Genomic DNA, 288358 nt, shown 5'->3' with positions numbered 1-288358 from the left:
TCCCTTAGTTCTTGTAAGAAAGAAAGACTTATCACTTAGAATATGCATTGATTACCGCAGATTAAATCAGAAAATAATTAAAGATGAATTTCCTATTCCCTTAATTGAAGACTACATCGATAAATTATATGATGCACAGATATTCAGTACCTTGGATCTTAAAGACGGATTCTTTCATTTAAAAATATCAGAAGAGTCTGTTAAATACACAAGTTTTGTTTGTCACCTTGGACAATTTGAATTTCTTAGAGCTCCATTTGGTATGAGTATATGTCCGAATTACTTTATGAGATTTATAACTATTATTTTTCGTGACCTGATGTTAAGGGGTTGGGTGTTAATATACTTGGATGACATTTTAATTCCAGCAAAAGATGAAATAGAAGCTTTAATAAGATTAAAAGAAGTTTTAAAAGTAGCGTCACAATATGGATTAATAATAAACTGGAAGAAAGCCAATTTGATAACAAAAAGTATTACATTCTTAGGACATGAGATTTGTAATGGTAAGGTGAGTCCCTCTGTTGATAAAATAGAAGCCATAACAAAGTTCCCAGAACCAAGCTCAACTAAACAAATACAAAGTTTTGTTGGCCTAGCCTCATACTTTAGAAAATATATTCAAAATTTTGCAGAGATAGCAAGTCCTTTAACAAACCTTTTGAAAAAAGATGTAAAGTTTAGTTTTAATCAAAAAGAAAGACAAGCATTTTATACATTGAAGGAAAAGTTAACTAGTAGCCCAGTTTTAAAGATTTTTAATCCAAAATTACAGACTGAATTACATACAGATGCATCATGTTTTGCTATTGCAGCGATACTCATGCAACGTGATGAAAATAATGAACTAGATCCTGTTTATTACATGAGCCGTAAAAATAGTCCACAGGAAGAAAAATATTCAAGTTATGAATTAGAAGCTATGGCAGTTGTTGAAGGGGTAAAAAAATTTAGATGTTATTTATTTGGACTTAAATTTAAAATAGTAACAGATTGCAAAGCATTTACAATGACAATTAAGAAAAGAGATTTAACACCTAAAGTAGCACGGTGGGCAATGTTTTTACAGGAATTTGATTTTACAATGGAACATCGGTCTGGAAGCTTAATGAGACGAGTTGAAAGGATACATCACATTATTATAGCGGTACTTACCAAGATGTGCATAGAATCACCTGCGCTGTGGTATCGACATGTTAGCTCGGTACAAAGAGCACTTAATAGTACATACCAAAGAAGTGTAAGTTCTACACCATTTGAGCTTTTAATAGGAGTAAAAATGAAAAATAAACAAGATTTAGAGATTTACGATTTAATTAAGCAAGCAGATATAGATAATTTTACACAGCAAAGAGAAGAATTGAGACTACGAGCAAAGGAACAAATATTAAAAACACAAGAAGAAAATATTAAAAATTTTAACAAAAATAGGAAAGAAAGTTTTAAATACAATGTTGGTGATAAGGTTGCTATCAAACGCACTCAATATGGAAGTTGTATGAAATTGAAACCAAAATTTTTAGGTCCATATATTGTAACTAATGTAAAAAACAATGATAGGTATGATGTTGAAAAAGTAGACTCTAATGTTGAAGGTCCTAGTAGAACCTCCACTTCATGTGACTTCATGAAGCCATGGCCTGATTTATGATTAAGCAATTACTTTTTTTTTTGTAAGTTGTTTGGTTTGATTTGTTATATTATTTTCAAAGATTTAATAGGATATATGATGAGTGTATAAATTAAGATGTTATAAAAGAGTGTATAAAGTTATAAAAGTGTTTCCTACTTTATAATAATTAAGTATGTAATGTAAGATGTTACTTACTTTATAATGTTTTTGTTTTTTTCAATTTAAGATGCCATTTAAGTTGTCAGATAATAAAGTATTGATTAAGTTTTTCTTGCAAGTTGTAGTTCTGTATTCCTTTTATTTATTGTTTAAAAAAGTTTAGTATATAATGTTTAAAAGGTTTAGTATATAATGTTTAAAAGGTTTAGCATATATTGTTTAAAATATTTAGTATATAATGATTAAAGATGTATCTCAAGAGTGTCTGTAATATTTTTTTTATTATTATTTTTTACTTGAACTGTAAGATTTTTTTTTTATTACATTGGATGACTGAGGACAGCCATGTTGTCAGGAAGGGCCGAATGTGGAATGGTTATTGAATGTAAATGATTTAAATAGTTAATCTGTGAAGTGTGAATGAAAGGAAGAATGAGTGAAAGGGATATAGTGTGTTCGGCCATGATAGATTTGAATTAAAAAAGAGAGACGGTTAACGAGCGAGCGGGTGCACGGTTAATTAGGTATAACTTTATTTAAATAAACGTGTTAAGGTGATATTTCGTTTCATTGCTGGTACTCTGACATCCTCAATCCCACATATATAAATATATAAATAAATATTTATATTACACCTAGACTCGGGGTGAGAATCGAACCCACAACCCTCGGAGCAGAAAGCAGGGTCACTACAAACTGCGCCAACGGGCTAGTCGATATAGTATAATAAAACATTCTATCTTTTATTTTGTTTTTATTTTTTATTTTTATTTATTATAACAGGAACTACGAATCCGATTTTTTGAAGCAACCTAAAATATACAGAAGTGTTGTAACCTTCTGTAGTAAGAAAACTCAGTCAGCCTTGTAGTAATTTCCTCTCAAACCCTATCGAGCGTTCATAGTAATGTGAAATTGAGGAAATTCTCGAGAAAATAAGTTAAATTGAATTGAACTACCTTCTTCTCCGTATAGACTTAGAAATAGTCGTAGATAATTTTTCTTCCAACCGTCAATTTCGTGACCAGGAGTCAAGATCGTTATCAGCTGCTTATTATGTAAGTCAACAATAAAAATCAAGACCAACAACTTTTAGTGCACTGAAATGTTGCGCGCAAACCTCTGGACTACAAACAACCAGACGAGCAATAAACTTTTTTATTAATATAAATATCTGCTGCATCAAGATCTTCAATTTAAAAAGGACTGACAGTCATCAAATGACAATTTTAAGCGATAATTTCGAATAATTTCGAGTAAATCTTCCAGTCTAAGCCCATCTTTAGAATTTCCTTAAACAAATTACCACCACCACAGCCAGCTCCCGTCACGTATGCCCCCGCTGTTTGCTGTAAGCGAATTTACGAAACTTGTGTGACTAAAATGTTTTCTAAGTGTGAATCTAAAGTTTCATTACTTCACAAATTGTTGCGCTCGACTTTCCTTAGGATTAGCTAGTTGTGTTACCGAGTTTAAACCTAATAAATCTCAAATTCACTTTAGTTAGTTTTGTTGTTCGTACAACTAAAATGTCTCAAATCATTTTGCTACAAGTGTACCAAAGTAATTGGATTTAACGCGATGACCCGTTGGGGCATTGGTTACAGCAAATAGTTGATGCTCTGGCAATCGCGCGTTTGATCTTCGCAAATAATATATATTTGAATGGGCCATACAGATATTTCTTATAGCATACGGGTGTATAATTGTATCATGAGTGTATGGTTCTAGATACGCAAAATATATCTAGGGATCGTCAAGTCTAATTAATTTGCCCATTTATTATTATTTGGGAGTATAGGTAAATATTTGTATGGTAACTCCAAAAAAAATCTGCACTGAGAGCCTTTGCCCAATAGAGGGACGCTGACATATTTATATATGCATATTATACTATATTGGTTCAGTTTAGTTGAATTTCACAGATGACAAAAACAATATTAGTTAAATAGTGCCTTCATAAATGATGTACGATCACAGGTGATCGCACAATACAGGTGACATATTATATTGATAAATGCAGTTCATAATTAAAATCAAAGTAAATTTCCTTAACTAAAATTTATGCTACACGCAACAAACCGATCTATTTATATTCCATATAGTTCATATGTAACTAGAACTGTGTCTCCTGAGGCTGTAGAATTTCAATACAAACGATCATGTACATCGAATGTTACTGAATACGAGTATTTTATGAAGAACTAATGTTTATAAAATAAATGTGCGCTGCTTTCTAATATTTCTCCTCTGGTGTTCATAGCGAACTAGACATCCCAATGGGACGTGCATAAAGTTTTCAGACAGGGTAGGCAGGCAAAAAAATATTTACAGCCACAATGCACCTATTTTCTTAATTTTGATTTAAATTAAATTATGGTTTATGTCTTTTTCAAAAATATGTAGTGTTCATGTTTTATATGTATATCATTTTTAGTAACATGACAAGGTAGGCAGTGCCTTTCTGCCTATATGGAATGCACGCTACGGCATCCCATGCTATTTCACATTTTTTTCTCAATACTATTTTTTATCGGTTCTCAATTAACTGTTTTTGCTTTATAGATATAACTTTATTCACATATAACAGAAATAACTTTATTCACATAGGCCCAAAGAGCACTTTCGGATCGTCATTTTCCAAATTAAAGGTGTTTATTATTTTTGTAAAAGTAAAGCTACCGCCGATTCGGAATGTAGATTCTGCAGAGAACAATCGGCAAGCAACTCTGCAGTTACTCTTTTCCTTTTCTTTTGTTCCTGTATTTTTTTTCTTGTTTTGGTGTATGCCATTGTGTGTATATCACTAAAACTCTTCCCATAGTGCCGGAAAGTATGTAAAGCCTACAATCAGGAACGTCTCATAGAAACATGATAGCGATCGACAATTAGGATCGTCGTCAAGTAAATAGTCCACTAACTCGTGGTTGGACTACTCATCCCTCTCATCATCATATATCCAGACATAATCGTATTTCTTAGAATTACTTATTATATAAATTATATTTATTTGTCTATTTTATCTATCTAATAATACATGAAGCAAAAACTTTGTACCTCTTTTAATGAAAATTGTGCGGACGGCGGAGTGTGTACTTGTAGCTTATATAAAGAAGGAGTGCAGAATGCTAATTTTTTTTTTTTTTGTAAATTATTCATAAAAATACATTAAATTAATTTAAAGAAAAACATTACACACACTACCATGTATTTGATACATACACGCATATATACTTTTTTGTTTATTATAATAGAAGTATAGTGTTTGTCAACAGAACCTTATTAATGTTCAAACTCATCATCATCATTTCAGCCTATTTGCAGTCCATTGCTGGCCATAGGCCACCACAAGTTCGCGCCAAAAATGGCGTGAATGGCGTCAAACTTATAATTTAATTTAATTATGGTCGAATTTTGACCACTGGGTGATCACTAGTATTAACAAATGACAATATTCCAAAATAAGCTTTTATATGTACTGTCTAATTTAAAAAAAAATTATAATTACGGTTGCATACATCGTTGTAAGGATATGAATAATTACAGAAAAAAGAGAAACTCTCCTGTGTGTGTCTCTGTGTGTGTAATAACTACAAGTACTTTCGAGCAAAATTCAAAGATTCTCGTTTGAATTTGAAGTGTATATGTATGCGTAAACTGTGGCGACGTTCATCAAACGTATTCAAATACGTCTGTTAGTGATAACTACATCTAAGTCAATCCCTAAATAGAAAATCGAGCGTTTAATCCTCAAAATAATATTTTAAGTGTAACATAAAATAGAGTTCTAAAATAGTTTTAAATCTATACACATAAATGAAATTGGAGTGTCTGTTTGTAATATTAAAATAACCGCTGATTTTACTAAATGCATATGGATGTATACAAGGCACATATACCAAAATAACATTTTTTACAATTTTTGTGTCTGTCTGTCTGTTTGTTCTAGCTAATCTCTGAAACAGTTCGACCGATTTTGACAGGACTTTCACTGGCAGATAGCTGTGTGTAACTTTTATTTTAGAAATTTATTTTGTAATTTTGCGAACTGAACGATATTTTTTTTAATTCCACGCGGATGATGTCACGGGCACAGCTAGTTATTCATAATATTTTAGAGGAAAATTATTTAAGTCTTACTTATTTATAGCGGACACTTCCATAATCTGTCTTTTCGTTGGATAAGAATGTTTGTCTATTAACTTCTTCCGGACAAAACCAAAAAGTTTTCCTTTTTTTTAATTTTACATTACAACACAGTTTTAACCCTGAAATCCCAGTTTTGGCTTGATTTTTTTATAAATAAGTTTTTTTTATAATAAGCTGATTCTTAAGACTTTGCAGATTTGTCCATATAATTCGATCTTTACAATCAATGAATTTATATTTATTTTAGCATCAATTTCTTGAAATGTATAAATTGAATAAGTGCTGTACAAGCTATACAAAGTAATACAAAGCACACGCGGACCGCTTGCAACACTTAACAAATGTACGGTGTAAATAGAGGCGAGTGCACTTGAAATATCCTGCAGTTTAGGGGCAGGATACATGGGCTTAAGCTTTGTTATATAAAAAAAAAACCGTTTTTCTTAAAGTTTTATTCTATAAAAAGACATGAACTGTAATATCATAGAAAATAATAATAAACAACAAAAATGATTTTTATGTTTTTTTTATCATTAAAAGAACACAAAATTTGAAATGTCAATAAAGGCTTACAGTAACACAGCGCATAAAGGAATAAGTTTCATTTTTGGTGACGAAGACTACTATTATTGTGTTTAATTATTTTAATTTCAGCATAAATCGATATTTTAATCTAATATATTTTTTCAATGTAATATGACATGTAAAAATTTTTACTTTTCATGTTAAAAATAGACACATAGTTAAATGACGGAACAGATTATTTTAACTTAAAAACATTGGAATAAAAAGTGCAGCATCTTGCTAACCTAACTTTAAAATTATAACCCAACATTTAAAACAAATGAATTTAAAAATGTGTAAATAGGGTCGCCTTCTCCTAACAGACAGAATAAATACCACTCAGTGCACTTGAAATACACTTCAAGTGTGAGACGCACGAGTGGTACAATTTACAAGTTAGTTGAGAAAATAATATGTCTGTTTATTATCTCTATTTTGTATCTTTTATTCAGTTTATATTTGAAAACAAGAGTACATCAAGTAGTTTAATATCGGTTCATAGACCTCTGGAATCACTCTCTGTTTACTAAAGTAAAAGCGTATCTGCTGCGTAGTTTTAAAGATCTAAGCATACAAGCGGGAGGCGACTTTGTTTTTTACTATGTAATATGATGAGACATAGATAAGTTTACAGATATAACGTCTAAAAAGTATAGTTGAGTAAAGTATAGTTGTTTAAACAATAAACAATTTAAATATTTCAATTAAACCTTTTCAAAATCCTAAAACTAAAATTGGTTTTAATTTAAATCGTTTATCTTCAAAGAGCACATTAAAAAAGACGTCGAAATAGAAATAAAACACTAAATTCGCTTATAATCTATTCCTAGTTCCAGCGTGTCTGCCACTTAACATCCGCTGTGCAAAAATACAAATAAGGTTGATGCAAGATCCTCCTTCTAATGGAAAAGAATTCCATCGGTTTTGATTTGTATTCCTATCTACTCTTAGCCTTAAGCTTTGCACTTTTACAACACTTTTTTTTTTATTTTAAACGTAAATACATTATTGCAATGAAGATTTAAATTTTCAATGCAAGTTCCATTCAAAATCTTAAACGTCATCGAGTTTGTTTTTTATGTTGCTAGGAAACGAAATAGAAAGTCAACAAAAACTCAGAATATGTGTAGAATCAAATGTCGTTTATTTCAGTTTTCAAATTTATTATTACAAAAACGCTCCGCTTTCTCATAAGGAGAATTATCTCTATTGATTGCTTACTAAAAAAAAAACAATAATCTTTATACAATACAAGAGATGACAAAAAAAAATTATACGTTTTGACTTGAGAACATCCTCCATTTTTTCGTCGTTTAAAATCAAATATAACTATTTTTTCAAGATTTTATTCATTATAAAAACTCAATACGAACCAACTCTCCAACTCCAACTCAATAATAATTTAATTTACTTCGATTTTTTCAATCAATTTAATTACAAGCAAATTTAACATTTTTTTCATAAAATATTTATGTAAAAATAAAAAATTAAAAAAATTATACACAATAACTTTTTTAGATATGCCAATCAATCTAATGACAGGTAATTTTTAATAACTATAACAAAAAACATATAACAGGTGACTTTTAATAACTATATCTTTTAAAATAATTATATGAGTTCGTACACCAAGCTTTAGCTTGACACACCGCAATGATACATCACAGCAGGTGCGCCGATGTGCTCCTGTTGGAGACTGAGGCGTGGGAATGGAAATCTGTGCAAATCTTTACGAGAAGAAATCTTACATTTAACATTTCATAAATTAATCTTACATTTAACATTTTGACTAGCCCGTTGGCGCAGTTTGTAGTGACCCTGCTTTCTGCTCCGAGGGTTGTGGGTTCGATTCCCACCCCGAGTCTGGGTGTAATATAAATATTTATTTATATATTTATATATGTATTATTTATAAGTATGTTTATCGAAAAAAAAAATATGTAGCTATATACCAATCGGCTGTTACCTATAACACAAGCATTAAGTTGCTTACTTTAGGAACAGACGACCGTGTGTGTATTGTGTAAATATTTATTATTATTATTATTATTATTTCATAAACATTTTAGGTGTCGTCAGCTTTGAATTAAGACGCTTAGTATGTAATGCACTTTGAGAAATAAATGCCTAATATACTATGAAACGATGCCGCGTTGGCGTAACGGTCACAGCCATGGATTGTGCCTATTGCGCTGGCGATTGCGGGTTCGATCCCCGCACATGACAAACATTTGTATTGGCCATACAGGTGTTTGCCGTGGTCTGGGTGTTTGTGCAGTCCTTTTGGGTCTCCCCACCGTGCCTCGGAGAGCACGTTAAACCATCGGTCCCGCTTGTACACCTGATAGCGATCGTTACTCATAGTAAGGAATATATCCGACAACCCGCATTGGAGCAGCGTGGTGGATTAAGCTCTGATCCTTCTCCTACATAGGAAAAAGGCCTATGCCCAGTAGTGGGATATTACAGGCTGAAGCGATACCATTAAATGGTAATACTATTATTAATATACGTTCTAATCGCGACGCGATTCACCAGAATATCGTAAGCGCGTTGCCGACCGTATCCCGACTCTCCACAGGCGCTTTGGTCACCTTACTCATCATAGAAACACAACACTGCTTAAAATTAATTTAGCTGTAAGTTATCGAAATTTGAAAATAAATAAAATAAAATAAATAAATAAAAGCAGTATTATTTAGGTGCGATTTTCTATAAGGTCGAAGTGCTTCCCCAGACGGGCTGCTGCAAATTTACCTCAGTTCATAAGTATAAGTAAATATAAAATGGTTAACATACACGCATGATCGTCTGTTCCTGAAGTAAGCAACTTAATGCTTGGTTATTAATTGTTGTTAGTGACGCTGTATTTCATACAAGATATTAGCAATTATTCACTTTATATTAAAATACAATTTAAAAAAAAGTCTAACTGGTGAGTTTCTTCAAAATATAAAAAAAAAACTAAATCCACACATCTTCATCATGAATACAACCCTGCAATAAATATATAAACTCTAAATTTATTTTAATATTTTAATTACTTAAATAATATAATTAGGTTGTAACGTCAACAATAAAGTACATTGATTTCCAGATAATTCAGAACTTTATGATCAAACACATCCATAATAAACATCACAGATCTAACATTAAAACACAATTGAAATATCAAGATGGCGCTTCGGTAGTCATAAAAATCGGCACTGGATTAACCGCGGGGGATGCTATTCTAGTTGTAAAACGAAAAACAATAGTAAATTATTTTTATAACTGGGCATAAACTGTTAAGGAAATGTATAGGGAATCGTTTACGCTACATTGCACTACATGTGATTGCGCCTACGAAGTCTATTTACTTAGAAGTACACTACTTCACGTTATGTACTTCCGCTTCGGTACAATTGCTATCGACAGAAAATATATTTAATGTGTTAATATTTATAAAATGATATATATGTAAGTAATTATATATAAATGTGTATTATATATCGCTACGGCCTGTAATATCCCACTGCTTTCCCTATAACGGAGAAGGATCAGAGCCTAATCCACCACGCTGGTCCAATGCGGGTTGGCGGATTTATTCCCTACTATGAGTAACGATCGCTATCAGGTATACACGATAACGACCAGGACCGATGGTTTAACGTGTTCTCCGAGGCACGGTAGGGGGACCCACAAAGACTGCACAAACACCCAGACCAAAGACAACATCTGTATGACCAATACAAATGTTTTTCATGTGCGAGGATCGAACCCGATACCGCCAGCACAACAGCTACAAACCAGTGCTGTGACCGTTGCGCCAACGCGGCGTCAAAGGACTTTTTGACTGACATAAAAACGATGTCCCTAAAATAAACATGATTCTCAGATTAAAATACGTTCGCAAACAATTCCTATTTGCATAGAGGGCGATCTCCTGAACACGAATTTTCTATTATTTTTTTCATTTTCATTTGATTCGTATATTTAGAATCTGTGGTGCGGAATAAGACATGTAATCGGGTATGTGTCGCTCTCGTATGTGTCGCCCCCGTATCTGGTTGACTAGCCAGGCGGAACGGTGGTATGCAAATAAAAACATTTGCGAATTCAATAAAACATCTGTGTGACGGAGAAAAGTATATCGGATGTCTTTCTCGTTATCGGTCGATAAACAATTAGTTTATTTCTCTTTAACTAGTTCGGTTTGGAAGATCTATTTGTTTTAAGCCAGACAAATAAGGCGGAGGACAAAATGAATCTTTGGTTTCGAAAGAAAAACAACTTAAATAGAAATGGCCAGTGACAATATTATTTACTTATTTAGTGCTACATGAGATATATATTTTTTTATCTTTGACGTAAACAAGCAATGAGGTACTCCACTCAAAAAAAATTACAGTCGAATTGTGAACCTCCCTCCTTTATAAGTCGGCTAAAACTGTCTTGTATGTGAAGCAACCTGAAGAAACATGCTATTGCTGGAACTAGCTATTGGAAACGGATATTATCCATTATGGATAAGATAACTTTAACTCTATCAAGCCGTAATTATTCTCTTATATATAACTAGGTCGGCAAACAAGCGTACGGCTCACCTGATGGTAAGCAATTACAGTAGCTTATCGGCTCTGGTCATCTTACTCACCACAGGAATACAACACTGCTTGAAAGCAGTATCAATTAGCTGTGATCTTCAGTAAGGTTCAAGGTATTTCCCCAGTCGGGCTGCTCCATTTTTTGAGCAGGAAATTTCCTGCTGTGCCCTACTTCGATTTTCTACTCGAAAGTTAATTAAAATACTTAGATATGAAATCATCATGAATCAAAAGTATAGAAAATTAAATATCCTTGACAATTACTATGCAACAATTACTTTGAGTATTTTTTTTTCTTTTTTTTTATACACACTGATTCCGATGTTTAAAGTATCTCACTAAACATTTAACGACGCTATGCGAAAATCTCTCGGAGTAATGGACGCTGTCTCGTAATGCCTCGCTAATTGTTTACTCTTCTCTCTACTGCGTAGTGCTCTGGTCGATTAATTGATATTCCTCGATAGCGCTTTATTTCGATAAAAACGACACTAAGTACTTTAAATGGAAAACAATAAAAATATCTATTAACCAATATGTACTATGTGTCTTTTGCAATGATTTGTCTATCTGTAATTTATTAGCGTGAAATTACTGACCTGATTTAATTTTTTTTTTATTAAAAAATAAGTCTATTCTTAAACTTAATTACTTAGTAAAAAATATAATTTTGATTATAATTTTAATTTTAACTTTATACAACTAAAAGCTGTAAATGTAATAATAATACGGGTAAATCCACGCACCATTTTTTTTTGTAATGATGGCATTTTCGTTATTATTTTACTCTGATAAGTAAATTTCAATAGAGTGACAACCAAAAGCCATTGTAATTTCGATCAACAAGTGAAATAGAGGAAAACCTTCCAATATATTTTTATTGTTTCTCATTCTTGTTTATACCAGGGAATATGAGCATCCTTCTCGAGCACAACTAATAAAATGCACAATCAAAAAATCTTATCTCCTTTTTCCGTCCATCAACCGATTTATCTCCAAAGTTTTCCTGAACTTTTTGTAAATTTTAATATCGGTAATATTTATTTATATTAATAAATAGATATACTTGATTCCACGGGACGTACCGCGTTTGCTATATGTTACAAAAATAGTTTAATAAATTCAAAGCCAAAACAGTTTTCATCTTATACGTCCCCACAAAAAAGCAAAGAATTTTGTTTCTTCCTACCGAAATTTTATAAGAATATTATTTAAGATGAATATTATTTAGATGTGATTACAATCACATCTAAATAATACTGCTTTCAAGCAGTGTTGTGTTCCTGTTGGTGAGTAAGGTGACCAGAGCATCTGGGGGAGAATGGGGATAAGGTCGGGAACGCGCTTGCGATACTTCTGTTTTAGCAGGCGTCTATAAGCTCCAATGCGGGTTCGCGGATATATTCCCTACTATGAGTAACGATCGCTATCAGCTATCAGGTCATCACTATAAATTTAATATCGTACGAAAATTGTAAGTCTGTTTAATTCTAACGCTTACAAAATAAGTATAAATATAATAAAGCTTTACATAAAACGAAGTGACATAAGTAGTTGCGTAGTAAATATAAAAATTACCCAGTTCACGGAACATAATACATAAGTTTAGCATTTAAGTTCCTTGTAATTTGTTAATTATAATTATAATATTAATACGTGAAGCAAAAACTTTGTACCCCGTTTTACGAAAATTGCACGGACGAAGGAGTATGAAATTTCGCACACTTATACTTTATATGTAAGAAGATTATAGAGAAGAAGTGCAGAGTGCTAATTTTTTTTAATTATGCATAAAAATATATTAAATCAATAATAATATAATATATCAAAAAACATTACACATACTACCATCTATTTGACACACACATGTATATTATAGACTTGTTGACTGTCAAAGTCTGTCATCTGTTTAAAAAAGGTTCCTTATTTTCATATTTTTTTTAATTTTAATTTTTATTTAACGTTGTATTTCGACCTCTGGGCGACCACTAGTAATTATTAAATAAATGAATTTATAGTAGTAAATTTCGCATTGATAGTATTAATATTATTTTTTAATTATTTAAGTTGCAAAATATTTGGTTAAGTAGATGATATTTTATAAATTATTAAGGAAATAATTATCATTATATGAGGATTCAGGAAAATGGGATGTTTGGCTTTGGACGTTGGACTGCGATAAGCTGAAGTGATAATTATGATGATGATAATACCACTATCGACTAGTTTAAATAGAGCCTACTTTGTAAGTGAAGCCATAACATCAACTTAAATGTGATAAAATTTAAATAAAGTATTTCTGTCCCATTGTTTTCACGTTGCCTGAAAATAAAGACATTGTAGTTCTAGTATATATACTAACTGTCACTTCTCTGTGTACACTTCCCTACCGCTTTTCACTACGCTGTGTCCTATATGCCCAAAGGTTGTCTGGAAGAGATCGCTACTCTAGCGATAAGACCGCCTTTTTACACTGTTTTTTTTTTATTTGTAATATGTTATTATGTTGATTGTTGTTGTGTACAATAAAGAGTATCTATCTATATAGATTGTAACCCAACCTTCGTGTGAAAGATGATGGATGACAAAGTATAAATAATAATAATAAATAATAAATAAATATTTACACAATAACACACGGTCGTCTGTTCCTAAAGTAAGCAACTTAATGCTTGTGTTATAGGTAACAGCCGACTGGTATACAGCTACATATTTTTTTTTCGATAAACATACTTATAAATAATACCTATATAAATATATAAATAAATATTTATATTACACCCAGACTCGGGGTGGGAATCGAACCCACAACCCTCGGAGCAGAAAGCAGGGTCACTACAAACTGCGCCAACGGGCTAGTCAAGTATGTAGTAAGTAAGTAGTATGCTGAATAAAAGTGCGGAGGCATTACAGCGAGAGCTGGTATGAATGAGTCGGCCTAAGAAAGTCACCTTTCCGAACTAGTTCGGAGGATAGTATTAAAAAAAACCGTTATTAGGAAGCAAATCTTCAACATAAAGATGTTTGAATCGAAGTGGCAGTTAAGCATTAAACAAACGAGACTAACCACTTCTATCATGTAAGTTAACACACATATCTATACTAATACTATAAAGCAAAGAGTTTGTTTGTTTGTTTGAACGTGCTAATCTCGAGAACTACTGGTCCGATTTGAAAAATTATTTCAGTGTTAGATAGCCCATTTATCGAGGAAGACTATAAGCTATATACCATCCCGCTAAAACTAATAAAAGCGGAACACCAACGAAGAATGTTTCAAAATCGAGTTTTTTCCTTTTGTGAGCTCGTCCACTGCGTGCGCTACGAAAACAGGAAAATTTTCGCAAGTTCTACGTAAATGAAGTCGCGGGTTAAAGTGAGAGTTAGCCGAAAGTAACTATTCCACGTGGACGAAGTCGCGGGCAGTCACTATTTATACTGTAAAGGAAAACATGTTATGATATACACATACATTTTAAATATTTATTATAAAATACTAACAAAAAAACGAATGCTTTAGACCACACGACTGAAGTAAAACTTACGAAACGCAACTCTCTTTCTATCTTCACTAACTTATATCTCCCTCCCAACTTCCGTTCGCCTCTCCCGATCGCACTTTTCGTAACGCTTTCGCCACGCACTCGACAGCTTACTCCCCAGGTTTAGGCGTACATAAAGAACTTACTTCGAAAATATGTTAAACAAGTAATATGATAAGCAGTGCAACAAAAAACAATGTATAGTTGAACATTAAACTCTATTGAATACACTTTTTTTTATGTCACTAGGTCGGCAAACATGCGTACAGCTCACCTGATGGTAACGATTACCGTAGCTTATAGACACCTGCAACACCAGAAGCATCGCAAGCGCGTTGCCGACCCAATCCCCAATCCCCCCAGGAGCCAATCCCCAATCCCCCCAGGAGCTCTGGTCACCTTACTCACCAACAGGAACACGATACTGCTTGAAAACAGTATTATTTTGCTGTGATCTTCTGTAAGGTCGAGGTACTACCCCAGTCGGGCTGCTCCATATTTTGAGCATTTTGAGCAGGAAATTTTTGCTGTGCCCTACCTCAGTTAACTATTAAATATAATATTAAATTATTATAACATTCCTTCATCTACACAAATATATTACATTTTCTTATACACATACTTATAACTAATTTATATACTTTAAATCATAAATGTATTCATAAACACGTACCGTCCCTTTGCATTTTAAATGACGACGTAGAACTTCGATGCGCTTTGAATGTAACTCCGAGATAAACTTTATTTATTTCACAATAAACGTTAACAAATGAAAGATAAATAAATGAAGCTGTTGGCGACACAGCTTGCATTCAGCTAATGAAAAGCATCTCTTTCGAAGAGTTGAAATACAACTTGAAATTTAATTTATATTCCGTGAAAACCTTTGCGCGTGACTTCGTTCATCTCGACGTTAAACTATTACCGTATAACCCTATTCTTAATCCTATTTTATCCGGATTTGGTTTTAAAACCTAGAATTTATCAGTATATTATATTTAATTTATTAAAATGATTGTTATTTTAAATACTGGATTTTGTAGATGAAGTAAAACTTTGACAGCGCGTTGGTGCAGCGGTCACAGCACTGGCTGACGGCTGTTTCGAAAAACAACAATAACTACTACTACTACTACATAATTATGTAAAAAATACATTTTTATCGATTAACTCAGAGAGTTTTAAAATAATATGTGTACAGTAGGGCACAAAATATTAGTTTCGGTGTATCTCTGTATAAATTAACAGATAGTGTATGGAACAGTCTATGGTTGAGTGAGAGACGACATGTGAGGGAAGGTTACGAGGGAAACCAAACCCAATGAAAGTCGATCTAACACTAAATTTATTAAGATTATTTTGAGTACATATAGGCAGAAGTACAGACGTCATTTGACGTCATTCGTAGCAAACAAATATCAATTTCATTAGAAATCTGCATAAGAAAAATAACAATTTCGTAATAAATCAGCTAAATTAAAGAGGTTACTAATTAGCAAAACAATCATATTGCTCAATGTGCGTTGACCCGTACAGATAGGAATAGATTAATTTTGAAAAAGTTCGGCATGTAGGCACATATATAGGCACATAAATATATGAAAAAAGCTCACACCATTATCCGTGTTCCCCGTTAAATATGTAAATAATTTATGTAAAATAAACTGCGAGTAACTTCAAATAAACAATACAATTATTTTAATTTTTTAAACGTTACCAAAAATCGTAAGTAAAACGAAAAATACAATACTATGAGCACTTTAATTTCAATCAGAAGCGACAAAAAAAACAAACATACAATTTACACAAACGTCAACTACGACAAGGAACAACAACAAAAACAACAATTATATCGTAGCAATCAACAACAGTCGCATAGGGATGGGGTTTGCAATTTGTCATCCGTGCGATGACAGACCGGCGGACGATTTTCCTGATTTATTAAATGCAAGCTATGACGTATTGCTTTCTCTATATGTCGGAAGTTATCGATTGTTCTAGTGTACTGAGTGATACCAGTGAAGAATATTTTGACAATAGCATACCTACAACTTATCCTTGTATAAGAAGACACAAAAATACTTAACATCTACTAAGAAAATGTTTTTGAGTAAATAATCAGTATTTTGACTGAAAATATTTTAATTCATTGGCGTCAAAATGATTGTATCGATTTTAATACTATTGTAAGGCAAATTGAAAATAATTGTGTTTGCAAACGAAAAAAACCGACTTCAAATATTAACAATATATGCGACTATTGTTTATATATAAACCTATGCAACTGTTGTTTATATATAAAATATAAGCAACAGTCGCATAGGGATGGGGCTTCGTGGGGAGGATATCGACAAGTAATACAACAAAAAAGAATTATCGAAATCGGTTCATTAACGACGAAGTTATCCCCGAACATACATATAGAATATATATATACCGTATATATTATATATAATTTTTTTTATTTTAATTATATATATATATATATATATATATATATATATATATATATATATATATATATATATATATATATATATATATATATATAATATAATATAAGTATAAGTGGGCAAACAAGCGTACGGCTCAGTTGGTAGTACGCGATTACCGTAGCTTATAGGCGTCTGCCAGAAACATCACAAGCGCTTCGCCGACCCTATCCCCAATTCCCCTCAAGAGCTCTGGTCACTTTACTCACCAACAGGAAAATACATTGCTTAAAAACAGTGCTATTTAGATGTGATCTTCTGTAAGGTCGAGGTACTACCCCAGTTTGCTCCTATTTTAGGCAGGAAAATTCCTGCTGTGCCCTACCTGAGTTAAAGCATACTAACATAAATAAAACTATCTTTAAATTATAATATAGAAGTATATATTTTTGAAAATTAAAATAGTTCAACATATGTCTAATAAAAACAGAATAATGACGATAAAACATAGCATTGGTTTCTATCAAGATAAAAGACTTAATACCTCCTTAGTAGGTGTAGAACAACAATGCTTTGTGTTATTTTATTTATTTATTTTTTTGATTTGAAGAACGAGGGATACAATTTAATTAAAGTACGAGAAATAGAACAATTTAGATGCTTTGAAGTGAACGATGTTGTTTTTATATACTTTTTTAAAATATTTACAACATCTTTTAACTGACTTCAAAAGAAGGAGGAGGTTCTCAATTTAACTATTTTTTTTTTTTTGCTCGCCTCATAATTTTTGCTGGGTGGCACTGATTGTGATTATTATTCTGTTTTTTTTTTTGGTTCAAATGGTGATGCTTGTGAAACTTTGAGCAATATGTAATGACTCGCTTAGTTTGTATATGTATTTAATATAACGTTTCAATGTAAATTGTATTCAGTTTGATTAATTTGAGAAGAAACATAATTATCATATGCCTTTTTTTTTACTTATAACATCTTTTTCATCAAGTTTCGAACTTTTCTGTGTTGATTTTTTTTTAACCCAAGTACATTTTTTTACAACGGGGTAAAACGATGGGGTCGTATTAATGAAATGGGGGTAACAATTCCCCGAGGAAGTACTTCACTTAAAAATCCATATACTTATATCTGACTGGGTCTCCCTAAGGGTTTAACCCACATTGATTTCTGATACTCGTCAGAAGATTGGTTGACGTTCTTGTTTACTAATATATCTTATGTGTTAGCGTTGTAACTTCAATGAAAATGCTAAAGAGCATAGCATAAACACTTAAAGTTGCATTTACACATATATAGTATACTAGCTGACCCCGCAAACGTTGTTTTGCTATATATGTTATAAAGCCCCTTAGACCCCATCTCTCTTATAACTTAGGGGTATAAAAAATAGATGTTGTTCGATTCTCAGACCTACCCAATATGCACACAAAATTTCATGAGAATCGATCAGGCCGTTTCGGAGGAGTTTAACTACAAACACCGCGACACGAGAATTTTATATATTCGATAAGTCGAATAGATGTTTGTCGCGGTCTGAGCATTTGTGCTTGTGTATCGTATGTTTACAGACTCCCCACATAGGAAAAAATACCAGTGGGAGCCGTAGATTGTGAGGCGTTTACTATTATTTATTATTTAATGTTTTATTCACTGTAAATAAACTATTGATAAGGGATCGGAGTAGATTTAACTTAAAATATATTCCATTGTGTCATAATACATTTAATTAAAGAACAATTTTGTTGATTAATTTTGTAATGCGTTTATTTATTGAAGTAGTCGTAACTCAAATTACTAATTAATAGATATAATAAGTTTACACGATCGTCTTAACTATGTCACGATATCTTTAGACATACTTTGACAACCCTAAACTTGCTGTAATGACCTTGTGGGGAATCACGTCGGGGTCACCAATTTGGTAGCGTCTGGAACGTTGTGTGGAGAATCACGTCCGCCATCGCAAAAGGAGGATCCTCCAACCAGACGGGTGTTGTGTCTGGTGGGCTACTGGCCCCGACGGTTGTTGTCGGGTTCTTGTATATATACTTGTGTATATATTAATTACTTTGAAAACTCTGATAGCGCGATATAGAATACGTCAGTTTTTTCTCTAATTACGTAGTTCGTAGTCGTTCATATTTCGCGTGATATATGTCGCCACAACCTCCAACATGCCACAACATATATTTATTTGCAAACCAAACTAACAAAATATTAAATTAGGACAATCCAAACTAATGACAAACAGACTAATTTTTACCCTTCATACTGTAACTAGTACAATATAAAAATTAACAAATATTTTATTTACTCGTATAGATAGATAATTCAAATGTCGTCCTCTTATGCCACGTGCAGCGGATGTAATTCAGACCACTTTATTAAAATCAATTTTAGTCCCCATTTTTACATTCAATTACGCCAAATTTGAACTTCAACCGTTTTAAAAATAAAGAACAAAATCCCTGTTTTAAAAGGTCATCAAGCGGCCTAATACATATAGAGTCCTGTGGAACTGTTTTATTTATTTATATAACATGGACAAACGACAGAAGTTACAATACTATCATTATATAGAGATATATATGAGCGGATCATATATATCATTATATGGACGAGTGAATCGTTCCATAGCTTAATTGGCGAAGCACCAATTTTTTTTTTATGTCACTAGGTCGGCAAACAAGCATACGGCTCACCTGATGGTAAGCGATTACCGTAGCTTATAGACGCCTGCAACACCAGAAGCATCGCAAGCGCGTTGCCGACCCAATCCCCAATCCCCCCAGGAGCTCTGGTCACCTTACTCACCAACAGGAACACAAAATAATACAACTTGAAAACAGTATTATTTTGCTGTGATCTTCTGTAAGGTCGAGGTACTAATCCAGTCGGGCTGCTCCATATTTTGAGCAGGAAATTCCTGCTGTGCCCTACCTCAGTTAAAACCGATATGGTGAGTTGAAGGTGCGGGTTCGATCCCCGCTGGAACGGTCGGTATTTTTTATATGATTTCAAAAAATATAAATCAGACTACTGTACAACTAAAAAAAAACTACAAGTAATAAAAGCCTATAATAAACACTCCTCACTCAACGGCCCAGACTAGGTTTTACTCGTCTGTCGGGTGTCCGGAAACACACACAATAAACAAGCTCAAACACCAAGATATCTAGCCAATACGGGGATCAAACCTGCAAACGCCAGCGCAACAGTCAATGCAACAAGCCTGTGCTTAGATCACTGCGCTAACGCGTCTTCTAATTAACAACATGTTAAAGTATAAAGGAAGAAAGAAGATTCTTCAATAATAAAAAAGGGCTCCAAAAATAACTGCGTCAAATGTGACGTTGAAAAATAATATATCACTTCAATTTTTTTGACAAAACTATCCAAATCAACGATGTCGAGTAGCTACATAAATTGAAGCGCTTAACTAGAAGTTAAAAGAGAAATTTTCAAACAGTATCTAAAACCACGGTCAAAGGGAAAACCGCAATCACAATATTACCGCGGAGGATATGAAAAAGCACCACCTGAACATAGCTGGCATATAAAGAACTAAGTATTGTTCGCGCTGTCCCTGCGGATTATATTTAAATTGTGGAACATTTTTTTTTACGGTAGAGTTATTTTGTATTTATGAATTCATTTTACGTACAAAACATGAACACATATCTTTAGATTACATATGCCATGAATAAATATGCAAAAGTTGCTTGTTTATTGTGACGAAATCTATTTTGGTGTACGTCCAATAATTGCAATGGTTGAAGAATTGATTCCCGTTAAAAATGGGTATTTACGCTTACGCTTCAACCTGTAATATCCCACTGCTGGGTATAAGCCTCTTTCCCTATGTAAGAGAAGGATTAGAGCTTCATCCACCACGCTGCTCCAATGCGGATTGACGGATATATTCCATACTATGAGTAACGATCGCTATAAGGTGTACATGACCACAACCGGGACCGACAGCTTAACGTGCCCTCAGAGGCACGATGGGGTGACCCACAAGGACTGCACAAACACCGCGTCGTCAAAGTACAAAGGAAATATAATAAAGTCTCCAAGAATCCTTCCTCATAGGAACATTGTAATAGTTATACAGCCTCAGTATAAACTAAGGAAGCTTAAAATTATACAACACTAATAGGTCTAAGCTGGTCAGCGGAAGTGTGACGCTGCAAGTACACTACAGTAGATGAAATTTCGTCGGCGTTTCGCCATGTAAACATGGTTAAATAAATTTCCATGCAATTTGATTGCCATCCAGTTTAGCTAGTTGACTTTAAAGTCGTTTGACAACATAATGGGTTATTCCTGGACGAAAATAGCTTTATTATTAGCATAGCTTACATCGTAATACCATGTTTACTTTTTTTATTCAATAAATATTTTGTTAATGACCCACAATTTTAATGGAGTTTGATTCCCGCGGGGTAAATAAGTATATACGATAATCGTAACAAAAAGGATGATGTTTTTTTTATCGCAGTTTTAAGATTTACTGCTGATTTACTGCGGGTTATATTTACAAATTCAATATAAATCTATTATATTAGAAAGGCAAATGCTCGGCGACAAACTTTAAAACATCGATCACTCAAAAATGTGAAGCACTAACAAAAATATGAAAATGTTTGATTTTTGAAACTTAACTACCCCCTTCCCCCCCCCCCCCCCTTTCTATTAAAACCTTATAAATTAATAAACACCTCACACTCAACGGCTGCCACAAGGATTTACCGCTGTGTCAGGGGTCCGGAAATAACATACAAGCACATATACACAAATTACGGCAAACACATGTATAGTCAGATAAAAAAAATATAAATGTATATCGAGTGCGGAGATCAAACCCGCAAACACTAGCGTAACAGCCGTAGGCCAGTGCTCTGACCGCTGCAGACTGTTAGTGCGGTAGACTTATTACTGATTAGCAGTATTATAGTAAAATAGTAGGTCCATAGTGTAGATCGAGTACAATATAATCTGTTTGAGATTTAATTGAAATTGCCATCGACCCTAACAAGTGCATACATTTTGACTTAAGGCCGCTAGCACGGTAACCGAATATTTAAAACTAATGTTTTTTTTTTCGTTAATTAAAAATTATTTATGGATAAACATATAAATATGTTTTACATGCACAAACGGTCGTGTGCTAAGCAATCTGATGCTTATTTTTTGGATAGCCGCTACCTGACTCATACCCGAAATCAGGGTTACTGCAAAGTGTGCCAATCTGGTCAAAAATATTTGACTAACTACGTGAAGATATGAAGATATGTAACTGTGAAGATGTATAAGCACAAATACTACTTAACTCTATTATATACTACTTAACTCTATTATATTATACTGTATTCTATTGGAATATTGTTTTTATTTTTTTGTTTGTATAAATATATTTTGTTTGTATTTACATAAGTATGTGTTTATATGTTTATATTTTGTTTCGTTCCGTTTAAATGCATTGTAAATTAATTTAATTATATGTACTGAACTTGCGTTGTTGATTGCGCACTATTACCAACATATTTTTCTTACTACTTTTATTAAAGGTAGAAGATCATCAGAAAGGAAGAGATCGCTATAAGCGATAAGGCCGCCTTTGCATTCATTATTTGTTTTTGTATCTAATCGTTCTAAAATGTATCTTCTTTTTTGTGTGTGCAATAAAGTTTAATAAATAAATAAAAATAAAGATATGTGACGATAGTAATGTTTATGATCAAGTAAAAAATAATTAAATAGTAAATTTAGTCCCGATTTTACTTTACATAATTGTGTTTGCTCGCAAACGAAAAAAAACCGACTTCAATTACATCGACAAGTAATACAACGTAGATCGACGAAAAAATAGCCAAGCAACTACGCGTTATTAAAGATTACTCAAAAAGTAGTTATCAGATCTCGATGAAATTTATATGTGACCACATGATAAACATCAGCTTTCGATTAAATTAAAAATTATCAAAATCGGTACACCCAGTAAAAAGTTATTAGGGATTTTCGAGAGTTTCTCTCGATTCCTCTGGGATCCCATCATCAGATCCTAGTTTCCTTATCACGGTACCAAACTAGGGATATCCCCTTTCCAACAAAAAAAGAATTATCAAAATCGGTATATCCAGTAGAAAGTTATGCGGTATAATACAACGTAGGTCGACGAAAAAAGCGTCAAGTAAAAACACATTATTAGATATAACTCGAAAAGTAGTTGTTAGATCTCAAATAAATTTAAATGGGACCAATTGGCACACACCACCTTTCGATTAAAACAAAATTTGTCGAAATCGGTCCACGCAGGCAAAAGTTCTGATGTAACATACATAAAAAAAAAAAAAAAAAAAAAAAAAAAAAAAATACAGTCGAATTGAGAACCTCCTCCTTTTTTGGAAGTCGGTTAAAAATAATGAAATGTACTTTACGCGAGTTTTGCGCCCCATTCATTACATTCGAGCTATGATCAAACACGAGTACCGGCAAATGTATGTACGGAATTAGCAAACGCATTGATTCGGTCCTTTAAGTTGCTGTTTTAGATCACTGAATTGTATTATTAATTGACTTAAATATTCTAAAACTGTAATTGACTTCTAATAACTTGAATGCCATGTTTATACAATAATATACTAAACAGAAAATGTTTACTGTAGCGCTTTTACTTGTTATTTTCGCTACACAACGCGTTGTGATAAACCAAAATATTAATTACTACTACATAGACATATTTATAAAATTTCTTTGCAACTAAAAATAATAAAAAGCCACTGAAAAACATGATAACATGTTCTGGTTTCAAAATCATATTAATAGAAATAGAAAACAATAAAAAAACACACAAATGGTAAAAAAAAAATCCAAATATTCAGTGATGACAAAAGCTAACGTTTAAAACACAACAAAAGAACTGAATAGCAAAATATAATTCCCTTACCTTTTTGTGAATACGGATTAAAGCTTTATATAACATATATATATATATCTGTATGGAACAGTTTAATAATATAAAAATAAAATTCTGTGTTTATTTATATATTCTTATATAGGGTTTAGTCACAGCTTTGTTTGAGATATAGTATTTTTATTACTAAATATGATTTGGATGTAAATATAAAAATATTTATTTACTACTTACGTTATTTATCACTCAGTTCAGCCTATCGCAGTCCACTGCTGGAAATAGGCCTCCCAAGTTCGTGCCAGACATCCCGGTTTTCCGGAATCCTCATCCAGCCTACACCGGCAATCTTACGTAGATCGTCGCCGTCGGTCCAGCGGGCCGGAGGACGGGTCAGACTGCGTTTGCCAAGACGTAGTCTCCACTCTAGGACACGTCTTCTTCAACGGTCATCGGTCCTGCGACACAGATGACCACACATTTGACATTAAATGTTTGGTGACTATTTATTTATTTTTGTAGCTTAATACATTTACAAAAGAAAAAAGAAATGTAATTCTTTATTTTTCATCATGACAACTAAACTATGCCTGTATCTTAAATGTCAGTCTCTTTCGTTACATATTTAAAGCAAAAATTTACATTGCATGCTCATCACAAGTACACTATTTGTAACATGTTAACAAATAACATAAATTAATGTAAGGGTAGAGTAACAATTACATTATGTTCAACAAAAATGTATAGTTTGACAACGACAAATATGAACTTAAGTACGTTTCCATGTATTATTTATTTCAATTTATTTTTTAGATATAGTTACTAGGTATTTCTTAGCAATGCTCATAACTCGCTTATAAACAAACAAAAATAAATATCATCATCATCATCATTTCAGCCTATCACAGTCCACTGCTGGACATAGGCCTCCACAAGTTCACGCCAAAAATGCCGTGAACTCGTGTGTTTTGCCCATAGTCACCACGCTGGGCAGGCGGGTTGGTGACCGCAGGGCTGACTTTGTTGCACCGAAGACGCTGCTGCCCGTCTTCGGCCTGTGTATTTCAAAGCCAGCAATTGGATGGCTATCCCGCCTTCGGTCGGCTTTTTAAGTTCCAAGGTGGTAGTGGAACTGTATTATACCTTAGTCGCCTCTTACGACACCCACGATAAAAGAGAGGGTAGCTATATTCTTTACTACCGTAGCCACACAGCGTACCGTAGCCCCACAAAATAAACGTGTCGTTCGGAAATTAATATTTTCTTTTTTTAACTACATTAAAACAATCGATTACAATACAATCGTAGGTTTCGCGTATATATATCAGCTGAATAATTTCAAATTTAATTAAAGAACGTTATATATTCCAGAATATGCTAAGTACAATTACAAAGCACTAAATGCAAACCATTAATCAATTAACATTACAGCATTAACGAAACGCATCGTGTGTAACGGTCGAGGCGCGACGGTTTGAATATAGAGCGAACAGCCTATTAACTAAAATAATGGCAATTTGCGATAATCGCGCAATCATCGCACAATAGGCAACTCTGTTACATAATAATGAGTTTTGTAAAATATCAATTGCTGTCCTCACAATTATTGTAACACATTTTGAGTATAAATCAACGGGAAAATTGAATGTGTCAAAATAAAGAAAAAATCAAAAATAACAGTTTATTTATTTTATTATTGTTAGAGCAAACACAAAAAGAGGTGCAGCATATTACTTTTTAAGTATTGATGCGTGCAATTTACATATGTAAACTTTTTACTTAGAAAATCTCAAGTAAAAAATGTGAAATTAGGTTTCCTGTTTATTGACTGTATCTGCCCATCAAAGTCAATACTTGATTGATAACTAGCATTCATGTTAAACATACAAAAAATACGATATTATTAATAAAACTATTTCTCTTAATTTAATATTCGTTTTGTTTTGTTCTGTAAATACATTACATTTATAGATAATTTATCAGTATTTATAGATAATTTGTAATTACTTTTCACATTACAAAAATTAAAAGAACATTAACCGTTAAAAGATATGATCTTCCAAATTAATGCTTCTTCTTTCATATTGTATCTTTGTCTCTTTCTTCATTTATAATATCACTTGTACGCATACGAAGCCAGGCGGATCACTCGTGTAGATAAAAAACTTTCAACGCAGTCTTGTTTCATACATTGCTGCCGCCTCTCCCGGACCTATATATTTTATTCAGAGGATCTTTCCTTACATTTGATTTTTTGATGGCGTTCTCCTGTTACGACTAAGCGGTTGCTTGTTCTGGCTTTTATTGTTGGAGTAGTTGACTTAGGAAAGTACGACACGTTTCTTTGTTACATGTAACTTTTCCATCTTTTTTTATGTAATAAGCAATATTTTTTCTGCGTTGATTTGAATAATCCTTCCTTACTTCTTCAATCTAATATTTAAATATTTCTTCCTTCGGTAAATGGACTTGTAATGTTGTGTAATGTCTAACATAAAAATCAATTCGAATTAGTCTCTCGAATCGAGTCAGTAGATCCTATGATTAGTGCGTTTAAACAAACAAACAAGCTCTTTAGTTGCTTTGTAATTAGAATATTTATTGTGTGAATTTATGTAAGATATTTATAAGTAAAATATAATTTTTTTAATATTAAATATAATTTTTGTTAACTAAAAATGACTATATTTTTTTAAATAAAACACATAATAATACAACTAATAAACTTGAAGTTTGACAACATTGTGACAACTAATCATTTCTCCTATAAACGTAACAGAAGAAGAGAAATACATTGCAAAGATAAAGAATCAGAAGTTTCTCACTTGAAATACGTTAGAACTAGTTACCACTTATAATCGACTAGGACCAAGCCGCTAGGAGATGAAACACCGAATTTAAGGAACTCCCGAGAAAATGTATCTTACATTTTAATATACAAAAAATTATTGCAATAATAGTATAATATTACAGTCGTAATGACATTATTTACAGCAAATTGCCAAATTAAACTTTGTAAGGTTTTAAATTAACGTGCTTATTTTCATTACTAAAATTAATTAAAATGGAATATTTACGATGTTTTCTTGTTTTCATTTTGCGCAACTCGATATTTTGACATTATCTACGAATGAGAACCTTACTCGTACGTTAGCTGCGTAAACGCGTACGTAGCACGCAACGTACATATGAGTAAGGAGGTAGTCCGGTATGGACACTTTTAATGCTGTTTACATCTACCCACCAACTTCAGTCTCCTGAACAAGACATTCGTAGATAATATGGATTAACCGAGCTCTGCAAAAAAAATAACATGGAAAACATCCCGCATTAAATAATTTCAGAAACTGAACTGTATTTTAACGTGTATCTTTCCGATATAGATTTTATTGGTAATGTTTCTTTGATTCATAAAACTTCATTAAATATTTGCCAATGAACTTTGAATGATTTTGAATATATGTATAAGATTATTAGTTAAATAAACATACATACACACGTATTCGTAGATCTAGACTACCAACGGGAAACTGGTAATAATCCCTACCAAGGAGAGGTAATCATAGGTACGTAACAAAGATATAATTAATGTTACATTATTTACTTGTATTTCGCACTGAACTGTTATTGTTATATGCTTAACCTACAGTTACTATTGCTCGAAGTCCATAATGAGATTACGTATAATAAGGATTTCTACACAAAAAATTGGATTAAACTGTGATCCTTCTCCTACATGGAGTAAGAGGCCTATGCCCAGCAATTGTATATTACAAGCTGAATCCTACACATATAATGCTTTAATACTCTACGACTCTATTTATCTACTAATATACATATAAAATTCTCGTGTCGCGGTGTTTGTAGTTAAACTCCTCTAAAACAGCTTGACCAATTGTCATGAAATTTTTTGTGCATATTGGGTAGGTCTGAGAATCGAACAACGTCTATTTTTCATACCCTTAAGTTAAAAGGGGGGGGGGGGGGTAAGGGGTTAATAACATATATGGCAAAACAACGTTTGCGGGGTCAGCTAGTATGTATCTAATATCATATGCACGATGCTGACCTTACTTTACCCCTCCACCCTCACCTATCAACACAGCGCATCACCAATAGCTCTGGCTACCTTATTCACCATGGGAACCCAAACATTATTTGATAATAGTGTTATTTGGCTGTAATCGTAGGCCGTATGTAACGGTAGGGCACAACAGGAATTTCCTGTTCAAAATATGGAGCAGCCTGACTGGAGAGTACCTCGACCTTACAGAAGATCACAGCTAAATAATACTGTTTTCAAGCAGTATTGTCTTCCTGTTGGTGAGTAAGGTGACCAGAGCTCCTGAGGGGATTGGGGATTGGGTCGGCAATGCGCTTGCGATGCTTCTGGTGTTGCAGGTGTCTATAAGCTACGGTAATCGCTTACCATCAGGTGAGCCGTACGCTTGTTTACCGACCTAGTGACATAAAAAAAATCTTCCGTAAGTTTGAGGCACTCCTACTGTTACTACTGTTATGTAGGTACTACCTTAGGCTGCTTCCGATTTTGAGCAAAATTAACACCTAGCTTGGACCTCGCTAATTTATATCTAACCAATAATATTACTTACTTACTTCTGGGCGCGACTTCGTCCGCGTTTAACAGAGGCGCGTGATCTCGTGTGATCATTACTTTGCTGCGATGTTATTTTAAAATTGTGATATCTCCTGAGATACTCATTGAAATCGAATTATGTAAAAAGGCTATTTTGTTTTAAATTAAATCTTTGAAATAAATAACGTATTTATTTAGAGAAGGATTAACATCATGTTTATAAAAACATCTTCGCAAATAATTCATTATTTTAGAACAAACTTGGTTAACATAAAAAAGGTCATAGTGAGCCAACCTTAAAAGATTGATATATGCTGTCGCGGATTTTTTTTAGAACTTTTAAATAGGATGAATTCTTTCATACGTGATATTTGCGAAAGTTTAACTGTTTTCACAGCACACGCAGCGGAAGCTCTCAAAAGGAAAAAAGAACCCCCGATTTTGAAACATTCTTCATTGGTGTTCCGCTCCTTTTAGTCTTAGCGTGATGATATATAGCTTTTAATCTTCCTCGATAAATGGACTATATAACACAATTTTTTTTTTTAAATCGGACCAGTAGTTTCTGAGATTAGCGCGTTCAAACAAACAAACTCTTCAGCTTTATAATATTATAGTATAGATTTCAATCAAATATGTAAATACGCTTAAACGGTTAGTTTTATGAGAATAATTGATGCATTTAAAAGTTTCAGAATAACATTGGAATGAATTGAAAAACATTTAAACTTTATAAGTAACTAATCTTTTATGTTTTATTATTTGGTTTTATTTGGTTAACTTTTATTTTATATCCAAGCCGATGTAATACTGCTACGCTTATACTCAGCCTTAAATTAAGACCTAATGGAACAAAGAATTGGAACATTACCAGCGTCATAATTGGATCTTTTACTCATGAATAATTTCTTTCGCACTAACATACAATACTTTATCGATACTTTGGTCATGTATCGTAAATGTGAGCAGTTAGAATTACTTCGTAACTATTAACATATTAATATAAAGAAGAAAATATTTCTGTAATATATTCTTAAATAAATTATATAATAAAAACTATATAATATCAGAGTTTTTTCATGAAATGTTTTTGTAAGAGCTTGTAGTGGTCCTGTTTTCTTCTCTAGGTGTTGTGGATTTGATTCCCGCTAGGTATATTATTATATTATATTTATTTATTATCTAATGTTTTTCTATATATATTTATCAAAAAGAAAATTAGCTATATCAATCTGTCAGTCACATATAACACAAGCATTAAATTGCTTACCTTATTAATCGATCGTGTGTGAATATAATAAGATAGTTACATATTCATTTTTTTGGTATAATGATAAATTTATATAAATACACAAAACGATACAAAATGTACTTTATATATAATATAAATATCAATATATTTTTTTACTAGAATTAGAAATATCTGTAGTTTCTTATGACCTCGCTCTTTTTAACCGACTTCAAGAAAAACACAATTATTACTAAAAACATTTACCGCAACAGTCTGTACCTATTTTCACTTTATTGATTTTCCTGACGCTGTACTGCTACTATTAAAAGAATAAAATTCTGAAAAACGACGAATACATTTCTCTAAGCATTAATGTTTTAAGCAGCAGGTCAGACCAATTATCCTCTATAAACAAAGGCCAGAATACTTTGTCAGTTTTCATTAACCAAAGTAGGATCATCATTAAAATAAAACATTTCTTTTTCTCCAAAAACACGGAAAAGAAAGATTAAAAAGGTAATGAAATTGTACTACTCCGCCTTCTACGAGATTAAAAATTAAGTTTTTCTTTAAATATCTTAAGGCGTCGCCATTGTAAGTATAAATAATGTTTGGCATAACCTGATTACTCTGAAGGTGGAGGCGAAGAGACGGCTAAAAAAAGCAATTAAACTTATTTTCAAACTCTGTACGACTTAAAAGCCTCGGCTAAGGTATCGTACACACCTGCACAGCATCTCTTTTACTAAAACTATGCTAAACATATGATACATATATGCGTCTAGCCCGTTGGCGTTGTTTAAAGTAACCCTGGTGTTCTGGGTGTAATATATATATTATTAAAATATACATATATATGCCGAAAAAACATAAAGAAAAAAAATATCAACTGTTACCTATAACAAAATCATTAAGCATTATTATTAATTTAATTTCCAACTAAAGAAGTATTATTTATTTATCTTTTTAAATACTTAAGCCTAAACTATGGTTTAATAATTAGCCAGGATATAACAGTGTCTTCCCTCTCTCTCCCATAGAAAAAGAGAAAACTAAAGAAAAACGAGCATTATGGATTCAGATGGCGAATAATGGCTAATTAAGTTATTTAAGTCGCTACTTCAATCTCAAAAGACAAATCACTTAAAGTACTCGCGATCATTAATCATGAAATCCAATTTGAAAGAAAATCGATACGAAGTAAAAATATAAACACGAAAAACAATAAATCCACCGCAACTATTTTAAAAGCGCCCTTTGTCTTGCCAATTAAGAATTGTTTGAAGGTTCTCTTCCGTCCTCTCATTTAGGGACATTTATTTATTACTCCTAGGACGAAACGGCCTTCGAAGTTTGGATAATAGCTTGTATATTGGGGTAATTTAGTAAGGGATCAGTGTCATTGTCTCGGTTGACTTTTTTATGCGACTTGGGCCTCACGTAAATGCCATTATGTTGTGAGAGTACGTGGCCGAATTCACTAGAAATTTCGAGTATCATTTTGGTCAGACAGTATTAGAATAACGTTACTGTTTGATATTAAATAAAAATTTATTTAAGATTATTTATATTACTTGATAAAATATAAATCTAGGAAATGGAAAAACTCATAATTTAAAAAATTAATAAACACCTAAATGATTTTACAATTGCCAGAAAATAAATTTAAAATTTGTATTAAAAATAATTTAATTGCTAAAACTTATTTAAAGATGAAGATGAAGATAATAAAGATGTGTGGGTTTAGTGATCCTGTATTTCATACAAGATATGCCTACATTTATAACAAAAAGCAGTTTTCTTTTAAAACAGTAACTGCGGAGTTTTTTTCCTATTCTCCTCTATCGAATCCTCTATAGAATCTACATTTCGTATCGGTGGCAACTTCTTTTAACAATAAATAAATAATTATTAAAAATGAATTTTTTTTTTGTGAAAAGCCGATTTAAAAGTACTTTTTGAAGCTTACTTGAACGAAGTCATTTTTGATTTTGAAAGAATTACAATAAAACCCCTTAGAGAAAATCATACAAATGCTATAAAATACAGTATATATTGTGATGTTTATGGTAATTTTTAACCGACTTCCAAAAAAGGAGGAGGTTCTCAATTCGACTGTATTTTTTTTTTTTTTGTGTATGTTACATCAGAACTTTTGACCGGGTAGACCGATTTCGACAAATTTTATTTTAATCGAAAGGTGGTGTGTGCCAATTGGTCCCATTTAAATTTATTTGAGATCTAACAACTACTTTTCGAGTTATATCTAATAATGCGTTTTTACTTGACGCTTTTTTCGTCGACCTACGTTGTATTATACCGCATAACTTTCTACTGGATGTACCGATTTTGATAATTCTTTTTTTGTTGGAAAGGGGATATCTCTAGTTTGATACCGTGATAAGGAAACCAGGATCTGATGATGGGATCCCAGAGAAATTGAGGGAAACTCTCGAAAATCCGTAATAACTTTTTACTGGGTGTACCGATTTTGATAATTTTTAATTTAATCGAAAGCTGATGTTTATCATGTGGTCACATATAAATTTTATCGAGATCTGATAACTACTTTTTGAGTAATCTTTGATAACGCGTAGTTGCTTGACTATTTTTTCGTCGATCTACGTTGTATTACTTGTCGATGTAATTGAAGTCGGTTTTTTTTTTCGTTTGCGAGCAAACACAATTATTTTATTTTTACATATTTTTAACTTTTCTAGTATTCTGTCTTTATTACCTACTTGCTTAAAATATAATACATCGAGATAACCGCCACGCGGTCACCAACCCGCCTGCCCAGCGTGGTGACTATGGGCAAAACACATAAGCTCACGTTATTTTTGGCGTAAACTTGTGGAGGCCTATGTCCAGCAGTGGACTGTATAGGCTGTAATGTACGTCGAGATAACCTTTGAAGATGTTACCGTATTAAATAACATAAGCGAAGTTCCTAAGTTTCAGTTTTATAGCGTTCGAATGGACCCAAAGTTTCGGACACAACACGCTCCGGGAAAATCCATTATAAGATGTTAATTTATACAAGATACGTGATCGAAATCAATATTAATAGGGATTTGGTGGAAAACATATGGACTTTTTCGAAAGCAAATATGTAATAAATAACGACAGGACAAAACGCTTATTAAAAAACAACAAACAAGCAAACAAGCGTACAGACAAGTAAACGCGAGAACTAGGCTGAAATCCCGAATTTCCCATACAAAATGAAGTTAAAATTTACGCCTGTTATTGCGAGACGGATTAAACAAAACTCGCACTAGCCACTCTGTTCACCTTACTCAACACAGAAACATAACACTGCCTGAAAACACTACACACGAGGTACTACCCTATATATATATATATATATATATATATATATATATATATATATATATATATAACCTATTAATTGATAAGCCCTTCTGACTGCGCTTCAACGCACTTTATATTAACAAACCAGCTGATGTTTTGATAAATTGTCGGACGTATTTAAACCGTACTCAACAGATAAAAGTTTCGTTATACTTTTGATTTTACCATCAAACTCTACTTCACTTGTCTGACATTTCAATTCCAGAATTGTGTATCCAAAGGTTGTATTTTTAGCTGAGGTGAAACATAGCCTAACGTTCAGTTTATTTTTTAATACACGCTGTCAGTAACTTATATTAAAGATGAATTCCATCGAAATAGACCCGAAAAGAATTTAAGAGAAAAATTATTGTCATTTAAATTCTATTTAAATTCATTCAATTCTATTTTCTGTCATTCTAATTAATTGAGACGAACTAAGAACCATGATAGAGTAAACATAGAACAGATCTTAAACACAATATTATACATTAAGTTTAAATACAATTCAGATTAGTTTGTATACTTAAAGAAGATACGAAGCACGATGCCATCCATGTCCTCTAGAGAGCAAAGTACTCTTTGACCGGCAAATGCAATTAAAAGTTAACCCCAAACCGTACAAGTGGATGTTGGAAGTTTTATTTATGTAGGAAATGGTTTCCGTGTCATCATATTTGTGAAATAAAAATAAAATATATTTTTGTACAAATATTGTTCGTCTTCATCAGGCGTTTTCGTTTGAAAATAAAATAAATGTTGACGTTATCGAATATTGAGCACGTAAGAGATATTTCATTAATGTAAAATGATCAGAGTTGTGTTTAAAAAATAACAATAAGTATATTAAATGTAATTCATATACTTACGATAAAATTAACTGACAAAATATTGCACCAAATCGAGTCAAACTATTTTGTTCACGCAGATTTGAATCTATCAGTTTATTCGGGAGACTCAAATTGACAATTACGTATTAATTAGCAAATTGTAAACAAGAAGCGGCTGAATTTCACAGCGCGGGCTTAAATCTATCTGCATGTACCAGGATAGCATAGGCACGCCGGAGCACAAACGTAGTGTCTAATTGAAAGCAAACAGCCAGTGGTGTAACAAAGGCGTAGAGGACGACGCCTGAATCGCTAAACGTGCTTGAAACGTATGGTGTCCTGTTACCTCGAGTGCGTCTGTATTTTTTATTTTCGGTGTTTCCTTATGTGTTGGTATTTTTTCTTTTCTATTGCTTTTAAAATAACAAGTTGACTTATTGACTGACTAACCAAACCGTATAATTGTCAACAAACAAACGTTTCAAACTAATAAACTATCAATACAAATGTAATTTGAGTATCGAATCCACTCTTCTATAGAAATATATCTGTTTCGAGAATTGTTTTCGAATTCAAATATAAATTAAATAAGAAGAACATTGGTTGAAACTAACTCATTTATTTTGTGAAATGATTTAAATATCTTTAATAAAAACAATTTATAGAGAACATAATGCTTACATTATTTCCAGAACCCAGTTTGTTTTCGTTGCATCGCTGATTTAAATTGTTTTTCAAGAAACTTAAAATAATTTTTTGTTCAAATTTAACTAATGTATTATATCTTCATTAATAAAAAACAATAAGAAGGTTGAATAATGAAAATAAATTTTAAAAAATGATTTTAGAGTAGCTGAATGAATTTGTGTTGCCATATTTTATTTTATTTTTTGTTTTATTCTGGCAACAATAAACACGTAAAAAAAAAGAATTATTTAATTTAGTGCAGTCGTTCGAAATTCATGCGCTTGCACACATTTCGGCAACTTATTTTTAATACTAAACTCCCTTAATAATAAGCCATTATGATAGCTATAACTTGGATATTGAAATGTCACTTGATGTTTACTACTACCTGGTGCCTAACTGGTAAGTTGATGGAGTCAGGAGTCAGACAGTGAAACGCTTAAACAATATCTGTTAGTCCCTTTGTCTCTCTCGACTTACTTGGTTGATTTTGATGTGTCCTATACAATCAACTTGCTGATGAGTGCTTAGTAGTCAAAAGGAGAATAAGCTATGTAATGTTTCGAAGATCAATCCTTACTCTATTTGAAATAGTTTATTAATTTATAGAAGGTACGTGTTTAATTTTTGCTCTCAAGATATGTAGCAGTAAGTCACCGAATGACTTTGAAATGAATCAATTAACTTTATTATTTTAATGTTTTAAATACACTTTTTAATGTTGTTCAAGTTGTGCGGGATGATCTCGCATGTCGAGACAATTATAACATATCTAACAAGCGTACCCTCCACAACATTATTAAAATATCTAAATAAAAAATTGATGATAGATTTCGAAGGTAATGAATACAGAAGCGAAAATTACTCTGCAAGTCGATGAGTGTCGGAACAAACTTGTGTCTGAAATCGAGTCTCTTTTAGCCAGTTTCGCAATGGGGACGACATAATCTGGTCCAGTTCAACCCTAATAAGACACAAGTTTGCGCGTTTACCGCAAAAAAATCACCCTTCGTCGTTCCTCTCAAATTTGAAGGCACTCCCCTAACAGCCTCGGCCAGTATTGGGATACTAGGCGTCGACATAACGAGCAATGTGCAATTTCGTGGTCATCTAGAAGGAAAGGCTAAACTAGCCTCGAAGAAACTTGGTGTGCTCAGTAGGGCGAAGCAGTATTTCATGCCCTACCACCGCCTACAATTATATAAGGCACAGATCCGGCCCCACATGAAATACTGCTCTCACCTATGGGCTGGGGTGTGTTCAACGCCGAGCGGCTCGAATCGTTGGCGACAAGATTCTCTCCGATCGGCTCGATTCTTTGGCGCTGCGTAGAGATGTCGGGTCACTCTGCATCTTCTACCGTATTTACCACGGGGAGTGTTCTGAGGAATTGTTCGGACTAATACCTACAGCAGAATTCCACCACCGGACTCACTCACTCACTCACTTCAGCCTATCGCAGTCCACTGCTGGACATAGGCCTCCCCAAGTTCGCGCCAGACATCCCGGTCTTCCGCAATCCTCATCCAGCCGACACCGGCAATCTTACGTATATCGTCGGTCCGACGGGCCGGAGGACGTCCCACACGACGTCACCACCGGACATCGCGTCAAAATTCAAAATTTCACCCACATCACCTCGATGTCTGGAAGTCTACGACAGCTCGATTTTTGCGCCATTTTCTGCCACGCACGACCCCTCTTTGGAACCAGCTGCCACCTACGGTATTTCCGAACAAATACGACCTAGGGACCTTCAAAAGAACAGCATATTCCTTTTTGAAAGGCCGGCAACGCGCCTGCTAATCCTTTTGGTGTAGCGGGTGTCTGTGGATGTTGTTTTTCACTTACCATCAGGTGAGCCAACTGTCCGTTTGCCCCCTATTCTATAAAAAAAAAAAAAGTGTGAAAGTGTCGCATTCAGTAATCTAAATAATTATCTTTGCAATTTAGTTTAGGTACCTTCTTTAGTTTAGGTAATTTCTTACGAAATTGCTTTTTTGCATAGCCTAAGATTTCCATACAACACATGTGACGCCTGTACTTGTGCCTATATATACCTAAAATTATCTTAATAGACTTAATGAGATAGATTGACTGATAGATTGACTTTCATTGGGTTTGGTTTACCTCATGATCTTCCCTCACATGTCGGCTCTCATTTACCTGTAGACTGTATCATCACTAAACGTGTCACTACCTTTTTTTGTATCGCAGAAGTTGACCCATTTATGAGTGATATCCAGGACGCCGAGGTAGGAAGACCTAGACCGTATGTCGGCCTCAGCACTTGAGGGTGTAATACCGACCAAACCCCTGCGGAGAGCCTTCAGCCGCTTTAATTGGAGGGTCGCGGATCTGCAGGCAAACGTGTCACTATCTACGTGATACCTATTAACCTTGAAAAACAAATTCTCATCAAATTACTTCAATTAAAATATTTTTATTACTACGAACTTTCTTGTAACAAATTTGTATGCTAGAAAACCACACGCTAAAACTTGTAAGAACAAAGCAGTAATCTAAAAATGAATTAACGCAATAAATATCATAATATAAAATGAGTAAAGACGGGCGAGAGATCTAGTTAAAGGTAGCCGTTGCTAATCTACTGAAACGGTAATTTGTTTCAATTAGTTGACACATTACCGACTGAATTAAAAGGTGTGAAATATGGTTTAGTTTTTTCCAGACACTTTATTACCGTACTTAGTAATTGCAGTTTTATTGCAGGAATATTTCTTATTCCATTTAAGCCTTTCCCCTTTATCGAATCGATCGACTAATGGATTAGTGAAATTGTCTGGACTGTTTTTAATTGAAGGTTTAGGGTTTAAAAATAGTTTTTGCCATAATTAGTTATCCTCGATAAATGAATCAAAAAATCTTGGTTCATCATCATCATCAGCATTTCAGCCTATTGTAGTCCACTGCTGGATATAGAGGCCTCCACAAGTTCGCGCCAAAAATGGCTGTATTATTCTTAGTCGCCTCTTACGACGCCCACGGGAAGAGAGGGTGTGGCTATATTCTTTGATGATGTAGCTACACAGCTTTGTTCAAATATTTTAAAAATATTTTTGAATTGATTAAAAATAATAATTATTAATTTAATTAAGGTTGAAGTTACCATTGATTTGGAATGTAGATTCTGACGATTAGAATCGATAAGAAACTCATTCTTATTATTTGAAAAAACTGGCAACCATTATAATTTCAGATTTGTCTTACATGAAATACAGCGCCACTAAGCAGCCCACACATCTCTAAGATAACATCAACCGTTTAAATTATAATGAACGTTCCTAATTTTAATCTTCCAAGAATCCTAACTAGACTTTGCAATCTCAAACGCAAGCTCATTATTCAAAATAGAATTGGTCAAATAATTTGTAGATATATTTCAGCTCTTATTTAATTTATGGATACAGTTTTGGTTAGTACCTTTAATATATTTTGAAAAGCTAAGCGGAGGTAATTGATAATTAAATTAATATAAAATTTAAATAAAAAATCAAATTAAATATTTTGGCTGTCGGATCTCTACGTAAGTATATTTCACACGCCTTAATAATGAATTCGTACGGCTTTATATTTTATTTTACCAAGAATATATTGAATAATTCAATTCGCACTAACACATTTTCTTTGAACATTTTTAATAATTATTTTTTAATAAACTTAAGTGAAAATAAAGTGAACATTTACAACTGAATTATTGAAAAAAAATAGTATTTTCTTTTTCATAACAGGTCCATTATTCAAATTTCATATTTATAATTCAATATATTTGTATTTGTTTGCAATTTCTGTGTCAAATTGTGTTGTGTTTCGCGTTGACAAATAATACGACGTAAGCAGACGAATAAATAGTCAAGTAAATACGAGTTATCAAGATCAAAATTAACTCAAAAATTAATCATCCGATCTAATCTAGATCAAATTTAAATGGAAGAACATGACAAGCATCTGTTTTCGATTAAAACAAGAATCATCAAAATCGGTACACCCAGTTAAAAGTTCCGAGGGAAACAAAAAATAGAGTAAAAAATACAATCAAATTGAGAATATCCACCTTTTTTGAAGTCGGTTAAAAATAGAAATTATTTTATTTCAGCTCGTGCTAGGAAGACCTCTTGAATATTTTTTTCGGTATTTGTTACAAAGATGGGCTACTTAGTAGCGCTGCATTTAATGCAGAAAATTACTAAGTTTTAGTTAAGGGTAAATTTTGAGTTTCTTGTTGATCCATCTCAGAAAAAACTACGTTGGGAATTACCTATTACAAATTTCTTAAAAATATTATATACTCTGTCAAATGATGATTCGAAAGTGCTTTTGAAGAAAAAGAAACTAAAATAAAAGACTAAATATAAATAGATATTATGACCCCTATCTTTACAGTTTTCCAGTTGAATACGGCGTGGGGTAATATTGTGTTATGTATGTTCGTGGATAACTTCGTCGTTTATGAACCAATTTTTATAATTATTTTTTTGTTGGAAAGGAGATATCTCTGGTGTGGTACCATGATAAGGAAACCAGGATCTGATAATGGGATTTCAGAGAAATCAAGGAAAACTCGAAAATCCGCTTAACTTTTTACTGGGAGTACCTACCGATTTTGATAATTTTTAATTTAATCAAACCGATGTTTATCACAACTTTTGGAGTAATCTTTGATAATGCGTATTACTTGACTAAGTTTTCATCTACCTACCTTAAATAATTACTTGTCGATATAATTGAAGTCGGTTTTTTTTTCGTTTGCCTGCAAACACAATTATGTAAGTATTAGGTTATTAATTTAATCGTTAATCCACCTAGTAAATTTAAAAGTAAAGAAAATGTTTTAGAATTATAGACTAATTGGTACGAAATAGGCGTTATCTAGACGATAATAACTCAAACTGTAATCGCTCCAGCCTCAGCGATATTTATAGCGGATCCGAAATCTGGGAACTCTGACAAATGTTCGAAATCAAATGATTTCCAGTGCCATAGAGACTGCAGTGCCACTAAATATAGGTGCATTAGCTGATTAGTTCTCACACGAGAAAACGCAAGGAATGAGTGCAGCCTTTGACACTTATAGAGAAACAATAGAAGTGACAACATCATTTTTCTTTTTTAACCCCCTTCAAAAAAAGAACGAGGTTCTAAATTCGACGGTATTTGTATTTATGTGTCAACTCATAACTTTTTATTAAGTGTACGGATTTTTATAATTCTTTTTTTTATTCGAAATTTAAATAATAATGGTTACATAAAATCGAGATCTGGCGTACTGTTTGTGAGTTATAATAATGCGTATTTAATATTGTAACTGCCCGACTGTGGAAGTACCTTAACTTTACAAAAGATCACTGCTAAATAATCAATAATAATCAAGTGTTGTTCAGTATTATTTAGCTATGAATTTGGGGTAGGGTCGTGTTAGTTTGGGAGTAGCGTCGGCAACGCGCTTGCGATGTTTCTTGTGTTGCAGGCGTCTATAAGCTTCGTTCAATCGCTTATTATCAGGTGAGCCGTACGCTCGCTTACCAAGCTAGTTATTTAAAATAATAATTGACTAATTTTTTCAACTTTCTACGTCAATAGTGCTTTTATTTCAGCACTCGTCGATGTAACTTGAAATTGGATTTTTGTTTTTCATTTTCATGTAAACGCAATTATGAGATATAATGCCTTAATCAGTCTTTTATTGTTAAAATAGTTAAATTAATACAGTTTAGTTAGTAATTAAGTGAATTTGATTTCACAAAAGGTTTAACAATTAACACATTTCAACCTCTTGATCTGTAGCCATGACAGTTGTTCCTTTCGTTCAAATCAATCGATGACTCTATGTAGCATAATGAAGATCAAGAATTTACCAAAGATTACAGTAATTATAAAAATTGAGCAAAAGAGTCTCACATCGACATCTCAGAGGGACACTCCTGCATTTAAGGTATTTTCATTTTTAAGAGAAAAGCTGAGTTGCTCTAAGTCTAGTCTAAGGCTAGCATTATGTTGTTACTAAAACTATGAACTACTGTTAACGAAAATTTTTAATCTTTAGTAATTGGATAATTACCAATATTTTTTTTAACCAATTGACAAATTATAACTTAAAATTGTTAAATATTTTGTATTAACTAACTATGAATAAAGCACCACTCACCGTACAATGTAATAAATTATATTAGTAATTCTATACACATAATAATTTGTATATAAAATCCTTAAAGTATATAATGTAATACATATTTAGGTGTAGGCGTGCAAACACGTAGAAAGTGTATTGTTGCAATTTCCGGCCCGACTTCAAAGTTGTGTGTGTATACGTGCGTGCATGAACACAAAATAGCATTTACTTTTGTTAGGTGCCAATTTTTAACCGACTTCGAAAAAAGAAGGAGGTTCTCCTTTCAATTGTACTTTTTTTTATGTATGTTTCTTGGGGGCTTCTTTTTGATGGGTGAACCGATTTCGATAAAAAAAATTATCAAAAGGTGGTGCGTGTCATTTGGTCCCATTTAAATATATTTGAGATCTAACAAATACTTTTCGAGTTATATCTAATAATGCGTTTTTACTGGACTATTTTTCCATTGACCTAAATTGTATTATACCGCATAACTTTTTACTGGGTGTACCAATTTTGATTATTTTTGATTTAATCAAAAGCTGTGCTTATCATGTGGTCACGTTTAAATTTCATCTAGATTACGACTTTCTGAATAATCTTTGATAACACAATTAATTGAGGTTATTTTTAAAAATCTTTTTGTATTATTAAAGTAACTTTTATAAGTAACGTAACTGTTTAAAAGTAAAGTAACTTTTATCGATAGTAAATTTATATTGATGTAAAACATGATATTCATGAACCATTATCGTTGTTTGTGATAAAGGTTTCGAATAATATTATTGTATTATTTTTTTCTTATATATCTACTAGCCGACCCCGCAAACGTTGTTTTGCCATATATTTTATTAACCCTCTCAATACGCCTTCCCTATAACTTCGGGGGAATAAATAATTGACGTTGTTAGATTCACAAACCTACCCGATATGCACACATAATTTCATGAGAATCGGTCAAGCCGTTTCGGAGGAGTTTAACTACAAACACCGCGACACGAGAATTTTATAAATAAGATAAATCAACTAATATGCACATAACATTTACGAAAATATTTTTAATGTGCTGTGCGTACATATGTGTGAATTAAACAATAATTTTGGTGTTCTTTTTTCAAATAAAAACTGATTGAAAATAATTGTTTATTCTAAAAGAAAAAATCGATAAATTCTAACTCAAAAACTACTATTCAGACCTCGCACAATTTTTAATAACACTACATCAGCAAGTTGAAGTGGCATTGGGCTGGTCATCTGTGTCGCAGGACCGATGGCCGTTGGAGCAGACGGGTCCTGGAGTGGACACCGCGTCTTGGCAAACGCAGTGTGGGACGTCCGTCGGTCCATTGGACCGACGATCTACGTAAGATTGCCGGTGTAGGCTGGATGAGGATTGCGGAAAACCGGGGTGTCTGGCGCAAACTGGGGAGGCCTATGTCCAGCAGTGGACTGCAATAGGCTGAGCTGACTGACTGACTGACTGACTGACTACATGACGAGCACTAGCTTTCGAATAAAAAAAAAATCAACCAAAATCAGCACACTCAAAAAAAGTTAACACTTAAAATACAATTGAATTGAGAACTTTCTCCTTTTTTTGAAGTCGATTAATAATCAGATTGTCTTTTAATAGGCTTATATTTTACATAATTAATATTTTTTAGAAAATGTAGGTACTATTTCCGAGTCATACTGTACATGTCATTTAGTGCTTCAATAGTACCATGAACATATAATTAAAACTACGAGTAAACACCTACAATTTTAATGAAACAACTTTTTCGGATTTTATCGCGGTTCATTGAGCTGATGACATGAACGTCGTTTCGGATACTTTGCAGCAACCGCGGTCACTTAATGATTATAATGAGTGAAATTCGCGTAAACATTAAAAAATAATATACGCTTCAGGCTGTAATATCCCACTGCTGGGCCTAGGCCTCTCTCCCCATGTAGGAAAAGGATCAGAGCTTAATCCACACGCTGCTCCAATGCGGGTTGGAGAATATATTCCCTACCATGAGTAACGATCGCTATCAGGTGTACACGATAACAACCGGGAAACCGGTAAACACATAAAAATGTAAGTAAATTACATTTATCGTTCGAATCTTGTATCTCTAGTTCAGTGTCGTCTCGTACTTACAAAGGGACATTGAGTGGCGACGAACGTGTTACATTTGAATTTTAGATTTAATGCCGTTTAAACTTAGCGCTCCTTTGATATCAACTCGTTGCTCGTTAAATTAAATATAAATGAATATTTTAAAAGCTTCGCTATTTGAAAAGTAATTATATAATTAAATTTTAAATAGAATTACGTAATAGAACGTAATATTTATCTTGTGTCTATATCAAGTTTGTGAACGAAATACGAGGTTCAAGTAAAATTTTGAAATTCACCATTTCTTTATGATGAAATCCGTTTTAAAATTTTATACTTTTTTTATTTTCACTTAGACTAAACAAATGTATGTATAAAATGTAAGTTACAATCATCGGTAAGGCACCACGTAAACTCATTCGAGTTTCACATTTTCAAAAATGTTATCGGTGATAGTTAAGTTTTAGGTTCCTTCTCGGATAATTTCATTTCTGAATTTAAACTTGTTTATTGAATAAATATTAAATATATATATTACCGGTTTTAGTTGGTTGCATTGAATACAAATATTTATTAACAGTTTTATTTAAGCGGCGACACAGAGTCGTCACGTAACCATGGCGCCTGCAACGTCGCTGAAATATATCAAAATGATAAGCGTAGTTTTTTTATACAACTATATCGGCAAACAAGCGTATAACTCACCTGATTGTAAGCGATTACCGTAACCTATACACGCCTACAACACCAGAAGCATAGACAATGCGTTGCCCTAGACCCGATCCCAGGAGCTCTGGTCACCATACTCACCACAAGAACACAACACTGCTTGAAATTAGTATTTTTTGGATGTGATAGCTGTAAGGTCGAGTTACTTCCAAACTTAAGCAGGATATTCCCTGCTGTGCCCTACCACAGTTAAAGTAAGTCATTATTAAATAAAAGTATATTAGGTAAAAAATTAAATTTCTTACAAACAAATATTAATTATATGTAAAGAATCATTTTAATTTGAAACAGAGCGACTATTTCAATTAGTATTAGGGTTTTTGCAATCAACAAAATATAATCTGCATTTCTCATTTTTTTAAAATATAAAACAAAAGAAGATAAAAATCCAATAAAATATCCTGAATAAACGAAAATATATAAATAAAAATATTACGCAAGCTTTCAACCTAACGGCATTATTGAAATATTTCGATATCAATATTCCTAAAATGTATCAAAGGAACCACATTCAGACCAATCTTATTATAATCCTAAAAATTCTAGACTGTTCGATAGATTTTATCTTAACGAAATTTCGTTTGAATATATTTCTTATACGAAAAAGCTTTTTTTCTAAAAAAAAAATTTTGTTTTATATATATATGTTACTGGCAACTAAGACTGAGAGGTTCTTTATACTTATATAATACTAGTTGTGCCCGCGGCTTCGCCCGCGTTGATATTAGTGTTTCACAAAGTTTTCTCGGCAAACTTCCAGTGAAACTCTCATCAAAATCGGCTTAGCCGTTCCGTAAACCTTCCTCTTGCCAATGGTGGAGCCCCAATCTCTCCAATGTTGAAACCGCATGAAAATCCGTTCAGTAGATTTTGAGCGAATCGATCACATACACTGTTGGGGACTTTGTTTTATAATACACTGTTGCCCGCGACTACGTCCGCGTGGTTATGAAGATGTGTATTACTATTAAGATGTTTATTGCAATTTTTTTTTTATTTCAGTCACTTGAAATGCTTATCAGACTGAGTAACTTTTTAAAAGGCACAATTTAGTATAATTTAATAGTTATTTTTATAAAATCTCTCTATACACCACATTTTTAGTTTTATTTTCAGGCTGTATATGTTTCATACAAGCTATCAACCCCAATTAAACCCCCTTAGCGGTGGAATATCGTAAAATCTGTTCTTAGCGGACGTCTGCTAACTATGATCTACCTCCCTGCCAAATTTTATCTTTGTCCAACCTGGATGGATAGACCCTCCAGCGGTTTTTGAGTTCTCGTGATGTGTGAGTTAGTGACCTTTCTCTTTTATAGATATAGATTACGATGCATTATTTGGACACCTTCTCACCATCTATAGAGCATATATTTTAAATTTCAAGTCTCCTACTTCAAAAACATAAGACTTTCATACAAACTTCCGACCCCTGTTTTATACCCTTAGGGGTAGATTTTCGTAAAATCAGTTCTTAGCGGATGTCTACGCCCTATAAGGAATTTACCTGCCAAATTTCAAGTTTGTGCTGTTATAGCGTCGGAGATTTCGTGATGAGTGAGTCAACCTACCATACCCCGTTTTAACCCCAAAAGGGAGTTGATTTCTAAAGATACATTATTTGAACACCTTCTCACTATCTATAGAGCATAAATTTTAAATTTCAAGTCTCTTACTTCAAAAACATAGGACTTTCATACAAACTTCCAATCCCCGTTTTACCCCCTTAGGGGTCGAGTTTCGTAAAATCCATTCTTAGCGGATGTCTTAGACCTATAAGGAGCCTATCTGCTAAATTTCAAGTTTTTAGGTGTTATAGTTGCGGAGATTTCATGATGAGTGAGTCATCCTATCATCCCCCATTTTAACCCCAAAAGGGAGTTGATTTCTAAAGATAATTTATTTTGACACCTTCTCACCATCTATGGAGCATACATTGCTATAAAGAGCCTACCTGCTAAATTTCAAGTCTGTAAAAGTTATAGTTTCGGAGATTTCGTGATGAGTGAGTCAACTTACCATCCCCCGTTTTAACTCCAAAAGGGAATTGATTTCTAAATATACATTATTTTGACACCTTCCTACCATCTATAGAGCATACATTTTAAATTTCAAGTCTCTTACTTCAAAAACATAGGACTTTCATACAAACTTCCAACCCCCTATTTACCCCCTTAGGGATCGAGTTTCGTAAAATCCGTTCTTAGCGGATGTCTACGTTTTATAAAGAGCCTACCTGCCAAATTTCAAGTTTGTAGGTGTTATAGTTTCGGAGATTTCGTGATGAGTGACCTTTCGCTTTTATATATGTATAGATAGATAGATAGATTACATAATGGTAACGTTTTTAAATTTGGATGTTAGATATGTGCTGCTTAGATTTTTTTTTAACGGAGAAGGACTTCTTCATGTATTTTCTATGACCATCAACACTCAGTGAAGTACTACTACAGCAACACCTTTATATAAAAACTAGCTGTGCCCGCGGCTTCGCCCGCGTTGAAATCAGTGTGACACAAAGTTTTCTCGGCAAACTTCTGATGAAACTCTCATCATCTGATGAAACCCACCGTATCCATACGTATATAATATAGTCCTATATATAATATACTCATATACATCTAATTCAGTTAATGAAGCAGCACGTTACACATAACTGCTCCCGACGGACGGCTAACGATGTCTCGCGATTAGTCTCGCTAATTCACAGCTACATCAAATTCGTGCCAAATGAACGTCCCCTGACACGTCCGAATTACCTCTGACGCTGTTCCGGCCGGTGATGTTAATTAAACTAAATTTTTAACATTTATAACTTTTGTGTAACATGCGATCGGGACATTTTATGCAGTATACGTACAATTTTATCGGTCACCGGACATATATTGCGTTGATATTTGTAGCTGATGTTCTGTTACGATGTACCATATTATGGTTTTGATGATAGCCTAGGTCTTTTATAGTCTAGTTGTAATATGTATTTTTACGATTCAGTCTGTTATGTCCCCCTGCTGAGCATACCTATACCTCTTTCTCTATGTTGGAGAAGTCGTTGTTAAAAATACACATGTCAGAAGTGAAACTTCTTTGGCAAATTAATTTTTGAGTCTCGTTTATATTGATACAAATCTAAAGCTTTAGATTTCTGTTCCAGCGCCATCGACAAAAACATTGCCATTTCATCCGTAAAAATTTTACCCTCATGCGCCGAAAGTAAAGTTCGAAGTACTACTTTGTAATCTATAATAATAATATATATAAAAGCGAAAGGTCACTCACTCATCACGGAATCTCCGAAACTATAACACCTTCAAACTTGGAATTTGGCAGGTAGGCTTCTTATAGGACGTAGACATCCGCTAAGAACGGATTTTACGAAACTCGACCCTTAAGGGGGTAAAACGGGGGGTGCAAGTTTGTATGAAAGTCCTATGTTTTTGAAGTAAGAGACTTGAAATTTAAAATGTATGCTCTATAGATGATGAAAAGGTGTCCAAATAATGTATCTTTAGAAATAAACTACCTTTTGAGGTTAAAACGGGGGATGGTAGGTTGACTCACTCATCACAAAATCTCCGAAACTATAACACCTATAAACTTGAAATTTCACAGGAAGGCTCCTTATAGAGTGTAGACATCCGCTAAGAACGGATTTTATGAAATTCGACCCTTAAGGGGGTAAAACGGGGGTTGGAAGTTTGTGTGAAAGTCCCATGTTTTTGAAGTAAGAGACTTGAAATTTAAAATGTATGCCTTATAAATGATGAAAAGTTGTACAAATAATGTATCTTTAGAAATCAACTCCCTTTTGGAGTTAAAACGGGGGGTGGTAGGTTTACTTACTCATCACGAAATCTCCGAAATTATAACACCTACAAACTTGAAATTTGGCAAGTAGGCTCCTTATAGGACGTAGACATCCGCTAAGAATGAATTTTACGAAACTTGACCCCTAAGGGGGTAAAACGGGGGATGGTATGTTGACTCACTCATCACAAAATCTCCGAAAGTATAACACCTACAAACTTGAAATTTGACAGGAAGGCTCCTTATAAGGTGTAGACATTTGTTAAGAACGGATTTTACGAAATTCGACCCTTAAGGTAAAACGGGGGTTGGAAGTTTGTATGAAAAGCCTATGTTTTTGAAGTAAGAGACTTGAAATTTAAAATGTTCGCTCTTTAGATGGTGAGAAGGTGTCCAAATAATGTATCTTTAGAAAGCAACTCCCTTTTTTGTTAAAACGGGGGATGGTAGATTGATTGATTCATCACGAAATCTCCGGAACTATAACAGCTACAAATTGAAATTTAGCAGATAGGTTCCTTATAGGGCGTAAACATCCGCTAAGAACTGATTTTACGAAACTCGATCCCTAAGGGGATAAAACGGGGTTTGGAAGTTTGTATGAAAGTCCTATATTTTGAAGTAAGAGACTTGAAATTTAAAATGTATGCTCTATAGATAAGGAAAAAGTGTCCAAATAATTTACCTTTAGAAATCAACTCACTTTTGGGGTTAAAATGTGGGATGGTAGGTTGACTCATTCATCACGAAATATCCCAAACTATAACAGCTACAAACTTGAAATTTTGCAGGTAGGTTCCTTATAGGACGTAAACATCTGCTAAGAACTGATTATACGAAACTCGACCCCTAAGGGGATAAAACGGAGGTTGGAAGTTTGTATGAAAGCCCTATGTTTTTGAAGTAAGAGACTTGAAATTTAAAATGTTCACTCTTTAGATGGTGAGAAGGTGTCCAAATAATGCATCGTAATCTATATGTATAAAAGAGATAGGTCACTAACTCACTCATTACGAGAACTCAAAAACCGCTGGATGGTCTATCCATCCAGGTTGGACAGAGATAAAATTTGGCAGGGAGGTAGATTATAGTTAGCAGACGTTCGCTAAGAACGGATTTTACGATATTCCACCGCTAAGGGGGTTTAATTGGAGTTGATAGTTTGTATGAAACATATACAGCCTGAAAATAAAACTAAAAATGTGGTGTCTAGAAAGGTTTTATAAAAATAACTATTAAATTATACTAAATTGTGCCTTTTAAAAAGTTACTCAGTTTGATAAGCATTTCAAGTGACTGAAATAAAAAAATAATTTGCGTTAAACATCTTAATAGTAATGCATATCTTCATAGCCACGTGGACTTAGTCGCGGGCAATAGTTAGTGTATTATAAAATAAAGTCCCCAAAAGTGTATGTGATCGATTCCTTCAAAATCTACTGAACGGATTTTCATACGGTTTCACCATACGAGAGAGGGCTCCACCATTGGCAAGAGGAAAGTTTATGGAACGGCTAAGCCGATTTTGATAAGAGTTTCACTGGAAGTTTGCCGGAAAAACTTTGTGACACACTAATTTCAACGCGGGCGAAGCCGCGGGCACAGCTAGTATATATATATAATAAAGAATAGGTAATATATATTGTTATGATAGAAGTATTAAAATCATTTTTTAAGTTTATTATAATTGTATGTCAATGATTACAACGAAAATCCGCTGCAATCAATAATGAAGCTAATAGCGACCTTTACCGTTAGTAGTAAAATTATGCGTGAATTCGCATTGAAGCAGTGTGATTAATTAGACTCCGAACTTTCCTTTCTTCTATAAAGGTTAGGATTATTTTTTGTTATAAAGAAAAATCTTTGATATTATGCGCGTTATAATACTTCTATAGTATTATTTTTAAAAGAATACGATTGTCTTTTTTACTCGATGAAAGTAAAATTAATCAAAAAGTAAGCTATTAAAGTAACATTTAAGTAATGTATTAACAAATGCTAATTACTTTCACCTCGTTTCATTAAATTATTACTCCCAATCAAAACTTAAAATTTAAGCTTTAATGCACTTGTAATTATTTCTCAAGTTCAAATTAATTTAATCAGCTAATGAAATCAACCAAAAATCAAAGAAATATCAAATAGTTTTATGTTAAAGATCTGAATTTATTGCCTTGTTTTATTTAAGCCTGTAAAAGTTTCGATGTACAAATTATTTAAAATAGAATTTAAAAATACAATGGTATGTAACACAATGCAAGCTATTCGTAGCCTTAGACCTCCCGCGCACGGAGATGCGTCAAATTTTAAATATTTTTGGTGTTTATTAAAGTTTAATCCTTAAGAATCGATTTTCATATAAGGCCCTCGGTATGAAAAAATATTCGTAGTAAAATCTACTGAACGAATGACCTCGTTACGTTTCTCGTAGCGCCATCTATCGGAAATGGCGTTATTTGATTCGTTTATTTTATGTCACTAGGTCGGCAAACAAGCGTATGGCTCACCTGATGGTAAGCGATTACCGTAGCTTATAGACACCTGCAACACCAGAAGCATCGCAAGCGCGTTGCCGGCCCAATTCCCAATCCCCCCAGGAGCTCTGGTCACCTTACTCACCAACAGGAACACAATACTGCTTGAAGACAGTATTATTTTGCTGTGATCTTCTGTAAGGTCGAGGTATTACCCCTGTCGGGCTGCTCCATATTTTGAGCAGGAAATTCCTGCTGTGCCCTACCACCATTTACCATTTGATATGGTATTATAGTATTATGTTTTTTCAGACTAGTAAGCCTTTTTGTGAATATTTAGATAGTCGATCTGAAGGAGTAATCTCCAGTTTTGCCTCGGAGCTGATACATACACTTTTTTTTTAATTCATTAATTATTTATTGATGACTGCGGTTTTATATTACTGCGTAAACACACTAAAGGCCTGTTTCACAAGTTGTGATAGTGTGCAAATAAGTTACGACTTTACCATCAGGAGTTAGAATAAGCTATTACGACCTGTTTCACCTCAATTATTAAACTTAAGTTGTTAGATTGATTTTTGCGAATATAAATATCTCATAAATATTGTAGAATTTGATGGTAAAATAGAATAATACATGAAAAACTTTTATTTGTTGGATATTGTTTCGATAAGAATTTACGTATCAGTACGCAGTAATAGCAGGAGTAGTATTATATCTAATGGTTGTAACTCTTACGCAAATCGTACTACAAACTTTACGCATATATGTGATATTATTTTTAACGGTATGGGACAGTCGTAATTTATCCGAAAAACATTATCTTCAAAGACGCTACTTCCTTTTTTGTAAAGTGTAACAGACTTATCAAACATTATCAGAAGTTATCAAACTCTTGCAAGCTCGTCTTTTTTTTAACATGCAATATTTAGTGATAAATATTAGATTATTAGAATCAACTATATTAATATAATTATTACAAAAATTCTCATGTCTTAAGTAAATATATAAATTTTCCTTGTGGTTTTAAGTCTCTCTTTCAATTTATATCTGTATGTGATATTTTTCAGATACGAAATGCGGTTTGACCGTGCGGTTTTAAAGCCACGCCGCCACACCGCAGTGCGCGGTCGCTCTCAAACACAAAACAAGCGCAACCCGTGGGACGATGCGACCATCTGCACTGTACACAAACTCGAAACTAAATTACTTCGAATTTTACCAACTTTTCCGACTTGTAACAAACCGTAATATTATTTTACGGCAAACAAGTCTCTGCTACTCTATACTACTTCGATATTTATTTTAATTATTAACTTACTAACAAGTAACCGAGAGAACTAGTAAAGTGAAATATAAATATAATAATATTTTATGCTGGTTCATTGTAGTTAATGAATAATCAAGGTATCTGCAATTGAAATTCCAATTGACGTCGCGTGAGTGCATATATATATATATATTTAACATTGAAAACCTTATTTCTTCAGTCACTGGTAAAATTTGTATCATACATGAGGTATTCATAAAATTTATCAGTAAGATTAAAGGTAAAAAATTTAGAGTATGTTTCACCTCAACCAATAAACTACACAATTCGACTTAATAGATTGCGAAAATCTAACAGATAAAGTGTGGTTTGATAGTGAAAATGGGTATCATATATTTTATATAACACTTTGTATGAATTATTGGTATGTATATGTTATGTTAGTTACTGGAAATATTAATCTCAGAGAATATTTGAGAGTCCTAGTAACTGTTTATCAACGACGAGAGTATCAATGAGTGAAGGAACGTTTTATTCAAAGTTTTTTCGTACGCTTAATTATACAAAATAAATATTTCACTTCTGTAAATTGACTTAGATCGAAGAAGAGACTAATAAATACTAAACCATTCATACCCATAGAGATATAAATTATTTTTGAATGAAAATTTATAGAGTAAATTGTATACGCCAATTCGCAGTAGAGCAGAGTGGTGGATTAGGCTCTAATTCTCCTCCTAGATAGAGTAATAGGTCTAAAAGGGATGTAATAGGCAGAATCGTATTGTTCATCAATAAACGGTTTAAGCTCAGTTACCAAATTGAAAATGATTGAAATCCTTAATTTAAAATGTAGTCTCTAAAGCACAAACAATTGTAACTCTGTCTTCTCTATACCTTCGACGTTCGTTAAATACCGTGTCAAATTATTAGAAACCTAAACCTAAAAGAACACAAAACAATAAAAAATAAATAAAAAAAATATATAAAAAAAAACGATGACTTACATCTGAATCGAGTTACCTTTAGAAAGATTTAATAATAAGCCGTTAAATATTGTATCATTAATTAATTAATATTAAATTGCATCAAACAACGGGTATTAATTTTACAAATATGTCTAAGGTGTCGTAATCCCTATTACTTCACACTCGTGAACCGATCGCATCGATCAGCGCAATGTCCATTGTTTAACAGATGAGGGCTGCACAAATGTGCCGATGTATCACGTGATTGCATTTACCGCGCATCCATCAAACAGACGTGCTGTTTTATTATTAATGCTTTGTTCAATAAAAATTGTGTTCCTTATATTTGAAACTAAAATCGAACATAATTTTTAAGGTCCCGTCAACCATAAATAGATACTCGTAGTAATAATTCAGAACAAAATTATAGAGATAATTTAGATCAATTTTATTTTCTGATGGTACCTCGGAGAGCACGTTAAGCCGTCGGTCCCAGTTGTTATCATGTACACCTGATAGCGATTGTTACTCATAGTAGGGAATATATCCGCCTACCCGCATTAGAGCAGCCTAGTGGATTAAGCTCTAATCCTTCTCCTACATGGGGAAAGAGGCCTGTAGCAGTGGGATATCACAGGCTGAAGAAGAGTATCACAGCGTAGCGTATTTTCTGATATAATTTTGTACCTACACAAGATATACCCAACTCAAAACCATCATCAAAACAAAACAGTAACTACGCTATAATAACTCTTGGTATCTGAAATTCAAAATATGATCTGAAATTCAAAATCAAGTTACAGACAAGACAAATAGCTCAGTAGCAAATTGACAATGCACTGTCGGTCTGACAAAGAGCAAAAGCAAGGTGACACAAGACGTAGTCTAGACCATTTGTTTGACTAGATCCAGGCGATGGATCTAGATCGTACCTATCTAATTCACATTGATGGAAAGCCTTGGATACCAAATAATCATGTATATAAAGGTTGAGTGTACTTCCCCTTACAATAAAATCTAAATTAACTTCGTTCAAGTGAGTATCAAATGCGCTTTTATACTGTTGTTTTATATAAATATAATATTTTTAATTTGATTAGTGATAGCTAATATAAAGACGACAATGCAGTCACCAACCCACCTGCCCAGCGTGGTGACTATGGGCAAAACACATGAGTTTACGCCATTTTTTGTCACGAACTTGTGGAGGCCTATGTCCAGCAGCGGACTGTAATAAATTTAAAGATGACAGATCTAAGGGAACAAAACAGCAAGAAGCAAAAAACTCAACAAATATTCTTTTATTTTTATATAACTAGAATTGCAAATAAGCGTACGGCTCGACTGATGGTAAACGATTACCGTAGCTCATAGACGCCTGCAACACCAAGAGCATCGCCAGCGTGTTGCAGACCCTACCCCTAATCTCTCCTAGGAGCCCTGGTCACCTTACTCACCACAGAAATACAACACACTCAGTTAAACTCTTCTAAAAACTATCAATAATTACCATAATACTCATGTCCTTCATGCGAAACTTTGGAGTTTCAATTTTGTCATTCCTGCTCGTGTATATAACTGTTCTTATTTTAATTCTAGTCATTTTGAGGCAGCAAAAAAAATCATATACTGTACAAAACACGTGGACATACAAACAAATATTTCGCATTTATGATAATAATAATTAAAATAATTTATTCTCATAAATTATGATTCAATTCTACGGTGACGTTATTCTCATGAAACTAATAACTATTATTAATTATTATTTTATTGAAGGAATTCAAATCTCTGTATTTATTTTATATCAAATCCGATTTATTAACTGTTTCTGGTAACATTAAGTAATGACGTGTGAATTGTTAACAAACAATTTAGCCTTTATTGTGTGTGTATCCCCACCCCCGATACATGGGGGCTGTTGAGTGTGAGACGTTTATTATTATTTAATATTCAATGTTTTATTCACTATAAATAAACTATAAGCTCTTAATATAAGGGATAGGATAGATTTTACAAAAAATATATTCCATTGTGTGATATATGAATACATTTAATTATAGATTATTTTGTCCGATTTGATTGGCATATAAGAAAATTCCGTTTTGAAGGCAAGAAAAAGTGATATTGGCATCCATCTATGAATTGGTTAATCGATCAACACATTACATCAAAGCAACAAGCAAAGGGCTAAAAATATCTGAATTTCTTTTAAACAATATTTTTGTATAGATAATTATAATGCTGTACTACTTGTGTACTCGTGGGATAGTTAAGTAAAATTTTCAATGATTATAATAATATACACTCTGCAAAAAATAATAATGCCCTAAAACATAAACCTTTTCAAACATAATCTCTTGAAAATTTCCTGTATAATTTTTGGTCTATATATATCTTTTTACATCACAACAAAAAATACTTTTCAAAACATACTTCACCCTTTAAAATGGACTTTTGACACAAACACTAAATGTCCATTAGGTTCGAACAATACAAGAACTTATTTTTACCGACAACGCATCAGAAGTAGCGGTTGAATTTTTGAAACTCGCTAACTTCACGCTGAAATAGGATATCACCCGGGGGTACATTTGGGAGGTTCGACACGAAATGGGCGTGGTCGCAGGTGATGTAGAGCGTGTTCCCTACTTTAGGAGCCAATTACCAGTTCTGAACACGATCTGATGCGTCCTAAGAACATAGCGTCTTGTTAATGCTCAGACTTCTATATAACGACTACCGTTATCGGAGAATTGTTACTTAAAGGTATCTTATCTTACAGATTTATTATATATGACATACAAGTTTATTAATATTGAAACAAAATTGTTTTATTATAAGTAGATAAAATGCTTTCAATGCAATGCCATTGTATTTTAGAGTTAAAATTAGAATTTTATAGTCAGAATTAAAAAATCAGAAGTATATAATTGTGCAAAACCGAGAAATATATCATGGCAAAAATATATCTCCAATTGTGGTGTCATTTTTAATGTTACGAGTTTTCTTCTGACTTTGGCATAACTCCAATAAATTATTACATCTAGTTTTATCCTCCATTTCACCTCTATAGGTTTCACAGAACAAATATTTTTATTCAAGGACAAATAATCATAATAATGTCTTAAATTGAGCCAGTAAATTATACTATGGCTGTCTCTAAATTTTGTCCCATTTGCTGTCCTATTATTTTCTTTTACGTTTCAGCCTGTAATATCCCACTGCTGGGCATAGGCCTCTTTCTCATACAGGAGAAGGATCACCGCTTAGCGTGCTCTCTGAGGCACAGTGGAGAGACCCACAAGGAATGCACAAACACACAGACCACGGCAAACATATGTATAGCCAATTGATGTATGACAGTCGCGCCAACGCGTTGTTTTTCTTTTACATATTAAAACATGATATTTGAACTACACGGAGCTTTGTCGCACCGAAGATGCTGCTGCCCGTCTTCGGCCTATGTATTTCAAAGCCAGCATTTGGATGGTTATCCCACCATCGGTCGGCTTTTTAAGTTCCAAGGTAGAAGTGAAACTGTGTTATCCCTTAATCGGCTGTTACGACACCCACGGGAAGAGAGGGGGTGGCTATATTCTTTACTACCGTAGCCACACAACGAACACAATACGACAGCCCTGCGGCCACCAACCCGCCTGCCCAGCGTAGTGGCTATGGGCAAAACACATGAGTTTACGCCATTTTTAACGTGAATGTGGATGCCTATGTCCAGCAGTGGACTGTGATAGGCTGAAATGATGATGAGGATGATGATGATGATGATTTAATTTATGCAGGCACCTTAATGGAAGCGAAATGTCCAAAATTGTGTGATCTACGTTGGTGAAGCCGCAAGGGCGAAGTAGTATATGTATACTTTTTTACCATATAAATTGGAACTGTCCTTTGAATTTCCCTGCCATTAAATAACTTTTCCCTATTAGTCATTAAAGTGAATTCGATTACAATAACTTTAAAATGAAACCCAAAATTTACAATTTAACCATAGTTGGTAATTCAATTAGCGTCCAAGACAAGACAATATCACAAACAGAGGGTAGGATATAAATCAATTATGAAACGTAAAACAATGCGATCGCAGTCCGGCGGTCCAGTTACTAGAGATATCTATCCCACGAGCGCATCAATCTCCGCCGTCATAGCGGGTACTTGATTAATTCATGGCTTTGCAGATTCTGAAGTTTAGGCCAATAGCACATAGCCTGCTATGTTTCTGAAAACTTTAACATGTAACTAATGTAACTATATATTAATATTCCAGGGCGAGGTGGCGAATGCTAGCGCGACCCCATCTCGCCCCACCCAGACGGACGACTGCTCACATGTAGTGGTTTTTAGTCAGTAGGAGTCTGACATAACCCTCTGGCGCCCCCGCGCCTGAGTGTATCCATGATGGATTTTTCCCACGTAAAAAAAAGGTATATTAATAACAATAATTAATAATTCTTTATTGTCATAAATAAATGAATAATATAAATGTCTACGTTTTTTTTTGTGTTACCCACACATTAGGAAATTCTAACTCTCTCTCTAACGTCTTCTGTCAAATATTTTCATTTTAATATGAAACTTTGAATAGTTACGGGTTTCTATAAAGAACTCACTATAGACGGCGCCACGGTCGCTTAGACCGAATATAAAATCATCATTTCAAAAGTTTCGATCTAGCGAGTACATCGTTCCACAGCTTAATTGGCTAGAGCACCGACACGGTCAGTCGGAGATGCAGATTCGATCCCCGCTGGAACGGTCGATTTTTGATATGATATTAAAAATATGAATAATATAAAAGTAATCAGCTTTATTTACACATCGTTCCTAACTGAAGAACCAAATATCAATTGACATAAACATTGCCTTGCGGACAAAGACATTGTTGATACCATTTTGTTTTACACATCTTTGACCAGTGCATAGTTGTTGCAAGGTAGTAGTGGAACTGTGTTATCCATTAGTCGCCGAACCAACACATGAGTTCACGCCATTTTTGGCGTGAATTTGTGGAGGCCTACGTCCAGTAGTGGACTGCGAAAGGCTGCTGTGATGATGATAACCAGTGCATAATAACAATATTTCGTGATGGCAAGCAGAAATTAGCTATAGCTTCAATTAAGTTACCTACAAACATACTAATAACCTGTTCATTTTGAAGTACCACAAAATAAATATGGTATGATGGAAGGGTGTTCCATTCCGGTGCTGATCATATTAAAAAAGTGGACGAGAAGACTTTTATGCGTATTTAAAAGTCGGCGATGTAAGGATAGCAATTCTGGCAATTATTATTCGCTAAGAGAAAGAAGACACATTAGATGAAACAAGTTATAATTATGAATTTTGAGCACACTATTATATCCAGCTATGAAAAAAACTCTTTCTGTTCTGTTGTTTTTTTTTTTTACTACGTAAAAGTGTTTGATTATATGTATGCAAGAAGTAATAAATAAATAAATAAAAAAAAGTATACCGGATATTCTCTATTCAGCGATTTTATCCCATACTATAGTCAATGGAAAGTTTTGCTGCAGTTTTTTTTTTCTTATATATAACTAGGTCGGCAAACAAGCGTACAGCTCACTTGATGGTAAGCGATTACCGTAGCTTTTAGACATATGCAACACCAGAAGCATCGCAAGCGCGTTGCCGACGCTATCTCCTTATTCACCAACAGGAACACAACACTCCTTGAAAACAGTATTATTTAACTTATCATCTTCTGTAAGTTTGGGGTACTACCCCAGTCGGGTTGCTCCATATTTTGAGCAGGAAATTTCCTGCTGTGCCTTACCTCAATTATCTGTTTCATTAATAATTTAATCAAGTAAATAATCCTAATCAGTAAAATTATAACAAATCTGATGGAAATATAATTATAAAACTTACTGGACGACAATCTTTTCAATAAATATAAACAGGCTTATTGTTTTCCTAAGGTTGATTTATCATTTCATTTGTTGACAAGTCTAAAGGCCGTTCCGTTATTAACTATTCCGAGATAATCCAGTTTTGAAATACACGATCCGTTTTAACGAAGCTAGACCGTCCATCTTTGTTTTGAGTTGAGTTCATTCATCAAAATTGCTGTTTAGCAAACAAATAAACATCACAAATCCTTTAAATTGGTATAAAGCTTTAATAATAACAATTGAATAATATTTGGTTGGAATAGTAATCAATTACATTTTCAATGAAATATTGTCTTTGTTATTTGACTTTAATATTTCGTTTTAGGAATTCGTATTTAAAGTGTAACGGTATATATTAAATATTTATATGTTTAAATTTTTTTAAATACTCGGTCGTCTGTTCCTAAAGTAGACAAGTTAATGCTTGTGTTATAGGTAACAGCCGACTGGTATAGTTACACATTTTTTTTTCGATAAACATTCTTATAAATAATACATATATATAAAAAAAAACACATTTATATTACACCCAGACTCGGGGTGGAATCGAACCCGGTCACTACAAACTGCGCCAACGGACTAGTCGAAAAATTACATAATAAAAATTACATATATAATCTCTATTATATGCCTGTACATTTTTATTTTACCAGATTAAATTACATATTACAAAAGAAAACAACATTAAGAAAACAACTTTAACACATATTATTTTTATTAACTAAGATACGTTTAGAAAAGACTTTTTTTAAACTCAACGAAAATCACACTGCTCGTTTTTTGGTAATGTATCGATATTTTTTTTTTATTTGCTCTTTATACACAACAAAGAATTCAAAAAAAACAAGTGTGTTTTTGATGACACGCCTGAAGTAAATCTTCTATAGCTCCATCTAACTAATTCTCCCTCTTAACGTCCGTTCGCCTCGCCTGATCACACTTTTCGTAACGCTCTTGACACGCATTCATCAGCTTACTCATCATCATTTTTTATATATGTTATATTACATTCCACATATACCGTTAATTGTTAGTAATTTAAACTTCCCAATTTCATTTCATTAGTTTAATATGAAAATAAGTTTTTTTTTTGTTCGGTTTATCGTCTTGTTGGTTTTGTTTTTCACGTCTGTTAATTTAATTTTAAACGGATGGATGGTCGTAATTAGCGTCGTATTTTTTTTATAACTTTTTCTGTGTTGTGTACATCACTAATAAATATATAATAAATAAACACTTCCTAAGTCAAGCGTGAATAACGTTTGCAGCAGTCCGGAGGTTGAAAAAAAAACGAATAATTATTAATTATATGTATAATAATTATATATATATTATCATCATCATCATTACAGCCTATACAATCCACTGCTGGACATAGGCCTCCACAAGTTTACGCCAAAAATAACGTGAACTCATGTGTGTTGCCCATAGTCACCACGCTGGGCAGGCGGGTTGGTGACCGCAGTACTGGCTTTGTCGTACCGAAGACGCTGCTGCCCGTCTTCGGCCTGTGTATTTTAAAGCCAGCAGTTGGATGGTTATCCCGCCACCGGTTGGCTTTTTAAGTTCCAAGGTGTTAGTGGAACTGTGTTATCCCTTAGTCGCCTCTTACGACACCCACGGGAAGAGAGGGGGTGGCTATATTCTTTAGTACCATAGCCACACAGTACTGTACTGTGTGGCTATGGTACTAAAGAATATATATAATAATTATATATTAATACAATAATTATCTTATAACTAAATCTATCAACTAACGACTGCTTTAGTCGAAGTGGGACAAAAGAGTGATCAATATAATATGAAATAATATAGTCAGAAATTAAAACAGTGGGGCATCGAAAGGCTAATACGGGGAACTCTGCTAATGTAGGAAACTCGTAGGGTGGTCGTCAGGTGGTCGCCAAGTGCTTGCTTGGGAAGATTTCATGGGTTTGGTACAGCATATTCCTGGGATCAGGGTTCTGTAACTCGTGCGTTAAGAAGTTTCAAAAATGTCCAATTTGGTGTAGATTTAGGTGTCGTTTGTAGTTGTTCGAAATTTATACGCGTACATATATTTTCACACTTCAATTTTATTCATACTGATATATTTATATATATTTACACAAATAAAATTATACAGAACTCATATATAAAATGCAATAATACAGAACTATAGTCATCTCCATTACTTCTAAGTATTACTTAACAATACCAAAAATGTTTAAAACTGTAGCAGAAAGACATCTAAGTTATTAGGGAAATAAGAAAACTGTTAATTTCGTAAGTACTTTGTCCAACCTCTACTTTGCTAAATGCCTTGTTGTTTTAAACGTAATCTCCTTTATGCTTCAAATTGTACAAAGGAATACTGTTTTAGTTATAATTTTATGTCACTTTTTACGACAGATACAAAAAGAAATAAAAACTCTTTTTAATCACTACTTTTAATTTTTTTTTTTCGAATCTATGAAGCTGTTAGAGGTTGTCTGGAAGAAATGGCTAATTAGCCATAAGTCCGCCCATTGTACTTCACTGTCTGTAACTATCTTTATGCTTTGTTTGTATATATATTTGTGGTGTACAATAAAGTATAAATAAATAAAAAAGCTAAAGAATCTATGATTAGCAAAATCGCCTAAAGATAATATATTTTTTTAAATATAATATATGATATTTCATAATCATTGCTTCTGAAAAATCTGTAAACAAAACATATTTTTTTTCTGTGTGGTCGCAATGAAAGAAAATCACGACTTAGTAAACAACGTCATGCAGGTCAGGCCAGGCAAAAATTATTGTGAAAAACTTAGTTACGACTATCAGTTTCTACAATCACAAAAGGACTTCACAATTCTAGATGTGACTCCTAATTATAAGGTTTTTAGTGTCTGACCTCTCCAAACATTAATGAAGAAAATATCCGAACTTTTATCGTTTTACTGACTTGTTAGTAGCAAAAGGAAAACTGTAGCGTCCGTTATATTCGCTTACTGTTCCACAGCCGCACACATAAATACGTAGTGCGCCCATGGGAAATACGTTCACTTATTTAACTCGAACAAAAACCGCAGAACCGCTAAAAGCATACAACACTACGATTTGAACGAAATATTCCGAAGTTCCAATGGTCGACCGCGGCAGACGAAACGGAGTGAAAAGTTTTCTTGCCACCTCTCGTCCACATTGCGGGAATATTTTTATTGCGCCTTTTTCGTGTGTTACATTGGCATAAATAACTTTATGTTTCATTAACGAATGCTTATGTACGCAAAATAATAAATTTTCATTCTTTGAATAAATATTCATACACGAAACGTTCTAGGGTAATTTGATAAATGCGTTTTATTTTCTTTATTACTTAAGATTAGTACAACACATAGAGAATGCTGGACATAGAGAATACTTAAAAAGTCGTATAAAAATTTTCACAGCATATACAAATCTATTGAAATAAATAAAATTGGAGTGTCTGTTTGTAATATTAAAATAACCGCTTTTTACTAAATTCATATGGATATATACACGGTACATATAACAAAATAACATTTTCTACAACTTTTGTCTGTCTGTCTGTTTGTTCCGGCTAATCTCTGAAACGGCTGGACCGATTTTGACGGGACTTTTACTGGCAAATAGCTTATGTAGTAAGGAGTAACTTAGGCTACTTTTATTTCAGCAATTTATTTATTTTATAACTCTACGAACTGAACAATAACTTTTTTGTTAAATTCCACGTGGACGAAGTCGCATGCACAGCTAGTTTATATAAAGATGATTCATAAATACAAATGAGCAAACAATCTAAGTAGACAAATAAACTAAAATAATTCGTTCTTATTCACAAAATTGTAACAGTTATAGTACCAAGTTTTTTCCTCCATTGGCGAAGAGATCTTTGCTTGACATTCAAATATTTCAGAAGAAAACAGTGTTACAGTACACTTACGTAGTCACGTACTTATGAATACTAAAAATTTTAATACCAAAAAGTAATCTAATATATAAAATTCTCGTGTCGCGATGTTTAAAGTTAAACTTCTCCGAAATGGCTTGACCGATTCTCGTGAAATTTTGTGTGCATATTGGGTAGGTCTGAGAATCGAACAACATCTATTTTTCATCCCCCTAAGTTGTAGGGGAAGGGATTGAGGGGGTTATTAACATATATTGCAAAACAACGTTTGCGGGGCCAGCTAGTAACTATATAAAGCTAACTAACAAGGTTAACTACCTAATTAGATTAAATTGTAGACTATTTTGACAGATTCTGTTTAAACTCGTAAACGTTTGACGTCGAGTCACGTGTTTCACTAAACCATCATAGCTCACATATATCTAAAATTATAATTAAGAACATATGTATATATATAAATGAACATTTGGAGTATATTATAATTAGGCCGCGCCGTGTAACAGAAGCTTTTATTCGTTCATCTCGAGTCGAATATTCCATTTTTAAAGGAGCCATTCACGCACTTGCAATCTTACTATGGTCGCATGCTATAATTACTGCAAAATCAAAATTCTAAATATTTAATTTCTACAAATATAATTCTTGAAATAATTAATTTGATTTGATATACTTAATTTAAAATTTCTAATGAAAACGTAAATCAAAGTTCGAAACCTTACGAACCTTAAGTCTTTTACATCTTTGCCTATAACCTGTAATGACCCAATCACAAGAAAATTCTTCCTCTTCATATAAGAAAAGAGTTGTATCTAAATATTTCCTGTTATTTTACTACAGTTTAGTTGACAATTTATCTTTTAAGTTGTGGTAAAATGTGAAAATGTAATTATTTTAAAATTTTGTTATCATACTATCACTAGATTATAAGAAAAAGTGTAGTCCCGAAATAAAGATAATTTATTATTATTATCTAACAAAAGCAACAACTTAAAAACTACAATTAGGATTGTGATAACGATTCTAATTTTAGGCTTTAGGTTAAATACTTGTGATAGTAACCAAAATTGACGGCTTCATTTGTATAAATAATCCTTTGTAAGCGAAAATATCAAATCGAAATCATTAAATCAGACCATAATATTAAACTCTAAAAAACAAATACATTCATCAAAATTTTCACACAATTTCACTTTACGAGTGTTTGCAAATTTTCACAAAAAAAAATTACAGTATCAAACTTAAATAACACATATAAGCCACAAGTCTATATACATAATACTAAGCCACAAGTATATATAAATAATACTGTTTTCAAGCAGTTTTGTTTTGCTGTTGGTGAGTAAGGTGACCTGAGTTCCTGAGGGAAATTGGGGATTGGGTCGACAACGCGCTTGTGATGCTTCTGGTGTTTCAGACGTCTACAAGCTACGGTAATCGCTTACCTTCAGGTGAGTCGTCTGCTTGTTTGGCGACCTAGTTATATAAAAAAATACACACATAGTAACCACTTGTTATATTTAAGAATTGATCAAAAAGTAGTTTTTTAAACTTAAGCATTACACGTCGTAGCATGAATAGACCCCTTTATTATAAATGCCTTACAAATGTAAGAGAATTAAAGGGATACAGTCGAACTAAATAATTTTATATTGCCCTATAAATGTTTAAGTGTGAGTATTAAACCTTACAAACGTGAATAAAATGGTTAGGAATAACTGCGTAGGCGATGTAATTAATTTATTTATAATCATGAAAATCATGTGAGTAAAATATGTTTTGCACATTTGTTGAATTAAAATAAGAAAAAGATACTCAGTAGAATAACGTATATAACTTTATTAAACAACTTTCAAAAAAGGTAGAGGTTTTTCAATCCGACTGTATTTTTTTTAATGTATGCTAGCTCAGAACTTTTTCGTCGATCTACGTTGGTATTATAATGCATAACTTTTTACTGGGTATACCGATTTTGATTTTTCTTGTTTCCATCGAAAGTAGTTCTATTTACATTTTATAAAGATTTGATAACTACTTTTTGAGTAATATTTGATAACGCGCATTTACGTGACTACTTTCATTCTTCGACTTCTTTCGTCTACGTTGTATTACTTGTCTGTATAATTGAAGTTTTTTTTTACGTTTGTAAGCAAACAACTATTTTCTAATTCACTTTTCTAAAAATAGCTAAAAACCGTCGTTATGAAAATTGGTTTATACCTTAAAAGTATATGAAAGAAAAATACAATATACAAACTTAGCAGAGTGCAAATGCGGTCGATAATCACTGATCACTTATCGACGACTCCTGTCATTATAGAAAATATTGTTTACATAACACAACTAAACATAACAAGCACATGTTGTATGTAACTTTAGAATAATAATAAGTGTTTAATTAGATATATCTTAAGGTTAACATTTAGAGCTTGCTTCACCAGTTGTAGACAACGCTATTTGACGGATGACGGTATCCGACAGTTAAAAGATTTTAACCTATTATTCTTTTAACCATCGAATTCTACTGTATTTATAAGATATTTCTAGTCGCATATATTAAATTTTGTGTGTAGTTTTTTAACTGAGGATTCTACTTCCCGCTCTCAAAGTCTATTTGTATCGTTATCCGTCAAATAACGTTACCCACAACTGGTGATACAGGCCCTTGCAACAGTATTATAATTGTTCAAAGAGCAATATCTTAGTTTACTACGATTGTTACGTTTATTAAGACATTACAGTAAACAACTGTGAATCTTGGCGCGCTGAGTACTCCCTGAAGTACTTTTGTCAATGGCCGAGCTGTGGCGACCGTTTAATTACAGATAAAGGGTACATGAAGGAAAATTGTCACTTACATAATTATGTAAAACACATCTTTGTTTGTACTAATTCTCTACCCACCTGTCCACTGTCTGTGTGTATGGTTTTATATATTTTGATTTTCTCCTTAATACACAAACGTTATACTTTCTTCACTTAGTGGTAACTTGTTTTTAAATTAATAAATTAAATGACAACAGATTATTTAGTTATCAGTTGATATCTACCAGATTATGTAATTAAAAAAAATATGACCAATAAAAATAGTTCAAATCATATTCTTCCCTATCCATTTACTGACTAAATTTTATATGATAGTCCGAGTAATGGACGAGGGTCCATTGTAAGGTGTCTAAATTGAAAATTTATACAGAAATCGAGCCGGGGATGGAATGGAAATCAGCCACACAGGTGTTACGATATTGTTTTGGGGGAATATTGAATTTTGCTCGACTTTTACAGGTTGGATTAGATAGGGTATCGTGCGGACTGCATACATTTGAATAATGCTGAGCCGTAGACAGCGGTTGTGGATCATACCGCTCTTTAGGTAATTGTTTACTATTTAAATTTAAGCCGTATCGGATATTGCTCTCCGAGTATATTTTGTTATGCTACCGATATATGAACTTTGAGTTCTACAAATTAACTTTCAGTACGGTATAGTGCCTCGAGGCACTTCATTTTATGAATTTGTTGTGCTGCACGGATCGACTGTTTCGAAAATAGCTTTACCCTGCGTTTACACACTCGGTAGCTTGGTAGTAGATGACAGTGATAATTCAGTAGTCACCTAATTAGATATATTAAAGATTACACTTCATGAACTGAAATCCTCACAAAATCTCTGTGAACAATTAATTAAAGAGAGAGAGGATTTTGAAGTAGAAATGGCCAAAAATATTAAAAGAAATTCGGATTTAAAAGCAGAACTTGTAGTGCTACATAATAAATATTTAGACGTGGAGCTACAGCGTGACCAACTGTGCAAAGTGGTGACCTCGCTCAACCAATGTAGTGAGGAACATGAGACAGCTCTTAATCGCATCAGAGAACTAGAAGAAAGTCTCTATGAAGCCAGTATCTCTTCACCTGAGCAAGTCCTGTGAAACTGGTTGAGCGTGGTTCTGGTTCTAATTTGAGAAATGAACCTATTATTGAGGATGGTGTTGTTAGACACCAAAGTAGTAATGTAATCATTAAATCACATAATAAATTAAAAAATATATTAAAATTAACAAATTTATCAAAAAAAACTAATAAAGAAATTGAAAATAAAAATAGTTCTATTAAAATAAATAAATTAAAGTAGGACTGTTTGCATCTAAAGTCAAATTTAAACGCTTATATGTTGTAGAACTAAAACAAAGCCAGCTGAGGTATGACTGTGACACACAGAGGCTGCAATGTGAAATAGAAGGTTTAAAAAAGTCACTCAAAGAAATAAATGATATGTATGAGTCCTCTAAACAACTAACTCGGGAACGTATGTCATTCATAAGTGATTCAATGAAAGTAATCACAAATAATAACAATAAGATCTCACCAATGAATTGTCATAACAGCAATAGAAAAGGGTCTTTAAGGACCGGTGATACAAAAATTAACCAACCTAAGAATTACTTGCAGCCTCGGTGTGACACTGGCATACAGAAGCTAAATAATATTTTGGAAACGAACTATAATAAAACTAATAAAATAGTAATGGTGTCAGATAAGATAGGTCAAGGTTTTGGCTCCTTGCTTAATAAAAATATAAAGAATGTATTGAATTTCTGTTCACCTGGTGCCAGCTATGAATATCAGATAAAAAAAAATAATTCAATTGAAATAGATGCAAATTGTGTGGTTATTTTGCTGCACGGTGATAGTTTGGCAATAAAAAAATCTGACTTAATTAAAGATATGGAAATTTTAATACAGATACAAAACAAAAAAAATGTAAATTCATATTAAGTACATTACCTTATTCATATGCACTGACATGAACAGAATAATTATATATACACATTGAATTTATATTTGTACTAGCTGTGCCCGCGGCTTCGCCCGCGTTGAAATTAGTGTGTCACAAAGTTTTGCCGGCAAACTTCCAGTGAAACTCTCATCAAAATCGGCTTAGCCGTTCCGTAAACCTTCATCTTGCCAATGGTGGAGCCCTCTACAATGGTGAAACCGCATGAAAATCCGTTCAGTAAATTTTGAGCGAATCGATCACATACACTTTTGGGGACTTTGTTTATAATACACTAACTGTTGCCCGCGATTACGTCCGCGTGGTTATGAAGATATGCATTACTATTAAGTTGTTTAACGCAAATTATTTTTTTATTTCAGTCACTTGAAATGCTTATCAAACTGAGTAACTTTTTAAAAGGCACAATTTAGTATAATTTAATAGTTATTTTTATAAAACCTCTCTATACACCACATTTTTAGTTTTATTTTCAGGCTGTATATGTTTCATACAAACTATCAACCCCATTAAACCCCCTTAGCGGTGGAATATCGACGTCTGCTAACTATAATCTATCTCCGTGCCAAATTTTATCTTTGTCCAACCTGGATGGATAGACCATCCAGCGGTTTTTGAGTTCTCGTGATGAGTGAGTTAGAGACCTTTCTCTTTTATATTTATAGATTACGATGCATTATTTGGACACCTCCTCACCATCTATAGAGCATATATTTTAAATTTCAAGTCTCTTACTTCAAAAACATAAGACTTTCATACAAACTTCCGACCCCCGTTTTATCCCTTTAGATTAACGGATGTCTACGCCCTATAAGGAACGTACCTGCCAAATTTCAAGTTTATAGCTGTTATAGTTTTGGAGGTTTCGTGATAAGTGAGTCAACCTACCATCTCCCGTTTTAACTCAAAAAGAGAGTTGATTTCTAAGATACATTATTTGGACACCTTCTCATCATCTATAAGGTATACATTTTAAATCTCAAGTCTCTTACTTCAAAAACATGGGACTTTCACACAAACTTCCAACCCCCGTTTTACCCCCTTAAGGATCGAATTTCGTAAAATTCGTTCTTAGCAGATGTCTACGTCCTATAAGGAGCCTACCTGCCAAATTTCAAGTTTGTGGGTGTTATAGTTTCGGAGATTTCGTGATGAATGACCTTTCGCGTTTATATATATTATAGATAACCTAACTCGTTGGCATAGTAACCTCACACTGTTTGATATAAATAAATTCAACTCTAGATTTAAATTAACAAATAATGTAATGTACTTGTCATTAAAATGTAAAAAGCAAATAGCAGACTTATTAACATATAATATAAATCATTTATTTAATTATAATAATTGTAAAACAAATTCTAATTTAAATAATATCTCTATTGATATAAAAAATGCTAATTCAAACTAACTAAACAGACAAAACCTAAGCCCTGTTGCATAAATATAATTCATCAAAATATACAGGGCATAGGTGGCAAGGAGCATGAAATAGAATTATCATCTGACATTTATAAAATTCATATATTTTGTATTTCTGAACATTGGCTGAAAAGTTATGAAATATTTAATATTCCAAATTTTAGTTTGTCAAGTTCGTTCATTAGAGAGAATGCTATTCGCGGAGGTTCACTAATATTGGTGCGTAATGATATAGCTCATAAATCCCGTAAAGATATTGCAGCACTTTCTGTCGAGCGAACTGTAGAGTTGTCTTGTGTAGAATTACAGCGTTACATTATACTTTGCGTGTACCGGCCCCCCGTAGGTGATTTAACAGTATTTGAGACAGTAATGGAAGACACACTTAAGAAGTTGTTTAAAAGCTCTACAGATGTTTTAGTGTGTGGTGATTTTAATGTAAACATATTAAAGGACACAATGATTAGAAGTAGATTAATTAATTTGTTTAACTCTTTTAATTTAATACACAGATATTGTGAACCAACTCGAGTCACTAAAACATCTTCCACTTGTATAGATAACGTATTTATTAATATTGAAATTCACAATAAATCTGTTATAACTGTTTTAACTTCCGATCACCGTGGTCGAAAATTCTCTCTTAATGAGAAAATTAACATAAATTCTCGAATAATTACATGTAGACCAATAACGGTAAAGAGAACGAATAGTTTTAGGAATATTGTACCGCAAAAAATATGTAAAGTAGATGTGATGGCACAGGATCCAGATGTAATCTATAATTCACTTTTCAAATTAATTTTAGATGAATTATATAACATTTTTAAACTTAAAACTTTCGATGTAAATTTAAACTTAAAATTTAGTGAATGGGCCTCTGAAGGTATATTTATAAGAGTAGAAATAGGTTGTACGAACTGTACAGTATGAAGCAATGGAAGACTAGAGACTAGATTTTTGAATTATATAAAAGAATATTCTAAAACTTTTAAAGCTGTTTATATGGCTGCTAAATCAAAATATATCAAAGATAAAATTATTAATTCTGATGATAAAATTACATGCACATGGAATATAATTAATATTATCTGTGGGAAACGTAATAAGCAAACTATACCAATCGAATTAAATATAAATGGTGCTGTTGTTAGCTCGGATGACAAGTTGGCTAATGTCTTTGAAGCCTTTTTCGATAAAATACCTCGACTGAATTCATCTTCAACTGATTCTACCCAACTTCTTAAAAATAACGTAAGTTGATTCTTTAGATATTTTAAAAGCTTTTAAGAGTCTTAATATTAAAAAAACAAATGATCTGTGGGGCATTTCAGTTAAATTAATTAGTTCTATCATTGATGACCTCGCACCGTACTTAGCTTTAATTTTTAACAATGCTATTAAAGTGGGGTCTTTTCCAGATTTGCTAAAATGTAGTAAAGTATTACCAGTTTTTAAAAAGGGAAGTGGAAGTGATCCTATTAATTATTGACCCATTTCAATCCTACTACCCTTAAGTAAAAGATTTGAAAAAATTATGCTAAATCAACTTCTTTTCCATTTTAAAGTTAATGGAATTTTTCACAGTGAACAATATGGTTTCACTGGAGGTCGCTCTACGACAGATGCTGGTGTGGCACTTCTCAAACATATATATTGACGCCTGGGAAAGATCACAAAATGCTATTGGTATATTTTGTGACCTATCAAAGGCATTCGATTGCGTGGACCACGGGATTTTATTAAGTAAACTTGAGTATTACGGCGTTAATGGTAAAGCTCTTAATCTAATTGCTTCATATCTATGTAAAAGAATTCAACATGTATCAATAAACGGAACGAAGTCTTCTGGATCTGTGCTAAAAATGGGCGTTCCACAGGGGTCGATTCTGGGTCTATTTATTTTTTTAATATATATAAATGATCTGCCATTTCATGTTAAATATACTTGTGATATAGTGCTATTTGCAGATGACACTTCTCTAATATTTAAAGTTGATAGGAAAAAAGTAAATTATGATGACGTGAACGCTTCTTAGTCGCGAATTCAAGATTGGTTTAAAATAAACAACTTGGTTTTGAACGCCAAAAAAACCAAGTGCGTTGTGTTTTCGTTACCTAATGTTAAGCATCCAAATTATAATTTTATAATAAATAACGAGAGGCTTATTGTCAATGATACTACAGTTTTCTTTTCTTTCTCAAAACTTCAGTGGAATTCTCATTTGTCATCCTTGAATGGTAGACTCAGCTCCGCGGCATTCGCAGTTAGAAACCGACGTTGCAACTGCACGTTTAATATATTTTAGCTATTTCCATAGTGTCTAACGGCCTGTTACTGTGGGGTAATGCTGCAGATATTGACACTATATTTATCTTACAAAAAAGGGCTATTCGCGGCATTTACGATCTTGGAGCTCGAGTCTCCCTACGGGATGTTTTCCAAAAAGGTGGACATATTAACGATCGCGTAGCAGTGTATTTATAACAATATTATGTATATCCACCAAAATATTCATTATTTTGAAATAAATAGTAATAATCGCATTGTAAACACGAGATGGAATAACAAAATTGTAACTCCAAGTTTTCGACTGCGCAAAGTAAACGTTTCCTTTCTGGGTCATGGTATTCCCATGTATAATAAAATACCACAAACGATTTTGGAATTGTCTCAACATAAATTTAAAGTTTTTATTAAAAAAATAATAATAGATAAAGCTTATTACTCGGTGCAGGATTACATAGTTGATAAAGATGTGTGGACTTAGTGACGCTGTATTTCATGCAACATGTTTCTAATTTTGTTCTAAAACACAGTTTATATATTATTTTGAAAAGAGTAACTGCGGAGTTTCTTGCCGATTCTTCTCTGCAGAATCTACATTCAGAATCGGTGGTAGCTTCGCTTTTACAAAAATAATAATTAATTTCTAAAGTTTTAATTTGTAAAATGACGATTCGAAAGTGCTCTTGGAGCCTATTTGAATAAAGCAATTTTTGATTTTGATTTTGATTACTATTAGAGTTTTATTATTTTTTTATTGTTTAGTATTTAATTATATGAAATCAATACCAAAAGAACTTTGATAACTGAATCCCATATTTAGAATATCCCTTTTTTAATTTCAGAAACTATTTAAATCAAAAATTATCAAAACCAGTTAATTGTCAACAGACTAAATATATATTTTTTATACCATCTATTCCTTTAAGATTTAATTATTCTCCTACTTTCAATTTACCTCTGTGCAATTTTAACTCCATAGTCCTAGTAATTATTTAGGAGACCGTTTTTAGAAACGGAATGAGAGTGTGTAACTTTCCGCATTCAGACATGTTTATAAATAGCAAAAAGTAAAATGAATTCAAATGGAATGAAACGGGCTATGCTTGGGGTTTTTCTCAAAAATAGGATTAGAAATGAGACTATCCGCGAGAGAACGAAAGTAACCGACATAGCCCACAGCCCACAGTTAGCAAGTTGAATTGGCAGTGGGCTGGTCATCTATGTCGCAGGACCGATAGCCGTTGGAGTAGACGAGTCCTGGAGTGGAGACCGCGTCTTGAAAAACGCAGTGTAGGACTTCCTCCGGTCCGTTGGACCGACGATCTACGTAAAATTGCCGGTGTAGGCTGGATGAGGATTGCGGAAAACCGGGATGTCTGGCGCGAACTTCTCATTACAGCCTATACAGTCCACTGCTGGACACAGACCTCCACAAGTTTACGCCAAAAATAACGTGAACTCATGTGTTTTGCCCATAGTCACCACGCTGGGCAGGCGGGTTGGTGACCGCAGGGCTGGCTTTGTCGCACCGAAGACGCTGCTGCCCGTCTTCGGCCTGTGTATTTCAAAGCCAGCAGTTGGATGGTTATCCCGCCATCGGTCGGCTTCTTAAGTTCCAAGGTGGTTGTGGAACCTCGTTATCCCTTAGTCGCCTCTTACGACACCCACGGGAAGAGAGAGGGTGGCTAAATTCTTTAGTGCCGTAGCCACACAGCACTGGCGCGAACTTATGGAGCCATATGTCCAGCAGTGGACTGCAATAGGCTGAGCTGACTGACTGACTAAAAATGAATTCAAAGTTTTTTGAAAACAAGAATCTTTGAATTTAAATTCTTTTTAAAAGGTAAAAATAGAAGAGCCACACAACCAATGTTGCCTGTAACCTTATCATAATAATACGCACACCTCAAAATGTAATAAGACGTAAATATAATTATGTATATTATATCTAGCCATGACCAGTTTTCCACGATTTCATCGCTCTAGTGTAGTGTTGTCTGAAGGTGCCTAAAACACCGACAATTTGCGGTTACAATCGCGCTCGGGATGCATGTTTGTATTTATAAAAATATTCCTATACGGTTTCGATGTCCTTGCTTGTCGGTCTCCCCTCCGTGCCTCGGAGAACACGTTAGGCTGTCAGTCCTGGTTGTTATCATAAACACCTGATGGTAATCGTTACTCGCAGTATGAATTATATCCGCCACTCCGCAGTGAAACTGCGTAGTGGATTAAGCTCTTATCCTCCTATATGGAGACAGAAACCAATGCCCAGCAGTGGGATGTTACAGGCTGAATCGTGAATCATTATCTTAACTTTTGCGTTGTAGTATAATTGTGTTTGTTGGCAAACGAAAAAAAACCGACTTTAATTACATCGATAAGTAATACAACGTAGGTAGATGAAAAAATAGTCAAGTATATACACATTACCAAAGATTACTCCAAAAGTTGTAACCACATCTCGATGAAATTTAAATTTGCCACATGGATAAACATGGGCTTTCGATTAAATTAAAAATTATCAAAATCGGTACACCCAGTCAAAAGTTATACGGTTTTTGGAGCGATTCTCGATTTCTCTAGGGTCCCATCATCAGAGCCTGGTTTCCTTATCATGGCACCACACTTAAGATTATCTATCTTCCAACAAAAAAGAATTATCAAAATCGGTTCATAAACGACGAAGTTATCCCCGAACATAAATAAAAAATATATTTATATACGGTCGAATTGAGTAACCTCCTCCTTCTTTGAAGTCGGTTAAAAAATTATGAACTCTTTGCTATTTTAATTGGCCAGGCTTTAGATTAAGAACCGCATTTTGAAGTTAGCTGGTTAGGGTTATTTTTTTTATCTGCTTGTCTGAAATAAATTTTTTGTCAAATTTTGAGCTTAGATAATTCGACGGTTCTTAATCTAAAGCATTACCTTTCAATTTTTATAAATTATGCAAAAACCAGTTCCCGTTAGCTCTCAGACAGGCAAAGACGTTTGAATAATGATAAGAGAATCTTCAGCGTATGTAAATCATTCGTAATTAATTGAGCGCGCTCTATTCATTTAAATTACGAGTAACAGCTTGGAACATTTTACGTTTTTGATTTATTGTTCCTAAAGCTTAGTAGTCTAGACTAAGAATGAAGTTCCCTTGTGACAAGTTTGTTACAAATCTATTTAATTATTTTGTGAGTATTTGCTTCAAACATGGTATTTGAAGTGATATTTATATTGTTTTCATGATCATCTGTAATTGTCTTATTTATTTATTTCGAAAGTAAGAAGAATTTGGTCACATGACGTACAGAAATGAATGAAAATATGACATACCTTTAAAATTTACACATAAAAAATTTAAAAAATGAATCAACAAAAATAATGACCACAATTTTGATTATTGCAATTATAATGTCTGTGGTATCTCATTTAATGTCAAAAAAACATTGAATGTAAATGTCACCATCTCTATAATCGTTTATTTATAACTATTATATAACAATGTTATTATTTTTATGTATTTGCAAACGAAGTCACATCTGTGGAACAACGACTGAAAACACTCAATGCAACACTTATTTTTCTCTTCAAATCTACATTTATTTATCCACTATACACACTTTTAACTACATTGAATAAGTTATAACACTAATCACTTATACGTCCCTTATTGAGTAGCAACGTGAACCGCACATTAAACAATAATAACTACTTCTTCACTTAAAAATTATCATATTCATAGGACAACAATCCCGTCAATAGATAGTAAAGATGGCGACTGACCAATCAGAAAATTAGTATTAACTATTGGGAAGATGGTGTCTCCATATTTCTGCACTTTTGGTACTTCAACAGATAATAATTACCGTAAGAACAATACAATCTTATAAAATTATTAGAAGCATAAATTTAAATGATAACAGTATTTATTGTGTAACTACCCTACCCTGCAAAACAGATAACAAAGTTAGCGACTGACTAATCGTAAATGAATATTAACCATTTGGATGATGTCACCATCTTTGTACTGTTCCGGTTATAAACAATAAGAGTAATATCGACACAAAATCCAATATTTTAATAATTGTCAGAATTACAAATTTAAATGCTAACACGTGTACTGCTAGTACTATTAAAATTCATTAAAGCAAATCATTTCAAAACTTTAATTAGAAGACATTACCCAAACTGATTAAAGCAAGGAGGTTTCTGCTAAATTGCTCTTGTATTTTTTCTGGTAAATTAATTAAGTTACCTTGTCGAGAAAAAAGGGTTGGGATGGATGGACAGAAGCTGCAACTGAGCCCGACTCGCAATGATTTATGAGTCTGTGGGGGACCACCATTGCTATTATGATCTTGGTTACTGAAAATAGAATTTTCCGATGAAAGATTATGCGGAATTGTAGAGATGTTTTAATTGTCGTAACGGTTAAACTATAAGTATATTAACTGGTGCTTTTAATTTATTAATTGAATCATAAAATGAGTATAATAAAATATATTTTAAATTTTCTGGAAAAAATAAAGGTCTATTACCTAAATGCCAAAAGGACTGATTGTAAAAAATTTGAAAATTAAAAAAATACTAAGCGTAATATTCTTTATAATCATACATACGAGTACATATAATATGTTTACCAAATTTTAAAATAGTTTTGTTTTAGTGGCAGTACTGTTGCTATATTAACATAATATATTACAGATATTTATTTTTTGCTATGTATTAAGGCTTGTTACTTATTTTATAATTATCTTTTTTGCTTAATTTCCCCTTTTGACCGTCTCCAGGCGTCCTCTATTGTATGTCCTAAGGCTGGTAGCGAATACTATTAGCATTTTACTCCGTTTTTATTATTAATTATTTATAAAATTCTTATTTCGTGATTTTATTATAAATATGACATTAAAAACATTTTATACTAATACATTTCTTAATCAAGATAACAAGATTACAAGGAAAATGGAAAATGTTGTAATTAGGTAAAACAGTAAGTAACATCGTTAGAATTTTTTAGATCAAATTGTCATCAACTTTAATTGGTTTGTTTATATGAACTATTAAGCAAAGGAATTAATTTAAATTTACTTTTAAAACTCTAATCAAGATTTCAAGTACAGAATAAATTAAAAAAATATATATAAATTCAAGAACATAGTTTTAGTCGCATTTATTTGTATATTCTATCTTTAAAATGTTGATTAAAAACATAGTTCGATTTGTATTTGTCTGAATATTGTATTCATTCCTTTTTTTATTTTTAAGGGTTACACGAGGTTTTATATATATATTTATATAAAGGCCTCCATAATTCGTTTTATGTTAAAAATATCTATCAGGTACAATTAGTATTTTGTATTATACCTTCAAGCTTTCCGGTTGCGGCTTTACCGTGCTGACGGAAATCATGTACCGTAACGTAATCATGTAGTCATGTACGGAATCGTGTAATTCACGGGATTTTCTTCTGTTAAGGTAGAACATATAGCTATATTTTTTCATACAACTAGGTCAACAAACATGGTAAGCGATTACCGTAGCTTATAGACGCCTGTAACACCAGAACAAGCGCGTTATTGACCCTAACCTCAACCCCACCCAGGAACTCTGGTCCTCTTACTCACTCTCTTGTCAGATCTTCTGTAAGGTCGAGGTACTTCCCCAGTCAGACAGCTCCAGATTTTGGCCAGGAAATTTTCTGCAATATTACAAATATACAAAAATACACATCTTTACAATACACAAAAGTGTGTGTACTTATGTACACGTTTAAGTTATATTTCATTAGCCAGCTAACTTCACGTTGCTAAATTCTTCTTCGTTGACTAGCTAACTTCAGGGTGTCGGTTTTTTTGTGACGGTGTGCGCGCGCATCGTAAAAATTTACAAATGAAATATAAGTCCAAAAATAAAAAAAGATAATATGTAATATACCTATATATAGAACAGTATATTGATATATTCACTAAAAAGCAAATATTGAAAAAAAAATCATTTTATCCAGCAAAATATTATTCCATTCCTTCTTATTTTTATATACTTATTACATATCAAAACGATCTCATTTCTTGTGAAGATGTCTAGATGGATACCATGTTTTTCCTCCCTAATCAATTTTTCAATTAACTATCAAACAGTTTTTCATTATGAGAGTAATGGAAAAATTATTATTTCACGTTGCTTGTTATTTTTCAGGTAGTCCTTTTAAAAGTAGAAGTGTGCTATCGGTCTTTTTAAATTATTTTTTTTATTGAAACCAAAGTGATATTATAGCAAATTGTGAATAATTTAGATTTTGATTAAATTACTACGATTTGTAAATGTACTCTGGAAATCATTAAATCTAACTAATTTAATTTTTTTTTAATTTCAATATTAGTAATAATTACATTTTTTAGTTTTAAAGAAATTATTTCTCATAAAAATATAAAGTTCACTAACAATAAGATAAAATCAATATACTATAATAGGTTGTAGCAATTTTTACCTCTGGAACTCTTAATCGAAAGATTTACAATCACATTGTTTATGCGTATTCTTTTGATTTTGATTAAAAAATATACATATTGTCCAAACTTTTAACATGATTTGGTAAATTCTTATATAGCTGCCCTCCCCCAAACAATATTATTCTCTTACCACACTCTGTACGTACACCAGTTAGCTTTGATTTAACTTGTTTTCTTAAATTTAGTTTAGTTATTTTTTCCTCCATTTTTTTTTATTTTTAACAGTAAAAGTGAATAAATAATAACAGTGGTTATGGTTACGAGTATCAATACTAAGTAATAAAGTTATAAAAGAATACTGGTCAGAGTGTTTTTCGACTTTGAAAATGGGGATAATATCAAGTTTGACTTACATATTACTTTTATTAAATTCTTTTAAAAGATTAACAATAGAGTCTCTTGTCGGATTTACTCAATAAAATCTAAATTCCAAATTAGCTTTTCTTTATATAATTAATTAATTAATTATATAAAGTACATTCTTTGTAAAATGACGACTTACAAGTCTAAAGCCTACTTGAAAAATCTTTCAATTTTCGATATAGCGAAGTACCGTTCCAGGGAACTCGATAGAAAAGTTCAAATCACAACTGGTTGTAAATCTCCACATCAACTTTCTTCATAACAGGAATCGAAGCAGAGTCGTCCTCGATCCCTCTACATTTATTGCCACTAACTTCCTTATTGGATTGTTTTATTCTCTACTCGAGGTACTATCCTTTCTCTGCAGCCTAGTTTCGATACACAAGAAATATTACCTTTGAGAATATTGAAACTTTAGGTAGATTCATGAAAATATATTATTTTCATACATAGGCAGTAAAAAATCAATTTTTATAAATTTTTAAGCACAAGTCAGTTTGTATTTTAGAGTTTAACAAAAAAAGTTATCGTTAAGTTCGCAGAGTTATAAAATAGATAAAATTCTAAAATAAAAGTAGCTTAAGTTACTCCTTATTACATCAGCTATCTGCGAGTGAAAGTCCCGTTAAAATCGGTTCAGCTGTTTCAGACATTAGCCGTAACAAACAGACAGACAGACCAAAATTTCATAAAATGTTATTTTGGTTTATGGTTATATCTATATGCATTTAGTAAAAAGTGGTTATTTTAAAATTACATACAGACACTCCAATTTTATTTAATCGTATAGGTTGAATAGCTGACCATATTTTATGAACTTATTTTTTTCTAATTTTTTTCTACACAAATTTTGTCCTGACAATAATAAACACAAATATAATATAAACAATCATTTCATTTGGTACATTCGTTTGGAAGTGAGTTAATATTGGAGAGTGGTGGTTAGCGAATACTTAGCGCAGTGATCAAAGCTGCTTGCAAATTCCATTTTACCAATTTCTACAAAACAAACTTGAGCAAATATTTGTATGGCTAATACAGGGATTTGTCTTATTTTGGTCGCTTTTATTTGTGTTGTGTTTGTCTACGGAACCTAACAATGGGTTTCAACCTCTCAAAAAGTTCGAGCGTTTATTAATTTAAAATAAATTTAATAGTTTATTGTCGTAGCATTGAAAGTTAAACCATAAATACCAAGCAATTAAAACTGTCATAATCCAGCAGTAATCCGCAAGTAAGACTGTTAAAATCCAATAGCCTAGCTGTCTACAAATATGGTCATTAAAAATAAATATATATATAAATTACTCGTGTCATACTCTCGGTCATCTGTTCCCCAGATAGGCAATTTAATGCTAGTGTCCCAGGTAACAGATGATTGGTACCTAGTACCTACATACATTTATTGATGATTGATGATCGTGATTCAGCGTGTAACATCCCACTGCTTGGCATAATCCTCTTTCTCCATGTAGGAGAAGGATTGGAGCTTAATTCACTACGCTGCTCCACTACGGGTTGGCGAATATATTCCCCACTGTGAGTAACAATCTCTATTAGGTGTCTACGATAACAAGAACTGACAGCTTAACGTGTTCTCTGAGGCACGATGGGAAGACCCACAAGGACAGACTCCAAAACGAAAATAATATTTGTACAAATACAAATAAATATTCATCCCGAGCGGGAAACGAACCCGCAAAACGTCGATGTTTAGACGCCTTCACGCACCACAACACCAGTGCGTTTGTTATATTTAATTAATGTATTATTTAATTATATTAAATTTTAAAGCAACCTCTCTGTTCTATTTATTATTAAGATTTAATAAATACACAACAGACTCGAAACTAAATGAAAATACATCATCGAATCTCTTTTTATTTCGAAAATATATTAAAATATTTCGGTTACCCTGGGGCGTTCTTTGTAAAGGAGCTTTTACCAGAATTTGAGCTTCCGTAAACCAACTATTTTGTTAATCGGATCAGTAATTCAATAAAAATGTAAGAGACACAGTCACGGATAGCGTTTATTAATCTTTCTAATATATAAAATTCTCGTGTCGCGGTGTTTGTAGTTCTCCGATACGGCTTGACCGATTTTCATGAAATTTTGTGTACATATCGGGTAAGTCTGTGAATCGAACAATTATCGAGATCGAGATATCGAGCTATTTTTCATCCCCCTAAATTTTAAGGGGAGTCCACCCCGATTTTTTTTTTAATTTTTAGATAAATTATTTATTTTTTATTTTATTATGGATTTGGCGTTGAAAAATACATACAACCCTAAATGTTCACCCTTCTACCACCAACCCCTATTTTTAAATAACGTTTAGTGGCAAGACAACGTTTACCGAGTCAGCTAGTCTTTCATATAATTTCAATTATATTCATTCAACTTCATATATTAGTTATTTGTACATGAGAATGCATCTGTCGTTTTAACGCCTATTTGCAATTTTGAAAACCTTACATAATGACCTTAAATTTAATATCAACTGACAGTATGAATCCTGTAGAAAACGCAAACATTAGGTTGTCTATTACTTTCCTGGTATGTATATTCAGGTATATTAATATATTTTCATACTAGTTACTTTCACCCACGTGTTTATTAATTAGGTCTTACATCAATATGAGCGCTGTTTCATTGCGAATACGATGCCATAGGGTTGCCTGCTAAGTCTGGTTTGAATGACGGTTGCCGAATATCATATAATCTGACCAAGAATTTTCCGGCCAACTTTTTCACGATTTATCTTTAACATACTAAAGTAGATAGTAAAATGATTTTATTCGCTAAGCAGATGGGTAAAGGTCATGTTAATAAATTCGTTAGAATAATCTAGTTCGGATCTTAGACTACAAAAAAAAAACATATAATATTTTATTTGATACTAAGTATTCCTTTGTAATATAAGTATTCACTTACTGACTATTAATATTTATGACAAAAGTGTAATGCGTTTTTCATATTATACACTATTTATTTTTTGAGATATTTACAACCTAAAATAATTGCCATAACCTGGATTCAAATGAATAACGAAACGGTTCAAAGTTAAATCTCTCGAATGCAGTGTTCCAGTTTGAAGAAGTAACTTTTGAATTATACAAAATGTAATCGGCTGTAACTATAAAACTTTTACCAATATCAGTTGTAAAGTTGATCTCGACTCGAACGCCAGTGATAAGCACTCGAGTCGGTAATTTGTATGTCGACTGCAATGTCCTCTCACTCAAAGTGCTCGGAGTATTCTTTTCGAAAACTTGGGAATGTCTTGTTACTGTTATTGTTTTACATTGCAGACCGGCGTTTATTTATAAAATTGTATATTTTTTTATTATTTATGTCAAGTAAGACGACTGAAGTAAAACTTACAGAACGTAACTCTCTCTCTTTCCAGCTTCACTGACTTATATATCTCTCTCAACTGTCGTTCGCCTCGCACGATCACCAAGTCGACCAAAATTTTACTTGAAAAATGTGTTGGGAATGAAAAGACTCGCAATAAAATCTAATGTAGCAATGGCTATAGTAGTACACGGTCATCTGTCCTGAAGGTAAGCTACTTAATGTTATTTTGAAAAAATACCTATGTAGGCTACCTGGTATTTATTATTTGTTTATGCATATTATATTTATTTGTATTACACATATATTAACTTTTATTATTTAATTTATAAAATATTATTTTTATATATATTTAATAAACAAGCATATCCGCACGATACCCGTAGTATACGGCGTATTTGACATTACTTATTTCTCTCACAATTTTTAAATTCAAACTATTTTGTCATTTCTAAGAGAACGCTCTAGAAAGAGTACAGAGCGCATGATCGGGAATTTTGACAAGGGCTAACGAGAAAAACGTAATTTGATTTTGTAATAAATAAAATTGTGAATATCGGATATCTATATTGTTCGAGTGCTAAACTGTTAATAAATATATTGTTTAACTCCTAAACTGGTGACCCCGATTTTGAACGATGGATAAAGAATATCAAGATGCATGTAGCGGTACCGCGCCGACAGAAAAATCTATCGATAGTGATATTGAAATTTTTAAAGTCAGTGCTAGACTTCCCCCGTTCTGCCCGGAGGAACCTGAACTTTGGTTTGCGCTAGTATAAGGGCAGTTCACAATATTTGGTATAACAAGAGATGCTACAAAATTTTATTATGTAGTGGGTCAGCTTGACAACGAAATTTCCAGAGAGGTAAAGGATATTATTATTAGTCCACCACCTACTAACAAATTTTTAAAGCTGAAGACCGAGCTGATTAAGCGGCTAGCGTCATCTAAGGAAAAGAAAATTAAGCAGCTTTTGATGCACGAGGAGCTTGGAGACCGTAAGCCTTCTCAATTTTTGCGACACTTAAAGAGCCTTGCTGGTGTCAATGTTCTTGATGACTTCCTACGGACCATTTGGGTTAGTCGTCTCCCGCACGGAATCCAGACAGTGCTCGCAGGCCAACCATCTTCAACCTGCATCGACGATTTGGCAGATTTAGCTGATCGTGTTCACGAGTTGGCTACACCGTCACCCACGGTGGCGTCTGCCAGCCAACCCCAAGCCAGTTCCAGCTCAGCCGTTGAAGCACTTACAAGAGAAGTCGCCGAACTTCGGAGACAATTCCAGCAACTAGCGTCGGAAAGAAGTAGATCCAGTACCAGATCCGCAAGATCATCTCAGCGCAGATCGGCATCCAGGTCTAGACGATCTCAGTCGAATTTTAGGAAGTACCCACTTTGCTGGTACCACTGGAAGTTTGGAGTGAAAGCCAGGAAATGCATAAAACCATGCGACTTCAAGGAGGGAAACGCCAGGGGCGGTCAATAATGGCGACTACTGATTGCCCATCCTCTGCTACTGGTCGCCTATTTCTCACGGATCGAGCTTCGAAGGTGCAGTTTTTGATCGACACAGGAAGCGATCTAAGTGTCTACCCTCGGTCCCTTCTTCAATATCGTCGTGCAAAAACTGATTACAATCTGTGTGCTGCAAATGGTTCTATTATAGCTACATATGGTTTTGTACATTTTAATCTAGACTTTGGCTTGCGAAGGTTGTTTAATTGGCAATTTGTTGTAGCCGATGTAACTAAACCTATAATAGGCGTAGATTTTTTGAACTTTTATGGCCTCATTGTTGATTTTCGTAATAAACGCTTGTTAGATAGTAGAGAAGAGGTTGAGAATTTTTATGGACAGCTGTACTCGTCGAGCGCACGCAAGCCTGCGACTTGGGACACCGAAGATCCACGGGCACCATTGTTGCGCCATTATTCGGAGTGTATCCCGGACTTCGAAGAGGATGAGATTGGTGCAGCGCTCGGGCAGCTTAAAAACGGAAGGGCCCCGGGGGATGACGGAGTTACCACTGAACTCCTTAAAGCCGCAGGACGACCTGTCCTGAAAGCCTTGGCAAGACTATTTAACGCCGTCATCCACCGAGGTACCACGCCGGAGGCGTGGTCCAGGAGTGTGGTGGTGCTGTTCTTTAAGAGAGGCGATAAGTCTCTGTTAAAGAATTACAGACCGATCTCACTTCTGAGCCACGTCTATAAGCTGTTTTCGAGGGTTGTTACGAATCGTCTCGCCAGAAGACTCGACGAATTCCAACCACCAGAGCAGGCTGGGTTTCGAAATGGCTACAGCACCGTGGACCACATCCATACTGTTCGGCAGATTATCCAAAAGACGGAAGAATATAATCAACCGCTGTGTATGGCATTTGTGGACTACGAGAAAGCCTTCGACTCCGTCGAGACCTGGGCTGTCCTGGACTCTCTGCAGAGATGTCATGTCGACTGGCGATATATCGAGGTGCTAAAATCTATGTACGACGCGGCGACGATGACCGTTCATGTCAATGACCAAAGAACAAGACCTATTTCCCTCCGGCGCGGGGTAAGACAGGGGGATGTAATATCACCGAAACTGTTTACCACTGCGCTAGAGGATGTTTTTAAGACCTTGGATTGGGGGGAACGGGGCATCAACGTCAACGGTGAATTCATCTCTCACCTTCGTTTCGCCGACGATATTGTCATCTTTGCGGAGACGCTGGATGAGTTAGGCCAAATGCTGGCCGGCCTAAACGAGTCCTCCCGACGTGTCGGTCTCTGTATGAACTTGGATAAGACGAAAGTTATGTTTAACAACCAAGTCATACCGATACCGGTATCGGTCGATGGTACCCTTCTCGAAGTTGTTCAGGATTATATTTACCTAGGCCATACTATCCAACTAGGCCGCAACAACTTCGAGAAGGAGGCCGATAGGAGGATTCGGTTGGGCTGGGCGGCGTTTGGCAGACTCCGTCGAGTCTTCACTTCGAAGATTCCGCAATGCTTGAAGACAAAAGTTTTCGAGCAATGCGTCCTGCCTGTGTTAACATACGGAGCCGAGACGTGGACACTGACCAAAGGACTGGTCCACAAGTTTAAAGTCGCTCAACGTGCAATGGAACGGGCTATGCTTGGGGTCTCTCTCAAAGACAGGATTAGAAATGAGACTATCCGCGGGAGAACGAAAGTAACCGACATAGCCCACAGAATTAGCAAGTTGAAGTGGCAGTGGGCTGGTCATCTGTGTCGCAGGACCGATGGCCGTTGGAGTAGACGGGTCCTAGAGTGGAGACCGCGTCTTGGCAAACGCAGTGTGGGACGTCCTCCGGCCCGTTGGACCGACGATCTACGTAAGATTGCCGGTGTAGGCTGGATGAGGATTGCGGAAGACCGGGATGTGTGGCGCGAACTTGGGGAGGCCTATGTCCAGCAGTGGACTGCGATAGGCTGAAGTGAGTGAGATAGTATAACTTCACTTTCATCCACAGCCAAAGTCGTTAGTTGTAGTAATATAGCCTCTGTCAAAATCTTGACCGGTGAGACTCGGTATCACAAAATTCTTGAGGAATTTCCCGAAATCACCCGTCCAACTGGTACACATCGCGATATTAAACACAATACTGTACACCATATTCGCACCACCCCAGGTCCTCCAGTATCTTGTACTCCACGTAGATTAGCACCCGATAGACTAAAAATTGCTCAACAGGAGTTCGAGGCTATGCTTGCTAATGGGACGGCTCGACCTTCACAGAGTCCTTGGGCATCTCCTCTTCACCTAGCGCCTAAAAAGGACAATAGTTGGCGTCCCTGTGGTGACTACCGTATGCTAAATGCCCGAACTGTACCTGACAGGTATCCGATTAAACACATCCACGACTTTGCACACAATCTCGTGGGCTGCAAAATTTTCAGCACCATCGACTTACTGAAGGCATACAATCAGATACCTGTCGATCCAGCAGACATTCCGAAGACCGCGATTACTACTCCATTCGGTCTATACGAATTCCCTTTTATGACCTTCGGACTCAGGAATGCGGGTCAGACCTTCCAGAGGTTTCTAGACGAAGTCACTAGAGGTCTAGACTTTGTCTTTGTTTATCTGGATGACATCTTAGTCTTTTCTAAGGATGAGCAGCAGCACGAACACCATCTTCGCCAAATTTTCACAAAGCTAAGAGAATATGGCTTGCTAGTGAATACGGCAAAATGCGTTTTCGGTGTGCCAGAGGTAAAATTTTTAGGTTACTCAATCTCCGAGAATGGCTCCAAACCTTTGGAATCCAAGGTACAGGTGATCAAAGAGTTTCCAACTCCAACTACGGTACGTCAGCTCAGGGCATTTTTGGGCATGCTCAATTTTTACAGGAGATTTCTTCCTAAAGCAGCTGCAGTCCAGGCTCCACTACATGCGTTGCTGACGGGTTCTGTCAAAGGGTCACAACCTATTAATCTTAATGGGGAGGCCCTTGAAGCCTTCATCGCATGTAAGAACAGCCTCGCAGAGGCAGCTTTATTAGCACACCCCGACTGTACTGCTAAACTTGCCTTGGTGACAGATGCCTCCGATAAGGCAATTGGTGCAGCCCTGCAACAGTACAAAAACGGAGCATGGCAGCCACTAGCCTTCTTTTCGCGGAAGCTTAGCCCATCACAGGTGAAATATTCACCATATGACAGGGAATTGCTCGCCATATATGAAGGCATAAAATATTTCAGATTTATGCTCGAGGCCCGGCATTTCATCATCTATACTGACCATAAGCCGATCAGTTTTGCATTCCATGAAAGGAAGAAAAACTGTTCACCTAGACAGTATAGACACCTCGATTTCATTGCTCAATTCACATCCGATATCCGACACATATCTGGCAAGAGTAACGTAGTTGCCGATACCTTGTCGAGAATTGAAGAATTAGGTAAACCGGTTAGTATCGAGAACATAGCCCAAGCCCAATCGTGCGACTCAGAGCTCCAAACTCTTCTAACAGCAGGTTCGTCTCTGCGCTTAGAGAAGCTGACGGTACCTGGAAGTCGAGTTCCGCTGTATTGCGACGTCTTCAGCCTTCACTCGCTGAGTCATCCTGGCGCTAGTGCGACAATAAAACTCGTTGCAGAACGATTCGTTTGGCCTGGCATACGCAAAGACTGCCGTGAATGGGCTCGCGCATGTCTAACATGTCAGAAAGCCAAGGTCAACCGACACGTTACTTCACCTCTCGGTACGTACAATTTGCCTAAAGTCCGTTTCACCCAAATCCACATTGACATTATTGGCACTTTACCACTTTCGCAAGGCTATCGGTATTGTCTAACGGCGGTAGACCGATTTACTCGGTGGCCGGAAGCAGTACCGATCGCGGATATTACTGCGGAAACAGTGGCCCAAGCACTCCTGTCAACGTGGATCGCTCGATTCGGTTGTCCATCTACAATTATAACCGACCGTGGTCGTCAATTTGAGTCGGCGTTATTTCAGTGCCTCTCAAAGACCGCTGGTTTTGAGCATAAGCGCACGACTGCGTATCATCCAGCGTGCAATGGCATGGTGGAAAGATTCCACCGTCAACTCAAAGCTGCCATCGTTTGTCATGGTAATGAGAGGTGGACGGAATCTCTACCATGGGTTCTCCTAGGCATTCGTAGTGCCTTCAAAGAGGATCTTCAGTGCTCATCTGCCGAGCTTGTTTACGGAGAGCCGTTAAGATTACCGGGCGAATTCTTCCAGCCTGCTGACGGTGGTACAACGGATCTCTCTGACTTCTCCGCTCGCCTTAAACAGATCGCATTACGATTGAAACCTTCGCCCGCTTCTCGTCACGGTAGCCCGAAAGTCTTTGTTTATAAGGAACTAGCAACCACCGATCACATTTTCCTCCGCGAAGACGCATCGCGTGGTTCTCTTCATCCTGCATATTCAGGCCCCCATAAGGTTTTGTCAAGGGATGACAAAGTTTTCAAAATACTTTTAAAAGGTAAAGAAGTCACGGTATCAATAGACCGCATTAAGCCGGCCTTTATACTGTCTGATCCTACAAATTCTGAACCAGAACCTTTACCAGATGTTCAGAAACAGCATACAACTCGTTCTGGACGTCGAGTTCATTTTCCAGATTTTTATCGCCCTTGACGGTCTCTGGAGGGGGGTGGTGTAGGCTACCTGGTATTTATTATTTGTTTATGCATATTATATTTATTTGTATTACACATATATTAACTTTTATTATTTAATTTATAAAATATTATTTTTATATATATTTAATAAACAAGCATATCCGCACGATACCCGTAGTATACGGCGTATTTGACATTACTTATTTCTCTCACAATTTTTAAATTCAAACTATTTTGTCATTTCTAAGAGAACGCTCTAGAAATAGTACAGAGCGCATGATCGGGAATTTTGACAAGGGCTAGCGAGAAAAACGTAATTTGATTTTGTAATAAATAAAATTGTGAATATCGGATATCTATATTGTTCGAGTGCTAAACTGTTAATAAATATATTGTTTAACTCCTAAACCTACATATATAAATAAATATTACTCCCAGACTCTACTGACGAAAAGAAATTAACAACCCTATAGTGGAAAGGGTCAACTGTAACTCTATAAATTGGGTCAGGCAAAGTTTTCTCATGATTTCAATTAGTCAATTTAATTTTATTTATAAAAGTTCATTTTACAACTTTGAAATTTAATCTCATGACTTGAAACGATAGTAAATATTTTTTATTGTAAAAACGATAAAAATACGATATTAATGTGTTTAAAGTTAACAAACAAAAACTATATTTTATGATATTTTTGTCTGATTTAACGAAATACTTCTTCTACTGAGTAAATATTAGATTACCGACTAATTGTGTTTGTTATTAAACAAAAAAAAAAAACAAATCCATTTTCCATTGGCAAGTAAATTATAATTTAAATATACATTATTAGTGATATTTCAAAAAATACTCGTTTAAAATTCGACCAGGTGACAAGATTTTAAAAAGAAAAAGAATCTTCAAAATTGAACACCAAAAAGTTATGAGGTTAAAAAAACGTACAGTCAAGTTAAGGACCTCCTATTTCGAAGTCATTTAAAAAGAGATGTAAAATAAGTTGTCTACATTTAATTTTAACTGAAGTAGGGCACAGCAGGATGGACGAACAGCTCAACTGGTGAAATACCTCGACCCTACAGAAAATCACAGCTAAATAATACTTTCAAGCAGTGTTGTGTTCCTGTTGTAAATATGGTAACCAGAGCTCTGGGAATATCGGGGTAGGGTCTCCAACACACTTACGATGCTTCTGGTGTTGCAGGCGTTTATACACTACGGTTTGTTTACTGAACTAGTTGTATAAAAAAACAACATCAAATCAAGTAACCTTAAAACAATGAGCGTTGCAACCGCCAGTTTGCAGCACGAGTATGGAAAGAAACTTCAGTACAAACTACTTCACGTTGGCGGCAAACGCCTAGAGACTTCCGTGCTTCGAATACAGAGCGTCGACAAATGCATAACGCGGTTGTATCTGCGCCATCGTAGCTACTGTATTTACTTGTAACTTTAATACAATTGCCGGTAAACGACTAACTTCGGAATCTTCAGGTGGTATTGAAAATATACATGTGTACGGAAATAATACAGTCAAAACGAGTATAAGCTGTTTCAAGTAATATTTCTGTAAATATTTGTATTAGATAGTTGAGAAATGTATGTATATTCTTTCACTAAGGCTGCAAATAAGCTTTCAGTCCGTCTGAAGGTAAATAAGTGGTTATCATAGTCCATATACGCCTTCAATACCTGGAGCACTGCATTTGCGTTGTTGACCTTACACCTGCTATCAATAAAGAACATCTAGGGTAATTCTGGTTGTCTTATTTATCACAAGACTACAGTACTTGAATTTGGCTGTAATCCTCTAAGATTGAGGTATTTTTCCAATTGAGTTACTAACATTTTAAAAAAAATATTTTCCACTGACGTCGCAATCACGCGTAGCGTGCTTTGCCACTAAATAATGTAATGTTAACATTACCAATACCAGTACTACACTGGAATTGACACATATGTGAACCGACATCGCATATTACAAACGCGCTTATCAAAAATATAGAATTGTGATGTACAATGCTTTTCCATTTCATGAGAAACATAAATTATCCAAGTAGCCTTGTGTAAGCAATTTGAATCGCTTGTACTCGAACGTCATTTCAATTCCGTATGAAGCTGCTACCGGTTTAAAATGTAGATTCGACTATGCAAAAGCGAAAAGAAATTCAGCAGTTACAATTTTAAAGTATTTCGAAACGTGAAATACTAGAATATTCATTTATCTTGCGTGACAATCAATAGCGTTTTCACTATGTGCAAATTAGTTGAGTATCATTATTCTTAAGTGGAAACTTTTTGAAGTGAAACTTCTTTGGGAGCATGAAGGTAATTTTTTTATGGATGAAACTCAATAATAATAATAATAATAATAGCGTCACAAAGATGTGCAACGTATTTGTCGAAGAAAAAAAAACCCTATCGTCTACTATAGAAACTACAAAGTTTGTTACATTAATATCGATAGTATTATATTGCAAACTAACTAGATGGCGCTGGAACGGATAATCGCTAAAGCTTTCATCATCACAGCAGCCTTCCGCAGTCCACTGCTGGACATAGGCCTCCACAAGTTCACGCCAAAAATGGCGTGAACTCATGTGTTTTGCCCATAGTCACCTCGCTGGGCAGACGGGTTGGTGACCGCAGAGCTGGCTTTGTCACATCGAAGACGCTGCTGCCTGTCTTCGGCCTGTGTGTTTCAAAGCCAGCAGTTGGATGGTTATCCGGCCATCGGTCGGCTTTATAAGTTCCAAGGTGGTAGTGGAACTATGTTATCCCTTAGTCGCCTCTTACGTCACCCACGGGAAGACAGTGGGTGGCTATATTCTTTACTGCCGTAACCACACAGCAATGTAATGTAGTACAATTTAAATTTAATCGAGATTTGATAAGTACTTTCTGAGCTATCTCTAATAATGCGCATTTATTTGACTATTGTTTTGTCTACCTACGTAGTATTACTAGTCCATGTAATTATTGAAGTCAGTTTTTTTTTGTTTGCAAGCAAATACAACTATATGTTTTGCTACGAAAAGGTTTCATTTATAATAATAATTTTTACGTTAATGTTAATTTATAATATTATGACGAAGAGTTAGGGCTGGCTGTTGCTAACGAATGCGGGTGTGATGCAGCACATGGCGTGTATTGATACATACATAACGATGTTTGCCGTGGTCTGGGCGTTTGTGCTGTGTGTTTCTAAAACCACGACATAGGAGTAAATTCTAGTGAGGGCCGTTGAGCGTGAGCCGTTTATTATAATAATAATCAGGTTATGCTGAATTGCTCTATAGATCAATTAAAGTAAGCTAATACACTATTTCTACATATAATGGTCGCGGGCTATACACTAAATTAACGAATTCTATGCGAGTCAAATATGTTCTACATCTTCTGTTAAATTCATAATAAACTTATTAGGGGATGATTAATTAAAAAGACAATCACATACATTGATATTTAATTTAATATTGATTAAATGAGACCTTTCTTAATTTAAGATTATATAAACATTAATTTGTTATTTTAATTCATAAATATTACAATTTTTATTTATTAATAAAAATAAAGTAATAAATTATTATGAATCCGTGTTTTATGGTATAATATATTCGTTAATTATATATAAGGTTATTAAATATTGAATAAATATATATATAACAATGCATAATATATATCATAATATATAATAATACATCATGCAGAATAAAACTTCTTAAAATTAGATTTCATAATTAGTTTGTGATTATATACGCTCTATATCTATAAAAGTACGATATACATATTTGTACATTTGATTCATAACTACGTGAAAATATTTTATCTGTTCTTATATTTTTTTTAAAGTAAAATATAATTAGTTTTTTATCTATTTTTTCGTTCAAAGTTGTTCTATTAAGTAAAGAATTTCTTATTTTATAATTTCTCTCTCTATCTTTTTTATCTATTGATTTTGTTCTTGCCTTTTTTTAATTTCTCACTCAGCCAATAGAGCACCTAGATTTTTGTTTGCAACCAAAAATTTTAGGTTATATCGAAATGCTTAAGTTGTAGGCATAATACTTGGTTATACATCTATAATATTTCATATTAAATATAATACAATTAGTTATTAATATATACTTATGACTTTTTCAATTTTTTAAGGAAATAAAAAATTTAAAAAAGTTTACATAATCACAGCAATGTTGACGATCAAATTGTTTTCTAAATAAAACATTTATAAGGCCGTGTAATATAAAAGGCTTGTGTAGAATAACAACGTTTTTGAAAAAACTAGTCAACTTTCTTAGTTCAACAATAGGATAACAATTCGCTTATACTGCAAGCTTTGTCGCAACATTCGTTGACAACTGGACGCTTATCACGTGACGGAATCCCCATGCTTCTTGCTTTGTGATGAGGCATCCACGGTAAATCGCCACTGTTATCGTGATGCTTATAATACGGCGCGAGGACAGCGTCTATAGAAAAAATTTTTTTTTGTAATTTTGTAACATGTTATGTACGTAAGTCAGTAATAGCTTACGTAATTTGGTTCCATATTTCACGTTGGTACAGTGACCAAGTGGCTGATGATCTAAAGATCGCGAATTCACACCCCTTAGATTATAATTTCACTAGGATACAAGCACTAGAATACTAGCAAAACAAGTGTACGGTCCGCCTGATGGTAGGCGGATAGCAAGGGCCTCATCGTCCCCACTTCCGACCCATCACAAGAGCTACTGCTAAGCCCCAAGAACACAGCATTTTTTATATTTAAATTTATATTTGGTCAGGTGCTTACCACGTTAATTGTTTTGTTGTGATCCCAATATTTCAGCAATGTTTCAATCGCCATGATCACGGTGAGTGACAGTCTCAGACATATATAAGGACCTCAACAAAACAATAAACGTGGTGAGCACCCGAACAAATATAAATTTGAATATGAAAAGTGATCGCGTTAGCTTAAAACAATATAACGCATCACTAGTCAAGAGAATTATTATTTAGCTGTGATCTTATTTAAGGTCGAGGTAAAGTCAGGCTTCAGACTATGAGCAAGACATTTCCTTTCATGACTTTTTTATAGAACTGTTTAGTGTTATCTAATATTGTCAACTTTAACATAAGAATATTTACACAGTAATAATTAATTTAAAGTTCATTACTCACTGTACATAGTACCATCTGATCTCTTGTTGTTCATAGCTTCGTCATAGCAGAGGTAAGCAAGTGCCCTTGCAAGCACTCGGCCGCAGTACACTCGAGGAGGCCAATCTTGGTGCAAGTACATGTCGTCACCAACGTGACCGCAGCAATTCGACGCTAACATCAAGAAGCAGATGAAACCGACGGATGTTTTAAAATTCATCTAAGAACAAAACACATATGAACAAAATGATGACGTCGCGCTGGCGCAACGGTCACGGTACTGGTTTCAGGCTGCTACGCTGGCAGTTGTGGGTTCGATCTCTGCATGTGGCAAACATTTGTATTGACCATACAAATGTTTTCCGTGGCCGCTCGTGTATTGTCTGTGTTTCTAAACCCCTGATATATGAGTCAATCCTACCGTCAGGGAGTCACGGTTGCATACGTTAGCGAGCCCGTGGCGCCCCACAGTGACGATAAGGGTACTGCTGGTTTTTAGTGGGTAGTTCGTGCACGTTCTGTATGCGCTAGGAGTCCCACACTTCCGCCGCCACAGGGCGGTGGGGCTAATATGTAAATGCATTTCCCTGCGTTAAAAAAAGTGAATACTAGTGGGGCTGTTAAGTGTGAGGCGTTTGAGTGTGTTAATCATTTCCTCTAAGACTGGAGACTAAGTAAACTAGAAACTATAATCTACTCTCTATTTCTTGTAAAAATTTAAACTAGCGACATTATTTTATATTTCGAATAGTACATTAGTAGTATGTAGTAGCATTTTTAATTAGGCTCCGACATCTCTCGTAGCGTCTTCGGTGCGACAAAGCCAGCCCTGCGGTCAACAACCCGCCTGCCCAGCGTGGTGACTATGGGCAACACACATGAGGTCACGCCATTTTTGGCGCGAACTTGTGGAGGTATATGTCCAGCAATGGACTGCAATATGCTAAAGTGATCTCTTGTACATGGAGAAAAAGCCTTCTGTTTAGCAGTAGGATGAGTAGCAGCTAGGTTAGGAGCAGTTAGGCTGAATCAATCGATCAATAGGTATATTTTACGTGCAAAGCACAAAAATAATCAAATAGAGCGGAAACAATATCGCTTAATTCCATTAACGATACAGTTTATTTGACGATATGTCGCCAAATAATTAGCGTTCTCTTCCTTTTTTTATTTCTTAAATTACCCTATTTTAAGCCATTTCCAAAAAAGATCTAGGAATATCCCCAAGTATCTGTCCCTAGAAAATTATAGTCGCTTAATTACCAACCAACTAAAGCATAATAATCAAAGATAATTAAACATACTTACCTTTTTGAGTTTCGCTGAAGCTTCGTTATCAAGTGAACACTCCCGAATGTTAAGAATTTACCATTTTCCCTCATTTTATACCCTTTGATGAGCGGGAGCTATCAATATTCAATAACATGATTTGACAATGTATCATTGCTTAATCTAATATGCTTTGATGTAAACAATTTAAACATAATCAAAACAAAATTATGGAAAACATAATCATAACATCGCTATACCAGAATTTTAGATAGTGGAAAAGCTTTCATGACTTCATGATGACATGATTTACTAATAGCATAAAAAATATCGTCTTTTCCTTCTTTAAAAGATTTTTTTGTATTATTACAATTAATAATTGATTTATTCGTTTATAAATAAGTAAAACTCTCAAGACTTACAAAAGATTTGTATAAATCCGCAACTTTACTGATTGACTTGGATAAACTGTAATACAAACTGCACTGCATGCTTCGCACCTAAATTGAGATTTAGAAATTATGTTTTTTATGTTTTTTTTTAATGTAACTAGATCGACAAACAAGCGTACGGCTCACCTGATGGTAAGCGATTACCGTAGCTTATAGACGTCTGCAACACCAGAACTATCGCAAGGTCGTTGCCGACCCAATCCCCAATTCCCCCAGGAGCTCTGGTCACCTACAAGAACACAACATTGCTTGAAAACAATATTATTTAACTGCTATCTTCTGTAAGGTCAAAGGTACTACCCCAGTTGGGCTGCTCCATATTTTTTGCTGTGCCCTACCTAAGTTAATAATTTATGTAGTGTTTGAGTCGATCATGAAGAACAACTAATAGAAAATTAACTGAAAAGCTTGGAACAAGATAAAATTCAATAATTACACAAAGCCAGCGAAATCGAAACAATATCAAACATTATGTACCATACACTTAAAAATATTAATACGGTAGTCCTTCGAAATTTTATGCAACATCGTACATAACATGCAGTCGGAGACATGCGCAAAGAGAGAATAATTCGAATATCCTTCAATTTGACAACCCTTCCTTTGCAGTTGGGTAAAAAGATCACAAACAATACTTTGATTGTGATCATGCCAAAGTCAAGTAAAAAAATAATAATATATATTTAATTCAATTCAATTACTAGATCCAGTCATCCACACTAGTAATCTAATTCAAAACGGATTTAAAGTAGGAATCAATCGGCATAAATCCATCTCCATAAAATCACGTATCGGTTCAAAATTAAGTAAATCAATCAGGTGTCCCGTTTATTTTAACGCCCTCATTTCGTCGGCGACACCGCGACGCGAATTCCAATCTTGGGTGCACTTAAGCCGTCAGATGGGATGAAACGGCGCGTAACATTGACCTGACACATCGACAACCGGAAACTTGCATAATTACTCTTCATTTATAAGCCCGTTCCGCGCTGTTGAACAATTGAAATACACGGGCTGTGACGTATTTTTGAGGTGGAAAGTAAATATTTAAATTGACTTTTGCATATTGTAACTAACTGATGAGTGTAATATTACATGGGGCTAAGCTTCGAGGTACTATAGCTAAGGTTGATTAAATAGGCCAGACGTTTCGGATACCAGCAACCATGGTCACGCACGGGTCACTTTTTAGTTCTTCCTCTAACTACACCTTAGGCTATTTAATATTGTCAACTGATTTATTTTTTGAGATTTAGTTATTTGGTCTTTATAATATTATATTATAATATATATTATAATATGTATTAATATTGGATAGTCAATTGACATGGAAACCACATATCCATAAAATAAAATCTAAATTAACTTCTTTAATGGGAGCTGTAAAAAGCATCGTCCGATGTTTGCCAAATGATGTACGTTATCTTATACATAAAATTCTCGTGTCAAAATGCTAGTTAAAATACTCCTCCGAAATGGATGGACAGATTTTTATGAAATTTTGTGTACATATCGGGTAGGTCTGAGAATCGGCCAACATCGATTTTTCATACCCCTAAGTTAGAAGGGGGAGGGGTATTAAGGGGTTTTATAACATATATGGCAAAACAACGTTTGCGGGGTCAGCTAATCTAATATATAAAATTCTCGTGTCGCGGTGTTTGTAGTTAAACCCCTCCGAAACGGCTTGACCGATACTCATGAAATTTTGTGTGCATATTATATTATAATATCATAGCGTGATAATTTGTAGCCTATATGTTGACCCGACTTCTTAATAATATTCGTGCCAAATTTGAAAAAAATCCATCCAGTAATTTTTGAGTTTATCCCGGACATACATACAGACAAACAGACGAAAATTCTAAAAACTATATTTTTGGCTTCGGTATCGATTTTAGATCACACCCCAAGTATACTTTTAAAAAAATATTCAATGTACAGTTTTGACTTTCCTACCATTTTATTATATGTATAGATTTTTTTTTTTATTTTTTTTTTTAGGACAGCTACAAAACATACACTAATACAGATTAAAAAAAAAATGTTTACAATAATTAATAGAGTGTTGTTTTATTTACAAGTTGCCACGGCGTGGTAGATAGATAAACCACGCGCTAACTATTGGAAAAGATGTGTAATGTTCGACCCAACTGTCCGGTCTGTGTTTTTAACTGAGGTAGGGCACAGCAGGTGTTTCCTGCTCTAGTTCTGGAGCAGCCCGACTGGGGTAGTACCTCGACCTTACAGAAGATCACAGCTAAATAATATTGTTTTCAAGCAGTACCTATTGTGTTCCTGTTGGTGAGTAAGGTGACCAGAGCTCCTGGGGGGGATTGGGGATTGGGTCGGCAACGCGCTTGCGATGCCTCTGGTGTTACTGGCGTCTATAAGCTACGGTAATCTCTTACCATCAGGTGAGCCGTACGCTTGTTTGCCAACCTAGTGTTATAAAAAAAAAACTGCACAATAAACTGCCAAAAGACGTTAAGGAAGCTAAATCGTTTTTTACTTTCAAGAAACTACTCAAAAGCTATATAAAAATTGCATAATATAATCATAATATAAATTTCTAAAAATATCTAATTAAAAATTAAACTACATAAATGTCATTAAATTAAAACTAAACTACGGGTTATGGAATTTGGCAAGGAAAAAAGGATAATAATAATAAAAAAATTTTTAATTATAATAAAAAAAATTACTAAAATTATATACATAATTATGATAAATCAAAACAAGTGATACGTTTTCACTTTAAAAAAATAAAATAAATATCAGTACCAGTCATTACTCGCCTTATAGTGTATAGTATGTCTGGATTCCGGACATATTCGACTAGCCCGTTGAGGGTTCGATTCCCGCCTGAGTCTGTATTATTTCTATGTATATTTATCAAAAAATATTTAGCTATAACAGTCACCTGTTCCATATAACACAAGCATTAAGTTTCTTACCCGAGGAACAGACAACAGTGTGTGTAACAATATGATATGATATGGTATATTGAAAATTGGCGTAATTCGGCCGACTTATAGGAATGGAAAGCGCGAATATTATAATAATTACCGTCCCATCGCCATTTTATGGTGTTTAAATAAAATTATAAAAAGGTATATAGATGATATAATAAATCAATATTGAGCACAACACAGTAATTAATAATAAACAATATGATTTTCAGAAAAATAGAAGCACCACTGAATTACTAAAAAAAATTACTCATGAAGCTAACAGGCACTTAAACAAAAAACTTCACGTGCTAGTTTCACTAACAGATTTCGGTAAAGCCTTTGATGTGGTAAACTATAATATCTTATTCAATAAACTTTCGCGGAGTGATTTACAAGATAAAAATGGGCCAAGATTTTCTTTACGCAGTGCGTAATCTATTACACCTTACCCCCCCCCCCCCCCTCCCATTTGGCACGGGCAGCATCGTCTTCGGTGAGACACAAACGTGGTGACTAAAACAAAACACACGAGTTCTCGCCGTTTTTGGCGCGAACTTGGGGAGGCCTGTGTCCAGCAGTGGACTGTGATAGACTGAAGTGATAATATTATTTAGGTATATAACATAATATGATAATTACTTGTAATCTGAATGTTATACATATGTAGTTTTGTTGGTACTTGAAAAGTTAATTATTTATGTAATCATTTCTGATTAACGAAATCAGCATGCTTTGTGCTAAGTAAATTTACTTTTTAGTTTCCTGTTTAAAGTCGTTTTTTTTTTTGTAGTTACACTTCTTTTGGCGCGCTAGGGAATAATGATGAGAATAATTCTTTGCGATGCGCACGCATACCATCATAAAAAACCGACACTCTAAAGCTAGTTAGTCAACGAAGAACTTAGCAACGTGAAGTTAGCTAGCAAAATATTTACGATGCGCGCACACAATGTCAAAAAAAACCGACACCCCCAGTTACCTAGCTAATGAAGTATAACTTCTTGCGTGCGAACATGATTAGGTAAACACACACTTTTTTTGTTCACAAGTATTTTATTTACTAATAAAATAATCTAAACACAATACTGTCACGGAAGAGATACAAATTACATTAGACTTTGACAGCGGGAAATAGAATAGACTAGTAGGACCTGATTTTCCTCAATTAATTAAATTGAGGAACCTGATTAAATTGTAACTTTAAAATTAATATATGCTAAAAGAAATATCTCATAAATATAGTAGAATTCGATGTCAGATACTGTCATCCGTCAAATAGGCTTATCCAGAACTGATGAAACATGCCTTTCAATTATCCCCCTTCTCTTCATTCTCTTTCTACTTTCATAGCTATCACAGGTTCAGGTTCATTGCTACCTCCTTTTCGATATATTTTAAAGTCGAGATCAATTTGAAATCATATTTGTGCATTGCGATGACCCTCTCTTTATTTTTAAAGTAAAACTTGTCACGAGAGCGTTAAGAAAAGTGTGGTTGAATGAGGCGAACGGTAGTTGAGAGAGATATGCTACTGAAAAGAGAGAGAGATACGTTTCGTATATTATTGTAGGAGCTGAAGAAGTTTTACTTCAGTCGTGTGGTCTAAAGCACACTTTTTTTAGTACATTGCTAACTATTACAATAACAAAAATTTTGTTTTCACTTGGGCACAAACCCCTATAAAAAAATACAATTGAACTTATTATTATTTTTATTATTTATTCGTTGTATGGCTTTTAGCTGTGTCAGTTGAATAACGATTGAACTCATTTTTAAATGAAATTGACATTTTTATCACAATATGTCATCATGTATTACCTGTCACACAAACTAGTTTCGGCACCAGTGTTCTCGAACCTACCGTTTTTTTAATATTTCTACCAATATTGGGTCTGTCCTACAGAAATACAACGATTTTTTGATGAATAACCGATTCTTTAAAAGTATTAGTATTTTCTACCGAATTTTCTACTGATTTTACTCTTAAAATCGCAAATTTGGCTCCTTTTATTCGTAAACTACTGGAAACATCACTTATTAGTTTTTACCTATAAAAACATAAAAGGCACCTAAAAAATATATGATATTTTCTCTTCAATTTATAAAAAAAATGTCAACTACTGTCTTTTATGTAAATTAAATAAAATCTTTAATATTGTATTTTTTGTCATATACCGATTCTGGTGTATTTGTAAATATACCGATTTTAGTGGGCAGATCTAGTTACCGATTTCGCCCTATGACATTTGATGATTCGAGACCACTGGCAATTCTAATCTTTAATATTTCTACTCTGTGATTCTAATCTTAAGTGCTTTGAACACAAGGACAATTTTACAATTTTATGATTATAATGTATAATTGCTGTATACTCTTACAAGTCAGAGTAAGAGTATGCAACCGCTATGTTTGCTTTGAAATGGGGACGAAAGTCCATTAGAATGCTTAAGTACCGTTGAGTTCTACTTTTCAACTTTCTAAATCTTATTTATCTCACACATGAGCTTAAAAGTTTGTTACGAGTGCACGTTCATACAATGTTGAATATATTGGACCTAGGTTTCCTAAGTTTAGCTCTAACTGTCGCATTTACTGGATTTGTGATAAATAATTATGAAAAACACGTCCCTGCATTTATAGTGAAAGGATATAAGTATGGAAGTTTTGCTTATCGTGGGAATGAAGCAAATTTTTTACAAATAATTGAGGTACCAAAAGCACTTTATCGGCATTATTACGCATTTTCAACAGTTTTTAGTGCAGTAACATTAATATATGCTTTATTAGTATATTATTTTGAATTTAGTGTTCATGGATATATTGTGTTTGCACTAAAATTACTTCTTGAGCAAGATGAACCAGCAGGTAATTAAAAGTAACACTGTTTATTTATATCATAAATTTTAAAACTAATAAATTTCATATGAAACCCTAGTTTCTTAAAAATCATTATGTTTTAATTAACAGATTACACACATTTTATACGTATTTAACCTAACATTGTGGTAAATATTACATGTCTATATTTATCCTATTTATATTTTTTCAATTCAACTTCTAGGACTATCTTAAAACTTTTTTTTTATTATAATAGTTCTTTATTTGCCAGAATATATTATACAGAATATCAAATTTTTCACAACCTCACACACAGGTGTCAAGATTAATAAAATTATTAAAATAAAACCTTTTTCCTACTTTTCACAAAATACTTGTGCTTTAATATAACTAATAAACCTCTTTTAAATTTCAGTGTCAGCGTTCGCAGCAATACTGGCACTGTCTCTTCTTCTTGTCCAGTGTGGAAGAAGATGTTATGAGACATATTGCTTGCAAGTATTCGCTAAGTCCAGTAAGATGAACCTCAGTCATTACATTGCTGGTTTAGTGCATTACTTTGCTGTTGTTGTAGCTATTATTGGACAAGCGCCCTTATTTTGTGGTAAGGCTTACAAATTTATTGTTATTATTAAATGCATATAAAAGTTTACATGTGAAAATAATGTAGTGATATTAACCGATATTATTTATCAAATGGCAGTCTGACTTGAACTGATAATGAAAGGGGTTCCTTAATTACTAATAAAAATAAATAAATGTCTCATACAGAAGTGTGAAATCCTATTAGGGATTCAAAAATATCACCAAAAGGAAAATAAATACCCCGATCAAAATAATCATCTGTATAACATATCCAAACATTTGTTATAAGTGACTTAAACCAACAACAGCTAATACAACCTCTGGCTCAGTTCATCATCAAATTTTTAAGTATAACGATGATTGTACTTTTAAAATTAATAATTATGTTTGATTGAAAACGAAAGGAAGAAAAAATTGTGAACATTTTTTTTACTATTATATCAAAAATCAACTGTTCCAGCGGAGATCAAACCTGCATCTCCGACTGACCGTGTCGGTGCTCTAGCCAATTAAGCTATGGAACGATGCTATAGATCGAAATTTTTGATATGATGATTTTATATTCGGTCTAAGCGACTGTAGCGCCGTCTATAGTGAGTTCTTTACAGAAACCCGTAACTATTCAAAGTTTCATATTACATTGAAAATCTTTGACACTTAGAAGAAGAGAGTGCTAGAGAGGTGTTTAATTAAATTATTTTTTAAATAAATACTGTTTTTAATTACAGGTAACCAAAACAGAGAAAATGTATTATGGAGTGATACCAAAACATTAGTTCTAGCTGCACCCTGTACATCTATTTTCATCTGGGCGTGGTATGAACAATTTATGACAAACATTATTTTCGCTAATCTAAGAAAAGACAAAAAAACTGGCAAAGTCGTTACAGAAGAACATAAGATACCAAAAGGAAGGCTATTTGAACATGTCTCAAGTCCGCACAGAATGTGTGAAATTATTTTATACATCGTTTTGTTAATATTAATACCAACAAGGACATTCCTTTGCATTTTCTTGTGGGTCATAGCGAATCAAGTAAGTGTTATACATTTTGTTTGCATTCAAACTTTTCATATCAACAAACGATTAAATAAGTGTACTGTACTGTGTGGCTACGGTACTAAAGAATATAGCCACCCCCTCTCTGCCCGTGGGTGTCGTAAGAGGCGACTAAGGGATAACACAGTTACGCTACCACCTTGGAACTTAAAATGCCGACCGGTGGCGGGATAACCATCTTACTGCTGGCTTTGAAATACACAGGCCGAAGACGGGCAGCAGCATCATCGGTGCGACAAAGCCAGTTCTGCGGTCACCAACCCGCCTGCCCAGCATGGTGACTATGGGCAAAACACATGCGTTCACGTCATTTTTGGCGTAAACTTGTGGAGGCCTATGTCCAGCAGTGAACTGTATAGGCTGTAATGATGATAATGATGAAATAACTGTTAATTAGTTCTTATTTACAAAATTTGCAATATCATTATTTCACTGAATAGTTAGATGACATGTTAGTGCAGTGTTCGAGCAACAGATTTTCCTGCTAGGAGTTTTTATTACTACTCATAGTCTTTATAATGTGTTATATATGTTAATATAATAATAAAATATAAAGACAAATATCCTATAAAGGTTTGTCATTATATGTTACAATGATATTTAATTATCATTTGACTGAGGCCTATTTTTTTGTAAAATGTATTGTTTTTCATATAATAATTATTATATGAAAATGTACTTACAAAGTTGCTTTTTGTTTTTGTAATTTTACAAGTTCCCTTGTGTTTGTTATACCTGCTATTATCTATCATAAATGTGAATGTAAGTTGTTTGTTACACTTTCACGCGAAAACCACTTAATCGATCATCATGAAACTTTGTATACATATTCTTGGAGGTATTAGAAGTAACATAGGATACTTTTTACTAAAAAAAAAAATCAATGCAAGCGAAGCCTCGGCTAAAAGCTAGTCTTACTATAATATAGCATGTAGAAACAGTTTAAAACTAAATTTTTTTTCACTTTTCAGGTACAAACAGCAATACACGCTCATGTATGGTACAAAAACACATTTAAAGACTACCCGAAGAATAGAATGGCTTTAATACCAAATTTTTTGTAACTATTACAAATATTATGTAAATAAGATTATTTATTTATTTATTTTAATGTAGCATTTATTTCTAGAAGGCTGAAAAAAAATGTATTTAATAAAATAAATTAATTATTGTAATATTTATTTACAATACTCATGTTACAGACACATAATAATAATAATAATAATAAATAGTTTTTATTTTGCTCAAATTATGTAGTTTACATTATCAAGAAGCCCTGCGACCCGTGCTAGAGCTTTAAAAAGCCGTGGTACAGACCACAGTGTCTTCCCCAAAAATTAGTTTATTGTTACATAATCAGATTTTGCGTTCAGACAATAAACAGTAGTTTTATTTGCTTAATAAAAAAATCATCGTCACACACTCAATTGCACGACATTTGTGTTTTGAACTTTCAATATTGTCTATTTGAACAGGAAGCTGAAACAAACATAACCACTCATTAGTGAACTTATTATTTAATACTTACATAATTATGTAAAATACATAAAGATTGATAAAGTTAATTATATATTTTAAAATTTTAACACGTTTTTAAATAAATGTATATATCTAATAATTAAGTTTTGAAACTAGACTCAAATATAGGAATTGAACCCACGGCACAAAAACCAACTGGGTGTTGCAAAAACTTCCACAACAATAATCCTATGTAGTACAACTCAATTATATAGCAGTTAACAAAGAGCAAGTGTTGCTCTATATTAAATAAAATAGTAGTGATTCCATAAAAATATAAACGCTATCGCTAGGCGTGTAGTAAGTAGTCATAGTCATATAAAATTATGTAATTTTTAAGTAGAAATTCAGTTTCCAATGTTCATAATCCTTTAAAATGTTATACTAGGTTCTGATGTCATATCATTTTATGTACGGTTTCTGCTAGCTTTCCTTTCATTTGATCAAAATGCAGTTTTGTGATTTTGAATCTTTGTTTTATATTGAACTAACTGTACACAGCGGTTTTCCTTACCTATACGGATAGCCGTGAGTCTTAGCTCTGAACACAGACAGTAGGAGTGAGAAGAACACGCACACTAGCACCAATCCGACAGCAGATTGGAATCGCCGTCTCTTTCCCTCTTGGGCTCGATGTATGTCTGTCACTTTTACTCCGCCCGCTGCCTCTATCATCAATATCATTCCAACGACTACTGCTCCGTCAGAGATTTTTTAGGAAATTACTTTGAAACTAGTTTTTTTTTTTTTTGTTCTACGGTAGGTATATTTTACACACTAGTGTATCAAATGTGGAGTTTTAGAATATGAAAAACTAATTAGGCTTTGAAAGTAAAACGTAAATCATAAGGTAAACACACCGGTAATGGACAAGGGTCCAATAATGGACAAAAAATAAAAATATCATCCAGAATAAGGACACGAACCAGTTTTTTTATACTAGCAATACTGTGACATAGACTACAGACATCGAGCTGTCAAAGTTTAACGTTTTATTCAATTCGATCTGTTAGATAGACAAGATAGCGTGAGTATAAAGTGTCCATGTGATTGTAAATTGATATTAGCGGCTTTTCTTAAGGAAATTGTTAGTGCGGTAAGTAGAAAGTTTCATCTGTAAACTGGTATGGCTTTATTTTATTCAGAATGTGTTTTGTTTGTCGGGTTAACCATGACATTAAGACAAAAACGCACATTGTTGTTACTTCAGAGATGTTATGTTTGTCGATATTTTATTAATGTTTATAACTGGTGCGCTGTAATTGAATAGTTCCAATAATGGACAAATGTCGAAACTTAATTTTACTTTTTTGTATTCAGACTTCTAACTAATTTTACTGTAATTATTATTCTTTATTATAAGTTAGTTGAAAATTTAAAAAATGCTGATGTTTACCAATAGTGGACGTATGTGTCCATTATTGGATATATTATAGAAACCAGTTATGGACATTGATATAAAATTATACTGTTTCTTTGTTTTAGAAATGGCTCCTAAGAAAAATTATACGCCTCAACAAATGAATTGGGCTATCGAAGCAGTAAAAAAAGGGTTAAAAATATCCGAAGCAGCCAAAAAGTTCAATGTACCTAGAATAACCTTGCACAACAAAATTACTGGTAAAAGTCCGATTGAGTGCTCAATGGGACCCAGCACCATTTTAAGTAAGGAAGAAGAAAATATTTTAGAAATATGGATCAAAGAAATGTTAGATAAACATATCCCTGTAACAAAAGAAGATTTAATGGACAGTGTCCAACGTATAATAGTCGACAAAAACCAAGAAACCCCTTTTAAAGATAACAGACCTGGCAAAAAATGGTATACATCATTTCTGAAACGACATCCTACGATTGCTGAACGTGTAGCTCAAAATTTATGCACAGCAAGAGATAATGTTACCCAAGAAGACATTGAGAAATGGTTTTCGGAAGTTGAAAGTGATCTAAAAGACAGAGGTCTGATTGAGATAGTAAAACATCCTGAAAGGGTTTTTAACACAGATGAAAGTGCGTTTTTTTTTAATCCAAAACCAGGACATGTTCTTGCTAGAAAAGGAGATAAAAATGTGTATGCTTCTTCAGGTGACGATAAAGAAAATTTGACCGTTCTAGTCACAGGAAATGCTGCTGGAGAGTTGGCACCTACTCTGGTTGTATTCAACTATACAAGAATACCCTCAATAGTTTCAGAAAATTTCCCGGATGACTGGGCTATTGGTCGCTCAGAAAGTGGATGGATGTGCTCAGCTACATTCTACGAATATATGACAAACGTTTTTCATCCTTGGCTGATTAACAAAAATATTGAAAAGCCAATTATATTTTTTTTGGATGGACACAAGTCACATTTAACTTTACACCTGTCTAATTTCTGCTCTGACAATGGTATAGAAATCATAGCACTTAACCCAAATTCTACGCATATCTTACAACCAATGGACTTGGCTGTATTTAAGCCTTTAAAGTCGTTATGGCGAGAAGCAGTAAAGAATTGGAAAATGCAACATTTGGGACAAGTCCTTAAAAAACAACATTTTGCTCCACTCTTGAAGACAGCCGTAGAGAAAATTTCTCCCGAAACAGTGAAAAATGGGTTTCGCGCTGGGGGACTGTACCCATTTGGTCCAGAGTACGTTGATATGACCAAAATTAAGAGTCAAAACCGAAAAAAGATTCAAGACACTACGTACCAAAACGAATTTTTGAAAACATTAGAGAACAAAATTGAAACGACTTTGTCTAAAGACAAGCTAAAGTTATTCAAAGATCTTTATTACAAAAGTCGCCCTGATCTGGAAAAACTTTTGCCTACTGAAGATATATCTCTATATTTGATTTGGGCCAATAGTAAGCAAACTGACGTAGTAAATGAAGAGTTTTCAAATCCCTTATCAGCTACGAATAATCCAAATGCCAATGATTCTCCAAAAGAAATCCAAACCATTCCTGTTTTATCTTGTAATACAAATGATTTCGAACCCAGCACTTCTTCACATACTACTTTCACTACCATAAAAACTTCAGATTTACATTCTTCGAATATGGAAAATGAAGGCCAAGAAGCTATGAGAGGGATTGATAATTCTTTACCAAAAAGTCACAAAACACCTATTAAAACAGTCACTACTGGCACTTCAAACTATGTTATTCCATCTCCTTTTAAACGAAACTTATTTTGGCCTGAAACTGGTGAAACAACAAAAAATAAGAAATGTAAAGTAAAAGAAAAAATACCATTCACAGTAACAAGCCCTGCATGGAAGGCCTACAATGCTAAAAAAGAAGAACAGAAAAGGAAACAAATAGAAGAGAAGGAATTGCGCGCTAAAAAAAGAGAAGAAAAAAGGCTTGAGAAACTTAATAAGAAGAAAAAAGTGCCAAAGAAAAAAAATAGATCCGAGTCTTCTGAAACTGAAACTGAAAAAAATTACGCCATAAGTGATGAAAGTATCTTGTCTAGAGAATCGGAATCAGATGATATACCGTTGAGTACGTTAGTTCCTTCTCAACAGAAACTGTCAAAGGGAAGTTACGTTATAGTTTTATATGAGGAGCAACATTTTCCTGGAGTCATTGAAAATATTAGTAAAGACGAGTTTGAAGTAAGCACGATGACATTTTCAACAGGAAACACCTATAAATGGCCAGAGAAACCAGATAAAATGTGGTACCAAAGAAAAGACATCATAGAGTACATTCGTCCTCCAATATTAATTAACAAAAGAGGATTTTACAGTGTAAAAGAGATGCAAAAATACTCAAGTTTTACTTTTTGAATTGTTACTTAATTTTTTAAGATATTTGTGATTTTTATTAACAAAGGCGAGTTTTATGATCAATCAAGATAAAAAACTTTCTATTGTTAACTCTGATATTTCTGTTCTGATGTTCATCTGATATGAATGTTGTTGCTTAATTATATCATATTTTAAGAAAAAATATACGTAAATTAATAATGAATATATGAAAGGCTGATTAAGTTTATGTTCTTAATTATTAATAATAGTTTAAAACGGAGTATAAATACAATTTAAATAAGTTAATTAATAATTGTTAATTTAAAGAACATTGTCAATTTAGAAAAAGTTTGTAAAAAATAAAAGATATATTATATATTATTCTATTGCATTTTATTTTTCATTTAAATTATTAAAATCATCAACAGCTTGACATTCGTCATAGATTCTTTGTCATGTTCATTACTGAATGTCCATTACTAGGTTTATGTTCATTACTGGATGTCCATAACTAGGTAATGTTCATTACTGGATGTCCATAAATGGTTTTTTTGCTGTCCATAACTGGTTAAAAAACTAGTATTTTTATTTGTTAAATAAATTTAAACCAGCTTTGCAGTATCTCACTCGTAACATAGTAGAAATATAGAATAAGGACAGGACTTTACACTTTAAGTATGTTCAGTAATGAAACTTTCACAATATTGATGAAATTTCACAAATACCACAATTTTTTTCTTAAACTGTCCATAATTGGGGTGTTTACCTTAATCGCAACGATTCCGCCTAAAGCTTTTTTGTAAAATTTTAAAATTATAACTTAAGATTAAAACTTCATTTTGCTAAATAATAAGTCGAATATGTATACATTTTTTTAATGTACCTACTTGGTGATAGTTTATTATTTTACCTATAACATTTCTAATATATTTACTTATGAAAAGGATACTTAATATAGCCACAATATAACTCTCGACTATAAATTGTTCATCAAAATTCCCATTAATATAAACCGGTCCATTATCAGTCATATGGCAGAATTGTGGTTCAATCATCTGGTTCCACATGTGTCCTGAGACCATTGCAAAACAGAAACAAATGGCGATGACTGCCCACATTTGCATTGCAAAAGCGACGACACAAGAGTAGTTGGGTGGTCGAAACAGACGGATCTGTAGCACAATTAATTTCTTACTATACTTTTATATTATACTAGCTGTGCCCGCGACTTCGTCCGCGTGGAATTAAAAAAAAAACATTGTTCAGTTCGTAGAGTTGCCAAATAAATAAATTTCTAAAATAAAAGTAGCCTAAGCTACTCCTTATTACATGAGCTATCTGCCAGTGAAAGTTTCGTCAAAATCGGTCCAGCCGTTTCAGAGATTGGCCGGAACAAATAGACAGACAGACAAAAATTGTAAAATTTTTATTTTGGTATGTGTACCGTGTATACATCAATTGTAAAAATGCAATTAGTAAAAAGCGGCTATTTTAATATTACCAACAGACACTCCAATTTTATTTATTTGTATAGATATAGGAAAGGTTTGTTATTTTCGTTTCTTTGAAATTGATAGTCAAAAATTATTACACGGATTTTAAATTTTTTTACACCATACATGGAATATGGAACAACCGAAGTCGCGCCCACAAGGGCGAATAAGCCGCAAGCGAAAGGCAATGTATTTTTCATTGATCTATAAAAATGGTATTTTTGCATAGTGCTCATATAGCAACACAAATAAAAAATGTACCTTGAGAACACTATATAGGTACTTCTAATAAATAAAGATTATTTTACCATTATACAGGTGTGTAATCGTTAAATGATCTTGTTCAAATAATTAAATTTCGTAATAAAAGGTTCACGTTTAATCAAAATAAAAAGTACATTAATGCTGAATACATTATTATTACTACACTTAAGTAATCGTTGTTTTAGAGGCTTAAAACCAATTGTGATAACAAATGGTACCTACTTATTTTCTTACTACAAGGCAAATCAGAAGTGAGCTAAAATTGAATCTTGTTTTTTTTTTTTTTTTTTAATTTAATCAATATTTAGTGTCCATATCAGGTAACTATCACATAACAGTGAGGCCCAAATGCTGTTCTTTGCCAGTCCTATTAATTTCTACATCATATCTTATTATATTTTGTAATCGTCCAAGTGAGAGAGGTAAAGTTGATTTTAATATTTATCGATGGGTACCTATATATTGTCTGTGTCGAATGACTATAAAATGTGAGGTCTAACGTTTTTCTTTGACAGCCTTTTAATTTATTTATCATTTGATTTAACAAATTTTTACGATATTAAGAGAAAAAACATCAAGACACTTGTCTATAAATGGCAAAATATAGTTTTCCTTTAATTTATAAACAGTGGCGCAGCGCGCTTCACTCGCGCCTGAAGCAAAATACCTTTTTTTAGCACTCTCCCCCTTCGAAAATCATACAATATGTTTAGCAATGTTTTGTTTTGCGGACCCTTTGTGAGTAGCCCCCGGGGTATGAAGCTCCCTTGGTGGCTTTGACAGTATTTTTTTTTTAACTTGACAACTATTATATTTGATAGCTGAAAAAAAATTGAATAAAACAAATAAATTATTGTAACATTTATTTACAATACTCATGAAATAGACACAGTAAATAGTAGTTTTCTTAGTTAAAAAATCATCATCAAACACTCAATTGCACGACATTTGTGTTTTGAACTTTTAATATGTATGTCTATTTGAACAGGAAGCTGAAACAAACATAACCACTCATTATACTCCAACTTATACATAAAGTAGGATAATTATATATTTTAAACTACACACACCGTCGATTATTTCTAAAGTTGATATCTGAAATGGATATATGATTTAGGTAACAGCCGACAGTGTGTTTAATATATATATATATACTAGCTGTGTCCCGCGGTTTCGCTCGCGTTAATTTAAGGAAAAACGTAATAAAATATTATACAGCCGTTTTTGGTAAATGAACTGTCCAAAAAATAAAAAAGAATTTTTCAATTCGAAACGTGAGAATCCTGAGATTAGGGCGTTTACAAACAAACAAATTCATCAGCTTTATAATAATAGTATATATTTTATAAATTGCTACCTCTATTATCTTTACAACTACTATCTTTACAGTTTGAAACAAAATGTTTTTTAATTAATTACTAGCTGACCCCGCAAACGTTTTGCCATATATTTTATAAACCTTCTCAATCCCCCCCTCCCCCTTATAACTTAGAGGAATGACAAATAGATGTTAGCCGATTCTCTGACCTACCCGATATGCACACAAAATTTCATATTTTATTAACCATCTTAAGCCTGATATATGATGCCATTATATATGATGTCGTCTACGATATTTTTATCGTATCCTAAAGCCTACTCTATATCTATACAAGATGTTCACAGAGCAGATGAAATATTTATAAGTAGACTATTGGATTAAAGTTATTAACTATGTTATGCAATAATCCTAATTATATATATAAAAATAATCTAATCTAATACTATTAAACGAGCAATTCTTGTATAGGTATATATAGAATCGGAATCTCGGAAACGGCTCCAACGATTTTCATGAAATTTAGTATGCAGGGGATTTCGGGGGAGATAAATAAATCTAGTTAGAATTAATTTTTAGAAAATGTCGTTTTATTCCAGTTTTTAGACAATGAAAAAATGGCTACAATATCGTTATAATACGAAGGTAAATTTCGCACTTGTAAATAAAGTTGTAGTAGCTCAGATGGGAAATCGGCCGCTCGCGATCGACCGAAAAGACAATTCCAAACAACATGGTTCAAATTTCCAGAACGATTATTTTTTTCTTTTTTTTTTCTAACTCGTTTCGCACTCGTTATTTTTTATGTAAATAGCCAGTTCTTATTTTTTATTATTACGTCTTTAAAATCTAAAAATATTATTCATATTTTATCGTTATTATTTTATAATAATTTTTTTATTTTTGATTTTTTATATTTATTTATATTTTTTATTATTGTCGGTAAAAAAAAAATTTATTCATATTTTATAAATATGTATATGATTTCCAAAAAACTAGATTTACTAAAAAATACGAGCTAAGCTCGGTCACCCAGGTACTGATAGTAATACTTATAAGCAAATAATCCATACAATCGTTTCGTCTAAACTTACCTATATGGATAGCCTTGAGTTTTAGATCTAAATATAGATAGGAGAAGCGAAAAGAACACGCACACTAGCACCAATCCGACAACGAATTGGAATCGCCGTCTCTTTCCCTCTTGCGCTCGATGTATATCTGTTCCTTTCACTCCACCCGCTGCCTCTATCATGAATATCATTCCAACGACAACTGCTCCATCTGAGGTTGTTTTCAGGAAATTATTTTGTAAAAAAAAATTAAAATTAACAGAAAGCTAAAAACTATTGTAGAGTTTTTTATTTAAAATATAATATATAATAATCTCTATTTTTTGCTGATTTATTTTCCATTACATTTTTAACAAACTATGTATCAAAAATGATCAAAACTTTTTTTTATTTGTTAACATCTTATTACTTGTTCTGTTACGTTTCTAGAACATTTACTCATGAAAAGGATACTTAATGCAGCCACAATGTAACTCTCGAGCACAAACTGTCCATGAGAACCTCCATTGATATAAACCGGTCCATTCTTAGTTCTATGGAAGAATGGTGGTCCACGGATCTGGTTCCACATTTGTCCTGATACCATTGAGAAACAGAAGAAAATGGCGATGACTGCCCACATTTGCTTATTATACAAGAAATCGAGGTTATTACGCCTAAGGTATAAAAATCCGGTTATTAATACAAGGAGCATTGCAATTAGGATAACACCGGAGTAGTTTGGTGGTCGAAACACACGGATCTGGAACATATTAATAATATCAAATATAAATCATTTTGCCTTCATCAATGTTAGCAATTAAATGGTACTCTTTGTAATAGATGGTGAATAGCTTTTGCTGCTGATTCCTATCAAATAATCATTATGGGGTTTAGACGGGGTAATTATTGTGTTATAAAAAAGGTAATACACTTTTCATGAAAGTCATCTTAATCAAGATACTTGTAAAAGATCATTGAGAAAGGTAAGTTTATTTCTGGCTTTTTCAACAAATGATGTCCATGTCAGATAGCTATAAAGTGTGAGGCCTATTTTTCTTTGCCAATACTATTATTTTCTACCCTCACTCATTCTATTATTCGAGTGTGACAATGTCATTACTTATCGATAAAAATAAAATATTTGTCAAAACTTGTCCAATAGTAATTTCAATAAGCTCCTGGACCATTTCATTTACCTGAATATCAGTTCTGTCTTGGATCCATTTAATAATAGCCTCAGCGTGTATACCAGTTCTCTCAAAGTCCATAGAATCAGCTGGTTTAGGCTTTCCTTTAGCCGGAAAATGCATGATTACTGGAGCTGTATTCAAACGCAACTGTAAATTTAGATATCATTATTTTATTTCAAGTGAAAACTTCTTTAGTGGCGCTGTGCACTTTTTTAAACTGATAATCTATAATATTTACATGTTCATGCCAATATTTTAAAAACTATTTATTTTTAGAGATCTATTTATTCTCAATAAACTTGTACATCTACTGCATCAATTTTATAGTAATAGTAATAATCATCACATTTGCTCTTCACATTACGCTTCAGCCTGTAATATCCTACTACTGGGCATAGGCCTCTTTCCTGATGTCTTTTTTTTTTTTTAATCCACCACGAAGCTCCAATGCGGGTTGGTGGATATATTCCCTACAACCTGCAACGATCACTATCAGGTGTACATGATAACAACCGGGACCGACGGCTTAACGTGGTCTCCGAGGCACGGTGGGAAGACCCACAAGGACTGCACAAACACCCAGACCACGGCAAACACCTGTATGGCCAATACAAATGTTTGTCATGTGCGGGGATCGAACCCGCAACCGCCAGCGCAACAGGTACAATCCATGGCTGTAACCATTGCGCCAACGCGGTGTAGATTTAATATATTATCCTAATTCATCTTTGTAATGGGCCGCAAATAATCTATTTTTAACCACATAGTATATTTTAAAATATTGGCCAAGACTTAATTCATATTCTGTTAATTATTGTGCATAAAAAATATGAAGAGTATGTTAAGCCTTAATCTTGTAGCTTAGTATATACAATTAAAACTTTGTAAATTATAAGTTGTACTGCATGAAAGACCAAACGTCAAAGTAACGATTATAATTACCATTTGAAAGACATCTGAGCCTTCATCAAAGTCGACCAGTCCAAAGAAGAGTTTATCACTGAAAGATGGCGAAAGTCGGAACGAGTTAGCCACGACCAGATATTCATCATACACATGCTGACATATAGCGCACCTCCTGGAAGGTGCCATTGCTGTAAACATCACTATGAAGGAGTAATCCCTTGGCGGAGATTTTACATATTCCTTAAATTTATTGAAATTTAAAGCTATAATAGATTGCTTGGCGCTTATATCCGCTAGCTGTTGGACTTTCTCTTCTAGCTGTAACGTAATAATTAACGTTCAAAATCATCATCAAAATCGTACCGGCTAAAAATAAAAAATTTAAATAAAACATACTCCTTTTGTACGACTTTGGGCATCTATGTTGCAGTAAGTTAAGATTGCAGTGAGGCATAGTAACGTTTTGTATTTCATTTTGCAAATTGGATAATTTTTAGTCCCAATTTATGCGAAACAAAGCCCTATACAAATTCAAGCCAATAATAAAACGCCAACCAAACTCAAAGAACTGACAAGTGACACCTGTAACGTCATCTAAATAAATCAATAGTTTGTTGCCAGATGTATTTTTCAGCTAAAAATTCTGTAAACTTAAGTTGTTGTAAATGTTGTAATATACTAAAGTAGTAAACTTTGTGTAAGTAAATAAACAAAGTATAATATGTTTTGACATACACATAGTCGTTTGTAAATATTTTTATTTTCCAAGTGTCTTCGCGTCGGGGGACCGCTAAAGTCCATAAAGTATTTTTCCAATAACAGCTAATTTATTATTACGAATTACATTCAGGTACGAGCGATCTTACGTAATTCCTAATGGGCAGACCCGTGAGGGCAGACGACGTCGACGGTTATGTCGATTTTGCGAAGTTTTAGTAATAAAAGTAAATCCTTTTGTTGGAACCTGCGACTACACCTGCGTTTTTCACTTAGCGGCCCCCCGACGCGACAACACTTTGAAAATAAAAATATTTGAACTTACATAGCCACCCCCTCTCTTCCCGTGGGTGTCGTAAGAGGCGACTAAGGGATAACAAGGTTCCACAACCACCTTGGAACTTAAGAAGCCGACCGATGGCGGGATAACCATCCAACTGCTGGCTTTGAAATACACAGGCCGAAGACGGGCAGCAGCGTCTTCGGTGCGACAAAGCCAGCCCTGCGGTCACCAACCCGCCTGCCCAGCGTGGTGACTATGGGCAACACACACGATTTCACGCATTTTTGGCGCGAACTTGTGGAGGCCTATGTCCAGCAGTGGACTGCAATAGGCTGGAATGATGATTGAAATAAGATCTCAAGCTGTTGTTCTCAATGGCTATATATCCTCATGGAACTGGGTACTTTCTGGAGTCTGACAAAAATCTTTTCATAAATGATGTAGCCTCTTGCTTTAAGCATTCAAATTTCCTGCTTTATGCTGATGACATGAAGATCTTTCAAAGTGTACGTAGTGAATAGGATTTTCATCTTCTACAGCGGGGTCTTTTGAGAATCGAAAATTATTTTTACATAAATAAATTAGATGTTAACGTCGCGAAATGATCACATTCTCGCGTAAAACTAATAATACCAAATGTCTAGTAAGACAGCAGGAGCTTAAAGTAGTAGATGAAATACGAGACTTAGGCGTTACTCATGATTCTAAGCTGACGTATGAAAAGCATATAAACAATATTATAAAAAAGCTAATAATTTCATTCTACGCCAAAGTACTCAATTTAATAGTGGAACCCTCAATATGTAGTGTGTATCAATAGGTTGGAAACAATCCAGCGTAAATTTATGAGATACCTATCTTCAGTTCAAGTCTAACAAGTATGACGAATTCTATGATTAAAGAAGATACCGCTGCAGTAAAGACGTGTATTTATGTATTACTGTTGCAAGAAAGGCGTAAAATACCAGACATTGTACTGATGATTAGGATAGCGCAAAATGATCTCTATCTAATGATTCTCCCGATCTTCTCAGTAAATTTTACCCAAAGGTGCTAAAAAATCCTTAAAACAACCCCTCAATTATTTATATGTGCCTTATTGCTCGACAAATTATAGGCAACTCCTTTCTTTTGAGGTCCGTAGATCAAATCAATAAGCTGAATGACTTCCCTGACTTTGACCTATTTAACACTTCTGTCAAAATAATTAGAACGAAACCGGCAAGGCACTAGTTCATTATGTCAAATTCTTTTCCTTATTTTAAGTTCATAATATATTATGTACTAACTGTGCCCGCGACTTCGTTTGTGTGGAATTTAATAAAATAATTATTGTTGTCGCAGTTTTGAAATAAAAAAAAATCTAAAACAAAAGTATCCTAAGCTACTCACTATTACATCAGCTATCTACCAGTGAAAGTTCCGTCAAAATCGGTTCAGCCGTTTCAGAGATTAGCCGGAACAAACAGACACAGTCAAAAATTGTAAAAAATGTTAGTTTGGTATATGACACTCCAATTTATTTGTATAGATATAGTAAATTTCATGATGTATTTTTTGTGATTTCTTATAGCATTCAAACATAATAGATTTGTACTTGCGAAAACAATTAAATGGTGCTTAGATATTTAGTTTTAAGCAATCGTTAAAATATATCACTGTATGCTTTTCTATTAATGACGTCACGTCCGCCTAAGGACAGGTTTCGAGTTGCAATGCTCGCGATCGCGAATCTTTTGTTTTGCAACCAGGTCCAGGAACCGTCGGGCAACTAAAAAACTTAATAAAATGCGATAAAATCAGAAAAAAGTTATTTCAAGAAAGAGAAAGAGATTTCGTTTTCATTTTCTCATATTTGTAAAAGTAATGTCATAGCTTTCTGTGTTTAATACTGATCTCATTACTATTAGTATGGTAACTTATTAGAATATAAATATGTTTGCAATTAAAGGTGCTGTGATTTTAAGAAATAAAAAATACTCTGAATTGACTTTTTTAAATTATACTACCGAATCACATAATCTAAGTTATTATGCAGCATTTTATCCTTTCAATCGAATTTGAAAATTAACCTTTTGACCGCCACGCCTCAAAACCATTCCCGTGCCCTGTACGCCAAGGCATAAAATAAACAAAAATACCTACGAAAAAAATAGTGCTGCCAAGAGTCGTTATCGAGTACCACACAGTGACTTGTTTTTGTTGGTTTTTATGCAATAAATGACTACTTATATAATCTAGGAAGGTTTATTTTTTAATATTTTTCTTGTGTTATCTTGCACTCGTTATATATACTTACAACAACATAAATAAAAAACAAACATTACAAAAATAATCGTAGTAAAGCACAACACTCTTTTCTATCGCCATGACGTCATTGTCACGACTGGACGACTACGGCGCAGCTGACCTACGGTTATGAAACTCTCTTTAGAGATGTCCTGTGTCGCACGCAAGGAAGCCGCAGGCTATATATCGATTTCGAATCGAATCGATATATACATGAAAAGTAATTTAGAAAAAAATTAACCGAATTCAAATTTGTAATTTTTTAATCGACTTCAAAAAAGGAGGAGGTTACTCAATTCGACCGATTCGATATATATTTTATATATTTTTTTTTATTTATGTTCGGGGATAACTTTGTCGTTTATGAAACGATTTTGAGAATTCTTTTTTTGTTGGAAAGGAGATAACCCCGGTATAGTACCATGCTAAGGAAACCAGGTTTTTATAATGAGATCTCGAAAATCTGCATAACTTTTACTGGGTGCACCGATTTTGATGATTTTTAATTTAATCGAAAGCCGATGTTTATCATGTAGTCACATTTAAATTTCATCCAAACCCGATTACAACTTTTTGATTGATCTTTGATAATGCGTATTTACTTGACTATTTTTTCGTCTACCTACGTTGTATTACTTGTCGATATAATTGGAAGTTAGTTTTTTCGTTTGCCTGCAAACACAATTATTATCTTATTAGATAATAGTTTATTATTTAAGGTTGAAGGTTCATTAGAACAGTATTCCACTGTGCCCTGTTCCATAGTGCCCCATAAGGCCAACGTTTTAAACGAGTTTTATAAAAACTTAGGTTATTTTTTGAACTTTCCACACAATTGTCTCAAATGATTAAAATTAATGAAAAAAAATATCATTTACCTATTCTTTAAACTTTTTTACTAAAAAGAAAGTACTTTGAAAAGAAATCTCAACTTTTGAACAAGAATAATTGTGTTTGCTCGAATACAACGTAGATCGACGAAAAAATATGATCCGATGAAGCAAATTAATATAATCGGTGCGGTCGATGCCAGCCTTAGTTTAAAAGAAATATTTACATGCGTTAAATATTTTTTTGCTTAGGTAGCAAATAGTACTAAAACAGTACTGAGTAAGTAGCAATATTTCAAATCAAATATTTCACGACACACGACACGACATGGGTCTTAGAAAAAAAGCTTTTATGAGAGTGGGGGTTAGAGATGATATTGATGCTGCCAGATGATTTTGAGAATGAGAAAGAAAATCGTAATTTCGCTCTTACCCTAGATAAAAAAAATGAAAAAAATATATTTTTTTTATTGTATATTATTAAAATCATCGACGCCTTCCAAAATACGACGATGTTCTAAGGTATCGCTCGTCTTGCACTTCACTAGTTTTCTCGCTATTCGCTTATGACGTCATCAGCGTGTCGTCTATACTTGACAACGGCGTGTAGAGAACGGATTAATGACTACGCGCTAGAGATGCGCCAGATTTGAGATATCAGATTTATTATGGCGATTTGATTGATTTTAGTTGATTTGATTTTTTATTCATTTGCTATTTATGTGTTAGCTGATGATAGTTTTATGTTTTTTACCTTTTGTTTTATTCAAATATTAAATTATTTATAGAAAATATAACACGTTTGAGTTGAATTTTGAATAGCTAATTGCAAAAATGACTTGTAATTATGATTTTTTTAAAGTGCAATAAAGAATATATAAATCATCTATACCATTTTGACTAGCCCGTTGGCGCAGTTTGTAGTGACTACAGGTCAGCGGTGCTTTCTGCTCCGGAGGTTATGGGTTTGATTCCCACCCCGAGTCTGGGTATAATATATATTTATTTATATTTATATGTATGCTTATCAAAAAAAAATAGCTATACCAGTCAGCTGTTACCAAGTTATAACACAAGCATTAAGTTGCTTACTTTAGGAACGGATGACCGGGTGTGTATGTTGTAAATATTTATTTATTTATTATTTATTTATACCTCTTGTGTCACATCCCTAGCGGTCAACTATAGACGACTTCGGCGTTCTCGACATATCATTTATGTGGAATAAAAATGCATGTTTTTATCTCAATGTTTCTCAGTACGTGTAGCTCTAAAAGACTTGTTTTTTATACTCAAATGTTGCGGGGATATTCTATTTTCATAAATGTTGAATTAAAATACTAGAAATATTTTTTTAATAATTTTATTTAATATTTTTGTGGTCCGGGTTTTTTGTCACCTGTAGACGTCGCTGGCGCACAGGACTCGCGAGCCCTTGTCAAGTATAGGTGACTACGGCGGTCAAAAGGTTAATAAAAGATCCGCGAGAAAAGTGATGGATACAGACTTGACTTTCCCGTGGATAAGGATATCCGGAACATCACTACTTATAACACTATATACGTCTACTATACTTACTGTTTAACTACCTTCTTGCTTTTCATCTCGTGTCCAGCGGTTTTTGATTTCGTGTTGAAATACAGCATTGCTTTATAGTTGTTGCGGGTTCTTTTATATGGGGCCAAGCTTCTTACAAATAGACATACGTACTTAAATTTTCATTATTTTTACGACTTAAAAATAAGGAGGTACTCTATTTTTTTCTGTATGTTACCTTTACGTTTTATGTATGTATGACTAGGTGGACCGATTTCGACGATTTTCTACTTTCGCAAAAAAAAAAATTTTTCTTTAGTGATCTGTGAGATGTAGTGATCAACTTAGTAGAAACGATTACATTTCGTTGTAATATTTTGAATGAGTAAACTTAATTATGAATTTTCTTTTCGTTTGTTCTGATCACGTGACTTAACGCTGTGATGTCATTCTATATACATTTGGTTAGTTTTCTAATAGCGTTATCGATTGTAGATTGTCAACTTGGCTAAGCCCACTGAAGATGGGGTTTCACGGATATCAGGATAACAATCTACACATCTAATTAGTGTCTCATTAATGAATTTAATCAAAGCTTTAGTTCCGATCACACGAAAGCTAATTTTATAATGTTAAATTTCTTATTATTTTGTTTCAGGGACAAATTCTTGTTTTATAAAAATCTGTTATTATAAGAGCAATTTTTTTTATATTAAAAATGTGTTCGTTGTCTTTGTTGGTTTATAGGTAGGTATGTATTGAGCAAACAAAACTGGATATAGTGAACTGAAACACTCGATTCATAATTTACAGTACTTTTTAAAATATTTTATTAACACAATTCATTCAATAACACCAAAGATTATAACATTCTCTAACATGAAACCTAAAATAATACAATTTCACCTATTGTATTTATTTTACTTACCAATTTATATTCATTCAAACATCATTTTGACTATGAGGTATACATAAAAATATTTGAAATATATTTCACATAGTAAGTCGTCAGAAACGTTTATATTTTTATTATATTCATAGATTATTTGATATAATACGACAGTGCAATGTCATGTAGCATCCGCCTTCCTAGTTATTATATAAATCTTGTTGCTCATGTGAAGATCGTCGAGGTAAATAAAACACACAAAACAATCAAGTAGAAACAAAATAATATGGAATGTACAAATCATGTTTATTAACTGATCCCTGGCATTACATTATTTGTGACTCGCTTTGGAATATTTCAGTGGTCACTCAGCATTGGTAGACAATACGGGCAACAGTACAGTTTTATGGATAAGTACATCCACTTAAGACACCGAAAGCTGTAAAGAGCAAGTATATTCAAGCCAGGTTTGACCTTAATTCAGCAATAGATAACACAGTACCCTGGGGGTTTCACGGTTTCATAAATTATTTTAAGATAAATTGTTTGGACTTAACTTTCTACTCTAACTGTACATTAGTTTCGCCTTAACGCTAAAATAATCTAAAAGTGATATCGACAGATGTAACGTTTTGAACGCGAGGGATGGTAACGCGCAAATTAATTTGATATGTCGGTGATAAACTCCAGTCACCTTAAAAAAACATTAGCTGAAATTAAATTAAAAAAATAATAAATAAATAACTCCGTCATCGCGCGGTAGCGGCAACCATGATTCGGTTTCGTGTTTTATTCGTTATTATAAAATTGAACTTTATAAACTATTTATACAGATCGCGTCTCGAAGGGCGACTCGGAAGCAGCATCCAGTCCGGATCGTCCAGAGATATGCGATTATATTGAAGCTTCGGTTTCAACAAGTTACTTTACTGTGCCTCGGGGCGCTATGCTGTGTCGCTACCGGCGACGTATCTGAGATATTTATGCGAAATATTATGAGCAGTTGGTACAATTGCATAGGGCTCCGGGGCACGGGCGACGGGAGTGTGCTAGCAGATTTACTGTTGTTTCGTGTACAGATAGATGGCGACGATGAGACCGTATAGACCCAATACTTCGGCGAAAATGAGGATAAGAATCATTCCGACGAATAGCCTGGGCTGTTGGGCTGTACCGCGGACACCGGCATCACCTACAATGCCTATGGCGAAACCGGCGGCCAGACCAGAGAAACCTACAGCGAGACCCGCTCCCAAGTGGATGAACCCTCTGCAAAGAGAAAACATCAAAATATGTACTACCAAATTAAATGAATTCATTTGAATGTTACACAACAACTGCAAGGTTTATTAACAGGAAAGACTAGCCATGCATAAATTTCATGTAACAGCAAGTTATCATGAAATAATCTACTATATTTTCAAGAATCTTCTGAAGTAGGACACAGCGGGAAAAATCCTGCTTACAATCTGGAGTAGCCCAACTGGGGAAGTACCTTGACTCTACAGTAGATCACATCTAAATATTACTGTTCTCAAGCAGTGTTCTGTGTTTGTGGTGAGTAAGGTGACCAGAGCTCCTGGGGTAGTAGATGTCAATAAGGTATGGTAATCGCTTTCCATTTTGCGAGTCGTATGCTTGTTTATTCAACCTAGTTATATAAAAAAAATTATAAATAGGCTATGTACCTGAACAAGGGGTAGGTGGCTGGTGCCTCAAGGGAACCAGCAATAAGTACGGCCACGACCAATCCGTAGATGGCAATAATACCCGCCATGACAACGGGAATGATGGACTTCATGATAAGTTCAGGCCGCATCACCGACATGGCGGCAATACCGGTACCTGACTTGGCTGTTCCATAGGCAGCTCCGAGGGCTGGAAATTAAATCATAAATAATAAGTAATTTTGCATAATCTCTAATCATTCCTTTTCTTGTTGTTATCCATCATTATGTAATATTCTTTTAATGTTTCTATTATTATTATTTTATATTGTTTTTATTAGTCATTAGCACTTGTTCTTTTTCTTTGTAAATAATAAGACTAAATATTATTTTTTATGTTTGTCTTATAAATAGCTGAGAAAAAAACTATGCTATTAAGTAATTAATGTAATAATTATGTATTAAGATTATCTATAATTATATAATTAAAAAACTTTAGGTTTAATATACACACCAAACAAATGATAAAGGAAGAAAGGCTCAAAAGCTTACAATAAGAATAATAGGTATGCTCCTGATTATTTAATATATTCAAAGAAAATACATATACATTTTAAAAAAAAGGGCAGAGACAATAACATTATTTATTTATATATTAGCATAATTTTATCTTTATCACTGCATTAGAGCAATTATGAGTAATTATTAGGATGTTATAGTATATGTAGCTGTTTCAGTTTATATTAGTTTTTAAAAAATGTTTCTAGGAACATAAGGACATAATTAATGAATTATTATAATGAGATTAAATTATCAACTATAAAAAAATTGATAGTTTTTTTCAAACCTTATTTTGGTAGAAACTAATTATTATTATATAATATTAAAGTTAGGGGTGTGGTTTTTCCATGACCTAAATATTTAGTTCAGGTTCTAAAATAAGAATAAACTTGTAATCTATATAAAAGGCTTAAAACATAAAGTGAATTTGAATTACACTATTATATAGGTATAGGAGATAATTTATTTATGAAAAGAATTATCTTGTTGGAAATGTCTTGTTACTATATTATCAAGTATCAAGTCTATCTTGTCCAATCTTTAACACAAACTTTCCAGTTCATTGACTACTATAAGACTTAAGTCATGTGATTTATTATTCATAAGTGTGTTAAGTAATTTTTACAATTCCTACTGCAAATTGGTTATATAGGTTAATTTATTAAGCTCCATAATATCTTTTGAAATCATTGAAGAAGTTTAAATTATGAATGACTAGTCATGTGACATGATATTTCCATAGTCAATATAATTGCTCTTTTAGTATTACTTTATACATCCCTAAAATTCTTATAACATGATCATATGACTGATAAATGTACTGAAAACATAAAATGTTACAAACAGTTAATATGTGTAATTCCCTGATATTTAAATGTTAAATTATCTAATCCTAATGTATTAGCAGTATAAAATGTGATTTTATACTTTAACAGGCATTAAAAATATCATTGTATTATGTATTATTACTTATTGAGTAACAATCAAATGTATTAAGCTGTATGTACAGTGCATTTATACATGTATAGTATAGTATACCAATGTTCCCAAGTTATAACTTGAGGACTTTGTCACATGATCAAGTTGCCTATCATGTGATGTCAAGTTATTGTATACCTTCAAGTAGTCATCTTATTGGAATTTTTCCTTCCATTTGAGTAAAGTTAAATCGTTTTTTTTTTTTGTCAAATCTTTGACTTGTGTTAATGTCACGATCATCGATTTTCATGACAATAAGGTCAACAGAGTTTATTGTAACAAATTCGTGCAAACGAAAGTGCCATCAGTAACTTATCTATGAATCGGACATTCTTTTCAGATGGTTTTTCCACGAAATATGACATTGCCGGATTTACGCTACGTTACAGTTGTGCCAACATTAAAATTATCTATGTCCCTGCACAATATCAATCACATGATGATCAATTAACTTTTTTAACCGCAATACTACGCCCAGGAAAGTCCCAAATAACCGTATTCATTAATAAACATCATTAAAAAACTTACAATAGTTCTACTGTACATACTATCTATGTTTTAGCGTACGCTTCAAGGCGCGGCTATTCCTATATTTAGGACTCCTAAAATAACCATATTTGCAATGTAGTGTTTAATTTTATGTATAACTTAAATCATTAGTAGAACCGTGAGAAAAAAATAAGATGATAGAGAACCAAGTCGTTTTTCGTTCAAATACAGGACAGCCATTTCAATAAAGACAATCCACAAAAAGTACATACCACTAAAAATGATAGCAGACGCCGCCCCCATAACTCCGAAGAAGGGTCCATAGATGGGATTTGTTTCAGCCATTTTGATTTTGAAATGTGGGAGTATTTACAGGTCCCAAAAACTGTGATGACTATCTGCACACACTCACTCCACGAAACTATTTTAGCACAGACAAATATGGCCCAAGCTTTGCAGACTCGATAGAATGGGTCATATGACGATTGATGTTCAAGGCAGTACTCGATATGCCCTAACTTCTGATTGGCGAGTGCACGTCATTTCCTAAATGCGCAACCAATCTTGAGCTGAGAATTTCGCAGAGGTGTGACGTAGAACATTGATGTGGATCGCTGGCCAGCAAATATGCTCTGCGCATGTTCTGTCTGATCGTTTTGATACTTTTTAATAAAATTGAATGCAAAGATAAAATTAGAAAAAACCTCTTTCAATCTTTAACAATTCTAAATTTCAATTAAGTTGTATTATCATAAGTGGAATTTGAAACATTATTTAAAATTTATTATAATATTAAAAAAAGTAAATGTATTGATGATATTTGATGTTGCCACGAAAGTTAGCGCTAAATTTAAAATAGGTGGAAATGACAATTAAGTAAAATAATTTTATCTTAATTATATACTTCGAGACGTATTTATAATTTGAGAATATATAAATTTATTTATATAACAGCCATATTTTTATTGAAATCAATATAGATCTTTGTAATAGAATAAAGCTTATTGATAAATAATATGCCTTCAAAAAGCTTTCAAAGCGTAACTTAGAAACTTCATTGTTTAATTATCAATTGTATGTGTAAAAAGTTTAATATTTCTCATAATTCACAAAAGTAAAGAATAAAATATATACGATTAAATCCATTTTTGTTGTTTTAAGCTTTTAACTTCATTTCTTCACGCTATTTCCAATTTTTTAAGACTAAATACAGATTATGTCGTAAAACTTGACGATCATTTAATGTCAGTGTCAACCAACACATGGCATATCGACTGTAATTGTCAAAGGCCAAAGCCATGTCGCCGTGTTTTGTTGGTTATGTTGTTGCTTATGTTACAGTTACTATATAACCGTATATAGCAATAATAAATACTATTAAGAATTAAAAGAGTGACAAAATGAAGTTTAATTACAAGGTTCGTATTCACAGTTCTTACTTACTCTTCAATTACTATTGTTTCAAATTCAAATAATGAACAGTATAAATTGTGTGTTTACGTTTTTGTTTTAATATTATTTCAGTTTCAAAATCTCCTCGGTACAGTGTATCGACGCGGTGATATAATATTTACAAATGATGGAAATTGTGTTATCAGTCCCGTCGGTAATAAAATTACTATTTATAATCTTAAACAGTAAGTATTTTTCACGTGTTTATTTTATTTATCTTTCAAAATTAAACGTTATTTTCAAAGACATAACAACTTTTTACTATTATCACATATATACCAAAAATGTAATTTTTGTATTATTTACATAATCTAACTAAGCTTTAACTTTCTAATCAAAGATTCAATGATTTTATTATAGTAATTAGTTGTGATGTGCTATAAATGTTAGTGTCCGTTTTAGTAGATCGACCCTAACATCTGTAAATTATTTTCCATTTGTTTTGATTTAAATTTTGAACAACTGGCACACAACAATTAGTAGTTATTGTAATTGTTAAGCAGTTTTTTTAATTAAAAATGTTCGTTTTTCAGTAACAAAAGCAACACCCTGCCGGTGGAGAGCCATTTCAACTATACAGCTATAGATGTGTCTCCAAATGGCTCAATTCTTCTTGCTATAAATGAAAGTAGGTATTTTTTATCTATTATAATCCCTAACCATTTTTAAGGTACAGGCTGATCTTGCCAACATTAGCATTTTATTATTTTTAATTTTGTCCTGTCAAGAATATACATTTCTGTAATTAATTTTTCTTATATAGCTTAAATGGGATATTAATACAAGTTTGTTAATAGTTCTGCCTCCTAAATATTTCTTCATTCTTTTTCTATAGTTCTCATTTAATACTTTTATACTACAATTTTGTCTTATAACATTTAGTTAGTGATAATTGAAAACAATTAATATGATATGCATATAGATTAGACGTACTCAATCACTTCCTATTTTTCATTCATTCAGTCATTTTAAAAATTAAAATTATAATTTTTTTAGATACCACTACAATGTACATTTTAAAAACATGTTTTGGGGACTTAATCGTGTACTATTTATTAACTTAGTTTAAATCAAGAGCAGATCCAGTTCTCATAAAAGATTGTGGTCACAGCCACCTGAAAATCTGCAAAATGCTAGTCGAAGTGCAAACTCATTTATAAACGATCATGACTCATAAATGACTTGAAATTATTACTTTATTTTTACTGCACATCATAGGTATGGAAAAAGTCGTTGGAGGAAGTCAGACCTGATTTAGGGTTGTGTGCAGACCCATGTCATTTTGATTAAGGAGTGAAACTAATCGGCTGACCTTTTTTTTAGGCCAGCTCTTTCATAATTTCATAAAGTAATCAAAGTAATCGAGGGTTTTTTAAGTCCTGTAATTCCATATTTACATAAAATAATAGTCAAGGGAAAATATTGTGGGCATGCCCACCCGTGGCAACAACTGTGGATCCACCCCTGGGTTAAACTAACTTAACTGTTACTTTTTACTGAGTAGTAGCTGCTTTGACTAGATTTATGAGGCCTTTAAAATTAAGTTTAAATAGTTAAAATTAACCTAAATTGAAAGGCCTAATAGTAATTATTATTATTCATTTAAAAAATTTGTTTGCTAAATAACTATACATATTTATAACGATAATATATGTCAGTACTGGAATCATCTCACTCAGTAATTTTTTTCTTGTTTAATAATATTTATACTTTGTTTAAAATGTACTAATAATTCTTATGTAATTTCAGAGGGTGAAGCTCAAATGATCAGTCTGTTGACTTGCACAGTGATACATAGGTACAAGTTCAAGCAACAGGTAAATGCAGTTAAGTTCAGCCCCGATGGAAAATTGTTTGCAGCCTGCTGTGAGCAAACAGGTATGTAGTTTCATGTATATTTTTATGTCCATGTTTAGGAAATTAAATGTTGAAAAATGTGTATATTACCTATATGCTAATCAAGTACGTATACTTTTAGTTTCAGTGATCCAATTTATTTTTTGGTTAAACATAAATAGATTAAATTAATTGTTTTAATAAAGTATTTATATCATAAAAAAATTATAATTGCAAAATTTTGTAATATATTTTAAGGAAAAAATCAGTATTCGTAATCGTTTAATTGATGTATAAAATAATAATAAAATTATTACTAACTGTTCTGCCTAAAAAATAAATAATTGCCAATATTGTAATGAAATAATTTAACAAAAATTTCAGTGTTCATAATGACAGCACCAAGCAGCTTTACCGGCGAGTTTCGTTCGTTTGTAATGAAACGTGTATTTAAAAAAGCCCACGACGAAGTAACTTGTCTGGACTGGTCATCTTGCGGCAAATTATTAGCAGTTGGCTCCAAAGATACCACAACAAAAATATATACAGCGGATTACTTAGATAATATAAATATGTATTCCCTAAGCGGGCATACGGATAAAATAGTTGGAGTGTTCTTTGAGAAAGGGAGTTTGGATCTTATAACTGTTAGTCGTAATGGTCAGATTTGCTTGTGGGAGGCTAGTATTGATGCAGATGATTTAGTGACGTCAGCTGTGCAAATATCTCATAAAAAAAGGCGGAAATTGCAAAAGGAAAATGATTTGCAAGAGGATGAAGTCGATGAAAAGAATGTTGTGGAAAAGGATAAAGAATATGTGAGTATAGTTCTAGATTGTTCTTATCAAATGCTACATTCGTTTTAAATATGTGTCAAGTTTTTATATTTTTAATGTACGTTTTAATATTTTGAACGCATTTCATAGCCAGTTACGTTTCGTATGTATAAGACAGCCAGTGTATGCCTATTGTCCAGCTTTACTTCAGTCGTGTCGTCTAAAGCACTCTCGTTTTTATTTACAGGAAAGCGATAAAGACGAGGAAATGGATATTAAATCAGAAAAAGTTGAAGATGATAAGAGATTGCAATATAATAAATTAGGACGTCATTATATAGGAGATGCGATCAGAAATGCACATCACAAAGTACGAATATCTGCTGCCGCTTATCATAAGGGTACGAAGATATTAGTTACTGGTGAGTTTTTATATTTACCTTTTTATCCTGTGGGGACATCCATTAATTACGTTAGCTTAGAATGGGGAGACTAATACAAATAAATTTAGTTTAAAATATTTTTGGCGCCAATCTCACGTATGGGGAGGGGCAAGGTGGCGCTGTAAAATACAGCATGTTACTAGTTTTGTACTAAAACACAGTTTATATATTATTTTTCAAAAGAGTAACTGTGGAGTTTCTTGCCGATTCTCGGAATCGGTGGTAGCTTTACTTCTACAAATATAATAATTTATTTTTAAAGTTTTAATTTGTAAAATGACGATTCGACAGTGCTCTTGGGGCCTATTTGAATGAAGCTGTTTTTGATTTTGATTTTGGTCCAGGCAAGTCTTACTAAACCTCACCTAAGGGGAGAGGGGTCTAAACTGATCGTAAAATAGCTCACGTAATTATTGGATGCCCCTGTAATTGTTTATTTATGTTTTAAAAATTGCACTCATATTTTCTACTCACTCTATCTATTAACACTGTAATATTTATGATTTCCATTGCTTGCTATTAGCATATTCGTCGTTAGTCGTAGTTTATTCGTCGTTCGCCGCTCGTACGAGTAACGTGTGTGTGCTTCGTTAATAAAAATTTAAAACTACCTTCAATAATGGCTCCAACTAAATGTGATCAATGCGATAAATCTATCACCAAGAAGAATCCTGGAGTACACTGCAGCAAGTGTGGTATAGTGGTTCATGCCAATGCCGAATGTGCCAGTCTCACCAACAAACAGCTAAGTGTCATCAAAGCTAAAAATCTCGAGTGGACGTGTGACGACTGTGTGAGCAGATCGCCCCAAAGGTCATCACTTATCGTTCCTGAAGATGATGAGCAAGAAGAAGAAATTGAGCAAATTCCTAAAACTAAGGAAGTAAACATTGACATCCGCAGAATGATAGAAAACATTTCAAAGAACATCGAAAAAGCAGTAAAAAAACAACTAGTGGAACTAGAAAAAGCTATGGAATATTGCAGTAACAAAGTAGATGAATACGCAGAAGAAATGGCAGCATTTAGAACTAAGATAAAAGTGCTCGAGAAGAGGAATGAAAGTCTAGAAAACAGCAATAAATGCCTCAATTTGAAAATGATGGCTATGGAACAAAGAATTAATGAAGATAGACAAAAAACCCTCGTTAACTACCTCGAAATAGCTGGAGTACCCTACGAGGAGAACGAAGACCTGAACCAAATAACTAAAATAATAGCAAATAAACTCGATAAAAACATAGGGGACGTTAAGAGTATTGAACGCATTAAAGGTAAAACGGACGGAATTATTACATTGGAGTTACACAACAACAGCGAACCCGCCTCTTGGGTTAAGTCATCCAAAGCTGCTAAGTTGAAACTGTGTGAATTGATGCCTAAAGCTAACACTAATAATGCACAAAAAAACGTCCTAGTTCGTCATGCTCTTACTACCTACAATAAGACGCTGTTATATAAAACAAAGCAGCGATTATCCGAAACGTATAAGTTCATATGGGCCAGCGCAGAGGGAAATATATTAGTACGCAAAGAACACAACAGCAAAATAAAGGTAGTTAGATTCGAAGAAGATATAGTTCAACTTTTATCTTAAGGTACTTTAGATTTTAATTGACCCCCGCATGTACTAAGTTCTGTAACCAATGGCTAATAATAATGTTAATTCAGAAATATTTGATTGTCCTAACTTAGGATACTATTTGTCAATAATACCTCCCAAAAATAATTTCTCTGTAATACATATTAATATAAGATCGCTAATTAAGAATTACCCTCAGCTACTTTGTCATGTCAGTAAGAATCAAAATCAAATAGACGTTATTGTTCTTACTGAAGTCAATATCTCAGAACATCTAAGTAGTATGTTTAATATAAAAGGCTATGCAATGTACACAAAGTTACGAGAAAAACGTAAAGGTGGAGGTATTATTATATATGTTCGCGAAAATCACTGCTTTTCTGTATGTACACACCACACTTTTCATACCGAATGCTTAATAGGCAAAATTACAACTTCACATAATCTTTCCGTGACTATTTGTGCACTGTATAGACCCCCTAATAACAGTAAGTATCATTTCCTAAAATCGGAACTCCCGCAAATACTAGGCAAACACTATTACGACCAAAATTTTATTTTGATTGGTGATGTAAACATAGACCTAAAAAACAAAGATGTCACTACGGAACGTTATATGAATCTTCTATCCGAGGAGGGTCTTCAGCGCATTATTTCGGATTATACAAGAATTGAGACGACCAAAGGTCGAATAAGTAAAACGTGTATCGATCATATTTTTGTCCGAAATTGCGCTGAAGAACTCTGTTCGGCAGTGCTGGGTACAGTAATGGCTGACCATCGTATGATTATTGCTACGTTTACCGGAGTACGCACTATACAGCGTGCTGAAAAAATAATTTCTTATATCGATAAAAAAAAATTAAATAATGAATTAAATAAAATAGACTGGAAAATAACTGAGTCAATGAATTGTCCAAACCAAATATACAATTATATTTCTAGTACGTTTAATGACGCATATACACGTTCGACCTTAACAAAAAAAATATCCATAAATTCAAAACGTAATCAACACAAATGGATTAATGATAAAATTAAAGATAAATGTAATGAAACTGATAAACTTTTTATTAGATGCCTAAAAGATCCCACCAATAGACTATTACGCCTAGAGTACAATAATCTTAGAAATAAAACACATAAATTAATTAATAAATCTCGAAATAAGTACATATCTGATTTAATATTGTTAAACAAAAATGATCCGAGAAAAACATGGAAAGTACTAAATAGTTTAATGGGTAAAATAACTAAATCAATAGACGACATAATATTAAAAGCATTTAAAAAGTACACAATTGATGAAAATGTAATAGCTAAAAATTTTGCAAACGAATTTAAAAAATCAGTAAATGACATTGTACCACAATGCAATACTCCACTACTGGACAAAAAGCACTATCTAATTAATGAAGACAAAACAATGCTATTTAAGAAAGCAAAGAGCAGAGATATATATAAAATTATTAAATCACTAAATCCAAGAAAAGCTCCCGGTATAGATAAAATACGCGCCCTCGACCTCATAGCAATAGGGGACAAGATTGTAAATTCAATAAAAAAACTAATTAACGTTAGCGTAATGCAAGGTATATATCCTTCAGAACTTAAAAGTGGACTGATTAGACCAATTTTCAAAAAAGGTAGTGCAGATCAATACTCTAATTATCGCCCTATAACCTTATTACCTATAATAAATAAAATAGTTGAGAAATATATTGCTGGACAAATTTATAATTTTTATGAAAGTAATAACATATTAACTAATACACAATTTGGATTTCGGCCTAAAAAAAGTACTTCGATTCTTCTCACAGAATTTACTGACGCAATAAACTCTCACCTGGATAGTAAAAAACACGTGTTGCTTTTATTCATAGACTATAGTAAAGCTTTTGATACCTTAAAACATGATCAGTTAGCGGAGAGATTAGACGCCACTGGTATACGTGGACCTTTGTTGGAATGGTGTAAAGACTACCTTTCCAACAGAAGTTATAGCGTTAAAGTTGGCGATACCATAAGTGACGCTGTTAATGTTAATATTGGCACTGCTCAAGGATCGGTAATTGGCCCTCTTCATTATTTGACATACGTAAACGACGCAAAAAATGTTTTAAAATATTGCCAAATATACCAATACGCCGATGACACGTGTTTAATTAGTGGGGACAGAAATATAGAAATAGCTTTGCAAAACTTACAAACAGATTTCACAGCACTGAGCATGTGGTCTCATGATGCTGGGTTAGTTTTAAATGCTAATAAAACTAAGCTCATACACGTAAGGTCAGCCTACAACACTCGAGGCCTTAAAAATATTGAATTAATAGCGCACAATCACTCTTGTCTTCATAGAAGCCAGGGTAAACAATGTGCTGGCAGATGTGAGAGAATTGAGCAAGTCGGAAACGCTATGTATTTGGGGGTGGTTGTGGATGATAGACTCAATTGGGCTCCTCATATAGAGATGATATGTGATAGGTTACGAGCCTTATTATCCAAAATACGTGTACTTAAAAATAAAGTGTCGCTAAAAACCTTACGAAATCTCTATATTTCACTGGGAGATTCCATTATATCATATGGTATTACAAGTTATGGGCGAACCTATACAACATACCTTAGCAAAATTTACGACCTACAAATTAGACTGCTTAAACAAATAGTACCTAATAAGGTTAAAATTAAGTTCAAGGAAAACTATCGCGCCTTATTTGGCTACTGTGATGTAATGCCGATATTTGAGAAGGTTGAGTGTGCGCTATTGATCTATCAATTCCTTAACTCTCAGCGGTTTCTTATGCCTTTAGATGCTAAAATTGTCACAAGGAGGACCCATCAGAAAGATATGATCACGAACACTAAAACTTCGAATTGTTACGGTAGGCGAACGTGTAGCTATCTAATACCTAGAATTTATAATAAATTGCCAGTGAATTTTAGAAACAAGCTAAGCGTAACAAACGTAAAATATAAATTAAAACAATACTATGCACAAAATATTAGGGATGAATTTGAATCATTATGATAATTATTACTTCTAGTTTGCCTTATTGTAAAATTGTAATATTTAATGTATCTCTTTATATATAAATATATACGATAAACAAAAAAAAAAATAACATATTAAAAAAAAAAAAAACTTGTTACACAGCTATTTTATTTTTATTTTAAATTATATCGAATCAGTAAACAGACTGTATATGTATAAACCTGTCAGTGAGCGTGTTGTCCGCACGGTATTGAACATGTACCCGCATTTTGCGCACAAACATTATGCTTGCATCTCTCAAATGTTTTGTTAAACTACCCTATATACTGCATAATTGTTGTTTATTTATATTTTGATTTGTATTCCTGTACTTAATACTGAGAGCAACTTTGACTTATAGATTGTAGCACACAAAAATATTTTTTAATATATTTCTTTTCTTATTGTGTTAAAATATAGAACTTCGAATGTAAATATGCCAAGACAAACCCAATAAGGGTTTAATGGCATTGTTACTGTAAAAATAAAAATATGTATGTATATATAAATAAATAAATAAATAAATATAATTATTGTCAACTGTTTTTTATATGTTAATATAAAAGATAGATAAAAAATATCTCTACCCACATTTTGTTTTAAATTGGATAGATATGTTACTGGTGCCTGTAAGAGAAATATGAACTCATATATATGAACCTTTTTATTTTGTAGTAAATCTTTTAAAGTATATAAATGCCCAAATATATTTATTTGGAACATACAATTCGTGACATATAATTTATATTTTTCATTTAAAATGATTATAGATAAGAATTGGGGAGATATATCTATATAAAAAAAAAATAATAATTTTGTTACAGAAAAAATTTATCGAAAACATAAAATTATATCATGTTTTTTTGTAAAACTTGTGAAAATTAGCCTGCACTGTGTCTTATATATGTATACGGAACGTAACTGGCTATGGGAGAAAGAGAGAAAGAAAATGTGTGCTCGCACCTCTCTTGTTCCGTTCGCTTCACCCGATCAACTTGTCATTCATGTTGTTTGTATAACTTGTTTAATAATACATTTTTTTTTTAAATTTCAGGCTTTACATCTGGAATATTCTTCCTACACGAAATGCCAGATGTAAATTTAATACACACTCTGAGTATATCTGAGCACAGAATCAGTAGTATATCTATGTCGCCTCAAGGAGACTGGATAGCATTTGGTTGTCCAAATATTGGACAATTGCTTGTTTGGGAATGGCAGAGTAAGTGGTTTTTTATTATTATGATGTGGCGAACTTCGTACAGCCATATTATTTTAAAACTGTATTTTATGTTGGAAAAAGTTACATATCTGTGCAAAATTTCATTAAAATCTGTCCAGTGGTTTCGAGGATTATCCCGGATAAACATCGCGACACCAGATTTTTATATATATAGACATCGATGTATAGGCATTGTCCGGTCTTGCAAATTGTTAAACGCGAAAAATTCAAATTAATCGTTCCATTTTTTGAAATATTACAACTTTCTGCGCTAATTAAATTAATAATTCGTTTCATAGAAAACGCCTACAAGTGTTACGAATTATTAACAAAAAAGCCGAACCGGACCAACCGCTCTCGAGTTTTCATAAGAAGCCATTTCTAATTTTTAAACTGTTTGTACAAAACTTAAAAGATGCTTCTATCATAATTATAATAATATTAGAATTAATAACACAATACACAAAAAGAAATGTACAACGTGTGGTCTTATCGCTAAACAGCAATCTCACCAAAATCAGAAATAAGCGGAAAGTGTGTGGACTTAAAATTACAGAAAATAACAAGTAAACCAAATACATAGATATACAGACATACATGCGTAAAAATTGAAATCCTGCATTCGATTTTTCAACTTCATAATTTTTTTATTTATAGGTGAACAATATGTAATGAAACAACAAGGACATTCTCTCGACATGACCTGCCTTGCGTATTCACCCGATGGCCTCTATATAGTAACGGGAGGCTATGATGGAAAGGTCAAAGTGTGGAATACGACCTCTGGCTTTTGTTTCGTGACCTTTAATGAACATAAATCAACTGTGACAAGTATCGAGTTTAGTGCAAATAAAAAATTCTTTGTTTCCTCATCATTGGATGGAACAGTTAGGTGTTATGATCTTACCAGGTAAGTTTATTTATATAGGCATTAGTTTAATAAGTACATTTTTAAATTAACCTAGAAGCTAAAGTATGTAGTAAATAATAATTAGGTAATAAGGTAAAATAATAATTATGTGGTGTTCAATAATCATATCTAGGACCATTACCAGGAGATCATGAAGTAGGTACTAGTAGTTTATTTAACTTATATGAAATCATTTTTTAGTTACCAACCAATATATGACAAATTTAGCATTTAATTTTTTTTATTAAGGAAATTTAATCTGGACCTATTAATTATTTTTAAATAATCATATCTAAGTACCAGGAGTCCATGAAACACCTGGAACCTATCTTAAAATAAAATACGTGAATATAATTTAATTTAATAAAAAAATATATTAATTATAGTAAAAAATTGTAGGTACCAGGAGTCCATAAATCCCCAGTAGCTTATCTAGCTATAACAAATACCGTATGAAAATAAAAAATGATATAAATTAATATACTTTATTTTATTTCTAGATACCGTAATTTCCGTACACTAACGTCACCGAGCTTAGTCCAGTTCGGTTGTGTGGCCTTGGACTCTAGTAGCGAGCTATGTGCGGCCGGGGGTCACGATGTCTTCGAGATTTTCATCTGGTCTATTAAGTTTGGAAAGCTTTTAGAGGTAAGATTTAATTAACTACATTATGTCGTCTCAATTTAAAATATATTTAATTTAAATATATTATGATACTGATTAATAATAACACTTACCGCCTTGGTTTGTATAATGTAAGACAGATAAAAAAACGCAATGATAATATTTATAGTTTATAATTAAATTATATTATAGTGGTCTCGTATTTTATTGTGATTACTGCTTACGACTTAGTTATAGGTATCAGGTAACCATAAATTACCACTAGCATAGTAGTATTAATATAACAAACAGGAGTTCTATAAATGTCCTTATCTTAGTAGATTACGTTAGCAATCCTAGAAATTTTAATTGCCATAGATATAGTAGAATGTGTTATCTACATTTATCTGTCTATATTAATATAATAAAGTTTGAGAGTTTGTTTGAACGCGCTAATCTCAGGAACTACTGGTTTAAGTGTAAGGGTAGGTGTATTTTTATTTTTGTATGTTTTTTCTTATTAACGCGGGCGAATCCGTAGGGCACAGCTAGTAAAGTTAAACATAACACTTCATCAAGCTGTGACAGAAAAAACAGGAACTAAGCCAAACAATGATATAATTATCATAAACTGTTTTAAGGTACTAAGGGGTCATGAAGCGCCAGTAGCTTTTTTTATCAATCAAAATATTTTTCGTATTTGTACGCGCCTGTCTTAAATTTTATGGAATTACTTATAATCTGTTTTCGTGTTCAAGATACCCTTGCTTATCCGGGAAGGTGTAGGCTATAAAAAACTTTAAGTTGTGTCAGAAACAACAGGAACTAAGCCAATTAATGATATATAATTAATTGTTTCCAGGTACTAGGGGGCCATGAAGCGCCAGTAGCTTGTCTATCCTTCAGTCCGATATTATCTAGTTCCCGCCTCGCCTCTGCCTCTTGGGACAAAACAGTTAAACTATGGAACTGTATAGAAACTAGTTCAGAATGTGAGACAATACAGTTATTGGCGGATGCTTTACAAGTAGCTTTCAGACCTGATGGAGAAGAGGTAACGAAAAATTATATATTCTAAAATAAGTACATAGTATTATATAATTTGTATCATTTGTATAATTACATATATCATGTGTTGTTCAAGTAGTCAAATTATTTTTTATTTACATAGATATACTAACTATATAACAAATATTACAGATAGCAGTATCAACTCTAGACGGTAACATCACTTTCTTCAACGTCACCACTTGCGACCAGACCGGTAGTGTTGAGGGCAGGAACGACCTAGGCTCCGGCAGAGCTGATACTGATCTCATCACTCCCGAGAAAATGTTGAAAACAAAGTGAGTTTGTTATTATGTATGTATTATACGTGAGGCAATAAATTAACATCACATACTATATTAAGGAATTCTTATTTCACAATTTTCATCCAAAGGTTGCCTGGATTTTATTGCTTTAAGCGATAAGGCCGCCTTTTCTACATGTTTTTGTATTTTATTTTAATTTTTGAAGTAAAACTTCTTCAAGCACGCTAAACTTGAGAAGTAAGCTGGTGAATGCGTGACGAGAAAGTGTGATCGGGCAAGGCGAAAGGAGTAAGAGAGAGGTGTGAGAAAACATTTTCTTTCTCTCTTACTCTCATAGCCACTTACGTTTCGTATTTGTAAGACAACAAGACAGAAGTTTTACTTCAGTCGTGTGGTCTAAAGCACACTCGTTTTTTTCCTGACATCATGGGCGTTTTATAATTTCTAAATGAATAAAGACCAAAAATTAATAAATATATAATATTTATAGATCGGCAAACAAGCGTTCGGCTCACCTGATGGTAAGCGATTACCGTAGCTTATAGACGCCTGCAACACCAGAAGCATCGCAAGCGCGTTGCCGACCCAATCCCCCCAGGAGCTCTGGTCACCTTACTCACCAACAGGAACACAATACTGCTTGAAAACAGTATTATTTAGCTGTGATCTTCTGTAAGGTCGAGGTACTACCCCAGTCAGGCTGCTCCATATTTTGAGCAGGAAATTCCTGCTGTGCCCTACCTCAGTCTTTTGTTATTTATAACATATGTATGTATTTCAGAGCGTTTACGACTATTTGCTACTCAGCGGACGGCTCGTGCATTCTCGCGGGAGGAAATTCGAAAAATGTTTGCTTATACAGCATCAAGGAGTCAGTTCTGATCAAAAAGTTCGTCATAACACAGAATAGATCGCTCGATGCTGTTAATGTGAGTATAAATATTCTTTCGGAGAATCAGCAACTTAAAATTTCTTTTGTTTTTCCTTTTTTTATTATATAATTAAATTCTTAATTTTTCTATAATTAAATTCTTCATTCTTTAATTTTTTTTATATAATTAAATTCTATTTTGGACCAAATACTTTTAAAATTTCTTAAACTTTACTTTAAATTCCTTATCATAAAATGTAGGAAAAACACATTTAACATCGCTAATTTTTGAAATAATAATTTTAAATGATAAAAAAACACAACAGTAAAAGACAAAAAAAATATAAATAAAAAAAATATATAAATGTATTTTAAAATAAAAAATTAATAAATTGTATAGTTAAGAAAAATATCCCTATACTGGAAAATAATGTCAAAACATGTAGGTCATTTTGTTCAAACGGAAAAAAAATTGGTATGGTTTTAATACATAGACATATAATTTTTTTTTAAATTTTACTTTAGATTTGTTTTGACAATTTTGACATATTTTTGTACTTCATTATAATTTCGACCTATTCACGATCGATCACTAAAAAACCCCTGGAGTGTTCCTCCTCTCCCCTGGGATGGGACCACGGAAACGCTGAGCACTTCCATGATCCCGCCGGCGTTTGCCCATACCAGGGCCCGTCGCATAAGTGACCTCCGAGAGGCTTCCTCGAACACCAAGGTCACCTCCATCCTTGGGACCCTGCAATGCCGAAGATAGATCCCCCAATCTATCGCTCGCTGGTCCGGCGTTACGGCTGTAGAACGATCGATCACTATTCACCCTGTAACATCTACATGTACATGTACATGCGTGCATAACATGTACCTGCTAGGCATACTCTTTGGCCTCACGTAGGAAAATGAACCAGTTATTCTCTATAATATAAAAATGAGTCGCTGAATGTGTTGCTAAGCGCAAAACTCGAGAACGGTTGGACCGATTTCGCTAATTCTTTTTTTAAAATATTCCTTGAAGTACGAGGATGGTTCTTACGGAGAGAAAAATTCTAAAAAAAAAATAATAAAATTAAAGAATCGACTGTTAGGCGATACGAAGTTCGCCGGATCAGCTAGTATCAAATAAATTGATTAACACGTCTTTATCATTTCAGGACGTTATAAATCGTCGTTTTCTCACCGAGTTCGGCAACATGGCACTTGTGGAAGAGAGAACAGACTTCGAAGGAGGAGACGTTAATATTCGCCTACCGGGAGTTAAGGCCGGCGATATGGCCGATAGGAATGTTAAGCCTGAGGTATGTATAACTATATACTAACTGAGGTAGGGCAGCAGGAATTTCCTGCTCAAAATTTGGAGCAGCCCGACTGGGGTAGTACCTCGACCTTACAGAAGATCACAGCTAAATAATACTGCTTTCAAGAAGTGTTGTGTTCCTGTGGTGAGTAAAGTGACCAGAGCTCCTGGGACAGATTTGGGTAGGGTCGGCAACGTGTTTGCGATAGTTCTGGTGTTTCAAGCGTCTATAAGCTACGGTAATCGCTTACCATTAGGTGAGCTGTACGCTTGTTTGCCGACCTAGTCTTTATAATGAGTGAGAACATTTGTCAAAACTGTTATTACGTTAGTTTTAAATTAATTTTGTATCTTTTTTTACAGGTTCGTGTACATTGCGTGAGATTCTCACCGACTGGTGAAAACTTCGCTGTAGCGGCTACCGAGGGACTATTAATTTACAGTCAAAACGCTGGACTCGATGGCTCTTTCAGGTATATTTTGAACTTTTATTTCATAATAAAATATTATTTATTGGATCTACTTATATTATATTTAAAAAAAAAAACACTTAATTTAATTTAAACTGATTGTCTCTGTCAATCTGTAATGAAAGAGTTACGGATTGTGCTTTAACTTGATCAATATCAAGTTTATTTTTTAAAAATTATTTAAGTAAAACTATTCTACGCACACTTGACTTGGCTAGTAAGTTAGTGAATGCGTGACGAGAGCGTTACGAAAAGTGTGATCGTGTGAGGGAAACGGAAGTTTAGAGGGAGATATGCGTAACTGAAGATAGAAAGAGAGAGAGAGAGAGTTACGTTTCGTAAGTTTATTTCAAATCGTGTAGTCTAAGGCACATTCATTTTTTTATACTCCTGAATGTTTTGTTCTATGTTTTAAGACTCTTCTACTGAGGGTTTGGACCAATTATTTTCAAAATAAAGTCTAATAAAGTATAAATTCCTTAAATCTATAATATATATAAAAGCGAAAGGTCACTCACTCATCACGAAATCTCCGAAACTATAACACCTACAAACTTGAAATTTGGCAGGTAGGCTCCTTATAGAGCGTAGACATCCGCTAAGAACGGATTTTATGAAACTCGACCCCTAAGGGGGTAAAACGGGGGTTGCAAGTTTGTATGAAAGTCCTATGTTTTTGAAGTAAGAGACCTGAAATTTTAAATGTATGCTCTATAGATGATGAGAAGACGTCCAAATAATGTATCTTTAGAAATCAACCCCTTTTTGGGGTTAAAACGGGGGATGGTAGGTTGACTCACTGATCACGAAATCTCCGAAACTATAACACCTACAAACTTGACATTTGGCAGAAAAGCTCCTTATAGGGCGTAAACATCCGTTAAGAACGGATTTTACGACACTCGACCCCTAAGGGGGTAAAACGGGGGTTGGAAGTTTGTATGAAAGTCCTATGTTTTTGAAGTAAGAGACCTGAAATTTAAAATGTATGCTCTATAGATGATGAAAAGGCGTCCAAATAATGTATGTTTAGAAATCAACCCCTTTTTGGGGTTAAAACGGGGGTAGGTAGGTTGACTCACTGATCACGAAATCTCCGAAACTATAACACCTACAAACTTGAAATTTGGCAAGAAGGCTCCTTATAGGGCGTAGAGATCCGCTAAGAACGGATTTTGCGAAACTCGACCCCTAAGGGGGTAAAACGGGGGGTTGGAAGTTTGTATGAATGTCCTATATTTTAGAAGTAAAAGACTTGAAATTTAAAATGTATGCTCTATAGATGATGAGAAGGCGTCCAAATAATGTATGTTTAGAAATCAACCCCTTTTTGGGGTTAAAACGGTGGTAGTTAGGTTGACTCACTGATCACGAAATCTCCGAAACTATAACACCTACAAACTTGAAATTTGGCAGGAAAGCTTCTTATAGGGCGTAAACATCTGCTAAGAACAGATTTTACGAAACTCGACCCCTAAGGGGGTAAAACGGGGGTTGGAAGTTTGTATGAAAGTCCTATGTTTTTGAAGTAAGAGACCTGAAATTTAAAATGCATGCTCTATAGATGATGAAAAGGCGTCCAAATAATGTATGTTTAGAAATCAACCCCTTTTTGGGGTTAAAACGGGGGTAGGTAGGTTAACTCACTGATCACGAAATATCCGAAACTATAACACCTACAAACTTGAAATTTGGCAGGAAGGCTCCTTATAGGGCCTAGAGATTCGCTAAGAACGGATTTTGCGAAACTCGACCCCTAAGGGGGTAAAACGGGGGGTTGGAAGTTTGTATGAAAGTCCTATGTTTTAGAAGTAAAAGACTTGAAATTTAAAATGTATGCTCTATAGATAGCGAGAAGGTGTCCAAATAATGCACCGTAATCTATATATATAAAAGAGAAAGGTGACACTGACTCACTCATCACGAGAACTTAATAACCGCTGGATGGTCCATCCATCCAGGATGGACAAAGATGAGGCAGGGAGGTAGATTATAGTTAGTTGACGTCCGCTAAGAACGGATTTTGCGATATTCCACCGCTAAGAGGGTTTAATTAGGGTTGATAGTTTGTATGAAACATATACAGCCTGAAAATAAAACTAAAAATGTGGTGTATAGAGAGGTTTTATAAAAATAACTATTAAATTATACTAAATTGTGCCTTTTAAAAAGTTACTCAGTTTGATAAGCATTTCAAGTGACTGAAATAAAAAAAATATTTGCGTTAAACATCTTAATAGTAATGCATATCTTCATAACCACGCGGACGTAGTCGCAGGCGACAGTTAGTGTATTATAAAACAAAGTCCCCAAAAGTATATGTGATGGATTCCTTCAAAATCTACTGAACGGATTTTCATGCGATTTCACCAATGGAGAGAGGGCTTGGAGAGAAAGGTTTACGGAATGGCTAAGCCGATTTCGATAATAGTTTCACTGGAAGTTTGCCGGGAAAACTTTGTGACGCACTGATTTCTACGCGGGCGAAGCCGCGGGCACAGCTAGTATTATATAAAGTTAGGCCGTATTTATAATAAATACCTTATACCAATAAATTATCTTTCGTCTTTCTTTCAAACGTAGTAAAGTGTGTGGAGTTGTGGATGAAGGAAAATGACTTCTTCTAAAATTATTTCCCTGATATATCATTTTCAATTCTGTTAAACAGTGTTATTTTTTTATGCAACTAGTTCGGCAAACATGTGTATGGCTCACCTGATGGTAAGCGATTAGCACCCAATCCCCAGGAGCTGGTCGCCTTACTCACCACAGGAACACAACACTGCCTGAAAGCAGTAATATTTATCTATGATCTTCTGTAAGGTCGAAGTACTTCCCCAGTCGGGCTGCTCTAGATTTTGAGCAGGTATTTCCAGCTGTGCCCTACCTCAGATGTTTTTTTTTTTTTTTTTTTTTTTTTTTAATTTTTGAAAACAAACAGTATTACAATGGGTATCAACAACATCAGTATATATACAAAAAGTACTTATCGTAATACCAACACCGTTTACCACGGATTACCAAAGTTGTAACAGTATGCCTGACTAACATAACAAGGTTAAGCAAGTGAATTGGTAAATTGTTAATTTTAATTTTAATTTAAGTGTACTAACGTAGTTGTAAGTTACTAATGTTACTAACAAGTGGACTGTAAGTCTTAATTAAATAAAATTATTATTATTATATTATTATTATAACATATAATGCCTTAACCTGTATATTTGCTGGCAGGCCCTTCCGCCTGGAGACCCAGTCGACCCCGCTGGCGGTGCGGCAGCTGCTGCAGGCGCGCTCGTGGGGCGAAGCGCTGCTCGCCGCTCTCCAGCTCAACACCCACGAGCTGATCCAGCGCTGTGTGGAGGCCGTGCCTCCATCCGACAGTATGTTCATCATCATCATCATCATTACAGCCTATACAGTCCACTGCTGGACATAGGCCTCCACAAGTTTACGCCAAAAATAACGTGAACTCACGTGTTTTGCCCATAGTCACCACGCTGGGCAGGCGGGTTGGTGACCGCAGTACTGGCTTTGTCGCACCGAAGACGCTGCTGCCCGTCTTCGGCCTGTGTATTTCAAAGCCAGCAGTTGGATGGTTATCCCGCCATCGGTCGGCTTCTTAAGTTCCAAGATGGTTGCGGAACCTTGTTATCCCTTAGTCGCCTCTTACGACACCCACGGGAAGAGAGGGACAGTATGTTACTTAACTCGAAGTGAAACTTTTATTCTATCGCCCCAAAAAAAAATTTTCGTTCATTTATCCCATGTCGCGTGTGTGTTTTAATCTGTATATGTAATGTAAATGTTTTTTAGTCACTAAAGTTTCGCTTGCATCGTTGTTTTAATTTCGCATTCGCAAGATATATCTTTTTCTATGTGACATTGGCGAAATCATCTGTGCTCATTTGGCACTATTGAATGCCATTTTAAGAAGAAGAAGAAGAAGAAGAAGATATATCTATAATTATTAATTTAAATTTTTGCCTATCTAAAAAAAATGAAGTGTGATCCTAAAAAATAAATAATAATAGTAATACATTTCAATATTTCTGCCACAGTTCAACTAACCGTCTCGAATCTCGAAGCCGATTACGCGCATCGTCTCATGAACTCCATAGCCCGTCTACTAGAAGACAGCATCCATTTAGAACATCTCCTCATCTGGATAAAGCATCTAGTGAGCGATAGGACTACCGTACCTCCCAGTGTGTTACTGGCCTTGGAGAAAAATCTAACAGTCAAATATTCTCAGCTTAGTAAAATGTAAGTATAGCTATACTTTGTAGCCACATGTTAGAGAATAGACTTGATGACTTGCTCACGACAGACATTTTTATTGGCCATTTAGATGTTTGTTGTGGTCTGGGCGTGCCTGTGTATTGTGTTTGTGGATACCTGACACAGGAAAAATCCTACTGGGGCCGTTGAGTGTGAAGCGTTTGTTTTATTTATGTATTTAATAGCATTGACTTGGAACATCTTCCTGTCTGAGTAAAGCATAATTATCTTGAGTACCGCCTAGTATTTTACTGGCTTTGGTGAAAATAAAAAATAGTAAATCTGAGGGTCAAATATTCTTAGCTTAATAAAATGTAACGTTTCAGCATGTAATATCCCACTGCTGTACATAGGCCTCTTTCCTTATGTTGGAGAAGGATCAGAGCTTGATCCACCACGCTCCTCATTGCGGGTGTGCGGATATATTCCCTTCTATGCGTAATGATTGCTATCAGATGTACGTGATAACAACCGGGACCGAAAGCTTAACGTGCTCTCCGAGGCACGGTGGGGAAACCCACAAGGACTAACAACTAGACCGGAAATTAATATTTGTATAAACACAAATATCCGCTCCGAGCGGAAATCAAAATTTGAAGCGACCTAAGTTTTGAACAAGAGATTTCTTACCATACCATACCTCAATGATAAATATATCCATAATTTAAATAAAGGATATAATGTCGAAATAGTTTAATCCATATACATGTGGGTTATAGTTATATAAAGCAGATCACATGTTGGTTAGATAGTGTTATCAGTAGCGATAAGGTCAAGTATGTGATAAGAATGATAAAGATTTAATCGAGATGAATTGTTCCGTGATAAAATTATTGGTTTTTTAAAGCCTCCATCGAGTCTAAGGATATGGGACATGAAGGAATAATGTAATGGCTGAATTTTAATGAGAGTAAACGGAAAAGCCGAAATCGAATAATCTACGTGGGGTAGACGAGTGGAGTGTTTGTATATAATAGGGTATGCCAAAAAACGACGTAATTTTTTTTCTTTGCTCTCAGACCGAAATATCTCAGAAAATGTCCCAACAAAGCTCCTGTTAAAAGTAGAACTCAAAATTCCAATTCTAAGAGGTTTTCCATCAAATTTCATATTTTTCCGTATAAATAACATGGATATAATAACATGGGTTCCGTATAAAAACGATGTTGGTTTTTTAATAATTCTTTATCCTGCAAACTAAGACACATAATTTATGTTTTTCAAGAAAATGGATGAATGGACCTTTTTTATTGTATAAAATTTATCACAAAAAAAAATCACTGACTCGAATTCTCTATCTTCAATATTTAATTTGTTATACAGCTTTGAAGTTCAAATTTACGGTTTTTTTTTTAATTTTTTTAGCTAAATTGTAAGTTAGAGAAAAAATTTTAATTTCAAATATGTGGTAGGTACGCTTAAAATCCTATAAGGAATTTGCTTTCAACGTTTTCATATCATCAATAACAAAAAAGTTACAGGCTCATGAATATTTATTTTAACAAACTTTTGTTTTAACGAACTTACGAAAAAGAAAAAAAAATATCGTCATTTTTTTGTCACACCCTAGTATACAATATAAATAAAATACAATTTTATGCAAATGTTTGCTTGTAATGAAATGTTAAATAACTTTGACTTATGATTTGTTGAACAAGAACTACAAAAATATCTAATAATTACTAAAAAAATATCTAAAATTTCGTTAATATTATACGTAGTATAAGTTATTTTTTTTACACATTGTTGTTAATCATAAAAATTCAAAACAGAAATAAGTGAGGGGTAATACAATTACAAGTCGTGTATTACAAGGGGCTTTTCTAGCCATTTGCAGACAACCTTGGTTACGATTAATAATAAAAAAAACGCATACAAATATCTACACAATAATACTTATACATAATACATAATTTCATACATAGGACACTACATAATATAATAAATATAGTTTTATCTGTGATTTTTTTATTAGAAGATCTTACACGTGACATTGATTGATAACGTTAAATTTTGGTAATTCTTAATTTTTTCATCTATCACAAATGATACAACAAAAGGCGCAAGACTATGTTATCTATATATTAGTACGCGAAGGAAAAACTTTATACCCCTGACTTGACGGAGGAGTATGAAATTTCGCATACTTATAGTTTATATAGAGAAGGAGTGCAGAATGCTAATTTTTTTAATTATGCATGAAATACATTAAATCAATAAAAAAACATTACACACAGACATTACCATGTATTTTACACACACGCATAATTATATATACATATACTCTTTTGTTAAATGTTTAAACTTATAATTTAAATTAATTATGGTTGAAATTCGACCACTGGGCGATCACTAGTATCGATCCATTATATTGAATATTATATAATTTAACTCTTGTCTATTTTTATTATTTTAAAAGTGTTTCATTGACTACCTCTACCTACATCAACTTACAATACCCTGTAACGCTAAGTGTACTTTTGAATTGTAATAAATATATAATAATTTGATTTATTTTTTATTTCCAGATGTGACTTCAACAAATACACGATACGTTGTATCAAGGCGGTCAGCGTGATAACTCCTAAACAACAAGATGAAGATATGCAGAGCGATCAATCTAGTGGGCGAGGAACGTTCTCAGATTCAGATTCAGATTAAAATATAATAATAAAAAATAAAATAAAAAACAGACTTTTTTATTTATAAAATAAAAATCTTTCATTAGGTTTTGCAAATAACCTGTCTCCTATATACCTAATAAGTAATAATATATATTACATAATCCAATACTCCGTATCTTGTGTTTACAAACACAAGATACTTAAGAACGAAATGAATAAAGACAATAACAAATTAGATTCTCAATTACACTAGAATAAAATTACACCTAAAATTAGCAATGGCCGAAATGGTTCTTACAGATTAAAAAAACATGTGAATATGCGAATTCAAGGTCAAATTATTAAAAAATTTTATCAATATAAAAAAAGTAATGGCTTCTTTGTGAACGGCTAGTGACGGTTAACTTCTTAAAACAGTAGAATGGACGGGCCAAAGTTACAAACGACCTAAATATAGCTTAAATTTATTTAGGTTAAGAAAATAGTGACGCATATGTGCAATTGGCAGATAAAATTAGCCATTAATATGAAAGCTAAAATTTTATAACACAGTAATTTTAAATATTAATATTAGTCAATTATTTAAAAATGTAATCAGTGTTTTAAGAGTACCTATTGCTTTAAAACAAACACATCTACTTAATAATACATATTTATATTAACAGTATTCATTATAATCAGTAATAACGTATTAGTTACTTAGTAACTATTTAGTAATCTGTGGTATTAGGTAGATCAAGTTAACATTTTATGTATTTAAATCTAATTTTTAATTTAAAAATGATTTTACTTTATTGGAATGGAAACTAGAAGATAACCCAGTTGTTTCAACTTTAATTGGTACGTTGACATTATAATTACTTTGAATCTTCATTTTCATAGCATTTATGTGAAGGGATAAAAATATCAAAAACTTAGGCACGTGACATTCATCTTTACTTTAAATCACTTCATTTAGTAGTCTTTCGGTACAGTAATAAATTAAATTTTATGAAATCAGAAATTTATAATATTAGAAATAATATATTTAATTTGTTTTGTAAATGATCAATTTTTTTAATATATAGACTAGCGCTTGACTGCGATCTCATTTGATGGTAAGTGAAGATGCAGCCTAAGATGGTGTGCGCTTGCCTAGAAGATGCCTATTCACTCTTGATTTATCATAATTACATATTATTGATCATAATTATAGTGTAACTTCATAAATTAATCCCTTTAACTATACGCTTACAAACTAACATCGTGTAATATTATAACGTAAACATCTAAATATCATATTTTATTGAACATCAAGATAATTATGTCGTGATACAAACGTTAGCATGTCACAATGTCATGTGACGTAAAACGAAATTGTTTTTCTAGCAGCTGATTTATAGACGTGGACTTAGACTTAACGGCGTTTCTAAATTTGTAAAAAAAATACAAGGCTAGCCTAACTTATGCCAGTAACAAACGGTCGGAATGGAACAATTTTGTACATAAGCTATTTTTTTAATGCGTTGTATTTTATAATGGAAGTCTATTACCTAAGACTTCAATGTCCGTCTGTCTAAAGGCTGTTTATGGTACGTCAAATTTTTTTGCAAGGTACCTAAACCAAAACTTTTCAATAGACTGCAAGGGATTACTAATAGTTTGATATAAAAAAAGATTATTTAACTGAGATTTTATTTAATTGTCAACACAGCTTAAATTGGGTACATTTTGGTTTTCACTTCTGGAAACATATTTGTTTTTTTGTCTTGAGATCATAATTGAATATGATTCACTTGAACTGAAGAAAGACTGAAAAGCAAGCTCACGTTATCACTTTTATGTAAATAATGGACAGATCTATGTATGATAAATGCTTGAAATTTTAGAGCGTCGGAAATCCCGGACTTCAAATTATTCCAATTCTTGAAGTTATCATGCAAGATACTTTAACTTAAAATTATCGAGAGGACCAAATGATAAATATTTAATTTAATTTATCGAATATTTTCAAAGGCACAAAAAAAAAATACAATTTATTAATCGAGAGATAAACATTAACTAGTGTCAAATTATCGACGATCGACTGTAAGTAGTTACTTACGAGTATATAAGATTTTTAACAACCTGTTTTTATCATAACTACCTGATAGCGATCATTACTCATAGTAGGGAAGATATTAGCCAACCCATAGTGGAGCAGCGTGGTGGATTAAGCTCCAATCCTTCACTTACATGGAGCAAAATGCCTAAGCCCAGCAGTGTGGTGTTACAGGCTGAATAGTGATCGTGAAAAGGTATTAAGATGATAAAGTAAATTACATTTTAAGTTTTTAAAACACTTTTTGTTGAGAAAGTGAAAAAGTTGAGATACTAAATTGTTCTGAAATAGATATTATCTACGTTTACCAACATTACCCAAACTATAGACAAGATAATAAAATTCATCATATTGATAACCTCTATCTCGACCTGATAAGGGTTTTTTCACGGATTAAGCACGATTCCATTCCAGTAGGTATTATTTTTTGCAAAAATATTACTACAACTAGCAATAACCGTGCGAATAATTCGCACTAAATAAGTAAAAAATTTACCGACCGTCAATCATGTTGACGTTGTTTCAAAATTGAAGCCGTCATATGTACCTATAATTTTAAGAAGTAATTAATTTACAAAAAATAACCTATAGTAATTTTTTTAGTTGTTGATGCCGGTAGGGCAAGTTATTACGAGTATAAAACGATATATAATTTATGTGGAATAATTGTGAGTTTTTTTTCTAAAAAGGGATGCAAACATAAGCGTATGCAAACCTTAGCGTATTAATATATATATGATAATTGATTTTATTCCTAATCGACTTAAAAAAAAGCGGAAGTTTGTCCTGGAAGAACTTTTTACTGGTTGTCCCGGTTTTAATTATTCTTTTTTAATCGAAAGTTCGTGCTTGTCATGTAGTCGCATTTAAATTCTATCGAGGTTTCTCACCAGTTTAGTTATCCTCAATACTGCGCATTTACAACCTACCTATTACGACTTGTCCTCTTATTGTGTGTCGATGTAATTGATGTCGGTTTTTTTCGATTGTGAGCAAAAAAGATGTGAATATACCTAGATTGAGCTAATGACATTAATTTTGGCAGTAAATAATAGAGCAGTAAGAAAAACTTTTCTATTTTACTTCTTTAGCTTTCACCCTCATTTCAAAATCATTTGGTGTTGCAAATTCTGTACTTGCTGCTGCGCCTGTTGGGCATTTTCATAATAAAAAAAACCAAATTAGCGTCTCACGTGTTAAAAGTCATATTATTAGGCTTTTTAGGTTGACTTACGTAAAAAAATCAATTCAATATTTATGTTATGTGTAATGTTTGACCGTGCCAAATGTATTTTCAAACGATTCAAATGAAATCCGGCTTTATTGCACTAGAATAGATTTTAATTTCGACTGCAAACACGTCTTGCATTGCAAGGCTTTATTTGGCATGTATTCAAAAATACATAAAAATTTATACTATTCAAATATTCGTACGTAAGGTTTTTTTATATATTTCCCAAGTGACGTCAAAGGTTATTTGACTGACTACTGAAGATAGCAATTTACTATCAAGTTATATGTATATTCACGATCGTTACCAAAAAAAAAAAAATTATTAACCACTTTTGGTACGTATTTGTGTTTGTGTTGTTAAATGTGTGTGTTCAATAGATGTTTGTGTTTGTATTGACAAGGTGTAAGCTGTGAATAATTTCGTCTTTAACTTCATACAATAACTAATGATAAGTTTGTAGGATCAGGTCAAAAGTGGAAAGTCATGCATTCAGCCTGTAACTTCCCACTGTTGGGCATAGGCCTCTTCCTCCATGTAGGAGAAGGATTGGAGCTTAATACACCACGCTGTTCCACTGCGGGTTGGCGGATATGTTCCCTACTATGAGTAACGATCACTATCAGGTATGTATGATAACAACCGGGACCAAAGTCTTAACGTGCTTTCCGAGACACGGTGGGGAGATCCACAAGGACAGACATCCAAACTGGGAAGTAATATTTATAAAAATAAATATCCATCACAAACGGGAATCGAACCCGTAAACCGTCTGTGTTTTAGGCGACTCGCACCACTATACCAGAGCGGTTGTTGGAAACTCATTAAAAAAAAATTAGAAAAAATAAAGATTAGTTGGGTCCATTTAAGGATGATTAATTAATATACAGTTATAATTTGTCATTTAAGAAAAAATATATTATTACGTTGTAAAATATTGCTAAATATAAATATATCGCCATATAGCAATCATAGCGAAAATATAACATTTTATGTAAATTCTTTGTATTTATAATGAAAAAAAAAACGACGATTTATATGATTAAGATATTTATTTACACACCAATAATTCTTTACTATATATAATTATATATAACAAAAGGTAACTTTCATTACTTATTATAAAATTATATCAGTACTACTCGCAGGTAACGAAAACATGATTTATTAAATATTTTTTGCCTTCTTGTGTACATAATATTATTATAAACAAATATTATTATATCGTAAGCAGATTTATTTTAATAATGATAATTAAAAAAAGTTATATTTAATGTTAATGACAATATAAACGGAATATATACCTAACTAAAAAACATCTTTACAACAATTTGAAAATAAAACATTACAAGATAAAAAAGTACCCATAAATAAACATAAAACCCCATTAAATACTCCGTCTCATAACAATAATAAATTATTATCTTATATATAAAATTCTCGTGTCACAATGTTAGTTACAATACTCCTCCGAAACGGCTGGACCGATTTTTTATGAAATTTTGTGTGCTTATCGGCTAGGTCTGAGAATCGGCTAACATCTATTTCTCATACCCCTAAGTTATAGGGGGGTTGGTTAATAGCATATATGGCAAAACAACGATTGCGGGTTCAGCTAGTTATAGTATAAATAAATAATTATAGTAAATATACACACATTGTCGTTTTTTTTAGGTAGCAGCCGATTTACGTATACGAGATTATATACTTATTATACTTATTACATATTTTTTATATTTTATAATAATCTATCAATATAAATAAAAATAAATGTTGCTAAGCGCATAACTCGAGAATGGCTCGACCTATTCCATTAATTTATTTTATTGTATGTTCCTTAATAAGCTCCACGGAAGGTTTTAATAAAAAAAAATACTATTAGATTTTGTCAGAACGAAGTCTGTCCGGGTAGCTAGTTGTATATATAATATATATATATAAATTACATTAAAACTCCAGGTGGGAATCGAACCTACATACACATACGCTATTTTTGCTTTATAGTTCACCAAATCAAAGAACAAATAAAAATACAACTAAGTTATACCGTCATAATATTATTAACTAAAAATACAACTATAATAGGTGGTGTTAGTTCTAAAAAGCAATTCCTTTCAGACAACCTTTGAGTGAAAGAAATATTGCTTTGCAAAAGCTGGTGCTTTAATATTATAAATAACTAAAAAAGGCCAATAAATATTTAAAAAAAATCTATTATATTTAAGTAAGTATCGTTTATAGGAAACTTATATTTACAATGCTCACTCATCCGTATGTTCGTCACGGTCGTCCATATTACACGTAAAATGCAAGGCTATATCTAAATCATAATTATGGCCTATTAAACTTGTTTCTAATTTTCCGATAGGCTGATTTCGGTTTCCGTGATTTGATTCATATATTTACATAATTTGGCATGTATATAGATAAATAGATTGATAGATAGATAAGCGTATAATACCTTGACTTGAGCATATTAAAAATATTATAGCAAAACTTCTTTACGTACGCTTGACTTGAGAAGTAAGCTGTTGAATGCGTAACAATAGCGTTACGAAAAGTATGATCGGGGGTGACCAAACTGTTATAAAAAGTGTGATCGGGCGAGGTGAACGGAAGTTTAGAGGGAGATATAAGTTACTGAAGATAGAAAGAGAGAGAGTTACGTTTCGTACATTGCAGGGACAACTAAAGAGGTTTTATTTCAGTCGTTTGGTCTAAAGCACATTCGTTTTTATATGAGTAAGTAATTTGAACATACAAGTAGTAATGTATTGTTTTAAAAGCTTTTTCTTTTCTATGGTTTTAATTTTCATAAATTAAGAATTACATAGATAATTAATTGACGTTCTTGTACATACAATGTAATGTAAAGATAAATATTATACAAGGAAGATATTTCTTTTGATGGTCATTTATTAATTTCGAATTATGTATTTATACATAATTAATTAATATTCATGAATTTTTTTTCACTAAAATGATTGATTTTAATATTTATTTGTCACAAACAAATACAACAATCAATTGATTCTTCTAAAATTAATTCGATATTATTTTAATTACTCTTTCTTTCATTCTCTATAACTGAATCATATTTTAAATTAATCCCAATTTCAAGACGAAATGTCGAAATAAAAGTTAAAATATATTTTAACTGGCAAAAAAAATTAACGTACTTTATTAATATCAATAGTGTTGCCAGGCCTTAAAATAAAACTGACACTGTTGCGGTTCGGCCACGGGTTGAGTCCTCCAGCTCGGGACACACAAAACGCGCCCGCAATGCACAATATTATCGCTAACCCTAGTATCACCCAGCGGATGGCTTCGACGTAGCCCAGTAGCTTATTCGCTTGGTGAAGTTCTTCTTGGATATTTTTTGGTATTTCTGCGCCCTGAATTTAAAAAAAAAAGTTAATGCGTATATAGTCAAATATTAAATGTGTTTATTGTGAACTTGGTGTACAATATATTTAGATTCACAAAATAGTCTTATTATTGCTTAAAAGCGATCTTTACCAGTTACTAGGCTACCATATTGGGGAGGATATTGGGACCATTGATTATAGACATGATGTTATTGTATATCGATATAAATATATAAATAATAAAAATGGGCAAAGCATACATATTTCTTATAATACATATGAGTGACTAACAAATATTTATATCGATATAAAGATACATTTCAACTAATATAGGCCTTAGTATTCAGGTCAAAGATATTTATTTTTATAAGAATTAACAATTCACTTATATGAGAAATACATTGGAAAGAATACATTTTTAAATAGCTATAAGTTTACAATAATTCTAGCCGAGCGTGTCGGTAATAAACAATAATTCATTATACAATATCGTCACAAAAAGCAAAATGTGGGTAGAAACGCATTACATCGATGGTAAGACCGGTCACTATGTAGTAAAAAAAGCAACAAAAACAGCAAGCGACGAAACACAAAGAAATACATAGATCTTCAAATGTTTAACTAGATATGGCCAGGCGAAATATATATTTATGTGTGTAATTTTAAAATTATTATTATTAAAATTATTATTATTATTTATTATTATATTCGTATGTGAAACAAGTAAGTGGTTGGTGGTGGTGGGTAGTGGTGGTGGTAACGAAGTAAGTAGATCAAGGATAGTTTAAGGTGTTATGTGATGGCCCATAAATAAATACATTTCATCGTGGTGTGTTATGTTAGCATCGATGTATATATATAGTAACTGTATCCACACTAAAATGTAAAAGTTTTTTTTTGCTTTATACAAAAATCTGCATCAAAACAACTGTTATTTTTTTAATTACTACTAGCTCAACCGGCTCATTTCGTACTGTACCTTGTAAAAACCTTGTCTAATAATAACGAAGATAAAAAAAAAATATTCAATCTGGTGAGTGACAAAAAAAATGTAGGTACGAAATTCGAACATTACGAATATGTTTGTCACTTTATCTCATCACAAGTATTAAAGTACAGTACATTAGAATATTAACCCAGATAGCAAAATGACGTTTTAGGAGTAAGATTAAAAAAAAAATCATTTATTTCAATAATCCTTGTTACAATTTGGACTTCAGATCCTACGTCTGAATGACTTTTTAAGACCTCCTCAAGGAGTTGAATGGGCCACCTAACATAGACTTTCAGATCTCATCAAAAAGAGCTCTCAAAGAGCTCTTTTTTTGAACTTGCAAAAATGAAGACATAAATAGATAAAAACATATACATTTCGATGTCAAAAATTTACTTCCCATTTATAAGTTCATTAAGGACAGAATTATAAGTTTATAAAAATAAGCTACTTAAGACGTCATGTTAGAACTCTATAAGAGGTCTTTTAAAAGACTTCATACTGAAATCTTTATGATTGGATGCTGATTGGGAATGCGTGTGTGTATTTTAAATTTGCACGTTTTGAAGATCAAGGTCTGTTTAACACCTATTAAGGAGTTTACATTGTAAATAGATGTTCAAGAATGTCCGATTTTTTTTTAATGACTATGGATTGCATATGTTTTCACATTGTGGTTTTATATATTTTATGGTATATTAAAGGTGAAAAATGGTTTGTCATACTCAATAGATATTCATCACTTCAGCCTACAGTCCACTGCTGCACATAGGCCTCAACAAGTTCGCGCCAAAAATGGCGTCAACTCATGTGTTTTGCCCATAGTCACCACGTTGGGCAGGCGGGTTGGTTAATAGATATTGAATTATTTAAAATATAAGTACAACAATTCAATTCAAATTATATTTGTTACCAACTAGGTACTTTAGATTTCAAGGCGAAACTAGTTCAGACTATTCCATAGTAAAAATAAATTATAACTAATTCAGTTATCCCATGTATTGAAAAACGTTAGTTTAGCACGTGTAACCACTAGTAGGTATATTTACCTCCTCGATCCAGAGTAGAGGAAATAGTCCGGTTCGAACGTTTTCTAACTGCGGAATTGCCGGAGAATTCCGTAGTTCAATGTTGAACTGGAGTCGTTGGAGGCCTTTTATTACGACACCTGTTGTCTGAAATGAGTATTCAATTCTCATATTAATTCTTGGTAGATGAATGTGTTTCAAGTACTTTGATTATGAGTACCTAATTAATTGAAATTTCAAGTGATAATTATTCAGTTGTTATTTTCAAAGTCTCGCTTCTGCCTGTAATTTACTGCTTAGGATCGCAGCTTAATCCACCACGCTGCTCCAATGCGGATTTTAAAAGTCTGTGCTGTGTTTAATTAACGAAAAACTAAAAATATCTGTCTTTCGCCTAAATTGTTTCTTCTATTTAGCTATTAATTGATATGTAATATATTACGTGGTTTAAATTAATATTTTTTTATGTATACACATGCATAAGAAATTGGGTTATTTTTGTACTTTGTAAATGAGGAGAGAAAGGAAAAAACTTGGAAGGGTTCCCCTCTATCTACTTAAATTTTTTTTGTCTTAATAAACAAACATGATACTTACGGCTTCCAAATAGACGAAGCTACGGTGCTTTTCCTTATCAGGATGGATTCCTCCGTCGAAATAGTCGAGTAATTCTTCTGATGCGAGGTAGTAGTGCGGCAAAGAGACGATCGCTGGTGCGTTCTTACACGGTTCTATGTTCAGTAAACCCATGAGAAGACACCCGTCGTGATTGGCGCTCCAGTTCCTGGTGGCATTCAAGTATACACGTCCACTTAAAATATAAACACACGACGATAGCACACACAGACACGCACACATACACACACGTAGTCACACACATACAAACACACACACATGTCACCCTATCGCTTTTTTATTAACCGACTTCAAGAAAGGATGTTCGTATATTATATATATATATACATATACGAAGTGCTACTTTTTTATTATATTTTCTGAAGCTTATTTGAAAGAGAGATTTAGAGATAAAATCACCTGACATACAAGTTAATGTTTTTTTTGCTTTTTTTTAATGTGTGTTAGGGGATAACTTCGTCGCTTATGAAGCTATTTTCATAAAAAGAAGGAAATATCCCAAGTGTGGTACCATGATAAGGAAACCAGGATCTAATGGAATCTAGGATGAATTCTTAGAGAAATCAACGGACACCCTCGAAAATCGTAGTGCGTTTATTAATTTGTTTTGTCTATCTACGTTGCATTACTTGTCGATGTAATTGAAGTCGGTTTTTTTTTTCGTTTGCGAGCAAACACAATTATTCTAATATTACTGGCTGGAACGAGAAGTCACCTAAGACACCGACGGTTTGCGAGTTCGATTCCCGCTCGGGATGGATATTTGTATTTGTACAAATATTACTTTCTCGTTCGGATGTCTGTCCTTCTCACCGTGCCTCGGACGCTAAGCCGTCGTTATTTAAGACGTTGCAGGCCTTTTTTATGTATGTTAGCTCAGAACTTTTGACTGGCTGGATTCTGGATTTCGATGATTTTTTAATGGGAAAGTGTTGCGTGTCATGGAACCACCATTAAAATTTAATTGAGATCTGAGAAATAATTTTCAAGTTATATCTGACAATGCGTATTTACTTGACAATTTTTTCGTCGATCTACGTTGTATACCTACTTCAATACTTTTTATTATACTTCAATACTTTTTATTATACTTCAATACTTTTAATTGCGTGAACCGGTTTTGATGATTCTTATTTTAATCGAAAGCTTATGCTTGTCTTATGGTACCATTTAAATTTAATCGATATCTAATGACTACTGCTTAAATGTTATGTGTGTGTGTGTGTTGTTATGTAATGTTCGATAACGCGTATTTACAATTTTTTTTATTTACTTGACAAATTTTTCGTCAACCTACGTTGTATAACTTGTTGATGTAATTGAAGTCAGATTTTTTTTCAGTTTGCGCGCAAACAATTATTGTATTCTGACATCTCCAAAGCAAAAGACGAAGTATTATGTAAGAAGTGGTGAGACTGGACGTTAGAAAGGTGGTTGAACCCTGCTCATCAAGACAATATTATTCATTAAAATTTGCTTTTATACGGAAATGATATAAAATTTAAATTTGAATAAATAGAAAATGGTAGGAAAGTTTATTTAACGTAACTTCAATTAAATATCTTTGTTGAATTATATTAATTTTCGTAAATAATATTTGAACGTACTAAAATATTACTTATTACTAAATTATTATTATTAAGTTCCACGCGGACGAAGCCGCGCGTAGTAGCTATTTGTAGAATATTAATTGTTACACATATACGCGTGAAATCCGAATGAGGATTTATTTTTTATAAATAACTAGCTGTTCCTCATGGTTTCAGACGAATTTTAGGAACAAATAGCCTATAGTCTATCTCGTGAAATGAGTTATTCAAGACAAATTTTTTTTTGATTCGAACCAATAGTTATTGAGATTAGATCGTGCAAACAAACAAATAGAGTATTCAGCATTTATAAATATCTACACAATGCACACACGATCGTCTGTTCCTAAAGTAAGCAACTTAATGCTTGTGTTATACGTAACAGCCGATTGGTATAGCTACATATATTTTTTTTCGATAAACATACTTATAAATTATACATTTATAAATAAATATTTATATTACACCGAGACACGGGATGAGAATCGAACCCATAACCCTCGGATCAGAAAGCACTACAAACTGCGCCAACGGGCTAGTCAATTTTAATATTAGTATGCCTACTTAAATATACTGAAAAAACTAAAGTATGCAAATACAGGGGTCTAGGCTCCGAATATGATTTTGTCCCATTCGGTGTCGAGACCCTTGGTCCGTGGGGTCCTAACGCTAAGAGGCTTTTTAAGGAAATAGCAAAAAGGTTATTTGACATCATAGGAGGCCGAAGAGCTGGGCGCTACCTCGGACAAAAAATTAATCTAGTTATTTAAAGGGGGAACGCTGCACGTATCTTCGGAACCTTCCTAATGGGACTTTTAATAATAATATATCTATAATCTATAATAATATATATAAAAGCGAAAGGTCACTCACTCATCACGAAATCTCCGAAACTATAACACCTACAAACTTGAAATTTGGCAAGTAGGCTCCTTATAGGACGTAGACATCCGCTAAGAACGGATTTTACGAAACTCGACCCCTAAGGGGGTAAAACGGGGGTTGCAATTTTGTATGAAAGTCCTATTTTTTTGAAGTAAGAGACTTGAAATTTAAAATGTATGCTCTATAGATGATAAGAAGGCGTACAAATAATTTATCTTAAGAAATCAACCCCCTTTTGGGGTTAAAACGGGGGATGGTAGGTTGACTCACTGATCACGAAATCTCCGAAAATAAAACACCTACAAACTTGAAACTTAGCAGGTAGGTTCCTTATAAGGCGTAAACATCCGCTAAGAGATGATTTTACGAAACTCGACCCCTAAGAGGGTAAAACGGGGGTTGCAAGTTTATATGAAAGTCCTATGTTTTTGAAGTAAGAGACTTGAAATTTAAAATGTATGCTCTATAGATGATAAGAAGGCGTCCAAATAATGTATCTTTAGAAATAAACCCTCTTTTGGGGTTAAAACGGGGGATGGTAGGTTGACTCACTGATCACGAAATCTCCGAAACTATAACACCTACAAACTTGAAATTTGACAGGAAGGCTCCTTATAGGGCGTAAACTTCCGCTAAGAACGGATTTTACGAAATTACACCCCTAAAGGGGTAAAACGGGGGTTGAAAATTTGTGTGAAAGTCCCATGTTTTTGAAGTAAGAGACTTGAAATTTAAAATGTACGTTCTTTAGATGGTGAGAAGGTGTCCAAATAATGTATCTTTAGAAATCAAATCTTTTTTGGGGTTAAAACGGGGGATGGTAGGTTGACTCCCTCATCACGAAATATCCGAAACTATAACACTTACAAACTTGAAATTTGGCAGGTAGGCTCCTTATAGGACGTAGACATTTGCTAAGAATGAATTTTACGAAACTCGACCCCTAAGGGGGTAAAACGGGGGTTGCAATTTTGTATGAAAGTCCTATTTTTTTGAAGTAAGAGACTTTAAATTTAAAATGTAAGCTCTATAGATGATAAGAAGGCGTACAAATAATGTATCTTAAGAAATCAACCCCCTTTTGGGGTTAAAACGGGGGATGGTAGGTTGACTCACTGATCACGAAATCTCCGAAACTATAACATCTACAAACTTGAAATTTGGCAGGTAGGTTTCTTATAAGGCGTAAACATTCATTAAGAGATAATTTTACGAAACTTGACCCTTAAGGGGGTAAAACGGAGGTTGCAATTTTGTATGAAAGTCCTATGTTTTTGAAGTAAGAGACTTGAAATTTAAAATGTATACTCTATAGATGATAAGAAGGCGTACAAATAATGTATCTTTAGAAATCAACCCCTTTTTGGGGTTAAAACGGGGGATGGTAGGTTGACTCACTGATCACGAAATATCCGAAACTATAACAGCTACAAACTTGAAATTTGGCAGGTACGTTCCTTATAGGGCGTAAACATCCGTAAAGAGATGATTTTACGAAACTCGACCCCTAAGGGGATAAAACGGGGGTTGGAAGTTTGTATGAGAGTCCTATGTTTTTGAAGTAAGAGACTTGAAATTTAAAATGTATGCTCTATAGATGATAAGAAGGCGTCCAAATAATGTATCTTTAGAAATAAACCCCCTTTTGGGGTTAAAACGGGGGATGGTAGGTTGACTCACTGATCACGAAATCTCCGAAACTATAACACCTACAAACTTGAAATTTGACAGGAAGGCTCCTTATAGGGCGTAAACTTCCGCTAAGAACGGATTTTACGAAATTACACCCCTAAAGGGGTAAAACGGGGGTTGGAAGTTTGTATGAGAGTCCTATGTTTTTGAAGTAAGAGACTTGAAATATAAAATGTATGCTCTTTAGATGGTGAGAAGGTGTCCAAATAATGCATCGTTATCTATATATATAAAAGAAAAAGGTAAATAACTCACGCATCACGAGAACTCAAAAACCGCTGGATGGGCTATCCATCCAGGTTGGACAAAGATAAAATTTGGCAGGGAGGTAGATTATAGTTAGCAGACGTCCGCTAAGAACGGATCTTACGATATTCCACCGCTAAGGGGATTTAATTGGGGTTGATAGTTTGTATGAAACATATACAGCCTGAAAACAAAACTTAAAAATGTGGTGTATAGAGAGGTTTTATAAAAATAACTATTAAATTATACTACATCGGCCTTTTAAAAAGTTACTCAGTTTGATAAGCATTTCAAGTGACTGAAATAAAAAAAAAAAATGCATTCACCATCTTAATAGTAATGCATATCTTTGATCCGGGACCCTCCAATTAAAGCGGCTGAAGGCTCCCGCAGGGGTTTTGGTCGGTAGTGCACCCCCAAGTGCTAAGCCGACATACGGTCTAGGACTGCCTACCCGGGCATCCTGGATATCACCCATAAATGGGTTACCCTGCGATAACAAAAAAAAAAAAAATGCATATCTTCATTCGTTAAGATTTTGATGAGAGTTTCACTGGAAATTTACCGGGAAAACTTTGTGACACACTAATTTCAACGCGGGCGAAGCCGCGGGCACAGCTAGTATATATATATATATATATATATATATATATATATATATATATATATCGTCAATGTACTTTATATAGCTTTAAATAATTGTATTTGTTCGCAAAAGAAAAAAAACCGACTTCAATTACATCGACAAGTAATACAACGTAGGTAGACGAAAAAATAGTCAAGTAAACACGTGTTATCAAAGACTACTCAAAATGTTGTTATCAAATCTCGATGAAATTTAAACGTGACCACATGATAAACATCAGCTTTCGAATAAATTAAAAATCACCAAAATCTGTAGACCCAGTAAAAAGTTATGCGGTATAATACAACGTAGGTCGACGAAAAAATAGTCAAGTAAAAACGCACTATTAGATATAACTCGAAAAGTAGTTGTTAGATCTCAAATAAATTTAAATAGGAATAAATGACACACACCACTTAAATGTACCAAATTACAAAAGAACTGTTCGTATTTCGTCGTTTGTAAAGTTAAGTTCAACTTTGGGGTGCCGTTTCAGCGGTACCAGCAGGTCGCAGGATTTATACGAGTACCTACCTTGCGTGTCGTCGGCGGTCGCAAAACTTTCTACTTGATAAATTATTTGATTTGATTGGATATCCACGAAACATTCTCTATACCTAGTTGTCATTTAACAATGCATATATCTATCTATTTTGAATTGTTTTATAAATATTTATTTCAAAAATATATGAAAAATAATATTTACTTTATACGAACAAAACATCCAATTTTTTATAATGTAATATCTGTACCACGTCTGTTTCTAACGGTGAGTTGCACGAAAAGAAATTAAAATTTAAGTAGTGATCAAACTAATTTAATCGCAAGAATTGTATGAAATTCTTGTGATTAAATTAGTTTAATCTCTACTTAAATTTTAATTTTGTTTCGTGCAACTCGGCGTAAGGTAAGAAACTTAATGCCTGTGTTGTAGGTAACAGACGACTGATATAGCATATTTTTTTCCGATAGTATATATATAATACTTATTTTAATAAATACATATATCACACCCAAACTCGAGGCGGAAATTAAACCTACAAACTCCGGAGTAGAAAGTAGTAGGGTTAAAGTCGATTGGCTGTGATTATAACAAAATGAAATATAAACAGCGTTTGACTGCTTGCCTCGAGCAAAAGAGAAATATTATTGAATCAAATATTTGTAACAAATTTAATGCAATTACAACAAGAAGTCAATTATTTGTTCATGCTTTAGTAAAATTGTTTAAAAAGATGATATTAACTTACTTTTTACAAAAACATTTGTTGTTCGGATTCGCACTTTTTGCGGCGAAAAGCATTTCGTCAATTTCATAATAGTAGGCGCTTAAGTTGAATATCTCACGCGGACCAACCAGGCTTGCAGAGAAGGATCTGAAAAATATGATAGATGTACCTATCTGTAAATATATAAGTAGAGCAGCGTTTCGGAATAGGGGTGAATAGTACTTTTCTTGTTTGAAGAAGAAAAAGATGAGTGTGCTTTAGACCACACGACTAAAGTAATACTTTTTTTAGTTTACCCTACAGTAATGTACGAATCGTAATTCTTTCTCTTTCTATCTTCACTAACTTATATCCCCCTCTCAACTTCCGTTCGCTTCACCCAATCACACTTTTCGTAACGATCTCGTCACGCTTTCACCAACTCAAGCGTGCGTAAAGAAGTTTTACTTCGAAAAGTGGCAACAAGATTCAATACAGATTTAAATTCTGATGTCGGTTTGGGTTGCGACTATTTTTTAATACACCCTGTTGGTAAACAAGCGTAAGGTCCACCTGATGATGAGTAAGTGCCATAAAATTTACCTGGAACCAACTATATGCTCCTGAGTATTGGGAGCGCTTTGCCAACCCTTTCCTCGCCGTCAACGTAGGGTATAATAACTTCAGAAACTGTGTCGCCTTTACTTGTCACAGGAACATACCATTCGAAACCAATATTTTTAGGTTGTGATCTTCTGTGAGGATGAGGTATTTAACCAGCAAGACATTTCCTCCTGGGTTTATTACAATAAATCGACTATTCCATTACAATCTTATAATTGTAAAACCTTTGCTTGACCATTGATTTCATATTATCACATGTAGCTAATAATTTAGTACTTAACGAAAGATTAAATTATTTTTAGAGAGAGAGATTAGGTAGATTAATAATTTTGTCGTCGATTTTATTTCTAGCGTGTAATACAAAAGATTCACCGATTAATCAAGAATTAAGTCGAAATATGATTATATTTCGACACAGCAGGATATAGAATAAGCCTTAAAAAGTTTCTCCTCAATAAAAAAAATATATATAAACTATAACTTAGATTCATATTCGCGACTATATATATCTAATTTTTTTTTTATATCACTAGGTCAGTAAACAAGCGTACGGCTCACCTGATGGTAAGAGATTACCGTAGCCTATAGACGCCTGCAATACCAGAAGTATCGCAAGCGTATTACCGACCCAATCCCCAAACCCCCCAGGAAGAAGTTCTGGTCACCTTACTCACCAACAGAAACATAATACTGCTTGAAAGCAGTATTATTTATCTGTGATCTTCTGTAAGGTCAAGGTACTGCCCCAGTCGGGCTGCTCCAGATTTTGAGCAGGAAAATCCTGCTGTGCCCTACCTCAGTTATTTCTGCTGTGCCCTACCTCAGTTGTCATATACCTATATAGTGGAATTCGATGGTACAACAGAGTAACATATCAAAAACTTGTCTCTGTTTGATACCGTTATGCGTCAAATGGCGTTATCCACAGCCGCTGAAACCCGAGCTGAGACAAATAGGTACACATAGCCTATACAAATATTTGTCATGTGCGGGAATGATTTCGTCACGGACGTTTGAACAGATATAGTTAAAAATATCTTTCATTTCAAGAAGACAAAAAGATTAGAAGCCTATTACTAAATAAATTAAATAATTAAATAATATTGTCTTCATTTTCGTTTAATGAAACACATACTTGCAAAACTGTTTTATGCCTTTAAATACATGAGTGTTGTATATTTTTATGAATATTATTCTTGTAATAATAATACGTGAAGCTAAAACTTTGTATTCCTTTTTACGAAAATTGCGCGTACGGTGGAGTATGAAATTTCGCACACTTATAGTATAGAGAAAGAGTGCAGGATGCTAATATATTTTTTTTAATTATGCGTAAAAAATACATTAAATCATTAAAAAAAAAACATTACACACACTACCTTGTACTTAACATACACACGCATATATACTCTTTTGTTTATTATTACCGAAGTATAGTTTTCGACAACAAAACCTTAATAATGTTTAAACTTATAATTTAAATTAATTATGTTCGAATTTCGACCACTAGGCGACCACTAGTTCTTGTAATTACATATTTATTAAGTTAGATACATAAAGAACAAAAAATGGTCCCTGCTTATTCTATTTATAAATAAAATACTAAGCTATCTTTTTTGTGTTGTATAGTTATTTAAAATGAAATAATTATTCAAGTTTTAATAAAAATACGTAAAGTTATTCGTTTTGATCTCAGTAGACATTTTCTTAAATTGTCTACTGTTAAACTATCTGAGTCATTGATTTGTTGGCAGTACGGATCAGAGTCTAGTAGTAGTGGACAGGTACGAGTAAATATAATTTAATCTATTCTTCTTAAATTCTATAATACAAAACATAGTAATTTTAAACTAACCGGCAAATTTCTGGCTCAAATGTATAGATCTTATCGGGTGGGTTTCCTTCAATCGGCGGGAATATTGAGCTGTCTGATCCATTGATTTGTCCGCAGTACGGATCGCCCCACTGGTTCATGGTGGTCTTATTGTTATAAGCGACTATATGACCCAATTCGTGAATGTTTTCAATACCACGATTCATATCATACGGGCCGGATTCTGTTGTATTGAGCTGTAAATAAAATATACTATTTAAATTAAGAACAAATACAAAATGTGAATAGATTTTTTTTTGTTGTTTGTTATTGTTGTGTATGCGCTTATTTAATTATAACAAACAACAAAAAAATCTAACTCTTAAAAATTAACTTAAATCAATTTATTATTATAATTATAATTAATTACTAAATGATGACACGAAGAGCTTTAACGTATTTTTTTTGTCTAACTCCTGCAAATTTAATGAAGCAAATTCTCATTTTCTAATAAAAAACAACTTAAAACTAACGGGCGCTTCTTAAAATTAAATTATAATTATTTTATGTTACTAAAAGAAAGGCAATACTCACATGACCAAACATAGAGAAATAAAATCCTTTATCGTCTTCAGCAGGTCGCATTACGCTCGGTTTTTCTAGTCTTATTTTACCGCAGACTAGAGCTGAAAGTTAATTTATATTATGTAGTATATGTATGTATGTATATATGTATGTATGGATATATGTATGTATATGTAGATGTATGAGTATATGTTTTTTCTTAAATACATCAATTTTTCTTTTTCAATTCCTGCACTAGGTACTGTAGCTCGCGTTCACATCATCTCTCAGTACCATGGGTTGACCGGTAGAGATCTCTTTTAGAGATAAGTTCGCCCTTGCAAACTTTCTATATAATGGCTCTTGTAAAATATTTTGTGCAATAAAGATAATAGTTTTGCCGAATTACTACAAATTACTAAAGAAAATAGAAAGTAGGAGACTATCACAGTTTAAAACCTGAACCACTTAAAGACCCACTAAAATACTAACATTAATAAGTAGACCGTTTCATTCCAAAATTCCTAAAAAAAATCCCTATTGAATTTTTTAGATTATTTGAAATAATCCTAAAAGCGGATAACCGTCGTTTTTTTTTTAATGATAGATCAAATATGCCAAAATGGCTTTCGTAAAGAAAGGTCTACTGTTCTGGCGATGTATAAGTATATTAGAAAGATTTAAAAAATATTGGACAGTAAACAATACGGAATCGGCGTGTTACTAGACATGACCAAGGCATATGACTGCGTTCAGCATAATATACTCTTAAATAAACTGTACGGTATAGGTATCCGCGGTGCTGCTCACGAGGCAGTTGTCACGAGTTAGACTGCAAAGTTATGAACGCGTCCATCCCCCAGGGAATATAAGGTCTATTATTTTTGATATAGGTACATCAACGACCTTCCTAAGATCATGGAAGAGCCATGCGTATTGTTCGTCGACGACATATCTTTGCTGACTTCATGTCAAAATAATGATAGTAATAATGTCCATGAAAAACTTGACTCTTTGCTTGAAAGAACTTAAGTTTCTTAAAATAAATTTAAAAAAAACTAAAATAATAACTTTTAATCCTTACCAAAAATGTGCACTAAATTTAAATTACAGAAACAATAACATAAAATTGGAATGCGTGAATGAATTCACATTACTCGGTATTGGAAGGCGCACATACAAAAAATAAAATCAAAGTTAGCAAGCTTTTCATACGTACTACGAGAAAAAAAAAAAAAAAGACCACTGTTGCGGTTCGGCCACGGGTTGAGTCCTCCAGCTCGGGACACACAAAACGCGCCCGCAATGCACAATATTATCGCTAACCCTAGTATCACCCAGCGGATGGCTTCGACGTAGCCCAGTAGCTTATTCGCTTGGTGAAGTTCTTCTTGGATATTTTTTGGTATTTCTGCGCCCTGAATTTAAAAAAAAAAGTTAATGCGTATATAGTCAAATATTAAATGTGTTTATTGTGAACTTGGTGTACAATATATTTAGATTCACAAAATAGTCTTATTATTGCTTAAAAGCGATCTTTACCAGTTACTAGGCTACCATATTGGGGAGGATATTGGGACCATTGATTATAGACATGATGTTATTGTATATCGATATAAATATATAAATAATAAAAATGGGCAAAGCATACATATTTCTTATAATACATATGAGTGACTAACAAATATTTATATCGATATAAAGATACATTTCAACTAATATAGGCCTTAGTATTCAGGTCAAAGATATTTATTTTTATAAGAATTAACAATTCACTTATATGAGAAATACATTGGAAAGAATACATTTTTAAATAGCTATAAGTTTACAATAATTCTAGCCGAGCGTGTCGGTAATAAACAATAATTCATTATACAATATCGTCACAAAAAGCAAAATGTGGGTAGAAACGCATTACATCGATGGTAAGACCGGTCACTATGTAGTAAAAAAAGCAACAAAAACAGCAAGCGACGAAACACAAAGAAATACATAGATCTTCAAATGTTTAACTAGATATGGCCAGGCGAAATATATATTTATGTGTGTAATTTTAAAATTATTATTATTAAAATTATTATTATTATTTATTATTATATTCGTATGTGAAACAAGTAAGTGGTTGGTGGTGGTGGGTAGTGGTGGTGGTAACGAAGTAAGTAGATCAAGGATAGTTTAAGGTGTTATGTGATGGCCCATAAATAAATACATTTCATCGTGGTGTGTTATGTTAGCATCGATGTATATATATAGTAACTGTATCCACACTAAAATGTAAAAGTTTTTTTTTGCTTTATACAAAAATCTGCATCAAAACAACTGTTATTTTTTTAATTACTACTAGCTCAACCGGCTCATTTCGTACTGTACCTTGTAAAAACCTTGTCTAATAATAACGAAGATAAAAAAAAAATATTCAATCTGGTGAGTGACAAAAAAAATGTAGGTACGAAATTCGAACATTACGAATATGTTTGTCACTTTATCTCATCACAAGTATTAAAGTACAGTACATTAGAATATTAACCCAGATAGCAAAATGACGTTTTAGGAGTAAGATTAAAAAAAAAATCATTTATTTCAATAATCCTTGTTACAATTTGGACTTCAGATCCTACGTCTGAATGACTTTTTAAGACCTCCTCAAGGAGTTGAATGGGCCACCTAACATAGACTTTCAGATCTCATCAAAAAGAGCTCTCAAAGAGCTCTTTTTTTGAACTTGCAAAAATGAAGACATAAATAGATAAAAACATATACATTTCGATGTCAAAAATTTACTTCCCATTTATAAGTTCATTAAGGACAGAATTATAAGTTTATAAAAATAAGCTACTTAAGACGTCATGTTAGAACTCTATAAGAGGTCTTTTAAAAGACTTCATACTGAAATCTTTATGATTGGATGCTGATTGGGAATGCGTGTGTGTATTTTAAATTTGCACGTTTTGAAGATCAAGGTCTGTTTAACACCTATTAAGGAGTTTACATTGTAAATAGATGTTCAAGAATGTCCGATTTTTTTTTAATGACTATGGATTGCATATGTTTTCACATTGTGGTTTTATATATTTTATGGTATATTAAAGGTGAAAAATGGTTTGTCATACTCAATAGATATTCATCACTTCAGCCTACAGTCCACTGCTGCACATAGGCCTCAACAAGTTCGCGCCAAAAATGGCGTCAACTCATGTGTTTTGCCCATAGTCACCACGTTGGGCAGGCGGGTTGGTTAATAGATATTGAATTATTTAAAATATAAGTACAACAATTCAATTCAAATTATATTTGTTACCAACTAGGTACTTTAGATTTCAAGGCGAAACTAGTTCAGACTATTCCATAGTAAAAATAAATTATAACTAATTCAGTTATCCCATGTATTGAAAAACGTTAGTTTAGCACGTGTAACCACTAGTAGGTATATTTACCTCCTCGATCCAGAGTAGAGGAAATAGTCCGGTTCGAACGTTTTCTAACTGCGGAATTGCCGGAGAATTCCGTAGTTCAATGTTGAACTGGAGTCGTTGGAGGCCTTTTATTACGACACCTGTTGTCTGAAATGAGTATTCAATTCTCATATTAATTCTTGGTAGATGAATGTGTTTCAAGTACTTTGATTATGAGTACCTAATTAATTGAAATTTCAAGTGATAATTATTCAGTTGTTATTTTCAAAGTCTCGCTTCTGCCTGTAATTTACTGCTTAGGATCGCAGCTTAATCCACCACGCTGCTCCAATGCGGATTTTAAAAGTCTGTGCTGTGTTTAATTAACGAAAAACTAAAAATATCTGTCTTTCGCCTAAATTGTTTCTTCTATTTAGCTATTAATTGATATGTAATATATTACGTGGTTTAAATTAATATTTTTTTATGTATACACATGCATAAGAAATTGGGTTATTTTTGTACTTTGTAAATGAGGAGAGAAAGGAAAAAACTTGGAAGGGTTCCCCTCTATCTACTTAAATTTTTTTTGTCTTAATAAACAAACATGATACTTACGGCTTCCAAATAGACGAAGCTACGGTGCTTTTCCTTATCAGGATGGATTCCTCCGTCGAAATAGTCGAGTAATTCTTCTGATGCGAGGTAGTAGTGCGGCAAAGAGACGATCGCTGGTGCGTTCTTACACGGTTCTATGTTCAGTAAACCCATGAGAAGACACCCGTCGTGATTGGCGCTCCAGTTCCTGGTGGCATTCAAGTATACACGTCCACTTAAAATATAAACACACGACGATAGCACACACAGACACGCACACATACACACACGTAGTCACACACATACAAACACACACACATGTCACCCTATCGCTTTTTTATTAACCGACTTCAAGAAAGGATGTTCGTATATTATATATATATATACATATACGAAGTGCTACTTTTTTATTATATTTTCTGAAGCTTATTTGAAAGAGAGATTTAGAGATAAAATCACCTGACATACAAGTTAATGTTTTTTTTGCTTTTTTTTAATGTGTGTTAGGGGATAACTTCGTCGCTTATGAAGCTATTTTCATAAAAAGAAGGAAATATCCCAAGTGTGGTACCATGATAAGGAAACCAGGATCTAATGGAATCTAGGATGAATTCTTAGAGAAATCAACGGACACCCTCGAAAATCGTAGTGCGTTTATTAATTTGTTTTGTCTATCTACGTTGCATTACTTGTCGATGTAATTGAAGTCGGTTTTTTTTTTCGTTTGCGAGCAAACACAATTATTCTAATATTACTGGCTGGAACGAGAAGTCACCTAAGACACCGACGGTTTGCGAGTTCGATTCCCGCTCGGGATGGATATTTGTATTTGTACAAATATTACTTTCTCGTTCGGATGTCTGTCCTTCTCACCGTGCCTCGGACGCTAAGCCGTCGTTATTTAAGACGTTGCAGGCCTTTTTTATGTATGTTAGCTCAGAACTTTTGACTGGCTGGATTCTGGATTTCGATGATTTTTTAATGGGAAAGTGTTGCGTGTCATGGAACCACCATTAAAATTTAATTGAGATCTGAGAAATAATTTTCAAGTTATATCTGACAATGCGTATTTACTTGACAATTTTTTCGTCGATCTACGTTGTATACCTACTTCAATACTTTTTATTATACTTCAATACTTTTTATTATACTTCAATACTTTTAATTGCGTGAACCGGTTTTGATGATTCTTATTTTAATCGAAAGCTTATGCTTGTCTTATGGTACCATTTAAATTTAATCGATATCTAATGACTACTGCTTAAATGTTATGTGTGTGTGTGTGTTGTTATGTAATGTTCGATAACGCGTATTTACAATTTTTTTTATTTACTTGACAAATTTTTCGTCAACCTACGTTGTATAACTTGTTGATGTAATTGAAGTCAGATTTTTTTTCAGTTTGCGCGCAAACAATTATTGTATTCTGACATCTCCAAAGCAAAAGACGAAGTATTATGTAAGAAGTGGTGAGACTGGACGTTAGAAAGGTGGTTGAACCCTGCTCATCAAGACAATATTATTCATTAAAATTTGCTTTTATACGGAAATGATATAAAATTTAAATTTGAATAAATAGAAAATGGTAGGAAAGTTTATTTAACGTAACTTCAATTAAATATCTTTGTTGAATTATATTAATTTTCGTAAATAATATTTGAACGTACTAAAATATTACTTATTACTAAATTATTATTATTAAGTTCCACGCGGACGAAGCCGCGCGTAGTAGCTATTTGTAGAATATTAATTGTTACACATATACGCGTGAAATCCGAATGAGGATTTATTTTTTATAAATAACTAGCTGTTCCTCATGGTTTCAGACGAATTTTAGGAACAAATAGCCTATAGTCTATCTCGTGAAATGAGTTATTCAAGACAAATTTTTTTTTGATTCGAACCAATAGTTATTGAGATTAGATCGTGCAAACAAACAAATAGAGTATTCAGCATTTATAAATATCTACACAATGCACACACGATCGTCTGTTCCTAAAGTAAGCAACTTAATGCTTGTGTTATACGTAACAGCCGATTGGTATAGCTACATATATTTTTTTTCGATAAACATACTTATAAATTATACATTTATAAATAAATATTTATATTACACCGAGACACGGGATGAGAATCGAACCCATAACCCTCGGATCAGAAAGCACTACAAACTGCGCCAACGGGCTAGTCAATTTTAATATTAGTATGCCTACTTAAATATACTGAAAAAACTAAAGTATGCAAATACAGGGGTCTAGGCTCCGAATATGATTTTGTCCCATTCGGTGTCGAGACCCTTGGTCCGTGGGGTCCTAACGCTAAGAGGCTTTTTAAGGAAATAGCAAAAAGGTTATTTGACATCATAGGAGGCCGAAGAGCTGGGCGCTACCTCGGACAAAAAATTAATCTAGTTATTTAAAGGGGGAACGCTGCACGTATCTTCGGAACCTTCCTAATGGGACTTTTAATAATAATATATCTATAATCTATAATAATATATATAAAAGCGAAAGGTCACTCACTCATCACGAAATCTCCGAAACTATAACACCTACAAACTTGAAATTTGGCAAGTAGGCTCCTTATAGGACGTAGACATCCGCTAAGAACGGATTTTACGAAACTCGACCCCTAAGGGGGTAAAACGGGGGTTGCAATTTTGTATGAAAGTCCTATTTTTTTGAAGTAAGAGACTTGAAATTTAAAATGTATGCTCTATAGATGATAAGAAGGCGTACAAATAATTTATCTTAAGAAATCAACCCCCTTTTGGGGTTAAAACGGGGGATGGTAGGTTGACTCACTGATCACGAAATCTCCGAAAATAAAACACCTACAAACTTGAAACTTAGCAGGTAGGTTCCTTATAAGGCGTAAACATCCGCTAAGAGATGATTTTACGAAACTCGACCCCTAAGAGGGTAAAACGGGGGTTGCAAGTTTATATGAAAGTCCTATGTTTTTGAAGTAAGAGACTTGAAATTTAAAATGTATGCTCTATAGATGATAAGAAGGCGTCCAAATAATGTATCTTTAGAAATAAACCCTCTTTTGGGGTTAAAACGGGGGATGGTAGGTTGACTCACTGATCACGAAATCTCCGAAACTATAACACCTACAAACTTGAAATTTGACAGGAAGGCTCCTTATAGGGCGTAAACTTCCGCTAAGAACGGATTTTACGAAATTACACCCCTAAAGGGGTAAAACGGGGGTTGAAAATTTGTGTGAAAGTCCCATGTTTTTGAAGTAAGAGACTTGAAATTTAAAATGTACGTTCTTTAGATGGTGAGAAGGTGTCCAAATAATGTATCTTTAGAAATCAAATCTTTTTTGGGGTTAAAACGGGGGATGGTAGGTTGACTCCCTCATCACGAAATATCCGAAACTATAACACTTACAAACTTGAAATTTGGCAGGTAGGCTCCTTATAGGACGTAGACATTTGCTAAGAATGAATTTTACGAAACTCGACCCCTAAGGGGGTAAAACGGGGGTTGCAATTTTGTATGAAAGTCCTATTTTTTTGAAGTAAGAGACTTTAAATTTAAAATGTAAGCTCTATAGATGATAAGAAGGCGTACAAATAATGTATCTTAAGAAATCAACCCCCTTTTGGGGTTAAAACGGGGGATGGTAGGTTGACTCACTGATCACGAAATCTCCGAAACTATAACATCTACAAACTTGAAATTTGGCAGGTAGGTTTCTTATAAGGCGTAAACATTCATTAAGAGATAATTTTACGAAACTTGACCCTTAAGGGGGTAAAACGGAGGTTGCAATTTTGTATGAAAGTCCTATGTTTTTGAAGTAAGAGACTTGAAATTTAAAATGTATACTCTATAGATGATAAGAAGGCGTACAAATAATGTATCTTTAGAAATCAACCCCTTTTTGGGGTTAAAACGGGGGATGGTAGGTTGACTCACTGATCACGAAATATCCGAAACTATAACAGCTACAAACTTGAAATTTGGCAGGTACGTTCCTTATAGGGCGTAAACATCCGTAAAGAGATGATTTTACGAAACTCGACCCCTAAGGGGATAAAACGGGGGTTGGAAGTTTGTATGAGAGTCCTATGTTTTTGAAGTAAGAGACTTGAAATTTAAAATGTATGCTCTATAGATGATAAGAAGGCGTCCAAATAATGTATCTTTAGAAATAAACCCCCTTTTGGGGTTAAAACGGGGGATGGTAGGTTGACTCACTGATCACGAAATCTCCGAAACTATAACACCTACAAACTTGAAATTTGACAGGAAGGCTCCTTATAGGGCGTAAACTTCCGCTAAGAACGGATTTTACGAAATTACACCCCTAAAGGGGTAAAACGGGGGTTGGAAGTTTGTATGAGAGTCCTATGTTTTTGAAGTAAGAGACTTGAAATATAAAATGTATGCTCTTTAGATGGTGAGAAGGTGTCCAAATAATGCATCGTTATCTATATATATAAAAGAAAAAGGTAAATAACTCACGCATCACGAGAACTCAAAAACCGCTGGATGGGCTATCCATCCAGGTTGGACAAAGATAAAATTTGGCAGGGAGGTAGATTATAGTTAGCAGACGTCCGCTAAGAACGGATCTTACGATATTCCACCGCTAAGGGGATTTAATTGGGGTTGATAGTTTGTATGAAACATATACAGCCTGAAAACAAAACTTAAAAATGTGGTGTATAGAGAGGTTTTATAAAAATAACTATTAAATTATACTACATCGGCCTTTTAAAAAGTTACTCAGTTTGATAAGCATTTCAAGTGACTGAAATAAAAAAAAAAAATGCATTCACCATCTTAATAGTAATGCATATCTTTGATCCGGGACCCTCCAATTAAAGCGGCTGAAGGCTCCCGCAGGGGTTTTGGTCGGTAGTGCACCCCCAAGTGCTAAGCCGACATACGGTCTAGGACTGCCTACCCGGGCATCCTGGATATCACCCATAAATGGGTTACCCTGCGATAACAAAAAAAAAAAAAATGCATATCTTCATTCGTTAAGATTTTGATGAGAGTTTCACTGGAAATTTACCGGGAAAACTTTGTGACACACTAATTTCAACGCGGGCGAAGCCGCGGGCACAGCTAGTATATATATATATATATATATATATATATATATATATATATATATATCGTCAATGTACTTTATATAGCTTTAAATAATTGTATTTGTTCGCAAAAGAAAAAAAACCGACTTCAATTACATCGACAAGTAATACAACGTAGGTAGACGAAAAAATAGTCAAGTAAACACGTGTTATCAAAGACTACTCAAAATGTTGTTATCAAATCTCGATGAAATTTAAACGTGACCACATGATAAACATCAGCTTTCGAATAAATTAAAAATCACCAAAATCTGTAGACCCAGTAAAAAGTTATGCGGTATAATACAACGTAGGTCGACGAAAAAATAGTCAAGTAAAAACGCACTATTAGATATAACTCGAAAAGTAGTTGTTAGATCTCAAATAAATTTAAATAGGAATAAATGACACACACCACTTAAATGTACCAAATTACAAAAGAACTGTTCGTATTTCGTCGTTTGTAAAGTTAAGTTCAACTTTGGGGTGCCGTTTCAGCGGTACCAGCAGGTCGCAGGATTTATACGAGTACCTACCTTGCGTGTCGTCGGCGGTCGCAAAACTTTCTACTTGATAAATTATTTGATTTGATTGGATATCCACGAAACATTCTCTATACCTAGTTGTCATTTAACAATGCATATATCTATCTATTTTGAATTGTTTTATAAATATTTATTTCAAAAATATATGAAAAATAATATTTACTTTATACGAACAAAACATCCAATTTTTTATAATGTAATATCTGTACCACGTCTGTTTCTAACGGTGAGTTGCACGAAAAGAAATTAAAATTTAAGTAGTGATCAAACTAATTTAATCGCAAGAATTGTATGAAATTCTTGTGATTAAATTAGTTTAATCTCTACTTAAATTTTAATTTTGTTTCGTGCAACTCGGCGTAAGGTAAGAAACTTAATGCCTGTGTTGTAGGTAACAGACGACTGATATAGCATATTTTTTTCCGATAGTATATATATAATACTTATTTTAATAAATACATATATCACACCCAAACTCGAGGCGGAAATTAAACCTACAAACTCCGGAGTAGAAAGTAGTAGGGTTAAAGTCGATTGGCTGTGATTATAACAAAATGAAATATAAACAGCGTTTGACTGCTTGCCTCGAGCAAAAGAGAAATATTATTGAATCAAATATTTGTAACAAATTTAATGCAATTACAACAAGAAGTCAATTATTTGTTCATGCTTTAGTAAAATTGTTTAAAAAGATGATATTAACTTACTTTTTACAAAAACATTTGTTGTTCGGATTCGCACTTTTTGCGGCGAAAAGCATTTCGTCAATTTCATAATAGTAGGCGCTTAAGTTGAATATCTCACGCGGACCAACCAGGCTTGCAGAGAAGGATCTGAAAAATATGATAGATGTACCTATCTGTAAATATATAAGTAGAGCAGCGTTTCGGAATAGGGGTGAATAGTACTTTTCTTGTTTGAAGAAGAAAAAGATGAGTGTGCTTTAGACCACACGACTAAAGTAATACTTTTTTTAGTTTACCCTACAGTAATGTACGAATCGTAATTCTTTCTCTTTCTATCTTCACTAACTTATATCCCCCTCTCAACTTCCGTTCGCTTCACCCAATCACACTTTTCGTAACGATCTCGTCACGCTTTCACCAACTCAAGCGTGCGTAAAGAAGTTTTACTTCGAAAAGTGGCAACAAGATTCAATACAGATTTAAATTCTGATGTCGGTTTGGGTTGCGACTATTTTTTAATACACCCTGTTGGTAAACAAGCGTAAGGTCCACCTGATGATGAGTAAGTGCCATAAAATTTACCTGGAACCAACTATATGCTCCTGAGTATTGGGAGCGCTTTGCCAACCCTTTCCTCGCCGTCAACGTAGGGTATAATAACTTCAGAAACTGTGTCGCCTTTACTTGTCACAGGAACATACCATTCGAAACCAATATTTTTAGGTTGTGATCTTCTGTGAGGATGAGGTATTTAACCAGCAAGACATTTCCTCCTGGGTTTATTACAATAAATCGACTATTCCATTACAATCTTATAATTGTAAAACCTTTGCTTGACCATTGATTTCATATTATCACATGTAGCTAATAATTTAGTACTTAACGAAAGATTAAATTATTTTTAGAGAGAGAGATTAGGTAGATTAATAATTTTGTCGTCGATTTTATTTCTAGCGTGTAATACAAAAGATTCACCGATTAATCAAGAATTAAGTCGAAATATGATTATATTTCGACACAGCAGGATATAGAATAAGCCTTAAAAAGTTTCTCCTCAATAAAAAAAATATATATAAACTATAACTTAGATTCATATTCGCGACTATATATATCTAATTTTTTTTTTATATCACTAGGTCAGTAAACAAGCGTACGGCTCACCTGATGGTAAGAGATTACCGTAGCCTATAGACGCCTGCAATACCAGAAGTATCGCAAGCGTATTACCGACCCAATCCCCAAACCCCCCAGGAAGAAGTTCTGGTCACCTTACTCACCAACAGAAACATAATACTGCTTGAAAGCAGTATTATTTATCTGTGATCTTCTGTAAGGTCAAGGTACTGCCCCAGTCGGGCTGCTCCAGATTTTGAGCAGGAAAATCCTGCTGTGCCCTACCTCAGTTATTTCTGCTGTGCCCTACCTCAGTTGTCATATACCTATATAGTGGAATTCGATGGTACAACAGAGTAACATATCAAAAACTTGTCTCTGTTTGATACCGTTATGCGTCAAATGGCGTTATCCACAGCCGCTGAAACCCGAGCTGAGACAAATAGGTACACATAGCCTATACAAATATTTGTCATGTGCGGGAATGATTTCGTCACGGACGTTTGAACAGATATAGTTAAAAATATCTTTCATTTCAAGAAGACAAAAAGATTAGAAGCCTATTACTAAATAAATTAAATAATTAAATAATATTGTCTTCATTTTCGTTTAATGAAACACATACTTGCAAAACTGTTTTATGCCTTTAAATACATGAGTGTTGTATATTTTTATGAATATTATTCTTGTAATAATAATACGTGAAGCTAAAACTTTGTATTCCTTTTTACGAAAATTGCGCGTACGGTGGAGTATGAAATTTCGCACACTTATAGTATAGAGAAAGAGTGCAGGATGCTAATATATTTTTTTTAATTATGCGTAAAAAATACATTAAATCATTAAAAAAAAAACATTACACACACTACCTTGTACTTAACATACACACGCATATATACTCTTTTGTTTATTATTACCGAAGTATAGTTTTCGACAACAAAACCTTAATAATGTTTAAACTTATAATTTAAATTAATTATGTTCGAATTTCGACCACTAGGCGACCACTAGTTCTTGTAATTACATATTTATTAAGTTAGATACATAAAGAACAAAAAATGGTCCCTGCTTATTCTATTTATAAATAAAATACTAAGCTATCTTTTTTGTGTTGTATAGTTATTTAAAATGAAATAATTATTCAAGTTTTAATAAAAATACGTAAAGTTATTCGTTTTGATCTCAGTAGACATTTTCTTAAATTGTCTACTGTTAAACTATCTGAGTCATTGATTTGTTGGCAGTACGGATCAGAGTCTAGTAGTAGTGGACAGGTACGAGTAAATATAATTTAATCTATTCTTCTTAAATTCTATAATACAAAACATAGTAATTTTAAACTAACCGGCAAATTTCTGGCTCAAATGTATAGATCTTATCGGGTGGGTTTCCTTCAATCGGCGGGAATATTGAGCTGTCTGATCCATTGATTTGTCCGCAGTACGGATCGCCCCACTGGTTCATGGTGGTCTTATTGTTATAAGCGACTATATGACCCAATTCGTGAATGTTTTCAATACCACGATTCATATCATACGGGCCGGATTCTGTTGTATTGAGCTGTAAATAAAATATACTATTTAAATTAAGAACAAATACAAAATGTGAATAGATTTTTTTTTGTTGTTTGTTATTGTTGTGTATGCGCTTATTTAATTATAACAAACAACAAAAAAATCTAACTCTTAAAAATTAACTTAAATCAATTTATTATTATAATTATAATTAATTACTAAATGATGACACGAAGAGCTTTAACGTATTTTTTTTGTCTAACTCCTGCAAATTTAATGAAGCAAATTCTCATTTTCTAATAAAAAACAACTTAAAACTAACGGGCGCTTCTTAAAATTAAATTATAATTATTTTATGTTACTAAAAGAAAGGCAATACTCACATGACCAAACATAGAGAAATAAAATCCTTTATCGTCTTCAGCAGGTCGCATTACGCTCGGTTTTTCTAGTCTTATTTTACCGCAGACTAGAGCTGAAAGTTAATTTATATTATGTAGTATATGTATGTATGTATATATGTATGTATGGATATATGTATGTATATGTAGATGTATGAGTATATGTTTTTTCTTAAATACATCAATTTTTCTTTTTCAATTCCTGCACTAGGTACTGTAGCTCGCGTTCACATCATCTCTCAGTACCATGGGTTGACCGGTAGAGATCTCTTTTAGAGATAAGTTCGCCCTTGCAAACTTTCTATATAATGGCTCTTGTAAAATATTTTGTGCAATAAAGATAATAGTTTTGCCGAATTACTACAAATTACTAAAGAAAATAGAAAGTAGGAGACTATCACAGTTTAAAACCTGAACCACTTAAAGACCCACTAAAATACTAACATTAATAAGTAGACCGTTTCATTCCAAAATTCCTAAAAAAAATCCCTATTGAATTTTTTAGATTATTTGAAATAATCCTAAAAGCGGATAACCGTCGTTTTTTTTTTAATGATAGATCAAATATGCCAAAATGGCTTTCGTAAAGAAAGGTCTACTGTTCTGGCGATGTATAAGTATATTAGAAAGATTTAAAAAATATTGGACAGTAAACAATACGGAATCGGCGTGTTACTAGACATGACCAAGGCATATGACTGCGTTCAGCATAATATACTCTTAAATAAACTGTACGGTATAGGTATCCGCGGTGCTGCTCACGAGGCAGTTGTCACGAGTTAGACTGCAAAGTTATGAACGCGTCCATCCCCCAGGGAATATAAGGTCTATTATTTTTGATATAGGTACATCAACGACCTTCCTAAGATCATGGAAGAGCCATGCGTATTGTTCGTCGACGACATATCTTTGCTGACTTCATGTCAAAATAATGATAGTAATAATGTCCATGAAAAACTTGACTCTTTGCTTGAAAGAACTTAAGTTTCTTAAAATAAATTTAAAAAAAACTAAAATAATAACTTTTAATCCTTACCAAAAATGTGCACTAAATTTAAATTACAGAAACAATAACATAAAATTGGAATGCGTGAATGAATTCACATTACTCGGTATTGGAAGGCGCACATACAAAAAATAAAATCAAAGTTAGCAAGCTTTTCATACGTACTACGAGAAAAAAAAGACCACTAGTGTAGACACAGCCATATCTATATATTATGCATATGCACACTCTTGGCTGAACTATGGCGTTATCTTACGGGGAACTAGCACCGATGCTCCCCCTCTATTTACCCTTCAAAAGAAACTCATCAGAATTATTGCCAATTTAAAACAAACTGAAAGCTGCCGCTGCCTGCCGTTATTTCCAAAAATACTGAATACTCTTTTTAACTGGCCTGTACATTTATGCAAATTTGTCCGTAAATATACCTAAACACTTTTATACAAAACGTGAAGAAATACAGAATAAATACTCATTACGAAATAGACATAAACTAATACAACCAATTACAAGGCTAAAAGTAAACTATGTAAGCACATTTAACTTATCAATAAAAATGTATAATAAACTTCCTAAAGGTTGGATTGAAGAAGAGAGTGATAACTTATTTTTAAATAAACAAAAAAGTTACTAGTCACTAAATGTTACTATAACATAAATGAATACTTTAATGATAAACTATAAGACCAAATATTTATGTTGATGAAAATATATAGACATACTATAAAATATTATATTGGATGAGAACAGATAGTTTATATTACGATATATATTCTAGGAGCGCTTCCTCTTTTCTACCCAATTATTTCGTGCCCCAGCGGGGTCCATAATAGTGCTCTGTATCTTTGAAATAAGTACACTGTAGATAATGGTTATGAAATAAATAAATGAATAAAAAAAACTATCATTTCTAAACGATATGCAAACACCGTGCACAGTAAAATCTATTAAGATGCAAAAACACTTTAAAATCGCTTTATCTAGATTGCATATCAGACTCACTTCAAACTGTCATAAGAATCTCGTCTGAAGGTATATTCTGTGTGGATTTAAGAGCAAAACTGAGCATACTAAATTAGGTCCAAATATATTTTTTCTTAATGTTTGGATGTATAATGTGTCTTAGGGTTATGTTATAGGGTTTAAATACTTTATATATTTTTTCTACCATTATTTTTTTCACCTGGAGAATTTTACGTTATCATTTTGCGACATCCCTTATCCCTATCCCTAATTAATATTATAAATGCGTGTTGTGTTGAATGTAAGTTTGTATGTAACGCTTTCATGCGATAACTACTTAACCGATCATCATGAAACTTTGTACACATATTTTTGGAGGTATCAGAGTAAGATAGGATACTTTTTATTAAAAAAAAAATTGATGCGAGCGAAGCCGCGGGTAAAAGCTAATAGGCTATAATAAAATATACGCAATTATTATTATAATATAATATTTTATATAATGAATTTAATCCTCAGATATTGTTTGTTGTTAGTTCATGATGATGATATTTAATGTTTGTTTAAGATCTATGAATTTTAACTCAATTTTTTAGCTTAAACAATTTGAGTTATTTCTAAATAATATGTGCAAAAAGTTGAAAATTTTGAAACAACTTTTTGCATGCATTAATTTTAAACATCCATCCATTAAAAAAATAATAATGTGTTGAAACATTTGAAATACAATGAGTACCAGATTTCAAATGGCTCTTTTGTAAAAATATTAAAATGAAATCAGTATTTTATTTTTACTCTTTATTTTTTCTCTTTTTTATATTTTTTTTATAGAAACTTGTGTTATTCAGTAATAAATATTTGCGATATAAATATAAATAAAAAACGAGTGTGCTTTAGACCACACGACTGAAGTAAAACTTCTTTAATTCCCTCTACAGTAAAAAACGAAACTTAGCTCTCGCTCTTTCTATCTTAAACAACTTTTATCTCCCCCTCAACTTCCGTTCGCTTCGCCCGATCACACTTTTCGTAACCTTCTCGTCACGCATTCACCAGCGTACTACCGAAGTCAAGCGTGCATAAAGAAGTTTTACTTCAGAAATTAAGCTTAGTTAACCAAACAGTGAAATTGATGAGATTAAAGAGTTCAAGCCACTTAATTCAACAAATGCCTATAACGTTTACCCGTAACAGCTACTAACAGTTAAGATAATTCTTAGTGCCCTTGAAATTGTACTAAGGATTTTTAAACTATTGGTGTCCTAATTGACTTAAGTAACCCTAGTTTTAAACTATTGTATTTATAAATCTATTCTACGTACAATCTTATAAATTTGCTAATTGACGTCTGCGTTTAATTATATTTGATATATTATTAACAATTATAACGGTTTGAATTTTTGAAAATCTAGTCATAATGTTGAATATTTTGTGCCATGTTCATCCATTTAATTGAGATTGTTAATACAGATTTTGTAGTTATTATCTGTTTTATGACATGTTTATTTTTTATCTGTGCTTTTATCTAGTATTTTTTGGTTTCCGTTTGTAACTATGAGTAGCTTCTGTTACGTTAAATATAACTAAATGAAATAGCTTGCTTGACAAAAAAAGCCGTTTTATTTAATACTATATCAAATACTATAAATTTCTAATCAAGTCTTGTAATAAATGTCACGATTTTTACATTAAAATTAACAGAAGTACCAAACAATCTCTCCCGTATAATCCTATTAGCTACAATGCTCTTCTACGGCATAGCAATGACTAGCCCGACAGTCAGTAAGAGACGTTTCTTTACAGATAATTTACAGGTAATATTTTAAGACATGTAGTGTAGTTACTAGTTAATAAAGTAATAAAAAATAAACTTCTTATTAACAATGGCTACTAACACAATTAGAATTTTGTTGTTTAAAACATTACAGAAGCTTAAACGGCCGATTACGAATAAAATATCTAATATTTATTCAAATAGAATAAAATTGTGCCAGTTGTGTTACTCACCTTACTAAGAAATATTTCAATATTATTATAAGAAAATAACAAAACAATACATAGCATAATAATTGTTATTAACGATTATTAATTACTGATGTCTGATATTATATTTTTTATAGCTTAATAACAATGAGTTCCAAGAATTTTATTTATAACTAGCTGACCCGGCGAACTTCGTATCGCCTAACAGTCGATTCTTTAATATAACTAATTTTTTTTTTTTAGAATTTTTCTCTCCGTAAGAACCATCCTCCTACTTCAAGGAATATTTTAAAAAAAGAATTAGCGAAATCGGTCCAACCGTTCTCGAGTTTTGCGCTTAGCAACACGTTCAGCGACTCATTTTTATATTATAGATATTGTATAGTATTATCGTAAATTAATGACGCTGCAATATTATTTATTAGTAATTTTACTAATTTACATCTTATCAATGTTAACGCCACGAGCACTAGCTCAGTGATTAATAACTAATTCATCATCATTACAGCCTATACAGTCCACTGCTGGACATAGGCCTCCACAAGTTTACGCCAAAAATAACGTGAACTCATGTGTTTTGCCCATAGTCACCACGCTGGGCAGGCGGGTTGGTGACCGCAGTACTGGCTTTGTCGCACCGAAGACGCTGCTGCCCGTCTTTGGCCTGTGCATTTCAAAGCCAGCAGTTGGATGGTTATCCCGCCACCGGTCGGCTTTTTAAGTTCCAAGGTGGTAGCGAAACTGTGATATCCCTTAGTCGCCTCTTACGACACCCACGGGAAGAGAGAGGGTGGCTAAATTCTTTAGTACCGTAGCCACACAGTACGAATATAACTACGTAATAACTAATTAACTTAAAAAAAAAAAAAAAAAAACCGAGTGCTTTAGACGACACGACTGAAGTAAACTTATTTAGCTCTATACAATTACGAATATAACACGAACTTCTTCTTTTTCTATCTTCACTAATTTATATCTCCCTCTAAGCTTCCGTTCGCCTCGTTCGATCAAACTTTTCGTAACGCTCTCGTCACGCATTCATCAGCTTACTCCCCAAGTCAAACGTGCGTAAAAAGTTCAACTTCAATAAAAACTATCAACAATATTCTAAATGAATAAAATACTTCATAATATTTTTTTGAGAATATTTGGTTGATTGAATAATACTTTATATACATTATAAGCCGTGTTGGTATATTTCCGGGGAAATACTCGTGACTTATCGTATAATTCAGAACAGAAGAGTGATCATGATTGATTGATATGAATGAATTTGATAAAAAAACACGTGTGCGTTTAGGATATATGGATTTTATGTAGTCTTTCATTAAATTTGATCCAATTTTTGATCAAACGATGGTCAAAATATATTTAGCTTTATTTTTATACTGTCCTCTATAATATGACGGTTGGAGGGTTGGTATGCCTGTATTTTTTATTATTATTATTTTATTATCTGCGAATTGGATGAAATATCTTACGGTCAGTTTCAATATTCTGTCTATCTCTGAATTAGCTTCCATATAAATTGTGTATATCGCTAGTAGGCAAAACCAGAGATAGACAGATTATTGAAAACGGCCGTTACTCCTCCATAAATTTTAATCTAATGTTTGATAAAATCGTGGTTAAAATATGTAGATTTATAATGTATGTATTTTTTAAGAATTTTTCAATTTTTCGTCACGACAATTTCATTGTGACTGAAGTGTGTTTTTGACGTGAAACATGTAAAGAATTTATGATGAAAATAAATGCAACGAAAACAAAAAAAAAAAACCGGCCAAGTGCAAGTCAGACTCGCGCACTGAGGGTTCCGTACAAACAAAATTATTAAAATTATTTTATTATATGATTTAAGTAAAGTAAGTGCTGTGTGGCTACGGCACTAAAGAATTTAGCCACCCCCTCTCTTCCCGTGGGTGTCGTAAGAGGCGACTAAGGGATAACAAGGTTCCACAACCACCTTGGAACTTAAGAAGCCGACCGATGTCGGGATAACCATCCAACTGCTGGCTTTGAAATACACAGGCCGAAGACGGGCAGCAGCGTCTTCGGTGCGACAAAGCCAGTACTGCGGTCACCAACCCGCGTGCCCAGCGTGGTGACTATGAGCAACACAGATGAGTTCACGTTATTTTTGGCGTAAACTTGTGGAGGCCTATGTCCAGCAGTGGACTGTATAGGCTGTAATGATTAAGTAAAAATTTATGATTTTCGCAATTTTTCCTTTATCTGTGCTATAAGTTATGCTATAAGTATACGTTGCTTCGTACCAAATTTAAAAATTCTGATTTCACGAGAAGTACCCTGTAGGTATTAATTCCCGTGCGAGTATGATCCTATAAGGGTTCCGTTTTTCATTTTGAGGTACGAAACCCTAAAAAAACCCAATTGAAAGCATATATTTTTTCATGACACAACAAAGAGTTTTGGAGAGCAGAGACATCGTCCTACGTCAAAAACATTGGTTTGACGTAGGACGTGTAACGTTAAAATTTATATGTATATGGCGGTTATAACCTACATGTAAAACAGGCTTAAACTTGTTTGAACAGAAATATATTTTAATAACGATATATCTCAGTTTAAAAAAATATTAAATTATGTTTATCAAATAATTAAGTTAATAGCGGTCTCTTTTTTTTGTTTTAATTTTTTTTTTTTTGTAATGAAACATTATTTTAAGTTCTAGCCATGTGTATGTTAGTTATGTTTAATCTAGTTATTACCACGTATAATTAAAGTAACATTTAGACCTTACTATAATTGTGTGGTGTACTTGAAATATGTTGTATACTTTTTAGGTGTTCTTTAAATAAATAAAAAATATACAATTCAAAAAACGACTTACATAAAGCCGAATTTTCGCCGACGCAGTTGAGGAATATTCCGTCGAAGAGAATGTCCTTCACTTTGACCCTCATGAATGGGTCTGTCAGATTTGGAAAAAAGGTGGCGAGAGCACTGTTCACGAGAACTGCTGCTACTGGCATTATGTCCAGTACCGTCAAAATAGCTGCCTGGGAACAAATAAAATGTAATAACGGGTTAGCGCAACGGACACAGCATCGGCTTGTGGCTGTTGCGCTGGCAAATGTTCGGTTTTGGTCGATCCTCGCACATGGTATACATTTGCATTGGTCATACAGATGTTTGCCGTGGTCTGGGTGTTTGTACCTGCTTGTATTGTGTTTGTTTCCGGACTCCGGCACAGAAGTAAATCTTAGTGGAAGCAGTTGAGTGTTAGGTATTTATTTATTATTTATTATTAATTAATGTAACGATATAGATAATATGTGTAGCTGTGTGGTTACGGTATTAAAGAATAGCCACCCCTTCTCTTCCCGTGGGTGTTGTAAGAGGCGACTAAAGGATAATATAGTTCCACTACCACCTTGGAACTTAAAAGGCTGACCGATGGCGGGATAACCATCCAACTACTGGCTTTGGAATACACAGGCCGAAGACGGGCAGCAGCGTCTTCGGTGTGACAAGCCAGCCCTGCGGTCACCAACCAGCCAGTCCAGCGTGGTGACCATGGGCAAAACACATAAGTTCACGCCACTTTTGGCTCGAAATTGTGGAGGCCTATGTCTAGTAGTGGATTGCGATAGGCTGCACGACTGGACCATACGACTGAAGTAAAACTTCTTCACAATACGCTTGTACTGTGTCTTAGATATACGAAACGTAACTGGCTATGAGAGAAAGAGAGAAAGAAAATGTGTGCTCGCACCTCTCTCTCGTCACGCATTCACCAGCTTACTACCCAAGCCAGGCGTAAAGAAGTTTTAATTCGACATGGAATATAATAATATAATCGAGTTTGCTCTATTTTACTGGCATTGTTTTAAGTATGAAATAATCTGCGTTACAGATTATGTTATATGTCAGCAGTCATATTGGTGTAATTCGTTACGACTCAGGGATTTTCTTCGTCTCATTTATTAGGAGACGTCAAAGCTTCGAGTTATAAGAGGCATTTCTTTGATATTTATATATAACTAACTGAACTGGCGAACTCTGTACAGTCATATTGCTTAAATTTGTACTGTGTTTAATAAAAATAAAATATAACTCATATTTTACGCTGGACAATGTACATATCTGTTCAAACTTTTTTTCTGAGATTAGCCTGGACAAACATCGTAACACGAGATTTTTATATATATAAATTACTTGATGATCCGGCAAACATTTTTCTGCAATCTGGATAGGGACACCATTATCACCAGGGTAATAAGTATATTATATATGTACATAATAAATAGCTTACGACCTATACTCAGATCTATCTATACACAAAAACATTATAAAAATCGGTCAAGTCATTTCGGAGGAGTTCTTTAACAAACTCCGTTAGGTTTCCGAGGTTTTATGTATTAGACACTAATTCTTTTTTTTAATGAAAATATCTTTTTTTATATGACTCTTGTGCTGATAATAATGAACACAAAAAAAAAAACAAATGTGCTTTTAGAGCACACGAATAAAGTGAAACTTACGAAACATAACTCTGTTTCTATCCTCACTAACTCATATCTCTCTCTCAACTTCCGTTCAATCTCGCCCGAGCACACTTTTCGTAACGCTCTCGTCATGTATTTACCAGCTTACTCCCCATCTCAAGCGTGCGTAAAGAAGTTTTATTAAAAAAAAAAATGTTATTTAGTTCAGTTCAGTCGCTCAGATGCTATGCGCTTACATTTAGACAATTCTTTTTTTGTTTTATAGGTTATGTTTCTAGATTTTTTTAATATACAATGATAGGCTTGCGTTTGACCACTATTTTACCTGATGATAAGTGAAAATGCGGTCTAAGATGGAGCACGCTTACCTAATAAAACGCGACTTAAATATCCCCAGGTTATAGTTTTCCGGAAACACAGACGCTGGTAGAGAGTTTCATTCTTTGGCCGTACGGATCAAGAATGTACTAGCGAATCGCTTAGTGCGTATAGGGGGAATGTCAAACATATAAGGGTGGCGTAACGCAGAGCGTCTCGTTGTACGAAGATGGAAGAGAGAGGGGGGGGGGGGGGGAATCAGGTTATGGAGTTCCTGCGCACACTCTCCGAAGTGTACACGATAAAAAACCGACAGGCCGGCCATCCCACGCCGATGACGCAAGCTTTGCAGCTTTGCAGACCTTAGGTAAATTAAATAACTTTATATTGCACTGAAATATTAAGTTCTCACTGTATTATTTACACAAGGTTACAAAGGTTTAACTTAGATTTAATCATAGAGGCGTAATATACAATGCTTCAGTTAGAAACTTCGAAACAACTTCGAAACTTGACAAGTTAAATAATTAAATTTATCTCGTCATTGAGTTTCAATTTATGTTTGTTCTTGTTACTCTACTCAAAATAAGTTATATTTTCAGAAATGTATTTATTTTATAAAATTAAATTAAATTATTTTTGTATCCATTCTCTAAATCGGAATTCGGTCAACTCAGTAAACAATTAGGTATAATACAACGTAGATTGATGAAAAACAGTCAAGTAAATACGCGTTATTAGTGATAACTCAAAAAGTACTTTTCATATCTCAATTAAATTTAAATGGGACCACATGACACGCACCATCTTTAAAGAAAAAAAAAAAACATCAAAATCCGTCCACCTATCAGTCAAAAGTTCTGAGGTAGCTATTAAAAAAATTCAATCGAATTGAGAAACCCTACTTTTGGAAGTCGGTTAAAACATCACGCTATATAATCCAAATACAATGGAGGTGAAGAGCTTTGCCAAAATAATATAATTATTGGACATCAACAAAAAATTAAATTGTTTTATACTTTTTTTTAATTAGTGACGTGTACACACACGTACGTGTATTTACGCCAATGTCAATATAAACATGTGTGGAGATTGAATATTATCAAACTGTTTGCTGTGTCAGATCTGTTCATACATATTTTAACTTCACTCATTAAAATGGTTTTTATAACCAGCTGTGCCCGTGACTTCGTCCGCGTGAAATTAAAAAAAAATTAATATTAATTATATTATAAATTTCTAAAATAAAAGTAGCCTAAGTCATTTCTTATTACACCAGTTATCTGCCAGTGAAATTCACGTCAAAATCGGTCCAGCCGTTTCAGATATTAGCCGAAACAAACGGACAGACAGACAAAAAATTGTAAAATATATTATTTTAGTATATGGACCGTGTATGCATCTATATGCATTTAGTAAAAGGCGGTTATTTTAATTTTACAAACAGCTATTCCAATTTTAATGTACAGATTATTTCTGTTTTTTTTTTTGTTATTTTGAATTTTTGTAATAGTTAAATTGATGAATTACTTGACCTATTTTAAAAATTGAGCATACTACGCTGTTAGGCTATATTTATACATACATATTGTATCCATACTCCTAAGTACGAATCGATCTAAAACCCCTGGAATATAGAGCAGAGTCAAACTGTGCCAAGAATGTTTATAATATTAATAATACTTAAGATTTCCAAATTTGTACTATAATATAAATATGCTATAAGGACATTCCTTTCAAAGAATATTTCCTTAATAATAGGTAAAGCGATATATGGAAATTTATAAGTAATTCTTTGTATGTAAGAATTTGTAATTAGGCATACGATCCTTCTTAAGGCTTTTGATATATGCTAGTAAAATTAATAATCTTTTTAGTATGTCGTTATGAGTTTGTATCTAATATTTTATTTACTGCTATTAGATTATAGTAATTTTTAACAATATTAACATTTTTACTGATAATAGACGGGATTTTAAGTAAAATTAATTGCCTAGATTTAGATAAATACGACCATGCCGTTATAAGGTTGTTTACGCTACAGCCTGTAGTATCCTGCTACTGGGCATAGGCCTCTTTCCTCATGTAGTTGAAGGATCAGAACTTAAGAGTTCAGAGTTATAAGATTGTTTAGTTTAATTTATTAATATAGCTACTTATTCAATGTATTTAAATGAATAAAATACATATAATTTATATGTAATATTCTTGATAATAAACCTGTCTCCAACTATAAATATACTACACACATACAGCGAAAATACCTTTTCTCTTTGTAAGAGAAGTGTAGGACCTAAAGTAACATTGCGCTATTTCTGGTTGGCGCATACAATCCCGTCATAAACTGATAACGATCGTTATCAGGTGATCAGAAGATAACTGGGACCGTTGGCGATGTACTGAGAACACATAAATATATTTTTTTATTATACGGCTAGGCTGGCAAACAAGCGTACGGCCGTAAGCCGTCTGATGGTAATCGATTACCGTAGGTCTAGTATAGACGATGCAACATCAGAAGCATCGAAAGTGCGTTGCCGATCTTACCCCCGATCCGCCCTAGGAACTCTGCCCACTTTACCCACTTGGAACACAACGCTTCTTGAGAGCAGTGTTAATTAGCTGTGATTTTCTATAAGGATGAGGTACATCCCCAGTTGGGCTCCAAATTTTGAGCAGGATTACGTACTTGTGGGGGCTCAAAACGATATATAGAATGTTCAACTCCTAACTGCGTTCCTTAAAATGGGGGGGGGGGGGGGTCTGGTATTTTAGTTTACGTACCGCGTAAAAAAATTTCTAGCCCTTTTTTAAATTACACTTTGTCTTAATAGACGAGCTATTGTGGCCACATACTTCTGCGTAGTCGTCTAATACTATTTTTCTTAGCCCTAAAAACGTCGAGAAAGTAAAATATTATAAGTAACTGCCGCATACAACTTTTTCTCGCAGAATGTTTTTTATTGTAAAATATAGCTGTGTTTGCGCGTTCACGAAAGGTATCACGCAGAATGAGTCTATCAAAGTAGCTTATCTATTTAACCAAAATCCACCTTTTGAAGGAACGCAGTTAGAAGTCGAACACCAGACCAGAAACTAATATTTATGTTTTTACCAATACAAAGATCTACGTCGCTTTTTAGTTTACTTACAATACTAAAACAGAATGGGTCTCACCGTGGTAATAGTGCGGTATTTTTAATTTACTTACAATACTAAACCAGAATGGGTCTCACCGTGGTAATAGTGCGGTAATTTTTAATTTACTTACAATACTAAACCAGAATGGGTCTCGCCGTGGTAATAGTGCGGTAATTTTTAGTTTACTTACAATACTAAACCAGAATGGGTCTCACCGTGGTAATAGTGCGGTAATATTTATGTCATGATAAAAATACGTGCCATAATAAAAAAAAATACGTAGTGATCTCATAAATTGAATTATCATTATTCTTATGGAATTATGATGACATCCTCTTGTATATTTGCTTGAGATCGCATTAGTTTCTATCTATACGGTACGCATAATTCTATTTCGTATTTATTGTAATAACGTTATATTTACGATCAACAATTAATCAGGTCACTTGTGTTTGCGTGTTTTATTCAATATAATTTAATCTTAATATATATAATTTACGCGTCACGTTGTTTGTCCGCGATGGACTATGTTAATTAAATGTGCATACCGTGTGCAGTTTGATCCAACTTGAAAGATAGGCTGTATTTTATTTTAATACTAGCGACTCGCACCGGCTTGGGGTGCGGGTGCAATGCTTTTACTAAATATACTACAGAATGCGTATTGACTTGACTATTTTTTCGTCTATCTACGTTGTATTACTTGTCGATATAATTGAAGTCGAATTTTCTTCGTTTGTCTGCGAACACAATTATTTGTGAAACGTCAAATATATTATCTTACTAGCGACCCGCCCCGGCTTCGCACGGGTGTAATGCTGATACTTAATATACTACAGAATATCTTTATTTATAGTTTTAAGCTAGCTTATAACATGGTTATTAACAAAATAACAACAACATTCAAATATGCGTCGTTAGATTACACGTTGTTACAGAGTGCATTGAAGAAATAAAAGTTCACTGCTCGTTACCCGTAGGTGATAGCGTGATAATATGTAGCCTATATGTTGACCCGACTTCTTAATAATATTCGTGCCAAATTTGAAGTAAATCTATGCAGTACTTTTTGAGTTTATCCCGGACATGCGTTGAGGAAATAAAGGTTCACTGCTCGTTTCCGGTAGATAATAGCATGATAATATATAGCCTATATGTTGACCCGACTTCTTAATAATATTCGTGCCAAATTTGAAGTAAATCCATGCGGTACTTTTTGAGTTTATCCCGGACATGCGTTGAGGAAATAAAGGTTCACTGCTCGTTCCCGGTAGATAATAGCATGATAATATGTAACCTATATGTTGACCCGACTTCTTAATAATATTCGTGCCAAATTTGAAGTAAATCCATGCGGTACTTTTTGAGTTTATCCCGGACATGCGTTGAGGAAATAAAGGTTCACTGCTCGTTTCCGGTAGATAATAGCATGATAATATGTAACCTATATGTTGACCCGACTTCTTAATAATATTCATTCCAAATTTGAAGTAAATCCATGCGGTATTTTTTGAATTTATCCCGGACATACATACAGACAAACAGACAAACAGACGAACAGATAAACAGACAAACAGACAAAAATTCTAAAAACTATATTTTTGGCTTCGGTATCGATTGTAGATCACACCCCAAGTATTCTTTCAAAAAAATATTCAATGTACAGTTTTGACTTTTCTACCATTTTATTATATGTATAGATATGTATATGTATAGATATGTAATTTTTTTTTTCGTTACCGTTTTCGAAGTTCGCCAGGTCAGCTACTGTTACCTACTATGGCAGTCAACTTAATGCCTGTGTTTTAGGAAACATTCTACTGATATACAACGTAAAAATATATGTTTAAATAATATAAGAAAAAGCACATTTCCAGCCAAGCCTCACACAATATCGCAAATGGTTTGCATTATAAATTTATTAATTTTTAATTATAGTTTTATTTGCACTTTGATTGAATAATAACAACAGTCGAAGAGGATTAAAAGCATTCAAATATATAAAAACAAGATAATGCTTAAACAATAGCTCATTAAAATTAATTGTTTCATGTTTTTGCTTCTATTTAATATGTATCTTTATTAATCTGTACTATACGTTTACTTTGTCAACAGAACTTTTTTAATTGTGTCTCTTTTAATGTGTTTTTATTTAGATTAATGTGTTATATATAATGTAAGAAGATATATTATATAAGAATTACTTATAAATGGACTTTAAACATAAATTATAATAAAGTTAATAATAATAAATATCTACACAATAACACGATCGTCTGTTCCTAAAGTAAGCAACTTAATGCTTGTGTTATATAGGTAACAGCCGACTGGTATAGCTACATTTTTTTTTCGATAAACATATTTATAAATAATAAATATATATAAAAATATATAATATATATACTGATATTATAAAGCTAAAAAGTATTTATTTGTTTTAATTGGTTCAAATTGAAAAATTCTTTTTTTTTAAATGAACGCGGGTACAACCAAGGGGAAACAGCTAAAGTGAAATAAAATATATATATTTTTTACATTTATAACAATAACGATATTAATAAGAAGTAGGTACTTATAAATTTACCCCCAAAATCTAAAATATGTACTGATATTATAAAGCGTGGAATTGATTAAAAAAGTTATTGTTCTGTTCGCAGAGCTAATAAATAAATAAATTCTAAAATAAAAGTAGCCTAAGTTACTCCTTACTATATCAGCTATCTGCCAGTGAAAGTCACATCAAAACCGGTCCAGCAGTTTCAGAGATTAGCCGGAACAAACAGACAGACGGACAAAAATGGTAAAAAATGTTATTTTGGTATACGTATCGTGTATACATCATGTATACATAATAATATGCATTTAGTATAAAGCGGTTATTTTAATATTACAAACAGACACTCAAATTTTATTTATTTGTATAGATTGACTTAGGATTTATTCTTTACATTTATAACAGTAGTAATAATTACAATCTCATTATTATTATTATTTATCGGTCTATTATGGCAAATAACCAAGTCCTAAGCACTCGTATATACGAACACAAGTATATACGAACTTTGCTCTGGTGCTTATATCGAGTTACTTTATCCGCTTGGATATAAGATACTAAGAATTCACGTCAAACTCGTTCATCAGTAGGTAAATATTTTAGTGCTAAAGGTAGCTGTTTTGGAAAAAAAACATTAATTAAATTTAATTATTGTATATTTTATTAACTGACTTTAAAAAAGGAGGAGGTTACTCAATTCGACCGTATATATATATGTATGTTCAGAGATAACTTCGTCATTTATGAACCGATTTTGATAATTCTTTTTTTGTTAGAAAGGTGATATCTTAATTGTGATAAGGAAACCATGATCTAATGATGGGATCCCAGAGAAATCGAGGGAAACCCTCGAAAATCCGCATAACTTTTTACTGGGTGTACCGATTTTGATGATTTTTAATTCAATCGAAAGCCGATGTTTGTCACGTGGTCACATTTAAATTTCATCGAGATCTGATCACAACTTTTGGAGTAATCTTTGATAATGCATATTTACTCGACTATTTTTTCGTCTACCTACGTTGTATTACTTGTCGATGTAATTGAAGTCGTTTTTTTTTCGTTTGCCAGCAAACACAATTATATTTAGCGTCATTGAATAAAATACCTCATAGTAATTAATTAGGAAATAAAGTTTAGATATAAGCCTAAACACCGACTGTCGCGGGTTCGATACTCGCTCGGAGTGGATATTTGTGTTTTTACAAATATTTATTTCTGTTCTGGTCGTTAGTCCTTGTGGGTCTCCCCACGCCTCGAAGAGCACGTTAAGCTGTCAGTCCCAGTTATTACGAGTATCATGTACACTTGTTAGCGATAGTTATTCAGAGTAGTGAGTATATCCGCCAACCCGCATTGGAGCAGCGTGGTGGATTAAGCTGTAAGCTGCTGATCCTTCTCCTACACGGGGAAAGAGGCCCATGCCCAGCAGTGGGATATTACAAGCTGAAGCACAGCCTACTATATACCAAATTAAAATATGTTATGTTTACAAGAAATACTCACAAGATTGTTTACCTATTTATAACATAGATTTAAATTAGAAATGTTTGTTAAATAAGAACGCAATATTGCAAAACCTTGATCAAATCAAAAGATCATTTTTCACAGGATAAGGAACTAACATCAGAAATTAATAATAAATACTCGTATCAATAATGCTTAGCTTTAGCTTATACCTGTTCATAATCTATGACAGTAACCTAGACGACCTCGGTAGTACAGGTCGACCTAGCGCATTGTTAATTAACTTTCCTATGTAATATTTGTATAAAAACCAACTAACTAAGTCCTTATGGAAAAAATATGTATATGTATGCACGTAACATATTATTCATTGGCTAGCTAACTTCACGTTGCTAACTTCTTCTTCGTTGACTAGCTAACATCAGGGTGTCGGTTGTTTGTGAAACAAAATTCTCATACCGAGTTATGAGAGGCTATGAGATTATTTGATTCACATTATTATGTATATAATAAAGTATACTGATATAATTATAAAAAAAATTAGGATTTCAAGTTAGATTCAACTTATGCCGTTTCAGCTCGCACAATCTACTATTTATTAGCCTTTTAAGGGCGGAGTTCACCGACTATCATTTAACCAATGTTTGAGTAATCAGCCGATGAATTCCTAAACATCGGTTATGCACCCGGTAAAGTATTCACTGTTCACCACGAATATTTTAACCGTGGTTACTAAATCAGGCAATCATACTGTCAGAGTGTTTGAACCACTAATGAATGAATGCTATAAGTCTACTCATTAGGGAAGTCACATAGTTTTATTTAGTTGACACGAGTTTTGGTGCCATCTATAGTTGGTAGCATAAAATAAAACGCTTTCAACTTGAGAAGTTCGAGAACGCATTGGAAACTGTTACGTTAGCATGTAGTGTCCAATTTGGATGGGTAATAACGGCACGGCGCTGTCATTGTCAATTTTTTTATTATTTCTTTGCACGTGCTAACATTCTCTGTGTTGATTATTATTTTGTTCTGTTGTGAGTGTTTTGTTTTTAAATTACGGTTTACTTGAAAAAATGGCAGCTTTAAAAAAGAGAAAAAACTATTTTCAAGCGATGATTTTAACAAACGGAATCTAGTTTTAAATGAGGAATCATTGTATTATTCGTAATAATTACGACGCATTTGAAACAGGTACTCTAGGTCTCCTTGTTTTGGTCTCTATATTTTCTAGATTTTCAAGAAGGCCTAAGGTCTTGATAGTTATCAATTAATACATTGAAATTGAACACTGACTGCGTGTTTATCTCTTACCAAAAACTTTCAACTAATAACGTAATGTTGCAACTGTTGTAAAGTCACAGCAGAATCTGTTCAGCAGATGTCCGAATATGACATTGATGGACGGTTAAACAATGCTGTAGAGTTCGGTTATAGTAATCGGCTGTTTAAGGGCTGTAAACACTGGTTAACGTATGGTGAACAGTAAAAATGATTTAATCAGTTGTTTAACTGATAAACAGCCGTTTTAAAAGTAGGTGAACTCCGCCCTAATACGTTTAATAACTTTAATGGTTTTATTACAATAACTTTTTGAAGTGAAACTTCTTCAAAATTGTTGTGATTTGAAATTTGATGATACGAAAATGCGTTATGATAACGAAACAAACATATAAATGTATAGGAAAAAATGAGATAGAATGAATTACTGCTCGAAACGCGAAAGCAACGCGTTTTGCATGGCGCTTACGATCTTTTCTACAAGTCCAATCATGGTCAATAAAACAAATCCCAACACCTACCTTCCTACGACTTTTTAACCGACTTTATATTCGACTGTATTTTTTTAGAAGGTTGACTTCAACCGTGTGTGAATTGCAGACACACTTTTTTAATATTTTATGTAGGAAATAATAAAAATAATCAATAGCAATGATCTTTAATTCAAGATAATTATGTAATTATTTTAAAACTCATTAATTTTAAAATTACAAATCACGTGTACGAAAAAAGTTATTATCGTCGATAAAATGTTTTTTATTACGGAAAAAGAACCACATGCCATTGTTAGTTTTACCCACGGCTTCATTATTCGTATGTGCTCATGTGTAAATATACAAAGAATTTTAATTAATCACTTTAAGTGACGGTTTAGGTAACTATAAAGAATAGATTAAACTATTCTGAATTTTGAAACCTTTGCAGGTACTTGAATACTTTATTATGTGTATACGTAATGTTGTCAATGGAAGCATTTTATTTACAACGCTTCGACGCTTTGTTAGAAAAAATTATTTGTATTAGAATGAATTATATGTTTGTACTTTGGAAACTTAACCAACACGAGAGGAATTTGAACATAAAATGAGTACCGGGTTATTGCGTTAATAGGGCAACTGTGGTAGGGCACAGCAGGAAATTTTTCTGCTCAAAATATGGAGAAGCCCGACTGTCATTCGACCTTAAAGAAGATCACAGCTAAATAATATAGTTTTCAAGCAGTGTTGTGTTCCTGTTGGTTAGTAAGGGTAAAAACATCACCAAATAAAAATAGCATAAACCTATGGGATATTTGAAGATCTTTTCTTTTTAGCATTTTAGCAACAACACTTCGAAGCGTTTTTGGGATTTGGTTCATATATGTGTATAGGAATAAGGAATAGGAACAGGTGAGTAATCAATAATGTTAAACCGACTTCCAAAAAAGGAACAGGTTCTCAATTCGAAATGTATGCTACCTTTACCTGTAGAACTTTTGACTGGGTGGGCCGATTTTGATGATTTATTTTATTTGAAAGGTGGTGCGTGTCATGTTGTTCGATTTGAATTTGATCGTGCTAGATTGGATGACTACTTTTTTAATCTTTGATAACGTATGTTTACTTGACTACTTTATCGTCTACTTTCGTTGTACTTGTCGATGTAATTAAAATCTTTTTTTTTTTCGTTTGCGAGCAAATACAATTATAGTTATTTGGCATTGGTTACAATGAACCAGCATACCAATCATTAATTTTTAAAATTATTATTAATTGTGCAGATTCTCTCAATCACAAAACGTGTAATGTAAATTTTTATCCTCGATATTACGAGTATACCCTGTATATTAATAGGTTGAGTGTATTTATATTGTTATAAATATATTTATATTACTTACCAAGTAGGAGTAGTTAATCAGAGTAACATCATCGTTTTCACTCAGAGTGCCCGACGCTTCTTGATCGAATTGAAATGTTTTCTTTAGCATGTACCTAATCGTGTCGTTTGGCCCGTAACCCAATATTCTTTTGACTCGATATTCTCTGTAAGGAGATATTTGTTTATTTATTTGTCATCAATGGTGTTTACAAAACATTGAAAACAGAAGCTAGACAAGTTTACGGGAGCGCGAAAGGGCTTTTTAAAAAATATTACATTAATTAAACTAAAACTATTTAATTAAAAATTATTAAAATTACAGTGGACACGTCCGAACAGAATTACATGCTCTGGATTAATCGTTGATTTAATTCTAATTAAACTTTCTCAAGACATATGATCCCAAAGCATGAGACAACGTGAGAAATCATTTGTTATTCCTATTCCGCTGATTAAGCATTTACTTGTATTGTTCTCATGCTTTGGTCCAACATAACTCTTCCCCCCTTAAGTTCGAAACCGTCGGAAGAATTTGACTTCTGAAGGTTTCGACCCTTGCTTAAAATTTTATTCTTAACACTTTTTATAACTAAAATTAAACAAATAGTAATTAATATAAGATATAAAATTAGAGTTCCAACACTGACACTGTTAACTTTTATTATTGATTTAATTTCACTTTCACTTTCACTTTCACTTGAACTTTTCATTTTTAAGGCCGCAGATAGATACTTTATGTCATCCAAATTAATTCCCTTAATATCAATCGGATCGACAGGAATAGGGATTTCCTTCTTTGGCTGAGGTAAATTAATAATAGGTGTCACCTTGTATTCAAATTTTTCCAATGTGTGTTGAAGATAATATAAATGAAGATCATTAAGTAGAATCTCGCAGCCAGGATCTATTTGAACGAGATAAGTTCCCATCATAAATGTTTTTGTTATATCGTTTCCACATTTGTAAGACATTACTTCCTTATTTCGTAAATATATTTTCCAACGGGCAGAAGAAAGACGTTGTGCTTTAACTTCTTCGATATGAACTACTCGTCTATGGCATTGAGTTAAGTCATTGTGAAACTGCATCAATTGTTCCATACACGTTATCGTTGAGTAAGGGATAAAATTATGTTCAGTGCATATGTACTGATTATCGCCGAACACATGTTGACACGGAGACGCGACCGGCAAGTACTTCGAACCTTTCACCATAAGGAAGGGATATTCGGGAATAATAATGAAAGTTTTGTTTTTAATTTGATCAAAAATAGGCAATGAATAAATTTTATAATAGTTATACGTATTATTATCTGTAAGGGGAACTTCTATTATAAATGTTATCTGGTTTCCTTTTACATACGCCTTAACAGACAATGTTCGCTCTATTTTAATTATATTACTTTCTGTTACAGGATACAATAAACTATGATATTTTTCTATAGAAGAAAATATGTAAAACAATTCAGTAGAATTAATTATTGATTGATGTAGCACAGAAATTTTACTAAAGGCTAAGGCTGTCTCAATTTCACTGAGTGTTATATATATTGAACGGAAATTATTAATAAACGTACTATATATACTCAAAACATAAGTGGAATATATTGAGTTTTCTTCTTTTGTCACTATGTCTTTCGACATACTTTCTACGCGTTTTAAACGTTCATTAATAATTAAAGAATTGTTATATAAAATTTCTGTACTATTAATAGAATAATCCAACATTTTGGAAACCAGGGTATTTTATTATCGATTAAATTTTGTTTGTTATATAATTTGTTAATAAGATTATCATAGTAAAGCGCGTCTTCGTGATCTAAGTTACCAGTTATCGATTTTATAATAGAACCTACGGGATTAAGCAAACCTCTTCGAAATCTTTGTGTTGGTGCTATCTGTTTTGCCTTTTCTATAGTTATATCTTTTAAATATTCTACCTGCATTTTCATATTACTAAATTCATACATATAAGGTTTATCTGTATTAATTACTCTATTAAAACCACTATACTTATTTATTTTAAACTCTAAATCGACAAAAATAGAACTTAAATCTAATACTTTTATAATTAACCACTTATTTTCTTGTTTATAGGCCTGACCTTGTTTGACAGGTAACAGGCCTGGGTTACCTTCAATCTTTTGAAGTTGAAGGGATTGGGTCTCCTTCATCATCGCCAGGGCGATTAAACACAACCTGTGGAGGTCGTTTTATATTTTTTAATGGAACCTTAGTTCTCCGCTTTCTAATCTTTACAGGCACTAAATTACGATTAATTATACGTTTGATACATTCTTTTATATTAATAGTACCTTTCTTAAATAAGGAAATTATTATATTTGCAAAATCTTTCCTATGTTCCTGGTGTTCAAAATATATAAAACATTTAATTTTGGGCCGGATATACTCTTTAAGGAATTGTTTTATTAATTGTAAATTATTTAAGGGTAAGAAAACTTCAAGGATTTTCTGTTTTGACCTTATTAAATCTTTAACCTGAATTTCGTTTTTAAGCCACGAAAATACTAATATCTGATTAGACTTAGTATTGATAGCTTCATGTAAAATTGGAATACTAAAAGAATCACGTTCTACATTTGAGTGGACTGTCTCAATACTAGTGCTAGAATCAGAATGATCTGGAGGTTCGATTTCAGATAAATCTCTAGGACTTGCTGATATTGTCGCCTCCGAGTCAGTTCCAGTCAAAGTTCTAGAATCGTCTGTATTACATTTTGGGGATAATTCTAACATTGTGTCTGTCTCTGTCACGTCACGTAAGTGTTCTTGGAGTTGAGATTCTCTATCATCAACATTTACTGACAAAGAAGTATTATCATCTGACTCTATTGCATTTAAGTTTATACATATGGAAAAATTTTCTTCCTGCTCATCATTATCAAGGTCACTAGAATTTCCTTCGTCAGTCAGCTCGTCTATTTGTTCTATATTGTATGTTACGTCATACATGTTGTAGTTATAATCATGAATATATGTTTTATTAATCGGGAAACTCGGTTTATTATTAGTTACCGTTCTCCTTGAAACGTCATTTAGTCCTTGTCCGTCTGGTCTAAAATTATGCTTATAACCAAATTGTGTCGGGGGTTTATAATGATTATTATTAAATGAAGGACGATACCCTAATTTTTGTACAGGACGATATCCGTACTGAGGATTAACTCTTGGTGTTGGTATTTGTGGGTCTTTCGGAATTTCATCTTTAAATTGATAAAAATTTGGACTAAAGCCTGTAAGCATTAGCACATGTGCCTTTTGATTTCCTTGAGGTATTCCAAATTTATATTGAGGTTGTTGATTGTATGAATTAAATGGCATAGGTATATTAGGTTTAGTAGCAAAATTTAATTTTGAATTTAATAAATTTGAAAATTCGTTACGTTGATTATACTGTTCGTAAAAGTTTAATTCTTCTAAAACAATACTTAACGCAGATTCTAACGATGTCGGTGATTTTAATCTAACTATTCTAACCATATTTTCGGGTTAATTATAAAGAAAAACGTTAAGGGATGTATTATTGTAAATGACTATTTTACTTTGCCTAATATCCTCGTTTAATATTTGATTAACCTTAGATAATAAAACAGAACGCACTGATTGAATTCTATTACAAAAATCAAGGTAACTTTCTCCTGATTTTATTTTTAAATTTTCTAATTCTATTGCGATACATTCTTCGCTTCGCGGATCTCCAAAATGTTGTATTAATAAATCTTTAAATTCACTCCATGAAACAATATCCTCACGCTCACTGATAAGCGCGGCAGCGTCATCGACTAAGCGACTCGTGATACTATGCATAATATAGATATTTTGCTCCTCACTGCCTTGAAATTTATTGATTACATATTCACATTTTCTTATAAATAAGTTTAATTGACGTTTATCGCCACCAAAAAGAGGAATCAATTTTAATATTTCGTTTGGAATCAGAGTTATTTGTTCCATTTTTTTTTTTATTGTTAATGAAAAATTTTATAACTAAAATTATTAATTTTACACACAAATTATGATAATAATATTTCAATGATTTTGAATTGAAATATTAAATTAATATATTAAACAATTTATTCACATTATTTTTTTATCACAAGTACAATTTTTAATATTTAAATTAATTATTAACAAAAATACATAAGAAAACCAGAAAACGTTATAATAGGAGAAGTCTTATCCCAAAATAACAAGAGACAGAAGGAAGGTGAAAAGTTCTACTCACCAACCGGTCACCAGCATCGCCAGCTCCTGGACTCCTCGATCACTGTCTTATTTATTTGGTTCGGGATTGTTTCTTACAGACCTTCGAAAGCCCAATTATTCGCTGATTTTGAAGACGAATTCTTAAGAACGAAGGCTGTAATTATTTTGAAACAATCCTACCGGCTGCGCCAGACAAGTTTACGGGAGCGCGAAAGGGCTTTTTAAAAAATATTACATTAATTAAACTAAAACTATTTAATTAAAAATTATTAAAATTACAGTGGACACGTCCGAACAGAATTACATGCTCTGGATTAATCGTTGATTTAATTCTAATTAAACTTTCTCAAGACATATGATCCCAAAGCATGAGACAACGTGAGAAATCATTTGTTATTCCTATTCCGCTGATTAAGCATTTACTTGTATTGTTCTCATGCTTTGGTCCAACATAACTAGCTTCAATTTTGTGAGAACGAAAGAAAAATTTTTTTGGTTAGTATATACTATATATAGTTATTATTTATAAAATACAAACATTTGTATGACCTTATCGTGTTAAGGAAAGTCTTATAAAAATATTGGTCAAGTTTATTTTGATCATCAAAACTGGTCGAGAGGTAGGTTTTGTGTACATTGAACCAGAATTTTTTTGGCTCTTTTTTATTTTATTGAGTGTTGTCGCACTTTAGAACTATATTTAATAAATTGTGTGTCTATAGATATATTTCATACAAAACGCTTTCAAGTCTAAAATTTGACATATAAATTTTCTTATTTTAAATGACTTTACGACTTATTGACATGTCTTAAAAATGTCTGTCTGAAAGTCTGGAAAGGCATGTTATTGAAATTAAAGCTATTATGCGCAAGAAAGAGGTGCCCGTCGCTACTTAAGCGCATTCGCGGCAGCCACAATAGTATTATGAAACTGTGTGTAGATAGATGGGAGAGTCCAATGCTGCGACATTGGATAAATCTCCATGTGATATGACAAAATTGTAAATATAAAAATGTTACTATTTTAAATTTGTAGTAACACTAGATTATAAGAGACATTGTTACTAACACTATATGGGCTAGACCCGAAATAAATGTTATTATTGTAATAATATAACAATTTATAAATAATAAATATTAACCAAAACTTATTAATATCAATTGAATGCAATATGATTATGAGGTTAACTTGAAATAACTTTGTTACCAAAATATATATTTTGGAGCTAAAGAACTTACTTATAAACGTATGGACCGATTTCATTTAATATGGGTTTAGCTCCATCATTCACGTCTTCAGCGTTGCTCACATTGAATAGATAAACTTTAAATTGTAGTGGTACTGGCAATTCACGCCATTTTTCGAACATCATTGACGAATTTTCGATTTGTAAACTCTGAAACAAAAGGAAAACAAACGGACTTAGTTTTCATTTATTGATCATTAATACGTACAAAGATATATAATAAAATATATAAATGCAGTGCGTCATAAACAAAAAAAGTTTGACTGCTCTTATACTATAATATACGAAGGTAATACGAGAAAAAGTTAAAAATTATATTTTAACCATTAGAAAAATGTTAACTCATCAGATGTGACACAAATATATATCTTTTTTTTTATTTTGTTACATTAAAAGTATTTCAGAGTAATTAATATTCACTTTTCAAACATCATATACATTACGCTTATCATACACATCTAGTGAAGTTTATATTAATAGTTGTATCTAGCCCGTAAGATTCCACTGCTGGGTATAAGGTATCTTTCTCCATATTAAGGATTGGTGCTTAATCCACCACACTGACTGCTCCACTTGAGGGTTGGCGAATATGATTGGGGTAGTAGGTAGAGACCTAACCATCAGGTGAACCGCACGCTTGTTTATCGACCTAATTATATATATCAGATTTGCTGGGTCATTAACATTTTTAAAAACGGCAGAACCCTCGACCACAGCTTGGTCTACGGTTCTGCTATCACTATCCATGACTCGAAATTAAAAGCGAATGCAAAATGAAAAATAAAGATTTAATTATATCATAATTTTAATTTTTATTTACTACAAACATATTTTGCAATGGTAGATAATTTTTTTTGAACTACCGTCACTTAAAAAGAAGTAACTAAAATGCTATGAAAATTAAACGTAATTCCCTTAACTCTTAACGAGAGCTTCACAAATTATTTCAAGATATAAGGCAGAAAATGGACAGAGTTCCACTACTAAACAAAGGCTATCTTTCACTAGCTAATAACAAAAGGAATCTGCCCCTTTACCGATCCAAACACGCTTTCGTCAACTCGATTTCCCGCCAATATACATTACATGAAGACACTGATTGTCATACTGCGTTCACATTGGTCGAGGGAGTACACGCATTAGGATCATTACATATTAAATATTATAGTCTAATAATTTATTAGACGAATAAATCAAAGTACAAATGCATAAAACCATGTATGTTTCAACGATTTTCTTTTATACAAATCGACAACCGAAGACAGACATTAACGGACATAGCAAAAAAAAATTATCGAATTATATGCAGTAATTCGGACGGTATAAGGGTATTTAAATTTCAGAGAATCATTTATATATATAGATTAAAGTTATCTACGCGATTTACAACCTAGAAATTATAATTTTAAGATGTGTATGTAGCGAAGAATAAATATTACTTCTAAGAATCTAAAAGCTTAAAAGAAAGCTGTAACATAGAACTACTTAAGATTTGGGACGTATAAGGATGAGACATACATCTACGTAAGGTTGTCGGTGTAGACTGGATGTGGATTGCGGAAAACAGGGATGTCTGGCGCATACTTGGCGAGGCCTATGTCCAGAAATGGACTGTGATAGGCTGAATAACAATAATTATAACAATTGATTCCATTTGTCTCAACGATGTAATGCAGGTCAATCGACGTTAAGCACTAATTACTTACTGAATATTTATTCCTGTAAAGACGTACATCGGGTAATAACTTGATCTGAGTCGTAAACATAAAGAAAAATAAAAAAAAATCATAGTTTATAGGTCATTGTTATAAGTTTTATGTTTAGTTTTTTTTATTGTTATTAAAGTTACGTGTGTATGAATAAATTATCTTTTTTTTATTACAATTTTCATTTTATTACACGTTAAACGCTTAATATTGTGAATATATAATGTGTTAGCTGTAACTTTAATTGAATGAATCATATTAGTTTTACAAGATGAAAGATATTCGTATAGAAAAAAATATATAAATATAAGAAGGAATATAATAAATAATAAGAAGCGTAATTTGTAATCGATTTCAAAAAAGGAAGAGGTTCTCAATTCGACTGTATTTTTTTTTAATGTACCGTCGATGATTTTTTTTATCGAAAGGTGTCATGCGGTCCTGTTTAAATTTAATTGAAATCTGACAAACACATTTTGAGTTATCACTTCAGTTCAGAATTCAGTAAATACATATTATTATACGTCGATCTGCGTTGTTGTGTTCTAGGTTTTAAATTAAAATTGTTAATTAAAATTTTATGTAAATTTTTAATCAATTATACGCTATTTTTTATTTTGATAACGTATGTTGCATTGTGTTTGAATAAATATTTAAATAATTCCCACATTATAGCTTAATATTTAAGAAATTTTGAATATGTATAAGTTATAATAATATATAACAATATATACGTTTACATTAAAGAAAAAGAAAAAAAACATGTCCGTGTTTAAAAATGCTCACTAAGCGATGTGACTGTGGTTATTTTAATTCTTTTTGTTCTACTAACTATTTATCTATTTAAAAATGCGTAATAATCTAAGTACATTTAATTTTAACCTGAACCTAACTAATGGAAAATTATAAAAATATATATTTACAATTTATTTTTACACAGCGGGGAAAAATAATATCAATGAAGTTCTGTACTGTCATAATAGATGGCGCTGTCTTACGAGGATTAAGGCACAAAAACGTAAGGTAAGGTTCAATTGTATTCATTGGAATAGGTTTAAGTAATTATGTATATACCTATAGAATATATATATGGATTAAGCTTTGATTCTTCTTCTACACGGGGCTAGAGGCCTATGCCCAACAGTGGGATATTACAGGCTAAAGCGCGTATAGAAAATACCTTAAGACTTTTCATATTGTGTTGTATAACGTTGGAATAGATAACACCCTACTGTACTGGATTTAAATTGATTTCACGATTCAGCCTGTAACATCTCATACGCCTCTTTCTTCACATAGGAGAAGGATTGCAGATTAATCCACCACGCTGCTCCACTGCGGATTGACGAATACATTCCCTATTATGAGTAACGATCACTATCAGGTGTTTTTGATAATAGCCTGGATTGACAGGTTAACGTACTCTCCGAGGCACGGTGGACTCACGAGGATAGACATTCAAACCGGAAAGAAATATTTGTACAAATACAAATGTCCATCCTGAGCGGAAGTCGTACGCACAAACCGATCTTGTAGGTTACACGCAATACTAATAGAGCGGTTGTTATTGCAAATTGACTTACCAAAAATGTATTAACAGTTGCTTTTGCTTTTTTTTAATTCTTTTGTGCTCACCAGTTAAGAAACAAGTATACAAAAATATATTGCGAGCTACTTCTTAGAATAAAGGAAAAAAGTTTTCTCAACTGTCAAACTACTGATGTAGTCTAGGAGAAGTTCTATTAATATTAGCACATAAATTTAAACTATAGTTTTATGTCAAACTGTGTTGTTTTAAGGCGGTTTTGAAAAATTTATAAACAGAAATATGGTCTAATAAATGTATAACTATTATTATTCATTATAACTATATAGACGCACATATAAGTCAGTTAAACTTGGAATATAATTCATTTTTCTTTATTACGAGCTATTTCAAGCAAAAATGATTGATGAGTATTTAATCATTAGTAATTTAGTCCATGGCAAGTCAGAGAAAAATATGTTACAGTCTTCCACACGAAGGTGTGACGATTGGAAACGAGATTTATAAGCTGTAATAATATTTATTATAAGTTTATATAAACATGTAACATTTTTATAATGTTACTAGCTGACCAGGCAAACGTTGTCTTACCGCTAAACGCTATTTAAGATATAGGGGTTGGTGGTAGAAGGGTAAAAATTTAGGGTTCACATAAATCTAAAATAAATAATTAATCAAAAAAAAATTGGAGGTGGACTACCCTTAACATTTAGGGGGATGAAAAATAAATGTTGTTTGATTCTCAGATCTACCCAACATCCACACAAAATTTCATGATAATCGGTCAAGCCGTTTCGGATTCGGAGCAGTTTAACTACAAACATCGCGACACGAGAATTTTACATATTAGACTAGCTGACTCGGCAAACGTTGTCTTGCCGCTAAACGCTATTTAAAAAAAGGGGTTGGTGGTAGAAGTTTGAAAATTTAGGGTTATATGTATTTTTCAACGCCAAATCATAATAAAATAACAAATAAATAATTTACCTAAAAATTAAAAAAAGGGGTGGACTACCCTTAACATTTAGGGGGATGAAAAATAAATGTTGTTCGATTCTCAGATCTACCCAACATGCACATAAAATTTCATTATAATCGGTCAAGCCGTTTCGGAGGAGTTTCGTACATCTTTGCTCTTATCTACTACTCTATTTGTTTGTATTTTGATGCACAATAAAAAATATTATTATTGTTGTTATTATATGAGACAACGCATTGTATTAAAGTGATAAGTGATTTAAAAATAACCAGAAGCGAATTTTGACAAAAAACTACAATTGATATACATAATTGAACAAATTTTTAGTTGAGTGCATTATTTTCGAAATAAATATGACATACCATACATTATTTGGCTAACTGTACGACATCTTATCTAGACTATTTTTTATTTATTTCAAAACAAAAATGGATAAGGATGGATAATATAGGAGAAGTGATGCATTGTACACATACAAATTCTTTAACTCATTTCAAATGTATTATTATGTTTTGTAAAATAGAAATTATTTATTTAAAGTCATTTTATATGTATACGTAAAATATATAACAATGTTTTGGTCACGGTGCGTGTAGTCATATAACATCGACGATTTGCGGGTTCGATTCCCGTTTGGGATGGATATGTGTATTTGTAAAAATATTTCTTTCCAGTTTGGATGATTTCCGGTCCTTATGGGTCTCTCCACCGTGCCTCGGAGAGCATGTTAACCCGTCGGTCCCGGTTGTTATTATGTACACCTGATAGCGATCGTTACTCATAGTAGTGAACATATCCGTCAACCCACAGTGGAGCAGCGAGGTGGATTAAGCTCCAATCCTTTTCCTAAATGGTGAAAAAGGCAAATGCTCAGCAGTGTGATGTTAGGTACATGTTGAATTGTGATATATAACCAGTATTACTTAATACTTACTTTACTTACTTAATACTAAGGATAAACATAAATATAAAAATCTGATTTTGTATTCAACGCCATTTATGTGCAAATGGATTATGTATATACATTTATACATATTACATGTAAAAAATAATTATAATTAATAATAATTTTAAATGATAATTTAACAAATAACTATTTAATTTTTGTTTAAAAAAAAACGTTGTTTATTTCAATTGATAAAAAAATTACCTGTAAAATGGTTAAACGAATACGTAATAGCTCAAAAGTCCTGGAGGGTTAGGCTTTGGTTATTTCATAAAATCTGATAATTTCTCTGCGAATGCTCCCAACACCGGTAGGAGCAATGGCCAAATATGAAGTTTAACTCATAGTGGCTTTGAAAGATCAGAGGTTGAGGTTTCTCAGCTTTTATAAAATGACGAAGGTCTGCCACTCGCGGGCTCTTGGGCTATACGCGTTCACTGTCGCTAATGAATCCAGAAAGAGGTTAAGGCTTTACATTTATTCTCATAATATTTTACGGTTCTTTATTTCAGCTCGAAATTTTATGTCTTTGACGAAATACATTAGAAGTTATGTTGCTCACGTAAGTTGAATTTCTTATAAAGTAAGCTGTGAGGATATGAGATAAATATTGGTTACAATTTATCATATGTACATACATTGGTAGCTTAACTAATCTATACAAATAAAATTGTCTGTTTGTAATATTAAAGTAACCGCTTATTACTAAATACACGTATACACGGCACATATACCAAAATAACATTTTTTACAATTTTCTTCTGTCTGTTTGTTCTGGCTAATCTTTGAAACGGCTGGGCCGATTTCGACGGGACTTTCTCTGGCAGATAGCTGATGTAATGAGGAGTTACTTAGGCTAACTTTATTTTAGAAATTTATTTATTTTCTAACTCTGCAAACTGAACAATAACTTTTTTGTTAAATTCCACGCGGACGAAGTCGCGAGCACAGCTAGTCCTATCTTAAAACTGATAAAACAGCATGTACGTACACATACTCAGATCAACGAATTTATATTCTATGCCTTAAATATAAAAATTTAAAAAAACCAAAAAAAAAACAACTTAAATAATTTAAGAATGCGTTTTTAAAAAAGTTATGAAGTAACAATAAAAAAAGCAAATTGTACTTAGCGCAGTGACGCCAAACATGCAACTTTATGCAAATTTTATGTATAAGTAATATTGCTTCGGTAGAGCCGGTCGGTGCACATGCCAATGGCTGCAGGTTTATCATAATTAAACTAACCTCACCTGACTTTTGATTCCAATATAGTAACAAATCTCCTACATAGAAAAATAGACCTTATATCCTAAGGCTAAGTGACCTTACAGCTGGATTGATAAAACTATGTAAATAAAAATGAGTCTTTAGATGTATTAAGGTTCAAAATTCTAGAAAGACTGGAATAATCAGGATATTTTTTTTTAATATTCTTGATTGTTGTAGGTGGTTTTTATGGAAAAAATGAGCAAATTTTAGAAAACGTAAAGGTAGTTAAAAAAAAATCCATGACGTCCCAGTTTCTATGAAAGAATTAAACCAATCTACTTAAACTTTAAAGTAAATTACGAACGCAATTCGGAAAAACAGATTATCGTAACATTGATAGCAATATAAGAGCCTTTAAAAACATGCTTGCTATTTGTGGTGTTTGTACTATTTCGTTATTCAAAACCCAATATTCTATTGTCAAAATAATCTTCAAAATCGATTATGGTAATAAAAAATTAAGGAATTGAATGCGCGAATGTCAAACTTTTTATCCGAACTTATATTTAAATACGATATTTGTTATATATTTTTTTGAAAGTTGTTGCATGAATTAAAGAATAAGTCGTATAAGTCTTTGTTTCGGGTAGAAAATATTTCAGGTGAATTTGTATATTTACTTAAAAATAATTAAACAATTAAATTTATAAATTTAAAAGGTTTTTAACTTTACTGACTTCATGGGAAAAAAGTTGAATTTATTTAGTAAAAAAAAATGACAACTGAATCGAGAAGCTCCTCTTTTTTGAAGTCGGTTAGCAAATAAGAATTTATTTTATAATATCATATTTATGTGGTATATATTACAATAAAGAGTCTATTGAAAACGTTTATAGTAATTGTAAAAGTATTACGAACTAATATTACTAACAAAAACAAAAAAATAAATAAATAACAATAACTTACTTTGTGTATTTGTTTCTGGACGATCTTCGGGAAACCCCACGATGCTAGGACTATGGCCACAATCAAAGCACACACAGACACACTAAAAAACAGTTTCGCGTTCTTTCCAATCATTTTGAATTAAGAACTTTAGCAAATAATTAAAATGCTATGCGAATATTCGTCTAATACTCTTACAAAAAAAAATCTGTAACCGATAATTATTTTATCACTTCTGCTAAATAAAGATAAAATAATATTTTATAAAACCGAAGTCATGTCCGTCTGCGGTTAAATCGTAAACAATTATAAGAGATTCAACGCACGTGGTGTCTTTTCTTGTATTTTTTTCCGATATAAGCAAATGGCGATGCAAAAACCAATTTTAACTAACGTATGTGATTACTAGACAAGGATGCATACAATAAAGTTATTAATAATTTAATTATTATTTACGTAAATTTGTAAAACAATTATCTAAGTTATGAATAAGTGAATAATTTTTCGCATTAGAAATCTTTGTGCCAGTATTTTTCATTCGACTAATGTAATACTAGTATTTTTATACGAATTAAGCAATGAAATGAAATGCTTTGTTGTCATTTCATAAATAATTATATGAAAATATATAAAACACATCTTTTAACTTCGAAAAGTAAAGTAATTTTTTGACGTTCCTGTCATTCAACTTGTCAGACTAGTTTTTAACCGATTGTAGACAAAAAATGGCAGGTTCTCAATTCGACTGTAATTTTGAGTGTACCTCACACTATAATACACGAGAGCTGATACTTGTGACGTCGATTCGATCGACATTTGACGAGTTCCTACTTTTTGACTTAACGCTAACAATTTTTTTTCTCTTTATTTAATTATTTATTCAATTTTAGAACAAAACAAAAAACAAGAAAAAGCATACAGGGACGTATTTATAGAATATAATTTCATTAAATATAATTTTGTCTAAAATAATGTTACAACAAAATTAAAAATTGGGTGGTACGTATAAGTAGGTATTAAGTCAAGTATCTGAATACAAAACACGACGATATAAATGCATCTTTACTGACTTAAATAGTACTGAATAAGTTATTTAATGCAGAGGTAAGAGATAAACTTGTCCTTTAAACACGTTTTATTAGATTCTAATGCAATGTATCATCATCATCATCATCATCACCATCATCATCATCATTCCAGCCTATTGCAGTCCACTGCTGGACATAGGCTTCCACAAGTTCGCGCCAAACATGCGTGAACTCATGTGTGTTGCCCATAGTTACCACGCTGCGCAGGCGGGTTGGTGACCGCAGATGCAATGTAATCGAGATTTATAAAATGGTTGATTAATATAAATATAAATGAACCACTGACATGTTTGTACACGCAAACGTATCTACGACTTCTTTCGATAATACTCTTTTAAGATCGTTTTTATCCAGGAAATTATGTTCATATAGACGAAAAAAAAATGCTTACATTACAAAAAAAAAAAAAAATCAATCCAAAGTTCATCGTATCAGCTAGTTAATTATAAAACCATGTAGATTTCCTTGAGATACATTCCTTGAAGAAATAAAATGTGTTCCTGCCTAATCATAATTTTAATTTTCTTTAAGCTTAGAAGTTAAAATACGTAATGTTTAAGACTTAAATTTTCTTAGCCTCGTATCAGCTTTTGTATACAAATTGAGATAATAAGTAACAAAGCCATCGCGTCCTAGATTTATGTTACACTGAGATCTGAGATTAGAAATATCAAACATAATCTATTCTAGATTACTATAATGTTTATAGTTTCTCAGAGGAAAATTAGTGTACATAATATCTGCAAGGATGTTTATCTATCATTTACGGAGCGATTAATTGATTTTAAGCAAAAGGTCAGATATATATGCTTAACAAAGTAATATAAAATAACATTTTTATAAAATTAAATAATTGTGTTTGCTAGAAAACGAAAAAATTCGATTTCAGCTACATCGACAAGTGATACAACGCACTAGTCGTCACTACGTTTTTCGAAGATTCCCCTCGATTTCTCTGAGATTCCATCATCAGATCCTGGTTTCCTTATCATAGGACTATCACTACCCTTGGGATATCTCCTTTCCAACAAAAAAGAATTATCAAAATCGGGTTTATAACACACACACACACACACACACACATATATATATGGTGGTATGGTATAAATATGGTCGAATTGAGAAACCTCCTCCTTTTCTAAAGTCGGTTAAAAAGTAGCTGATCCGCTCAACTTTGTATCCCTATAGCTTTTTCAAATTTTGTATCAGATAAACCTCAACAATGAATACAAAAACAATAAAATTATTTCATTACGTGAAATCATTTCGAAGTTATGCGTGTAGTTTATTTCGATGAATCATTTTTGTTTATGTACTTTAAATTTATCAACGTTTACCATAAAATACATAATATATAATACATGTTATCTATCATATTTTATTTTATTTATTTATTTATTTACAGAAAAAATAGATACAATTTATGTGATAATCAGTGCAGCAAAAACAATTAACACTTTAACAGTGCACTGTTTTTCTAAAGTAATAAAACTAAAGTACACACGATATTATATACTAATATAATATGACATTAAGCTATATAAAAAATAGATTATACATGTGAATATAATTGGAAAGAAAACAAATTAACATCAAGTTGTTAAAGAATAATAATAATTATAATAAAACTAATAAATTATAAAATATGGATGTTTGTGCTGTGTATTGTGTATGTTTCCGGACCCCCAATCCTAGTTGGAACACATGGGTTAATCCTAATTCGGGCCTAATTGAAGCTGATATTGTATATTCTTTATTGGATCATAAAAGACGAAAAGGTAACGAAACAACAAAACGGAAAGGAAGAAAATACAGTTTTCCCTAAAGAACGTTCACCACATATTTTCTCTGAAACAGCGACTAACACAACCTTTAGACAAAGGAAATAAAGAAAAAAAAAGTGAAAAGAAGGTGTACGAATGTTATATAAACAATCGTATATAGATTGATTATAAAATAAAAAATAATCGCCGTGTAATGTGTTGCTAATATTTTTATGATAATTATTCTTTCTGGAATAAAAAGTTCTTAAAGAAACATAAAAAAGAAGATAATCTCGCTCGATGATTAGAAATATTTTCAGAAAATATAACAATTATTTTAATTCCACGCGTTTACAGTTTGAAGGCCGGAAGTCTGAAGTTAAGCTAGTACACATATAAAATAACATAAACATGCATCGTCCATACGTATGAAAACATAATAAAGTTTAATAAACGTTTTTAAAGTTTGAACATTCTTAAGGTTCTGTTGTCATAGACTATACTTCAATAATAATAAACAAAAGAGTACATATGCGTGTGCGTGTCAAATACATACGAGGTAGTATGTGAAATGTTTTTTTATTGATTTAATTTTAATTTCATAATTTTTTGGTTTTATTTAATTCAAATTATTAATTATGTTCGAATTTTGACCACTGGGTGACCACTAGTATTAGTAAAGATAATAGAAGCCATTGTCAATTCTAAGTAAATAAAAAAAATATATAACGTACGTAAGATACGTTTTGTGAAGTCCTTTATTATTGTTATATATGTTTTATATTTACGAGTACTACATGTCTGATTTGTAAGTGTTTCGAGGATAACTGGTTTTATCAGGTCAATGCCACTGTAGGTAATGTGATACTGGATCAGTACGGAGTACGTAATGTAATCTATATCAATAAAATATAGTTCAAGTTTGTTCGCTTGTTTACTCGCTTGTTTTATGTAATTTTTTTAAAGATTTATCAATTACATTTGTAATATTATTTTAGTCAATAGAGCTTAGCTTAGTAATCTCAGGACGTAGTGTTTTATGAGATAACTGACAGTTTTATGCAACATGTTACTAATTAAACGGTTTTATTTAGCTCACCCCGTTTGTTTTATTTTTTATTTATTATTTATTCTTGGGTCAAATTTAGTAATTCAAATTTCACCCTCTTCCTGTCAACCGATTAATCTGAAATTTTGTATACACTTTGGATTTTGGTGACAATACAATTATGTTTATTCATTATCATTATAAATTCAAGATGGCCGCCGCTACAAAATGGCGGATAATTTATGTTTTATCAATCCCATCAATATGGGTATCAAATGAAAGGGCTCAACAAGCAGAATACAATATACTATAAAAAATTGAAATCCAAGATGGCGGCCGCTACAAAGTGGCGGATAACGTAGGTTTTATCAATCCCATCACTATGGGTATCAAATGAAAGGGCTCAACAAGCAGAATTCAATATACTATAAAAAATTGAAATACAAGATGGCGGTCGCTACAAAATGGCGGATAACGTAGGTTTTATCGATCCCATCAATATGGGTATCAAATGAAAGTGCTCAACCAGTATAATCAATGTACTATATAAAATTAAAATCCAAGATGGCGGCCTCTACAAAATGGCGGATAACTTAGGTTTTATCAATCCCATCAACATGGGTATCAAATGAAAGGTCTCAACAAGTAGAATACAATTTACTATGCAAAATTGAAATCTAAGCTGGCCGCCGCTACCAAATGTCTGATAACAATTTTTTATCAATCCCACCAATATGGGTATCAAATAAAAGAGCTTGACAAGAAGAATACAGTGCACTATACAACCTCAATATTTAAGATGGGCCTTGCAATAATGAAGCACTAAATGAATTAAACAGAATGCGAAATAAAAACTAAAAACTAGAAAATAAAAATAGGTAAAAAAACTTTTTAAGTTAAACGGTTTTATGTTAAACATACATTGCAATGTTTAAGATAAATGTACTAAAAACCAAAAAATAATAAAATAGATACAGTCGTGGGAATTATAAACATATGCATAGACTAGACTAAAATAAAACCGTGGGGCACGTCAATTGTCTACAAATTATCGACTTAATGTGCGATAGAAGAATCGTTTAATTCGTCGTTAAAATAGGCAGTTGGCCCGCAGACGGTGAGGAAATTACTTACTATTTTCTTGCTCATGGAAATTCCAATAGTTATACACTCCATGTAAATAAAAGAGATGTTTCAACTAGTTTATCGTTGGACATTCACACTGCTGGCTGGCGAGGAATCGTTTCACTGCTCGTAGTTTGTCTTTAATCGACAAAACATATGATAAAAGTACTACTCGCTCACCACTATGAAACCCTAAAACTCGCTTATAATCGAGCCTGCTAGCTTGTTTCCACATTCTAGCCCTACTTATCACACGTCCATCTTTGTCGGTTGAACAACTGCCTAATTATAGTGTAACATTACAAAACAAACATTTTAATCAACGATTGTAGACAATTGACGTGCCCCACGGTTTTATTTTAGTCTAGTCTATGCATATGTTTATAATTCCCACGACTGTATCTATTTTATTATTTTTTGGTTTTTAGTACATTTATCTTAAACATTGCAATGTATGTTTAACATAAAACCGTTTAACTTAAAAAGTTTTTTTACCTATTTTTATTTTGTACTAAAACACAGTTTATATATTATTTTTCAAAAGTGTAACTGCGGAGTTTCTTGCCGATTCTTCTCTGCAGAATCTACATTCCGAATCGGTGGTAGCTTTACTTCTACAACTATAATAATTAATTTTTAAAGTTTTAATTTGTAAAATGACGATTCGAAAGTTTTGACTGTTTTTGATTTTTTTGATGATTTTATCAAACTAATCTATCGTTACAAATTAAAAGTATGCCATTGTATTAATAAAATTAGATTACAAAAATAAAATATAATATTTTATGACTTAACCTACAGTACATGATTATTTTTTTATATAAAATGTAAATTATTTTAAGATATGTAAAAATATAATAAGTAGGCGAATCTGCAAACGGTCGTGTCGTAAGAGGCGACTAAGGGATAACAAAGTTCCACTACCACCTTAGAATTATTGAAGTAAACCAATCGCGATGGTGGGATAACTATCCAACAGCTGGCTTTTTAAATACACAGACCGAAGACAGCGTATTCGTTGCGATAAAGCCGACCCTGCGATCACCAACCCAGTTATTGTTTTATTTATCACATATAAAAAATTGACTGTCTGTAAAGTTGGTTTACGGACGATAGTTTAATGTGACAACATCTCCTCGGACGCATAGGTCAATCGAGTGGAAGAGAGATGGGTGCGGAGCAAGCGTACAATGAGCGTAACGGGACAATGAGTCATACTTTTTCGTGCATGATGCCGTCGTTCATCGATTTATTAGACGTTGTCACGTCAAAAATAAAAATTTGTAAAAAGCAGTCACCTTTACTTTATTTTTATATAAAAAAAAGCTTTTAAACTTTTTTTCCGTGCATTGGATACTAGGAATTTGTATAATTATCTTGTTGCAATGAAAATGCAGCTTCGTGCTGACATTCTAATCACGTTTTCTATAGTAATATAAATGGTAAATTATGAAATATTAAAGTTAACGAAGCTATAAATAAAATTCTTTAGCACGTCATTAGAGTCAAATTATGAACTAAATATCATTTCACTTCTCAAAAGTTATAAAAATAATAACACTTCATAAATTTCAATAAACGTTATTAAGACACTAAGTTATTAAACAAAACACACAAACACGTTTTATGACTATTTATGCGGCAAACTGAACCATTCCAAAGCACAATATTTGTTCAACTGCGGCTGTAAAGGCATTTTATGTAGATGGCAATCACAATTAACTTTTATCATTTCACGAACATAAACCGGCACATTAAATCATTTATGTAATGTGTTGATCCTATTTAGTTAATTAAATCTATACTGTTTATTGTGCTTGTATTGTGTGGCTACGGTACTAAAGAATATAGTCACCCCCTCTCTTCCCGTGGGTGTCGTAAGAGGCGACTAAGGGATAACACAGTTCCGCTACCACCTTGGAACTTAAAAAGCCGACTGATGGCGGGATAACCATCCAACTGCTGGCTTTAAAATACACAGGCCGAAGACGGGCAGCAGCGTCGTCGGTGCGACAAAGCCAGTACTGCGGTCACCAACCCGCCTGCCCAGCGTGGTGACTATGGGCAAAACACATGAGTTCACGTTATTTTTGGCGTAAACTTGTGGAGGCCTATGTCCAGCAGTGGACTGTATAGGCTGTAATGATGATGTTTATTGTGAGTGTTTTCGTAAATCAAAAGTGAGTTATAATAGTTTTTATGTATGATATAGCTGGATATTACTGTAATGTATACGCTTGTACAATAAAAGGTTTTGGGCACAATCCGTTGACTAGCCCGATGGCGCAGTTTGTAGTGACCCTGCTTTCTGCTCCGGGGGTCGTGGGTTCAATTCCCACTCCGAGTCTGAGTGTAATATATTTATTTATATTTGTATTACTTATATCTATTTTTATCAAAAAATAAAAATGTATACATATATGCTATACCAGCATAATTATGTAACTATACCAGTCGTTAAATTTTTATAATTAGTCAGTTTAGTTCAGTTTAGTCAGTTAATTTTTTATTTTTATTTATTTATTAAACTTTATTGCACACACAAAAAGAAGATACATTTTAGAATGATTACATACAAAAACAAATAATAAATGCAAATGCGGCCTTATCGCTTATAGCGATCTCTTCCAGGTAACTTTTAATAAAGGTCAATAAATAGTCACAAAAAAATAAAACAAAAAAAATAGTCACCCGAAAATCGGCGAAGTGGTAGTCGGAGTACGAACTCACTCATGAACAATCATTAATTGCAAGCATTTTTCATGCATATTTGCATGCATATAACAAGCTTTTTATGTCGTATATAATCCGGTCTCTACTTATATACGATCATTGAATTTGATTATTTCTTTTTTACGCGCATCTTAGGTACTGAAAGAATCATTGGAAGTGAGATAATTTAGGGTTGTGGGTAGACCCGGACCATTTTGTTTTGCCGACCCATGAATTATTAGAATACTTTTTCAGTAACCTTTGATAACGCGTATTTAGTTGACTATTTTTTCGTGCACCTACATTGTATTACTTGTCGATGTAATTGAAGTTGGGTTTTTTCGTTTACGAGCAAATACAATTATAAATTATACTAAATTGCTGTGTGGTTACAGCAATGAAGAATATAGCCACCCCCTCTCTTCCCGTGGGTGTCGTAAGAGGCGACTAAGGGATAACACAGTTCCACTACCACCATGGAACTTAAAAAGCCGACCGATGGCGGGATAGCTATCCAACTACTGGTAATAAAATACACAGGCCGTAGACGGGCAGCAGCGTTTTCGGTGCGACAAAGACAGCCCTGCGGTCACTAACCCGCCTGCCCAGCGTGGTGACTATGGGTAACACACATGAGTTCACACCATTTTGGCGTGAACTTGTGGAGGCCTATGTCCAGCAGTGGACTGTGATAGGCTAAAATGATTATGATGATGATGATGAATGCTGACTAAATATAATTAACGTCAAGTTTCTTTTTAAAATTAAAATAAATTTCTAAATTTCATCGTTACCTCTGAAAGTTAACATCATAAAGGAACATCGTTATAGAGATAACATCCTCCGATATCTGATACAGAAATAGTTTTAAGATATAAAAAACCAGTTTATCTTGTAAATAATGCAAAAAAAACTTCTTTTGTATAAATTTGGGACGCAGTTTTGGTGGGTTCGATCCAAGCACATGACAAACATTTTGTATTGGCCGTACAGATGTTTGCCATGGTCTGGGTGTTTGTACAGTCCTTGTGGGTCTCCCCACCGTGTCTCAGAGAGCACGTTCAGCCGTCGGTACCGGTTGTTATCATGTAACTGATAGCGATCGTTACTCATAGGGAATATATTCTCCAACCCGCATTGGAGCAGTGGTGGATTAAGTTCTGATCCTTCTCCTATATGGGGAAAGAGGCCTATGTCCACCAGTGGGCTATTACAGGTTGAAGCGTATAAATTTTTGCAGGTAATGAAGAATGAATGAACGTACTAAGTGTATTGTATGATATTTGTTCTGTGTAAGTTGTAAAGGGCTCACTTTTTTCGTAATAAACTGTACAATCCGATTAAACTTTCTCTATCATCAAAAATCGAGCAATCACTTCGAACAATATGTTCAGTTTTAGTTTTTGAAATTGGTATTGTAAACTCGTTTTGTTTACAATGTTACCTCGTCAACTACACTCCTCAGTGATAAAGTGGTTACTTTGTAACACTTTTTCTGGTCACCAGATTTTAATTTTGTATTATTTCATGTTTGTTTATTGTCTCTAGTAATTTATTTATTTTTTTGCTTTAATAGTATTAAAATATATTTCATAAAGTGCTCAAAAATCTTTTCAGACTCTGAATCAAGTGATTTATGTTTGACTATATATATGTAGTATATGTATGTGTTTTTTTTACTCTCCTATTCCTGCACTACTTTGCCCCGCTTTCACATCATCTCTCACTGCCATGGGTCGACTGGAAGAGATCTTTTTTAGAGATAAATACGCCCTTGCCAACTTCCTTTATTGTAATTACTATTGTAAAATTACTTAGTGCAATAAAGAATTATATATTATTCCGTTGTATGTAATGAGACTCAAATAAAATACATTAACATACATAACATACATATTGCATTACACATTTTTGTTACTCTCAAGCCTGTTATATTCCACTGCTGGGCATAGGCCTCTTTCCCCATGTTGGAGAAGTATCAGAACTTAATCCGCCACGTTGATCCAATGCGGGTTGGCGGATATATTCCCTACTATGAGTAACGATCGCTATTAAGTGTAGATGATAACAACTCGGACCGACGTCTTAACGTGTTCTCCGAGGCACGGTGGGGAGACTCAGAAAGACTACACAAACATCCAGACCACGGCAAACATCTGAATTGGGAATACAAATATTTGTTACCCACCCCAGACCACAATACATTTTTCTCATGTGCGAGGATCGAACCCGCAACCGCCAGCGTAACAGCCACAAACCAGTGCTGTGACCGTTGCATCAACGCGTCATCAACGCGTCGTCATCCAACATTTAGTTTTTCTTATAGTAAAATAATTTTACAACTAGAATTCAAATACAGTGTATAATGTTATAAAGCTAAATGACACGAATTTCGTACTAACCTATTTTTTATAAATATATTATTTTTTTTTTAATTATACAGAGAATAGAAAGTATATAGATAGATGTCAAATGTATATAACTAATAAATAATATAAGTTGACACTAAGGAGCTTCACATCTAAGACGCGATTCGTACCGTATAACCTTAAAATAACGCTCTCATTATTGATATTCCGTTCAAAAGTTTGCGACCATGTAACGCGTTCAGTCTGTATTGCCTTTAAATTTTACTCATTGGAAGCGATTGTCAAGGACCATTCGTGATTTTGATCGTCACGGTCGCTTTGACATGACATGTGTTTATTACGTTGTTTCCACATCCGTCATTATATGTGATTAAATCGAATGTCGAAAACGTGAATGTGAAGAAAATAATTGCCATCAAACGTTTGAAGTTACTTTGTAAAAGGACGTGCTTATGTTTTCGAACGGATTTTTTTAAATTGTTTTTAATTTTAATCCGTTCTAATGAATAGGACGAGTTGCTTTCATTTGCACCAGATTAGCATGACTTGGCGAATGTCACCCAGAAAGGAGAAAAAGGTCGAACTTTGCACGCTTCAGCCTATAATATTCCACTACTGGGCACTTTTTCACCATGTAGGAGAAGGATCAGAGCTTAATCCACCACACTGCTACAATGCGGGTTGGTGGATATATTCCCTACTATGAGTAACGATCGCTATCAGGTACATGATAACAACCGGGACCGGCGGTTTATCGTGCTCTCCGAGGCACGGTAGGGAGACTAACAAGGTCTTCACAAACACCCAGACCACGGCAAACATCTGAATGGTCAATACAAATGTTTGTCATGTGCGGGGATCGAACCCACAATCGTCAGCGCAATAGCGCCAACGCGTCATCAACGCGTCGACGTGAACGTTGCGCGAGGTCGAACTTTAATTAGAAAAAACTTTTAGAGAACTCTAATAACTGATAATTCAGTAAAAAAATGCATTTACTTTTTTGGTTAGGGGCTGTCCAATTATTAAGTGTTTAACAAAAAAATAAAACACCCAATATCTCAATATACCCCCACCCCTTTCTTGTGATATATCGTGATGTTTTTCTGAACCGTTCCTCCCTTTTGATCCTCAAGTGATTAATGGATGACCCCTTAAGGTAAGTAACATATCATACTTCAAAACAGCACGTGCATAGAAATTAAAAAAAATACATTTTTTACTTTGTAATGAGCAATTTTGTTAATAATCCTTCATTAGGACATAAAACACAAATGATTATATGAATGGAAATTTATTTAAATCAAAATAATTGTATCTTTGTATTTGTGTAAAGAAAAACGAAAATAATGTACAGGGATTATATGCAGGACATTTACACTATTTTTTTATACAACAAGGTTGGCAGAGACGTGTTCGGTTCACGTGGTGGCAAGCAATTATCGTAGCCTATAGATGCCTGCAATCACAGAAGCATCGCAATCGCATTGCAAACCCTACCCACAACCCTCCCTAGGAATTCTGGCCATGTTACTGACCACAGGGACACAAAACTACTTGATGCAGTGTTATTTAGCTGCGACCTTTTGTTAGATTAAGGTACTTCCCCTGTCGGATGTTCCACAAACAAAATAAACGGAAGTAAAAACGAATAACATAATAAAAAATACTTCTTTAGTTTCCCCTACAGTAATATACGAAATGTAATCCTTTCTCTTTCTATCTTCACTAACTTATATCTCCGTCTAAACTTCCGTTCGCCTCGCCCGATTATACTTTTCGTAACGCTCTCGTCACGCATTCACCAGCTTACTCCCCAAGTCAAGTGTATGTAAAGAAGTTTTACTTCAAAATCTAATGTTTCATCCTTATCATCATCATATATATTAATACGCTATGGTTAAGATGATTGCCTCCCTTTTTAGAAAAAACGTCACAATTACTCTATGTAAATTATATATCATTTTATAGATAATTGCTGACTCTACCGGCATCAATAACTAAAAAATTTATTATTGCTTTTGTTTTTTGTAAATCAATTAATTATTTAAATTATATATATGACGGCTTCAATTTTAAAAACAACGTCAACATGATTGACGGTCGGTGAATTTTTTGGTCAATTTCAAACCAACTCACGTATAAATACTTTTTTGTAATTTTGTACAGTGATAATTATTATACTTATTTAGTGCGAATTATTCGCACGGGTATAACTAGTAATATAATATAAGTATGGATAAACCATTCTTGTCAGTAATTGAGAATTTTAGTTAAGCGTCATTTATTTAGGTTCCCTCTATTTAAACACGGAAATCTTTAGATATTTTGTCGATTTTTTTTCTGGTGTTTAGTAAGGAAGGTCAAACGCACAACTGATACCCAATATTTATAAGAGTAAAAAGGTACAAATGTACACAAGTAAAGCATATCTGATGATTTGACATTGTTTAAGTACATTTTATAATGAAACCGTACATACAGCCAATATCCCGAGAAACACAAACGTTGATGAGTTCTTGTCTTGCTCTTGTATGACTTTGTTACGACAACAATAATAATAAATAATAGTTAAAAAAAATTTAAAAAACACGCTTTTATAAATAATCGAAACAAAATGGAATAATCTTATCAATTTGTTGTATTGTCATCGGTCATCGATAAGTCTACTGAGTTTAAATAAAATCTGAACGTCTGAAGTGGGTCAAAATGAAGTCCAAAGGAGTCGGTTACAAACACACAGATAAAGCTGATAAAAACGTGTAATGAATGTTCACAAGAAGCGGTTTGGTAAAAAAAAACTTAAGCTTCTCATGGATTCATGTGATCATTCCCGCCCTTGAAGACTGAGATTTGTATTCATTTACATATAATACAATCAATTTTTTGTTACACTTCTAATACTTCCTTGTTAGACGGACAATGATATTTTATTTATAATTTCTGTATTACAAAGTTTGTAAGCAAGAGTTGTGTGACACGCGGATATAATAATGCTTAAAATATAATTGTATTTACTGGCAAATGAAAAAAAAAACGACTTCTATTCACATTGACAAGTAATACGACGTAGGTATTTGAATCAATATGCAATATTAAGAGAAACTCAAAAAGCACTCGTCAGATCTTGATTGAATTTAAATATGATCGCAAACTAAGTCATAGATTTCTATAAAAAATTTTTTATTAAAACCGGTGAACCAGTTAAAAGTTATGAGGTAACACACGCATAAAACTGAGGTGGGGCACAGCAGGAAATTTCCTGCTCAAAACATGGACGCTTGACATTTGATGAAATACGATTGAAAATTTCTTTCGACTTTACTCCTTTAAAGATATAAGACCTGTGGTATAAACAAATATGCGGAGAGAAATCGTGTGAAACAGCGCTGAGCAGTTACGCTGACAGTGAGGTATAGGTATTGTTAAAAAAAAACCCTTAATCAATATCAACGAATTTTAATTCCCACACTTAGAGTACAAGCACAATTTAATGAATATTTCGAAAACCATTATAGAGTCACACTCGCTCCCAACGAGGACTAACTTCAAAACTAGTCAGCTGTCTGGAACGTCACTTTTTCATTTTAGAATGTGTTTTGACTCGAATGGTAAACCATCCAAGTCAAAACGCACACCCTTAATTTCATAAATCAAAGCAATATCTTATTTAACGAAAAATCGTGACACTTACAAAAATCAAAACACTATCTTATTAATAAAATGTAATCATTAAACAAACAAGACATCATCTAAGTCAAAACACACACACTCATTTTAAAAATAAAATTAATACCTTATTTAATTGAAAATCATGACAGTATTCATTCATTGGCCTTAGTCCGTCTATTGCAGACGATTTAGACTGTGTCAGACAGACACTGTGTCGTCTAGGACACTCTTCAGGAAAACGCAGAGTTGCCTAAGCTCTGCGTCACCCTCTCGACCTCACTGGCTAAGCCCACAGGAACGAAGAGTCGATACGTGTGGAGCCAGTTCGGCTGCAGGAGTCTTTCGCATTTTAGAGTTATGCCACGAATGCTTGACGGAGACCCCATTCCGGGTTTCAAATGAAGTTTTCATTCTCCAGGACCCTGGTGATTTTGAGCCAGGTTTATCCCTCGGTCGCCTTTTACGACCCCCACGGGAGAAAAGGGGGCGGCGCTATTCTACTCGGCTGGCACCACACGGCAAATGACACACCAAATAACAGTATAATACTATACACTACCACTGACTGAACTGATACGAATAGCAAACATAAATTTATATTTTCTTTTTACAGTTTTGTTCTTTTAATTATTTATAATTTTACTAGCTAACCCCGCAAATGATGTTTTACAATAATATTATATGTGATTAACCTCCCTAATCCCACCCTTGTGACTAAGGGGTATGAAAAATAGACGTTGGCTGATTTTCAGACCTACCCGATATGCACAAAACATTTCATAAAAGTCGGTCCAGGCGTTTCGGAGGAGTATTGTAACTAGCACTGTGACACGAGAATTTTATATATACATAAGTTTAATTTAATAGAACATATCAATTTTTATATATCTTTCTATTTTCTATTTTTATATATCACTGTAATTGCGGTGTGTTGAAGGTGACACAAAAACTTTTTAATGAAATTTTTTAAATAGCTTTAGTTTTGTCTAAGCTACTCGTAACTTTGTCCTAGATTACAAGTCCTTTCGTTAAGCGTCGGTTAAAATACGAGAGTTTAATTTTAGTCAAACGTTTAAAGGTTTCATTGAGGCTTTAATTTTATACAAAAGTTATCTTGTCTGTAATTTCCATACTAACGAACAACTATTTAAACTACAAAGGTGACAAAAAAGAGTAGGTACGGTCCCCGAGATGGTGAGGCTAACGGTTTTTTGACGCTTGCAACACCAGGAGCATGACACGCATATTGACAACCCTAACCCCTAAACTTATCCAGGAGCTCTTGCCACCTGACTCACTAGCAGCACAATACTATTTGAGAGAAATATAATTTAGCAAAGGTCTTTTGTTAGGTGTCCTTTACAATAAAAAATGACAAATGAAGTCGTACAAGATGCTAATGATGAAATACAACTACAGATTTTAACTTTTATTTTTTTCTCCCAAAACCATCATGTTGAAAAAGTTGTCATCCCGTGATCATCGTTGCTGTACAGTATTCTAAGCGTCGGGAATGTATAAAACCTAGTAAACCGCGATATAATCTAAAAAGTTGTTTCCTTAAAATCGTGTTGAATTTCAAAAGAAGTCTTCAGCTTTTATTTCTCGGTAATTTGCAAATTAGTAATATTGCATGAACACGTTGCTTTACCAGAGATTATAAAAAAAATTAACTTCGTAATTGCGATGTAGATCTTTTAAAAATATTTATAGTAGCTTAAACATTTAAGTTTATTAATATTAAAGGAAATAATTGATTTGAATACAGACAATTGAAATTACAAATAAAAATATTTTTTATGAGAATTACCCGAGTAGAAAAAAGGTCAGGCTCAACCAGATCATGTATCTGGACCGGATCAGGATAGAATAAGGCATGCCTGATCCGGCAAGCTCTATCAGGACCAGGTCCGGTCCAGACAAGGATAGCCTGATATAAAATATAATCAAGTATGGTAAGGCATAGTGGATCAGGACCAGGTCCGGTCCAGACAAGGATAGCCTGATGTAAAATATAATCAAGTATGGTAAGGCATACTGGATCAGGACCAGGTCCGGTCCAGACAAGGCTAGCCTGATGTAAAATCTTACCAAGTATGGTAAGGCATACTGGATCAGGACCTGGTCCGGTCCAGATCAAGATGGCCTGAAAGAAATGACGCGAACTGAGCCTGAATCGCGCTATTAATGTTTTTAAGCGCACTTAGTATATATACAGCTATCAGGACAATCTAGCAGGGAGTCCATTTCTACACAGTGAAGCAGTCGTAAGTAATAGGAAATAGTAGTTAGTAGTTAACCATTAGAAGTTAATAAAATTTAATTAATAATAATAATTAATTAATAATATAAAAATAAATAAAAATAATTAATATTTAAAGTAAAAACATAAATAAATAATACATTGGAAAAAATAAACGGAAATAAATATTATAATAATTATGTTAATACATATTTTATATCAATTCGCTTTTTTTTTTGTTAAACAATTTTTTCAAAAATATATATTCGTGTTTTTTAAAAGGACCGAATTGAACCCGCTGATCAGGATGAGATGAGATTTCCTGATCAGGTCCAGATCAGGAAATTTCATCTCATCCTGATCAGGTCCAGACCAATCATCTGCGTTACATGCCTTATCTAGTCCTGATCAGGCATGCCTGGTCCGGTCCTTCTAAGGAAGACGAAAAAATTTCTACTCGGGTAAGTAATTATCTTTTGTTGGGTTTTAAATTAATTTAGCGGAAAGTTCTCATAAACGAAAAAAATCTGAATTTTGATACTAGTGTAGTAATTGCATTTTAATTGTGTATTAATACATACATATGTGTGTATGTTACCAGGTAACACGATTTCGGTTATTAGTGAGTCAAAATTATAGTCGGGAATCTTTTTTGTAAAACTATTTGACTACCCCGTAGGAATGGTTTGCAGTAAACATGTTTTCTGCCCCAGGGTTGTATTTTCGATTGCCGCATCGAGTCTGTGTGTAATACATGTACTCGTATTTATGTGTGTATTATACATATGAATGTGAATTTTACAGATATTTATTGCTTACCTTTATTAAATTAAAAAAAAAAATGGTTACAATAAAAACTTAAAAAGTCTCACGCTTCTTGATCCTTGTCCGTCATTGTATTAAAATTTTTTTACGTTTGTCTATTAATTTACACTCCATAGATTAAAAATATAAAAATGAAATAGTAATTCTTGAAATTAAGTTATACTCGTATTTATTAACTGTTACGAATTTTCGACCTACTCGATGTATTATAGATACCTAAATTAGCATTGCGAATAAAAATTATAATAATACTATTTTGAAAATGATTTAAAAATTTTAAATACTACTTAGTTTCTCGCCTATCATATTTAGTAGAATCAAGACGCCGAATCAATTAATACTGATAATATTGTTAATAGTAACAATATTATTAATATTTACATTAATAGACAATAAATAATATTAAGAATTTAATTTATTATATATATTAATAATATTAATAGTTTTTAGCTGTGATTTTCTATAAGGTTGAGGCACTTTTTAGAATTGGTTAAGGCGTCTCCAGATCCTGACCAGGCTGATGCTGAGTCCTCTATCAATGTCCCTCTTTAATTGTTTTGTAACAATACGCGTATAAATATTATTCTCAGTTTGGGACAGGGAGTTAAACCTACGAGTCTAAAGTGGTAAGCAAGAAAATTGTTCACTGCAGCAATAGACCAGCTAAAAATAAGAATATGAAATAGAAACTAAATAATACGCTTAAGCTTCAGCCTGTAACATCTCACAGCTGGGCATAGGCCTTTTCCCCATGTACGTCTTATTACTTAGTATTAGTGTTGGACCGCCTCTGAAGTTTTGTTTAATGCCACTTCATGAAATCCTCAAAGCTTAAATAAATAATTATGTTTAAATATTGACGTTTCCCGATTCAGCATGTAATATCCCACTGCTACGCGTCCCACTGCTGGTATAAAGGCGAAAGATTGGAGCTTAATCCACCACACTGCTACAATGCGGGTTGGCGGATATATTCCCTACTATGAGTAATTATCGCTGTCAGATGTACGTGCAACCTGGACCGACAGCTTAACATGCTCTCCAAGGCACGGTGGGGAGACCCACAAGGACTAACAACCGAAAATAAATATTTGTAGAAACACAAATATCCACTCCGAGCGGGATTCGAACCCGCGACCGTCAGTATTTAGGCGCCGCCAACACGGCACACGGACTATTACAACAGAGCGGTCGATTAAATATTACTTTGAACGTAACTATTTTGTACGTTTTGTGATATCAATTCCCAGCTGTTATTATATGGTATTTAGATTAATATTACGATGAAAATCATTTAAATAACCAAATATGTTTTCTAATAACGGATTCAAATATACAATAATAATGATTATCATTACGAACGATTATCGTTGATATCATCGAATAACATCAGATAAGGGAACACACAGGAGATGTAATATTACGTAAAATTGAGGTTGATATTGTATTCTACAATAGATGTTAGTTTAATTTTTAATAGCTTACGTCTATTTCGATTCAAATAATTATTTTAATTTGAACAATTCAGAGAATTGATTTTTGTATCTATCAGTATGATTGATTAGATTAAATTAATTTTATAATACTGTTTTAATTTTTAAACGTTGTTAAAATAAAATTATTTATTTATTTTCTTTGACATACTCATCAACTCAACTCAATTCTACGAGTCTTGATGACAAAATTAAAGCGTTTTAAATTACAAGAGTTAAATAAAAATTGCTAACAAATTACAAGTGGCAATTTATTTATTTATTTATACGTTTATTATTTATTTATATTATTTTTATTATATGATTAGATTGTAGGATTCACTTTGTTTTGGCTTTTTGATGACTCTACTCTGTTTTGTTTTAAAATCTCCTCTACCCCAAGGTTGTTTGGAAGAAATCAAGCCTAGCGATAAGACCGCCTTTGTGCATATTATTATTTTGTAAGTTTTTTATTTTTTAAGATACCTATATACTTTTACTTTTTTTTTGTAGTAGAGTATCTTTCTTCTTCTTTATTCTTCTTATTATAAAATAATTCCTTGTATTATATTAAAACATTTTAATTAAAGAATTATCGGCGAACTCAGTTGACATGACATGTTATACTAATCTATATAATCTATATCTATATCTATATAATCTATATAATATATATAAACGCGAAAGGTCACTCATCACGAAATCTCCAAAACTATAACACTTGAAAACTTGAAATTTGGCAGGTAGGCTCCTTATAAGACGTAGGCATCCGCTAAGAACGGATTTTATGAAAAACGACCCCCAAGGGGGTAAAACGGGGGTTGGAAGTTTGTATGAAAGTCCTATGTTTTTGAAGTAAGAGACTTGAAATTTCAAATGTAAGCTCTATAGATGGTGAAAAGGTGTCCAAATAATGTATCTTTAGAAATCAACCCCTTTTTGGGGTTAAAACGGGGGATAGTAGGTTGGCTCATTGATCACGAAATCTCCGAAACTATAACAGTTACAAACTTGAAATTTGGCAGAAAGGCTCCTTATAGGACGTAGACATCCGCTAAGAACGAATTTTACAAAATTCGACCCCTAAGGGGATATAACGGGGGGTGGAAGTTTGTATGAAACTCCTATGTTTTTGAAGTAAGAGACTTGAAATTTAAAATGTATGCTCTATAGATGTTGAAAAGGTGTTCAAATAATGTATCTTTAGAAATTAACTCCCTTTTGGGGTAAAAACGGGGGATGGTAGGTTGACTCACTCATCACGAAATCTCCGAAACTATAATAGTTATAAACTTGAAATTTCTCAAGTAGGCTCCTTATAAGACGTAAGCATCCGCTAAAAACGGATTTTACGAAACTCGACCCCCTAAGGGGGTAAAACGGGGTTTGGAAGTTTGTATGAAAGTCCTATGTTTTCAAAGTAAGAGACTTGAAATTTAAAATGTAAGCTCTATTGATGGTGAAAAGGTGTCTAAATAATGCATCGTAATCTATATATATAAAAGAGAAAGGTCACTGGATATATGTATTCACGATATTTTCATCCAACTTTTAATTTTGAATGGCTTATTAATTACTAATAAATATATTTGATACCTATTTATGAATTTCTGAGCATTCAAAACAGCGATACAATTACAGTCATATTTGCTATATTATATTTTGTTTTCTTAGTATTTAAAAATTTATGAAATTCGTAAGTGTTACATTTAATTAGAAAACGAAACAAAAATAAATAAAAAAATTACATCAAATTTGTTTGCAACTAGCTGCCCGGACAGACTTCGTTCTGTGAACAGCTAATAGTAAAAATTTATTGTTTTAACTACTTTTTTTTGTATTAAAACCTTCCGTGAGCCTTAAGGAACATACAAAAAAAAAAATTAGCCGAATTGGTCGAGACATTCTCGAGTTATGCGCTTAGCAACATTCATTTTTATTTATATATGTGTCGTTATTTAAATGATAATAGTTTGTTAAATGCTCAAAATTATTAGAGTCATGGAAGCTGATAATATTAATTTACTTTTAAACATAATTTAAATTAAATACTTAAAATATATACTTTTCTTTTTTTCTGTAACAATTAATATGTATCAAGGCTATCGATAATTGAAATAGTTAAGGCAAATAGGTGAATAGTGTTTTTGATGTATTTTTTGAACATTCTTTGAGTAAGGTTAAGAGAGAATATTATTACCATTACTTCGCCTTTACTAACATTCTAGTGCAGTGGTGAGAGTAGACATCTCAAAATCGACAGTCGGGAGTTCGACCCTCGATTGTATATATTGTTACGTGATAGGGTTCGAAGGATTTGGAGAGAAAAACCTGCTGACTCTTTTCAAGACTTTATTCACTAGCACTAGGTCCAACACAAAGCACTAGGTTCAAACACTAAGCACTAACAATGTCCTATGTCGTAACCAATGTCGTAGGTTTCGCTAGTACCACTCTTGATCACTAGTTTTCACTCTTGAAGTCGCCTCGAAGATCGCTCAAACTGAACTGCACTCGCTCGAGTTCTGGAAAGTTCGCGCATGTACCCGGTTTTCGAGACTATACTTCTATATAGTTCCACAGTTGTTCCTCTAACGCCGTCTAGTATTGAGTAGAGAGTTTCATGCGGTCTCCTGTCTTTGCGTGGTTTCAATGGTTGCCGCTAGATGGCGCTAGTTTCTTTGTGTGTCCTTAACACTACTCCCCTCTTAGAGATGCTCATCCCGAGCATCGTTGTTACTGCCATGGTAACGCGCTAGACGGTCTATGTGTACCACTTTGAATGTCCCTCTTGGTTGCTTTTGAATCCTGTAAGTCACATCATTCAGTCGGGTAACCACTTTGTATGGACCGTCCCACTTGGTCTGCAACTTTGGCGATTTCCCTTTCCGGCGGGTTGGGTTATGCAGCCACACCAGTGACCCTTCCTTGAAGCCGCTCGTGTTCGATTTCCGGTCGTATCTGGTTTTCATGTTCTCGCTTGAATGTAACCCATTTTCCCGAACCAAGGCGTGTATATAGCGCATTTTTTCCCTTAAATCGCTGACATAGTCTTGTACGGTATTTGGTCCCTCCGGTGCCCCTCCAGTCAGTAGGTCTATTGGTATTCGTAATTCTCTACCGTAATTGACATACGCCGGGGTAGTTTTTATGCTCTCATGCTTGGCGGTTCGGTACGACAGAAGGAAGAGTGGTATAAACTTGTCCCAATCTTTTTGTTTATCGTCTACCAATTTCGCCAAATGCCTCTCAAGGGCCTGGTTAAATCTCTCAACCATTCCATCAGACTGTGGATGGTACGCGGTGGTCCTCGTCTTATGCATGCCCTAAATTCTGCACACTTCTTGGAATACTTGAGATTCGAAGGTCCTGCCCTGATCAGAATGGATTTCTAGAGGCACACCAAAGCGACATATCACTTCTTCGACTAACTTAGAAGCGACTGTTGTAGCTTCTTGGTTTGGTATGGCGAAAACTTCGGGCCATTTGGTGAAGTAGTCCATGACGACCATAAAATACTTGTTTCCCGATTCCGTTACAGGAAATGGCCCCGCTACATCAACTGCAAATCGTTCCCACGGTGCACCGCAGCAGCGCAAGTAGTACATTTGCGGCACCAATCTTGTACGTCATCTCGACAATGCAACCAGTAGAATCGTTCTCGCACTTTTGTTAACGTCCTCTTGACACCTAGATGACCTCCTGATACGCCATCATGTATTTCACGGAGAACATCTGGTACTCTCGTTTTTGGGACAATTATCTGAAGGTGGAACTCTCTGCCGTTAGTCTTCTCCCACTTCCGGTAGAGTATTCCGTTTTGAAGTATCAGACTGTCCCATTGAGCCCAGTACGCCTTAGTGACAGCGCCAGTGGGTGCAACCTCACTCCAGATTGGTTTTACGTCACCCCGTTTCTTCCATGTGATGATGTGCCGAAGGTCGTCATCTCTTTCTTGAGCTTTCCTCATAGCATCACTCTCCCAGATACCCAAAGGACTTGTTCTTGTTAGCTTTAATGTAACTTCATTAGATTCCTGCTTAACACAATGTTTGCAGACTTCCGAACACTGCCTTCGTGAGAGTGCGTCGGCATTCCCATGCAACTTTCCGCTGCGGTGTTTCGTCTTGAAGTCATACTCCTGATCCCGGGCAGGAGGCGAAGGCCTTTGCTTCTTCAGCTCCTCTATTTGTTCCTCGATCCTTTTCATCCTTGCTATCTGGGTCTTCTTTTGCGGACAGTTGAGCTGAAGATGGCCCCTCTCGCTGCACTTGTAGCACATGACTCCAGAACTTTTCTTCGTAGGAGCCTTAACTACTTTGACTTCCTCAGAGACCTCGCGGATCTTATGGGTCTGCCATATGTCATGGCGAACAGCCTCGACCTCCAAAGCATGCGCCAATGCTTCCTTTAACGAGGTGTGGTGACGAAGCCTCACTGCAGCTCTGACCTCCAGGTCTTTGATTCCGTCGACAAATCCTCCGAACCCTAACACGTAACAACTGGTGTCGGAAGTGAGATTTGGAGATGCCATTGACTCCGAGAGAAGACTTTAAGGACTTCAAGGGCGTCAGGACAAGGGCGCAACGAGCTGCGGAGGCCACACCTACTGGGGACCAAGCTCCGCCCACCGGACCCACCCACCTTACCACGCCCACCAGTGACACCATAACTTCTACAGACCCTCAATTGGCTCTACAATTAGGAAATTTAATCAAATTAATGGAGCTGCAAAGGGCTGAAATTCGTAGTGCTTTGCAAGAATCACAAGAGCAAACAAGTTTTAAATTGCAAGAATTACAAGAGCAAACAAATTTCAAATTGCAAGAATCACAAGAGCAACAAAAAGAGCTCCAAGAAAAAACGCTTTGGGCTATAAAAGATGTTAGCGACGCGGTGACTAAGCTTCGAAAAGATGTCGACGTAGTGGAAGAACGAGTTACCGGGTTAGGATTGGATGTTGAAAATGTGAAAACCGGCCTCACTGAACTACAGAAGAAAATAGTGCGCCTTGAAACCACGGGAGTCGCGATGTCTAGTGGAAGTACCGGAGTGGCGCAAAGACCAAGAGTGAAAGTGCCTCCGTACGATGGCACTACTCCGTGGAACGCTTATCGTCAACAATTCCAGACTGTTGCTACTGCCAACGGATGGACGGAAGAACAATGCCTGACTGCTCTCACTGTTGACACTGTCTCAGAGGGCAAGCTTTGTCGGTTTTGGAAGCACTGCCACATACAGGAAACGGGTTCCAAGACTTGATGGAGGCACTTGAATCCCGATACGGGGATCGACATCTGGAGCACGTGTTTCGTGCCCAATTGCGTGACAGAGTTCAACGCCCAGGAGAAGGACTACAACAATGGGCGTTGGAAATCGAAAAACTCGTCAGGAAGTCATACCCAGGAGCCGACACCAAGATGGTAAACACGAATATTGTTCAAGCATTTGTCGACGGAATCAAAGACCTGGAGGTCAGAGCTGCAGTGAGGCTTCGTCACCACACCTCGTTAAATGAAGCATTGGCGCATGCTTTGGAGGTCGAGACTGTTCGCCATGACATACGGCAGACCCATAAGATCCGCGAGGTCTCTGATGAAGTCAAAGTAGTTAAGGCTCCTACGAAGAAAAGTTCTGGAGTCATGTGTTACAAGTGCGGCGAGAGGGGCCATCTTCAGCTCAACTGTCCGCAAAAGAAGACCCAGATAGCAAGGATAAAAAGGATCGAGGAACAAATAGAGGAGCTGAAGAAGCAAAGGGCTTCGCCTCCTGCCCGGGATCAGGAGTATGACTTCAAGACGAAACACCGCAGCGGAAAGTTGCATGGGAATGCCGACGCACTCTCACGAAGGCAGTGTTCGGAAGTCTGCAAACATTGTGTTAAGCAGGAATCTAATGAAGTTACATTAAAGCTAACAAGAACAAGTCCTTTGGGTATCTGGGAGAGTGATGCTATGAGGGAAGCTCAAGAAAGAGATGACGACCTTCGGCACATCATCACATGGAAGAAACGGGGTGACGTAAAACCAATCTGGTTGCACCCACTGGCGCTGTCACTAAGGCGTACTGGGCTCAATGGGACAGTCTGATACTTCGAAACGGAATACTCTACCGGAAGTGGGAGAAGACTAACGGCAGAGATTTCCACCTTCAGATAATTGTCCCAAAAACGAGAGTACCAGATGTTCTCCGTGAAATACATGATGGCGTATCAGGAGGTCATCTAGGTGTCAAGAGGACGTTAACAAAAGTGCGAGAACGATTCTACTGGTTGCATTGTCGAGATGACGTACAAGATTGGTGCCGCAAATGTACTACTTGCGCTGCTGTAAAAGGACCACAGACCAGGAGCCGTGGGAATCTGCGGTTGTATAACGTCGGTGCACCGTGGGAACGATTTGCAGTTGATGTAGCGGGGCCATTTCCTGTAACGGAATCGGGAAACAAGTATTTTTGGTCGTCATGGACTACTTCACCAAATGGCCCGAAGTTTTCGAGACTATACTTCTATACAGTTCCACAGTTGTTCCTCTAACGCCATCTAGTATTGAGTAGAGAGTTTCATGCGGTCTCCTGTCTTTGCGTGGTTTCAATGGTTGCCGCTAGATGGCGCTAGTTTCTTTGTGTGTCCTTAACAATATTATACGATAGTTATAAGTCTTAAGAATAATTTGAAATAATTCAGAACTTTAATTTAATTAATTATTTATAGACACAAACATTTACACGAACACGCAAAATTTTACACTGTTATTTACTTTTACCTACAGCTTACATTTTGGTAGTGATATTAAGTAAAAATTAATTCCTATATTTATTAATTGAGGTGGGGCACAGCAGAGAATATTCTAGTCAAAATCTAGAGTAGTCTGACTTGGGAAGTACCTCGACATTACACAAGATCACTGCCAAATAATTCTTCTTTCAAGCAGTGTTGAGTTCTTGTGGTGAGTAAGGTGACCAGAGCTTATGCGGAGGATTGGGGATAGGGTCGGCAACGCGCTTGCGATGCTTTTGGTGTTGCAGACGTCTATAAGCTACGGTAATAGTTTACCATCAGTTAAGCCGTACGCTTGTTTGCTGACCTATTTATATAAATAAGATGCTAAGTTTTGGCGAATTCGGAGCTCGAACACTGTTACTGAATAAGTGAGTAGTGCCCGAATAGAAATTTTTTCGTCTTCCTTAGAAGGACCGGACCGGGTATGCCTGATCTGGACCGGATAAAGTATGTAACGAAGATGATTTGTCTGGACCTGATCAGGATGAGATGAGATTTCCTGATCGGGTCCAGATCAGGAAAACTCATCTCATCCTGATCAGCCGGGTCGGTCCGGTCCTTTTAAAAAACACGAATATATATTCTTGAAAAAATTGTTTAATAAAAAAAAGCGAATTGATATTAAAAATATGTTTACTTAATATAATTATTATTTTTATATTATTAATTAACTATTGTTATTAATTATATTTTATTTATTAACTTCTAATAATTAACTACTAATTAACTACTTCCTACTACTTACGACTGCACCACTGTGTAGAACTGGACTCCCTGCTAGACTGTCCTGATAATTGTATATATACTAAGTGCGCTTAAAAACATTGATAGCGCGATTCAGGCTCAGTTTGCGTAATTTCTTTCAGGCTATCCTGATCTGGACCAGACCGGGTCCTGATCCAGTATGTCTTACCATACATGATTATATTTTACATCAGGCTGTCCTGATCTGGACCGGATCGGGTCCTGATACAGTATGCCTTACCATACTTGATTATTTTACATCAGGCTATCCTGATCTGGACCGGACCGGGTCTTGATCCAGTATGCCTTACCATACTTGATTATATTTTACATCAGGCTGTCCTTGTCTGGACCGGATCGGGTCCTGATCCAGTGTGCCTTACCAACATCATCAAAAGATTTTAAAAACATTAAAACAATCAAAATTTTATATTGCGCTTTTGTCCGTAGTCACCTCGAATACGCTTCTCAGGTGTGGAACCCCAATTATGATACATATATCTCACGTTTAGAAAATATTCAAAAAAGTTCTTAAGGTTCATACAATATCGTTCCAAAACATATTCGCCGGACTATTTCAGCCGATGCCGAAAGTTTCACTTACTTCCTTTGCGACAGCGTAGAATAATAGCGGATATTGCCTTTTTATTTAAAATTGCAAATGGGTCGACGGATGTAGCCGAGCTGGTGAGCAAAATTGGACTGTGTGTACCATCAGCTCAATTGCGAAAACATGATCTTCTTTACACTCCTGCCACCCGTAGTATCTATAGGCAGAATTCATTCATGATCAGAGCTTGTCGGTTGTTCAATGCGGTGTGCCGGAGGGTCGATATTGATATATTTAGCACAACTGTGACAAGACTAAAAAGAGCGTTGTGTATCGATTTTTTCGCAAATCAACGGTAGTATATTTATTTCAGAAGTGGTGTGTTCTTGGCCGTTGTGTTGAGTTGTTTGCGTGGTTATTGTTTTCGATCTTATATTAAATTGATTTTTTTCCATATGTCCACCATACTATTTGCGAAAACTTGTAATTGGCCGTAACTTGATCATTGTTTTTTTTTATATTTGTAATTTAGCTGTAAGTTTTCAAAATTTGAAAATAAAATAAAATAAAATAAAATAAAATACTTGATTATATTTTAAATCAGTCTGTCCTTATCGAGACCGGATCGGGTCCTGATTCAGTATGCTTTACTTAGGCTATCCTTGTCTGGACCAGACCTGGTCCTGATAGAGCGTACCGGATCTGGCATGCCTCATTCTATCCTGATCCGGTCCAGATACATGATCTGGTAGAGCCTGACTTGTTTTCTAGTCTGGTGACTGCTGTGCCGATGAGTTATGAAATTTACTAAATACTAATAACTTGCCCGCATTTTATTCAAATAAAAATAATAATGGTGTCACGCAGAGACGGTTAATGAAAAAGTGTTGTATTTTTATCTATCAGTAGATTGTCATGGCCATTATGAGTTTTTCACTATCTTACAATTTACTTAAACGCTTTTTAAAACTACGCACACACATAGTAACACGAAGGTTGATAAAGATACCTTTTCAAGGCATTCTTTGACGTAATACTCGAACTTATAGAGAAAAAAATAATAATTTGCTATTTGGTCTACACCGTAGGAGTGATGTTGCTTTTATCGCCTGTTGTGGGTTTGATTTCGTCTCTGAGTCTGGGAGTAACATATATTTACATGTATTTGTATTACATAGTAAATATGTATCTTTATCCGTCGGTAGCACCTAAAACAAAGGCATTATCTTTTCTAATTTGCCATCTAGAGTGTACATTGAACATATGTATTCATTTATTGTTGTGGGATATGGGAGGATTTTCTTGATACTTATTTTAATATACCAAGAAATTTGTCGTCTAGACGATTAAATTTACAAAAAAGATGGTTATAATAGATATTTGTTTTTTAAGATTATGATTTTGGAATAAAAAACCGATGCTTTTATACGATGCGTCTTTTCTTCCACATTCTTATCCTGGAGTTGTCTCAATAACAACTCCAAAAAAATAACACAATTTAAATCGTTTTTAGACCTTTTCCCTTTATTAACCTAATTTATCATCTGCAAATAATGCGTATTATTATATACTATATTGCACTTAACAACAGAATATGCAGAAAATTACATATATAGTTGATGATAAAGGTGGACTTATCCCTAGAAGAGATCTCTTCCAGTCAACCAATGGTCATGAGAGAGAGTGTCATATAGCGGGGGACACAGTGCAAGAAATAACAATATTGAGAAAATAGTTGAATAACTGTAATGTATTACAAACTTATAAGTATAAATACACACACACACACATACACACATATATATATCATATATCATTATAGTATATATATATATATATATATATATACATACACACATAAATACATACAAATACATAATAAATAGGTAATTATATACTTACATATTCACTAAGTAGATGATTGTAATTGACTTGAGAAAAATTGCGAATTGCGTATTTGTAACACCCGAGCCTAATATTATCATAATTTATTACAGGATAAATAGAAGTAAATCAGACAGTATAAATTGTGGTCAGCAATTATTATATTTATATTATTTATCTGTGTTTGGTCATTACCAGTTGTAATGGATATTCATTAGCACGTAGTAATCACGATTTATTGCGGTTATATCGGGGATTATAGTTTTGTTTTCATTTGGTTACATAACATATTTCAATTAGTTATTTTTCTATAGTAAATGTCCCGCTCAAAATTTTGGAGTAACCCCTCCTGTAAAGTACCTTGACCTTACTCAAGATCACAGCTAAATAGTACTGCTGTCAAGTAGCATTGAATTCATATGGTGAGTAAGGTGGCAGGGCTCCTGGAGGGATTGGGGTCGGTAACGCTTTTACGATGCTTCTGGTAATGTAGGCACCTATAGGGTACGGTAACCGCTTACCATCAGATCGTACGCTTGTTTGCCGCTCTAATCGTATAATGAGAAATAGTAACGAGTAAAATATTAGTAATTTATTCGTATTAAAAACAGGAGGTTAATTGAGTTGACTTTCTTTCCTTGAAGTAGGATGATTATAACTTTATCTCATATGCTGATCAATGTTTACATGGTTTCAGCTATTTAATATCAGTAAATATTATCAGCAATATATTTTTTAAATATTCAGAATTTACAAATTTTAGAAATAGTCATATTGTGCAAGTAATATGCGCAAAAATATATCGATAAAGTCGAATTTCAATTATCCATGGGCTGCTGTCCATTATGTAGTTATTTAAGAGCTTGGTCGTTTACCCTCCTTGTATAATTATCTTCTATGAAAAAGAAATTGAAGACTAACTAAAGGCTACTAAGAAGGCTAACTCGTGACGATGCTTATTTCTTGATGGCGGATATCTATCGCTTCAGCCTGTAATAACCCACTACTGGGTATAGGCCTTTTTCCCCAGGATCAGAGCTTAATCCACCACGATGCTCGGCTGCGGGTTGGTGGATATATTCCCCACTATGAGTAACGATCGCTATCAGGTGTACATGATAACAGCCGGGACCGACAGCTTAACGTGCTCCGGATATCTATATCTCAGATCAAAAACGCTCAACTTTTAATGATAACTCCATTTTATTTATTAAAAAAACAGTAGATTTTGGTACGTGAAAAATTTCACCAGTAGCAGTGTGCCTTTGGAACAGTATTCATCTAGTCTCGATACAAGTTTTCTACACATAAAAAGAATATAACATAAAAAAATATAAGCTACAATATTCAGAACCTTAGTTCCATACCTAATTTCTAATCCATACGAATATTGATGTTAACGAAACTCTGATTGCTTCTTGGTTCTATTCGAACGTTAATTCAATAGACTGGTCTTGTTAGATTTGGAGAGAGAAAAACATTACAACATAAGAATAAAATTTAAATATTTAATAAAAAAAAGATATATAAATATTTCACTGATGATGATGATGACAAGACAATAAATGAAGTCATATATATTACATATTATTGTGAAACCATACAGAATGAAATTAGTTAAATAGAAATGGGGTTAACAGAGTGGGTGTCGTAAGAGGCGACTAAGGGATAACACAGTTCCACTACTACTATGGAACTTAAAAAGCCGACCGATGGCGGGATAGCCATCCAACTACTGGCTTTGAAATATACAGGCCAAAGATGGGCAGCAGCGTCTTTGGTGCGACAAAGCCAGCCCTGCGGTCACCAACCCGCCTGCCCAGCGTGGTGACTATGAGCAAAACACATGAGTTCACGCCAAAAATGGCGTGAACTTGTGGAGGCATATGTCCAGTAGTGGACTGCGAAAGGCTGATGTGTGTGTGTGTGTGGGGTTAATGAAACTTTATTCTCAAAAATAATACAATATTCACTTATATGAGAACATTAAATTAAATTTACAACTAAAATCGTATAGCGATGTGCAGCGAAACAAAGCAACAATCGCAAAACATACAGAAATAATATTTTTTAAAGAGGGTATCTGTAAATACTTTTTGCTGTTGTTAATGATGAGTTTTATAGAAAAGCATAGATTCATTAGAATCGAAAGTGGTATGAGTTAGTAGAAATTGCTTACATTATTCGTTTTTTAATTTATTTTATGATTAGTCGAATACCATTTTACGTTACTATACTATTATCATTATTACAATATTTATTATTTTTTGTTGTTTTGTGTTATTTTTCACATATGTGTATTTTTAATAGCCTCTTAAACTGATTAATACTGTTTGCCTCTTTAATGTTTTTTGGTAAATAATTGTATAGTTTAGCTCCTTCAAATATAATACTCTTATTTCCGTATTTTATTGTTCGAGGTTGTGATATTTCTGTCATTGTGGTTTCTTAATTTTATTCTTTGTGCTTGAAGTAGTAACTTAGGCAGCAAATAAGTTTACAACTGACCTTAACAAAAAAAAAAAAAAAATAATTAAAATTATTAACATCTTGTATGTTAAAAATTTTAATTTTTTTTTTCATAAATGATTTTTTCCGTAAAGTCAAAGAATACAATTACGTATCTATGCAAAGCAGTAACAACTTAACGTCACAAGAAGCTGTTCGTTTGTTTACCTTTACCTCTTTTTATTATCAAATAAAAGTAATAACGCTAATTCTTTGCTGGTTAAAACTGTTATTAATTACATTTTATGTCTTTAATATTAATTATACAATTTAGGTCATATTCAACACAGTCGTTTAACGACTAATTTAATAGTAATTTATTCATTGCAAATAATAATATTACTAGTTAAGTTTCTCTTAGGATATTGCTCAAATCGTATAATTGTTGCAATATCACTTTCGTTTAAGACTGTTTCCATTTAAAATAGTGATTTTGACTTTAATTTTTCCTGTAGTTTTTATATTTTTTAAACGCTGTAAGTCTTTTTTGAGCGTCTCTAAAATATTATAATGTATAAATATATGTATATAATATATAAATAAATAACGATATATATTTATTAGCCTGAAACTTTTTCTTTAAAGTATGCTAATATTATAAAGCTGAAGAGTTTGTTTGTTTGTTTGTTTGAACGGGCTAATCTTAGGAACTACTGGTCCGATTTGAAAAATTCTTTCAGTATTAGAGAGCCCATTTATCGAGGAGGCTTTATATCATTACACTAATATCTATACGAGCGGAGCAGTAATGAAGAGTGTTTCAAAATCGGGGTTTATATATATATATATATATATATATATATATATATATATATATATGCTATGCGTGTGCTGTGTGGCTACGGCACTAAAGAATTTAGCCACCCCCTCTCTTCCCGTGGGTGTCGTAAGAGGCGACTAAGGGATAACAAGGTTCCACAACCACCTTGGAACTTAAGAAGCCGACCGATGGCGGGATAACCATCCAATTGCTGGCTTTGAAATACACAGGCCGAAGACGGGCAGCAGCGTCTTCTTTGGTGCGACAAAGCCAGTACTGCGGTCACCAACCCGCCTGCCCAGCGTGGTGACTATGGGCAAAACACATGAGTTCACGTTATTTTTGGCGTAAACTTGTGGAGGCCTATGTCCAGCAGTGGACTGTATAGGCTGTAATGATGATACACAGTAGGTAATCAGTTGCCCAACCAATCGCTAAACAAATCTCTTTAATTATTTTTTATTTGGATATCAGTCAAGCCACATAATTTTTATCATTTTTCGATCGTGGGTATATTTTCAATTACGTTTAACTTCACTGTGTGACAGAAGGGTCTCATTTTTGTAGAATATTTGAAGTTACAGATAAAATGTAAATAATGTGTAGCAGACATTGACATGTTTGTGGGCTTTTTTTATTTGTATTTAGGTCTTTAGATAAAATTTATTGAAAGGCAAAAGATATTTTGTTACAATTTTTACATTCCTTATTCTATTTGAAAATTATATAATAAATTCAGTGTAAGAAATAACTTGAACAAATAATATCTAAATTCAAACGATGGCATGTTACCAAAAAAGGGTTACATTTTAGCTGTAAAATTAGTTGTATATATAGGTATTCAACGATATAGTAATAAATTGTTGTATACACGGCACAATACGGTTACAATATATGGCACAAGGTAGTTGGGCAGAAATTCCTTACTGTCCAAGGCCGCTTACAAATATTTGTTTGATATAAGTATTTGTCTTTGTGAGTCTTCCTACCGTACCTTGGAGGGCACTTAATGCCATCGACCTCGGGTGTTATCACAAAGAAATGATAGCGGTCGCTATTCAGTGGAGCGTGGCGAATTAACGTCCCACCCTTATCCTAGATAGTAAAGAGACCTTTGCCCAGCGTCCCACTGCTGGGCAAAGGTTTATTCTCCCCTAATCAATTAAGTACAATCCGTCATAGTCAAATTTAGTTCATAATGGAATCTATCGTGAACACAATTTTCAATACATCTTTGCATGAGTTTTGTCGATAAGAAAAACTTTGAAAATTAATGAAAATAATTAGTTTACATCAAATTGTATTCAATTTTAATAATAACATATATGTAGTGACGTCTTCATGTTGTCTAATGTCATAAAAATGACGAGTTATCTTCTAATACGACCTACCTAAAGGCGATACGTGATGTGGGTAATACATAACATTATTTAAATTAGCTGAATGGTAAGAGTATATAGTAGTCAACTTTCGTGGAGTGGCTCATTGGATCAATTAAGCAGGTGACAGTCCAGTAGCGATGTGGTGCAAACTGTTTTTTGTGGTGGCGCTGCCATTCGTTGTTGGTGGTAAGCTAAATACAGATATTTAATTGAATTATATTTTTTTTTTTCTTATAAAATTCGAAATTATTCCTCTGCAGAATCTGCATTCCGAATTGGTGGTAGCTTCACTTAAAAAAAAAAAAAATTTTAATTTGTAAAATGATTTTAATTAATAAAAATATTTTTTTTAATATTTTTTTCCATAAGGATTGTATTTGACATCGAATTTATTATTTTTAAAGCTTGACAGTTGTTTTTCTATCTTATCGTTTTGTTTATTACGCATACATTAAAAAGAAATCCAAGCAATTCAATTTTTAATATATTTTGTAAGAATCACAAATTGTTCTCGTTGACTAGAACAAATTCTAAAATATTTTAATGGTATATGTGTATTTTATTCATTATTATCGATTTTTCGCACGATTCGACGTGTTGGTGCAACGGTCACAACACTGTTGCGTTAGCATTCGCAGGTTCGATCCCCACACATGACAAACAAATGTTTGTCATGACAATAGATACAAAACATAATATATACAAATATTATATTAAATATATTGGCCATATAGATGTTTGTCGTGGTCCTGGCACTTGTGCTTGTACATTGTGTGTGTGTTTCCGTTGAGTATCAAGTGTTTATTTATTTATTTATCAAAAATAAAATCTATGACACAGCTACAATTAACCATTATATAAGATTCATGTCTGATTTTGTAGATAATTGCTATGAAGTTGATTTACCAGAAAAATGCATTTAATTTGACATGCGATACCTACAGCGCTGTTTCGTGACCTTAATAATTACAATATTGATGTTAACCATAGTTACAGTAATTTGAAACGTACTAGTGTGCTTTGATAGTATATATTCCTTAAATATCCTCTAGAGCAGGGGTGTCAGACTTTATTTTGCAGAGGGCCATAAATATTAAATTTAGAATGTGTAGGATCAAGTGAAGTCATGATTCTTCTTTCTGTGGCAAATTGCGATCGCGGGCCGTATCTTTGACATCTCTTTTTTCCATCATGCATACCCTCCGGCGCGGGGGGCCAGAGGGTTATGTCAGACTCCTACTGACTAAAAATCCAACATGTGTAGCGTCTGCTGTCGTACGCCGGGGCTAAAATATGCTAAAATAGCTAAACGACGAAATGCTAGGTATACACTAATTCGCCTATCTGAGTATTTGAGCTTATTCTGAAAACTGCAGTTCTTTGATGTGATATTTTTAGCCTATATATACAGATGAGGTTTAAAAATCAACGTGGCACAAAAAACATCATTAAAATACAAAAATAAATTTTCATAGATCCTTTATTAATAATAACCGTGATTAAATTTTATTTAAAGCTTCACCTTCAAAAGTAATGAATTTAGATAAAACCTTTCATCTGCCCACCATCTACACACACATTAATTTTCATAACGCCTTCACAGTTTCTTATTTACGACATGAAAGAGACTTCGAAATAATACATGTTGTTTCCCTTTTAATAAATGTTGATAGCAATTTGAATTTCACCTGCTTTAGCGTCTAACTCACGACTCATAGAATTATGATATCTAACAGTTAAGAGTTTATCATGCTATTTTATTTTTCACCTTTGTAACCATAAGGTGTCAGATATTTCTTTTTGCAACCGTTTAACCTAAAAATTGTGATAGGTTACTCGAACAGAGTATAAAAAAAAACTTATTTGAATATCAAACTTGGTGAAATATTATATGCTAACAAAGCCTATTCGTAACTTACGTACCAGATAACTTATTAGCAAACTTTGAAACTAGAATTAACTTTATTGTTCTCGATATTCCTATTACAGAAAAATATTACGGTTACAGTTCCCTGCAAAAATTTAACTAGTTGGCAATTGTAATGACTAATGATAGAGTCAACTTTCGTTTGATCGCGTTTGGAATAAGAATTGATTGTTACAAGGACGATTGTATGGAGGAGTGTTGGCACGTGATAAACGTGCTTTCTATAGTGAGGTGATTGTATTACATTTTCTAAGAGCGAATTTATCCTTAGACAACGAACTATAACTGAAGTAATGCATAGCAGGGAATTTCCTGCTCAAAATATGGAGCAGCACGACCTTACAGATCACAGCTAAATAATACTGCTTTCAAGATGTGTTTTGTTCCTGTTGTTAAGTAAGGTGACCAGAGCTACTGGTGTAAAATCAGGGATAGGATCGGCAACGCGTTATATAATAATTGTGTCTGCCGGCAAACGAAAAAAAAAACCGACTTCAATTATATCAAAAAGTAATACAACGTATGTAGACGAAAAATTAGTCAAGTAAATACGCATTATCAAAGATAACTCTATAAGTTGTAATCAAATCTCGATGAAATTTAAATGTGACTGTATGATAAATATCGGCTTTCGATTAAATTAAAAATTATCAAAATCGTAGTAATCAACTAATGTCTTATATATATATATACATATATATACGGTCGAACTGAGTACACTCCTCCTTTTTTTGAAGTCGGTCAAAAAAGGGATATAATAGCCCTATAATTTTTAATTATAATAATTATAGAAAACGTATTTGATTATGTAGGCTTTTACGTATAATAGGTGATTATTGATATCAAATATTTATAACTGTAGTTTACTAGCCTTGACCTTAATTGGTACACCGCTCAAGTATTATAATTAATGCAGTAATTAACTTCTCAGTATTAGTGACTATAACACAATAAACTGAGACCCTGTTTGTCTGCTGCTATATATAATACAGATGCAAACGAGATGCATCAAACTAAACTGCACATAGTACATACCATCTCCAAGCTATAATAAACACAAGTAGCTATCACGTCTTATACATGCTGCTATATGTAGCTTAGAGATAGCGACCGTGTGGCGCCCCGCTGTGACGATGAAGGTAAGGCTGGGTTTTAGTCGGTAGTCTGGGTTGGCCAGGAGTCCCACACTCCCATAAAAGCATTTCCCAGCGAAAAAAAAAATGTAGCTTAAAGATGCTTGTGTAGACTGTATTTAACTGCTAGCAACAGTTTTGTGCTTGAATTACTGCTTCAATTGAATGATACTTTACACTCCTAATATTATAAATAAATAAATATCTTATTATACATGGTCGTCTGGTCCTATGGTAAGCAACTTAATGCTTGTGTTATAGGGAACAGCCGGCTGATATAACTAAATGCTTTTTTTATAAGTATACACAGAACGATTACATATCTATACAAACAGATAAATTTGGAGTGTCTGTTTGTAATATTAAAATAACCCCTTTTTACTAAATGCATATGATACCAAAATAACATTTTTTACAATTTCTGTCATTTCTTACAAGTCTGTTTGTTCTGGCTTATCTCCAAAACGGAAGAACCGATTTTGAAGGGACTTTCACTGGCAGATAGCTGATGTAGTAAGGAGTAACTTAGGTTACTTTTATTTTAGAAATTAATTTATTTTATTACTCTGCGAACTGAACAATAACTTTATCATTAAAATTTCACGCGGACGAAATCGCAGGCACAGCTAGTATAAATATATAAAAACAAATATTACACCCAGACTCAGGCGGGAATCGAATCCGCAACCGGGAGCAGACAGCAGGGCTACTGCAAGCTGCACCAACGAGCTAGTCAATAAATACGAATAATAAATATGATCGTAAGGATATATGTTTGTTTAATACTCTTTCACGCAAAAAATACTGGACCGATATTAATGAGACTCCATACGTCGCTGTCGAAATTCGCATGGGATTGGAAATTACGCAGGTAAAACCGCGTATCGTCGTTAGTGATTTTTAATTATATTATTTTATTGAGATTAAAATAATGATATGAACTACAATTATCAGTAAAAAGCACCAAAATCGGGTTCATAGACATAAATAAGCTTATATTTATGATTTCTAGATGTATATGCTATTCTTAGATAATGTATCAAAACGATAAAAATATTTTTAGACGCTTAAAAACATATCTTTAGAAATCACATCCAATTCCTTTCAAGAATTTTTACGTTCTAGAACTTGTTCAAACAGACAAGCAAGAATTTGTCCTAATAAAGATCTATAATATTAATTTATCGTAAATGTCTTATACACACACTATCTAGCCAGAAAGATTTTGTTGTGTGAATTTTTTATGATACACATTGTTTCCTTACATTTTTTTTGTTTCAGATATAATATTATCAGAGAGGGTTCAAATACCCCCGAGCTATTCTGTAAACGATGTATCGCAAGTAGATAGCAGAATCGTTGGAGGGGAAGATGCCGTGATATTGGATCACCCGTATCAAGTTTCCTTTATTGTGAACAATTCGTATTTTTGTGGGGGATTTATTGTTAGTGAAAACTATATATTGACCGCTGCACATTGTGCTCAAAAGTAAGTACTGATTGTTTTATTAAGAAAGATAAACCATCGCCAGATACAATCAAATGTCATCAAATATTATTTACTTGAGAGAGATTGTAGAAGTTTATTTGAGATAGAGCACAGCAGGAAATATCCAGCTCATAATCTAGAGCAGAATAAGACAACAATATACTGTCCTGAAATAGGTTTGACTTCCTGCGGCGTGTGGGGCAGACAGAACTCTTGAAGGGTAGCCTCAGCAATGTTCTTGCAACACTTCTATTGCTGTAAAAATGAATAGATTATAGTAGTTGCTTTTCAATCAGGTGGACCTTTCGCTTCTTTACCGTATAAAGACTTTACTTTATAAGACCTTATCGTGCCCTCGATAATAAATCGCTAAACGATAAAGTAGAAAATAATATGGTCAACAAGCATTTGGACATCAAATATTGACTTGATTTTGTTTGTTTTTTATTATTTATTATTTCACTCTTAACCTACTTAATATTAAAAATTATGTATATAATCTTTTGTAGAATATAATGTAACTTTATAATCTATAATGTAACTTTGAATTCTGAACAACTCATAGCAAACTAATGAAAAGCAAAAATTGTAAGATTCTTGAGATAGCTCAGCTACCTAGCTAGGAGAAGTAGAGATCATACTTAGTAATTATTTTCAAATTACACCTCGAAACTGATTATTCCTCTTTTGTTACTTGTTACTTGAATATGTTGTGTAAGTACGGAAATAAATAAATAAATAAAAAATACCTAGTAAAATTATACAAACACTAGCGGCCCGGTACGTGCTTCGCTACGTATAAAGTGAAATAATAATAATTTTTTTTTACATCAAATTCATTTATTAATAATACAAAAAAATATTTTATTAATTGCTAGCTATTTTAGAACTTAATCCAAAACATTTGGATAAACAATATTTTCTGTTTTTCCATTTTAAGTATGAATAAACAAACGGCTCTGGAAAAGGCAACATAACAAAACAACCTAGTAATATTATACAAACATATATGCAAAATTCACAACTTCAAAACTAAATATTTACAGATACTTATGGTATAAATCATGTCCGCGTGGAATGGTGCCAAGAATGCTGGCAGTATTTCCACTTTGAATTGCTATGCCAATTTTCTTGGCAAAAAATGCACCAGCCCTCTTGTCACCAGTGGAAACAATAACATAAGAAGTTATCTCTTTTCAACAAAATTTAGCACTCCTACTCTAAGGTCTAAGTGTTTCGTTTGCAAACGGCACAAAGATGTCATTTGCAAATAGTGACAAATATTTGCGCCATTTAGTCGTTTCAGCCTTTTCCGCAGCGGCTAGTAAAATATGATACTTATAAGATTGCTCTTAATTATATAACTTCCTTTCAGCGTCGATCCATCAACTGTAGTCTTAAGGGCTGGTAGTTCATATCGTACAAATGGTACAATCATCCCAATTGCTGAAGTCAAACCTCATCCGGAGTACGACAATCCCCCATTTGACAAGGACGTGGCATACATGAAGACAGTTGAACCTATGAACTTTACAGACACAATACAACCGATCGCTTTGCCACCTAAAAACAGAATTTTAAGAGGAGAGGTTATAGTTAGCGGATGGGGAAGAACGCAGGTAAATATATTTGTAAATTTAAAGTTTTTATACCATATTAAAAGTTATTAAGATTGAAATTCCTTAGCAGTTCTAACAAAACTTTTATCTTTCAAAACTAAGAAATCTTTGTTGAATGAATCGTTCTTTCTCTACTTTAGGAAGGTGCCTCAACTATCCCAGATAGGTTGATGTCTGTCAAACTGCGCGTTGTAAATTATTATCAATGCTATCTCGTCTACCCAACGGTTCTAACGAGAAACATGTGGTGCGGGGGTAATTTCTTCCTCGGAGGACAGGGGACGTGTCAGGTATATTTTGTAGAAATTTTATTAGTGTGCAACTGAACTGAATCATGAATCAACTCATGAACATCTCATTTTAGGGCAAAAATTTATTTCCATTTTCGTCAAACATAATAAATATAATAACTGCTATTATATATCTATGTTGCCAAACAAGACCGACGGATTTACGTGCTCCCTAAAGTACGATAGGTAGAAAAAATAAAACCACCATTTTATTATTATTATTTGCCCCGAACGGGAACCGAACTGCCAATCTTCAGGCGATTTCTCGTATCAATGCACGATACCTGTTGTCAGTGTTTGATGGACGTTAGTATAGGTGTAGCTTGTAGTGCGTAATAGTCCTTGAAAGTATTGGGCACAAAAAAATCCCACCGAAAAAGACTATTGTATTGAAATCTGCTGTAGAGGTTCTGTGGATATTCAGGTCTGACAATTTCTTCAGGATAACACAGAGTGCTCTACGATGTTATCCTTTACTGCCAATTTTGCGTAGAGCAAATTATAACACAGTAATTAAAATTCATCATTAATCGATTTAAATCCGTCTATTGGCTGAGGTAAATGTGCTTGGCTTAGGATAAATCTATCCACATTCATTAAGACATTTCTATACATTTGAAATTTTTTAATAAAGAAAATGTAAAATATCTAATTGGGATAGTTGTTCAAATTTTTTTTATTATATTTGCCTTTCTGCGAATACATCACGATAGTGTCTGCATTTTAATAACATTTGAATTTGACACAAATGTCAAAATTAATATTTCAGATTATAAGACTATCATTTCATTGACTATCACTTGCATTTTTGGCGCGAACTTGTGGAGGCCTATGTCCAGCAGTGGACTGCAATAGGCTGGAATGATGATGATGATGATGATGATGATGATAAGGCTATCACGGAAGTGAATATATGAAACTTACGCAACAATTTTTATATTCAGGGCGATTCAGGTGGCGCAGCTATCCAAGATGGGATGGCAGTCGGTATTGTGTCCTTTGGGAGAGGTTGCGGTCAGCCCCTTGCACCGAGTGTTTTTGCTAACATCGCTGCTCCAACAATTCGAGATTTTATATCAAACAACACTGGACTGTAAAAATGGATCTAAAGAAATATTACTTAAAAATGGATGTAAACAAATTTTACTTTTTGCCGAATGATTGTTATTATGTGAAATAAAATAAGTTAATGTTAAAAATTAAACAGCGAGGTGTTCGTCATTACGATGGGAAGTGATGTTCAACAAACTTCATGGATTTGAGTTGGTACCTAATTTTGGATACAGAATAGAGAATTTTTGAATGATACACTACAGACAACTAATACGTATCACTATTAAATCAATGGAGTACTTTACAAAGGTAACTTTTTATTAGGTTTAACGAGTTATATACATGGTGTTATTACTTTTAAATTGTATTTAAAAATTTATTGTAATGAAGTTTAATGTTTCATGTTTTTTAGTATTTTATTTATTTTAAAACATTATATCTTGCCAGATTGCATTCCAAGGTGATGTATTTTAATTTATGTCAAAGCGACTTTTATCTTAATAAAATGTGTATTTAATAGTTTTGAAAAATTGATTTGTAAAATACGATATCCTTATGGTGTTTGTTATAATAATAATGAAAAAAAAAACTTAAATTAAATTTGTGTTATTATTTTCGTCATAATACCATAGTACCTAATTACTAACGTAAGACCTCAATCGTTTATCGATGAAATTTGAAAATGTCGATTTAATTAACGTAGTATTAAGGCATTTTTCTATTTCCAAGTACAACAGTTCTCCAGTTACAGCTAGGAGTTATTATAACAGTTCTTAGAATACTCTCTACTTCTCATTTGAACAGATTTTCATAGAAATTTAAATAAATTCCGTCCAAGAAATTTATTTAATGTGACATTTCAAATTTTTCTAGAAAACAATTTATATACAAATAAATAAAATTGGAGTGTCTGTTTGTAATAATAGAATAACAGCTTTTTACTAAATGCACATGGATGCACACGGTACACATACTAAAATAAGACTTTTTACTATTTTGTCGGTCTGTCTGTCTATCTGTTTGTTCCAGCTAATCTCTGAAATGGCTGGACCGATTTTGACAGGACTTTTATTGGCAGATAGCCTATGTAATAAGGAGTAACTTAGGCTACTTTTATTTTAGAAATTTATTTATTTTGTTACTCGACGAACAGAATAATATTTTTTTTAATTCCACGCGGATGAAGTCACCTCACAGCTAGTTTTTAAATAAAATTGAACTGGTTTTTATAATGACAAAATCATTTTATTATATACTACTGTCATTTTCTAAAGGCTTACTTAACTTTTATTAAAGCTGTATTTCACTATTTTAATATCGTAGGTACTATTATAATACCTTTAAATCGTTACCTACAAAATATAATACCTAGCAGGAAAACTATACATTAATGAAATTGAACAAGATAAAACTGCTTAGGTCTGTCTTACAAAAAGTATAAGAAATTGATCAAGTTTAGGAAAGTCCAGTTCTAAAAGTTTTTGTCCGTCGACGCCTATAAATAATTTTAGTTAAACCTAAAACGGCGGAATGTGTGAATACTTTTAAGTGAAAACTTTTAATTCTTTGTCTTGTCTTTGTCTTTGTACGTATATAGATAAACACTCTGGTCTCGTGTTGTGAGTAGTCGCCTAAAAAAACGACGACGCGGTTTGCAGGTGCGTTTCCCGCTCGGGCTGGATATTTGTATTTTTACAAATATTTCTTTCCGGTTTGGATGTCTGTCCTTGTGGGTCTCCCCACCGTGCCTCAGATAGCATATTAAGACGCCAGTCCCGGTTCTTATCATAAATACATGATAACGATCGTTACTCCAATCCTTCTACACGGAGAAAGAGGCTTATGTCCAATAGTGGGCTATTACACACTGAATGCGATGTAAGTAGAATTCCGATATTAATCAATATTAAACATAAAAATAACTTTCTTCATCTTCTTATCTCTCTAAAGATATTTGAGGATGATGTGATAACAGGTTAACAATACTTTGCTAAAGTAGAATTGTTTTTCTGTGGTGAGTAAGTTAGCCAAATTTTTTGGAGGTGCACTGTTTACAACAGGAGTAAGGTCGGTAATCGGCCTGTTATGTTTCTGGTGTTGCAGGTGTTCATGGTCGTACCCACGGTGGAGTAAGATTGGGTATTGCATTGCCCAACCCAGAATCGAAGCTAATAATTGATGATTTGGATTTTAATAATAAAAATTTTAGGTGGATTCAAAACCTCCGCAAGCTATTATTGAAGTTGTGTAGATAATGAAAATAAATGAAGAGTTGTTATCATCGTCGTTATTTCAGCCTATTACAGTCCACTGCTGGACATAGGCCTCCACAAGTTCGCGCCAAAAATGGAGAGAACTCATATGTTTTGCCCATAGTCACCACGCTGGGCAGGCGGTTTGGTGACCGCAGGGCTGGCTTTGTCGCGCCGAAGACGCTGCTGCCCGGTTTCCACCTGTGTTTTTCAAAGCCAGCAGTTGGATGGTTATCCCGCCATCGGTTGGCTGTTAAAGTTCCAAGGTGGTAGTGGAACTGTGTTACCCTGAAGAGTTGTAGTAAATAGAAATAATTTTTATTTTCTAATACTCATCAAGTTTTACATTTTTTTGCCCCACCTTTACAAAATTCTCGGTACACACATGTCTCCACAGTCTACGATATACAATCAACGACGAAGCGTATGTTTTTGCCATCCTGTGGTTTAAAGAATATCATTACTGGTTAAAAGTCCATAAACATTAAAATTGAATTTAGTTTCTCTATATAAACTATCAATTATGGGACATACGATATATTATCCTACACACACGCGTGCTTGGTGCTGTAATTATATGAATATGTTTGGAAGTGAATCGCTAAATTTGAAGGTCTTAACGTCACGGCTTCGTGACTGCTTCCTGTGAGGTATATGATTAAGCGTTATGCCGTGATCAAGCAGAACTTAGCTGTTGTTAGGAATAATTGTGCTTGCTAGCAAACGAAAAAAAAAACGACTTCAATTAAGTGCATCGACAAGTAATACAACGTAAGAAGATGAAAAAAATTAACAAACGCCCTAGTCGTCACTGTGACTTTCCAAGATTCCCCTCGATTTCTCGGGAATGCCATTATCAGATTTTGGTTTCCTTAACATGGTACCACCATGGAATATCTCCTTTCCAACAAAGAAAGAATCAGCAAAATCGGTTTATAAGCGACGAAGTTATCCTCGAACACATAAATTATATATATATAGATACGGTCGCATTGAGGTACCTCCTCCTTTTTTGAAATCGGTTAATAAACGCTGAAATAAAGAACAACACTTGACATATTTCTCTGGTTTCGAAGGTCATTGTGATATTTTGATGAGTATCGTTGGTAATATGCCTTCGTGAAGACTTAAAAAAAAGTGGGAGGTTCTCAAATCGACTGTATTTTTGTGTGTGTTCTTTACCTCATAAATTTTTACTGCGTTTATCGATTTTGATAATATCGATTAATATTCAATAGCTGGTGCTTGTTAAGTGACTTCATATAAATTTGAACGAGATATGACGAGTAGTTTTTAAGTTACGCCAAATATTGCCTGTTTACGATTATTGACTGACTATGTCGATAATGTTCTCATTTCATTTTCTTCAATATAATTGAAATCAGTTTTTTATTTCTTTGAGAACAAACGCATTTATTAATCTAAGCGTTGCAATTACTCCGAAACGAGCTCTTTATATTTGTATCACGTAGGCGTGGGCATGTCTAGTTCATAATTTGATACACGCGTGTGGCAAGCGCAGGCGTTATATATCTCGAGTCTAAGCTTTGTCCTTAGTGAAGGAGTTTGACTTCGAAACAAAGTTATTTCATCGCAGACATATTGTGTCGGTGACATGTTTGAATGATATTAATTCTCTCTTTGTGAGGGAGTAGACGTCAATGAAAACCGTTTTGGTGTAGTGGCACGGCTTAATTAAGGCTTAAGACTGCCGATTTGCGGGTTCGATTCCAGCTCAAGATGTATATTTCTATTGGTACAAATATTTGTTTTCAGTTTGGGTGTTTATTCTTTTTGATCTCTCCACAATTCCTCTGGAGTACGTTAAATTGTCGGTTCCGGTTGTTATCATATACACTTGATAGTTGTTATTACTCATAGTAGAAAATACATCCACTAACCCTCAATGGAGTAGTATGATCGATTAAGCTCCAATCTTTCGCCTCCATACCAGCAGTGGGACGCGTAGCAGTGGGATATTACAAGCTGAATCGAGGGACGTCAATATTTAAGCATAATTATTTATTTAAGCTTTGAGGATTTCATGAAGTGGCATTGAACAAAACTTCAGAGACGGTCCAACACTAATACTAAGTATAAGATGTAAGTCCAGCTCAAGACAATTTAGTTTTAGTTTTACAGTTTTTTTTTAGTATTGCTTATGATCTATTGACGTAATGATAATGTATGTAAAAAATACAGTCGAATATAGAACCTCGTCCTTTTTTTACTGTTAGTTAAAAAACGAAAACACGAACAAAACAAGTTGTATGCTTTTAATGAACAATTAACTGGTAAAAACTAGTCACGTCGTTATCAAACTATTATACTTATGTATAAACATTTGAAAATTCTCGGTAGCTCATCTCCAACTTTATCCATTTATCTGTACCTTGTTCTGATATTTCCTAGTTTGTCCCTCTATTGTCAAAATACTACTAAATTTAACATTCTTGATATTACGAAATGGTAGGAACTATGGAAAGGGATTAAATTAAGTTGAAAGTCTTGTAGTTTATATTTTTCGAGTATCATTCTCATCATTAGATCATGGTCATGTTTCTGGTGTTGAATACTACGGTAACCGCTTATCAACACATTGGTCCTACACTTGTGTACCGACGTTTATTCCGTATTATCAAAATTCACCAATTCATTATCAAAAGTGCGAAGTGAAATAGTCAGGTTTACTTTGGCTAAGTATTGTGATATTTACAAGCTTGAAGCATAGTTGTACTTTGTACTATAAACACGTATAAAAAGATAAATCCAGTAAATAGAATATAACTGTATCCCTTGGTATTTAAACATCTCATAACGCTAGTAAAATCAACGTCATCACACATCACTATTAAATTACTTGATTGTTACTACGATTTATGACCTATAATCAAGCTTTGTATGTTTGTGTTAATTTATAGGTATTGTTATTACACGCATGCTGATGTATATCATATGTATAATATATGAAATTCTGTGTCGCGTTGTTTGTTGTCAAGCTCCTTCGAAACGGCTGGACCGATTTTTATATTTTCATACACCCTAAGTTACAACTGGGGGGGGGGGATTAAGGAGGTTAATAATATATATGGCAAAACAACGTTTGCTGGGTCAGCTAGTATGTATACATATGTGTATATATATAGTTGTGCTACGTAAATTGTAATACATTGTGACTCCTTGTCGTATCGATCACAGAACTGGCTGTTGCATTTGATTTTATTATCAAATTAAACTAATAATTATTGTTTTTTTTAGAATTTCTGTCAAAATTTTAAAACATTTCTAGTGAACTATAAAGACGATGTTTGTTATCTTTAAGCTATACATGTCAGAAAGTTTTCTTGTATTGGAAAAATACAAATAGAGTGCCTGTCGCTAGTAGAAACAGGATGTTGGTTGTCGGATCGAAGTTTCTGATAGTGGTTTACTGGACAGTTTTAGCAGGAAATTCTTAAAATTTAACTCACCTTATCATCCGATGGCCATTTTTACTAAACGGTAGCATATCAATTAGAAAAGGAAATGAGATCCTACACCCAGGCAATTGTTTTTATCTATAAGGGAATGTGTTGTGGCTAGGGCGGTAAATAATATAGTCACCCCCTCTCTTCCCCTTGGAACTTAAAAAGTCGACCGATGGCAGGATAACCATCCAATTGCTGGCTTTGAAATACACAGGTCGAAGACGAGCAGTAGCGTCTTCGGTGCGACAAAGCCAGCTCTGCGCTCGCCAACCCGCCGTGGTGACTATGGGTAAAACATATGACTTCAAGCTTGTGGAGGCCTATATCCAGCAGTGGACTGCGATAGGCTGAAGTAATAAAGGAATGTGATTATGATTATGTTTTATAGTACAGACATATACTTCAAAAGTAAGTAACAAATAAAATATAATAAATATAATTTCACACAACGAAAAACTCTTAAAAGCTAAAACATTGTAGACGCCTTCCTTGTGAAACTGTCAAAACTTGTTACGTACGTATAAAGGCCACGAAGAAAACATTAATACGACAATTTTAAAATCTCACTTTTACGAAAATAAAATGTATCTAAAAGTTAGTATGAATATAAATATTTTTTTTTTGTAAAAAAAAAATGAAAATAAATAAGAGTAAGTAGAACATTTATTATACAACTAAAACATACTTAATGTAATAAAATTAAAATCTATTTACAAATTTATAAATTATAAGTATCACAAATTATCAATCATAGTTTTAATGGAAAATGTTACTCCGGATACTAGCGCTACTAATGAAAATAATACTATAATGCAGTTCTTCCATAAGATCCATTTGTAGGGTCCCAGGTCCTTGCCCCATCGCCATACAGTTTCCACGATGGCTGGGAGCGAGAGACCCATGATAGATAGACATACAGCACCCACTAATTCCATAAAGAGTTCCAATCTTGGGATAGCGCAGGCCAGGCCCACTGTTAAAAAAAGAATATTTTTTAGTAAACTTAACAATTAATTTTAAATTTTTGAAAAAGTTCATTCTCAAACTTTAAGAAATGATAAGAACTTTAAATATTGTACACATTATATCCAAAGTACTTTCAAATGCTTATAATTGTTTATTGACAAAGACATTATAACTTACTTAAATTTCCTACCATTTACACTACCTAATATTACAAAAATTTTATTATCCATTTATTTGTCATGGAAATTTTGGCCTGCTTAAAAAAAAAAAACAATTATTTACGTTAACACCGAGTGACATAGGCTATAATATTATAACGGAAGAAAACGACACTTCGAAAATTGTGTAATCTGCAGTAAACATGGAGATATTTTTACGGCACCATTTATTCAAATTAACCAAAATAATACCTGTAAAAAGTGTCCCAGCCAGCCTCAATCCAGATAATCCCCATCGATGACTTCTAGCGGGGATTTTATTTTTGATTCTCCTCCAAATCACATCAACCGGTACGTAGAATATAAGAGCGTATGACAATATCATCACACATGCCACCAAAATTTTTGCGACTTGTGCTAATCTAAAAATAAGGAAATAAGTAAATAATAATAATAATAATAATAATAAGCGTTTATTTCAGACGTGAACATCCACAGTGTATTAGTGTTTTAGTAACAATATTTACTTCTAATCTATGTTAGTTATTGTTAGTAAGATGATAAAAAAAATATAAAAAAAATAATCATTTAGTAAAGGTTATAAAGTAATGCCAATGTCGGTCCAGGTAAGGCAAGAACTATTGTTAGTTGTAGGGCGCGTATATCAAAATGAAAATTGCAGTTTAAAAAAATTCGTCATGTTTTTTTGTTATTTTTTATTTCGATGAGTATCGTATCGTATTAAAAGCTTCAAATGCTGTCTCTTATATTCAAAAATTTATAAAAATATTTGTTTTATACATCGAAATGTAGTAATTAAGTGACTACCGAATTGAGTTTCAATTTTCCTAAAAGACTAGGTTTAGACAAACACCCATACGTTGCGCCCGCTAAAATCTATTCTAATTCATTAAATATATGTCACATATTTTTTTGTAAAATTTTTTTTAAACAAAAGTATCATTAATATCATTTTGTAAAATAAAATATATTAGGTTTTTCTGTGTTCCAACCGACCGTAAGATATTAACAAGCTGATACAGTCCATAAATCTTCGAAACTTGCTTTAACTGTAGAAAATTTATTAGTGAAGTTGTAAAGGTAAATTTTTGACGGATTATATCAGAATATACATATTTAGATGATTTATGTCACCTTGAGCTGAATTTGAGTGAGTGGGCAAATATCACAAAGTTGATAAAATGCGATAAAAAATTCAGACGTCATCGGTTCGAACCCAAACTAGTATTGTTGATCGTGCAATTGTTAAATTCGATATGAAATTTCAACTAGTAACTGACAGTAAAAAAGAATTTTATAATATAACTAGCTGACTCGGCAAACGTTGTCTTGCCGCTAAACGCTATTTAAAATTAGGGGTTGGTGGTAGAAGGGTGAAAATTTGGGGTTATATGTATTTTTCAACGCCAAATCATAATAAAATAAAAAAGAAATAATTTATCGAAAAAAAAAACATTAGCGGTGGACTACCCTTAACATTTAGGGGGATGAAAATAGATGTTGATCGAATCTCAGACCTACCCAATATGCACACAAAATTTTATAAGAATCGGTCAAGCCGTTTCGGAGGAGTTTAACTACAAACACCGCGACACGGGAATTTTATATATTAGATTGCCTACTCGTAAACATGATAAAAAAGTGTGTCTGTCAGCTCCGACGCACGACAGGACTTAACTCCTTTAGATCGACTATCTAAATAGGCACAAAAAGGCTTATTAGTCTAAGAAAAAGATTAATACCATATCAAATGGTAAATAAACGAATCAAACAACACCATGTATAGGCGTTATTAGAAAACGTCGTAACGAGGTCATTCGCTCAGTAGATTTTCCTCCTCATATTTTTTTCATACCGAGGGCTTTATATGAAAATAGATTCTTAATGAGTAAACTTTTTTTTTTTTATATCACTAGTCGGCAAACAAGCGTACAGCTCACCTGATGGTAAGCGATTACCGTAGCTTATAGACGCCTGCAACACCAGAAGCATCGCAAGCGCGTTGCCGACCCAATCCCCAATCCCCCCAGGAGCTCTGGTCACCTTACTCACCAACAGGAACACAATACTGCTTGAAAGCAGTATTATTTAGCTGTGGTCTTCTGTAAACTTCAAAAACGAATTTAATTTACATCGACAAGTAATATAATGTCATATAATAAATTACGCATGATGCGGAATAACTTAAGAAAGTACTAGTCAGATGTCGATTAAATTTAAAGAGGACAACATGATAAGCACCACCTTTCGACTAAAAACAGACTCATCAATTGGTATAATTAGCAAAAAGTTAGGAGGTGACACAAAAAAATACAGTCGAATTAAAAACATCATCGTTTTTTTGTAGTGGATTAAAAAGTATATTGAAATATTATATAATAGACATGTACCTGTTGCGCTGGCGGTTGCGGGTTCGATCCCCGCACATGACAAACATTTGTATTGGCGATACAGGTGTTTGTCGTGGTCTGGGTGTTTGTGCAGTTCTAGTGGGTCTCCCCACCGTGCCTCGGAGAGCACGTTAAGCCGTTGGTCTCGGTTGTTATCATGTACACCTGATAGCGATCGTTACTCATAGTAGGGAAAATATCCGCCAACCCGCATTGGAGCAGCGTGGTGGATTAAGCTCTGATCCTTCTCCTACATGGGGAAAGACGCCTATGACCAGTAGTAGGATATTACAGGCTGAAGCAGTAAAAAAATAATAATATAACGTTATAAGATTTACTACGTTTATATAATTACTAGTGGTCGCCCCGTGGTCAAAATTCGACCATAATTAATTTACATTATAACTTTGAACATTATCTAAGTACTGTTGTCAAAGAGTATACTTCTATAATAATAATCAAAAGAGTATATATGCGTGTGTGTAACAAATAGACGGTAGTGTGTGTGATGTTTTATTTATTGATGTAGGATATTTTTTACGCATATTTTAAAAAAAAATATTAGCATTCTGCACTCCTCCGTCCGCGTAACTAGGATTACAAAGTTTTTGCTTCACGTATTATTATATAGATTTATATATTTAACATTCATCTCTAGCATATATTTTAAAAGGTCAAAGCCTATGAGATATTACGCTCGCGTATGTCGAACATCTTAAACATACTCACATTTCGTCTTGCGGTAAATTAAGCGTTAGACTGCCTCGGGCTTCATCTCCAAAGTTCAAATATCCACTGAATCCGACAAAGGCGTACAAAGCTACGACTGCGCTCATAGCAGTGTTAAGCACGCCTGGGCAGCCTAGAAACTGTTGCGGTTTGATCATTTCATTTTCTATTGGCATAACCACACCTATGCCCTCCATCGCGAACAGGCTTGTGCTAAAATTAGACAAAGATCATTATATTGACATTCAGTTATAATTCTTTTGAAATAATTAAGAATTATTTAATAATTTTTAAATAAAATAATTTTCTGTCAGTACTTCTCTATTTAATAGGTGTAAAAAAGAACATTTGTGTTATATTTTTTTTTTTGTTTTGTATGTATGTGTAAACGCAGGTATGTGTGTGCTTTTGCATATGGCATATATTGGTAACGTCTGATTTTATTGAAATGAAGTTATTATTGTTTAAAAATTAACAAAGAAGACTGCCATTGATACTAATATTTTTTTAACACACGTAACACATTACGCTACAGCTGAATTTAGAGTAACGTCGGCAGCTGTTACATACACGAATAATATTAGACGAACCCTAATATAATAGAAACGGAAAATCATCTTGACATGAATTACCGAGCACATAATTAATAACATAATCTGATTAATTGTTCATTACACTATCACAAAAGCCTCACAATATTAAATCGTGTCTACTACACATGCATATATATTTCAAATATGAACAGCACGTTTCACAAGTGATACGAGGTCTTAACTCTCAGTCCCTTTTGGATTAGGGTCTCATTCTTGATGTATTGTATATTTGTAACAGAATAGATTTAAATTCTTATAAGCCTGTGGGTTTAGACAGAAGCTTTCTTTGGTCCATTGTTAGTTAGGGTATTGTTACGAATTTAAAGTTCTGTAGTATTTAAATAAAATATTAAATTTTATTTACTATTGAGAATTGGTTATCTATTTGTGCAAAAATAAACTGCTACATATTGTGTTCTTAGTTAATTATAGGCATTATTGCTACTAATGATATATTTCAAATAATTAAATAATACGATAACAGTCTTTAAAAAAAGTGTTCTTCTTTTTTAAGTTTTGTGTCGATTCTTTATAAATCAAGTAAAATTTCGTTTTGACAGTAGCTCCACTATAACAGTAATATTATTTCCCAAAATAAACATTAAACATTGCATTCGATGCCTATTGGAACAATTAGTTTTTGATTTTGATGAGTTACAGCACATTAAAATATTACATTCCATAAAAATATTAGCAACTATAATTTTTTAAATTATTAATAGATGAATTAATCGCATAATCTATAAAATTTAAATTGTACAATGTTTTTAAATCTAAAGAGATTTCTCTTTAGTACAATACAAGAAGAATAAATTGAAGATGTCCTTTTTAGCGTTCTTTTGTGTTTGTAGTAATTTCGCACTTGAATGAGATTGTTTGAATGAACCTTTACCTTCGTGATGGCGATTAAATGCAATTTATTTTATCGTACAAAAGGTTCACTGCTTAAAAGTTTATTTAGTTCGCTCTCTTTCAATACACGAAGGTGTTAAAAATTTTCTTGTTGTATTATGACTTTGTTCTTGAGTGAATTCGTCTATTTTAATGTTTAAGATTTATTTAATAACAATTAATCCGTACTTTTATGGTTACTGCTCCGTTTATGTAAGTTGTTACAAGATTATTAGTGATGATGACATGATGCAATCGCTCTAAAATCTGTATAACCTATGTTATTTGTGGAAAAAAAATCAGGTAACTGTATAACCTGTCTATAGCCTTCGTCTGATCGGATACGTACTTGGCTATTCGTCACCAGATCTAAATGTGACGCGCTACTCACGTAGGTTTTCTTAGAATGATTTGAAGTATTTTCTTTACTGTTTTTTGTTTTTCTTTTGTAGCAATAGTAAATCTTTAACAGATGCCCATTGCAATACTATAGGTTACCCTTAGTTTTTTATAGGCTATAATCCACGTTAAGTGTTGTGTTGGCGGTTCCCAACTGGTGAAATATATACGCATAATATTTCCTTCGTATGCATTCACATGGACGACCGCTCTGGTGTTATTGTGTGTGTGGCGTGTCGGTGGTGACATCATCGACGGTCGCGATTTCGATTCCGAATTCCGAAATATTTACAGTACGTTAGTCCTTATGGGTCTCCTCACCGTGTCAGGCACGCTAAGTTGCGGGTACCGGTTGTTATCATGTACGCCTGATAGTGATCGTTACTCATCTCAAAGATGCCTATGCCCAGCAGTGAGATATCACAGGCTGAAGCGAGCGAGCGATGCATTCACAACAATTTAACTCTATGTCTATTCTATATATCTTTTACGAAGTCATAAATCAGTAAGTATAATCAGAAGAGCCTTAAGTACTCGTAGCTGGAAACTTTGTACAGATACGATTTTTTTGTGATGTAGGTAAAATTTATTCTACGGAGCTTAAATGACGATGAAATATTGTCTTAAAAGTTTAAGTGATGCTGACAGTTGATAAGATTCTTTTGAATATAATAGATCATTAAAAAGTTCTTAATAACAGAATATGGTTACCTTATAAAATTAGGTAGTCCAGATATTGACGTAGCCAGGTTTCTTGATGACAGTGGTGGGGGTGATCTTAGGCAGTAGTATATAGATATACAAATAGAAGTCAGCCAAACAAAGTTCGCTAACGCTGAGAATGGCACTAAATATTTCAGTTTTGTTATTTGTGTCAACGGTATTAGTATAACTAGCGTCAAGGCACAGAACGCTGTCACTGACCAACTTGGACCGCCGTAGACATCTGACACCTGAAACAGAAATTTATATATATAAAATCTATTATAAACACAATTGAATTGTATGTATGTAAAATATGTAAAAAATAATTGGTATAAATTTGGTAATTTGGTAAGTTTAATATACCTTTTGCTGTCAAAGAATATATCGAAGTTAAGGCACCTCGCTGTGGACAGAAATTGCCGTAAAATTCTAATAGATTAAAAATTTCTCACAATCTTTTCTAAATCCATCGTATAATTTAACATAAAAACCACGTCCTGGATTTTGTAGTAAGGATATAAGGGGTTTGTTCTTAGTGCCACAATCCACAATGCAATATTTTGCAAGCCATTTTAAAATTAACTGATTATGAGAGTCCCTGATCAATATTTTCCTGTTTTTTTTTTTTAGTTCTTTATACAAAACATTCTATGGTATTTAAATTTGAATTGTCAAATAATCAAGACACGGACCAGCTTCCGTCTTCAAGTTTTTAAATCCCATTATACAAATTCAAATTCAATATTTTGAACTTCGAAAAAGATAATTTGTAAATAAATAAAGAGCAATTTTAAATTTGTTACAAAATACGGAAATTTTGATAATATAAATTTAAACTTTTACGTAAAAATTACCGATACAGTGAGTTTCGAAATGTAGACAGCGTATAAAATATTAATAGTATATGCTCAAACGGATGGAATCGTTAAACATTTAATCTTATCTCATTCAGTAAATATTTTATACAGCAAATTGCAACCCCAAGCGTCAAGCGTATTTCCTATGGAAAAATTTATCGCAACATATGTATGATTAAATGAAAAAAATATTATCTCGATACTTTTTTTCATTTCGTTTATTTAAAAAAATATACTCGTACCAGTTATAAAAAAGCGCCTGATAAAATATTTTTGCTATAGTGTAGTAAAACATTTATTCTACAGTTTTAGAGACGTCATTACTTTTTATACAAGACTTTCAGTTGTCTGACATTTTCCGAAAATCTAACTCTAAGAATAACACTCCAGAATAGAATTTTCAATTTATCACGCTTTTTTTAAATTACTACTTATATTGCCTTTTAAATTTGTTTAGTGGACAATAGGTGAATGAATATTTTTTAACAAGTAGGTACCAACTGAAAAGAGGTCGAAGGCCTTTTTTTTATTATTTAGCACTAATAATGGCTCTTGACTATTATTTATATATAAATATAATTATTTATAAAATTACTTCTCTTCCATTGCTATATTTATGAAAATACGAATTAAATTAATAAACTTATGAGATTCTATACCTATGTGTTCATAGGTATATAATTTTAAAGTAGTTTTAAATAAGTTATAATGTTATTAAAACAAAGACATATCCTTATGTTTCAAGTGTTTTTATCTTTCAAGAAGCTTATTACTTAGAAAGGCTTTATAGCAATATAGTAAGCCGAGGAGCAGAGCAACATTTGAGTTCTATAAGAGCTTAAGTTATTGACGTAGAAGAAATAAGTCAAGTGTAATGTAGAATACTGGCTGTGTCCCGCTGTTTAACCTATATTAATTTTAGGGAAACATTACTTATAGCCTTCTTCGGTAAATTAGCTACCCAATACTAATTTGAACCAGTAATTCCTTAAACTGGCTCTTTATATTTCAGTCTTATATATATATGTATTTCATAGATCATAATCACTTAACGCCGCGTTGGCGCAACGGTCACAGCCATGGATTGTTACTGTTGCGCTGGCGGTTGCGGGTTCGATCCCCGCACATGACCAACATTTGTATTGGTCATACAGGTGTTTGCCGTGGTCTGGTCTCCCCACCGTGCCTCGGAGAGCAAGTTAAGCCGTCGGTCCCGGTTGTTATCATGTACACCTGATAGCGATCGTTACTTATAGTGGGAATATATCAGCCAACCCGCATTGGAGTAGCGTGGTGGATTAAGCTCTGATCCTTCTCCTACATGGGGAAAGAGGCCTATGCCCGAAGTGGGATATTACAGGCTGAAGCGTTATCACTTAAAATATAATTGCTATGTTTTATGAGAAGTTTTAGTGTATCTAGTCGCTTACACATCGGCTGTCATGAAATCGATTCCCGTTCGAAACAGATGTTTGTTATATTTATGAAATATAATAAAGTATAGTATATATAATAAAGTATAGTATATATAATAAAGTATAGTATATATATCCTTGTGTATCCTATTAGCGAACTTCGAAGAGCATATAAAGTTGTCGGTCCCAGATGTTATCATAAATACCAAGACAGCGATTGTTATATCTTGTTATATGGAAGATAAACTGTCTGCGAACGCAAGTGCAACAGCATGAATGATAATCTTGTTGTATGAAAGATAAAATGTCTACGAAAGCAAGTGCAACAGCGTGAGTGATAAAGCTCTGAACCTTTTCCTAAACGGAGAAAGAGGCGTTTACCCAGGAGTGGAGCGTAACAGGCTGATTAATAACTCACCTGTTTAAACGACTCTGCAACTACAACGATATAGACGCAGCAGGCGCCTAAGTGTGTCACAGCCAGCGCCCAGTCCGCCAGCTCCCTGTGAAAAATAAGAAAAAAATATTCTTGTATTATATTTTCTTAAATTAATAATTGTGTTTGCAGGCAAACGAAGAAAAACCCACTTTAATTATATCGACAAGTAATACAACGTAGGTAGACGAAATAAAGTCAAGTAAATACACATTATCAAAGATTACTCTAAAAGTTGTAATCAGGTCTCGATGAGTTTAAATGTAACCACATTATAAACATCGGCTTTCGATTAACTTAAATATCATCAAAATCGGTACACCCGGTAAAAAATTATGCGGATTTTCGAGAGTTTCCCTCGATTTCTCTAGGATTCTATCATCAGATCCTGGTTTCCCTATCGTGGTACCACACCAGGAATATCACCTTTGCAACAAAAAAAGAATTATCAAAATCGGTTCATAAACGATAAAGTTATCCCCGAACATACATTAAAAAAAATACATATATACGGTCGAATTGAGTAACCTCCTCCTTTTTTGAAGTCGGTTAAAAAACACTGTTAGGTGGCTTATGTGTAGTATATTAAAAGAGCAAAGATATATTTCTACTTTCATATATCTTTTGGAACAAAAATATTTCTAATTGTGTTGATGCTAGTCATTTCGTACAGATTTTAATATGGAAACTTTCCGGTTTGTGCCAAGAACGAAGGGAGTAATAGAGACAACAGTGTCCAAAAGCTACTAAAAGATGGCGTTTGAGAACGAATACTAAAAATAAGAAATCTAAATTTGATTAATTCAGTCTGTAACATCCTATAAAATTGTGTGGTTACGGCAGTAAAGAATATAGCCACCCCTCTCTTCCCGTGGGCATCGTAAGAGGTGACTAAGGAATAATACAGTTCCACTACCATCTTGGAACTTAAAAAGCCGACCGATGTCGTGATAACTATTCAACTGCTGGCTTCGAAACACACAGGCAGAAGACGTCTTCGGTGCGACAAAGCCAGCCCTACGGTCACCAGCCCGCCTGCCCAGCGTGGTGACTATGGGCAACACACATGAGTTCACGCCATTTTTGGCGCGAACTTGTGGTGGCCTATGTCCAGCAGTGGACTGCGATAGGTTGAAGTTATGTGTAACATCTCACTGCTGGGAACATACCACTTTCTGCATATAAGAGAACCCATTATCAATTATTGTTATGGTAAACATTCGACCGGATGTAACTTGTTTGGGCTGGTCAGAGTAATCAAATTTGTAGTTTGCGGTAACTCTATCTTATCGAGTATAAAGTCAATTAGCAGAAACGTGAAACTGGTAAGCGATTGAAGATATCACGTTTTCCTTGTTTGACATGGGGGTAATGTAAACATTATGAAGTAATCTCGAACATAGGGCTATTTTGATTATATTATTTTTAAATTTAAAAAGTAACGTATTGGTGGATTAATATTGCCAGAGAAAATAAGTTTAGATTAGATAAGAAATTTTATTAATATTAATATAACTTAAAAGTTTATGATCTTAAATAAATTTATGCTAACATTATAAACTAATAGTTTCAATTGAAAAAAATGAGAAAGCTGGAAGATGAGCTAGAGTTTACGCCTTAAGATTATTAGAAATCAGTGTGACACAATGTTTTCCGAGCAAACTTCCAGTGAAACTCTCATAATAATCGGCTTAGCCGTTCCGTAAGCATTCCTCTTGAAGCCTTTCTCCATTGATGAAACCGCATGAAAATTCGTTCCGTAGATTTTGAGGGAATCGACCACATACACTTTTGGGGACTTTGTTTTATAATACACTAACTGTTGCCCGCGACTACGTCCGCGTGGTTATAAAGATATGCATTACTATTAAGCTGCTTAACGCAAATTATTTTTTTATTTCAGTCACTTGAAATGCTTATCACTCTGAGTAACTTTTTTCAAACGCACAATTTAGTATAATTTAATAGTTATTTTTATAAAACCTCTCTACACACCACATTTTTATCATCTTGGATTGGATTTTTTATTCATCTTGGATGGATCCAGCGGTTTTTGAGTTCTCGTGATGTCAATCAGTGACCTTTCTCTTTTATATATATAGATTACGATGTATTATTTGGACACTTCCTCGCCATCTATAGAGCATACATTTTAAATTTCAAGTCTCTTACCTTAATAACATATGACTTTCATATAAACTTCCAACCCCCGTTTTATCCCCTTATGGATCGAGTTTCGTAATATCCGTTCTCAGCGGATGTTTCGGCCCTATAAGGAACCTGTCTGCAAAATTTCAAGTTTGTAGCTGTTATAGTTTCAGAGATTTCGTGATGAGTGAGTCAACCTACCATACCCCGTTTTAACCCCAAAAGGGAGTTGATTTCTAAAGATACATTATTTGGACACCTTCTCACCATCTATAGAGCATACATTTTAAATTTCAAGTCTCTTACTTCAAAAACATAGGACTTTCATACAAACTTCCAAACCCCGTTTTACCCCCTTAGGGGTCGAGTTTTGTAAAACCCATTCTTAGCGAATGTCTACGCCCTATAAGAAGCCTATCTGCCAAATTTCAAGTTTGTAGGTGTTATAGTTTCGGAGATTTCGTGATGAGTAAGTAAACCTACCATCCCCCGTTTTAACCCCAAAAGGGAGTTGATTTCTAAAGATTCATTATTTGATATATTTGAACACCTTCTCATCATTTATAAGGTATACATTTTAAATTTCAAGTCTCTTACTTCAAAAACATGGGACTTTCATACAAACTTCCAACCTCCTTTTTACCCCCTTAGGGGTCGAATTTCGTAAAATCCGTTCTTATATTTCGTTATAAGGAGCCTTTCTGCCAAATTTAAAGTTTGTAACTGTTATATTTTCGGAGATTTCGTGATCAGTGAGCCGACCTACTATCCCCCGTTTTAACCCAAAAAGGGGTTGATTTCTAAAGATACATTATTTGGACACCTTTTCACCATCTATCTATAGAGTTTACATTTTAAATTTCAAGTCTCTTACGTCAAAAACGTGGGACTCTCATACAAACTTCCAACCCCCATTTTACCCCCTTAGGGGTTGAGTTTCGTAAAATCCGTTCTTAGCGGATGTCTACGTCCTATAAGGACCCTACTTGCCAAATTTCAAGTTTGTAGGTGTTATAGTTTCGGAGATTTCGTGATGAATGACCTTTCGCGTTTATATATATTATAGATAGTATCTTTAAGACTGAAATAAAGGTCACTTCTCACAACGTGTATTTCTTCATTTAATCCTCATACAGATGACCTGTGTAATGGTTAAGTTTTAAGCCATTTATATTATTAATTACGTGTATTAAAACACAAATAAAAATATATACTTAATGCCTATTTGAATCCTTAATCATCATAAAATGAAATTGTTCTTTGAGAACGTGGATTATAGTGCATTATATATATTTTACTACATAAGTTCAAAGCTTTTAAGAATTTCACAATAGTTTACAGGCACACAGGCAGTAGGTTTAATTAAATTTATTGAAAAATTCTTTCGTTTTTCATCTCGAGTGCATTCTCTGAAACTATTTTCTGGCTACAAAAAAAAAAAAATTACAGGGAAAGAAATGCAATAATGTGAAAATTATGAATAATCGATAATCGTAGCTATATCTTAATCGATTACATTACTTTAGCTCACTATTATAATATCAATCTGATCATAAATTATTCGTTCTTTTTTTTCTTAATTTTAAAATACTTAATATATAACAAATAAATTAAAACTGACGCTAAAATAAAAACTATTGAGAATAAGTGTCTTTAAATTACTGTTTCTTTAGCGTCTGTCACTAGTTTGGTTATTGCTTTTTAATTGTAAACTGACAGTGGTAATTGCTAGGTTTTAAGATTATTGTAACGAACTAAGCAAACCATCATATAAATCTATAAAATAAATAGTTATTTTTTTTTATGTCATTAGGTCGGCAAACAAGCGTACGGCTCACCTGATGGTAAGCGATTACCGTAGCTTATAGACGCTTGCAAAACTAGAAGCATCGCAAGTGCGTTGCCGACCCAATCCCCAATCCCCCCAGGAGCTCTGGTCACCTTACTCACCAACAGGAACACAATACTGCTTGAAAACAGTAAAGTTAAGTATAACAGTAAAGTTTTTTTGAATTTATGCTTAAAATTTTTAACAAAACATTTATAAGAATGTCAAGTGTATATTCGGATTATCATATTTGAATTTTAAAATACTTTTGTTTAAGATTAATTTCACAGTTGAAAATCGTGAGACGCTTGCACCCGCATCCGCAAATCCTCAATGAAGCTACGAGAATAGTTTTTTTTTTTTATGTCACTAGGTCGGCAAACAAGCGTACGGCTTACCTGAATGTAAGCGATTACCGTAGCTTATATACGCCTGCAACACCAGAAGCAGCGCAAGCGCGTTGCCGACCCAATCCCCAATCCCCCCAGGAAGTTAAATTAAAACCCTTCATATTGCTAAGAAAAGACACAGAATCAGAAACGCAAGAAACGCCTTCTTACATGATACTGTTGATACTTAGTAAAATAATGACCTTGTCTGTCCATATTTTTTACATGATAAGCAATCACCAACATATTATATACTAAAGCCTTCTCCAAAACACGTTGCGTGTTATGGTATAAGTATTGTTCTGATCGGTTCAGTAGTTTTCGAATAGTTTCCACAGTATAATCGAACAAAAAAACCGGCTTTTCATTTATTAGTATAGATTTACGTATAGATTAAAAAATAAGCATCTTTATCACACACACGCGGTCGTCTTAAGATGAGTCGTTCCTAAGATGAGCTACTTAATGCTTGTGTTATATGTAATATCTGATTTATATAGCTATATACGAGTATATTGTTTTCTAATGTTTCACGCAAATTTCTGTTATAAAACTTACTTAATCGCGATAAAGCTGTAATTTGTCTTTCATAAATAGACTTATCCGCCAACCCGCATTGCAGCGTGGTAGATTAAGCTAATCCTTCTCCTACATGGGGAAAGAAGCCTATGCCCAGCAGTGGGATAGTATAGGCTGAAGCGCGAAATAGACTTATAAATAATACATATATCACACCCAGAGGGAGAATTGAAGCCAAACTCCCGGAGAGAAAGCAGGTTCACTGATTCATCACGCTAGTAAAAGTATAAAAAATAATAATAATTGTATCAATTTCTTTCTTACCTGGCATAGGGTGCGTATTTTCTGACAGGTTTGGGTCCATTTTGGAACACCAAATCGCATGTGTCCGCATATCCCAAGCACGGCTTTTTGATTTCAACACAAAGCTGTTGCGACGTTTTAACCTGTAACGAAAAAATAATTTCTAGGCAAATTGTTCTGATACAAATTGCTAACCGCCTTTTATATAATATTTCTTTGATAAAAGTTTTCAAATTATAAAAATGAGAAAAGTAAAATTATATCTTTCTCGGTCAATTTAGTAACATTTTTGGTATTATATTGTTTGAATTTTTTAAATTTTACATTACTTACTGATGGTATAATGATTAGTGTATTTTGTAAAAAAAAAATATTATTTTTTTTTATTATTATACTTTATTAGTGTAACAGTGTTTAAATTATTCTTTCACATTTTTATATTTCATTTATTTAACTTTCAGGAATTTCTGTAGAAATTTTACAGAATCTAACAGTAAGTTAAATTTAACGACGTTTTTATAATATAATTGATATTGCGAATCAACGGATAACTGTTGTAACAAAGCTTGTGTGAAAAGCAGACATGATTTATACAATAACTTAATTTTATATTAGATACAATAATAATAATAATAATAAATAGTTTTTATTTGCTCAAATTATGTAGTTTACATTATCAAGAAGCCCTGCGACCCGTGCTAGCTTAAAAAAGCCGTGTTACAGGCCACAGCGTCTTCCCCAAAAGTTAGTTTATTGTTACATAATCAGACTTTGCGTTCAGATAGCGAAAACATAAATAATACTAGTCTGTATACAAAGATGACAACACAATAATAAAACAAGGATTATAAATACAATATTTGGAAAAAAACAAAAAAGGTTGACAATTATTAAAGTTTGGAGATGAAATGCTTTAATTATAAACTGCATAAATCAAACGCGTAAAAAGTTTAATGATTCACCAAATTAAACAATTTTTTTTTGTATTCATTACTGTCAGGAAAAAGTTTTTATTAAAGAAATTAAAAAAATAATCGATATATTTAAAATTAAAAAAAAAAATGATTTAAAAAAGAATATTTTTTTAATTAAAATTGTTTTAAGTTTAATAATAATCGATACATTAACAATAAAAATATGATGGTATGAAGTTAGCTAGATAGTTAGATATAATTTTAACAACGCATTTAATAATATTTCAATTCGGTAATTTTAATTTAACAATGTAAGTTCTACACGCCCCAGGATCAGTACTATTCTCACGAAAATAGTTCAGAACTTAGCAGTAGAAGGGTTTAGTAGAATGTTGTAAAAGCAAATTAAACGACATGGGTTCCTTAATGTGATTTATTCATTAAATACACAAAGGGACGAAGTAATTAAACTGGATAAAACTTTACGTATCACAGTTAAATATCAGTGTTTTAAGATCCGTTTTAAACCAATGTTTGTAACATCACGATAGATCGGTGTTTACTAAATGTTTGGAAATTATTTTGTTCCATATAACTATCTATTATTAACTATTGCCCTCATCTAGAGTTAATTAATTTCAATCGAGTATGTTTTTTGGAGTTATACTTTTTTTGGCGCGTAAGGAAAAATGACGAGAGTAAATTTTTAGGATGCGCGCGCACACTGTCACAAAAACCCCGACACCCTGAAGTTAGCTAGTCAACGAAAAAGAAGTTAGCAACGGGAAGTTAGCTATTTAATGAACAAGAAGTTAGCAACATGAAGTTACATAGCCAATGAAGTATAACTTCTTACGTGAGTACATAAGTATACACACACACACACAGTTTTTTTCTTTTCATTGTTCTGATAATAAACAACACAACACAGAACGATCCAATGTAGTCCAGTTTGACAAAAATAACTAAAAAACGGCTACATAAAATAAATTGGCGGTACGAATATTCGACATATTGGACGCACACATGAATACTCCATTCGTTGTAAATAAGAAGGCAGGCGGCCTGAAAGGCTCATTTCAACTGGTTTATATGAATACAGCGTTAAAATTTACTGACTCTTATTTGGTCAAGGGGCATCGATAACGCTGTGTGACAGCAAAGAGATACTATTTTAAAACGTAAATAGTCTACAGCATGTGAAAGTATTAGATCTCCAAAATAATCGCATTTGTACATTTAGTAGATATCGGAAATAATTCAATTGCCTAAAATATTCTTAATGATTCATATCTTTCTTGATTCATAACTTCGTGTACTTACGTTGTAGTTAGCACATAATAATAACAGTGTTTAATTAAAGCCTACTTGAACGACGTTGCGTTAAACAAGATACATAACAATGGCGTTAACGAAGGTTATCTATCTAAATTTATTATTCATATAATTATATAATCACTGAAGTAAAATACAGGCTTTTTTGTAGTATATTTTTAGCATAATTTTCATTTAATGTTGAACGCTTTTTTTAAATTATAATAATAGTTACAATAAAAGCTTCACACTCAACAATATTTATCAGACCCTTGTGCAAATTTTGAAGAAAAATTGGTATCTTGATATCGGTGATTTCGTCTCATAAATAGCAAGTCAAAAAATCATTTCAACATATTTAAAAATGTCACTCAAATTAATAGAATATTAATTGACTTATAAAACTGTACTGTACTGTGTGGCTACGGTACTAAATAATATAGCCACCCCCTCTCTTCCCGTGGGTGTCGTAAGGGGCGACTAAGGGATAACACAGTTCCGCTACCACCTTGGAACTTAAAAAGCCGACTGGTGGCGGGATAACCATCTAACTGCTGGCTTTGAAATACACAGGCCGAAGACGGGCAGCAGCGTCTTTGTTGTGACAAAGCTAGTACTGCGGGCACCAACCCGCCTGCCCAGCGTGGTGACTATGGGCAACACACATGAGTTCACGCATTTTTGGCGTGAACTTGTGGAGGCCTATGTCCAGCAGTGGACTGTATAGGCTGTAATGATATAAAACTACTAACTAAGGTAACAAATCGTAATGTATTTGTGAACTGCTGGACAATTTTTGTATTTTTACCCACATATATGTTGACAGGACTGTGTTTTCAATGAGAAAATAAATATTCTTTAAACCTAATACTCACTTAATTTAAAAAAGGAGGAGATTTCAATTGGAGTGAATTTTCTAAGTCAAAATTCTTTAGAATCGTTGTAATTAAAAACTTGAAGAAACAAGATGCGTCACGATAAAGAAACAAACACATAAATGTATAGGAGAGAATGAGATAGAATATATTACATAGCATTTTATATTCTCGGTGAAAAAATTTCTTGTTGGCACTTTTCAGAAGTTTTACTTCTGCCGTGTGTGAATCACACAAACACACACACACACACACACACACACTTTTTATTGCGTTTTACCGATTGGGTGTACCGATGCATTTTACTTTACAACTTTTTACTGGATGTAATGATTTTAATGATTTTTTTGATTGAAGCTGGTGTGTGTCGTGTGGTCCCATAAAGCCTTTACCAAGATCTGACGAGTACTTTTGAGTTCTCCCTAATTATGCGTATTATATATATTGACATGCTAAGATTAAGATGTTTGTCTCCCTTTTTAGAAAAAAACCTCACAATAACTATACATAAATTATATATCATTTTATAGATAATTGCTCTGCTCTGCAACAACTAAAAAATGTACGAATGCCTTTGTTTTTATGAATTAATTATTTATTAAAATTATATACATAGATATACATTGAGACACAATAGAGCAACGCTGCCATCTGACGGCTTTAATTTTGAAATAACGTCAACATGATTGTCGGTAGCTAGAATTTTTGTTACTTGTGTTCAATTTCAAGTAATTTCACGACACACTTTTTTGTGTCAATGTTGCTTACAATCTCAACCACACCGATCATTTTCCTTCATGTCTTTTTCTATTCCACGTGACATTGGCGAAATCGATAGTGGCCCCTGATACAACTGAAAGCCATTAAGCCCCAGAATAATAATAATACTTTTTTGTAATTTTGTATAGTGATAATTATTAAACTTATTTAGTGCGAATTGTTTGCACGGGTATAGCTAGTTATATATATTGATAATATTAAATGTTTGGTTAAAATAAAGAATTTATTATTATTTTAGACTACCTACGTTGTATTACCGGTCGAAGTAAATTAAAGCGGTTTGAAGCAAACAATTTTAAATAACAATAATTTTTACTGATAAAAATAAAAATAAAATCGTTTCAAAAATCGAAATGTATACTCTATAGAACGATTCGAAATGTAAAACTTTATTGTAAAAGAGAAAATTGTGGTGAGCGCTCACCGCGGTCGGAGTGAAAGTAAATAAACATTACGTAACAGTGGCATTAGTGTGTCACTGTGCAATTGCATTACGTTTTACACAATGAAACGAAACGGACAAAAAAATGTCACCTGGTTCCGGTTTACGACTTTTTGTGTTTTAAATTGTGAAGATTGACTGTTGTTTTTGTAGCGATATATAGAGTAATGTTGTAATCGACAACAAATGTGTATAAAGTGTTCGACTCTACCCGGTATTTTATTTTAAACTAATACCGTTACACGTCAGATATATAATTCAAAACCTTTTAGCCCCTATCTTCCGTCCTTCCTATCCTTCGTGGGTGTCGTAAGAGGCGACTTGGATAACGATAAGGACGAGGATAACATGTGGAGGCCTATGTCCAGCAGTGGACTGCGATATGCTGATATGTGTGTGTGTTTTCTCTAATTAACGCCCCAAAAGCTGGTAATTGTCATATAGCCCCATTTAAATTGGATCAAGATATAAATAAATATCTTTTCACATAAACACACGGTCGTCTGTTCCTGAGGTAAGCAACTTAATGCTTATGTTATAGGTAACAACTGCAATAGATAAATATACATAGAAATAATACTAACATAAAAAAAAATATTAAAAATAAATATATAAATACAAATATTACACCGAGACTCAGGCGGGAATCGAAACCGCAACCTGCGGAACAGAAAGCAGGGCCACTACAAACTGCGCCAACGGGCTAGTCGAACAGTAGTAGATATGACCAGTACTTTTTGAATTATCTCTAATAATGTGTATGATATTTACTTAACTATTTTCTAATCTACCTAGGTTGTATTATATCTACGTTAGGGCAACGGTCACAGTACTGACTGTTGCGCTGGCAGTCGCGGGTTCGATTCCCGCTCACGACAGATATTTGTCGTGATCTGGGCGTTTGTACATGTGTATTGTGTTTGTTTCCGTACCCCCGACACAGGAAAAAATCCTACTGGAGGCCGTTGAGTGTGAATTATTGATTTATTTATTGATTTATTTATTATGTTACTCCTTGATATAAATGAATCGTTTTTTTTTCTCATTCGCAAGCATTTATTGAAATAAGCTCATCGTAACAAAAAAAAAAGTTTTGAAAACTGAAAATGAAGAAAAAAAAGCTTTGGTAATTGATAGAGCTATTAATGTCTCAGTTAAAGATATATTTAGTGATAGCAATACGAATAAGCAAGTTCTCATAATTTATCGAAATATTAATTGATTTAAACGCTTTTAGATAACGAACTGTCGTAAATATTAAATCGCTTTTGTGATTAATTAAATTAATTAATGATTAATTTGGTGTTTTCTTATCTCTGACTCGTGAATTACTTTTTGGATGATTTATGAGGCGTTTAACACTTAAACTAGTCAATGTCAACATATTTGGTCATAAATATTCATGATTTATATTTTAATACAATAAATAAAACTGCTTTCACGCTGTGTTGTATGTATGTGGTGAGTAAGATGACTAGAGCTCCAGGGGGGTAAGGTCGGCAACGCGCTTGCTATGCTTCTGGTGTTGCAGGCGTCAGGCTTCTTATGTATATATATATATATATATATATATATATATATATATATATATATATATATATATATATATATATATAATAAAATTTCTAAAAAAGGTTTCCGAGTATTTATTAGTTTAGTTAGGACGCGTTTTCTCTTCTGGTTAAGTGGGATGTATTTTGCGTGTTGGTTACTTCAAGTTCTTAAAAACCAACGTTACATCGAATTCTCTTTCTTAGGAATCTTGTGATATATAAAATCAAATAAATCGAAAGTAACTGTCTTACATCTTCTCTCCTACTTAGAGATATTTATGAGTTTTTATAGTTTTCTTTTCAAGATACTTTATATATCCCAAACTTTTATCCTATACTATCGTAGCTTGAAAAAGTCTCAGTACTGGGCAGACGCCTTTCTTATAAAGGGCAAAGCTTAGAGCATAATTCCCAACGATTTTTCAGTGAGAAATGATATTTTTCTTTTACTACTGTCAACGAAATTATTTGAATAAATAAGTGTAATACTTACAATATTGTCGATGCTAGCTCAGCTTTGAATGCTAAATCTTCTGGTAACGATTCCTATTCTTTACCCTTTCAGGTATTTCAGTTCAATAATTTATTTATTATTATTTTTAAATTTATATAGGTTAGTATAAAAAAATAAAATAAAATAAAATAGCCTTTATTGCTGCTTTTTTTCTTAACACTAATACATAATAATATATGCCTACTTTCTAAAAAACACATTGATTTAATTAAATTTAACTTGTATTTGAATGATCGGCAACTGGGTGTTTGTGTGGAACAGCTTGTCTGTCGACAAAGGCCTCCTCTAAAGATTTCCACGTATTCCTATCTTTTGCTAAGCGTGACCATAACGGACCAGCTATTTTCTTGAAGTCATCTTCCCATCTTTTCGCTTGTCTTCCTCTATTTCTTTTACTATCTCTTGGATACCATTCTGTTACTAACTTAGTCCATTTCTCTTTACTTTCTCTTAACATATGTCCCGTCCAACGCCATTTAAGCTGTCTGTAGACTGTGTTTACATTTTTAAATTTTGTTTTCTTTTTGATTTCTTGCAATTTGACTCTATCTCCTTTTTTTATGCCTAAAATACTTCTTTCCATTGAATTTTGGCAGACTTTTAGTTTACTTTCTTGTAGTTCTGTTAACGCCCATGTCTGGCACCCATATAGTAAGCATGGCATAATGCATATTTCATATACTTTCTTTTTTCCTTTCATTGGCATATCTTTATCTTTCATTATTTCCTTTAGAGACCAAAATCGTTTCCAAGCATTAATTATTCTTCGTTCTATTTCTCTATTCATGCAATCATCTGTAGATATAAGTTGGCCTAGATATATATATTCATTTACATATTCTATTTTTTCGTTATTTACTGTTATTTGTTCATTGTTTAGTGTTTGTTGGGCGTTTGTCATAATTTTGGTTTTGGTTAGATTCATTGTCAGGCCGGCTTTAGCACTTTCATCGGATAATTGCTGCAACATTAGACCTAGAGTTTCTGCATCCTCTGAGAATAAAATCAAATTATCAGCGAAGCGTAGATGGTTGAGATTTTCGCCATTTATATTGAGCCCCTTTTTTGTCCAGTTTAGGTTCCTGAAGATCATCTCCAGTACTGCTGAAAATAATTTAGGTGATATAGGATCTCCTTGGCGTACACCTCTTTTAATAGGAAATTCTTTGCCCTTAGATTCAAGTTTAATTTGTGCGGTGCTCGCTGTGTATACGTTTTTGATTATTCGTATGTACTTTGCTTCTACCCCTTGTCTTTTTAGAGCATCCCATATATACTCATGTTCCAATGTATCGAACGCTTTGTTAAAGTCAACAAACCCTATGTAGTATGTTTTATTATATTCTCTATATTTTTGTAGTATTTGTCTTAGAGTGTGAATGTGATCTATAGTTGAGAACTTACTTCGGAAACCAGCTTGTTCTTTAGGTTGGTTTTCATCTAGTGTAGTGGTTATTCTGTTTAATATAATTTTTGAAAATATTTTGTAAACATTGGACATTAAACTGATCGGTCTGTAGTTTCCTATATCACCCTTGTCTCCCTTCTTATGCAGCAGTACGATTGTCGATTTGGTCCAGTCTTCCGGGATGGTTTCCGTTTCGAGGATTTCATTGAATAAATCTGTAAGTCTTGGTGTTATCGCTGGTAACGTAGTTTTTAGTAGTTCATTTGTGACTAAATCTGATCCAGGCGCCTTATCCAGTTTTTGTGTTTGGATAGATTTTATTGTTTCTTCTTTTAGAATTGGTTTAATCTCCTCTTTATTTATTAAATTATTTTCCTTTATCACGTGTTCCCATTTATGGCTTTGGTATAAATTTTTATAGTATTCTGTAGCAATGCCTAGTATTTCTGGTCTTTTGCTGGTTTTAACACTATTTTTATTCTTCATATTTGGAATCCAGTCCTTTTTGTAGTTCATTTCTTTTATCGCCTTCTTTATTCCTCCTGTTTTTTCTATATATTTTCTGAATGTTGCTAATCTTTTTGCTTTCCGTTCCTTTCTAAGTTGTTCGCTAATCTTTTTACTTATTTCTGCTATCTTTTGGCGATTGATATTAGTACTTTTTCCTTGCTGTATGAGTTCTTTCCGTTCTTGTAATAATTGCTTACTTTTAAATGATATCGCTGTCTTGCTAATCATGTTTACTTTTTTAGTTTCTGTTTTTAGTTGTTTGAGAAATCTGTTGTATTTTTCTTGAGTAGATATACATTCTTTTTCACCATCATGCAAGGATATCTTGAGATTGTTCAGAAGTAAATCAGTACTACCAGTGCACTCGATGGCTTTCATAGTGTTACTAAATTTTCGTGCTCTTTTAACATGTGTACTTGAGAGTTTTGCTCTAACCATTCTATGATCTGAGTTAAAATTCAAATTGCTTATAATAGACAAGTCTTTGAAAACTTTTGCATTGTTAGACAGAACATAGTCAATCTCATTTTTATACTGGCCATTAGGAGATATCCATGTCCATTTCTTTGATGGTTTTTTTTTGTAAAAACTGTTTAGGATGCTTAATTTATTTTCAATAGCAAAGGATACTAATCGTGAGCCGTTTTTACTTCTATTGCCAAATCCGTGATTTCCTATGATATATTCTTCTCCACTTTTTTGTTTACCAATCTGTCCATTAAAGTCACCCATGACTATTATGTTCTTGGATGCATTTGCAGCAGTGGATTGCAGATCTTCGTAGAATTTTTCAATTCTTGTTATATCTTCTCTTCTATTTGATTCGGTAGGTGAATACGCCTGTATAATAGACCATAATTGTTCTTCCTCTCCATCTACAGGTAATTGAATGTTGAGAAGTGCAATGCGTTCTGAAATCCCCCTTAATTCAAGTATGTTTTTGGCGAGGTCTCTTTTTACCATAAATCCGACTCCGTATAATCCGGGTGTCTCCCCTATATGGTGTAGTACGTATTTTCCATGGTCTTCGATTCTTTCCCCAAATCTTCTCACTTCACTAATACCAATTATGTCCCATTTTATTTCATCCAATGCTAATTCTAGTTCCTGCAGTTTTTCCATGGTTCCTAGTGATCGACAGTTTAGAGTTGCTATATATATATCGTTATATTTCTTCTTCCTGTAATTTTTTATCTTTAGAGGGTCGTGGTCATTTTCCCCCACGAGGACCAGTCGGCTTGGGGGAGGTTTATAGGTTAGTATATAGTTGTCGAAATCATAGCCAAATTAACAAGTATTACATACGTCTCTTTATAGCGTAGGTACGTTTCGGCAAGTTTGAGGTGGCAGACGTATGTTGGTTTCTAACTTAACAGTTTACGAAGAAACTTGATAAGGAGATCGAACACCCGTGTTAGCTGATAGATTATAGATCTAAAGCTAAGCGTGAAAAATGCTGAGTACAATCTTTGGTATTATGTAATACTTTATTCATAGAGTTTCCATTATTATGTAAATAATTATATACAAGTTTTTTTTTTCGTATGTATTAAGTTACAACTCTTTTGTTATATTGATTTTTTATTGTGTTTTTTCTGATTTCATCACGTTACCAATGTTTATAGTACGTCTTTATCTCGACTGGTAGATAAGGCTGTGTTTTAAGTCCAATTTTTGGGCCAACGTACTTCGTATTTTGTGTAATAAATAAAATAAAAATTAATAAGCATTAAATAAATTATGTAAAAGTGGTATTACAGCTATGGAACGACAAAAAATTACTTAAAATATAAATTACTATAGTAGTAGAGCGGTCAAAACGACTAAGCCAGAAAAATTTTCTAAAGAAGTTTCGTCAACTTAGTGAAATGCCGATTTATCATGAGTTCTTAAACAATATAAAAAAACTGAAGGCCTAAAATTTAAACATCTATTTTAAATTTAGGGAAGATTAAAAAAAGTCACAATTTTTTCATCCTCTCCATTTACCAATAGAATGCTCACATTATATTATTGTATATTGCCTCTTAGACTATTTGGTATTTCTTCGGTTAAGTGCTTTTTTATTCGATCGGTTACACTGAAATTATCCGTCTTCTAACTTTTTTTATCGTTTTTTTTTCGTAAGTTACTTAACTTACGAAATGTATTAAAAAATAACATTATTTTTATTTTCTTTATTGTATGATTTTGAGTACGATATTTTTTGCCGTTCCTTACCTCAGTTTGCTGTACTCATTTTCTATTGGTAATAGGTACATAACCAGAAATAATATGAATAATAATATTCCAAGATTAAAACCTCTGTGGTCTTTTTACAAAAGGTAACATGAGCCGTTTAATTAATTTATTCATATATTTCGATGTTTAATATAACGACGCTTCTACAGCTTCCGCTACAATATTTGTTATTGTTTAATGTGTAATTCGATAATCAAAATATAAGCTTCTTGTATTTTCATTATATAATTATAAAATCATATAATTATATCGGCACAAGACACTTTCCGATGTCAAAAATACGTTCCTACGGTTTTTTTTTACTTTTTTTTTCATTTTTTTCTTTTTTAAGGACTTTTGTCACAACACTACAAGCCAGCTCCATCATACTACATTACATACATACATACATACATTATTTTATAAATTGTATCAACTTGATATTACATTGTACAATTCGTGTTTAAGCCTGTTTGCTACACCATATAACACCTATTTCGTGATGCACGAAAACGTGTTCATATATCGTTCGATTTTACGAAAAAGGAACGATGCTTCCATATTTGGCGGTGTCTGTCGCTTTAAATACGGTTCGACGGTCGCGCTAGATTCGTTCTTATTCAAATTGACGGATTAGTAAATTTCTATTATTTAAGTATTAACGTTAGAATTTGTGAAGAAAAGTGCGAATAAAATAAAAAAATCCTATAGAATCTCTTTAGTTCAATTACGCCACGCCTGGCTGGCTGTCAATAAATTTTAAAATTAAGATAGATAAAACTATGTCAGAATGAATGTTGGGAACAATTTGTGTTCATTGAAATATTGTTATCGAGTGTACCGTTAAAGTTATTGATAAAAGTGTTGTAAAATTAAAGTAATTGTTTTGTATCGAAAATAGTTTTATTATAAAACGAATTATCACGACGTATAGCACGAACATGATTATATTAAAGATAGATAGTGACGTCATGTCGCTGACGTCACTTTAGTAAGAAACCTACTTTAGAGAACCATCTACGTCATATACAAATATACATACCTATATAAATAAAAAAGAATCGCTAGAAGTGTTTCTAAGCACAAAAGTCGAAAACATACTTTTGTTTAGTTTTCTAATACTTTTAAGTAGTTTCTAAGGAAAAGAAAAATTAAAGAAATTTGACAGAAAATTGGAAAACTTCTGAAAATTTTGAGATCTTAATCGACGTCTGTTAATTCAGCTAGTGTAAAATAACTTAAAAACTTACCAAAACATGGATGACATGAGCACAAACGAAGCCAATGACCATAGTTCCGATGACACCAACCAGGAGACCAGCGTTCTTGAAAGCAAGTGGCATTGCCAGGACTCCTGACCCCAAAGATGCTTTTAACAAATGTGCCAGCGCTCCGAAGCTCCTAAAAAAATACAAAACGTCATTGAAACATGTTTAATAAGCTATGCTTGAGTTCATCAAATGAAGTAAATTAAACAAGATTAAGCTGTGTGACTACGGCATTTATGAATATAGTCACCCCCTCTCTTCCCTTGGGTGTCGTAAGAGGTGACTAATGGATAGCAAAGTTTCAATATCACCTTGGAACTTAAAAAAGCCGACTGATGGCGGGATAACCATCCACCTGCTGACAAAGCCAGCCCTGTGGTCACCAACCCGCCTGCTCAGCGTGGTGACTATGGGCAACACACATGAGTTAACGCCATTTTTGACGTGAACTTGTGCAGGCCTATGTCCAGCAGTGGCTGAAATGATGATGATGAAACAAGACGAAGTGAAAGAATAACAAAAATGAACAAAACTTTTAAGAGATGGCTGTTTGATGCTATACAAACTTTAAGTGGTAGTTTAAAATACTACTCGTGACCTTCAAAATGATCCCTAAAATTCCATTGGAATAGAAACAATACTTTATTATAATTTTAAAATAATGCTTTTTGTGTACGCATGCGCTTTTGTTACCTAATACTTTAACGTTCTTTAAATGCGTTACGACGAGAAATACGTATTTATTTCAAGTTAAATGTCTTTGATATAATTTATTTCTTTATTTATTTACTTAATATTCGAGAAACCCACAGTACAAATAACAGTACATAGCAATAGTACTAAACAACATTTGGTTAATGATAGGTCACGTATAAGAACTAGTATATAAATAAACATGTTACGCACACAGGCAGAGTGATTGCATGTACAGATGTTACAGAACCTTTTTTAAACAACAACATATGTATCAACCAAATAAAGCAAAGAAGCCTGGTTCAATACTCGCCTCGCCACTACCACACCCGAACTGAATACATCAAAATCGCTCAGTATACACAGATTATTTAAGCTTTACTCGCGTGCCACAGGGAAACATTTTGGCAGTAATTTTTATAATTTTTTTGTTATTATTATTATTATTTTTGCTTGTTTCTTTTTTTATGTTATTTGTATTGTTTTTGGTGGTACAATAAAGTATATTTGTATTTGTATTTGTATTTGAATAGGCGTATAATGCCGTACTGATTTCAATGGTACAATTAAATTAATTTTAGAAAGTACTTCCGGAGAGTCAATTTTATTAATAATTAGTTTTATTAAAAAAACAATATCAGCAATTTTACGCCGTTTGTATAAAGGAAGCAAGTGAAATCGTGCGCATTGATTCAGGTAAATTTTAGAAGAATTAGGTAGCTTCAGACGATAACACAAAAACTTAAAAAAATCATTTGTAGCTGCTCAATTCTGTTTGTGTACTTTTTATAGCGGGGATTCCAGATCTCTCATCTATACTTTAGGATACTTCTAACAAAATCTCTCTATAATTTTTTCTGAGGTTCGCATGATGAATTCCAGGGCTTATGAGGCTTTTTTAATAATTTCATCGATATACTCATCGAAGAGAAGCCTCGAATCGTCATTCACCCCAAGATTACGTACTTTCGTCTCTGCAAATTTTGACCTTTTAGTCGATATTCTGATGGAATGTGGGCTGACTGATGACAGGATGACACTAGTGAATACTTAGACAGATTAAGGTCCAATTTATTTAATTCGCAGTAAGTGCTCAGACGTAATAAATCCGACTGAAAGTCAAGTACGTCGGATCTGGTTGAGATGGTCTTATAAATATTTATATCGTCAGCAAATCATAGCAACTTGGAGTAAATTATAATTGACTGTAAAGTTGCTTAGCAATATTTATTCTTCATTATACATAAAGAAAATAATAACTTATTAAGTACTATAAAATTGAAAACACTTGCGTTCAGTTAAATCATTATTATATTATATAATAAAACTTAGTTGATAAAATGTGCGTGCCAGGTAGGGAAGTGTATAAACAGTTGATAAAGAATTGGCATATAGTTAACAAGCAATATGATATTTGAAGAAGTAAATATACATACACATACATATAAATATATACATATATACATATATACTACATAAACAAAATACTATATAATATATTATGGAGATACTAATGATATTTATGAGGTATTTAGTGACAATATGCGCCTTTAGATATTTTGTAAAACAAGATAGAGATTGACCTTTTCCTATAGAGAGGAAGAGAGTTCCAAAGTTGTACAGCTTTAACAGAAAAGGAGTTTGAATAAAAGGAAGTAGTATGGGAAGGAGTTTTGAGTGTTAAGTTTGAAGAGGACCTGAGGGAACGCTCATGAGTGTCACAGAGAAACTCAAAGCGATTTTTTAGATAAAGGGGAGTATCTGGATGGAAAAGTACACAATAAAGTAAAGAAAGGATGTGAGTATTCCTGCGAAAGCGGATAGGGAGTCACTTGAGTTGATTACGAAAATCGGAGACATGGTCATATTTGCGAAGACCAAATGTGAACCGTATGCAGAGATTCTGGAGGCGATAATATGATTTCTTTAGTATTAATTTTTATTTCATTGTAATAGGTTAAGTTTGGAAATAAGTTTTGTAAACACTATTATTATTAAACAAAAATAAATATATATTAAATAAAAATCTTATACAGATTTAATGTATGTGGTATCGACTTACGATGTATTTGATTCCAACGGTCTGTGGTCCGCAGGCACGTAGGGATCCAGATCTTCCCTAGATCCATTATATGCTAGTTCGATTCTGGAAATGAAAATATCAATATTAATATGACGATAGTATATTTTGCGTAACATTCCAATTACGAATACGATAGAAAAAAAATCAGACCTGATCCTAATCGACTTCAGAATATTATTTCTTTTCGGCTGACTCATAGTGAAAGAGATAGCAATTTTTGTATGTCACCACATTTAGTACAAAGAAAAGGGACAACTATGTGCAACAACAGAAGCGCGTATGAGTTATTAAAGAGCGAATTTGTGAATTTCAATACAAGACAAATAAACTAATATGTATGAAGGGTCATATGTTCGGTGATATATTGATGGACAATTCATGGTGAATCGTTTAACCTCAATCAGTTCCGATCATTGTAATGTGATGAAATAGGTGTTTTTCATTGCATCATCTGAATTACAATTAAATTGCAATTGCGACTTTATCATCTTTTCAATTTTGTAAATTCTGTATCATTAAGGATCACGTGTTTAATATTATAAACATGTTATGAATGAAACGTGTCCGAGTTTTAGTTTTGTTTGTTTTTTTTTTCAAAATTTTATTGCAAATTAAAAATATTTAAAATTCTTATTAATTAATCTCTATATTATTACGAAATTGTGTGGACGGAGGGAGTGTAGTTTATAATTATAGAGTAGTGCACAATGATGAATATTTTTTAAAAAATTATGAATAAAAAATACATAAAATGAATAAAAAAAATATTACACACACTACCATGTATTTGACACACACACGCACATATAATCTTTTGTTTATTATTATAGAAGCATAGTCTTTGACAACAGAACCTTAATAATTTTCAAACTTTTAATTTAAATTAATTGTGTTCGAATTTCGACCACTGGTCGACCACTAGTATTTATAAATCTCCATTACAGCCTATACAGTCTACTGCTGGACATAGGCCTCCACAAGGTTACGCCAAAAATAACGTAAACTCATGTGTTTTGCCCATAGTCACCACGCTGGGCAGGCGGGTTGGTGACCGCAGTACTGGCTTTGTCGCACCAAAGACGCTGCTGCACGTCTTCGGCCTGTGTATTTCAAAGCCAGCAGTTGGATGGTTATCCCGCCACCGGTCGGCTTTTTAAGTTCCAAGGTGGTAGCGGAACTGTGTTATCCCTTAGTCGCCTCTTACGACACCCACGGGAAGAGAGGGGGTGGCTATATTCTTTAGTACCGTAGCCACACAGTACAGTAGTATTTATAAATAGTTGTGGAATAATGCATGTCTGCGTGGACTGGTATCAAAAATGCTAAAAAATTCACCAGGCTTCTTGTCACCAGTGGAGACAATAAGACGTCGAGTCAATTCTTGTTATAATATTAAACTACTATTTACTAATTATTTGTTATTTTAAGTTGAATTGAGATATAATAGATAAACTTAGACCCTACCCAAAAGATTTCTAAATTAGTTTTATTAAAAATTCCTGCGTTATTCCTTCCTAAAACATATACATAGTATGACAAGGCGTACTATGTCTTTTGAATTAAAGTAAAACGAACGATTATACGTTAAAATAATTTGTTTTCACGCTTTAACTATATTTACAAAACAATATTTGTCTTTGTCAATGTAATCCCTTTTATGATTGGGAAAATTTAGTAATGGCGTAGTTTCCGCTTCGTAATAATAGCTTTAATTAATCCGATAGTTTTGGGGATGATAAGATATATTATTGTGAAGATTTAGTACTGCCTCTCTGCTTCATTGATGGACATTGAAATCATAATTCCATACATATTTTAAACTGTCATTGATAAAAAGAACATTACAATTTTTTTTTAATCTGTGCGTGAATGAACACGAAATAATATAATTGTATTTATTCTTAAACAAAAAGACAATCGACTTTAATTTACATTGACATGTATAATAATTTTCGCTTGAACATCGATATACTCGTAGTTGAAGTTAATTACGTCACTATTTGTCAGGTGAGACAAGACAAGTATTAGTTTTGGAATAAAAAATAATTATCAAGGTCGTCGTTGGTACACCCAGTAAAAAGTTATGATATTACACATAAAAAATACATTTGAATTGAATTGATTCGCACATCCTGCTTTTTTAAGGTCAATAATTGTGTTTGCTCGCAAACGAAAAAAAAAACCGACTTCAATTACATCGACGAGTAATACAACGTAGATCGACGAAAAAATACTCAAGTAACTGCGCGTTATCAAAGATTACTCAAAAAGTAGTTATTAGATCTCAATAAAATTTATATGTGACCACATGACAAACATCAGCTTTCGATTAAATTAAAAATTATTAAAATCGGTACACCCAGTAAAAAGTTATTACGGATTTTCGAGAGTTTTCCTCGATTCCTCTGGGATCCTATCATCAGATCCTAGTTTCCTTACCACGGTACCAAACTAGGGATATCCTCTTTCCAACAAAAAAAGAATTATCAAAATCGGTACATTCAGTAGAAAGTTATGCGGTATAATACAACGTAGGTCGACGAAAAAAGCGTCAAGTAAAAACGCATTATTAGATATAACTCAAAAAGTAGTTGTTAGATCTCAAATAAATTTAAATGGGACCAATTGACACACACCATCTTTGGATTAAAAAAAAATTGACAAAATCGGTCCACCTGGTCAAAAGTTCTGATGTAAAAAATAAATAAACTGGATCATTCCCAAAACTTTAGAGTCATTAAAAATTTTAGGGACACCTGTGCATCAAACGACGAACCGTTATAATAAAATCTGTTTACTATAACGGTTTTATCATTTTGATCTTATGATTTGAAGTCGGTGACCTAACTTATGACTCGAGTGACTTACTGTGTGATATCATTTGACCTTGTCGAAACATTAATAAAAATATTAGCGTGCTTTTCGAACTTAATAGTAATTAAGACTGAGGGGTCACATTAGAGAGTTTTCGGGACGTTAAAACGGAAAAAATACGTTGGCTTTGATGTCACTTTTAAGAACAGCAATCAACAAGTTTCAATGTAAGTAATCTCAAACGTAGTATAAAAAAAAAATTAGTTATGAGCCGTTCGTCAAAACAAGTTTTAAAAATCTCACAGCTGGGCAAGAGTGAATAACGTCTCCCGGATTGCACCAGCAACCGAGCAAGCTCCAGGGAGCCAGTACAACCCGGCCACCTCCGTGCCAACACACCTGCACTCACAGGTCTCCTCTGATGACCAGAGCGTTATCCGGAGCGCATCGTCTGGTTTTGGTCCGCGAGGGTCCGAAGACCACTACCAACCGCGGCGGTTAAACCGCGAGCGGCCTCCCCTATCCGCCACCCGGGGGACGCACCAAGTAGAAGTCCAGCAACTCCTCCCCTTGGGGCCTAGGCCCTAGACCTAAGTCTGGGCCTAAGCTCCAAGGGTCTGGGAGGAACACAACACTTGGGTTGCTTGTGCTTCGCGTGTTTCGTGCATCGCAGATTTAA

At 33.4% G+C, this 288358-nt stretch overlaps 8 protein-coding genes across 9 annotated transcripts in view; 4 read left to right on the top strand and 4 right to left on the bottom strand.

Moving 5' to 3' along the window:
• Positions 1 to 497, top strand: part of LOC123670344 — an 847-nt gene extending 350 nt beyond the window's left edge. The window contains exon 2 of the mRNA XM_045603842.1: positions 369 to 497. Coding sequence (XP_045459798.1) covers positions 369 to 383 — 15 coding nt within the window. The 3' untranslated portion in view covers positions 384 to 497. The remainder of the gene's footprint in view (positions 1 to 368) is intronic.
• A 98571-nt stretch (positions 498 to 99068) lies between these two features.
• LOC123669966 (polyprenol reductase) lies at positions 99069 to 102250 on the top strand. Its single transcript, XM_045603475.1, has 4 exons — positions 99069 to 99544; positions 99933 to 100121; positions 100831 to 101138; positions 102134 to 102250. The coding sequence occupies exons 1-4, from the start codon at positions 99217 to 99219 to the stop codon at positions 102224 to 102226; spliced, it is 918 nt and encodes a 305-aa protein (XP_045459431.1). The 5' UTR covers positions 99069 to 99216; the 3' UTR covers positions 102227 to 102250.
• A 291-nt stretch (positions 102251 to 102541) lies between these two features.
• On the bottom strand, positions 102542 to 113217 carry LOC123670341 (tumor suppressor candidate 3). Of its 2 annotated transcripts, none has more exons than XM_045603839.1 (6): positions 113043 to 113217; positions 112683 to 112964; positions 111747 to 111887; positions 111022 to 111310; positions 110590 to 110779; positions 102542 to 102641 (listed from the first exon to the last, which is right to left on the bottom strand). In XM_045603839.1, the coding sequence occupies exons 1-6, from the start codon at positions 113118 to 113120 to the stop codon at positions 102626 to 102628; spliced, it is 996 nt and encodes a 331-aa protein (XP_045459795.1). In that variant the 5' UTR covers positions 113121 to 113217; the 3' UTR covers positions 102542 to 102625. The 2 variants fall into 2 exon arrangements, with proteins under 2 accessions (XP_045459795.1, XP_045459794.1); XM_045603838.1 differs by lacking the exon at positions 102542 to 102641 and adding an exon at positions 109028 to 109169.
• Positions 113218 to 119100: 5883 nt separating this feature from the next.
• Positions 119101 to 123386, bottom strand: LOC123670340 (V-type proton ATPase 16 kDa proteolipid subunit). Its single transcript, XM_045603837.1, has 3 exons — positions 123158 to 123386; positions 120879 to 121068; positions 119101 to 120459 (listed from the first exon to the last, which is right to left on the bottom strand). The coding sequence occupies exons 1-3, from the start codon at positions 123228 to 123230 to the stop codon at positions 120249 to 120251; spliced, it is 474 nt and encodes a 157-aa protein (XP_045459793.1). The 5' UTR covers positions 123231 to 123386; the 3' UTR covers positions 119101 to 120248.
• An 899-nt stretch (positions 123387 to 124285) lies between these two features.
• Positions 124286 to 145698, top strand: LOC123670338 (periodic tryptophan protein 2 homolog). The gene is made up of 17 exons (XM_045603836.1): positions 124286 to 124303; positions 124410 to 124522; positions 124871 to 124965; positions 126087 to 126215; positions 126558 to 126991; positions 127197 to 127371; positions 133066 to 133233; positions 133891 to 134143; positions 134644 to 134791; positions 135609 to 135800; positions 135947 to 136092; positions 136841 to 136988; positions 138097 to 138240; positions 138603 to 138712; positions 141941 to 142089; positions 142768 to 142972; positions 145516 to 145698. The coding sequence occupies exons 1-17, from the start codon at positions 124286 to 124288 to the stop codon at positions 145646 to 145648; spliced, it is 2760 nt and encodes a 919-aa protein (XP_045459792.1). The 3' UTR covers positions 145649 to 145698.
• Positions 145699 to 152069: 6371 nt separating this feature from the next.
• On the bottom strand, positions 152070 to 209602 carry LOC123670450 (sensory neuron membrane protein 2-like). Its single transcript, XM_045603944.1, has 16 exons — positions 209411 to 209602; positions 202048 to 202205; positions 196602 to 196746; positions 184347 to 184515; positions 177523 to 177614; positions 176971 to 177185; positions 174534 to 174659; positions 168208 to 168394; positions 167632 to 167757; positions 165441 to 165615; positions 164228 to 164319; positions 163676 to 163890; positions 161239 to 161364; positions 154913 to 155099; positions 154337 to 154462; positions 152070 to 152320 (listed from the first exon to the last, which is right to left on the bottom strand). The coding sequence occupies exons 1-16, from the start codon at positions 209522 to 209524 to the stop codon at positions 152093 to 152095; spliced, it is 2481 nt and encodes an 826-aa protein (XP_045459900.1). The 5' UTR covers positions 209525 to 209602; the 3' UTR covers positions 152070 to 152092.
• Positions 209603 to 244356: 34754 nt separating this feature from the next.
• LOC123670449 (trypsin-3-like) lies at positions 244357 to 250224 on the top strand. Its single transcript, XM_045603943.1, has 5 exons — positions 244357 to 244426; positions 246656 to 246863; positions 248239 to 248482; positions 248623 to 248772; positions 249717 to 250224. The coding sequence occupies exons 1-5, from the start codon at positions 244357 to 244359 to the stop codon at positions 249867 to 249869; spliced, it is 825 nt and encodes a 274-aa protein (XP_045459899.1). The 3' UTR covers positions 249870 to 250224.
• Positions 250225 to 256233: 6009 nt separating this feature from the next.
• On the bottom strand, positions 256234 to 285062 carry LOC123670448 (proton-coupled amino acid transporter-like protein pathetic). The gene is made up of 9 exons (XM_045603942.1): positions 285016 to 285062; positions 284845 to 284928; positions 282072 to 282222; positions 270313 to 270434; positions 265087 to 265171; positions 262403 to 262644; positions 259809 to 260021; positions 256921 to 257090; positions 256234 to 256517 (listed from the first exon to the last, which is right to left on the bottom strand). The coding sequence occupies exons 1-9, from the start codon at positions 285060 to 285062 to the stop codon at positions 256279 to 256281; spliced, it is 1353 nt and encodes a 450-aa protein (XP_045459898.1). The 3' UTR covers positions 256234 to 256278.
• Between the last annotated feature and the right edge of the window lie 3296 nt (positions 285063 to 288358).

Source organism: Melitaea cinxia, chromosome 4 (genome assembly GCF_905220565.1).
Source record: "Melitaea cinxia chromosome 4, ilMelCinx1.1, whole genome shotgun sequence".
Lineage (NCBI taxonomy): Eukaryota > Metazoa > Arthropoda > Insecta > Lepidoptera > Nymphalidae > Melitaea > Melitaea cinxia.
This window is presented reverse-complemented; position numbering and strand designations above follow the sequence as displayed.

Bases quoted from the DNA above. Each gene is read 5' to 3' on its own strand.
- LOC123670338 (XM_045603836.1), top strand. The intron at 124,966-126,086 runs GTAGGTATTTTT...ATGTAATTTCAG, and splicing joins TCTTCTTGCTATAAATGAAA to AGGGTGAAGCTCAAATGATC. The intron at 136,093-136,840 runs GTGAGTTTGTTA...TATGTATTTCAG, and splicing joins GAGAAAATGTTGAAAACAAA to AGCGTTTACGACTATTTGCT.
- LOC123670340 (XM_045603837.1), bottom strand. From the start codon at position 123,230: ATGGCTGAAACAAATCCCATCTATGGACCCTTCTTCGGAGTTATGGGG. The intron at 121,069-123,157 runs GTATGTACTTTT...TTTAATTTCCAG, and splicing joins GTCTGCTATCATTTTTAGTG to CCCTCGGAGCTGCCTATGGA. The intron at 120,460-120,878 runs GTACATAGCCTA...TTCTCTTTGCAG, and splicing joins GCCACCTACCCCTTGTTCAG to AGGGTTCATCCACTTGGGAG.
- LOC123670449 (XM_045603943.1), top strand. From the start codon at position 244,357: ATGACTAATGATAGAGTCAACTTTCGTTTGATCGCGTTTGGAATAAGA. The intron at 248,483-248,622 runs GTAAATATATTT...TCTCTACTTTAG, and splicing joins GCGGATGGGGAAGAACGCAG to GAAGGTGCCTCAACTATCCC. The intron at 248,773-249,716 runs GTATATTTTGTA...TTTTATATTCAG, and splicing joins GAGGACAGGGGACGTGTCAG to GGCGATTCAGGTGGCGCAGC.
- LOC123670450 (XM_045603944.1), bottom strand. From the start codon at position 209,524: ATGATTGGAAAGAACGCGAAACTGTTTTTTAGTGTGTCTGTGTGTGCT. The intron at 161,365-163,675 runs GTTAGTTTAAAA...CATATTTTTCAG, and splicing joins TTTGAGCCAGAAATTTGCCG to ATCCTTCTCTGCAAGCCTGG. The intron at 152,321-154,336 runs GTAAATATACCT...TTTTAAATTCAG, and splicing joins CTCTACTCTGGATCGAGGAG to GGCGCAGAAATACCAAAAAA.
- LOC123670448 (XM_045603942.1), bottom strand. From the start codon at position 285,062: ATGAGTCAGCCGAAAAGAAATAATATTCTGAAGTCGATTAGGATCAG. The intron at 265,172-270,312 runs GTAAGAAAGAAA...TATTTTTCACAG, and splicing joins AAATACGCACCCTATGCCAG to GGAGCTGGCGGACTGGGCGC. The intron at 257,091-259,808 runs GTGAGTATGTTT...CCTTATTTTTAG, and splicing joins AATTTACCGCAAGACGAAAT to ATTAGCACAAGTCGCAAAAA.
- LOC123670341 (XM_045603839.1), bottom strand. From the start codon at position 113,120: ATGAAATACAAAACGTTACTATGCCTCACTGCAATCTTAACTTACTGC. The intron at 111,888-112,682 runs GTAATTATAATC...CTAAATTTACAG, and splicing joins GCTCAGATGTCTTTCAAATG to TTGCGTTTGAATACAGCTCC. The intron at 111,311-111,746 runs GTAAATGAAATG...AATATGTTCCAG, and splicing joins AAGACAGAACTGATATTCAG to ATCCGTGTGTTTCGACCACC.
- LOC123669966 (XM_045603475.1), top strand. From the start codon at position 99,217: ATGTTGAATATATTGGACCTAGGTTTCCTAAGTTTAGCTCTAACTGTC. The intron at 99,545-99,932 runs GTAATTAAAAGT...TTTAAATTTCAG, and splicing joins TGAGCAAGATGAACCAGCAG to TGTCAGCGTTCGCAGCAATA. The intron at 100,122-100,830 runs GTAAGGCTTACA...TTTTAATTACAG, and splicing joins ACAAGCGCCCTTATTTTGTG to GTAACCAAAACAGAGAAAAT.